This window comes from Artemia sp. Qi Xiang Cuo, chromosome 2 (assembly GCF_049724085.1).
Source record: "Artemia sp. Qi Xiang Cuo chromosome 2, ASM4972408v1, whole genome shotgun sequence".
Classification (NCBI taxonomy): Eukaryota; Metazoa; Arthropoda; class Branchiopoda; order Anostraca; family Artemiidae; genus Artemia; species Artemia sp. Qi Xiang Cuo.
In genome coordinates, this window is record NC_142795.1 from 85,403,542 (window position 1) to 85,657,641 (window position 254,100).

Genomic DNA, 254,100 nt, shown 5'->3' on the forward strand with positions numbered 1-254,100 from the left:
CTAATTTCCAAAACTTTCAACTACGATGAACAAAACGGCTATCTAAAAATTTTGATTGGATGTGTTTGGGGAAAAGGTGGGCGTGAGAGGAGGGTTAGTTGACCTCAAATCACTTTCAACTGTTAAAAAGGGAACTAGCCCTTTGTATCCCCAATCGAATGAGCCCTTTTTCAAGTTTCTATGACAAAGCTTTCAATAAAACCTTAAATACCCCTCAGGGTATAACTCATGGCCTGTGCCTGGAGAATTGTGGGGGGAGTGTTAATCGCAAAAACACACATTCTATGAAAGTTAGTAGCATTGAACAAAACAGCTTTCTAAATATTGAGTCCGGATGGGTTTGGGAAATCTGTGGGAGTGAAAGACGTGCTAGTTGTCCACCAATCATCTTCAACTGTTAAAAAGGGCACAATCCCTTCAAATTTCCAATCGAATGAGCCCTTTTTCAAGTTTTTACGACAAAGCTTTCAATAAAAACCCTTTCAATTTCCAAGCGAATGAGCCCTTTTTGAAGTTTCTACAACATCGCTTTCTATAAAAACTTATATGCCCCCAGGGCATAACTTACAAGCCTTGCCCTAACTTTCAACTACGTTGAACAAAATGGCTATCTGTAGTTTAATAAGGTTTTCCTAAAATCGTTAGGTACTTCCCCTTTTTCAAAAATCATATTCATAATCTTCAGTAGCTCATTTCTAATCTCAGAGCAGCCATATTTAAGAAATTCATTTACCACACTATCAGCAAATGGAGCCTTATTATTCTTTAATCCTTTTAGTACTGTTGCTAATTCTTCCTCAAAAAACAAGTCTTCCTTCAGATCCAAGGTATCACGAACTTTTTCATTTTCCTCTATATCTTTTCCTGCAACTCTATCTCGGTTTATCACATTCTCAATAATGTTCTACTCATCTCTCTTTAACTCTTTCCTTATTACTAATTGTGGCCCCGTTCCTATCTTTAATAATGTAATTAATTAAAAAACAAAATTTTTTTTTAATAGAATCACTTTTTACAAAAAAAACTGCATTTATGATGTCTTTTCATACTGAGTCTTTTCAAAAATATTTGATTTTTGAAGCAAGTCCGATTTCTAACACCGATTGTCTACTTAGCTTCACACTTTTGGCAGTGTTTTGGGCTTCACACTTTTGGGAATATTTATACACTGGTGTGGGTTCTCATATATACACTTGAATGGCTTCTCATCAGTGTGGATCCTCACATACTCAATGAGATGAATATTTTGCGAATCGCTATTATTACATGAACCGATTGCACTTGTATGGCCTTATCATCACCGAATCCGAAGATTTCAACAGGGCCTTGTAATTTTTCTCTTCAATCCTATTAGTCATTCCCGATATGGTAAATTTTTACCTACGGTGAATTCTTAAGGAAAATAATTAAAATTAATTTGTGTTATACTATCTTATCTAAAGACAAAGGTGTTACATCATCCTCTATATAATGATTCTCTTTAATACTTCAGTTTCTATCGGCTACAGTTTGTTTTTTAATTTAATTTCTTTTCCCCGTTGCATCAGGTCCTATGAGATGGTGGCCATCGTTTACCCCACCCCCGCCGGCGATTACCCCCCCCCCCCCGGCAAATACGCCCCTGCGGAAAATACTCCCCCGGAAAATACCCCCCCCCCCCGCGGAAAATACCCCCGGAAAACACCCCCCCCCCCGTGGAAAAAAAGGCTTCCTAAATTTGAGAATTTTGTTTGAGTTTTTTTACGGCCATGAAACAGTTAAATAACATAAATGAAAGGCAAAAATAACATACTTTGATCAGCGATCATCATAAAACACTGAAATCAAACACTACAATAACCTAATAATAGTAGGCCTACTTAATACTTGGAAAACGGCCATTGAAAAAAAAACACTTAACACTTGGAAAAAACACTCAAATGAAACATTACATTTACTTTATACTGGGATTTAGTGGCCATATACCTAGAAAGAATTGTTTTCTAACTTCAAGCTGTCCAAATATCATACCCTCCCCTCTCCCCTTATATGCAAATATATAGCCCAAATTATATATTTCCCATATATTCTATCACTTGTCTTTGTCTTGTCTCGCGCTAAACTAGAAAAAAAAACTACCGAAGAAACCGATTTGTTCTCGAGGTATACACAGCGTAAACTTGAGTGAGTGGCGCATAATACACAAGTACCAAAATTCCTTCCCCCTACGGAAAAAAAAACAATCGTCGTTTGCCTTAATAAAAGAACTCAAAATTTCCGTTTTCTGTATTGTTATTTTTGTCTTTTATTTTTTCTCTTTTAATTTAGAAAATAAAATAGTTGTTCTTTCGAGATTTTTCTTTTTTCTCAACATTGAATAAGGATACCGTTTCATAACAAGAGGCACTTTCCTTAGAAAGGAAAAAAGGTAGTTACTTTGAAACCAGTCCTATACAAACCAAAAATATTCTACTGGACAGATGTTGCAAGCTTTGAATACTCTTAAAATTCGAAATTGAATCATAGTCGGTGTTACGAATGCTAACGCTTAAATATTTTGCAATATTTTTGATTTTGTCTAATGTTTTCCAGTGTGATGTTTTAATTATACTTTGGTTGGTCCCTGGTATGTAAAAAATAAAAAAAGACAAAAATTAAAATCTCTTAAAGATCAGTATTTACAAAGGCCCGATGGAAATCATAAGACGAATGAAGTTTTTTTTTTTGGGAGGTTAGTAATTTATCGTAGTGAGCACTTGACGTATTTTTCAGCCCTTTGAGGCAGATTCGTCATACAAATATTGTCTAATTACAAGCACCTGGTGAAAAAAAAATCAGCAGAAATATGAACCCACTGAAGGCGGATCATCATTTCATTCCTCGAAAGGAAAGCAATGTCATTAAATATGGGTAGAGACCCTATATTTGAATCCGAACTATTGATTCCAAGCCATCTCCTTAAGAAAGCCGCACTTAGTAAGTTGAAAAAGTCCAGACAGAGATTGGGCCATTTATTGCATATGACAATTTTCAGCAAGGCGCACCTAAGAGGAAGTAAAGGTCTAGTCCCCCCTCCTCCGAATCAAATTCGTTAAACTTGGATGAGTATCATCTTGCTTTATTGCCATTTTTTAGATGTATTCGAATAAGCTTAGCCTTCAAGTAAGCTTGACTATAGAAGCTTGACTTTAAAAAAGTGTGTTGAAAATTAGGTTTCCAAAAATGTCTAAAGTCTTAATCAATTGTAATATTTTAAAAACTTGAGCGAGGAAAAATGTTGAGCAAGAATTTTATCGGTAATTCTAATGGATTTCTTGTTACTGAACAGATTGGTCTATAGGTTCTATGTAAGATCTAGTAAAATGAATAAATGTTTTCATCTCATACAAACCTCATCTAACTTTTGCTTTCCCACGAAGTAAGTGTTCGGGAAGTGTAGTTCGCTTAGGGTTAAAAAAAAATGAACGTACTGTGACTGAAGTAAATTTTCAAACTCAAATATCAAACACGTTAGGGTCGTGGCTTTCAAAGTAATCCATGTCGACTTTTTTCGGGGTACAAAATTAACTTTTAAAAGAAAACATTAAAATGAATGTCTACTTTTGCCGTTATCTGAAGGTAAACATCATATACGAATTTGAAAACATGTGAATCGCTTGTAATGAGCAACACAGGAGTGAGAGCTCAACCGGAATTAAAGAAAACTGCCACGGTTTGGCAAAAAAGCCAGTATTCTGACACTATTTGTAAACTACTGAAACTATATTAGTAACTCGATTTCATTACAAATATATAATAACAAAGAGACATTGATAGAGGAAATTCGGATGGAAAAGGAATTCTTGAAAACGTATTATCTTAAAAACAATTTTAGCGTTTTTTCTATACATCAAAACAATGCTGTGAAATTATCACGAAACGAGTACAGTTTCTCAAACTTTGTAGTTCGGAATGATCAGATTTACATTAATATTCGAACTTCAAGAGCAGCAAACAATGAATACGCAATCCAATGAAATAACAAGCCCCCCCCCCCCTCTAGATTTTGAAAAACATGTTCCTTCTTCTTTCTGTGAAATGATGTCAAATTCTAGGGGCCCCAAAATCCAATTAGCCTAGAGTAAGAAAAAAGAAAAAAAAAACTTCGAAAGGATATTCACCATGCGGGTCGAACTCAATTTTTTGAAAGGCCAATTTTTCCGTCGATATTTATCTGCGGTCTGCAATTTAATTGAATCCTTGTTCTTATGAAAAAAACGTCAATTAAATTTAAAGCATTCACCTGATCTTCTTGGCGTTAGCATATAATGATAAGCAAAGTGCAATATTTTTAAGTTTCCGATATTTAACATATTTGGGGCTCAAATTATGTCATCTATGTTCCCTTCAAATTGGTTTTAATGTTTTTGATGTTGGCCGAAGACGTTCATATGTAGGCCTAAAACATTTTTAATACGAAAATGGAAATAGGAATCAGGAATTTTATAGACTTTTGTAGGTACATTACTAGAAACAGGAGCTGCAAAATAATAAAATGCTTTTATGGCAAACTTTATACTCCAGTGTAATTATTGTCTACTTTTCAGGATGAATTTTGTGCAAGACTTAATTCGCCCTCATACCTCATTCCCTTCATTTAATGACAATGGCATGACACAACTATTAGATGGAATGGAAAGCCTTTATAGAGAAAATATAAGAGATTCAGTGGAGTTAACGGAGTACTAAACAACTGTTCTTATACGACATTGCCTTCTTAAAAAGAAGAAAAAGATATTTACTTGCTTATCTCGAGAATGGACTTGACGACATATCACTCATTAGGTGGCAGTTTGGCAGTATCTTACCTAGTAATATCAAACCTCAACTCTGTGAACCTGAGGTATGTACTAGAGATTAAGAATTTTTGGATAGAGGTATGTTGCCAATAGAAAGTTTGCTGAAAAAAAATATTTAACCTTATTTTCCTGCTACGATTTTTTTAAATCAAATAGATAATGCAAATAATGAAAAAAAAAATATATATGTTTTATTTTTTTAAGTTTGAGTCCACATGTCATTTTTCTTATAATCTAATATAAGATTATAAGAAGTGGGTTTTTTTTGCGAAAATAAAACTTTTTCCGATGTAGTTTAGTTTTTAATATTATGTTACAGTGTCAGGAAATTAGTTAAATTTTCGATTTTTAAGACAATAAACTGAAAGAAAACAAACTGATATAATTAGGATTAAATTCAAGATGTAAGAGCAGATGTTATCTGATGAGTCAGACTTTTCAAGTATTTGTTTGTTTCCTGTGGGCTGGTTTTCCTGAATTCTAGTTTGTTGGTCATCTACAATTTCCTTTTTCCTTTGTTCTATCTTTTGATTGTTCACTTTCAGTCAAAGCCTCTTTTTTTTCTTGATCTTCATTTTGGTGAGTTTGGTTTTCATTCGTTTTAGTTTGTTTCTATTCTCCAGTTTTCTTTTTCCTTTGTTCTTCCTTTTACTGTTTACTTTCAATCAAAGCCTTCTTTTTTTCTTAGTCTTCATTTTGCTGATTGGTTTTCCTGCGTTTTAGCTTGTTTATCATCTCCAGTTTCCTTTTTCCTTTGTTCAATCTTTTGCTGTTCACCTTCAGTCAAAGCCTCCTTTTGTTCTTGGTCTTTATTTTGCTGTGGTTGGTTTTCCTTCATTTTAGTTTGTTTGTCATCTCCAGTTTCCTTTTTCCTTTTTTCTTCCTTTTGCTTTTCACTATCAATAAAAGCATCCTTTTTTTCTTGGTCTTCATTTTGCTGAGCTTGGTTTTCACGAGTTTTAGTTTGTTTGTCATCTCCAATTTGCTTTTTCCTTTGTTCTTCATTTTGCTGTTCACTTTCAGTCAAAGCCTCCTTTTTTTCTTAGTCTTCATTTTGCTGTGTTTGGTTTTCATACGTTTTAGTTTGTTTGTCATCTCCGGTTTTCTTTTTACTTGGTTCTTCCTTTTGCTGTTCACTTTCAGTCAAAGGCTCCTTTTTTTCTTGGTCTTCATTTTGCTCTGGTTGGTTTTCCTGTATTTTAGTTAGTTTGTCATCTCCAATTTCTTTTATTCTTTGTTCTTCCTTTTACTGTTCACTTTCAGTCAGATCTTCCCCTTTTTCTTTTTTTTTTGCTCTTCACTGCTTATCAAAGCTTCTAGTTCATCAACCTTAACTTGGGTTCGTGTTCTTGAATCATCCTCCTCATAAAGAGTGAGATCTAGTACTAATTTACCAGATGCTTTATTGTTATATTTCAGCTCCTTTATCAACCCCGGGTTACGTAAACACAATATATCTTCCCATGTAATACTACATTCACCTCTTGCTACCTTAAAATCTCTCACTAATAGCTTAATCACAGTAGCTTTCCCTATAGCATCGATATTGAATTCATAATTCCACTCGGGAGAAAGACCACCACAACCGTGAGTCCTAAACTTAAAACTCCCTCCTGGGAGTTCAACCAATACCTTCTGTGGCTCATCCTCAATTGCTTCCTTTGAAATTACAGCCTTTAAGACTTTCAAGCACAAACAAACCATTGTAATAAAATAATTACTTCAAGACTCATAATAATATCGGAGCTTAAGATTTGCTGTACTAGCAGCAGTTGATAAATGAAGAATTAAAATTAACAGAGGCAGACCATTGTCCAGAAAAAAGGGATCGTCATTAAATGACGTTACATATCGTCATTAAGGCAGACCATTGTAATATTCTTCAGTTTGGCTATAGAACTTGAAATATATGAATCTTTGCATTTATTCCGATTCCTGAAAATTTTGATATATTATTTTTTGCACAGGATTACATACGTCCAGAAAAAAGGGATCGTCATTAAATGACGTTACATATCGTCATTAAGGCAGACCATTGTAATATTCTTCAGTTTGGCTATATAACTTGAAATATATTAATCTTTGCATTTATTCCGATTCCTGAAAATTTTGATATATTATTTTTTGCACAGGATTACATACGTCCAGAAAAAAGGGATCGTCATTAAATGACGTTACATATCGTCATTAAGGCAGACCATTGTAATATTCTTCAGTTTGGCTATATAACTTGAAATATATTAATCTTTGCATTTATTCCGATTCCTGAAAATTTTGATATATTATTTTTTGCACAGGATTACATACGTCCAGAAAAAAGGGATCGTCATTAAATGACGTTACATATCGTCATTAAACATAAGATGTGGGAGAACGCTATGGTTTCCCATCTGGGAATACACATGTCCTTGTGGACTTTCAAAGTAGATTTTCTTGCGAAATGATTATTAAAGCGATAAAGAACATTTCTAAATATTGCGTACTGTCCGTAATTTGATTCTTGACAACGAAACTACTTACGGAGGTCCATAGATCTTTAACTCTCTTTTCATGATTTTAGAAGCAGGTAAGGTTAAGAGCGCTGAAGATAAAGTTTTTTCCAGCTCACTTGAAGCTCATCAAATAGCTTTTGCTGAAAATTCTGGACTGTCGCCTAACACAATACAAAAAAAGTATGACAAAAAATGACACATGCACATCTAAAATACGGTGCAAAAGTTACAATAGCAGAAAACCTTTTTTAAAACACTGAAGCAGCCTTTTTATTTTCCTTTGGCAAATAGGAATCAGGAGAAAGACGCTTCTGTCATCGAAACCTTAGTCGAGATATGTAGAAAAAATAATAATTTTTACCAAGACTGTAATATATGGGTGTTTAAATCATTTCCAGAGGATATTGAAAACATGAATCATTTTCTGCTCCTCCAAGCTACAACAAGATGGCTATCTCACCACAAGTATTTAGTTTGCTTGCCTGAACTCAGAAAAAAAAAAATGTAAACCAAGAGTGGAACCAATGGTTTTATCTGTAAACAGAGAGTAGCTATTTAAGCTCATTATTGCATCTGAAAGCCATCCCTGCAACCTAGCGAAGAATGAACTACAGACCTATAGTAGCTAAAATTAACAAATGTGTTTTTTTTTTTAACTGGCTAGTGAGAAAAAATTACAATTTGTAGCTGATTGAAGAATGGTAACTTTTATTTCGACTAGCCCTGTGTTTTGAAAACCAATTTAATCAAGGAGGCACACTTGTGCCTCTATAAAGAGGCGACCCACCACAATTTTAAGCGATTTCCGGTCCTAGCGGTCGCAGAGCGACAGCGGTGATCGCATTTTGTAGCCCAGGCTCCAACTAAGAAATGTGGAAAATTTCACCCCCCTCCGATTTTATCTTCATGGGTAAAAGTGTGCACGAAGGTTCAACCCTCAGATCACAGCCCCCCCTTTAACGTTGTACGACTGTACAGAAATTTAAAAGTTACGGATTTCTAGGGTCCGGAAGCCTATTCTCGAGATTTCAGTTCAATCTAATCACTCCTTCTCTGTTTTCCAAAAAACAAATATAGGAACTTAAAGTTCATTTCTCTTCTTTTTTTTAATCACCCACGCCTACAGGCCACAGTTGGCAACGGATGCCGGTGAATGTGGACACATTCAAAGTGGAATTTGACCTGTTATGGCCTTTGGATATTTTCAGACCAAAAAAATTATCCCCCGAATTTTACGTTTACGAAAAGCCTCGTTTTCCAATAAGAGCCCATGTTAATTTTTCCCAACACAGCCCCCCTTTAACGTTGTCTGATCGGGCTGAAATCTAGACGATAAGCTTTCCTACGGTCTGGGAGCTCATCCTCAAAATTTCAGCTCAAGCTAATCACCTTTTCCCTGTTTTTCCAAAAACCAAATATCAAGTTTTGTGGGGATTTGCTTGCATCAAAAACACGTTGCCCAAAATAAAGATAATGTAATGTGTCTGTGGTACAGTGGTCGCTATTCCTGACAGTCAGGCGGAAGATTCGAGTTCGATTCTCCGTCAGAGAAATTTTTTATATATTGAATTTAAAGTTTAAAAAAGAAACTCAGTTTCTTTTTTAAATCCAATCTATTAAATCCTTCGGCTCAACAGGTGTCTCCAGAAGAATATCACAGTCGGCCTTCAGGTTACAGGTAAGTCTCCACTGCTTTGATAACATGGGGCCTGGGGCGGCTGATAAAAATCTTACTGTGCATTTGATTTGAGTATTCAGGAATTAAAAGCCTTAACACAAGAATCTTCAAAAGCAGGGGGTTTGGGAGGCGGCAGCCCCCCATCTTTAACTCCTCAAAAGATCAGCTAACAGTTAGTCAAGCAATAATAAGTTATAAATTGTACAAAAACTTGCAGAAATTATTTGAAAAAACTACGTTTTCTAAAGAGTTAAAGAGGCTGAGTCACAATTTCGAACCTGAAAACGTACGGGGATTAGGGAGGTGCAGTTGGGGGCCTGCCGCCCCCCAAACCCCCGCTTCCGTATATGAAAGAGGCTGTGCCCTCCTCAACGCCTCGCTCTTTACGCTAAAGTTTTTATTGTTTAAAAAAAAATTTGTGAGAAAGTCAAACTTTAGCTTAAAGAGGGAGGCGTTGAGGAGGGCACAGCCCCTTTCATATACGGAAGCGGGGGTTTGGGGGGCGGCAGCCCCCCAACAGCACCTCCTAATCCCTGTACGTTTTAAGGTTCGAGCTTGTGACTCAGCCTCTTTAACTCTTTAGAAAACGTAGTTTTTTTCAAATAATGGGAAAATAGCCTGAAACCCATCAAAAATTGCGTCAGATCAAAACGAAAAATACACCATTGGAATCACCATTGCTGAAAATCCCATACAAAAACTTGCAACCCCCCCCCCCCCTTGAACAACAAGGAATATCGCTTTTTGCATTGGTAGGACTGATGTACACCAAATTTGACTCGATTTTCGCACTCATCTTGTCTTTTTATATCGGAATAATAATTCAGATCAAGAAAAATCGAACAATTTCCGGAACGTAATTTTTTTTGTTAGGAAAGTGAGAAAAGTAACACGATATGCAAAAAAAAACTAGTTTTGTGTCGACCTAGAATGTGGAACTTTGGATATGTTGTTCAGCTTTTTTTCTCTCTAAAACATGGTGTAAAAATTATTTCTGTTGCAATTTGTTTTTACCAGCAATCGACAAATTGATGGACAATATATACTAAAAGAAACATGTCAAATGAAAATGAAAAAGTGCATATTGATGAATATGAAACAGGTTTTCTAGTAGACACTACATCAGGTTAATTCAATTTTTGGGCTCAGCTCATCATTTAATGTCAGAATAGTTGCCTTCTGATAGTACGGTGAAAAAGAGGTCATAACGATTAGAAGGGTAAAATTATATATTGATGATTAAGAAACTTTTTTCTGGTACATTGTACATCTAATTTGCTTTCATTTTAGGGCTCAAAAACAGAAAAAATATAAATACGACAAACAGGTCTATGGCCAGTAAATGAAAACGAAGAAAAAGATAAAAACGAATATTTCGCCCTTATCAAACAAGGCGTCTTCAGCGTAAACAAAAAAAAAAAACTAAAACTAAAAAATGTAAACAAAAAAAACATCTAAAAAACTTAAACATATACAATTAATTATACTAAATATGAAACAATGGAGCTTACTTCGTGAAAACCCCTCACAAAAGCATCTGAATTAAATATTTCAACATACCATATTACCAAGGAATAAGTAATTAGAACAAGATTTTTTGAAAAGCTTTGGTTGTTGGCGTTCGCCTAAGTTTATTACTTGAGCATATCCCTGGAATCTGTCGTTGAGCTTTATTTTTAAATATGGGTTTCTTTTTTAAAACACTATGATAAATAGGATCAATGTTTATTCTCCCAGTATCTCTATTAATTGATAAACCTGCAAAAATATGTTTTTTAATTTCTAATGCTTCAAGAGCCCATTGCGTGAAACCTTTATCATTGGAAATGGCTGTTGCTTCTTCGAACTGCACAAAGTGGTCCGAATTAAAAAATCTATGTTCTGCTAAGGCTGAAGTGAAACTGTCTGGAGGTTTTGTAAATTTTAGAGCATTATCTACTGAATTCCGGTGCTCAATAAATCTTTCTATAAATTGCTGGTTTCTTACACCGATGTAAATTTCCCGCAAGAGCAAGGGATGCTATAAACTCCAATTGACAAGATATTCCGTGTTATATCTTTTCCAGAATTTAGAAAGTTTCTCAGTGGTCTGATTGATTTAAAACAAGTTAAAATATTATGTTTGAGTAAAGTTCATTTGATTTTCTCCCCAAGAATTGATATGTAAGGTAATTAAATATATCTATTGGAAATTGTGGGGTCTAAAAGTTGAGAACCTTCGTTTTTATTACCTTTTTTCATGCTTAATCTGCCTTTTCTGTATTATTTCATGAACAAATTTTACACGATACCCATTACAAAGTTAAATATATTTCAAATACAATAGTTTGCTATCAATATACTCAAGAAACCAAATTTTAAAAAATCTTCTAGCCATTTATATGATAATTCCTTTTTTTTTTACTGAAATTGGGTGACATGAGAGATAATTTAATAACTTTCAATTATGTGTTGGTTTTCTATAATCGGAGAAAAGTAAACGACTATTGCTTTTTATTAATAAAATATCTAAAAAGGGTAGTCTTTCTTGTTTTTCTGACTCTAGTGTAAATTTAATATTTTTCTCAATCCTGTTTAAATGTTCAAGAAACAAATTTAAAGACTCCAATCCATGCTCCCAAAAGCATAAAACATCGTCCATAAACCTACCCCAGAAGCAAGGAGACAGACGAAAACACTGAATAGCGGACATGTCTATCGAATCCAAAAATAAATTAGCCAGGATTGGACTTAAAGGAGCGTCCATGGCTAAGTTAAAGACCTGCTGATAAGATTCTTCTCAAAAACTGTATTAAAAAGAGTACTTGTTAGTCTTGTTTACCAACGAGACCAATTTCATAATGACTTCGACGTCCAGAGTTGCCAACGTTACATCTTCTATCAATTCAAAATATTTTTGTATTATTTTTGTAATTTATTTTTTAGTATGATTTCACATTCTTTAACATCCTGGAAAGAAAATCAAACAAACTTTACTCAAACATAATATTTCAACTTGTTTTAAATCAATCAGACCACTGAGTAACTTTCTAAATTCTGGAAAAGATATAACACGGAATATTTTGTCAAGTGGAGTTAGCATCCCTTGCTCTTGCGGGAAATTTTACATCGGCCGAACACACCAGTAATTTGTAGAAAGATTTATTGAGCACCGGAATTCAATAGATAATGCTCTAAAATTTACAAAACCTCCAGACAGTTTCACTTCAGCCTTAGCAGAACATATATTTTTTTTTTAAATTCGGACCGTTTTGTGCAGTTCGAGGAGGCAACAGCCATTTCCAATGATAAAGGTTTCACACAATGGGCTCTTGAAGCATTAGAAATTAAAAAACATAATTTTGCAGGTTTATCAATTAATAGAGATACTGGGTAAATAACCATTGATCCTATTTATCACGGTGTTTTAAAAAAGGAACCTACATTTAAAAATAAATATTAAGCTCAGCGACAGGTCCCAGGGATATGCTCAAGTAACAAACTTAGGCGAACGCCTACAACCAAAGATTTTCAAAAAATCTTGTTGTAATTACTTATTCCTTGGTAATTTGGTATTTTAAAAGGTTTAATTAAAATACTTTTTTGAGAGGGTTTCAAGAATGTGGTTCAAAATTTTAAAGTTTAATAACTTGTATATTAAATTTTTAAGGTGATTATATTTTAGTGTTATGTACGTTTTTTAGTTTTAGTTTATTTTTTTTGTCGACGCTAAAGACGCCTTGTTTGATACGGGCGAAATATTCGTTTTTATCTTTTTCTTCGTTTTCATTTACTGGCCATTTACCTGTTTGTCGTATTTATATTTTTTCTGGCATGGCTGGCCAGTTCGGCTTTAGATCTTTTATTTTAGGGCTCAGCTCTTTATTTTACATCGGGACGATACTTCATATACAGAAAAACCAACATTTACCAACAGTTCATATTTTTTAGAAAAAACTGAGAAAATTGACACGAAAAGTAAACAAAAACTAGTTTTGCGTCGACCTAGAGTGTGCGACTTTGGATATGTTGTTCAGCTTTTTTCTACAACATGGTGTAAAAATAATTTCTGTTGCAATTTGTTTGGGGTCAACTCTAGTTTGCCTGTACTATAGCTGCATCTTCCAGATCCTCGGCAATTTTATCCATGGCCTCCACTCCACATCTTTTTAGTTCATATTTTATTGCTTTCTCCACTTTCTTTCAGTTCCTTTTGTTTTCATATGATCTATCACTCAGATAATTCTTGCACAAGCCTCTTTTCTCTATTAAACATAAAGCTATTTCACTAGTATTCGTAGCTGCGGTCCTAACTTTCTTCCCAAAGACATCAGCAACTTTACAAATTGTTTTCCTAAAATTACTCCAACCATCTTCCACATTGTCAAATTTTAAACTCTCCAGTTTCAGCACTCATATACACCCTAGTATCTTGTATTGATCCTGCCATTCTTCGGTATACAATAACATAATCAATAAGGTTTGCTGTCTTACCACTACGTGAATACAATGTTAACTTATGGGCCATTTTATGACCAAACACCGTAATGGTTATAACTTGATTGTTATACCTAAAACCCCTACAAAATGGTCCAGTCAAAACAGGACTGTAATTGGTGTCCCCATTGAGATATGGCTTGATTGTCTGAGCGGTGTCATTGGCCAGTCAAATCTGACAACCCTTAAGAACGATAAAAGTTCGCCGTGAAGATAGTACTGCAATCTTTTCTTTGTCATGTCTCCTACCACTGCCAGTAGTTTAGATTACCTGTAAAACTTTTCATAGAGCTTCCGGTGGAGGTAGCATTAGTTAATGTAGTGCAAAGATTTTGGAGGGGTTACTAATGCTAAAACTTGAAAATATTTCGCAAAAAAACATTTCGAATTCAAACTCGGAAGAACCTCACGAAATGTGTGCTCTTTGTTTTAATTGACAATAATAGCAATTTCTTGAAACAATTATTATGGACAATAGTTGAATTCTAGTTACATGAAAATTTAACTTCATGTAAATTCAGCTCGATGGAGTAAGTATTAGTAACTAAAACTGCATAGATTTATGATGAGTTACTCAAAGTAGAATTTAGGAGGGATTCACCATCATGATAGTAATGTTAAAACTTGTGAATTAAGAACAGGAAGAACCCCCCCCCCCCCCACACAACATCCTGAGCCTTATTAAATTGAACATTATTTGAATTAGCAGAAAATTCTGGTGACCAATAATTGAAAGATAGTTAATTGAAATTTCACATTTCATTCAGGTCTGGGCGTTGTACTCATTGGTATAGAAGTAGTTAGATCAAATTTTGGAAGATTTACTCAGATTAAAGTTGGAGAAGCACAAATAAAATTTGTTCAATAAGGCCCGCTACATGGAATGTTTATATTATTTCGCGACTTCTATTTATGCGATAGATCTTCCATGATGTCTCATTACACAATAGTGAAAATGTACTTTTTAAACTATAGACCTGTAATTCTTGAATATTAGTACTATTTCGTATTTGAAGAAGTGTACCCATAAATCCTGCCTGGGGACTATACTCTGGAGTTACTGATCACAAGACTCTTTGTCTGAAGGAAGCTAATTTGGTCATCTCCTTTCTACTACTTACCGCTAATGTGCTAATTAATCTTACAAAAAAGAGGTAATAATTGATTAAAAGGATATACGTATTTACTGTTTAAAAATTAACCTCGTTTTTATGTTCAATAACAAATTATACAACAGCATGTACGCGCTCTCTTACGCCCCCTGCCAATGCGAACACTAGTGTTTGTATCGAAGCTAAGTTTTATTTTCTTGGGGGAATCTGAGACCCTTCGACCTATTTACGAAAATCTTGATATGCTAGAAATAGATGAGCACGGAATCGATTGAGTCTTTTCAAGCGTTTTCTAGAGGGCGAAGGATTGAATGTGTTAAGGAAGCGTATATACTTTAATATGCAAATGAATTTGTATGTGTCCAATACCGCTTGAATTTGCAGATATTTAACTTATAAAGCTACCCAATTACACAGAATTTATCTTAACCGTATAAAATGGTTTAAATAGCTTTCCAACTTGTCTTCTTATGGACAGCATAGATAAAATTTGAGTCTTTTTGAAAAGAACTGCAGAGTCACGCAAACGAAGATGTGCAAAACATTACGTAGAATCTATAAATGAAGCCATAAAGGAGTTTGGCAACAGATGACAGGCTTCTCTGCTCTAACTATTCCAATAATAAAATTTGCAGGCTAACTTACTTATACCTCTTATGTCATATGCTTAAAGGATTAATCTTAGTTTTCTACAGGGTCATTCCCCAAACATAAAAAGCAATATACAACAATTACAAAACAAATTGTTTTGCCAAAAGAAATCTAATACTTCTATTGAATGTGATCTGTCGAAGTACATTTCCAAATAAGGCATATTCACAGTAGCCCACTCGGGGGAATATTACAGATTAATCACGTTTTCTGCGCTTCTGGAGGAACTATGGCTATTTCAAAATAAGACTGAAACGAGTATAAGCAAACTTATGACAATCTTTATCCAAATGATTACGGTCATTTTAGTCAAGATCAACCCTGGCCAACCCTTTTTGAATATTACTTTCTCTATTTGTTTTATGGCCCGAAGACGCCTTGTTTGATACGGGCGAAATATTCGCTTTTATCTTTTTCCTCGTTTTCATTTACTGACCATAGACGTGTTTGTCGTATTTATATTTTTTCTGGCATGGCTGGCCAGTTCGGCTTTAGATCTTTTATTTTAGGGCTCAGCTCTTGATTTTACATGGGGACGGTACTTCATATACAGAAAAACGAACATTCAGTTCATTTTTTAAGAAAAGAATGAAAAAATTGACACAAAAAGCAAAAAAAAAAAACTAGTTTTACGTCGGCTTAGAATGCACGACTTTGGATATGTTCTTCAGCTTTTTTCTCTAAAAAATGGTGTAAAGGTAATATATGTTAAAAATTGTTTGGGGTCAAAGTCTAGTTTGCCTGTACTATAGCTGCATCTTCCAGATCCTCGGCAATTTTATCCATGGCCTCCACTCCACATCTTTTTAGTTCATATTTTATTGCTTTCTCCACTTTCTTTCAGTTCCTTTTGTTTTCATATGATCTATCACTCAGATAATTCTTGTACAAGCCTCTTTTCTCTATTTATGCAATAGGTCTTCCATGATGTCTCATTACACAATAGTGAAAATGTACTTTTGAAACTATAGACCTGTAATTCTTGAATATTAGTACTATTTCGTATTTGAAGAAGTGTACACATAAATCCTGCCTGGGGACCAGACTCTGGAGTTACTGATCACAAGACTATTTGTCTGAAGGAAGCTAATTTGGTCATATCCTTTCTACTAGTTACCGCTAATATGCTAATTAATCCTACAAAAAAGAGGTAATAATTGATTAAAAGGATATATACGTATTTACTGTTTAAAAATTAACCTCGTTTTTATGTTCAATAACAAATTATACAACAGCATGTACGTGCTCTCTTACGCCCCCTGCCAATGCGAACACTAGTGTTTGTATGGAAGCTAAGTTTTATTTTCTTGGGGGAATCTGAGACCCTTCGACCTATTTACGAAAATCTTGATATGCTAGAAATAGATGAGCACGGAATCGATTGAGTCTTTTCAAGCGTTTCTAGAGGGCGAAGGGTTGAATGTGCTAAGGAAGCGTATATACTTTAATATGCAAATGGATTTGTATGTGTCCAATACCGCTTGAATTTGGAGATATTTCACTTATAAAGCTACCCAATTACACAGAATTTATCTTAACCGTATAAAATGGTTTAAATAGCTTTCCAACTTGTCTTCTTATGGACAGCATAGATAAAATTTGAGTCTTTTTGAAAAGAACTGCAGAGTCACGCAAACGAAGATGTGCAAGTTTTGTATAAGCATACAAAACATTACGTAGAATCTATAAATAAAGCCATAAAGGAGTTTGGCAACAGATGACAGGCTTCTCTGCTCTAACTATTCCAATAATAAAATTTGCAGGCTAACTTAATTATACCTCTTATGTCATATGCTTAAAGGATTAATCTTAGTCTTCTACAGGGTCATTCCCCAAACATAAAAAGCAATATACAGCAATTACAAAACAAAATTGTTTTGCCAAAAGAAATCGAATAGTTTTATTGAATGTGATCTGTCGAAGCACATTTCCAAATAAGGCATATTCACAGTAGCCCACTCGGGGGAATATTACAGATTAATCACGTTTTCTGCGCTTCTGGAGGAACTATGGCTATTTCAAGATAAGACTGAAACGAGCATAAGCAAACTTATGACAATCTTGATCCAAATGATTACGGTCATTTTAGTCAAGATCAACCCTGGCCAATCCTTTTTGAATATTACTTTCTCTATTTGTTTTATGGCCTTGAACTCAATGGCTTCCAACTGTTTTTCTCACAAATCTCTCTGGCTTTAAACATAAAGAAAAAGACAGAATTTACTAAGCACAATCTATGATGAATTATCCACGGCCCTCTTTTATTAGTTCTCTACACGAATCTGTTTTGTTACTATTTTCAGTTTTTCTACATATATAATCACCTTAAGGGCTTATTACAGTACCACCACTGTCCTTGCAACGTGCAAACAAGTCAAGACTTGTGTGCGACCAAACTCTATTTTCCCTGACACTGACGAAAGATTTGGAAATAATCTTTTAAGGCTATAATAGGAATTCCGCGAGCAGAACGTTAAAATTTTTCAACAGTCAAAGACCAGCCAATAAAAGCAATTATATAATAGCATGTACTCCCACGACCACATCGCTGTGTCCACGGGGGTTGTAGTCTCTTCACTATAGGACTTCCAAGTCACAAAATAGGTCTTAACACCAAAGAAAGACTTGATATTCTATTAATATTTTATTAATGGTAATCTTCTATTTTGGTTCTTGACGAGAGATTGTTTGAATTGCTGTTATACTTTAATATTTTTTCCGCTAAAAAAAATTAATAATAATTTATTTTAATAAATAACAAATCTATTAATTTTTTTAATCAATGTAATAGTAAACGGTAGCCCTTACCCCTACACCAACCCAATTTATGTGTAAGCCTACCAGTTTTTTCCTGTATGGTTCTACCGTGGCAGCCCTTGATCAAATGACAGACGATGCTTACGGCTGAACTTAAATAATTGATTGCAAATAGACCGTAGGAAATAGTCACAACACGCACAGTGCCAGTACTTTTGACAGACCCCTATATGCTGCAAGGCCACATACGCAGAAATTGCTTGGATGAAGGGCATGGATTCGAGGAAATTAAAAAAAAATCAGGAAAACACTCGTACACGGAAAACATAAGAAATAAGAGAAAAGTCCCAAATAAAATATACGTTTAGTTCTATATGTAATAATAAATAGAAACTCGTTTTCTGACAATTTCAAAACATAAAAACCGTACACAGCAAAGCAAAAAATAATGACTGTATATAAGCTAGGTGTACTACAAAAATAAACGGTCACTTTATACATACCCAAGTATATTTCGTTACATAATACATTGATTGTTATTCTGGTTAAACACAACCGAACAGAGAAAACAATTTTGACACAAGTCACACACTACGGATTTTGAAAATTTACAATTTTTACATACTAATAGTATCATCTAATTTTTAATTGCGCCAAAGTAGATGTCTCTATTGAACTACCTTCCCGACATTTAGCAAAACCAAGCTGGCAATACTTGGCGATAGTTTATCAATAACTTATAACGGTTCAAATTGTTTTTCCAACCTAATTTTTTCAATTTTGTTCTTACACTTGAAGTTCTTTAATAAATTTTACTAATAGACAAGTTACCTCATCATTTTAATTTTCTGCATCTTGAAGCACAAGCTTGACATTAAGATTGACGCTGCAATTTTCATCAAGACCATATCCCTTTTATGGCTTTTTTCTCTTTTAGGGGGGTCCTCTTTTTCTTAAATTACGCTAATTTTCTCCAATTTAAAATATTCAACAGGGTCGCTCCCCTTGAGGGAGCGCAACACTAGTACCGCTCGAGTAAATATTTGGAATTATGGTTGCAGCAGGAGCTCTAACTTAGTGAAGAGCGAACTAAAGAACATAGCAATGCAAAAATTAAAAACGAGTTTTGAAGAAAAACCAAACTACCGAGCGAGAAACAATTTTCATTTAAGGATGATTCAGAAATTGCAACTCTTATATAGTTTTACCTTCATAGTAAAATTTTATCAATAATTTAAAAAATTTTATGGATAATATTAATATATTTATGGATAAACTTAATAAAAAATTTTTATATCGAAGACAAATTTTCGATAATTTTGAAAAAGGACTCGACATCCCTCAAAAATACCGGTGAAGTTCACCACTGGAACCGCCGTGGCCGAAAACTCTTATCGGCGGCTTTTGAGTCCCCCATTTTACAAAACTGGTAAAACCACTTTTTGCGAGGACAGCCATGATAAATACCCTTTTTCATCCGCCATGGCTGGCAAGCTACCGCAAGGTGTAGCGTTCTATTGGATCATTTAAAAGCTACTGCTCATGGATGGCTGCTCCAGGATGGCTGGCCCCCAGCCCCCCATTGCACTTCCTGGCCGAAGGGCCACGAAACGGAGATCAGCACCGCCGGTTTGGACTTTAAGGGTCTTGTGCCATCATACTTAATTTATTTATAATTACTGCTCATATTCACTCGCTTTTCAATACTTTGTCTCCAAATTAAATCAAATTTCTGACAGAAACTGTCAGAAATTGACAGTGCCTGTGGCCCTTCAGTATTATTACCTATACGAAGTCATACATGACGTCATGACATCATGCTAAAATGATAGATACATAGTGTTCATGGTTGCAGCAAAGCTGTAAATTCAGGTACGATTATTGAGACAATAGCTTAATATATATATATATATATATATATATATATATATATATATATATATATATATATATTATATTTGCTCTTATTTGCTATTTATATATTGCGCATTTTCTATTATATTACTATTTGCTCTTTACTAGGTTCCAGCTAAGAAAAAGACTTTTTCCAGTGTTCTATCTCTTATAAGGATAATTTCAAGATTCTAGCACCAGAAACAGTTTTATTTTCATTTTTTAGTCACCTTTTTCCCAAAAAGTTCATCGAAGCCTCCTTTCCTCGAGAAAGTTAGATAGCTTAGTATGTTTCCCATAGGCCATTTGAGGCACATAGGTCATCCATACATGTTTCGTAGGAATTTGTAGAACCAGTGAGTCTTCTTCGCTGCCTTCACTGCAGCACCTGGGAATGAACCCCGGGCCCAGTGTTACCAAGCAAAGATGAATCAGTACCCCCCCCCCCAAAAAGGCAATATTAGTAATATTCTTTCTTTTTACATCACTCTGAACGATACTTTATGTATATTTGTTGTCTTAAGTGTATTAAGAAACAATTTGAGAGGGAATAATGCATATGGTGAGAAAACGGCTACAGATTATAATATTATACAGCGTATTTGCCAGAATTTTGTCTAACATTTAGATATGTTGTCTCCGATTTGATTACAAGTACGGTACTGGGTTATGAGCTTGGGTAGAAGCGCTTCAATGAGAAGATATGATAGACATTTTGAATTAACTTCAATTTTATTTAGGCCTGACATCCACCCCAGCTTGGACATATGTAACCATAAATCTCAAGAATACAGGCTTAAAGTATTATTTCACAAGATTGACGTCTTTAACGTCCACCGACTCTAAAAGCCAAATAACCTAAATTCGAGTCCCGTTTAACGGAACCTTTTTCTGAATTTTCAGTGGATTGTTTTAGTGTGTTTAGAGCGTGTAAAATGAATCAAAGTACTTTCCAGAAATCGCATGTCTCTCGGTTTCTTTAATGACGTCAAAAATAATTATAAAAAAATATCCCAAGTGATTAAAAACAAGTAGCACAAGGCAAATATTTGACATTGCCCCGTAATAATATTCACATAAAAAAATTTGAGGATTCTCAAATTCAATAAGAGCTTTACAAACCATTATGGATTGTAAAATTCTTTATATTTGGTTCTAAGATATGTGGTTGTATTTATATCTGGTTGTAAGATCCTCCTCCGTCGGGCATTCACAAACCATTGGTTAACCTGAGCTAATGTCATATTCGCAATTTTGGCAAATCTTCGCTTCTCCTCTTCCGTAGGGTATGGGTCCTGAAAAAGTTTAAAATTAATTATAGAATGAAGCACCAGGATGAAGTTTTACACACATAAATTTTAGGTCAGGTCCATGTTTAGAATTTAAGCTACGCAGCCTAGCGTTATCTGGTGTCTAGTATGACGAGAAGTGTAACAAAAACTAATTTTCGCTAATGATGATTCATTTGGTATTGTTTTCTTTCCAATACATAGAATAAAAATGAAATATCAGAATATATTAACTTCCTTTGCTAGTTATGACTGAGTTTGTATTAATCTATCATCTAGTATAAAGATGATGACAATTAATTACAAATTTTAATTGACTTATAAAGCTAATTTTAATTGACTTCACACTAATAATATTGCTATCGAAGGGACACTTGACGTCCGGATGTAAAAACACTAAGAGAAATGTTTCAATCGAAACCATGTGCATGCCATCCACAGAATTCTAGCCTGTGCCGGTTTTTTGTGATGTAATGTACCAGCATTTTCAAGTTAATATAAAATTGAATCAAATGCCTTATTTGTTCCTTTTTATGTTATATCAATTTATTTGTTTGCGTAAAAGAAAAATATCTTTACAAGCTCTATTACATACATCTTGCATAAAAGAAATTCGTTCAATTTGCTAAATAACTAAACAAACGAGTTAGAAAGACTTATAAACTACTTGATAACACACGATCTTTCAAGCAATCTCCCCCCCCCCTTTCCTTGATTGTTCTTAAGAGGATTACGATGAAAAGGGTAAAGGATACGGCACTAGAGCCTTAAAGTCTAAACCAGCGTTGCTGATCTCCGTTTCAAGGCTTTTCAGCCAGGAAGTGCAATGGGGGGTTGAGAGCCAGGCATCGTGTGCTTTCACACACCCTTCATGCTTACCTTTCAAAGATTTCTCCAGATACCCATTTAGAGCTAAAAGTAGTACATATAATGTATTTTATTTTCTACGGTTGAAGAATTGTTAACTCCGTAAAGACAATTTTAATGCTGCTTTAACTAAATGATTGCTAGTGGATAATAATCATATTCTGATGATTTTTTTTTTGGAGGCTCTTTAATAGAAAATTTTCTTAATTTCTTACATAATAATAACGACGCAGCGAAACACTGAAACACTGGATTTCCTCTGTGAGTCCACTTCAAGGTTAGTGTTTTTTTTTCTGTGCTGAGCACTGAGGACGGCTTGGCGGAGATCCTTACCGAAATATCTACAATCTAATCACTTGGCTTTTTTTCAACTAACTGAAATCACCCTCGATTCTTGGTGTGTAATTAATTTTTTGTTTTCTGTCAAGCGTCATGTGTATGTAGTGTGGTCTTAGAACGCATTTACTCAAAGACTTCCTCCCTTCTGAGGGTCCCACATGAATTAACAAAATTATCCTTCACTGTAAAATACGATCTGAACATTTATTTCTTTATTTAGTTTATTTTTATTTTTAATTGCCTTAGGAAATAGCACCATGTTAGTGGACATTAGAGAGCATAGTACCAAGGGCTTTGTAAATAATTTTCTAATTATCTATTAAAGCATTTATCCTATACTATGTTCACCTAAATAGGAAGGAGTTGTCAATTTCCGGAGGTTTTCTTTATTTATTTCATTTATTTATAGAAAGACGGACCAAACTTCATTTTTCATAGTTTTTTGTGCTTGCAACAAAGCTTAACCTCCGAAACAATTACCCACCTATATACAAAGTTCCCAACAATTCAATTCCTTATCAACATAATTCATCCCAGAGAATTACCCAGAAGAAATTTCGTAAAACGGAACTTATCACATTTCAAACCAGCACAATTTTCTATCTACACAACTTCAAACCAGTACCATTTTCTATCTACACAACTCCTCCCATCGAATTTTCCAATCAGAAAACTTCTCTCACAAATACCCCTGACAGAAACCATCTCTGCACTTCACAAATCTTAACACAACTCTATTGTTGGTTACGGTTTCACTCAAATGACTAGGCCTATATTCTAAAGAGTGAAAGACAAAGTTAGCATGCAAGCAAAGAACTTGGGAATACCGTCAAGTGGGTGGTCCGGCTTATCCCCCCCGGACAATTCTATAATACCCACAATACGAATCTCTATTAACCTCCCAAACTCCCCATTACATAGATCTTTCAAAAATTACAATTTTCTATGCGCATGATTTATGCCATATAATTTCCCCAAAGAATACTTCTTGCACAAACAAAACCCGTAAAAAAAACCAAGTGCACTTCATAAATTTTAACCAATATTCGATTATTAGCAGCTGGATGCATACTTCTGAGGTAAATAGGAGTTAATTATTTATTAGTCAATGAGGACCACAAGGAAATGTTTTTAAGGATTGGAGCAAGTGCATACCGAGCTGTCTACATAAGTACTCAATTGTTAATTACAGATTTACTCAAAGGACCGAATCAAAATTAAGACATTCAGCATTAGTGACTAGAAATTTAGGAAATTTAAAACGACTTGGGAAACGCAACAGTCAATGAGTCTGAGTAATTCTTGGGTGGGGTTTTAATTTTGGGTTTGTCAACTCCTCTTGACAGGAGGTGACGTCACTGTACGTCAAAAATAATTATTACTGCCTCAAGCTAAGTTTAATTTGCACTAATTTTAGAGGGATTGACAAGCAGCTTTACACATGGCAATGTCCGGAGGTGACGAGTCCTTAGTTAGAGTTCTTCATAGCCACCATGTCAACCCAAACCCTTCGGATAAAGAAGGTAAGCCAAAACCCTATTCATACAAACAAAACTCTTCTAGAACCTTATTTATCCTTAATTTAGAAACACAAGTTGAAAATCCAAGTATTCGTATTGTATCATTCACCAATGGCGGCAATTTGGGGCAGGAAAGGGGCGCTTGCCTCCTCTTCTAGGGAGGCAGATACCTTTTTTCGGTATTTTCATCGATATTGTCGGCAATGTAAAAGGTAATCTTCCAGTTTTCAACATAAATCAGCTACATCACTTGATGCCTTGTACAACGCCTCAAAAATTTGTTTATTTGAATTTTGTTAAGTTTTTACGAGTTGGACAATCATTTCGGGGACGAGGGTTCAAACCATTTGCCCCCCCCCCAAATACAGGCCTTGCTATGAATTAAAAGGATTGGAAATCTTCGCACTTTTGCTCAGACTTTTCCAGGAAAAAGTTGTCACCTATTAAGGATTAAAGCGAGCAGATTGCTATAAAGCACCACCTCAGGCCTAATAAACTTTAATAAAAAATACTTTAAAAAAAAATCAAGATACGTTAAAAAATCAAGGCATATTCTTTCAAGAAATTAATTTAAAAACTTTTCCCACAAGACAAGTCTTTTCTACAAGACCGTCCAGGGGGACCGAAACTTTCTGTATTTTGGAACTTTGAAAAATTCCTGATTATAAAAGATACATCCTGAAATTTACACATTTTTTTTTTGTTTTCTTGTGTATAGTATTTTTTTAGTGAAAAAAGCTGTCCGTATATCAGTTTGAATTATGAATCTGACCAAATTTTACTTACATCTTTGTGCTCCCATATCCACAGTTTCAAAAAAGCTGTTCTGTTACCAAAGAAATTTGGTACCGTAGCTTTGGGTTTCAATAGTTTTCCTTGTTTTTTACCCGAAAGGTGAGGTTTACTCCGAAAATCCTTAGTGTCTGTTCTTCCAATAGAATCGACAAAATGTGACAAGCTTGACAAATCTGAAATTCAAAATCAATGAGTAGGGAAGTTTATTTTACACTACGAGATTTTGAGATCTTTTTCGCAAGAATTTTCTAAATAATAAAAAAAATTAAATACAAGGGGAATTGCCCCTTCTTGAAACCTCACTGTTTACGCTAAAGTTTGCCTTTTTGTTTTAGTTATTTAGGAAAAACTATTCAAACACAAGGACTGTTAATTTTGATATGAGAAGCATTTTTAAAGAGCTTTAAGACTACAGCGTAAAGAGCGAGAATTGAGGAAGAGACGGACCCCCTAAAAACAGAATAATTTATGATTACTATGATAATTATTATTCTGTATATAAGAGTGACTGTCTCTTGCTTAATTCTCTCTCTTTACGATAGAGACTTTATGGCTTTAGAGTCAAATTATATTGAACGATAAGTATTTATAAATAGGTTTAAGACTTTAGCGTAAAGAGTGAGGGATGGGCCTGTTACTATTGGGCTTCAATTTACTACAGAGTTTCGGTTACTATTTGGCCGAATCGCTCCTTAATTACAGTTCATTACCACAAACTATTAAATACTTACCCCGAAAAAGTGGCTTCATTAATTTCCTTTCAATGCCCTTGTGTGTCCTTTTAAATGAAATTAACTATTCTGTGCAATTTCCACAAATATGGAAACAGGGCTTCATACCTCCCTTAGAACCCCTTAGATTAGAAACATGATTAGAATCTAGATTAGATACACTTGAACACGGGACAGGTATGTTATGCCTCCGTTAAAAAAAAAATAAAACAATACAACGACAAACCCTCTCACGCAGTAATTTTTTTCCAAAAAGACAGTCCCCATCCAGACTCTCTCCCTCCTCAGACCATTTTCAGCCTATCCCTACCTTGTCCCCCGTTTGCTGTAATACTTCCAGAGGAAACGCCGTCCCCTACATTAAAGAAAAAATAAACAAAACATCTGGCTATTTTCCCTCTCCTTATTATTTGGCACAGGCACTGCCCATGCCTTGAATTTGTTCACTCGTATTTTTTCCTTCCTTTTTTTATTTTCCTTTTAAAATTCTTATTCTAATATTATTTGTTTTATTGAGTTTTATTTGTTTTGTTTTTTAACATATTATGACTATTCCCAGTTTAAATGATTACTAAGGAATAGATTTTTATTCTGGCACTTTTAATTTTTGGCATCCTTTTGCAAGTATTATTTGAAAAAAACTACGTTTTCTAAAGAGTTAAAGAGGCTGAGTCACAAGTTCGAACCTTAAAACGTACAGGGATTAGGAGGTACAGTTGGGGGGCGGCCGCCCCCCAAACACCCGCTTTTGCAGCCTTTAATTAAAAAAAAAACAAGTTTTTTAAAAGGAAAGTAATGAGCGACATTAAACCTTAAAACGAACAGAAATTATTCCGTATATGAAAGGCTGTCCCCTCCTCAACGCCTCGCTCTTTACGCTAAAGTTTGACTTTCTCACAACTCTATTTTTGTTAAACAATGAAAAACTTTAGCGTAAAGAGCGAGGCGTTGAAGAGGGGACAGCCCCTTTCACAAACGGAATAATTTCTGTTCGTTTTAAGTTTTAATGTCGCTCCTTACTTTCAGTTTAAAAACCTTTTTTTATTTAAAGGCTGCAAAAGCGGTGAGTTTGGGGGCGGCAGCCCCCCAACTGTACCTCCTAATCCCTGTACGTTTTAAGGTTCGAACTTGTGACTCAGCCTCTTTAATCTTTAGAAAACGTAGTGTTTTTCAAATAATTTCTGCACGTTTTTGTACAGTTTATTACTGTACAATTTATAACTGTTAGCTGATCGTGTTAGTAGTTAAAGTTGGGGGGCTGCCGCCCCCCAAATCCCCCGCTTTTGAAGATTTTTCTGTTAAGGCTTTTAATTCCTGAATACTCAAATCAAATGCACAGTAAGATTTTCTTTTTTCAAGTTTTCTTCGAGCTTGCGGGTATACGGCATGATTTCAAAGCAGGGAAGACTTACCTGTAAGCTGAAGGCCGACTGTGATATTCTTCTGGAGACGCCTGTTGAGCCAATGGATTTAATAGATTGGATTTAAAAAAGAAACTGAGTTTCTTTTTTCAACTTTAAATTTAAGAGATACTACTTTAAATTTAATATATAAGAAATTTACTCTGACGGGGAATCGAACCCGGGTCTTCCGCACGTCAGACATTAATAGTGACCAATGTTCCATCAGAGACTCTTATTAAATTATTTTTAGTCTCTGCAATCTATTTTCGACGCAAGCAAGTAGAAAGTAAGATTTTCGTTTTTCGACAAAAAAACTTCTGGGAAAGAGCTGGTATTTTTGGAAGCTTGCAGTCGGTCTTGTCAGGTTAAGAGGACTATTTTGATCTAATTTAATAATTAAATACTATGCTTTTAGGAATTTCAAAAATTAACATGGGCTCTTATAGGAAAACGAAGTTTTTCGTAAATGTAAATTCGGGGGATAATTTTTTCGGTCTGAAAATATCAAAAGGCCCTAACAGGTCAAATTCCGCTTCGAATGAGTCCTCATTCACCCGGATCCGTAGCCAACTGTGGCCTGTAGGCGTGGCTAAAAAAAAGGCTTTTCGTAAATGTAAATTCGGGGGATAATTTTTTCGGTCTGAAAATATATAAAGGCCCTAACAGGTCGAATTCCGCTTCGAATGAGTCCTCATTCACCCGGATCCGTTGCCAACTGTGGCCTGTAGGCGTCGCTAAAAAAAATAACTTGATATTTGGTTTTTGGAAAACAGGGAAGGAAGGATCGGATTGAGCTGAAATTTCGAGGATAAGCTCCCAGACCCTAATTGGGCCTGCTTATCCTTTAAATTTCAAAGCTTATCCTTTAAATTTCAGCCCGATTGGACAACATTAAAGGGGGGCTGTGGTGGGAAAAATTAACATGGGCTCTTATAGAAAAACGAGGTTTTTCGTAAATGTAAATTCGGGAGATAATTTTTTCGGTCTGAAAATCTCCCACTCCCTAACAGGTCGAATTGCACTTCGAACGAATCCTCATTCACCCGGATCCGTTGCCAACTGTGGCCTGTAGGCGTGTCAGATAAAAAAAAGATACTTGACGAACATTAAGTGGCTCTATTTGGTTTGTGGAAAACAGAGAAGGAGTTATTGGATTGAGTTGAAATTCAGAAGATAAGCTTCCAGGCCTTCGGAAAGCTCATCCTCGAAGTTTCAACCCAATTGGACAACGTAAAAGGGGGCTTTGGTGGACGGGTTGAAACTTCCAACCCCTTTTCCCCCATGAATATAAAGTCGGAGGGTGGTGGTGGTGAAATTTTGCACGTTTCTTAGTTTGAGCTTAGGCTACAAAAAGCGATCACCGCCGTCTCTCTGCGACCACTAGGACCGGAAATCGCTTAACATTGTGGGGGGTCGCCTCTTTAAAGAGGCACAAGTGTGCCTCCTTGATTTCAGTTTTCACTGCTTTTTATACTTTTTGTTTGTCCTATTTTTATATCTTCGCTTCGAAATTTGATTAGGCCCTTCGGGGCTCGTGATAGCAATTTTCTAAAATAATTTTTTTTACTAGTATGGGACTGAACAAAGCTATTTCTCCGGTATTGGGTTCTTGGTATATCCTCGTCAATTTAGTGGGATTAATCGGTTTGTTTTCACATCAACTTTGCCTGCTGGAGAAAGGGGGGATACTAAGGGGAAGATCGTGACATATTTGTAGAAAAAAGGCTATCAATACTACATCAAGCCTTCCACCAAGTGGCTTGAGCCAAAGGTAATAGTATAGCCCATTTTGAATACTTTGTATCTTTATGTAAGCTAAAAACAGCTCTTTAGGAGAACCATTACATAGTGAGGATCCATATTTGGTAATGGACATGATGCAGAGTTCCTAAACAAAGAAGGTCTGCCTTCTTTGTCAGAAATTTTTTTCAGCAAACAGTGATCCTCAGCTTTCTTGTGCCGGAAGCCCTCACCCGATCAAGATGAGCTTCCCGAGATACGTCTGTGAAGTAAACTTCCACGTCTGTGAAGTAAACTAATCTGCATATCTTTATTATTGAAGGTAAAGTTGGGACGTGATGACGACAACTTTGATTGGGAGATTAGTAACTTCTTTGATTTGGAAGCGTTTAAGTTGATCATCCAAGCATCATATCTCGTTTATATTGAAAAAAGATTCAGTTGTAGTGACATATAGACTTGGGTGTCTCAAGTTTTGGGACGGCTAGGAAATAAAATATTTATTTCAAAAAAAATTCTATCACAAGCCCCAAAGGGCCGAATTCGCATTTCGGAGTCATAAAATCAAAAAAAAAAAAATTCATAAAAAACCAAAACGCTAAAAAAACAAATGTATGGTAATTTCTAAAAATAGCCCTTGACCTCTAGAAAAAGGCGTAAAATCAAATTCTAATAAGAAAGTGTAGCTATGGATGGAAGAATTAATTCAAAAGGGATTCCACGTAAGGTGACTGGCAAGCTAATTCCTTGAACGATAATAGATAATAGCTTCTACAAATTGATTTATTTCTTTTGCAAATATCTTGTAGTAACCTTGTCAAAATTTTCGGTCGACAGCAACAGGCCGTGTCGAAATATAGGTTACTCTGTAAAAACTTCACTAAACATGAAAAACAAATGAGAAATAATTGGTGTCAAAATTCCAGGGTCCACTGACAAAAATATAGCTGTCGAATTTATGGGTGCCCGCTATATAGATAATAGCTTCTATAAGTTGATTTGTTTCTTTTCCAAATATCTTGTAGAAACCTAGTCAAAATTGACAGGACCGTATCCAGGCGAGAAGGTTAGGGGGTTTGAACTACTCCCACCCCGAAATGTTTGTCCGAATCGTAAAAACGTAAAAAAATAAATATAAACCGATTTTTGATGCGTTTTTTAAAGTTTTTTTTGTAACCCCCCCCTCCCAAAAAAAAAATCTGCTGAGAATCAGTATTAAAAACATTTCTAGATGCATAACTTCATGGGCTTTATGTGCAGCTCTGAGGGGTTATAGCTCTGAGGGATGCAGCTCTGAGGGATGCAGCTCTGAGGGATAATATAAATGTTTTTACTTTTATAACTTAATAAATCAAATAATATTAACATTTTGATTACTAAATATCAGTGTATGTATATTAAACTGACAATGCACATTCATTTGTATTTTCGTTTTGGGTTTCATTAATTTATCGATGCTGATTTGTGGTAGTTTCACACTTGGTAGATTATCTAATTTTATTTTTGCTTATTTTTGGTTTAATTGAGTTCTTTACTTTTCTTTGAAAAACTTATTTTGTGGAAAAAGTTTTTTTAATTAATTTCTGTTCGTTTTATATTGACAAAGTCTTTTCAGGGAAAAAGAAAATAATACTTTAAATCTTTTCGTTTTATTAAGACTTTATAGTTTGGCCTGCTATTTGTATGCTGGAGAAAAATTTTCAGCAATTTTTAACAACATACAACCTTTTAAAAATCTGGACACAAATAGTAGTGTTTAATTAAGTTTCACACCTCCTCTAGTTGACATGAAATAGAAAACTTGATACCATTTGCAAAAAAAAAAAATCTGTTTACTTTCTTTGATAGCTTGGATACACTTACGCTATTTTGATTTGGTTAAATTAAGAGCAGAAGTAGCCCTGAAAGTTTGAACATAATACCCTCAGTCGTTCTTGGGATACTGCTGGGAAGACTTATTGGGAATTAGCATTGACACAGTGCATTTTGATTTAATCTTAAGGCAACATTTAGTTTTTAAACATATTGGGCATATGGGAGGGTGGGAATGGGAGGAAGACTAGTTGCCCTTCAATCACTTTCGACCATCAAATAGGGCATCAGCCCTTTCTATTTTCAATCGAATGAGCCCTTTTCTAAGTCTCTAAGACAACTCATTCGATACAAAGTGCCATGTTCTAAAAAAAAAAAATAATAATTATAATACATTGTACCCACATCGATCTTTACTATAGAAATGTCAAGCCTTCCAATCACTTTCGACTATTAAAAAGGGCACTAGCCCTTTCAATTTCCAATCGAATGAGCTCTTTCTGAGTTTCTACGACAACGCTTTCAAGACCTAATTTGCAGAACTTTCAACTACGTTGCAGAAAATTACTATCTCAAAATCTTGATTGGATGTGTTTGGGGAAATGGTGAGCACGGCAGAGCGGTTAGTTGCCCTCCAATTACTTTCAACCTTGAAAAATGTCATTAGCCCTTTCAATTTCAAATCGAATGAGCCCTTTTTGAAGTTTCTACGTCACAGTTTTCTATAAAAACCTTATATGCCCCAGGGCATAACTTACAACCCTAGCCCTGAGGGCTGTGAGGGGTTGTCATCCTCAAAGATATATTTTCCGAACCTTTCAGCTGTTCCTCCAATAACTTTCGACTATTAAAAAGGGCACAAAACCTTCTAATTTCCAATCGAATGAGCCCTTTTTGAAGTTCCTACAACACCAGTATCTATAAAAGACTTATATGCCCCCAGGGCATAACTTAAAACCCTTGCCCCGAGGGCTCTGAGGGGATTATCATCATCAAAGACCTAATTTCTAAAACTTTTAACAAAAAGGCCCCAGGGCATAAACTTCAACCCTTGCCCTAAGGGCTGTGAGAGGGTTGTCATCCTCAAAGACCTAATTTCCAGAACTTTCAACTACGTTAAAAAAACAGCTATCTAAAAATTTTGATTGGATGTGTTTGGGGAAAAGGTGGGCGTGAGAGGGAGGTTAGTTGCCCTTCAATCACTTTCGACTACTAAAAAAGGCAGTAGCCCTTTCAATTTCCAACCGAATAAGCCCTTTTTCAAGTTTCTACGACAACGCTTTCTATAAAAACCTTATAGGCCCCCAGGGCATAATGTACAACCCTTGCCCTGAGGGCTGTGGGGGGGGGGTCATCTAGCCCTTTGAATTTTCAATCGAATGCGTCCTTTTTCAAGTTTCTACGACAAAGCTTTCAATAAAAACCTTATATGCCCCCAGGGTATAACCTTTGCCCTGAGGGCTCTGAGGGGGTTATCATCATCAAAGACCTAATTTCCAGAACTTTCAACTACATTGAACAAAATGACTATCACCAAAATTTTGATTGGATGCGTTTGGATGAATGGTGGGCGTGGAAGGGGGCATAATAACGTAGACAAGAAAAGTATGCTCTTTTTGGGGGGTGTCGGGAAATGATTCCTTCGAGGACAACCCACAACTGAAAAATAACGATTAACAGACGTCATCTGGAAACAATTCTTTACAAATCAACAGGAAACAATCATTTTTCACTGCAATTTCTTCACTAAATCGCGATACCATAATTTGTCGGCAGCTTCAGCAACATCAAATGACGGTAGTCTAATGTGTTGTCCCTTTAAGAATAGTTCGACTTACTCCTGATATTGAGGTGCGAGGAAGTTTTCGGCTTCCTCGCATTCAAAGCATAGCATATATTAAATACGTAACCTAACCTAGGTACCTCCCCCCCACCCTAAACCCCAAAAAACAACGGTTTAAATATTGTAAACGCAATAAAAAATCACGCTTTGCGATCCATTTATCTAGCAAATAACTGTTTGTCTGGTTTCCTTGTACAGTTTATAGCGGTGGGTTATTTATAATGCATAAGTACCTGCCCCGGACTTAGTCGATTCGGCCTTGCTTATGAAGTAGACGGTACAATAACAACTGTATCGTATCTTTAAAAATAGAATAGGCCCACATTATACTGTTTCAAAAATTATACTTTATTAAATTCTCAGAGTTGCTTCTAGTTTAACGGCTTGTTAGAACATCTCCCCTAATGCCTGGAAGTGTCGAGGAACGTTGAGCATTTTCGGCAGAATTTATACTGGCTGCCTAAAAGGTTCGTCGGCTCCAAGTTTTGGCAAAGTCTGCGATTGCAAACGACCTAGAAGACTTTCCCGATACAAGATATCAATCTACTATGACTTTTAACCCATACACTTTGGATAGACATCTAGTTTCAGCACAAGGATGACTTGAAACTTATATTCCGTGTCTGAGGATAGGTTCTAGACCAAAAACACAACTTAAATAAAAAGAACAAAGGTTCAGCCGAGCAAGACTAGGACAACATTTAGTAGATCCTAGGGGTATAGTCATGATTCAGATACACGTTTTGTAATCTCCAGAAGAAAAACAACAACCATTTTAATTATAATTAGTGATTACAATAACAATAATGTAAACAGGATTCTAAAAAATAAAGAGTCATTTGGTGATGATTAAATATTCTTTATTCAACAACAAAATCGGGTTAGGAGCAAATCGAGAATCCGGACTACTCTCTAGCAATGGGTCTTGTCATATATTACTTATTTAGTAAAAGTCATTTACCCAGTTCTTTCTCTGCTATCACAAGGGATGAACTCTCTTCACAAATGTCATCCTCTGACCTGGAGCATGAATCTGACAAGCTATGATGACTTCCCCTAGAATCCTGTACATATGATTTACTTCTTTGGTTGATAGTGCTTGCATAGTCAATGAAATTTCCCTGAAAAATCAATAATGGGATTAATTAGAACTATTAATAGGGTAACTAACCAGAATCGGGAACCGGACAAATCAGGAATTTCCCTATCATCAGAATATTATTAATAGTTAATTGTATGAATGAAGTTTGGATTTTGAGACTACTTAAAACACACTTATAATGAGAACAGGACAAATATGGGAATTTCCCTTGATCGGTATCGGAGTCAAGAAGCAAAATGATTGTACCATCAAGTATTGTTGGTAAAATCTGAGAAAATCGTGTTTTAACTTTCAATTTATTACTAACATATACTAATCACCTGGATTTTCGATAATTCTCTGATCGAGAGCTTTCTAATATTCCTGTAATCGTAATAGTCTGTTACAGCTATTACCTGTAACTTAATTAGATTCGGCAACTAGATTTTTACCTCGCTATTAGTATTGCCATATATAGCACCTTTTGTAAGTTTTAAAAACAAACTATTAAAATAAAGTGCAATTTTGGAAAAAGGCTGAACCTTCGTATACAATACAATGTAACATTTTATCAAGAGCAAAACGAGTCACAATCTGAGATAAAATACAAAATAATTTTAATTATTAAAAAATACAAGAAATTTGACATTTCTTGTGCAAAAAAGTTGTGACAAGAAAAAAGTTTGTTAAAGACAGTTTAAGCAGTTAAGAGTTACACAACAATTTTCGATTTGAAGTTAGGGACAACGAAATTGAATTATTACCCTTGAAAGTGGTTTATAATCTGATTGGTCAGTAAGTAAGGCGTAGGAGATTGTTGACGTCAAGAATTTGATGTTATTTTGAGATTCAACAAAACCACTGACCTTGGCGACAAGCCTTTATTATTACTGTAAGTCGCTTTGATTTCAGTAGAATTCTCAGTTCAAAATCGACCCATAGCTTCCGATGAAGTATCTAAACCAAATGCTACCAGAATTAGAGAACAACTCTTGAAACTATACCAGACATCATCTACCACCAGGTCTAAGGACTGTGAGCAGACTACTGAGGATATAAGACAACTCTAACCTATCAGACTACTAAGATAACTCTATATAAGATATCTGTAACCACAACTCTATATAGATAATTCTATATAGGATAACTCTAACCATAACTCTATATAAGATAACTCTAACCAGACCACTAAGGATATAAGATAACTCTAACCTACCCGCAAATGAACATACACAACGCCAAATGCTGTGCTTTGTTTTTCGTTCACAAACTTTTACTTTTAAAGGCAGAAATAAAGCAAGAATTCGATGATGTGTAGAAAAATTAATTGATACTTATAGAGGGCTCGTTGGAAAAACCGTTGTGCACAGTGTGTGTGTTAAAACACTTCCACAGAAAAGAAAACATGGTCTGAACTCTATGCAATGCAGCATCTGACTGAAACTGAAGTAGAATTGAAAACCATCCATAATTTATTAAAACACACTGCCTTTCCAGTTACAACTGACACGATAATACATTAAAGATGGATAACAAATTCTAACACAGTGCACTGTCTGATTAACATATTTCAACCATTGGCAATATATTTTAGTTTCAATTGTTAATTAAAACTCGTGCTCTTGTCTTAATCGTGGAAAAAATACATGATTAAGAAAAAGAAAGGATTCGAAATAAGACAAATATATTTCATAAAAAGAAGTTGGCGAGGGTTTGGCGATGATAGAAGTCTCCTGTGAAATTGCTTTAGTACTGAAAAAAAATTAATAATAATTCATCCGGTGGAGAATAATCTTTTAATTATTTACTCCAAATATTTGCTAGACATCTTGATGACAAAAAGCATTACAATAAGTAAAACCAATGAAAAATAAAGCAAATGAAATTGCTTTGTCAAAGAAAGCTGTTACGAAACATACTAAGGAACTCTCTCATGAAGTATCCCAGCAATTGAAGGACCTTGTAAATTCTTGTGATTTCTTTTCACTGGCGTTGGAAAAATCAACTAATGTATATGGTTTGACCAAGTTGAGAAATTCTATATGAGAAATTGATGTTAATTTCAGAGTGTTTAAAGAGCTTCCTAGTCTCGAGGCGTTTCATGCAAAAACAAGAAAATCAGACATATTTGAAAATGTTAAGCCTGGACTGGAATATTTGCAAACTCGCCCGTGTGTGTACTCGAGGACTACCATCAATGATCGGTAGAGTCGGTGGGATTGTACCTTTGCTTGAGAAGTTTCAGCCACGAGTACAATGCCCCTTGAGGAATTCCGCAGTATAGCGTTAGCACTGCCAAACATTTTTTTTTTTTTTTAATTATTTGGCTTCAGTTTGAAAGTTAATACCCATAATATTCAGGCATATGCGCAAATATTCATTCAATTTTTTGTTTTGATGGGTTTCATATTGGCATACCTCAGCCACAAAATCTATGCTCCGTTTGTTTTCATCCTCAATGAAGGTGTGATTTCTGTTTGTATTCAGAGCGTTTTTAGTCCTCCTGGCGCCCTAGAATCAAATCTTCGCTTGTCTTACTAGATTGAGACAATTCCATTGTCCAACTGATACAGCTCCCTAATTCTCGGTTTTTAAAACCCTGAATCTTTGGCAGCCCTCGGTTTCTACTAGGATGGAAGCTTGACAAAAAAAATTTATTAGGAAAAGGGAGTCAAAGTATTGGTTTGGAGGTAAAGTCCAGTCACAATCATACCCATTCTATCTAAACCATATACAGAGTTTTTAGCGGATTTTATAAAATAATACTTTAAACATAGCCAAAAAACTTACGCTAGTAGAGCAGACATCTGCAAGGCTGTGAACATAATGATTTGGAGAACCAGTTTGACCATTATGATGTTCTGACAACAACTCGTTTTTGACAAGCTAAAATGAGGCAAACTATTATTAATTAGTTTGTTTCCTGTTTTTAATTTGGAATTTTTTAATCATCTTCAGAACAGCCAAACAGGATAGGCAAAAAAGCCAAACAGGAACAGCCAAACAGGATAGGCCAAACAGGACAGCCAAACATGCCATTAGTCGATTTCTTATTTTGAATTGAAAGTTCAGTATATGCTCAAATTAAAAAATAAAACCAAGGTTCAGAGAATACGGCCGCTAGAATATAAGTCTAACAAAACTACATAGAAAAAATCTTCTTTTTGGGAGAAATAAGGAGTGACATTCTAACCTGAAACATACAGAAATTAGTCAAATTACCAAGGTCAAGAGTAAATCTTACAAGAGAAAAATTTCTTGTAAATTGCAATTGACTTAGTACTTTACTGAACCAAAGAGACAAAGAGTGACCACTGATTACTGTCCTACGCTTAAATATTAAAAAGCGTCTGTAAGTCCTTTGGTTAATTTTTGTGAGCAATTTTCGTATTAGCCAGTCATATTATTTTGGTACAAATCATATTTAAAAACAAATTTTAAAAGTTGAATTTTGAGCCAGTAAAAAGAAAGCAGAGCTTGATTGACTTTTTTGGATAAGATTTTAGGCCACTAAAAGAATGAAAAGTATTTGAGTTGCAGCAGAATGTTTTCAAAGATAACTTTCTGTTTCTCATTCCCTGAACATTGAGAAGGAAATTTTAACTGGTACTTATACGATAACACTACCTAATACTCTTCTTATATTTTTCTCTGACGCTCAATCCTAATGGAAGATACCAAAGCAAGACAAAAATATAATAGTTTAGAAACAAATTTGGGCTATATATTTACACATTAAGGGTTGGGGGTAAAGTATAGCGGGTCTCCATGCCTAATGTATTAGGTATAATTATTCTGCATATTACGTAGTAAGAATTGCTTTCTAACTTCACACTGTACAAATACTTTACCCCCACTCCCACCCCACTAATGTGCAAATATATAGCCCGAATTGTATATTTTCCATCTATTCTGTCACTTTTCTTTGTCTTGTCTCACGCTAAGCTGAAAGAAACTAACGAAAAAACCCGGTTCTATTTAGCGTCAATGAATGAACAACTTGAGTGGTAGGGCGTTTATCATACAAGTACCTTTCAACTTATCTGAGATTTATAAAAATAGGGGAAACACAGTTAACATTTAAATGGGACTTTTCTAAATACAATTGCATTTTGTACTGGATGAGGTAAGTCATACAGTATCGCTGTTGTCCGTGACCACTTCTGAAGGAGACCCTATAAAATTCTGAAAACTGCTTTAATTTTCCTTTTTTAAATACTTATTTACATCATTGCTAACCTTGCTTTCTTTACGTACACCCCACCCCCTAATTGACAAGCAAAGAGCCGAAGTTAAAAATACATTTAATATTTTCAATAGTGCTAGTTTTTCCTTCTTATAAATTTAATGGCAAACACCAAACAAGTGACGGAAAGAAAAGAGTCTTGTTATTGAAATTACGATGAATATATATAATTTAGGGAATACATTTATCCAATAGAAACTAGGCTAATAGTCAATGGATTAGAATATTGAAAGCTACAGTGAAGACAGTGGTCAAGTATGATTCTGAAGCGCGGGTACTCCAAAAAAATTATTTGTTACATGTTTCCCTGAGAAATTGTGTACCCGTCTGACTGACCATATTTCAAACAGTGAGCTGTACGAAAAATGCGGTTTAATTCCGCTTTCCAGGGCTATAATGAGAGAAAGGTTGAGATGGCTAAGACAGATTCTGCTGATGAAGGTTGTCAGATTACTAAGGATTTGGACAGATTTGGCCCTGATCATCCTTGTCAGGGCCAAATGAAAAACAGCTAGTCCCAAAATAAGGTGGAAGGATGTCATAAGGAAAGATTTAAGGGAAATCGAAATTTCTTAAGAGGTTTTAAAGAGGGAAAGTTTGAATGGATTGGGATGGAGGAGGAGCGTGGGTAGCTATGTTGGCCTCAGGCAGTCTGGTGCTGCAGTGAGTTGTTAGTAGTAGTAATAGTAGGAAGGGGTTTGGAGGTAAAGCGAAGCAAAACAACTTATAGGAATGATATAGGCTAAGTATTTTAGAGTTTTTAAAGTAGTTTTGAGAATTTTATAGGGTTTTGTTCAGAAGTGGTCATGCGCAAGAACGATACTAATTATACTATTAACTTTTTTTCTTAACATTAGTAGTTGTAGTACTAGTATTTCTAGAATTCCCACTTCAATTTATATATATATATATATATATATATATATATATATATATATATATATATATATATATATATATATATATATATATATATATATCACATTTTTGGCAGACGCCAAACTTAAATCCTAAAGGAAAAGAACATAGTCTACTTTTAATTAGATTCAATTGAATTGAATGAATTTGAATTACATTTTCCTTTGTGTTGTTATGATCTCTGATTTCTTCTTTAATCAAACTGGGCTTATCAGCAACTTCTTTGGTAGTCGGTATAATACACTCGTCCTCAAAACTCTAAAAAAGTTAAAGATTATCTTTTATGGCCCTATTAGCATATGCTCTCAAAGCTAAAAGTAGGGTAATGTATGTACAGTAATAAACATTATATGTATTGTTAAAAATGTATAAAGACAAAAGGAAAGAAAACAGATGGTAACAAAAGAAGAAGGAAAAAAACGTATGTCCTAGAGACATTGTTCATAACTATTAAAATAGAGTAGAACTTGAAGAAAAGCCTGCTGACAATGGGCATAAAAAAAACGCACAACCTCCTTTTTCGTCCTTCAAATAGTACTACTACACTACCACCAACTCACCGCAGCACCAAGCCTTGTGAAGCAAATACAGCTGCGCACGCTCCTCCTCCATCCCGGTCGGCATTCAAAACTTTCCTCTTTACACCCTCATAAAAATTACCAATCCCCTTTAAATCCCATCTTACGACCTATTCCCATCCCCTGCATGGACGACATGCTTTTCAAATAATTAATTTAAAAAGCAACTTTTCCGAACAAGACAGAAATAAAGTCATATGATAAATTAAACTTAAAACAAAAAGAAATAACTGTCAAAGAATAATTGAAACACAAAACGAACAGAAATTCAGTTACTGATGCAGAAGAATAATTAAATCTTCAAACGAATAAAAACTAAAATTAATACTCAAGTCGAAATTAAATGAAGAAAAATTACTATAAAAAGGAGTAACATTCCCCTGAAAGTTTCATCTTATTACTTGTAGCAATTCCTGTGAGAAATATAGATAAGGCCAGATACACCCTTTTGACAACCCATCTCCACTTAGTGTCTTTTAATTTAGTGCGACACCCCACTCGACAAACTCAGAAAGTTTCATCTTGATACCCTTTACAGTTCCTGACCTATTACAGATATATCCTTTTCAGCACCTGGATGTAAATAGAGCCTTCTGATTTACTTCAACTTTTCTTTTTCAGACGAACAGAATCAACCGAGTCCGTTGATTTTTGAATTAGAATAAAGTTGCCATCAAGCCATGGTTAATCAAAAAAAGCAAAGACATATAGTCTGACTGAGAGGCAAAGCTAGCATAAGCCCTTTTCACATCTCCCACAATGCTCCCTCAACTTTTCGACTTAATAACCTTAGCCTTTTCTGAGATATTTGCAAATACGCTCTTCTGACAACTTGGATGTACTCAGTGGCGTCGTTTAGGGGGGGGGGGGGAGCAATTTTGCCCTCCCCAAAAATGTGGAAAAAATATAATTTGTTATGTAACTTTAAACTGTTGCTCGTTTTAAGTGTCTAAATTGCTCTTTACTTTGAACAGATGATTTTTTTTAAATTAATTCATGCTCGTTTTTAACACAAGGAAAACGAAAAGAATAGGAATCCATTACACTTCATAATATGTTCCACATTAATATTTTTCCAAGTATACTGTCTTTGAAACCATATCATCAATTACAATGTGGGCCTTGATAATGGAAAAAATTGCAAAATAGCCTATGCTTCCTTTTTTATCTAATTTTCTCAGGTCAATTTTTTCCCTGATATAAAGAGTGCTTACACTTTCAATATCTATCTCTTCAAGATTGGATTCTGTCGCTTTAAAACTTTCAAAAGTGGAAATAAATACACCCTCTAAATCTGCAAAAAGTAGAGGGATGGAATCATTGGAATATAAGAATGTAGATATACAGTGGATATAATTTCCTGAATGAAAAAGAAATCATTGAAAAAGAAAATAAGACCTAATGATTTTTTATAATGATATTCGTACTATAACTAGATAGGTCAAATCGGTTTTAGTTTGGTCATGGAATTTGGTAGAGGGGGATCCGCTTTAGGGATCATTTAATTGTTTTAATTTTTATTTCCAGCATTTAATCAAAAATATAGCGCCAAATTCTCTTATTTCTAATTGAAATGACTAAGAAGCGCTGATAGCGTCCTATTCCTTGCGCTTCGGATTCACATAGTAGCCCATAAATGTAGAACCGCCTGTATGTACATACCATGCTGTCTTCTTGCTATTTTTCCCTTTCTAAATATTATTTTTTTTTAACCAGCTCCAAAAAGACATAATTGCTAAGAATTATGACTGAAATTATTCGTATTTTACTCAACCCCAGCACTACTTCTGGGACATTTATATCAGTATCAGATTGCTGTGAGAAATGTCCGCCGAGAATAGAACATAGTGAATCAAAACAAAACTAGCTTATGCTTTTCACAATTTATAAATTTTGTGTGAACGTTAAAGTAGTACCAACCCATTCTCTTTTTCTATTGTTATCAGTTTTATCATGCAGTCTAGGAGACCGAGCTTTGCTTGTGAAGGAAACTATAGGCATAAAAACAATATTCAGTGTAGCCCACCTCCGGAAATATATGCCCCCATACCCTGATTTACACAAGAAAAACTTTTGCATAATTCTTATAGAATTCGTTTTTTTTTAAACAAAGATGCATAAGGAAAGGAAATTTTCAAATCCTAGGGGTAAATTCTCCCATCCAATTGGCATCCCTGATAATTTTTAGCTAATTTGAGGTTTCTGCCGCTACGATGCCAAGAATTGTTCACATTCTCTGGATATTCTTTGTCAAACAATACCCAATGGACAAGTTAATAATTCGCACTTTAATTTTCGAATACTTTCAAATTTAAAATACAGTCGCTATTTAAATGTTGAGAATATGTCACAATATTATGTTACACAATCTGTGGTAATACTCAGGCTTATCCTCTATCTTGACTTAGAGAGCACTATTGCGCTGCCTATAATTGTTGTTTCGGCTTCATGTGACCCACTGATAGCAATGCTATTTATTAATATAAATCGGTGAACCCACAACCAAGTCAATTTAATAAAAAATCATAAATGGCATCTCAACAAATCACGTAAATTGAAAGTTGAGCACAAGAAATTTGACCTTATTCAGTCGAAGTATATTCAAAATTACTATCAAATGAATAGCGCGATACCTGGGGCTATTAGAATAGAGCTTGGTTCAAATATGAGATTGAACATTTTGTGCTGGGTGTGGGGGTTCGGGAAAGTGGAGGGAGGATATGTACTGCAGCATTAGTGGTGAATCCAGCTGAAAAAAGCCAAGTGTATACAACATTCACCTTCGCCCACCCGAAATGCTACTGTCGTCTGCAGGAGCTCATTGCTGACGTTTTTAGTAAAAGCCAAGCACCAGCACTTAATCTGTGTGATTGTTTAATGTGTGTTTATCTTTTATAATATGTTACGTAGTTCTGTTAAATTCACCAAGTAGCGTCTTTGTTAAATAGTTACTTTTCTTCAATACCGGTTGAATAGTACCTACTTCAATATCATCCTCTCTCTCTCCCCCCACCCATTAAAAATACTGTAGCCACGCCCATGGATGTACTTAAAATTTTTTGATTTATTACAATAGTAGTAATAGCGGTAATTGCACTAGCAGTGGAAGTCACAGTCTCAGTCAAAATCGAAATAGAAGTAGTAGCCGCAAATAGTCGCAGTATTAAGTTTTCTCCATTCCAGACAAAAGTAGTTGCTGCGAAAGTCACAAGTAGGCACAGTAGCAGTCATATTCACAAGTTGTTGCAGTATCAGCCGCAGTTGCAAGTAGTTGGAGAATCAAGTAGTCTTAGAATAGTTGCAGTAGTAGTAGTAGCCCTGGGAACTTCAAAATAATACTCTTAGCCCTTCTGAAGATAATGCACATAAGCTCTTTTGATAACTTGACACAGGTGGTCTTTTGATTTAGTTCAACATTCTCTGAAGTTTCATCTAAATGCCCTTAGCCTTTTCAGACCCACACAGGATCAAACATTCCCCCATTTCCCAATAATAAATCCTATATGTAAACAATGGACAAATCTAAAAAATCACAACCCTTATTCTGACGACTGTGGAGGGTCATGTCATTCCTGAAGGCATAGTTATTGGACGTTTTGATTATTCTAAGCAAAATCTCAATGCAGATATGGCCTTTTGATAACCTGGATGCACAAAGAATTTCAACATCTCTGGAGTTTCACCTGGTTACAATTTCGAACTAAATAGATAACTAGGAATTTTCTTCTGCGTCGAAGGGGGAGCATCTTAAAAGGGCAAGGGAGATGGGGAATAGCCGCCCTCCAATCACTTTTCCAGATCCTCTTCAACGTGGACAGAAAGTTAAAAAAAAAACTTGGGTATTTTCATAACCAATGGCCTTTTGATAACCATGATGCATAAAGTATTTCAACATCCCTGGAGTTTCACTTGATTACAACTTTGAAAAAAATGGATAACTAGGAATTTTTTTGTGTGTTGTTGGGGAGCATCTTAAAAGGGCAAGGGAGACAAGGAATAGCTGCCCTCCAATCACTTTTCAAAATCCTCCTCAACATGGGCAGAAAGCTTCAAAAAAATACCCACAGCCATACTTGGGATATTGCCAATACGCCCTTTTGAGAATCTGGAAGCACATAGTGTATTTTGATTTATTTTAACACCCCCTGAGGTCAGGTGGGCTGTTTACCTTCTGGTCACTTTCCAGAATCCTCCTCAACATACCCTGAAGGTTTCAATTTAATGTCCTCAGTTTTTCCTGAGATACTGCTGATACACCCTTTTGGCAACCAGCATACACTTATCATGTTTTGGTTTTATTCAGCATCTCCCTCAACTCTTCCGAAAAGTTTCACTCTAATACCCTAAGTCTTTTTGAAGACCCAAGACCAAACATGCAACCTTTCATAGGCCCTGCAAGTGCTGTTTAAGCAAAAAGCAAAGTGGTTTCAATGCACTATTATTATTATTTTTTTTTTTTACCAAAGCACTTGATATGGAAGGATCTTTTGTAGAAACTTCAGAAGAGGTTCATTTGATTGGAAATTGAAAGTTCCAGTGCCCTTTTTAAGCCTCCCTCCCATGCATCTTTTATCCTCAAATACATCCAATCAAAATTTTTAGATAGCCATTTTGTTCAGCATGTAGTTGAAAGATCCAATAACTATGTCTCTAGGGATGTCACCCCCTTACAGTTCTTGAGGCAAAGGCTGTAAGTTATGCAATTCACCCATTGTTTACATATAGTATTTGTTATCAGGAAAGAGGGGCATATTCGACCCTTGGTATCCAAAAAGACCAAGGGCATTCTGGTGAAGCTTTCAGAGAATGTTGAGGGAAGTGTTGAAGTAAAATGGAAACAAACTATGGGCATATAGATTGTTGAAAGGATGTTTCTCAGGAATGGTTTAGAGTATTAAGTTGGAACATTTGAGGAAAAATCAACAGATCAAAAGGTAGTATGTGCACAAAACTATTACTACTACCACCACTACAACTTCTGCTTCTATTGCAATTAGTACTAAGGCTGAGGATGTTAAAGTGAAAAATTCAGGAAATTTTGACAGGAATTTTGAACTAAATCGATAAATACAATGTGCATACAATATTGTCAAAAGGGCATATCTGCAATATATTAGGAATGGCTTGCTACTAAATGGCTGCTACTAATACCACTACTACTATAGATACTACAGCTACTAATTATAACTATTACTACAACTACAAATGTGATACTAGTCCTAATAAAGCTAAGGATATGGAGGTGAAATTTTCAGAGAATATGAGAATGCAAGTTGAACTCAATCAAAACATACTATGTATATGCAGGTTGAAAAAGGGTGTATCTCAGGAATGGTTTAGGGTATTAAGTTGAAACTTTCATGGAATGATTAGGGGATGAGTATAGACCAAAAGGCAATATGTGCACATTACTACAACTACTTTAACTACTACTTCTACTACATTTACCATGATGGCTCAGAGAATTAAAGTGAAAATCTAAGGAAATAATAAGGGAAGTTGAACTAAATCAAAACACACTGTATTCATGCAGATTGTCAAAAAGGTGTATTAGCAGCATCTCAACAATAGCTTAAAGCATTAAGCTGAAACTTACTGGGCTTGTTGGGGGGGGATGTTGAACTGACCTAAAGGTAATATTTTCATACTACTAATACTATTGCCACTACTTTTACTGCTAAAGCTAAGGTTAAATAAGGTAAAAATTTCACAGAATGTTGGGAGGATATTGAACTAAATAAAAACACACTAAATGTATTGGTATGAAAAATGTTTGGACAGACAAAGGTCGCATTTTCGCAAAATTACCCAGCCAAAGCGCACTGCATCAGCTCTATAGCCTAGCAGATACTTATTGATTTTGTCATAGTTGATTTAGTTACAAGTATCTCCTTTTTTTTCTTTTTACCTCTTTTGTTGCATTTTTTTTTTTGAGTTGATGTTCTAAGGATGATGTGTGATATTTCTGACTTGCGATTTCTAGAGATTAATCCTTTTAAAGTAGAGATCTTCTTTATTTTGATTTAATTCAAATGCTGATTTTTCTCTGCAAAGAGATAGGCCTAGTTGTTATGTGGATGTAGACCTTTATAATAATGGATTTGAAGCCATCATAAACAAACCTTTGGGTTTTTGTAGATGGCTGCTTTAAATTTGTTTGTATTTTTTATGTTATATAAATTAATTTGAATGTAAATTGTCAAAAGGCTGTGTCAGCAATATCTCAGGAAGGGCCTAGCCCATTAAAATGAAATTTTCAGGGTATGCTGGGGGGAGGGGGTTTGAATTAGCCAAAAGGTACAAATGCATACTTACTGTGACTGTGACAGTGCATGCTACTGTGACCACGATTTCTCCTTATAGTAAGGCTAGTAGAATTAAGGCATAATTTTTAGGGAATATTCAGGGGGATTTTCAACAAACTAAAATACCACATGTGCTTGCAGGTTTTCAAAAGGGCATATAAGCAATATCTTAGGAACAGCTTAGAGTATTAAGTTGAAAATGACAGGGCAAATTGAAGGTGAAGTTAAATCAACAAATAGGCACTGTGCATATATTGAACAAACCAAAAGGCACTATGTGCATCTGCAAACTACTACTGCTACTACTACTACAACTGAATTGGCTACAGATTGTTTTGGGTGCCTGACTTACTGACTGTATTTCAAACAGCAAACAGTACAAAAAATGTCAGTCAATCTAGCTTTCTAGGCTATAATGAGAGAAAGACCAAGATGGCTAGGACATGTTCTGTAGATGAAAGATATCCTAAAATCGTCATTGTCTGAGCACCTGCAAAGGGCCAAACAAAAAGCAGTTCACCCCCAAATAGGGTGGGAGGGCGTTGTAAGGAAAGATTTAAGGGAAATGGGAACTTCTTGGGAGGGTGTAAAGAGGGAGGCTTTGAATAGATTGGGATGGAGGAGGAACATGCATAGCTATGTTGGTCTCAGGCAGCTTGGTGCGGCAGTGAGTTGTTAGTAGTAGTTTGTAGTTTGAGGGAAAGGGGAGGGCAGTGTTGAATTAAATCAAAATATACTATATGCATGCAAGTAGTCAAAAAAGCACATCAGCAATATCTAAGGAAATACTTAGAATGTTAAATTGAAGCTTTCAGGATATTTTAAAGGTATAAATATATAGGGAATAAAGTAAAAACTTTTAGGGAAAGTTTATGTTGCTTTAAAACTAAATTAAAAGGAACTAGGCCTATGTGCACACTGGCTGTAAACAAAGACGTAACCTCAATATCTCCAGAATGGCAGAGGGTATTAAGTCAAAATTTTGAGGGTTACATTTATTACTACTTCTGCTACTATTATTGAACTAAATCAAAAGGGTTAAAGTGCATGCCAAGTTTGTCAAAATAGCATAGATACAATGTCTTTGACCTGAATAGGGCATTAAGTTTTATTTTTCAGGGACATTTTTAGGAACTGTAAAACAAAAGCAAAAGATACTAAATGTCTCCAGATTGTCAAAAGGATGTATATGTAATATCCCAGTAACAGCTAGGGGTATTATGATAGAACCCCATAGATCATGCAGATTTTCAACCCAAATATTTCAATATTTGTCCCTATTTCCATCAATCCAAAGCATTAAGGAACAACAATGGTTAAAAATTATTTCCAAACTTCATCCAACACATAAATTGTAAGTTAAAATCTCCAAAAAACAAAGAAGATTTAAGATATTATTTTCTTAACCAATTGAAATGACCATGTCAATTAGCAATGAAGAGAAATTAATTGGAAAAACTTTCAACAAAAGAAGTTTTTCAAAGAAAAGTAAAGAGCTAAATTAAACTAAAGATGAGTGAAAATACAGTCAAACAATTTTCCAGATGTATAACTAGCATAAAGGACCATCAAAAAATAAATGAAACCCATATTGAGCAGAAATTACAATAAATAACAAAATCAACCTCAAAACAAAGAGAAGCTAAGAGGGGTAGGACTGACTTCCCTCATTCCTTCTAAAGACCAGAACATAATTTGCACAATACTGAAAACAAGTACACTTTAAATATTTTCTCTTTCTTAGTTGAATAAATCCAAAATCATTAAGACTCCTAGGAATGAATATGAATATATATATTAAACTGTCCATCAATATCCATTTGTTTTTTCAGTAATGTTGGTCATGATGGTGATTTTATTTTTCTTTTCTTATAATACAAGAAATCAAAAACACTTAGCTTGAAACAAGAATTGTTTTTAGTCCTTTAAGATTGTTATGCTTTTTACGAGTCCCTGTGGATTTCAGTTCAAGATATATAGCCTAAGGCACTGTAAAAAAAAAAAAAAAAAAAAAAAAAAAAAAACCTATTAGGCCTAAGCTAAGTTGTAGCATCATGAATAGTGTCAAGTCAATACAATTCAGAAATTTGGAACTGTCCTTACTATGGGAGTTTTAAACAGTTGTATTTACTATGCACAAAAACTGAATATTCTTCTGTTTTTCTTTAATTAATGGGCTTTCTCAATAAAAAAAAGGTAGTCAAGTAAATTGGTAATTTTTTCATATGAATGAGTTTGGAAAAATTGCAGTTACTTACAAGTGGGTCTTTTGCAATGAGATCTTTCTGATGGACTAGTAAGGGACTAGGGACTGACTTACAAGAATCCCTTGAGGGAGTGGCATTAAGGGCAGTAAAAACAAAAGATGTATCCTGTGATGAATCTTGTATTAATTCACTACTTTCAAAGAAGTCTGTGTCAAGCTTTTTTCTTTTCACATTTGGTTTTGAAGCATCTGTACTCTGAGATGGGTAACTAATATCCGTAACATAGGGAGATGGTCCCTTATCATCAGCAAGTCCTGTGATTTTCAGCATGTCAGCTAATCTTAGCACAGAATCAAAGTGTGCTTGTGTAACAGTCACCTCTCCTATGTACATGAACTTCACTAATGCTTGTAAGTCACAAAATTTTACATCTTTCAGTATAATAATGGGTTGAGAATATGAATTGCTAATAAGTAAATTCTCAAAATAGGAGCTGCAGGCAGACAAAACAAGTCTGTGACATTTTATGCTCTGATTATCACATGACAGAGTGACGTCTGTAAAATGTTCATGATTCAGAAGTGCAGCAAAGCTTCCTTTATATACAGCACTATAATTGTCCCATCTCAGATGCAGCTCTTTTTCCTTCATTGAAGATGGTCTATCCAACTAAGCCAAACAAAATCAAATTCATTTAATTCTTCTTCTTCCTCAAAAGCAACATTACCCAGATTCAGAGAAACATGAGACAAACTTAGTCACTTTCCCCTTGTTAATATTTATCATAGGCAGCGCAATAGCACTGCCTAAGTAAAGAACGATGGGGGCACAATGTATTATTTATTTTTGTTTTTTTTTTCTTGGCCTTAGACCAGGGCACTTCGTATCGAAGGAGTTGTCGTAAAAACTTCAAAAATGGCTCATTCGATTGGAAATTGGAGTGGCTAGTGTCCTTTTTAATAGCCGAAAGTGATTGGAAGGCAACTAACACCCCTTCCACGCCTACCATTCCCCCATACACATCCAATCAGAATTTTGAGATAACCATTTTGTTCAGCGTAGCTGATTTGCACATAGAAATTATGTTTTTGAGATGGACACTCCCCCATAGCCCTCAGAGCAAGGGTTGTAAGTTATGCCCTGGGGGCATATAAGGTTTTTATAGAAAGCTTTGTCGTAGAAACTTCAAAAAGGGCTCATTCTATTGGAAATTCCAAGGGCTAGTGCCCTTTTTAATACTCGAAAGTGATTGGAAGGCAACAAACGCCCCTTCCCCAGCCACCATTTATCCAGACACATCCAATCAAAATTTTGATATAGACATTTAGTTCAAAGTAGTTGAAAGATCCACAAATTATATCTTTGAGGATGACACTCCCCCCACAGCCCTCAGGGTAAGGGGTTTAAGTTATGCCTTGGGGGCATATAAAGTTTTTATGGAAAGCTCTGTCCTAGAAACTTGAAAAAGAACTCGTTCGATTGAAAATTCAAAGAGCTAGTGCCCTTTTTAATAGTCGAAAGTGATTGGAGTCCAACTAATCCCCCTCTCACGCTTACCTTTTCCCCAAACACATCCAATCAAAATTCTTAGATAGTCATTTTGTTCAACGCAGTTAAAAGTTGTGGTAAATTTTACGTGGGAACAACACGACAGATTTTAGGAAATAGGCTACAGCAACAAAAGAATGCCATAGATTGCTCTCTAAAACATAATAAAACACCAGAAACGCTTGAGTCAGCTGTTGCAGAACATGTTTATAATTTTCCTTATCACAGTATTTTATTTGATCAAACAAAAATAGTAGATCCGTCTGTAGGACTTTTACAAAGCTTCAAAGAAATTATAGAAATAAAAAGATAATCTATGGGGGTATTAGTATCAATAGAGATGAATGGGAATGTAGGATCAATTCAATTTATAATAGTTTCGTTAAAAAGCAGACAAAATATTCAACCAGTACTGATTTTAATAATTATTCTGAAACGAATGGTGAACTTGCGAACAAAGGGTCAGAATAGGTTAAATGCTGGGAAAAGTAAACGAACTGCAGCTAGGCTTGCAACCAAAATAATACGTTCAATTTATAATTCATAAATTGGTTGATGAACTTGTGAGATTTAATTAGGGGCTATGGACCGGGGGTTAGCTGACCTTTATTGTTTTGTGCAACTATAAATATATTCTTCATTTTCTTTTTATAGATTTCCATCTATAAATTTTGAGGAGACGAGTGTATCATTATAGACATTCGATTCTGTTTATACGCCAGTGCATGGAAGTGTTATATAATATGTGAGTTTTGATTCCTACTTATTTAGGTACTTTCCGATTATCCGGGCCTCTCTAAAAAGTCAAGTTTGGTTAATGCGAATGAAATAAAATAGGATGAATATATAATAGTTTAGAAACAAATTTGGGGTATATATTTGCACATTAGAGGGGTGTGGGGTTAAAACATTGCATATATTAAATACGTAACCTAACCTAACCTAGGTACCTTTTTCTCCCATCCAAAATCCAAAAAAACACAGTTTGATATCTTATACGCAATGCAGCCCACGCTATCATTGCCTGCTCTACAACAGTTATCATGTCAAAAACGGGTTTTATCATTGCCTTCTCTATAGTGATTAAGCCGAGAGGCCCCGATAATGCGAAAGTACCCTTATTTATTTATATTTCTTATCTTTTGTTTTTTCTTTCTCTTCGTGTGTTTAGTATGTTGTATTTCGATGTAAGTCAATTTCATATAAAGAACTTTTTTTGTTTCATTTTCTCCCTTTTTTCCGTTGAGAAAGGCTCCCGGACGTGGGGCCAAAATATTCGTAGTGTGTTTGTTTAATTAAGTGTTTATTTTGTTGTATTTATTCATTGCTTTATCAAAATTAAAACCCGTTTTTTCTTGCTTAATTTTTCGTAAATGGAAAAGCAGTGTGGTCTAAGAAATTATTGATACCCTGGGGGCATATAAGGTTTTTATAGATAGTGATGTTGCAGAAACTTCAAAAATGCTCATTCGATTGAAAATTAGAAGGGCTTGTGCCTTTTTAATAGTCAAAAGTGATTGAAGGATAACTAACACCTCTAACACCTACCATTTCCGCAAACACATCCAATCAAAATTTTGAGATAGCCATTTTGTTCGACGTAGTTAAAAAGTCTGGAAATTATGTTTTTGAGGATGACCCTCCTCCCACAGACCTCGGGGCAAGGGTTGTAAGTTATGGCCTTGGGGCATATAAGGTTTTTTTTTATAGAAAGCGTTGTCGTAAAAACTTCAAAAAGTAATCATTCGATTGGAAATTGAGAGGGCTGGTGCCCTGTTTAATAGTCAAAAGTGATTGGGGGGCAAGTAACCCCCCTCTCACGTGCACCATTTCCCCGAACATATCCAATCAAACTTTTGAAATATCAATTTTGTTCAACGTAGTTGAAAGGTCCAGAAATTATGTCTTTGAGAATGACAACCCCCAAACAGTACTCTGGGCAAGGGTTGTAAGTTATGTCCTGGGGACATATAAGGTATTTATAGAAAACATTGTCAGGGAATCTTCAAAAAGGGCTCATTTAATTGGAAATTGAAAGGGCTAGTACCTTTTTAACAGTCGGAAGTGATTGGAGGGCAACTAACCCCCCTCTCACGCCCACCATTTCCCCAAACACACGTAATCAAACTTTTGAAATAGCAATTTTGTTCAACGTAGTTGAAAGTTTTGGAAATAAGGTCATTGAGGATGAACCCTCAGGGCAAGGGTTGTAAATTATCCCCTGGGGTCATATGAGGTTTTCATTGAAAGCGTTGTTATTGAAACTTCAAAAGGGCTCATGCGATTCGAAACGGAAAAGATCACTGGCCTTTTTAACAGTTGAAAGTGATTGGCGATCAACTAACGCTCATCTCACGCCCACCATTTCCCCAAACACATCCAATAAAATTTTGAGATAACCATTTTGTTTAACATAGTTGAAAGTTCTGGAAATTAGGTCTTTGAGGACGGCAACCCCTCACATCCTCAGGGCAACGGTTGTAATTTATGCCCGGGGGGCATATAAGGTGTTTATAGAAAGCTTTGTCGTAGAAACTCAAAAAGGGCTCATTCGACTGAAAATTGAAAGGGCTTGTGCCCTTTTTAATAGTTGAAAGTGATTGGAAGGCTTGACATTTTTATAGTAAAGATCAATGGATCTTTACACATTTGGATCTTGGATTACCAATGAAAACTAGCTGGCCCTCAAAGGAAAAAATGACATTAATTTTAAAGTCTCCGAATTCCAAAATCTGATTAAAACAAAATACATAAATTCCTTCCCTGTCAAAAAGTAAAAACATGTTCTACTGACAAACCATACATTACTAGCCAATTAAAAAAAAATTAGAATTAAATTTAATCTACTAAAGAGTGGTAAAACATCCGAAGCGAACTCATTGCGTAAACCTATAAAAAAAAGAAATACGTAAATCTGCTTCTTCATATTACCAATGCAAAGTCCAGGATTTATTTTCTACAAAGCCAAAACAATGGTATAATAGAATAAAGAAAATTTGTGGGAAAACACAAAATAATATTGATTTCCATTTCCAAGAAGACCCTTCAGTTAGAGCCAATGATCTGAACAGGTTTCTTTCTTCCATAGTTCAGACCCTCCCTCCCCTTTCTTTTTACACTCCTTATGATTTGTGCTCTCTCAATTTCCCCCTTATTTCGCCCTCGGATCTGGAGGCAAAAATTAAGAACATTAAAAAGTGTAGTACGTGTCCAATAGATATTCCGATTGTACTAATTAAAGCCTTTGCCGACAACCTCTCAGAGCCTTTGTCCTTACTTTTTAATGAAATTACCTCTACTGGTAAATTTCCAAACTGTTGGAAATTAGGTTTTATTACTCCCGTAAAAAAGAAAGGTAATAATCAAGATTTTGATGGTGTCCGTCCCATTACTCTTACTCCGTTTTTTTCGAAGTTATATGAAAGCTTTTTAGCTGAGTGGTTGAAAGTAAAAATAATCCCAAATGTTGACCAAAAACAATTCGGAAACCTACGCTCTACATCTACTACCCACTATCTTGTTCACCTTATGGTCACAATATGTAACACACTCGAAAAACCCAATACCTGGCTTAATCTAATATCTATAAGAGTGCTAAAGTTTGTTCTTCAATGTGTTATTAAACAACTGGTTTCACTAATAAATGGTTGTTTTAAAAGTGGTGTGTTTCCAAAGTGTTTGAAACGAGCGAAGATTGTTCCAATATTTAAGGGGGGTGATAAAAATGATATAAGTAATTACCGTCCCATTTCGCTGCTACCAGTTATTGCTATAATTTTCGAGAAGCTAGTATATATAAGGCTAGAAAAGTATCTTGAAAAGAATTTGTTTTTTTATCAAAATCAATTTGGTTTCAGAAAAGGTTATTCTAGTGAGCATGCAATGTTGTTTTTGACTACATATGTTAATGATTCATTAGACAATAAACTTAAAGTTGCATCAATTTTTCTGGATATTGCGAAAGCGTTCGACACTGTATCTTATGATATTTTGTTAATGAAGTTAGAAAATTGTGGTATTAGGGGAAATGCTTTGAAGTTGTTAGATTCATTCTTAAATTCAAGGTCAATGTTTGTGGAGGTTAATGATGCACGTTCTGACAGTAGATTTATAAATTGTGGAGTTCCCCAGGGATCACCCCTAGGCCCACTTTTGTTTTCTATTTATATTAATGATTTGTCAAGTGCAGTTGATGGGTTGTATACTATTATTAAACCTCCTCTAGAGGCACTTAAACCTAGTAAAGCCCTAGTTATGTTTGCTGACGACACGAAATTAACCGTATGTGGTAGGACTGAGAATGAATTGATGTCGCAATTACGAGAAGGTTTTAAGAATATAGAAAGGTGGATGAGAAGTAATAGGTTAAAACTTAATTGTAATAAGTCTATTTTATTGATATATAGCAGATCTCCAAGTTATTACCCATGGGTGAATAATTTAAGTAATGGTACATCAATGATTCCACGAAAGAGGAGTGTTAGATATTTGGGGATTATTATTGATGAAACTTTAAGTTTTGTAGATCATATTGATTGTGTGTCTATGAAACTTGCACGTAATGTTGGAATTATGCGTAAACTGAAAAATTTTCTCCCAACTAGTATATTAAGATTATTGTATTTTTCAATTGTACATCCATATCTATTATATTGTTCTTCAGTATGGTCGTCTACTTTTGGAACGCATCTTCTGCCCCTGCGTGTACTACAAAATTCGGCAATAAGGCTTTTGATTGGTAAGGATAATAGAGGATCATCTGTTCGTAATGAGTTTATGACGCTGAAGATTCTACCGGTATCGGGTCTTTTTAAATTTTATAAAACACAGTTCATGTTTAAGTATCTTTATGGTAGTGTTCCTGTTTGTTTTAAGGGAATGTTTGTGAGTGGGGGTGATGTTCATGAGCATGGAACTAGAAATTTGGAAGAATTTCGAAGACCGATTCCGCAAGCGACAAGATCATTTTTTTCTATCCGTCATGCCGGTCCGAGTGCTTGGAATAGTATACCAGTGGAACTTAAGTGTGTGGATGACCTGCTGCTGTTCCGTAGTTTATTGAGATCGTATTGTTTAGTAATTTATTATTTTTAATGAATTGGCTAAAAAGGGGGGGGGGGTACGGGATTATGTTCAAGTGGCACCGTATAGTATGTTATTATTAGTTTTTGAGTTGGAGGGCAGAACTTGTACTTGTATTTGTATTCATATTAACTGAAAAGAGTTATTATTTTGGATCTTATTTTGTTATTATGATTTTTTATGCGTCTAGAAGGGATTACCCCCGCACAAGCTTGCTTCTGGGGGTATTTTGTTTGTTTGTTTTTTATGTATATAGTAAAATAAATCCCAGTTATAAATTGAATTGAATTGAATTGAATGTTATCGCTGTTGACTTGCAAAAAGCTTTTGATTTAATCAACCACAATATACTATTAGAAAAGCTATCTAATGACTTTCAAGTTGACCCTTATTTAATTAGAATAATTGCGTCTTTCCCCTCTAACAGAACGCAAGTCGTGAAATACCTGAATGTATATTCTGATCCCCTCCCAATTTATAATGGTATGCCCCAAGGAACCCTTTTAGGTCCAAATTCATTTCTTACAATGATAAACAACCTTGGTGTTTATTTCTCAGATAGCTGGAAATTCGTTGATGATCTAACTGTCTTAGAGACATGTTCCAAAAATTCCAAAAGCAACTCAATGTACATCTTGGAATCGATATCAGCCGAAGCTCTTACTGATGATATGAAAGTCAACCCTTTAAATTCAACTGTTCTTACTATTAATTTCCTTAAGACTCCTCCTTCTTTCTCCTGTCCAATCCTCCCTGAAATGTCCGTTACCGCTATGAAATTACTGGGCAATACCATATCAAGCGACTTAAAATGGAATTGTCATATTAATGATATTTTAAAACGTGCAAATGACTAAATATCCCTTCCTGAACCATTTAAAAAATTTAAATGCACTAAATTGCATTGTTCGAGGATTTTCTTCTCATTTGTACGCCCAACCCTTGAGTAAGCCTATCCTGTTTGGCATCCTGGCATTTCCATTGAATTGTCGGACAGAATAGAGGCAGTCCAAAAAAGGTGCCTAATAATTATCTTCAATGAGGGTAAAGTACCTTATATTTCCCTTCTTAGGAGAGCTAATCTTGTCACCCTTAAGGAAAGCAGAGCAAAAATTACCTTGCGTTTTGCTAACAATGCCCTTCATAACCCTGGAACAATTCCCCTTTTCCCTGGTCAATCTTCACACCTTCAACCTCACCTCCCGCGTTCTGTGTCAACAAAAATCCCCCTTCTTGCCCCAATAAGAGTTTGCACTGAAAGATATAGAAGAACTTTTATCCCTTACATAGTTGACATTTTCACCCACTGAATCTCCGCTGCCCCCCCCCCCCCCCTCACTCACTCTTTACCTCATTGTTATTAATTTTAATGCCCATTTTGCAAATTTGGAGGTTTTATATTTATGTTTGTTAGTCACCAACTAACTTATTTTTTTGTTTTATTTTTACTTTATCCCCTTGTTAATTTTACGATTTTTTTTTTGGGGGGGGGGGGGCATTTTTGCTGACTTGACATTGGCCTTCTAAATTTATGAGTTTACTTTGTTTTTGTTTTTAATTTTTTTACGTTTTTGACATTGACCCTTTTACAATTTTATGTTGTTGTTTGATTGTTTGTTTTTGTTGTTCTTTTTTCGCTGTATTTGACGCTAAAGTGCGGATTTGGCCCTTTTGGGCATGTGATAGCCTTTTTTTCAGCAATAAATCTTATCTTATCTTATCAATGTGGGTATAATGTATTTTTTTTTTTTTTAGACCAGGGAACTTCGTATCAAAGGAGTTGTCATAGGAACTTTGAAAAGGGATAATTCGGTTGAAAATAGAAAAGGATAGTGCCTTTAATATTTAAAAGTGATTGGAGGGTAACTAGTCCCCCTCCCCCGCCCACCCTCCCATCTGCCCATTATGTTTAAAAACTAAAAGTTGCCTTAAGATTAAATCAAAATGTACTGTGTTAACGCTAATTCCCAACAAGGCATCTCAGCAGTATCCCATGAACGACTGAGGGTATTATATTCAAACTTTAGTGGTACTTCTGCTCTTAAAATTTAACCAAATCAAAATAGCATAAGTTTATCCAAGCTATCAAAGAAAGTAAACAATTTTTTTGCGAATGGTATCAAGTTTTCTATTTCAGGTCAACTAGAGGAAGTATGAAACTAAATTAAACACTACTATTTGTGTCTAGATTTTTAAGTGGGTATATGTTGTTAAAGTTTGCTGAAAATTTTTCTCCAGTATACAAATAGCAGGCCAAACTGTAAAGTCTTAAAAAAAACGAAAAGATTTAAAGTATTACTTTCTTTTTCCCTGAAAAGATTATATCAATATAAAACGAACAGAAATTAATTAAAAAAACTTTTTCCACCAAATAAGTTTTTCAAAGAAAAGTAAAGAACTCCATTAAACAAAAAATGTGCAAAAATGAAATCAAATAATCTACCAAGCGTGAAACTTTTACAGAATTCCAAAACCGTTGGAAGGGCGGCGTGCCCCTAACCCCCTCCCTCGGGACGCCCCTGGCCACAGGGCAACCAAAATGAACGTGGTTGATGGTCTCGTCATGGGTTTGGCATAGACGGCAAAGAGTGCTCGTTACCTTTGGAGTGGTTGTGTTTTGGAAGTGATATGTTTGGCAGTTAAGACAAGTAGCATTTTATCCTATTCCGTTGTACATCTTTGAGTCTTTCCAGGATATAAATGGAGAAAGGTTTGATGGGCTTTGGTTTACTAGGTAGGTTTTTAGGCGCCAATGGTTTATATCTCTTACTGGGATAGGCCTTCCAGATATTATTTCAAGCTGAAGGGCAGATTTAGCTATTTCATCTGCCTTGTGGTTTCCTTTAATGCCTATATGACTTGGAATGTATTGGAATTTTTTGGATATACCTTGTTTAAGTAGTTGGTTCAATAGTATAAGAGTGGTGGAGATATCATTGTCTGGGTACTCTGAAAACTCTGGTTATATTAAGGCAAGGGCTAATTTTGAGTCTGAATAAATTATAAAAGGGGTGTTTTTTGAAGGGTTTTGCATCTTTATAATGGTTTCCAATGTGATGTCGATGACAGCTATTTCAGCTGTCATGATACTAACATCATTATTGAGCCTTTCTGCAGCTGCTATACATAAAGATGGGAAGTGGACTCCACAAGCCGTGCTGGATCCCGTTTTTGAATCACCCACACAAATTGGGAGGTGGTGGATATATCTCTGAGACTCAAATTCATGGAATAATGATTTTACATAGGCAAAGGAGAGATTTGCCATAATAGCTGGCGCAAACAAAAGGTTTACTTCTGGGTAGCGGTTAGCCCAGGATGGTATCCGTGGGTATAGTAGAAATAAAGAAGATGAAGGTATGGGGAAGGTCATTTGGGTGGTTGCAAATTCTCGTGCAAGGCCCCTAAAAGCACCAGGGTTTCTTAGCCAAACTGTTACGTTAAATTTTTTTAAGGTAGTGGGTAAGTAGGTTTTCACTACGCGTAGCAATAGAGGTGAGACCACTTTCGCTGAGGAGGAAGTTGGTTTTGGTGTGATTCCTGAGGCCAAGTATACCACGGATCATAGTATTTTGGACAGTCTCCAGACTGCATAATAGGGTTTTTGAGCATGAGCCGTAGACAATTAGTCCATAATCAATCTGAGATCTGACATAAGTCTTATAGAAATTTATTAGATGTTTTCATGGCAACCCCAAGGCGTATTAAGTAGCCTTTGTAAGATGCGTATTTTTTGAGGCATTTTATTCTCATATTTTCAATGGGGAGCCTGAAAGTTAGTTTTAGGTCTAGAGTGAGGCCTAGATATTTGTTGCTTTGTTGCTCAATGGATGTCAACACCATTTTGGATTAGTAGGGCGGGTTGGGGGTTTCTCTTATTATGAAACTGTACTATCTCTGATTTTGATGGGGCGATGGGTAGGCATGAATTGTTGGAGAAACATTCAAACGCTTAAAGTGACTTTTGTAACTTGGATTGGGCCAGTTCAAAATTATTTGAGGTAGACCATAGGACTATATCCCTTGTGTAAGGTTGCCCCTACTAACAGGGATAATATATTTGGTAGCGTGATACAAACTGAGGCGTTGGGTAAGAAATCAGTACTCAGAATTCAGTGACAACTGATTTTTATTACAAAAGAAGATAAAAAGAAAAATATTATAATTCTGATTATGTTGAATGTTTCTAAGCCTCTTCTAGGTCTAAGGTCAAATGATCTACTTGTTCAATCCACCAATGTTTACCGAAAAGAAAAAGATTAAGTTAATTCTAGGCTATCAAATGTTTCTATTTAAAAAGGTTACACTTGAACAGCTAGTCAAGGCTTGAGTTCTGGGTGATTGAAATCCTTTAGTTCAAACTATTGTTGAGCTAAAGTAAGAATAACCGAACTTGATTTCTAGTTCATTTTTCACTAACCTAAACCAAGCGATTCTCTGATTTTTTCTTGAAAAGAGCTTTATAATCCTTTAGGCTTAATTGAGGGCTAACTGTATCTGAGAAAACTTCATTCAAATCATCTGGATATAAAGCTATAGAAATTCTTAAGCTGAAAATATTGTTTCCTTTTCCCCTAACCTACCTGTATAAACATTAAGGTCACCTTTGTATAAACATGCAGTACAGATTTAACGAAATGAAAGAATGATTAAAAAAGGAACGGTGTTCTTCTTCGTATAAACGTCTGAAGATTGCACAAGGAGGGGGGGGGGCAAGTAATTTTATTGTCCGATAATTCCAATTTTCGGATATAAGGTGTTTATAAATTCAAGCTAAGCCTCAAGGGACTCTAGGATGACAATGGGAAGCACAAAAGGCTCTCCTAGCGTTCTCTCCTTAGTTAAGGTTCCTTCCCTCTTTGAACCCTCAGTTATTCAAAGCTTAAATTTCTAGGAAGAAATTTAATTTAGCTTATTTAACCTGAAAATTCTGTTTTGTCCAAATAGCTCAAGCATTGTCTAAGTAGAAATACTACTTAAACCCAAAATCACCAACTTTATAGTAGATGTAGATTTCAGCACTAGTTGTTATTATTTTCTCCCATATACGCATTAAAGTTATCTCCAAATGACAGAATTCTTTAGAGGTTTTCTTCTTATTTTAATTTTATTTTCAAACTTTTGTCTCCAAGGGGAATTCAGACAGACAGTGGTAGTTTATCGTAATTACAAAGTAAAACACTTACTCCTTATTTGATCCAAAAAGACTACCTTGTTTTGGTCCCCAAATCCCTATTTTAAATTCTGTCTTATTTTGTTCTTCTTTCCTCTCATTGGCCAGAAACCAGTTTGATGTAATCCTAGTAATAGTTCTTTGTTCAAAAGATTAGTTTCCGCTTTCTCTATTTAAAACCCTGTTTTTGTCATGTGATACAAATCGCTTAATACTTCTTGCCATTGACCCCTTGAGTTTGAAACAGAGGTCCGGTATTTGCATTTTATGGTCCTTGATGGATCAAGGGTATTCTTATTCAAATGTAACGTTGTTTACTTACACAAAGAAAATTAATACTTCGTTTCCTTTATAATTACTCAAAAAGTCATAGTTTGCTCTTTTTACAATTTAGTCAGGTTATGATGGTTTTCCCACATTCTCACAACCTCCCCCACTTAAAATTCTTAGTACATATAATCTTTCTTAATGAAACCATAACTTTGCTAAGAATCAATTTAGTTCAATTTCTTCCTGTTCTACATTTACGTGAAATCCTTGAGACTTTTGTTTCCTATTGTGTAACCATAGTTTTCTAAATGTTTTGAATATTATTCCTATAGAGACTAGTCCCAATAGAGATAGAAATAGATTGAAGGTATTGAGAAAAAATGTCCAATAGCTAGCCGTTTTCCTTCCTTTTTCGTACTTTAAGGAAATGTGCATTTTTCTTAGCTCAGCTATGCCAATCTGCGTCTTGGAGTTGTTCTGGAAATATATAGAGATTAAATCTTTAAATTCTTTGCTCCATTCGTTTTTTATACCAGCTATGGAGAGGTTTCCTTCTAGGCTAATTATCGATATGTTTAAAGGTGCCATTTACTCTGTAATCTGTCCCCTATACATACTGTTTATCTTTAACATCTCTGTAGTTAGAGAACATTCTTCTGGCAATTTCACTATTGAGCTGCCTTTTATATATATAAATTTACTGTTTTTTTGTTTTACATTAGAAAGGTATTCTTATTTCTTCTTTGAAAGGAGATGTGATTATATACTTTTTCCTTCCAATTCTTTGGATTAAGATTTTATTTTCCTTTATCGAGGTCACTTACTAACGATATAGATCTGTCCGACATGTGTAGTAACCTTTCATTTTTTTCTGTTAAATAATCTACCTGATGAAAAATGTTTTCTACATTTTCTTCCGTTGCTAGTCCTGTGACCCATCCTATTGTTTTTCCCAAAAGTGGTAATAGACTTCGTTTGTTTCAATTCGTATTATCCGTCATTAATGATTCTGGTATTTTGAGAATTCTATTTCCTTCACTTAATTCTAAATGTAATAGTTTGCACTTAAATATTACATATTCCTTTAGGTCATGTATTTCTCTGAGTTCTGTGAAATTCTTTTTTCCCTTTTCTAAGTCTTTATTGACTATTTGTTCCATTTCGATATTTGAAATATTCAAATTTAGGTCGTCCAAATCTGATCTGAGTCTTTCCATATTAAGATACAATATTACCTGATGTATTCCGTTAACTGGGAATATCTGATCAATATCATTAAAGTCTATTTGGCTATGTGTTTCTGTTTCCTTAAGCATTATACCTCTTGTAAACAAGGTCAGCCAAACAAACAGGGTTCCAACCATGTTTGCTGAAATGGTTTTATGTCCTTTAGTTACCTTTTAATATGACAGGCTACACGTGTATTTTATTTAAAACTTTGGAAGGTTCTATAATCTTACATACTCATGACACTATTTGCAGTGAGAAAGTTAAATGTCTTATTTTATGGTACTCCCATACTTGTGAACTTTGTCCTCCTTACTCTCGGTGTTTTGATATGGTTATTAAGCCCTTCCCAGATTATATCCATGTTGGTATGAGGCTTTCATTTTGTGATAGACGCTTCCATTTTCATAACGACTTTAATTCAAATGTACTTAAATATTCTGTTTTTAGTGTTGCAGATCTTGATAAAGGAAATCTTTGCTTATATCCAGGCTTCCTCCCTCTTATTTTACAGTAATTTGCTCATGTTATGTCAAGTTTAGAGTGTATTGTCTTTTTAATAAGTGGCGGGAAGATTATTTTACACACACATCATAATGTTTCCTTGGACCAAACCGATAATTTAAGGATTTGGAACATTTCATCCTGTGAACATCGTCCTATTAATCATCGGTGTATGGTTTTGGTCCTCGGTGGAATATCATTATATACCCTCAAACACTTTCATACCGATCTAGCGATAAAAGAAACTAAATTATACTCTGTTCAGGTTGCTGATTTTGAAGGGTTTTGTACTCTTCCAGAGGATACTGGTTGTGAGCAGCCTTTTGAAAGTTTAAATTTATAATAAGGTATGTTTGTTATTTATTAAGGTTTTGCTGTTTTTCCGCCGAGAAAATCCTTTAAACTAGGATCTTTATAATTTAGTGGTTTTGATTTAGCCTTTCTTTCATTGATAAATCTTCCTTTTTCGTAATTATCAATTGTTTGCACCGAAGTATTTCCTTCCGAATTGTCATTTATTTCCTAACTGGGTATTCCGTCCATGGGTTGTAATTGAGGTTCTGGTAATCTCGATTTTGTGTGTGTTTCTGCGTTACTAGAACCATTCCCCTCACTCGAAGTCGTAATGTAAGGCTGGTTTACCTTTTCAAAATTGTTTTCATTTATTTAGTTTAATAAACTTCCCTTTAAATTACATGGCCAAATATTATGGGGGATGTCTTCCTCTATCTGTGTTTTATTTATTTGCTCCCGTTCAATTTCGTCTGGTATAGGATATAAGGGCTTGTCATCTACCTTTGACCTTTGTTTTGCTATCTCGGGGTTCATGGCTAAAAACCTTTCGTGGTCATTTATTGTACCATGTACAACGTTTACTTTAAAATATGAAAAATTTATTTTATTCTAAATACGTTCCTGACGTAAATCAAACCCTCTTAGTTAAGCTTGAAAATCCTTTTTAAATTCTCATTTATGAATCAGCCATATATCTCTTCGAAAAGCACCAAATAAGAGATGATTAAATTCGAATACCAAGAATTCCAAAAGGTACTTTTGTTGTACTCTGTAGAGATTTGCATTCTTTGTTATACAAAAAAAAAGGCTCTTGAACATTTCAGACGATATGGACAAATTTCAAATGAAAAAAACTGAGGGCTTTTTACAAGAATAATTATAATGAGATTGATTTTACTTTCATAAAATTATTAGACAGACAAAGTAGGACATTTTTTAAAACTTAGTTGGAAGATCTTATAAAGAATACGGGAATATTTAGTGATTAGAATATTGTAAAAAAACTAATGGGTAGCTTAATAGCATAATAGTCTGATTCTGTCAGGATAAGATTGAAGTGGCGCGGTCGCCGAACGGAGATGGGCTAATTGGAAAATTGTAATTATTGCTTAGAAGCAGAATTCGCATTATAAAGTAGTGAAGAAGTACCTTTCGAGGATTTTTGTCACTCAATTACTCTCGTTAAAGAGAACAGTACCATTTTCGTATTTGCCATTGCTTACTGAAGTTCGATGCTGTACAATTAATCATGTAAGTCTAATAAACCTATTACTTTTCTATGTTCACTGTTTCATTTTATATGTTCGTATCTAGCTTACAAAAGTAGCCATCTAGTTCGAATGCTCTCCATTGGTAACGCTCCCAAGGTATCTGACAATTTCACGAAGGATGATAACATGCCTGGATTGATGACTCTTTGGCCAAATTGGTCACTTCACAAAGGAATTCGAGTTTATTAATTAACCTATTTTTATTTCTCCCAATAGGGAGTGGTGCGGTCAAATATATCACTCTCTCCCCCATTACAATTGGTGTAGTCCTTAACGCCACTGGAGACATGAAAATATAACGCCACACATGGTGCAGTCGTAAACTCGATTATAACATCTGGCGCGGTCGGAAACTCGGATGAAGCGTACGAACTAGTTAGGCTACAAATTTCTCAATTTAAAATTTAAAATATTTGCTAGATACAGACCTATAAAAAAAAAATTATTTATATCTAAGCCTATTAACGCCAAGCTACAATAGGGATACCCTTTAAAATATCTCATAGGAGATAGTAAAATTCCCCATATAGGCTAAGTAAAAGTGATTTATTAAAGGTATAATTCCACTAACCAAAACGTAAAAATGGCGGAAGAGCTAAGTGCATTATTAATAGCGCAAAAATTAGTTGCAAAAAATGTAGAAATAACTAAGTCTATTCCGCAATATGACGGGCAAACGGACGTTGATGAATTTAATATACAGCTAGCACAATTTGTAGAGTTAACTAAAACTGACCTGAAAACTTTAATAAGAATGCTTCTTCTAAGGCTAAGAGGGCAGGCATTAACTTTTGTAAAACAGATTGAAAAAACCGTCGGAGAACATAATAATTTGCCAATAAACACAATAGAAAAATTATAAACAGCATTTAAAGACAGATTTGTTGAGACAAGCTCAACAAAAAAGCTAAGGCATGGAACAATATGCTTCGATCATACACAGAATCTCATACAACATACAACAGACAACAATCTCATACAACAGAATAACATACGAATCTCAGTAGAAGCAAAGTATGGCAAAGGCTCAGGAGATTTATACGAAAAAATCATACTCAACGCATTTTTGCAAGGACTTCCTCCAAAATTATATAGGATGGTAATTTAAAAAAATATCCAAACACTAGACCTTGCAGTTCAGGAGGTAGGGCGAATGATCGAAATTGATATAATCGTAGCAAATCATAGCAAGACAAAGATAAATAGCATAGACGAATCAAAAACAAACCTAACCTCCAAGGGTGATCAGGCGTACCCAAATTTCTTTTCAAGGGAAAATTCCCCAATACTTCAAAGAATTAGAACACAAGAGACCGCTAGGCAGAAAACAGTACGTTTTCAGCCTGTCAAAACAAACAATTATGAAAATAACCCGGTAATAAGATGTTATATATGTAATCGTGTCGGACATATTGCGAAAGAGTGCCGCTTTAAAAATAGAGATATAGCAGCATCATTTGGTGGCGGCACCGCCAGAAATACAAGACATTATGGCAATTATTTGTTCGGGAGAACAAATTTTAGTAACAGGGGCGCAGAAGGGTACACTCAGGACGCAATATTCCCACAATACCCTCAAATCCGCCCACTAGCAGCCCATAATGTATACCGACAAAACTCGTATGACCCTCCCCCCAATAGACAAAATAATTCTCGGCCGACGGGACATGCAAATTTTTCAAACCGACGGCAAATAGTTAACTGGCCCACGAGAAATGAAAATTTCTCGAGCCGACGGCACTTGCAGCAAGCACCAACAGCCGGCACTAACGCTAGATATACAACTTATCGTAATAATACGTGGCAAAGGAGGACAAATGTGAATCAATTAGATGCGCCTATGGAGCCTCACGTACCTGAATCTCTGACGCAAGCACCTTTATATGAAATAAATTCCCAGGGACACGCATTAGGCCCCTCAGAAGAATAAACTGGACCCAGAAGGGGCCTCGAATATTTCACAGGTCCAAACCCGTAGTAGTACCGTCCTTCAGTGATAATAATAATAAGTTACCCATATTTAATGATTTTTGTTTGGAAAAAGTCTAATTTAAAGCTTTAGCTGAAAGTGGTGCAACAGTTAAAATTATATGCTCAGGCGTATTTAATATGTTGCCTCCACATATCAAGCGACAGAGAAATGTCAATAGTAAAAACTTAACTAGTGTAACAGGTCATAAATTGGACGCAAAAGTTTCAATTCGCCTTGACGTAAAAAGGGATAATAGAATTTTTCCGACAATTTTTATAATATGCAACAATTTTCCGTATGAAGCCATAATAGGCGCAAATTTTTCAAGGTCAAATAAAATATTGTTAGATGTAGCAAACGAAAGGCTTGTCTGCCCAGCTAAGCCAGGAAGAGGAACCTCTATCTCAAGAAATATTAACCGAAGTTACAAAGAAAATGTAACAGTAAATAAAATTTCCGACGGTATAGTGCCACAATCCTTTGAACCTTATGTCTCGCTACAAAAAGAACGTGACATAACTAGAAATCCATTTTCTTATTCCGTGCAATATCGGAAAAATGAAGTAAATATAGGTAATAAGTGGATTGAATCTGCAAAAATAAAGATAGGAGATATGCATCAATATAGATCAAAAGAAATCAAGGAAATAGTGGAATTGTGGAATCAAGTAGAGAACCTTATTGCAGTTCAAGTACAGCCAATGTTATTTTTGAATAGCGCTAATCTAAACTTAATAAACAATGAAAATAATAAAAAATATTATGGGTTCGCAATACGGAAAGCAAAAATTCCTAACTGGACAATGCAAAGGATCCAAATATTGCAGATGAATGAATCAGTAGATAGCAAATCTGAAATATGGTTTGTAATCCCGTCAAAAGATATTACCGAAAGTTTGTTATATGAAGAACAAATTATATCTTATTACAAAGGAAAAGGTTTCATTTGGGTGACTAATAACCATGAAAATGACATAATTACAATACAAAAAGGGACTTATCTGGTCCAAATGCAAGAATATTTCGAAAAATGACTCAAATGGGTGTGAAAATTCCAAAAGAAACCTGGTTAATAACATCAAAACCTCAATCAAAAAATACCGCCTGACCAAATTAAAATTTCTAAACAAGTTCAATATGGATCATATTACTGACTGGGAACTCAAAAAGAAATTATGTGAATTACTATGTAATTTTAGAAATGTATTTTCAGCATCTTAAGATGACATAGGACTGATACCGTTCTATGAACATTCAATTTTAATGACCGGCAACCCCGTCGCAAAACAGCCATATCGTGTACCGTATAAACACAAAGAATGGTTAAAAAATAAAATTCATGAATTAGAAAGAAATGAGATTATACGCCCCAGTATAAGTCCGTATTCCACACCAGTGATCTTAGTCACAAAAAAGAATGGTGATCTGAGGCTCGTAGTAGATTATAGAGCTCTTAATAAGCAAGTAGTGAGTAATAAATTTCCCTTGCCAAGAATAGACGAAATCCTTGACTCTATTCCAAGCAAAAACAAAATTTCTACTTCTTTGGATTTAACCCAAGGCTACCACCAAGTGAAAATAGCCGAAAAAGATGTCTATAAAACTGCGTTTTGTACGACCAAATGTGGTTCCTACGAATACTTAAGAGTGCCCTTTGGTCTTAAGACAAGTTCACGCGCGCTATGTAGACCTTTATTGCATTTATTAAGAGGATTAAAGAATATTATTTATTTTGTTGATGATGTTATATGCGTGGGAGAAAATGAGGAACAACATCTAGAAACATTAGCTAAAGTATTCGAAAAATTCAGAGAAGGCAATTTAAAATGCCGGCCAGAAAAAGTTAATTTATTACAAACAAAAATAAAATTTCTAGGAATGGTAGTGACACAAGGAGAGATATCCCCAGACCCAGATAAAATAAAATGCGTCGAGAACCTTAAACCCCCTAGGACTATGAAAGAACTAAGAGGAATTTTAGGCCTTACTGGTTACTTTAGAAAGTTTGTGCAAAATTTCGCCCAAATTACGACACCCCTCACGGAATTAACTAAAGGGAACTCCCAAAATGTTACCTGGTCCCCGGAAGCTCAAACTTCCCTAGACCGTCTCAAAAAGGCGCTCACTTCTGAACCAATTTTGTCACTTCCTGATTTTGAAAACGGAGAATTTGTAGTTACGACTTATGCCAGTTCAAAAGGCAGTGGCGCTATTCTTTCACAAATAATCCCAGTAGAAAACCGCAATCCTCTAAAGGAAATGTCTAAACAAAAAGTAATAGAAAAAGTTATATGTTATTCAAGCAGAGCCTTAACAAAGGGTGAAAGTAATTATTCTGCCACAAATTTGTAATTATTGTCTATAATCCATCACTTGGATAAATTTAGACACTATTTGATTGGTAGAAAATTTATACTACGTTCAGACCATAAAAGCTTGCAGTACCTGCGCACTTTTAACAATCCCATGGGAATTTTAGCTAGATGGATAATAGAAATCTAAGATCTAGATTATGATTTTGAAGATTTAAAGTGCAAGTAAAACTCATATTGTGATTTTTGAGCGTTTTTTGGAAAAATGGGTCATCAGAAATCAAAAAGAACAAAGTTAATGCTATAAAGACCAAGAACAAATGTAATAAAAACTAAGCCAAGGACCCAATAAAAGAAAATAAGATCAATTATTGTCCCCTGTCTTTGGAAAAAATAAAAACAATTCAAAAAAAAGGTGAGATGTGTTTAGCACTTATTAATTATTTTAAGAATGATAATATGTTACCAGATAAATTCAAAACTCTTAGAAAAGAAATAGATAAATTTTACTATCATTTTGATGAAGAAATGTTATGCAGAATAGTGACTACTGAGGCAAACAGAAACCAAACTTCAATAATACCTGTATTACCCCAAAACTTAGTAATACCTGCTTTTGAATATTTGCATTCGGATATAGGTGGACACTTAGGGATAATGAAAACTTTCCATAAACTAAAACAATATTTCTATGTGCCATGGGCACTAACAAAACTTAAAGAATTTGTCAGTACATGTGAAGCGTTCAACTTAAGGAAAAATCCCCAAGCTTACCCTAACCCCCCTATGGGACGAGTTCCGCTGGCAAGATTCCCGTTTGATATCGTCTCGTTTGACCTATATGGAACGAGTGGAGGTTTACCTGTTTCTAACAGAGGCCACACTTGTAGTCTATCAGTCATAGATCACTTGTCTGCATTTACCTGCGCAAATGCTTTAAAGAATCAAGGTGCGTACGCCACAAGTAAGGCGTTGGCAAAATTATCTTAAAAATTTGGCATTCCAAACAAGGTCATAAGTGACAACGGAAGTAACTTTGTTTCAAAAGTAACAAAAGACCTAATAAGTTCTTAATATAGAAAAATTGGTAACATCTCCCTACCACCCACAAGCTAATGGAAAAATAGAGAATAGGCATAAAATATTTTCAAATGTATTATGTATTTAAACAAAAGACAACAGGAATGATTGGGACCAATTCTTACCTTATTTAACGAATGTACTTAACACTGCCTACTCAGAAACAACTAAAGACAATCATTTTTACTTACTCTTTGGTCGTAATTTTAAAATCTAGTATGAAGAAATCATCGAGTAATGGAAATATTATAATAGCGCGCAAGATTACCGGCAGGGAAAATAAAATATGATAAGAAAAAAGTATAAAGCTATAAGACAAGAGTTGGAAAAATGTAAAATAAATCAGGAATTAAAAAACCTACCTAACGTTAAGGGAAACGTAGATTTTAAAATAGGAGATTGTGTTTATCTAAAAAATAAAGCAAAGACAGAAGGCAAGAAACTTTCTAATAAATATTCCGGACCGTACAGAATAATCGCAAAGTATGATAACGATTTTACATTTAAAATAGTAAACCCCGATGATGGAAGAATCTACAAAGGACATGTTAGCTGGATAAAAAAAGCCAAATTCCTGAATAAATGTGTATCACATCCCTCATCCACTGAGTCATCAGACGCAGAAGATGAACACCCTAAATCAAGATTGGCAGAGTTAAAACCCTTTAATTTCAAGCAAGATTATTTTGAAAATGAAAGTGATGAAGAGAATTTTGAAGAATTCTTAGCTATGAAAAATCCAGTTATTCCAAAAAGAAAATCCCTAATACCAGTAAGAGTAAAAATGCCAAAAAGCCCAAAAAGTTCATCATCGGAGAGTGCGGGAGAACTAGATTATACGATATTTCCTAAAACACAATTCTTCCCTGATAGAATTTCGACTCCTTGTTCCACCAAAAGATTTCCAGACGATATGGTTTCCCTCGCAACGCCAATAGAGATACCCCTGTCACTACAGGAGGAATTGAACAGAGCGGTGGAAACTCCGGGTATCATTGTAAAGAAAACTTCTCCTAAGGATTCAATTAAAACAAATCTGCGAGAAGCGATGGATTTCATAAATTTCCCCATAAAAACTAGGCAAAGTACATTGCCTTGGACTCAAACCCCCAAGGACGCCCGGGAAGGACAATTCCATGATATAACCGTATCTAAGTTCAAGCCCAAACAATGAACTTCATGGACGGAAACAATAGTACAGAAAATACCCCATCCCCCTGAAGCTATGGCGTTTAAACAATGGAGAAACCCCGCAAAAACTTTTGATTCCTCCCAGAGTTCTCAAGAATCTTTCAAATCTACCGAGTTGAAAACGCAAAGCGAGGACTTAGAGAATAAACCCTCTACTTCCAGAGGAGTTGAAATTTACGAAGGAAGGGCAGGTGATACCTCAATAACACGAAGCACCACCTCTAAAAGTTCTAATGTGGAATCATCGGAATCTAGTTCCGAAGAGTCCGATGGCGAATCAGACCTTATGGTAAATAAAGAAATAGGGAAATCAAAACCAACTTCAGCAGCCGCACACGCAAAAGAAACAAAATTTAATGGGAAAGATTTTTTTAAAAAAAAATAAAAAAAATTTTACATAATATCACTAGCTAAACCAAGAAAGAAAAAAACGTCACAAACAGAAGAAAAGGTAACAACACAGTCAGGCAGGACGGTCAAAAAACAGATGGAAATATCCCTAATTAACATGAAGTCAAATGTTCTTATCGTAGGGAGGTTGTGTCCGCAACCTTTGACTAGTTAGTTTCTTTTCATTAGTCGAAGGGGGCGGGTTTCAAATCCCTTATGAAAATCAATTGGTGATCCACTATAATAAATTTAACAGTATGCAAGTAAATTAACCAAGTCAATATTACTGAATAAAAAATAATACAAGTGATGTCAAAGTGTCGGTGATCAAAGGATAAGGCCCAAAGTGGGAAGCTCGTGGTTGGCCGTTGGCGACAAGTTGTGTTTTTAGTTCCTGTTTGGTACACTCTGCCTAGTGGTTAGCTGCCTTACCAGAATCGACTATACCCCCACAAAAGTAAACGAATTAGTAAACAACCCCAAAATATACCCAGTTGTTGAGATTAAGCCCCCAACAAACCAAAGGCGGTCTCGTCCCCAGATTTTCTATAAAAAAAAATCGACCCATGTCTTAATCGAGATCGATATTATCCAAAACAAGAAATTATCAGAATAAAAGTGTCTAATTATGGACTGAACATATTCAAATCATAGCAACGGAATCAAAGCCTATCCATAAAGTGAGTATAAATACTGAATGTATAAGAGTAATGAATGCGAAGCAGAATCTAATATATTCGGCAGCTATGGTAGTCGTGGACGAACAAGGAAATCAGATATATGCGAACCCCACACTTATAAGTATGGATTAGCACTCGCGAATACCCCTAAATATCGCCCAGCTAGAGGGGAAGTTAAAGCAAAATATAGGAAAAGAAGCGCAAAACAACTTGGTTGTTTGCAGTTATTAATAAGACGTTTACAAAAGACTCTTAATATTAAATATTTCTATTCTAAAGGACCCACTCAAACAGACCTCTTACTCCTTGATAAATGTAGAGCTCCAAAAATTTGTTATAACCTAGAGAAAAATCCTCAGTGTGTTAAGTATGAAGGCATACATCATCCCCTATCAGAAATTCAATACTACAAACAATTTTTATTTGATCCAGAATCGGAGGAATACAAATCCCTAGGTAGTAAACTATTTCTGAAACGTATGAAAACACCAAAGAAAAAGAGACGCATATAAAGATAATAACAAGAAAATTAAAAGAAGATTCTAAACTATAAAGTCAACAAGAAAACACAATAACTGTAATCATCATAGAAACTCCAATGTGACAGTTATCGTAGCTTCATCCGCAATATAGTATTCATTAAAACTAAAATAAAGCATTTCTACATATACGCTGATATCTGACGACCACTCATGTGTACAGTCTTCATCGGACCAGAACATATCGGAACTAACGAAAAACCGGTAAAAAATCAGAAGGGGATTACCTGCATGGAATATTACTAACCCCTTTAGGTAGATAATTAGTTTAATTAGAACATGAAGAGATTTCCCAGTTGCCCACAATTGAATGAACCACATTTAGCGTCAGAAACAATACATCATATTTGTCCACAGCGTTTCGCGTATAAAAAATGTCATAGTCTAAATAATGTAAATAAATTATTAAGCGAATATGTATTAATAAGAGTAGTAGAAGAATTAGACTTCGTCACGCTACATTTTCTCCTAAAACCACCTAGAAGTGCCCTAGAAGACAGAGTAATCTCAAGGATAATGGCGAGTTTAGTATATTGTAATTTCATTCCAAGGATAAGGCCCACAACCGTAGAAAGAACCAGACTGCTGGCTAATATGACATTTAGAACCTTCCTACATAAAATCCCAATGTAAAAATATCCCCTAATAGCTGAACTTATCGCAGAAAATCTATGGCAAACCCAAGATGAAAATGGTATTGCGACAATATGGCCACTTAAATTTCTCACATTACTAATCGACCGAGGGCATAACCTACTGAATGGAGGAAAGTTCCTCATAAATTTATATAAAAATTGATGGAAAATTTACGGCATAAACCCCAAAGTTAAATCCAAAACATTGGAGGTCACCACACAAGGTTATAACGACATATAGAAATCGCACTACATCTTCATGAAGCGGATGAAAATTTCGGATCTGATGTATGGCCTGATTTTGATATTATTGTACGTGAGCAAAAATGTTGCAAGGTATTACATACACAATTGATTTTCAGAGTTGTAAAAGTTTTAAGTAATCCCCTCTCCCTAGCCGAATAATGTCGAAAAGTAATTCGTAAGAATATGCAAAAGAAAAGTATATCGAATACGTTGATAAACCTAGAACTCCCGATTTATCTGTTGGTCTATCTAATGCATATGGACACAAATGAAAATAATGAAAACAACATAGTATTTGATTTGAAATTCCTTAGCACAAATGTATTATCATTGGAAGTTCATCGCCTCAATACCATGCTGGCACGATTAGAAAAACGCGAAGCACCACCGAAAGATACAGCAATCTTGAAATTGAATAAAAATGAACATGGAAGGAATCATATATACAAATAGAATTAAAGTGTCCTTACGATAAGACATATCGTGAAACCCCCTGTTTTTAAAGTTTCCTCCCTTGAAAGTATATATACTGTAAATATAATAATTCAAGTAACTCGATGAATTAGTATATATCCTATGATAAGTTAAACCATACAATTACCTCAACGCTCTCGTCTAAAAGAATAATTTTTGCATTAATGCAGAGCTTAATAATACTGTTTTTAATAATGCCAATAAAGTTATTAAAAGATTAATAACGAAAATAGGCTACCAGTGTATTTATGTTTACGTTAATTGCTTACTTATTTATATGCTACTTACTAAATATAATACAAAAGAATATACGTCACTTGACAATTATTAACTAAGTGTTTAAAATATATCTCAACCAGTCATAACGGTATATCATCACCAAAGTAAACATAAAGTTTCCATAATAATTCTAATTTTAAGATATTGTTCACAAACAAAAACTATATGCTATGCTTATAAATCAGTCTTGTTCAGCCAATGATGTAAAATAGTTAGAAAATTAAATCTACAAAGAATTATCATAATAAGACGGCCCAAGTTAAGAGTTAAAATGCCTTAACACTTAACACAAATAAAATGAATTTTCCAAAAAATAGGTAAAATTAATAACAGATTAATTTTAGAAACAAGCAAAAAGATGAGGCTTAAGAACATCATCATAATCCTCTTTGTTCACGCAGCAGCCCAATATCTTCATGAAAATCTTCAAGAAACTGGATCCCAAGCCCTTCAAAACCTTGTTTGGACATGTAACGAGACTAGAGAAAAATACGAATGAACTGAAAGAATTAATATTTCAATTCGTAAGGTCAGCAAAAGGATTACAGACCAGTAGGATAATGCCAAGTAAAGACAACAAAGAGTTCCACGTTCCAATTATCCCAAAACTAAAATCAAAATTCATAGTAGATGATTTTGACAAAAAATGGCGGAAATCGACATGGGACTATAAACCAGTACCAAGGAAAACTAAAAGAAAAGGTCAGTCAAAAGTGTGGAACACTTTCCAAGATATTTTACCGCAATAAAACTTATGGAAAACCCTTAATGATTGATTCCAAGGAAGGAGAAACATTACGAGGGGAACTACTCAATGTCAAACCACTGAGCCTATGGACTTTTCTCAAAGAATGGCAAAATTCTACTGAAAAAAATTTCACGATGCTAATGTTATCTAAAATCACAAAGAAGAAGGACTACAAACAAATTATGAACCTAAAGGAATTGAAATTTCCAAATACACAGCATGATAATAGGAACGAAAATCCTACAGAAAGGAAAGATAGAGACACAAAGACAACCACGCCTATTTATGAAACCCCAGTAAGAGAAATACAATCTTCAATGTCAGAAACTACGACGAACACAGTCCCAAAAATGGGCGCACTTAGTAAAGAATCACCTGAAAATTTGACCATGCTGACTTATTTAAAACCAACGATAATTACAAAATGGACTTGGTTGACTGGCCCCACATATACGCGCACACAGCCGATTGGCATATTTACTATAGGCCTAAGGGCAAGAATTCCGGTAAGACATACCGAGACACAAACGATAAGAGTACAAGCAGTTAAACCAGAAAAAATCCCAGTGGGAAATACCGAGACACGAACAATAAAAGTACAAGCGATTAAACCAGAAGGAAGGAAAAATAATTATAAGAAAGAGGAAGAAGATGATTACGTACATAAGAAATGTTGGACAATAGACGGTAAACGTACTTGTGCTAGATTAGCAATTGCCGACGAGCCGGCAAAAGAAGATATTGAACCCTTACCTGATCTAAGCGAGAAAAACGCACAAAAAGTGTCAACTCACCAAGCCTTTTTAATATTATACAGAAAAAGATTACAAACTTTGTTTGAACTATTTAATACGGAAATACAAAAATTAAAACAAAGCACCACGAGAATTTTTGAAGTATTTTTTCGAAGAAGTAAATATCGCAGATCTACAAGCCTAGTTCCCATCATCGGAGAACTCGCCTCCCGTCTTTTTGGTTTAACAACGGAGGAATACCTGAACATCCTAAGGGAAAACGTGAAAAAATTAAATAATGCCATGAACATAACATTACATGTCCAGAAAATACAAGCAAGCATAGCTAACTACCAAAGAGATAAAGTCGAAATGATATCCAAGAAAATCTCAAAAACTGTAAACGTAATGAGTTACTTAAGGAATGAAGTGAATCGTGTGGTGACAGATTCGAGCCTTACCATGGTATCTCTTGATATAATTATCATGTCATTACTAAATCTAGCAACAGATGTTATTAAGTTCGAGTTCGCATTATTTGCCCTCACGGGAGGAACTTTGTCATACGACCTGGTAGACCCTTCCAACTTAAAAAGCATTTTAGATGAAATAAAAACACACCTAACGTTTGGTTTACATTTACCCATAGAACCAGAAGTATCAAACTTATTCCTTTATTATACAAAGCTAAAAGTACACATCATGGAAATAAATGAACAATTATTCGCAGTAGTGACAATTCCATTGATAAACCAACAATTCATATATGACTTGTACAAAATCTCAACCTTCCCTGCTAATATAAAAAAAACAAATTCATTTATGACTATCACTCCTGAAGCAGACTATTTACTTGTTGATCAAGATAGACGAAAATATGCCCTAGCGAACCCACAAGACTTAAAAGAGTGTGTATCATTCAAAAACCTAGTTTGCCAACTTACGTTACCTATTTACAACGTCAAGTCAGGATCTTGCATGTTGGATATATTTTTAAAAGACACCCAAAAGGAAGAAATACCCAATTTTTGTAAAGCCTTGATAGGAAGTACTAAACGAGAAATATTCATACACCTTAGAAATGATCTTTGGTTATTTTCTGTTCCAAGAGAAACCGTTGGAACTTTACCTTGCTACAATAATAAAGAAAGTATCGACCACAGTTACAGGACCCAATTGATATTACACGACGTGTTGACAAAAACAATAAAAAAACTTTATAGAATGTTTACTACGGGAACAACAATTCAAGCATCATTTATTCGCAGATGCACAAATAGAACAAGTCCTAAAATAATAAATTTTAAAGCAATCAACATATAGTACACTACTCTAAATATAGAGAGCGAGGAAATGAAAACCTCAATATGGTCCAAAATAGAAAAGAATCAATGATCGTTACCACTTACAAAAATAGGAGAAGTATTATACTCTCAGATCCCCCTATTCACTAATGAAGACCAGAGATTAATGTACGGAGATGGGAGATGCGGATTATTCTCAATCAATTGTTGGTAGAACACGCTACTGACCGTATGCTTTGCATTCGCGATTTCCCTGACTATGCGAAACCTACTGAACTTTAATAATTGAATAATTTTAAGACTAAGAATAAAATAACGACAGTAAGTACGCGGGGAAACGGCTTAAATGCAAAAATTGAACCTGGAATTCCATGACATCGCCTAGGCCAAGACATAGGGACGATCTTAGAGAACGAGTGGGTATAGAGGTCTCCACTCGTCCTTGCTATGTCTATCTCCCTCCATGTAGTGTCGTTTACGTAAAACCGGTGTGTCTATGACGCTGCAACATGCGTTTCTTAAACAGCACGGACGTGCGTGAACAATGCAGGCATGAAATATGTTGTAAAATTAGACCTCAAATTTAATGATGTAACGTAAACTATGTTTAAACGATTATTATAAATCTATGTAAAAGTAGTTAGGTGTTAAAAGAGATTTAAATAAAGTGTATGTAATAGCGTATGCTAGGGAGCATAATGAGAAACCTCGCTTCATAAGAATTAATCTCTTATATCATTAATATATCTTGATAACCTAGGAGAGATTTCTATGCTTTAGAAGTCCTAAGGAAAACATCATAAATGTTTCCATCAATGTAATAAAAATATCATTTTGTTAAAAATCAATTTGTATGTAGAATAATACTAGTGCATTTAAATTAATATTATCTTGTACCGTATTCATGTACCCACTGGATACATGACCTATTTATGTCATGACTACGCATTTTAAAGAACATGTGATTCTGCCGAGTTATTTTATTTCAGACAATGGAACGGCATGTCAAATACTAATCAGGCCAATGTATAAGCCAGTGCAAGTATATCCCAGTAGCACCTATTTCCATCACGTCTCGACCAAAGAAGAGTACTCGCCATAAATCCCAAGAAACTCTCATCCAAGCTTCGCCCACCAAATTACGGATACCTTTTGATCAAGGAAACGATGATCGTTCAACGAAGAATAATTTTCTTAAATTACAAATCATATTATGTATCAGGTAACAAGTCTCAGTATCCAGTACTTTATAAGCATAACAAACCTGAGAATTCCATTATCTAACATAAGATGTAAATGAATACATCATCCTTAATAATAAGATGGATGAACCCAATTTAACACGTTGAGTGTGTTAGAGAATCCAATTCAGCAGAACTTAACATGTCGCAATTCACACTTCAAGTCTCCTTCAACCATTTCTCAACTACGAGATTACAGAGAAATTAGAAGATATTACCGTAAATATTACGAGATAAGTTTAAAAATATGTACTTGAAAACCAACCATCGAATCATAGGAATTAAAATATTCCCAGTGACAACCCCTGAGTGGCAATGTACTCCAACCACAAGTCAAAGACAGTATGTTAAAGGGGTTACTGAAGTTTGATGTTGACCCACCCAAAAGTAAAACATCATTCCTCCATGATTTGCCAAGAGATCCCCATATAGATTAATGAAGACAAGCAATACACGAACAATTTTATGAACTATTAAGTGCACGAAGGAACAGTTTTACACGACAAATACATCCTCTACGTAAATAATAACCCAAAGATGAAATGCTATATCTCGCTGTTTTTAGATAATCAGCATCTCTGTCATCAACGCAATCCCAGTACTCAAGACTTTAACAACAAAGCATCCTACAAGCTATTCAAAAGAAACAGGTGAGAACGAACTCTAATAGTAAAGTTACACACACCTGTAACCATAAGTTTGATAATTAGAGAAATCATTTTGTCTAAGATGAGTGTAACCATACTCGAATTAATCTGTGAGGAAACTACATATGAACGTTTTAAAATTTTGTTTCAACAAGACGATACTAACGAAGGACCATAATTTGCAGCAGAAAAAGCGAGTATGCTAAAGGACACGTATAGTGGTGAAATAGGTGTGAACTTGTATCAAGTTTTATTAACTTTGACAACTTAACGATATTGATATTATATTATTGATGTTTACATAACAAACAACGTAGAAAAAGAACAAAAAAAAACCTCGGTGTAAGTAGCTATCTTAGTCCGGTAGAAGAATATTAGGAGATTATATGTAATAAAATAAGAAAAGTGATACAAAAAGTTTTTAAACACTCCCCATCAAGCTTAAATAGACTTATAACATTACTATATCAATTGAAAATTGTTCAGGATAAATAGTAATCATACTTGAAACCCCCAAGGGCGAGCAAAGCCTAATGACGGGACGTCATTCAACTTTGGGATGGGTAATATGTACCATGTACAACGTTTACTTTAAAATATGAAAAATTATTTTATTCTAAATACATTCCTAACGTAAATCAAACTCCCTTAATTAAGTTTGAAATTCTGTTTTAAATTTTCATTTATCAATCAGCCAAATATCCCTTTGAAAAGCACCAAATAACAGATGATTAAATTCGAAGAATTCCAAAAGGTACTTTTGTTGTACTCTGTAGAGATTTGCATTCTTTGTCCTACAAAACAAAAAGGCTCTTGAACATTTTAGACGCTATTGACAGATTTCAAAGGCGAAAAAATACGGTTTTTTTGCAAGTACAATACTAATGAGATGAATCTGCATTTCATAAAAGTATTAGACAGACAGAGTATGACATTTTTTAAAACTTAGTTGGAAGATCTTATAAAGAAAACGGGCATTATAGTGATTAATATTGCAAAAAAACTACTGGGTACCTTGGTTACACAATAGTCTGATTTTGTCAGCATAAGATTAAAGTGGTGGGCTCTCTGAGAGGAGATAGGCCAATTGGAAAATTGTAATTATTGCTCAGAATCAGAACTCATATTATAAAGTAGTGAAGAAGTACCTTTCGAGGATTTTTGTCACTCAATTACTGTCGTTAAAGAGAACAGTACCATTTTTGTATTTGCCATTGCTTACTGAAGTTCGATGCTGTACAATTAATCATGTAAGTCTAATAAACCTATTGCTTTTCTATGTTCACTGTTTTATTTTATATGTTCGTATCTAGCTTAGCAAAAGTAGCCATCTAGTCCGAATGCTCTCCAATCGGTAACGCTCCCAAGGTATCTGACAATTTCACGAAGGATGATAACATGCCTGGATTGATGACTCTTTGGCCAAATTGGTCGCTTCACAAAGGAATTCGAGTTTATTAATTAACCTATTTTTATTTCTCCCAAAAGGGAGTGGCGCGGTCAAATATATTACTCTCTCCCCCATTACAATTGGTGTGGTTCTTAACGCCACTGGAGACATGAAAATATAACGCCACACATGGTGTGGCGTTTTAAGTTGTCTTATATTTACTAACCTGCGTTTACAGGTTTTTAACTCCTGTAGCAGAAAGACGTTTTTATATAATTCCGATAACACTAGATAAGGTCCCCTATCTAGTTATATGAATAATTTTTTGATGAACTTTCTTGGATGACATACACTAAATTATTAGGGAAGATTTCGATTTCCAATATTTTTTTGTTGTATTGTGCCGCTTGACCTTTTCGGGCCCTTTTTAATTCGTTCATACATATTTGTCGGCTGACAAATACCTCTTGAACGAGATTAGATATCCATTCATCTTCTGAACAGAACTCCTCCCTCGGATTAGAAACAATGTTGTCAAATATTGATTTCGCTTCGAAACCATGTAGTAGAAAAAAGGGTGTATATTTTCTGCTAGCATCTATACTAGTGTTTAATGCTAATTGTATGAATGGTAATAATTCACTCCAATTTCCTCTATGTATCTCATCGTGGTAGTGAGCTAGTATTCTTTTTGAACATTTTACTCTATTTTCTGCTAATCAATTAGATTGGGGGTTTCTTGGTGATGAATGTATAATTTTGAATCCTCATTCTTTGGCCATTTCATTAAAGGTTTTACTTGTAAAGTTTTTACTAAAAAAGTGTGTTTACTGTAAAGTGTGTAAAGGTTTTACTTGGCATTATCAGACAGTAGGAAATCCCTATTTCCAAAATGGGATATGATTTCTTTTATTATAAATTCCATCACTGATTTTGACCTGAGGTTTTTGGCTGGTGCTATGACTGTGTGCTTAGTGAAATGCTCTTCCGCAATAATTATATATTGGTCACCGTTAGGGCAAAGTTGTAATTTTCCCGTGGTATCCATTGACCATATATGAAATGGGTGGTCGGGGAAAATACTTTCTCTTAATTTAGGATATATATTGCTAACTTTAGTCCTACTTAAACATAGATCACTATTCTTTATTGCCTCTTCAACTTGGCAGTACATATGTTCAAACACACAACTTTGTTTTAACTTATTCAAAGTTCTTACCGTCCCCATGTGTGCTCTTAGGACAAGACTCGTATGCATAAGATTAATAATTCCTCTAATTAGTCTTTTTGGTAGGATGATTTTAAATTGATGCATCTGTTTTTTTTTCTGAGTCGTCTAGTGCGTACAATATTCGTTCGACTAGGATCAACTGAAGATCTCTTAACCATTTCACAACGAAAGGATTCCCTTCCCCTAAATTTGAAGTTTCTGGTCTGTTGTTAATTTGAGCTCTGCCCGAAACGTCAAATTTTTAAAATTATTCCTGCGGCTTACCCCTCTTGGTGCCTAGGTCTGCGGGTATCCCAAACCCAGCCCAATTATCCATGCTAGTGACCCTTTCTATAGTCCTAGTGTTCGCAAGCTCCACCGCACAAGCTTGTCGTATCCATAACTGCTCGTCCCTCTCCGAGTCTGAATCCCTGGAAGTTTGGGATTCGGCCCGATTATCCATAGTGCCAATAACTCCCACAGTAGTTCTGTTCTTTTCAAGTTCCGCCGTCAGAACTTGTCCTTTACAGGGTTCAATTTCACTCCCCTCTAAAATTGACCTGCTGTCAGTAACACACGCATGCGTACTGCCCTTTACTTTTAGCTCTTTCAGTATGCCATGGATAGACCCAGAGGTTAGGCATCTATCCCTGTACCCAGGCTTGTTCCTTCTTATAGAAGGAAACTCCTTTTCAGTATTACAACTGAATTCATCCCCTTTCGATGGTTTGATAGCTCCGGGAATGTTTGAGCTACCTGTATTTTACTCACATCCCTCACAGGGCCTGGTCAAACCAGTTTGGCCCAACTGTTCATTTCTACCCTCTTTAGGCTTTTCATTGTTTTTGTCTGAATCTGAGAAAATCTTAAGCCTAGAAGTGTATTTTCTACTTTTATTATTTTATTGATTGCCACCTTAGTTTTAGAGTCTTTTAGCTGAAATTCCCTCATCTCTTCTTTACTTATTCCAAAAAAAATCAATCGGTTCCTTGTCTCCTAATATGGCTAAATATTCTACTTCTAACTTATCCAGATTAATTGACCTATTTACCCTAACAAATTGTGAGCTAAGGCGACCCAAATAGTCTGCAGGGTTTCTGTTGGTGCTAATGTGATGATATGTATACAAATCATTGTCTAATAGAACCGCAATTCTATATAATTTTGAGTGAAGATCCTTTGATATTTTAAGACATGTTAGTGCTGTACTATCTACAAATATGTGAGCTCCTGTGGCCTATAAGTATCCCTTTTGAAAGTGCTTTAGAGTTTTTACTAAGGCAAAAAGTGCCCTGTTGTAGTTATAGGTCCTTGAGGCTTTGCCGCTAAGAACCTTTGAATAGGTTACTACAATTGGGAATCTATCAGTCGTATTACATTGTTACATTAAAATTGAAGCAATACTTTTTTTCAGAGCATCCACGGCAAGGTATAATTCCTTTTCCTTATCAGGAAATTCTAGAAGGGTTCTATTAGGATTTAATAATTCTGTTTTTATTTTTTCAAAGGCTACGCTTTGTTCTGGGCTGAAAATAAAAGGAACGTTTTTTCTAGTTAGTCGAATTAAAGGTTCGGCTAATTTTGCGTAATTATGATAGAATCCCCTGTAATAACCTGTCCAGACTTGAAATTACCTAATTCCTGTGAAGTCACTTGGTGGTTCCAATTTCATTATAGTTTTTAATTTTTTTGCTTGTAGTTTAACTCCTTATGTGGAGAATGGACATCTTAACAAGTCACATTCTTTCGAAAAAAATTGAGATTTGTCAATATTAAGGCTTGGATTAAATTTTATAGCCTGTATCAAAGTTTGTTCAATATGTTTCAAATGATCTTCAAAGTTCCCTGACGTATGTATTGTTAGGTTAACTACATAACTTGATAAAAATGAAGAAAATTCGGGTCCATAAACCTGATTTAAAAATTCAACAAAAGCGCGGGGCAAGAAAACTGACTCTTGGGGAACGCGCTTAAATACATAAGAAATCCCCTTATCTGAGAAACTAAAATATTTTTCGCTTTCTTCAGCTATGTTGCAGTGACTAAATCCATTTCTAATGTAAATAGTTGAAATAATTTAGTTTTATTGGATAAATCACAGACGACCTCTGAAAATCTTAGAATATCCCCCTATGAGTCCTTTATCACCTTGTGTATTGCTCTTAAATTGATAAGGAACCGGCTCTTACCTTCATCAAGCAAGTTTTTTAGTGGAATTTTCCCATCCTTTCCTGGTCTTTCTATGCAAAATATTCGAGCTGTATATTCAGAGGGTCTTATTTCAATTATTTCTACTCTTGCCATTTTGTTTATATGTTTTTGCAAACATTCTGTCATTAAAAATAGTAAAGGGAATTGTTTGACACTCTTGATAGGTATGTATGAGTTTATTTTTTACTTTTTTTCCTGGGAGGTAATTTTGCCCTACATCATAAAGTCCAGTTAGGAAGGTTTGTTTAAGTTTTCATAAGATATTCTATAGTATTTTATTTCTTTCAGAACTTAACGAACCCGTTTTAGTTATCTTTGAAAATTCGCTGTCTTCCCATACTATTTTATCCTCCAGCATAGAGAGGGATTCCTCTCTATTTTCTATTACTCCTGCTACTAAAAAAGTCGCATCCGTTAAACATTCATTGTTTATAGCCTTATATGAAACAACGGTTTTGCCTTATAGTAAGTTTAGAGGTTCATAGCACCTATTAAAATAAACTATTTTTATTGCATTGTTATAAGTTTCTCATAGCTACGGAGATATGTGTAATTGTTTTTGAATATTCACGATAAACATTATAGTTTTGCACTGAGGCGCAAATGGTGCTGTGTCATTTGACGTTTTTGCCTTAATGATTTCGAAACAATTATGCTGAATACAGACCTGTTTTCCTATATATGCCAATCCCCTTCCCGAAATTTGTGCCGTAAAAAATGCATGAGCATTCATTTCCTCCGTACTTGTATTCCCTAAAGAAATTGTATTATATTTTAAATTTAATGTACAATCAAGTTTGTTTAAAATATCACGTTCTATAATTACGTCGAATCTCAAATTTGGGATGACTAAAAATTTCAAAAATAATCTTTCACTCTGTTTTGCCCCATCTGTAAGTCAAAATGGTACATTTATCTCTCCTATTAGTTATAAGGTCCCTCCACTTGAAGATTTCACGTTTCGAGAGGACGGTTTGAGGTATCTACTAACCTTTACTGGGAATTTTTGAAATATTACCTCCTTTAACAAGCTTTTTTGGCAACTACTATCCACGAAACATTTTACAAAATTTTGGTCTGCTATTTTAGCAGTCCACATAAATGGGAAAGAACTTGGTTCAGTTTTATTTTCCTGTAACGCACTAAAACAAATATCTTCATCTTGGTTAGAAGGAGGGTTTGTGATTTTATTTTCAGGCTTGGGACTTACCTCCTCTAAATCCTGCCTGATTAGTTTTTTTTTTCAATAGGATTTGGTGCCATACAATTGTCTGTACTATGCCCGACTTCTTCGCACCTTATGCATACTAGACTTTTCCAACAATCTTTCCGGTAATGTCCCGGTTTTCCACAATTCGTACGCTTGGAGATTTTGCAATCCACTTTCATGTGTTCCAATCTCCCACAATTAAAACATTTTCATTTTTCATAGTTAAAATTGCCCTTGTTTTTATATTCTACTCTGTGGAATTCCTGTACTTTAGTGTACTTTAGCGGAATTCCTGTCTCTTGAGTCTACTACCGCTGCTCCTAGGGACATATCTGGGGAGTCCCTATATATTAAATCTATTGTTTCAACTCTTTTTGCAGGCTTTAATGATTCATCTTGGTCCTCCGAGGCCTTATATTATTCTAGTACTCTCCTGCTTATGGAATGAACATGCCACCCTTAAGAAATCTCATCGTAATGTCATTTGGTATTATACCAGGAAAATTCTTTGCATTATCTATTGTCTTTCCCCTGATCTGGGAATAATATCCGTGTACTAACTCAGATGGCCTTTGTTTATCAGAGAGCAGCTCTTGTAGTTTTTGTGCGGCTGGTTTTTCATGTAAAAAGGCTTCTTTTAGAAGTTTTTCTAAATGGTATAAATCTCTTATTTTGGGAATATCTAAACTTTTTGCGAATCTTTGTATCTCTCCTCTTGTATAACAGATAACTTGATTTATCATAGCAATATCATCTTTCCCTAAACTCCTTTGTATTTGTTTAAGTGTGATAATCCATGAATGGATTTCATTTGGATATATTAGTAACGAGATGGGAGGCGCTTGCTCCACAAATAGGTTTTGAAGCCTGCTTGTGACTGGGGAGTCTCCATATTGCTCTTGTAGGGCATTTATTCTAGCTTGTGCGATCTCTTTTACTCTTATTATCTCCTCTTGCGCGTGTCGTAGTACAATTGCTAATTCTTTAAATTTGTTTTCATTTTAACTCATGATGGATCTATTCCTTACAGTCCTTAGGGCGGGAAACTTTTTGATCCCTTATTGTGTTTTCAGTCGTCAAAATGGGTCTACTTATAAATTATATTAGAATTTTAACTCTACCTTGATTGAACTTTAATCTAAAGTTTATTATTATAATAACACACACTTGAGTAAGATTCACCTGTGGTCCTATGTAAGTATATTATATACGATTCGGATACGAGAACTTGTAACAAAGAGAATGTAAAGGAGAAGAAAGAAGGATTCTAAGGAAGATAAAAGATAAAAGTCTGTCTGAGCTTCCCTTTAAGGTTAAAAATTTCTTTAATGAAGACTTTTTCAAACTTTTCTGTCTTCGATAGGTTTGGAAAACTGAACACACAGCTTCTTGTGAGGAACAGAGAACTAAATTTCACCAAATTTTATAAATTTAATTAATCCTCCCTCACTTAAACGAAAGTTACACCGAACTTGAGTACCGCTGTGACCAGTTGTAAGGTTGCCCCTACTAACAGGGTTAATATATTTGGTAGCGTGATAAAAACTGAGGTGTTGGGTAAGAAATCGGTACTCAGAATTCAGTGACAACTGATTGTTATTACAAAAGAAGATAAAAATAAAAATATTCTAATTCTGATTATGTTGAATCTTTCTAAACTTCTTTTAGCTCTAAGGTCAAATGATCTACTTGTTCAATCCACCAATGCTTACCGAAAAAAAAAGATTAAGTTAATTCTAGGCTATCAAATGTTTCTATTCAAAAAGGTTACACTTGAACAGCTAGTCAAGGCTTGAGTTCTGGGTTATTAAAATCCTTTAGTTCAAACTATTGTTGAGCTAAGGTAAGAATAACCTTACTTGATTTTTAATTCAATTTTCATTAACCCAAACCCAGAGATTCTCTTATTGTTTCTTGAAAAGGGCTGTGTATTGCTTGGACCTTTATTAAGCTTTAACTTTAGCAGGGAAAATTTAATTGAAAATATCTGGACATAAAGGTTTGGAAATTCTTAAGCTGATAATATTGTTCCCTTTTTCCCTAACCTACCTGTATAAACATTATGGCCATTTTTGTATAAACATACAGTACGGGTTTAACGAAAGGAACGAATAATTAAAAAGTGAACAGTTTTTCTCTTCGTATAAGCGTCTGAAGAGTGCCCCGAGGGGGGGGGTAATTAATGTTATTTTCCGTTAATTGCAATTTTTGGATATAAGGTATTTATAAAGTCAAGCTAAGCCTCAAGGGACTCTAGGCTAAAAAGGGGAAGCACTAACGGCTCTCTTAGCGTTCTCTCCTTCGTTAAGGTTCCTTCCCTCTTTGAACCCTCAGTAATTCAAAGCTTAAATTTCTGGGAAGAAATTTAATTTAGCTTATTTTAACCTTAAAATGCTGTTTTGTCCAAATAGCTCAAGCCTTGTCTAATTGGAAATACTACTTAAACCCAAAATCACCAACTTTATAGTAATTGTAGATTTCAGCACTAGTTGTTATTATTTTATCCAATATACGTATTAAAGTTATCTCCAAATAACAGAAATCTTTAGAGGTTTTCTTCTTATTTTAATTTTATCTTCAAACTTTGTCTCCAAGGGGAATTCAGACAGACAGTGGTAGTTTATCGTAATTACAAAGTAAAACACTTACTCCTTGTTTGATCCAAAAAAAAGACTACCTTATTTTCGTCCCCGAATCCCTATTTTAAGTTCTGTCTTATTTTGTTCTCTTTCCTCTCATTGGCCAGAGACCAGTTTTGATGTAATCCTAATAATAGTTCTTTGTTCAAAAGGTTAGTTTCCGCTTTCTCCATTAAAACCCTGTTTTTGTCATCTGATACAAATCGCGTAATACTTCTTGCCGTTGACCCCTTGAGATTGAAACGGAGGTCTGGTATTTGCATTTTATGGCCCTTGATGGATCAAGGGTATTCTTATTCAAATGCAACATTGTTTTTTTCCCTTACACAAAGAAAATTAACACTTCGTTTCCTTTATAACTACTCAAAAAGACATACTTTTCTATTTTTACAATTTAGTCAGCTTATGATGGTTTTCCCACATTCTCACACTTGTAAACTGAATATTTGTTTGGGGTAAATTCCGATCCCATAAATATAGCGAAAACAGGAGACAGCTGAGGACAGCACCTTGAGGAAGGCCTTTGGAGACAGACTTTTTAGAAGAGATGTAGGAATCTACTTGGAGAACGAAAGAGCGTTCGGATAGGTAACTTTTAAAGAAATTCAGTACAGGTAGTGGAAAACCCATTTTTGATAATTTTTGCAGTAGGAGTGGATATTGGATATTATCATATGCATTTTGGAAGTCCAAGAAGGCTGCGACTAGGATTTGGCTAACTCTCAGACACTCAGATATGGCATTGGTTAAGCAAACAAATTCGTCAATGGAAGAATGATATTTCTTAAAGGCTGTTAGGGTATGTGGGATGAGGTGGTTAGACTCAGCAAACCAATACAATCGAGAGTGAATTATCTTCTCATTGAAGTTTTCCGGAACTGAGGTAATCATAATGGGGCTGAAAGAGTTGGGGTCATCTTTGGGTTTATTTTGCTTTAATATTGGGATGATGAGTGATGTTTTCCAAATGGATGAGAAGAAGGAATTGCTCCAAGCGTCGTTGAAGAGAGATGAGAGTGCTTTTTTAAACTCTATTCGAAGGTTGCGGAGCAAAGATGGATGGATCTGTTCGTGGCTTCAAGATGTTTTGGGTTTAATTAAATTGATTGCTTTATCTAGCTCAATCATTGTAAAATTTTGGAGTACACTGGGACCCAGGCAAGTCAAAATGGGGTGCTAGGCTGACTTAAGGTGAATTATGAGAGGTGTTTTTGAATTTCATCTCAAAAATCTGCTAAAAATTCAGCTTTTTCTTTGTTGGTTTCCAGCTGCTGACCATTTAGAGTTAGCTGGTAATGGAAGGGGCTCTGCGTGGAGAATTTGCCAAGCATCTTGTCTGGGAATTTATCGGTCTTTGACTCTTGCGTTTCGCGGGACACTGATAAGAGAAAGTTTTTGCATGCCTCCTCTTTTGCAAGTTTGATTGTTCTCTTAAGTTTTGCCTCTGCGTGTACTTTTGCTATATATTTTCCATTGGATGGATTTCTCTTAAAGGATCTGATGGCATTCCTTTTATTGTGCCAAGCTTCTTGGCAAGAGGCTGTCCACCATGACTTAGGGGGTTTATTATTCTTTAGTGTTTTTGAGCGTTGCGACTGGGGTATGGTGAGTTTTGCAGCATCAAGAAGTAGTGATGTGAGATTTTCAGAGAGCTGGTTTTGGTCAGTGGACAGTGAAGGGTAGTCATGGTCTGAGACAATTTGGGAGAAATTTGGCCAATATACTTTTTGCCACACATAGTGGGGAATGAAGTTATCAATGATGGCTGGGTCACCAATATTTGTGCATATGGAATAATGGTCGCTTAGGAGATTGTCAATTCTGTTGACAGTAATTTTATTTATTAAATTTGATGAGACTAATAGAAGATCAATAGTTGAATAGCTCAAACTTCTTTTATTGAAGTAGGTATTTAGATGTCTAGGAGTCGCTAGTACTATATTGGTAAAATTGGTGATGAATTCCTCTATGTATTTGCCAGCATTATTTCAAGGCGAATAACCCCAGATAGGACTATGGGCATTGAAGTCCCAAACAACCACTAAATTTGATTTTGAAAAATTATTAGATATAAAATTGAAAAAATCTTGTCCCATTGTTATTACCATTTGGGTTATATAAATTAATAACTGTAACCTCCATGTTTGCCAGCCACAACTTTACACCAATTGCATCAATGACTGAAATCAGCGAGGCTTATACCACAGAATTTGAGGTGCGATCTTACAAGAATGGCAACTCCACCACCAATTCTATTGGAAGATCTATCTTTTTTTAGGACATCATAACCAAGAACTTTGAGATTAACTGATGAGTTTAAATGGGTTTCTTGGAAACATAGTATGTCTATGTTGTGAGAAGTATACTGAAGAAGGTCGGTAAGTTTAAAATCATTTAAGGATCTCACATTCCATTGCAAAATTGTGGTGGATAGAGATAACAGAGGGTTAGCCATTGATAGATTTATTTTTTTGAGCACAGTGCTGAAATTTGTGTTGGCTGTGTCCTTGAGATTTTTTGGGAAGTAGGTATTAGCCATCTCTTCTAGAACTGAGGATTTTTTATCTTCTGTGAGGGATATTCTGGAAAGTGAGTTGAAGTTGAATATGTAGAGACATAAGTTTGTAAGTAGATTTGGATTTTCTTCTGATGTTTCCTCTGTTAATTTTGATGAGGTCAGTCTCTCGGGTTTACTTTTAGAAGATTCCGGGTCTTGGTCTCTGATTGGAAGGGGGGGGGGGAGTCTAAGGTCTTGATTCCAGGGAATGTCTTTTGTGGTTGGGTCCTTGTAATTTTACGCTGTTAAGTTTTTTGATTAGGTTGTGTTTTTGATTCAGGGAACTCAGGTATATCTGCAGTATGTAATATGAGTTTAGTTTTTGCAAACTGAAAAGGGATGTTTTCTTTTTCAGACAACCTTATTGCCAGTGATATTGACTTGTATTTTGGACATACAGATCTGTTGTGAGAAGAATGGGGACCTTTGCAATTAATGCATGTTAATTTCTTGTCTGCAGAGTTTGCTGTGTTTGGAGGTTGGATATTTTGGCATAGATTACACCTTTTCAGGTTTGTTTTGCAGTGTTGTTTTGTGTGACCCATTATCAGACATGTTTCACACTGTACTGGCTTCGCTTTATGCTCTTTGGCTTTGTCTGGCCGAATAAGGATATAGGTTCACTGAAATTCTCCAGGATGGAGTCCAGGATGAACAGGTAGGATTTAAATATATATATGCCATCATTCTTGGATTTTCCAAGTCTAGTGATTTTTTATACTGATATTTTTTTTACCTTTGCAGTTCATAAGGCCATTCTTTAGATCAGTTTTGGGAATATCATTAGGGATATTGTATATGACAATTTTTGTTTGGGCGGGGGGGAGGGCGAATCCATTTCTTTGAATGGACCTTGATGCCTCCAAGGGAGTTGAGTGACAACCGAGTTGTTTTTATATCTTCACAGACTAATTGAATAAATATTAAAATTGAACCTTCTCTATTGATGTTGAGGTTGAAATTAATTTTCAGAATTTTGAAGAGCTCAAGTCGAATTGTTTGGATGTTTTTTATTTGAAACGTGGTTTCAGAACAGGGTTGCCACCGTCAGTAGGATTTTACTAGATCTAGTAAAATAAAAAAAAATCTAGTAAATTAAGAGGATCTAGTAAATTTCCCAAAATCTAGTAAAAAGTCATGATTTCTAGTAAACAAAACTTTTGTTATTTTTCATGAATTCAGGGGAAAACACTAGGGTCCATTCATTATAAAATCTGATTTCGATTATGTAAGATATTATGGCTACTATTGTTCTCATTTTTGCGATTTCGCGTCAACCCTAGCGCTTAAAAATCGCTACTTTTCTCTAGGCTTCTTCTTGATACTCGCTTTGAAAGGTAAACTATTTAAAATCGGGACTGGTATGCCGGCTTAATTTGTTTTCAGAAAATTTTTTCAGACTCTCGTAACAGCTGCTACGTTTGTTAGTTAGCTTTGTCCCTTTTTAAAGACGCTGCTGGAACTAAACTTTTTCCATACTTGCCCAAGTTCTTTCTGACTCTCTGCAGCTTGTCCCATTCAAGTGCTGGAGCAGAGAGACAGTTCTCGATTTTGTCGGTCATCAAAACTAAAAACCGGAATAGGTTAAATCTCTCGAGTGTTTCGTCCCTGATGAAAACGAAGCAACTTGTTGTCAGGTCGTCAAGTGGAGTACATGACTGGGTGATCCCCAGCGATGATTTGACTCGGGCTATCAAGAAATGGAAACAAGCAGATCCCTTCTGTCAGAATTCGACACTAGTGGATACTTTAAATTCGGTTGAGGCCGAGGCGATTAAAGCCCTTTAAGTGTGACTTTTTAATTGTGACTACTTATTTTTCTTCTTAACTTTCAATTCTTATGATTTGCCTGACCTGAAGACTATTGACACAGTGTTATCTTTTTTAAACTAATTATTTTATGTTATATAAGTTTTCTTTTTCTTGGCAGCCCTAGTCCAATTTGAGGTGCACTTTTTAATTTACATAATTTTACAACTAAACCGGTAGTCGATTACATTATTTCCGTTTTGAAGTGAGATATATCGTATTGGTTTTTGATTCCCTTGAATACGAACGAGAGAGAATCCAGAAAAAATCAGTTAAAAAAAATCCTAAATTAATTGCTTTAAAATTTACCAGAATACTTTGTAAGCAGCTTAACCCTTATTTAAAGACCAGCCCAATTAGAGTTTTAAAAGCGGCAAATTTCCTTTTAAAAATACAAAATTGAAGGGTTTAGATTTCAAATCTTAACACAGAAACTAGGGGACAAATTTCGAAAGCCGTCACTTTCAAACACATCTCAGATTCTAAGCACTTCATCGCCTGAATTGCTTCGTGAATATGAGTTGTAGCTGTTTTTCTTCGTTGATTGCTTTTTAATTTTTCAATATATCTGAATTTTATGACCTGAAGACCATTGATAAATTTAAAGCCGGGCTTCATCAGCAGGATTTGCAGAATCCAAGATTCCAGACTATTGTTGAACGTCTTGGATACACCGCATCTGGAATACGAAGCCTATCCAGTTGTACATCCAAATAATAATAAAAAAATGATTTTTGAACTTATAGGTTTCCGGAATTTTCAATCATACTATGAAAACGAAAGAAAAAAGAAAAGAGAGAAAAAAACAAGAAAAAAGGAAAAAAGATTGTGTAAGTCCTATTGATTACCCCCCTATAGTAAAAACCGGTGTTTGATGGTGCGCTTACGTTGGTAGCCACGCGTGCAAAATTTTTTTTTGAGCATTTTAGTAAAAACAGATGCGATTTAGTTAATTTTTCCCTTCATATTTAGTAAATTCTTCCAGGGCAGGGTGGCAACACTGGAATTCTGGGCAACGTTGCCACCCCCTGTAAAGTTTTACAAGATCTTGTAAAAAGCACATCCACCTTGTAAATCTAGTAAAATGGGGTGAGATCTAGTAAAATCGAACAAATCTAGTAAATATTTTTGCCCTCTCATCTGAAAGCATTTTGTTCAGGGTAATGAACTCTAAGTAAAGAGCGATGCGGCTCAATAGGAACCAAAACTGTAAGGAACCAAAACAGAGTCTTGGTAAAATCTTAACGGATCTTAACGGATGAATCTTAAACGGATGAAAATCTTAACGGATGAAACTAGAAAAATTAAATTCTTTAAAATAACCAGAACTTTAGAACTTTCTCTTACTTCATCTTACTGAATTGTTTACTTTCATCTCGTTTTATGACATCTCTGGATGATTTTGATAAAAACAAGAAGAGAAAAGTACAAAAACATCCTTTAACCCTATTGGCTGAAGTCAAGTTTAGAAAAAAACAGATTTTCAACTTGTCATTATTTGAGAAAAACGAGAATGAGATAAAATCAAGTGCAATTGGATATTTTGGTGTTTTTCTAATAAGGAACATTCTAAAGAAACATGACTGCTAGGAATGTCGGAAAATCCTAATTTCAAATGAACTGGAGAACCATAATACTTTTGTTATGAAAAAGAAATACAGAGATGAGACTGCTCCAATTGCGCCAAGTTTGAGAGTTGTTAACTTTGTTCAAAAGGTTATTGAACTTGGTGATGACAATTTTGAAGAGTTTAAGCTCAGTGAATATTTTATTGATTCTCTTCGTAATCGGTGTAAAGAAGATGTATTTATTTTAAAAATTAACTTGTGTGATGACTGCCTTTTTTCATATTTTGTGGATGTGTATTTACATGCAAAACTAAATAGGATTAACCTAACACTGAAAGCCATGAATTCCTCAAAAAATGAGAAAATTGATAAGCAGAAGAAAAAACTAAGAATTCTTTCAAATTTCTAGTGTACAAAGACCTGATTGTATTCTCACCTACCATGTGTTTCACATTTTCAAAAAAAATTCTATATTCGAGTTCTTTATTTTTTATTAACAAAAACAAAATTGTGAGTGTAATTAAAGATGTTGCAACTGACTGGTTGTTTTTAATGACCCTTTTTTATTTCATCACTACTTACAAAGTTATCCACTAGCAAGACCGTGTTGATTGCTTTGAATAGGCTAGGCTTTTCCAGATAAGAATAGAAACTTAAGACGGTGGCCGACAGAAAATGAATTATTGATAACATTATTGGGCAAAGCACTACTTCCCCACAGGGACGTACCGAGGGGAGGGGGAGGGGGCAGGGAGACCCCCCCCCCCAATTTTTGGCATTCGGTAATTTGCATAGGCTTTTTTTCTGTGTTTAAAAACACAGAAAAAAGCAGTAAAAAAATACGGTAAACAAAAGATAAAGGGCGAAAAAGGCTTATCGTAAAATATGCAAAATATGCGTGAATTGAAGAAAGGTTTCCAGAGGGCGGGGTTGATATTAGATGCAATTAATATATATATATATATATATATATATATATATATATATATATATATATATATATATATATATAATATATATATATATATATATATATATATATATATATATATATATATATATATATATATATATATATATATATATATATATATATATATATATATATATATATATATATATATATATATATATATATATATATATATATATATATATATATATATATATATATATATATATATTCTTTTTAATAAAGGAGAACAGGGATGAAACCCGTAATCATCTGGATATTCATTCAACTCATAAGAAAAGTTAGATATTTCATTAAAATTTTTAAGAATTCTGTTGATTTTCCTATTATTTACCAAAACTGTGTTGCAAGTAGCGTCTGATCTCAGCTTCTGAAATATCATGATTACGAGTTTTTAAAAAATGCCAAATTTCGCCAGACGCTAAATGACGTTGGTAATTTTATTTTTTTTTACACTAGCGCCAATCTTCACTCTTAAAGTTCCTCATACTCTTTCGTACAATCCAAATTTTAACTTCGTTCACATCTCGTGAACTATATTATTGGCGAATTTGGTTTCGAATATCTGTGCGAAATCATCAATATGCAGAAATTCTCGATAATAAATGATGAAAGTACAGACTTGAGTAACAAAAAGAGCCTGTTTATAGTTGTTCGCCATCTTGATCTGAATGCTCTTGATCGAGAAAACAGTTTTCCTGTAAGAGACACCTTCTTGAGACTTATAGAAGTTCATCAATGTACAGCCAAAGATATTTACCGGGCCATAACGAAACTACTTTTTCAAGAAATTGGAGCTCCAAAGGCAAACCTAATGGGATTTATCGCAGACAATGCGGCGGTTGTGATGGGGGAGCAAGGTGGTGTGCAAGCGAAGCTGTCAGAAGAATGGACAAGTTTATTTGTATTTGGTTGCTCATGCCATTCCATTCACCTATGTGCTAGTGCTGCTGGTAAATAATTGCCAAAAGAAGTTGAAGATTTTTGTCAGGATGTATACAGCTATGTTTGTTGCAGCCCAAAACGGGCCAGTGAGATTTCAGGATTGCAAAAGTTTATGGAATCGAAAGAAGATCGAATTTTGAGACATATTGCAACTCGATGGTTGTCTAGACAAGCCGTTGTAGCTTGATATTTGGAGCAATGGGATTGCTTGACTTTATTCTTCCGTGTGGAAAGTCATAAAGAGGCTAACAAGCCGGGGAAGGCCACTGCAATACTAAAAAATCTGCTGTTACCAGTTTTCAAAGTTACTTTGCCGTCCTGGCGTATATTTTAAGTATATTGAAGACCTAAACAAGTAATTTCAGGCAAAAGACCAGACCCAGATTCATTTTGTCTGTAATCGTTTTTCTGATGTTTACAAGACAAATAGCATCCCACTTTGTGTTGCCCAGTTATACCAAAGAAAGTGATTCTTGCCTCATAATCCCACATGACACCAACTACTACGTCGATGTCAAGGACGTAGAATGTGGGGGCCGAGTGGAAGTGATTTTTACCTAAGAAACGGTATCTCTATCTACGGCAGTTGAGTTCAAAAAGAGTGTAGGAAATTTTTGATCGTGCTCTGTGATGAGTTGAGAAAGTGTTTTTTTCCACTCCAGGTATTAATCGATAGGAAACTTCGATAGGCTTCATCCACGCTATGCTAAGGGAGTAGAGTGTAATCAGCCAAACCTGGCACCAGTTCTGGCTCAGTTTCCAAATTTACTGAGTGACAATGACCTGGTAGATATCGTCCAAGAGTGGAAAAGATTACCGTTTTGCTTTGAGCTTGGTACTTCGATTGACTGAGATCAAGCCGTGTTTTGGACTCTTACAGGCAAAAAGATGTTAATGGGTCAAAGCGTTTTCCTCTGCTCGGGCGATTCACTTTAAGCCTACATGTTCTCCCACACGCTTCCGCGGCCACTGAACGAACTTTCTCAGCTGTCAATGTGAACAAAACCAGCATTAGAAATCGTATCAGTTTCACCACCTTGAACGGGCTTCTCAGTGCAAAACGGATAGTTTCAAAGAATTGGAAACCACCCTTGAAAATGGTTCTGCATCCAAAGTCAAAAAACTGTGAAAGGTGACGTGAAAAAGCTGGGTTACAAGAAGAAACAGCAGAAAAATGACCAACTAGCACAAACGTTTCTCTTTTTTTTTAGTTTTACACTTTTATTACCTTTGTACGGTTTAACCTGATTTCTTGTGCAATATAGTCGAAATACTTCTGTTAAATTAATTTAGCTCTGATTAGTAGAATCGACCAAGAACTTATGTAAGATGACCAGTGAATTATGTGGTCAACGCGTAACTCGCCGGTGGGTAGCCTAGTCCGTGGAACCATGAGAATCTGTTGTGTTAGCCACTTTTATGGCGTGATTGCTGATATGTTTTGTTTGTAGCTTCTGGCACTCGTTGCTAATCCTATAGGTAGATTATAAGTTCTTGACACTACGTTATTGGCCTTCTTACTTTATCCATTATTTACCTTAATGCCAAAAATTTCGAAAGAAAGGATTAACCCCAACAATCAGCTTCGAGAATGCTTTCAGAAAATTTTACTGAAATCTTCTTCTAAAAGGCTTTTAGCGGTTTGGGACTGCTATTTTGTTAAGCTGAGAAAGTCTATAGAAGCATTCTTCATATTTTAAGCTACGAGGTCGCTACTGCCTTGGGTTTATTTTTCCTGCTCTTGCCCTAGGACTTTTTCTCAGTTTTCAGCGAAATCAATAAAACATAACTGCCATTACTGGCAATTACTGCCACTTACATAACTGGCAAATTTTAACCTGCTGTTCATATGGTACAAATTAATCCCTTGTGGTACAACTTAGGTCGGAAAACTGGTACAGTTTATCTCAAAGCGTTGGCAACGCTGCTTTCTACTAGTCGCGAAAACCGACTGGAAACACTTTTTGCTTTTTCGGAAAGTGATTCCAGACAGATCGTGGAAAGTGAAGTTGGAAGCCATTTTTTTGGCGTAATTTTCAAACTGACCGAATTACTTAGAATTGAATATGGATCCACTTTAAAAAAAATATATATTGGTAAGACTTTTAGAGGGCCCGTTCCTGTTCCAAAATGCAGGTAAGCTAGGAAGCTTTGGATTTTTATCCATAGGATGTTAATGTGCATATGGACCTTGAGCATTAGTCAACTTTAGTTGGACTAAGCTACAATCAGCTTTATGTATTTCCTTCTATGTGGTCACTCTTTGAACTCCTACGCTAGCCTTCCTTAGTTGGCTTTTTGAAACTGCTATAAAAGGGTAGAGTTAGTGTGTGGTTATGCTTCGTATTACGTTAAGTGTCATTACAAAAAGAATTACTGTTGGATTTTTCTAAAAAAAAACCTTTCCCACCTTGAAAATGAATGACTAATTTTGGACAATATTAGGTGAGTTTGCTAGCATCAGAAAATATTTTGTTAGTGTCAATTAGGATTTTTCTAGTATCACACAAGATTTTGATAGTGTCTTAAGTGAATTTCCATTGCAGAAATTTTGTATGAATGTTGTTAAGAAAAAAACCTTTCCCCCTTGCACAGAAAAAAATGACTAATGTTTCGCCGTACACAATTTTTCTTCGCACAACAAAAAATTACATGAACGTTGTTAATATGTAAACAAACATTTATATTAAACAAAAAAAGAAAAAAACGACTATGGCTTCGTCTTACGCGAATTGGCATTACAAAAAACATTAGTTGAATGTTGTTAAGCAAAATAGGACCTTTTACATTGCCTTGAAAAAGAAAAAATACTAATGTTTAATAATATCGAGAGTTTTGGTAGTATCAAAAAATATTTTGTTAATGCCAACAAAAATTTTGCTGGAATCACACAAGATTTTGTTGATTGCTTGCATGATTTTAATAATATCAGAACTTGTAATATATTTTGATTTTTATCAGACTAGTTTTGATAGTACCAGAAAATATTTTGTTAACATCGAGTAAGATTTTGGTAATGTACCACACTGTTAACTGAACCTAAGGTATACGAGAACTGTCATAACACAAAATGTAATGTGAACCTTGCTAAGAAAAAACTTCCATTCCCTTTAAAAAGAAAAGAAATTACTGATCTTACTTCTTAAGTGGAATTTCCTTACAAAAAAACTTATTTGAACGTTGTTAAGAAAAAAAGCCTTTTCCATCGCTCTGAAAAAGAAAAAAATACTAATGTTTCATCTTGCGTGAATTTTCGACACAAAACAAATGACATGAATGTTGTTAAGGTGGAAATAAACCTCTTCGATTATTTTGAAAAAGAAAAATATGACTAATGTTGTGTCTTATGTGGATTGTCGTTAAAGAAAACGCGAATGTGTAATAGAAAAAATAACACGAATGTGTTAAGAAAAAATCTTTTTCTATTGCCTTGAAAAAGAAAAGAAATGACTAATGTTCGATAATATTAGATAAGTTTTTGGTAGTATCAGAAAATACTTTGTTAACGTCAACTAACACTTTTATAGTATCACACAAGATTTTGTTAATAGCTTGAAAGATTTTGATAATATCATATAAGAGTTTGATAATAGCAGACCAAGTTTTGGTAGTAACCGAAAATATTTTGTTAATGTCAAGTAAGATGTCGGTAATATCCCACAAGATTTTATCAACTAGTGCTTCGTCTTGCGTGAATTCTCATTGCAAGAAATATTGAGTGAATGTAGTTAAGATAAAAAAAAATCTATTCCCATTGAAAAGAAAAAATTGATTGATGTTTTGTCTAACCTGAATTTTCATTACATAAAAAGGTAAACATGAATGTTGTTAAGAAAAAGAAAAACCTTTTCCGTTGAGCCGAAAAAGAAAAACAATGACTATTGCTTTGTCTTGCGCGAAAGCTCATTACAAAAAAAAACAAAAAAAAAAACAAAAAATTACGTGAATGTTCTTAAAGTGGAAACAAACCTTTCTATTACATTCAAAACATAAAAAATGGCTAATATTTCGTCTTCGGGAATTGTCGTTATAAAAAAAAAAAAAACACTACTTGAGTGTTGTTAAGCAAAATAAGACCCTATTCCATAAACCACTGTGTAAATAAAATTGAACAAAACAGTGAGTTTATAAATTTTACTTTATTTCGAATAAAGATTGGTACGCGGGTGGCCAGACGGTAGCGCATACACCGAACTTGGCACATTGAATGATTACAATTAGACTCGTGGCATCCAATTTTTTTTTACTGATCAGTCTAGAATTCATGGAGCAAGTACCCTAAACCAATGGGACACAAGGATGATAATCATCAAAGCCGTATTTATCATGTCAGCCCTCCAATCAGCTTGTAACAGTTTGGACAAAGAAAGAGTGAAGAAGAATTTCAGAAGCAACATGCCTGAACCCCACCTACCTTCTACGCTCATTAGCATTGATATGAGAGTATAAACAACCAATAAGACCTTAATCAAGAAATTTCATATCGTTGAAGATTAACAACCAGAAGGCTGGTAGGCTTTAGATTTTCATTGTTTTGGGGGGGGGGTTATTCTGTCATAAAGAGACTTGTAAAAAAAATCATACAGCTTTCTCCTCTTCAGAGTCAAGGGGTTGAATACTAGCGATGATTAATCTACCTTTTTATTCCTTTCCAATACATTTAAGAATAGTAAAATTTACTTCCACATGAATGGTCTACAACGAATGTGAATAATAGTGCAATGCAATGGCGTAGTTTGTCAATTATAATTGGTCAACATGGTGCTGATTGGGGCTACTAGTAATTATTAGTTCAGTTTTTATGCGGCAATCAGTCGGTGATGGACAGATTCAAATGGTTTTCTTCATCAATGAAGTGTGAAGTAATTATTTTCTGTTTTGTTTCGAGGCAAAGTAACGTAGCCTTTGCTTGTAAATGGTGCAATTTTACACATAGGAATTGTGTTAAGTTTTGCTGGGAAGAGATAAAGCATAAAATTTAGAGAGGATGCATTTATCTATTGAACTAGCCTTGACAACGGATAAATACGTCTTTACTATCAAGCGAAAAGAGATGATTAAATGTTGATCATACACAAATAAAAAACAACACTTTTATATTTTAAAAAAACATTCAAGAAAACACTTTTATATCATTCGTAAAAATAACATTGAATACAAGAATCGGTGACAGGTTTTCTATTTTTCAGCTCAATACCAAATATTAACCGTATTCACTATAACTAAATAATTAAAACAAAAACAAAAAAACAGATCTTTGAAATAGTGCGTTTTGGTTTTAGCTCATTGGACATGGGCGTAGGGAGGGGGTGGCAGGGGGGGGGGCAGGTGCCCCCCACCCTAGACCTTCAAATTTATATTAGATATGGCTGAAAAAGCAGATGGTTGGAAAAGCAGTTGATAAAAGGCCCTCCATCACACTATCGACTGCCCTCCCCTAAACAATATGCTGCGTACGCCCATGTCATTGGACCGTTTATTATTAAAAAATATAGGGATGTAGTTTACCACACCTATTAGATGCTTTCTTTTGGGGTTAAAATCCTTCTGTTGTAAGTCTTCTAGATCACAACTAGACAAAAAATGGTTATTTTGCACAAGTCTTAGCAATCAAAAGTGTTGGAAATCACAATAGTTGCCCAACAGGCAAGTTTGATAAGGCAAAACTTACACCACATTATACTGGCCCGTTTCTTTTCTGCAGTTGATTTTTGTGAAAGGACCAAACTCACACACACCCTCCCATAAGAGGAAAAGTAATTGGAATACAAAATATTTCTAAAAAAGTGAAATAATCCTTTGAAATCAGTTTATAGTTACCTCCAAAATAATTCTGCTAGCAAGAAATTATTACTACTAAACTATTTTCAAATAGATTCGCGCAGAGTTTTTCTTTAAAAAGAGAATTTTTTATACAAAACCATTTGTTTTAATTTGTATTATAAATTAACACAATTTTTATACGTATTAAAAGGAGCAGTGTTGACAAATCATCTTTATTAGTATTACCAGATAATCCTAGTTAATTATCAAGAGGTGAAATATCCACCATTTGTAAAATACCCATTAAAATTTTTCAATTTCGGGTTTGTATGTTGCAATTTCAGACTTAGATTCAAGCCCAAGACACCATATATCCCTCAGAAATGTTGGTTAGCAGGAGAAGTTGATGACAGTTGCTTTCTAAGTTTTGCACGGCGATAACAGAACCATACCTATAAATAAAATAAATGGCAATAAAAAAATAAATACAATAATTTAAATAAAGTAATTAAAATTAAATAGAATTAGAATTCAATTATATAATTATAAGTATATTAGATAATTTAAAATAGAATAAAATAAAAGGTAAATATTTACCAAATCATATTATTGAGTAACAACTAAAGTGAATATACCATTCGATGCCTTTAGTAGTAAGGGTGTGCACAGTTTCAATTACACATAAAAGTATACATTGAAATTGCTGTTGTTTTCAATTACACATGAAAATATACATTGGAATTGCGCGACATGCCTTACCAGACGGATTTCTAAGGTAACACCCATTTTTTTGGGGTCAATCAGAGAGAGAGAGCGGTGGTTACTCCATATACAGTAACTTGATTAGTATAGAAGCTCTTCACCTTTTCGAAGAGAGTGAGAGCTATGCGTGTCAGAAAACCGGTGCGTCTTGTTTAGCAGCCAATTAGCCTTAGCTAGTTGAAACTGTGCATAAATTCTTGATTTTTTGTCGTGTTACTTAGCTAATAAAGGAAAATTTGGTCTTTTTTCCTAATTTTGATTTTTGTCTTAAGAAAATGCCCCATATTTAACGAATTTAGCCTTAGCTAGTTAAAACTGTGCATAAATTCTTCAATTTTAGTTGTGTTACTTAGGGAATAAAGGAACATTTGGTTTTCTTTCCTAATTTTGAGTTTATTCTTAATAAAATGCCCCAACTTTAACAAATTTAGCCTTAGCTAGTTAAAACTGCACATAAACTCTTGATTTTTTGTCGTGTTACTTAGATAATAAAGGAACATTTGGTTTTCTTTCCTAATTTAGTGTGTTTTCTTAAGAAAATGATCCATCGTTAACAAATTTAGCCTTAGCTAGTTAAAACTGTGCATAAATTCTTGATTTTTTGTCGTAATTCAAATGCTTAATACCCCAAGCATATGCGAGTCAAATTTCACTTTAAAGTGCTGGCATATCTGATGAAATAATTGCTATGTCCCCTTTCAGGGCTTTTCCAGGAGCTGATATTCCGTCCTATACTATAATAAGGGCTTTTCCGTGTGGGTTTTCTTCACTTAATTAGCTGTTTAAGGGTTTTCATACCCAGGTTTTTTAGATTTTCGTGGATTTTTGACTACTGGGGTTTTTTATTTGAGACGTTAACTTTAGTATTTTGTAGTTTTACGTGCCTAAATTCATGAATTAGAATAGTTAATTACCTGTTTAGGGTTTTCAGACCTAGGTTTTTTAGATTTCGTGATTTGACGTGCCTGAAATCATGAATTAGAATAGTTAATTAGCTGTTTGGGTTTTGAGACCTAGTTTTTTAGATTTTCGTGGATGTTAGGTTCCTGGGGTTTATTATTTGAGAAGTTACTTTTAGTATTTCATTGTTTAACTTGCCTGAAATCATGACTTAGAATATTTAATTGGCCGTTTGGGGATTTTCAGACATATGTTTTTTAGTTTTTCGTGTGTTTTTTAATAAGGGGTTTTATTATTTTAGAAGTTAACTATAGTATTTTGTGGTTTTAGGTGCATGAAATCATGAATTAGAATAGTTAATTAGCTGTTTGGGTTTTCAGACCTAGTTTTTTTAGATTTTCGTGGGCGTTAGGTTCCTGGGATTTATTATTTGAGAGGTTAATTTTAGTATTTCGTATTTGACGTGCCTGAAATCATGAATTAGAATATTTAATAGGCTGTTTGGGGATTTTCAGACCTAGGTTTTTTAGGTTTTCGTGTGTGTTTGACTCCTGGGGTTTATTATTTGAGAAGTTAACTTCAGTATTTTGTGGTTTTACGTGCCTGAAATCATGAATTAGAATATTTATTTTGGTGTTCTGGGTTTTCAGACCTAGGTTTTTTAGTTTTTCGTGGATGTTTTACTCCTGGGGTTTATTATTTGAGAAGTTAACTTTAGTATTTAGTGGTTTTAAGTGCCTGAAATAATGAATTATAATAGTTAATTACCTGTTTAAGGTTTTCAGACATAGGTTTTTAGATTTTCGTGGATGTTTGTTTCCTGGAGTTTATTATTTGAGAAGTTAACTTTAGTATTCCATGGTTTTACGTGCCTGAAATCATGAATTAGAATATTTAATTAGCTGTTTAGGGTTTTCAGACCTAGGTTTTTTAGATTTTCGTGGATGTTTGACTCCTGGGGTTTACTATTTGAGAAGTTAACTTTAGTATTTTGTGGTTTTACGTGCCTGAAATCATGAATTAGAATAGTTAATTAGCTGTTTGGGTTTTCAGACCTAGTTTTTTAGATTTTCGTGTGTGTTAGGTTCCTGGGGTTTATTATTTGAGAAGTTAACTTTAGTATTTCGTGATTTGACGTGCCTGAAATCATGAATTAGAATATTTAATTATCTGTTTGGGTTTTAAGACATAGTTTTTTAGATTTTCATGGGTGTTAGGTTCTTGGGATTTATTATTTGAGATTCTTATATTTTTTCCGTTCAATTATTTTCAGTGTAAGCCAATATAATGCTAGGGGGAGTAAAAACGGTAGTTATTTAGTACGCGGTAAACAGGTGACTTGATATGCTTCATTAGAAGTAGGTTATTGCTAATGATACCTCATCGAAAGATATTTTTATGGCTCTAACAATTGTACTCTATGCTTGCCCAGAGACACAATGTGGCTTTCTCGTTATTGCTCTATGACCAGTTATCGACACTACCTAGTTTATTGCATGTATTAAATCAGTATTTTTTACACAGTGGAACGATAAACACGTAACTAATATCTCTAAAAAAGTTAAGATGAAGCATTTTAAGAAAGTGTGTTCACATGATAGTGTTATTGTAGCATTGAATGCTGACAAGGAGAAGTATTTAAACTATGAAGCAAGTACAAGTGGTAGCACTATCGGAAACGTATACGTGCATTGTCATGACAGTAAGGAATTGAATTTCTTTGAAGTACCAAAAAAATTCAACTCTAATGATGTTGGATATCCTAGATCGAGATCTTCGGAGATGATTGCACTCCAAGAAAACGCTAAAATAAATATGGCAGATTATAAAGATGGTTATCTTCTTGCTAGTGCATTTGGTAACATGTTACCCAGTGTTAAACCATATCGTCAGCTTTCGGCTATTAGCATTCAAATGAAAACAAAGACGAAAAGAAAGGCCTACTCTTCTACTAATATCATAAACCATATCCTGTCTACATGCCGGAACTGTTACCTGTGTAAAAATAGTGTGATAATAGACAGTGAAATTGCTAGAAAAATAAAAAGGGCATTGGCGGAAAATATCACCAAGGAATATAAAGATGAATCGATGAAAAATAAAGTACCAGCAAACGTTACTGCCATTGATCAAACAGTCAATGAATCAAATAATACCAAAGACGAAAAGCATATTGACCCTGTCGATGACACACCTATAAAAATTGTGTATGAGTCAATATGGAATAATGATTATTCTACTGATTACGAACTAAAAGAAGACAATAGCTATAGTATCAAGAGAGAAAATGGTGAACCATTTTATGAAACAGATTAAAAATGTCCAAAGTTGTTCATTGATATTAATAATGTATAATAATATATATTTTTTGTATTAATATTCTACATGACATTATTTCATTAAAAATATATTATGCCTTACATTGTTATGTATTCATTATTTTTAGAGTAAGCTAGCATATCGAACGTTTAGAATGTCTATTACAACATCGGAGATGTAAGAAAAGGAATTTACATACATCATATATCGGAAAGATAGGTTAACATAGAGAAAATCTAAGTATAAGAATGAATAAATCCTCTATCGACATCTATTGACTGGTACTTGGGATAGCATTGACACAATCAAAGTATCGTAAGTAGCAAACTCTTTCTTGAAGTCAACTCATGAGGTTTCTTGAAATTAAATATCCAAACAAGAAAGAGTTTATTAATTACTTGCGATTTTATAATGATTTCTCGAATTAAATATGGGTATTTTGTCCAGGAAGCGAATTCAAGAAAGCGATTGTTACTTACAATTTCTTCACAATTTAATGAAAAGAATAGAACTATTCTAAAGAATAAAGACGGGTTAAGCTTAAAGATATTTATTGCTTAAACGTATTAATAGATTTTTTGAGAAAAAAAAACACAACAACAAATGTTTACATAAAAATAGTACTTAGAGTTCACTCTTAAACATCCACAAACGATGGTCCCATGATATAGAATAGTTTTTACCATGTCTTATGGATTTATCACGATCAGGTATGCTCTTAGGTATCCACTGTGCGAAGAACCTAACCTCGTCTTCAGGACGGTGATAGCCCCCTTCAAATTTAGGACACTTAAACTCTTCTAGATTGAAAATTGGAATCCTAGGATCAAACTTTTGAATTAAAACTTTATCTCTAGGTACATTGCCCTTTACGTAGAGTGGTTCAACCCCGAAAAAGCTGCAAATTTCACTGACTTCCTCCTGAACATTTCTCAGTTCCTGACCAGCATTATTAAGTGGTGTAATCACTCTATCGTAGAATACCAGTCTGTTTATGTGATGTAATGTAGTACTCCACAAGCTCTTATCATACTCAAACATGTTATAGTTCACTATCCAATGACAACAGTCAATTTCTTCGAGTTCCATAGACAATAATAAAAATGCACATTCAAATATAACACCACAAGGTGATTTTTTCAAACTGATAAATTATGTGTCATACAATCCTATCATCTTGGAAGTTATTAATGTAGTTGTTAAGTAGAAAAATACTTCATCAAACTTTTATACCTTCGCTCAAGGTTGAATGGAGTCTTGGCTTGGGAAATGAGCCCTAAAACCATCTGAATTCATTGTGGGGAGGAGTCATACAACCCTTGGAAGTCATTGCGGGGAGGAGTCATTGAACTCTCGGTATCTATTGCATGTAAATGAAGTTTGGAAATTTCAATAACAGAACAATTCTTTTTTTTTCTCTTTATCACAAACAATTTTCACTTAGCTACACGATGTAGAATTTTAATTCAAGAAATTATGAAAAAAATTCTCAGTAAGTAACAATTTCTTTCTTGAAGTCAACTCTTGGATACACAATACGGAAATTTCATTCAAGAAATTATGAAAATATTTGTAAGTAAGTAACAAGCTCTTTATTGATTTCACCTCTTGAATATACAGTACAGATACTTCATTCAAGAAACGTGATTAAACACGTTTTGAAACTACATGCTATTTGCTCGCCTTTCCTTGGCACCTTTCCAAACGAGTGGGGATTCCCCACTGGTTCCTATACATTGCAAAAAAGTGAGCAGTACGAAAACTCCACGTTTTCAACCAGACTGGTTTTCTAGACAACACCCATTTTTAGGGACCAATCAGAGACAGCGGAGGTTGCTCAAATTACAATAACTTGATTGGTGATTGGTTACACACCGCGACGGCGCATACATAGTGAGAGAGACATGCAAAGTCGACATAGCTTTATTTCATTTTTTTAAGGTTAATTTGGACGAGGTTACGTGCGCGCACATAACCGCGTCTAAATTAACCTTAAAAAATGAGATAAGTCTTAGCAATCAAAAGTGTTGGAAATCACAATAGTTGCCCAACAGGCAAGTTTGATAAGGCAAAACTTACACCACATTATACTGGCCCGTTTCTTTTCTGCAGTTGATTTTTGTGAAAGGACCAAACTCACACACACCCTCCCATAAGAGGAAGAGTAATTGGAATACAAAATATTTCTAAAAAAGTGAAATAATCCTTTGAAATCAGTTTATAGTTACCTCCAAAATAATTCTGCTAGCAAGAAATTATTACTACTAAACTATTTTCAAATAGATTCGCGCAGAGTTTTTCTTGAAAAAGAGAATTTTTTATACAAAACCATTTGTTTTAATTTGTATTATAAATTAACACAATTTTTATACGTATTAAAAGGAGCAGTGTTGACAAATCATCTTTATTAGTATTACCAGATAATCCTAGTTAATTATCAAGAGGTGAAATATCCACCATTTGTAAAATACCCATTAAAATTTTTCAATTTCGGGTTTGTATGTTGCAATTTCAGACTTAGATTCAAGCCCAAGACACCATATATCCCTCAGAAATGTTGGTTAGCAGGAGAAGTTGATGACAGTTGCTTTCTAAGTTTTGCACGGCGATAACAGAACCATACCTATAAATAAAATAAATGGCAATACAAAAATAAATACAATAATTTAAATAAAGTAATTAAAATTAAATAGAATTAGAATTCAATTATATAATTATAAGTATATTAGATAATTTAAAATAGAATAAAATAAAAGGTAAATATTTACCAAATCATATTATTGAGTAACAACTAAAGTGAATATACCATTCGATGCCTTTAGTAGTAAGGGTGTGCACAGTTTCAATTACACATAAAAGTATACATTGAAATTGCTGTTGTTTTCAATTACACATGAAAATATACATTGGAATTGCGCGACATGCCTTACCAGACGGATTTCTAAGGTAACACCCATTTTTTTGGGGTCAATCAGAGAGAGAGAGCGGTGGTTACGCCATATACAGTAACTTGAATAGTATAGAAGCTCTTCACCTTTTCAAAGAGAGTGAGAGCTATGCGTGTCAGAAAACCGGTGCGTCTTGTTTAGCAGCCAATTAGCCTTAGCTAGTTAAAACTGTGCATAAATTCTTGATTTTTTTGTCGTGTTACTTAGGTAATAAAGGAACATTTGGTATTCTTTCCTAATTTTGAGTTTTTCTTAAGAAAATGCCCCATCTTTAACAAATTTTGCCTTAACTAGTTAAAACTGTGCATAAATTCTTCAATTTTTGTCGTGTTTCTTATGTAATCAAGTAAAATTTTTTTATCGTTCCGTATTGGTTGTGTATTCAAAAGATTATGGACCGTCCGGAAAAGATTAAGCCTCCGCTCTTTAAATCTACACAAAAACTCAGTATTTTTTGTCGTGAAATGTAGGTAATATGGGAACATTTGTGATTACTTCCTAAGTTTGAGTTTATTCTTAAGAAAATGGTCCATCGTTAACAAATTTAGCCTTAGCTAGTTAAAACTGTGCATAAATTCTTGATTTTTTGTCGTAGTTCAAATGCTTAATACCCCAAGCATATGCGAGTCAAATTTCACTTTAAAGTGCTGGCGTATCTGATGAAATAATTTAGGTCGTATGATCAATTTAGTAAGGACACTCGATATCCTAAAAGTGTCTGATTCAAACTTTTACCTTTGAGAATCAATGTTGTTGTCCAGACAAGTTTCTGGGCCAACCAGACAAGTTTCCGGGCTAATAGGTGTATGGAAATACTGTGGGTACATATGGAATCCGGTTAATAGCCTGTAGCTTAAAGGTATCTGAGATCTCGCCCCAGTATTGCATGCACTATTAAAGATATCAAAATGATATCTCATTTGCATTAAGCTAACTCAATTTGCGAAAAGAAAATTCCATTTACACAACTCTGCTCTGATTGAATTGTCGCCAGCAATGGATCGAAAATTACACGTAATCACTGCTAAGCCTTTTGTTATTGCCAGAGGATTACCCAATTCGCTTCTTAGTGTTAACTGACAGAGTTCCAAATACGAACATTTTGAAAAGCAGACAGGTTTTTTTTGTTATTAAAAAATTGGACACTATAATACCTGAGTACTGGGATTCTCCAGGATTTTTATATTAGTGTTTTAATACTTTTTAAAGTTTTTAGGACAGCATAAATCTATTTTTAGGTTGCCTCATCTAATGATTGACAGACTATCTATCTGCTGATTTATAAATACAACTACACCTTCAAAGGGAAGCTACACCTTCTTGAGCTATTTGGAGTATTTTTAGCTTTTTTTTTTTACTAAATTTCCCCCTTTTTCAGCTTTACACCCACTTTTGCCAAAAATTGTCTAACTGCATAGGAAAATCTTTTTCTTTAAAATTGGATTCTCAATTTTCCCTATTTTTTGTAAGATGTATCTAGCTGCGTAAGTTTCTACTTAACCAAATAAAACAACCAGTCTTGACTTTTATTGTCCAAGAAATTGCTGAAAAGTGTTTTGAGGGAGATGGGTTGCATGGAGGGTTGAGTTGCACGAGGGTTCAGTTAAAGGGGGTACAGTTACACGGGGGTTTAGTTAAATTGGGTTGAGCCTGAAATCATGAATTAGAATATTTAATTGGCTGTTTGGGGATTTTCAGACCTAGGTTTTTTACGTTTCCGTGTGTGTTTGACTCCTGGGATGCGTGTATAGGAATTCCCATGTTATTTGCTTGCATGTATAGGAATTCCCATGTTATTTGCTTGCGTGTATAGGAATTCCCATGTTATTTTCTTGCATGTATAGGAATTCCATTGTTATGTGCTTGCTTGTATAGGAATTCCCTTGTTATTTGCTTGCGTGTATAGATCGTCCCTTGTTATTTGCTTTCTTGTATAGGAATTCCCATGTTATTTGCTTGCGTGTATAGGAATTCCCATGTTATTTGCTTGCTTGTATAGGAATTCCCATGTTATTTGCTTGCATGTATAGGAATTCCCATGTTATTTGCTTGCTTTTATAGGAATTCCCATGGTATTTGCTTGCATGTATAGGAATACCCATGGTATTTGCTTGCATGTATAGGAACTCCCATGTTATTTGCTTGCATGTATAGGAATTCCCACGTTATTTTGCTTGCGAGTATAGGAATTCCCACGTTATTTGCTTGCGTGTATGGGAATTCCCATGTTATTTGATTGCGTGTATAGGAATTCCCACGTTATTTGCTTGCGTGCATAGGAATTCCCATGTTATTTGCTTGCGTGTATAGGAATTCCCATGTTATTTTAAGGGCTTATGTCCCCTCCCATGCTATTTTAAGGGCTTTGGTCCCCTTCCTTTGCTATTCCAGGAGCTTATGTTCCTTCTATGCTATTATAAGGGCTTTTCCGTGTGGTTTTTCTTTACTTAATTAGCTGTTTAGGTGTTTTCAGACCTAGGTTTTTTAGATTTTCGTGGATGTTTGACTCCTGGGGTTTATTATTTGAGAAGTTAACTTTAGTATTTTGTAGTTTTACGTGCCTAAAATCATGAATTAGAATAGTTAATTACCTGTTTAGGGTTTTCAGACCTAGGTTTTTTAGATTTCGTGATTTGACGTGCCTGAAATCATGAATTAGAATAGTTAATTAGCTGTTTGGGTTTTGAGACCTAGTTTTTTAGATTTTCGTGGGTGTTAGGTTCCTGGTATTTATTATTTGATAAGTTAATTTTAGTATTTCATGGTTTGACTTGCCTGAAATCATGAATTAGAATATTTAATTGGCTATTTGGGGATTTTCAGACCTATGTGTTTTAGATTTTCGTGTGTGTTTGACTCCTGGGGTGTATTGTTTGAGAAGTTAAATTTAGTATTTTGTGGTTTTACGTGCCTGAAATCATGAATTAGAACAGTTAATTAGCTGTTTGGGTTTTCAGACCTAGTTTTTTTAGATTTTCGTGGGCGTTAGGTTCCTGGGATTTATTATTTGAGAGGTTAATTTTAGTATTTCGTATTTGACGTGCCTGAAATCATGAATTAGAATATTTAATAGGCTGTTTGGGGATTTTCAGACCTAGGTTTTTTAGGTTTTCGCGTGTGTTTGACTCCTGGGGTTTATTATTTGAGAAGTTCACTTCAGTATTTTGTAGATTTACGTGCCTGAAATCATGAATTAGAATATTTAATGAGTTGATCTGTATATTTAAACCAAGGTGTTTTAAATGTTCGTGAATTTTTTAATAATGGAGTTTACTATTTGAGAGGTAAATTTTAGTATTGTGTGGTTTTACGTGCCTGAAATCATCAATTAGAATAGTTAATTAACTGTTTAGGGGTTTCAGACCTAGGTTTTTAGATTTTCGTTGATGTTTGTTTCCTGGAGTTTATTCTTTGGGAAGTTAACTTTAGTATTTCTTGATTTTACGTGCCTGAAATCATGAATTAGAATATTTACTTAGCTGTTTTGGGTTTTCTGACCTAGGTTCTTCAGATTTTCGTGGTTGTTTTGACTCCTGGGGTTTACTATTTGAAAAATTAAATTTAGTATTTTGTGGTTTTACGTGCCTGAAATCATGAATTAGAATAGTTAATTAGCTGTTTGGGTTTTCAGACCTAGTTTTTAGATTTTCGTGTGTGTTAGGTTCCTGGGGTTTATTATTTGAGAAGTTAACTTTAGTATTTCGTGATTTGACGTGCCTGAAATCATGAATTAGAATAGTTAATTAGCTGTTTGGGTTTTCAGACATAGTTTTTTAGATTTTCATGGGTGTTAGGTTCATGGGATTTATTATTTGAGATTCTTATATTTTTTCCGTTCAATTATTTTCAGTGTAAGCCAAAATAATGCTAGGGGGAGTAAAAACGGTAGTTATTTAGTACCCGGTAAACAGGTGACTTGATATGCTTCATTAGAAGTAGGTTATTGCTAATTATACCTCCTCGACAGATATTTTTATGGCTCTAACAATTGTACTCTATGCATGCCCAGAGATACGATGTGGCTTTCTCGTTATTGCTCTATGACCAGTTATCGACACTACCTAGTTTATTGCATGTATTAAATCAGTATTTTTTACACAGTGGAACGATAAACACGTAACTAATATCTCTAAAAAAGTGAAGATGAAGCATTTTAATAAAGTGTGTTCACATGATAGTGTTATTGTAGCATATAATGCTGACAAGGAGAAGTATTTAAACTATGAAACAAGTACAAGTGGTAGCACTATCGGAAACATATGCATGCATTGTCATGACAGTAAGGAATTGAATTTCTTTGGAGTACCAAAAAAATTCAACTCTTATGATGGTGGATATGCGAGATTGAGATCTCTGGAGATGATTGCACTCAAAGAGACTGCCAACATAAAAATAATAGTTGATAAAGAGGGGTATCTTCTTGCTAGTGCTTGTGGTAACATGTTACCCAGTGTTAAACCATATCGTCAGCTTTCCGGTATTAGCATTCAAATGAAAGCAAAGACGAAAAGAAAGGCCTACTCTTCTACTAATATCATAAACCATATCAGGTCTACATGCCGAAACTGTTACCTGTGTAAAAATAGTGTGATAATAGACAGTGAAATTGCTAGAAAAATAAAAAGCGCATTGGCGGTAAAATATCACTAAGGAATATAAAGATGAATCGATGAAAAATAAAGTACCAGTAAACGTTACTGCCATTGATCAAACAGTCAATGAATCAAATAATACCAAAGACGAAAAGCATATTGACCCTGTCGATGACAAACCTATAAAAACTGTGTATGAGTCAAAATGGAATAATGATTATTCTACTGATTACAAACTAACAGAAGACAATAGCTATAGTATCAAGAGAGAACATGGTGAACCATTTTATGGAACAGATTCAAAATGTCCAAAGTTGTTCATTGATATTAATAATGTATAATAATATATATTTTTTGTATTAATATTCTACATGACATTATTTCATTAAAAATATATTATGCCTTACATTGTTATGTATTCATTATTTTTAGAGTAAGCTAGCATATCGAACGTTTAGAATGTCTATTACAACATCGGAGATGTAAGAAAAGGAATTTACATACATCATATATCGGATAGATAGGTTAACATAGAGAAAATCTAAGTATAAGAATGAATAAATTCTCTATCAACATCTATTGACAGATACTTGGGATAGCATTGACAAAATCAAAGTATCGTAAGTAGCAAACTCTTTCTTGAATTCAACTCTTGGGATTTCTCGAATTAAATATCAAAACAATAAAGAGTTTATTACTTACTTGCGATTTTATCATGATTTCTCGAATTAAATATGGGTATTTTGTCCAGGAAGCGAATTCAAGAAAGCGATTGTTACTTACAATTTCTTCACAATTTAATGAAAAGAATAGAACTATTCTAAAGAATAAAGACGGGTTAAGCTTAAAGATATTTATTGCTTAAACGTATTAACACATTTTTTTTTAGAAAAAAAAACACAACAACAAATGTTTGTATAAAAATAGTACTTAGAGTTCACTCTTAAACATCCACAAACGATGGTCCCATGATATTGAATAGTTTTTAACCATGTCTTATGGATTTATCACGATCAGGTATGTTCTTAGGTATCCACTTTGCGAAGAACCTAACCTTGTTTGCAGGATGATGATAGCCCCCCTCAAATTTAGGACACTTAAACTCTTCTAGATTGAAAATTGGAATCCTAGGGTCACACTTTTGAATTAAAACTTTATCTGTATGTACATTGCCCTTTACGTAGAGTGCTTCAACCCTGAAAAAGCTGCAAATTTCACTGACTTCCTCCTGAACATTTCTCAGTTCCTGACCAGCATTATTAAGTGGTGTAATCACTCTATCGTAGAATCCCAGTCCGTTTATACGACGTAATGTAGTACTCCACAAGCTCTTATCATACTCAAACATGTTATAGTTCACTATCCAATGATAACAGTCAATTTCTTCGAGTTCCATAGACAATAATAAAAATGCACATTCAAATATAACACCACAAGATGATTTTTTGAAACTGATAAATTCTGTGTCATACAATCCTATCATCTTGGAAGTTATTAATGTAGTTGTTAAGTAGAAAAATACTTCATCAAACTTTTATACCTTCGCTCAAGGTTGAATGGAGTTATGGCTAGGGGGATGAGTCCTAAAACCATCTGAATTCATTGTGGGGAGGAGTCATAAAACCATTGGAAGTTATTGCGGAGAGGAGTCATTGAGCTCTCGGTATCTATTGCATGTAAATGAAGTCTGGAAATTTCAATAACAGAACAATTCTTTTTTTTTCTCTTTATTACAAACAATTTTCACTTAGCTACACGATGTAGAATTTTAATTCAAGAAATTATGAAAAAATTCTCAGTAAGTAACAATTTCTTTCTTGAAGTCAACTCTTGGATACACAATACGGAAATTTCATTCAAAAAATTATGAAAATATTTGTAAGTAAGTAACAAGCTCTTTATTGATTTCACCTCTTGAATATACAGTACAGATACTTCATTCAAGAAACGTGATTAAACACGTTTTGAAACTACATGCTATTTGCTTGCCTTTCCTTGGCACCTTTCCAAACGAGCGGGGATTCCCCACTGGTTCCTATACATTGCAAAAAAGTGAGCAGTACGAAAACTCCACGTTTTCAACCAGACTGGTTTTCTAGACAACACCCATTTCTTAGGGACCAATCAGAGACAGCGGAGGTTGCTCAATATACAATAAATTGATTGGTGATTGGTTACACACCGCGACGGCGCATACATAGTGAGAGAGACATGCAAAGTCGACATAGCTTTATTTCATTATGTTTCATTAAAAAATGAAATAAAGCTATGTCGACTTTGCATGTCTCTCTCACTATGTATGTGCCGTCCCGGTGTGTAACCAATCACCAATCAAGTTATTGTATATTGGGCAACCTCCGCTGTCTCTGATTGGTCCCTAAGAAATGGGTGTTGTCTAAAAAACCAGTCTGGTTGAAAACGCGGAGTTTTCATACTGCTCACTTTTTTGCAATGTGTAGGAACCAGTGGTTAATCCCCGCTCGTTTGGAAAGGTGCCAAGGAAAGGCGAGCAAATAGCATGTAGTTTCAAAACGTGTTTAATCACGTTTCTTGAATGAAGTATCTGTACTGTATATTCAAGAGGTGAAATCAATAAAGACCTTGTTACTTACTTACAAATATTTTCATAATTTTTTGAATGAAATTTCCGTATTGTGTATCCAAGAGTTGACTTCAAGAAAGAAATTGTTACTTACTCAGAATTTTTTCATAATTTCTTGAATTAAAATTCTATAGCGTGTAGCTAAGTGAAAATTGTTTGTGATAAAGAAAAAAAAAGAATTGTTCTGTTATTGAAATTTCCAGACTTCATTTACATGCAATAGATATCGAGAGCTCAATGACTCCTCCCTGCGATGACTTCCAGGGGTTTTATGACTCCTCCCCACAATGAATTCAGATGGTTTTAGGACTCAACCCCCTAGCAATAACTTCATTCAACCTTGAGTGAAGATATAAAAGTTTGATGAAGTATTTTTCTACTTAACAACTACATTAATAACTTCCAAGATGATAGGATTGTATGACACAGAATTTATCAGTTTGAAAAAATCATCTTGTGGTGTTATATTTGAATGTGCATTTTTATTATTGTCTATGGAAGTCGAAGAAATTGACTGTTGTCATTGGATAGTGAACTATAACATTTTTGAGTATGATAAGAGCTTGTGGAGTATTACATTACGTCGCATACACGGACTGGGATTCTACGATAGAATGATTACACCACTTAATAATGCTGGTCAGGAACTGAGAAATGTTCAGGAGGAAGTCAGTGAAATTTGCAGCTTTTTCGGGGTTGAATCACTCTACGTAAAGGGCAATGTACCTACAGATAAAGTTTTAATTCAAAAGTGTCATCCTAGGATTCCACTTTTCAATCTAGAAGAGTTTAAGTTTCCTAAATTTGAAGGGCGTTATCACCGTTCTGGAGACAAGGTTAGGTTCTTCGCAAAATGGATACCTAAGAGCATAGCTGATCGTGATAAATCCATAAGATATGGTAAAGGCTATTCTATATCATGGGACCATCGTTTGTGGATGTTTAAGAGTGAACTCTAAGTACTATTTTTATGTAAACATTTGTTGTTGTGTTTTTTTTTTCTCAAAAAAAAATCTGTTAATACGTTTAAGCAATAAATATCTTTAAGCTTAACCTGTCTTTATTCTTTAGAATAGTTCTATTCTTTTCATTAAATTGTGAAGAAATTGTAAGTAACAATCGCTTTCTTGAATTCGCTTCCTGGACACACTACAGATATTTAATTCGAGAAATCATGATAAAATCGCAAGTAAGTAATAAACTCTTTATTGTTTTGATATTTAATTCGAGAAATCCCATGAGTTGAATTCAAGAAAGAGTTTGCTACTTACGATACTTTGATTTTGTCAATGCTATCCCAAGTATCTGTCAATAGATGTTGATAGAGAATCTATTCATTCTTATACTTAGATTTTCTCTATGGTAACTTATCTATCCGATATATGATGCAAGTAAATTCCTTTTCTTACATCTCTGATGTTGTAATAGACATTCTAAACGTTCGATATGCTAGCTTACTCTAAAAATAATGAATACATAACAATGTAAGGCATAATATATTTCTAATGAAATAATGTCATGTAGAATATTAATACAAAAAATATATATTATTATACATTATTAATATCAATGAACAACTTTGGACATTTTTAATCTGTTCCATAAAATGGTTCACCAAGTTCTCTCTTGATACTATAGCTATTGTCTTCTCTTAGCTCGTAATCAGTAGAATAATCATTATTCCATTTTGACTCATACACAATTTTTATAGGTTTGTCATCGACAGGGTCAATACGCTTTTCGTCTTTGGTATTATTTGATTCATTGACTGTTTGATCAATGGCAGTAACGTTTGCTGGTACTTTATTTTTCATCGATTCTTCTTTATATTCCTTAGTGATATTTTCCGCCAATGCCCTTTTTATTTTTCTAGCAGTTCCACTGTCTATTATCTCACTATGTTTACACAGGTAACAGTTTCGGCATGTAGACATGATATGGTTTATGATATTAGTAGAAGAGTAGGCCTTTCTTTTCGTCTTTGCTTTCATTTGAATGCTAATACCCGAAAGCTGACGATATGGTTTAACACTGGGTAACATGTTACCACAAGCACTAGCAAGAAGATACCCCTCTTTATCAACTACTATTTTTATGTTGGCATTCTCTTTGAGCGCAATCATCTCCGGAGATCTCAATCTCGCATATCCACCATCATAAGAGTTGAATTTTTTTGGTACTCCAAAAAAAATTCAATTACTTACTGTCATGACAATACACGTATACGTTTCCGATAGTACTACCACTTGTGCTTGTTTCATAGTTTAAATACGTCTCCTTGTCAGAATTTAATGCTAAAATAACACTACCATGTAAGCACAATTTCTTAAAATGCTTCATCTTCGCTTTTTTGGAGATATTAGTTATGTGTTTAACGTTCCACTGTGTAAAAAATACTGATTTAATACATGCAATAAACTAGGTAGTGTCGATAACTGGCCATAGAGCAATAACGAGAAAGCCACATTGTGTCTCTGGGCAAGCATAGAGTACAATTGTTAGAGCCATAAAAATATCTGTCGAGGAGGTATCATTAGCAATAACCTACTTCTAATGAAGCATATCAAGTCACCTGTTTACCGGGTACTAAATAACTACCGTTTTTACTCCCCCTAGCATTATATTGGCTTACACTGAAAATAATTGAACGGAAAAAATATAAGAATCTCAAATAATAAATCCCAGGAACCTAATACCCATGAAAATCTAAAAAACTATGTCTGAAAACCCAAACAGCTGATTAACTATTCTAATTCATGATTTCAGGCACGTCAAATCACGAAATACTTAATTTAACTTCTCAAATAATAACCCCCAGGAAACTAACACACACGAAAATCTAAAAAACTAGGTCTGAAAACCCAAACAGCTAATTAACTATTCTAATTCATGATTTCAGGCACGTCAAACCATGAAATACTAAAGTTCACTTCTCAAATAATAAACTCCAGGAAACAAACACCAACGAAAATCTAAAAACCTAGGTCTGAAGACCATAAACTGGTAATTAACTTCTAATTCATGATTTCAGGCACGTAAAACCACAAAATACTAAAGTTAACTTCTCAAATAATAAACCCCAGGAGTCAAACATCAACGAAAATCTAAAAAACCTAGGTCTGAAAACCCTAAACAGCTAATTAAATATTCTAATTCATGATTTCAGGCACGTAAAACCAAGAAATACTAAAGTTAACTTCTCAAATAATAAACTCCAGGAAACAAACACCAACGAAAATCTAAAAAACCTAGGTCTGAAAAAAATAAACATGTATTTAAATATTATAATTCATTATTTCAGGCACGTAAAACCAAACAATAATAAAGTTAACCTAACAAACAATAAACACCAGGAGTCAAACATCCATGAAAATCTGAAAAACCCACGTCTGAAAACCCTAAACAGCTAATTAAATATTCTAATTCATGATTTCAGGCACGTAAAACCACAAAATACTGAAGTTAACTTCTCAAATGATAAACCCCAGGAGTCAAACACACACGAAAATCTAAAAAACCTATGTATGAAAATCCCCAAACAGACAATTAAATATTCTAATTCATGATTTCAGGCAAGTCAAACTATGAAATACTAAAGTTAACTTCTCAAATAATAAATCCCAGGAACCTAACACCTACGAAAATCTAAAAAACTAGGGCTGAAAACCGAAACAGCTAATTAACTATTCTAATTCATGATTTCAGGCACGTCAAATCACGAAATCTAAAAAACCTAGGTCTGAAAAGCCTAAACAGGTAATTAACTATTCTAATTCATGATTTTAGGCACGTAAAACCACAAAATACTAAAGTTAACTTCTCAAATAATAAACCCCAGGAGTCAAACATCCACGAAAATCTAAAAAACCTAGGTCTGAAAACCCCTAAACAGCTAATTAAGTAAAGAAAAACCACACGGAAAAGCCCTTATAATAGCATAGGAAGGAATATAAGCTCCTGGAAAAGCACAGAAAGGGGACAAAAGCCCTTAAAATAGCTTGGGAGGGGACATAAGCCCTTAAAATAACATGGGAATTCCTATACACGCAAGCAAATAACATGGGAATTCCTATACATGTAATCATATAACGTGGGAATTCCTATACACGCAAGCAAATAACGTGGGAATTCCTATACATGCAAGCAAATAACATGGGAGTTCCTATACATGCAAGCATCTAACATGGGGATTCCTATACACTTAAGATAATAACATGTGAATTCCTATACAAGCAAGAAAATTACATGGGAATTCCTATAAACGCAAGCAAATAACATGGGAATTCCTATACATGCAAGCAAATAACAAGGGAATTCCTATACACGCAAGCAAATAACATGGGAATTCCTATATATGCAAGCAAATAACAAGAGAATTCCTATAAACGCAAGCAAAAAACATGGGAAATCCTATACACGCAAGCAAATAACATAGGAATTCCTATACATGCAAGCAAATAACATGGGAATTCCTATACACGCAAGCAAATAACAAGGGAAATCCTATACACGCAAGCAAATAACAAGGGAATTCCTATACATGCAAGAAAATAACATGGGAATTCCTATACACGCAAGCAAATAACATTGGAATTCCTATACATGCAAGCAAATAACATGGGAATTCCTATACACGCATCCCAGGAGTCAAACACACACGGAAACGTAAAAAACCTAGGTCTGAAAATCCCCAAACAGCCAATTAAATATTCTAATTCATGATTTCAGGCTCGACCCAATTTAAGTAAACCCCCGTGTAACTGTACCCCCTTTAACTGAACCCTCGTGCAACTCAACCCTCCATGCAACCCATCTCCCTCAAAACACTTTTCAGCCATTTCTTGGACAATAAAAGTCAAGACTGGTTGTGTTATTTGGTTAAGTAGAAACTTACGCAGCTAGATACATCTTAAAAAAAATAGGGAAAATTGAGAAACCAATTTTAAGAAAAAAGATTTTCCTATGCAGTTAGACAATTTTTGGCAAAAGTGGATGCAAAGCTTAAAAAGGGGGGAATTTAGTAAAAAAAAAGCTAAAAGTACCCCAAATAGCTCAAGAAGGTGTAGCTTCCCTTTGAAGGTGTAGTTGTATTTATAAATCAGCGGATAGATAGTCTGTCAATCATTAGATGAGGCAGCCTAAAAATAGATTTATGCTGTCCTAAAAACTTTAAAAAGTATTAAAACACTAATATAAAAATCCTGGAGAATCCCAGTACTCAGGTATTATAGTGTCCAATTTTTTAATAACAAAAAAAAACCTGTCTGCTTTTCAAAATGTTCGTATTTGGAACTCTGTCAGTTAACACTAAAAACCGAATTGGGTAATCCTCTGGCAATAACAAAAGGCTTAGCAGTGATTACGTGTAATTTTCGATCCATTGCTGGCGACAATTCAATCAGAGCAGAGTTGTGTAAATGGAATTTTCTTTTCGCAAATTGAGTTAGCTTGATGCAAATGAGATATCATTTTGATATCTCTAATAGTGTATGCAATACTGGGGCGAGATCTCAGATACCTTTAAGCTACAGGCTATTAACCGGATTCCATATGTACCCACAGTATTTCCATACACCTATTAGCCCGCAAACTTGTCTGGTTGGCCCAGAAACTTGTCTGGACAACAACATTGATTCTCAAAGGTAAAAGTTTGAATCAGACACTTTTAGGATATCGAGTGTCCTTACTAAATTGATCATACGACCTAAATTATTTCATCAGATATGACAGCACTTTAAAGTGAAATTTGACTCGCATATGCTTGGGGTATTAAGCATTTGAATTACGACAAAAAATCAAGAATTTATGCACAGTTTTAACTAGCTAAGGCTAAATTTGTTAACGATGGATCATTTTCTTAAGAAAACACACTAAATTAGGAAAGAAAACCAAATGTTCCTTTATTACCTAAGTAACACGACAAAAAATCAAGAGTTTATGTGCAGTTTTAACTAGCTAAGGCTAAATTTGTTAAAGATGGGCCATTTTCTTAAGAAAAAACTCAAAATTAGGAAAGAAAACCAAATGTTCCTTTATTACCTAAGTAACACAACTAAAATTGAAGAATTTATGCACAGTTTTAACTAGTTAAGGCAAAATTTGTTAAAGATGGGGCATTTTCTTAAGAAAAAACTCAAAATTAGGAAAGAATACCAAATGTTCCTTTATTACCTAAGTAACACGACAAAAAAATCAAGAATTTATGCACAGTTTTAACTAGCTAAGGCTAATTGGCTGCTAAACAAGACGCACCGGTTTTCTGACACGCATAGCTCTCACTCTCTTTGAAAAGGTGAAGAGCTTCTATACTATTCAAGTTACTGTATATGGAGTAACCACCGCTCTGTCTCTGATTGACCCCCAAAAAATGGGTGTTACCTTAGAAACCTGTCTGGTAAGGCATGTCGCGCAATTCCAATGTATATTTTCATGTGTAATTGAAAAAAACAGCAATTTCAATGTATATTTTTATGTGTAATTGAAACTGTGCACACCCTTACTACTACCTTTTTGTTATGCTTATTACTAATATAATAATATTTTATAACGGAAATGATTTTTACCCCCCCCCCTATATCTAACAATTCCGGGTATAATTTTATACATTAGGGGGGTTGTGGCAAATTTTGTTTATGATGTAAATGGGAGGTAAATTTAAAATTTACCCCCACCCCCACCCCCCACCCCTAATGTAGAAATATATACCCTAATAAAAAAAATAAAGAAAATTAAACAAGTGATAAATTTCCGTAGAAATGAACTGTAAGCGAAGGGCGACTCTCGTCTATACTAAATGATATTACAAAAAGAAGTGGAAAGATAATATAGGTATAAAATAATGTTATATTCATGTTATTTTAAATCTATAGCAATTACTAAGTTTACAATTTGGTTTTCAGATCCTAAAAATGAATTAAAAACGCCGTTAAGAAGGTGTTCGATCTTGATGATAATTAAACTATAAATTTTTGCATGTTCTGGAAAGTAAACTTTAAGTCCCATGTAAAATTAAGAAAAAGAAGCTTCATATTTTCCAGTGGAGGGGGAGAGGGGGCAAATAAAAATATATTTAAACATTGGCTCATTTAAAAGGAAATTTTTCCGTTTTATTGCTCTTTGAAATATCAAATGCTATCACGTCCCAACAGATTACTATTTTCTCCCATTTTGAATGAGAAATGACTATTTTTGGCCAAATGAGAAAAGATTATCAAGCAAAAACTGACTTTAAGCATTATTGGAGCAACTGTATTCATTTAAGACTTATTAACAACATTGTATAAGTAGTAAGAGTATATAAGATTGAAAAGGGACAAGGAAACCTACGCCTGAGGCATGAATATACAGTGTAGTCTAACCGGTACATTGGCTTACCACGGGTCAGTCACCTATTATTAAGAACGGTACTTGCCTTAGCAGACGGGTTTCTGCAAAGTGTTATGGGCTTCCTTGAAAAAATACCAGTTTAAAAAAAAAATAAACACGTATCCATGATCTTTCTTCTGGCAAAAAAAATACAAATTCCAATCAAAACTGGTCGAACGTGTTAATAACCTGTAAGTTATAGGTATCTGAAAACTCATTCAGTATCGCATGTATTATTAGCGGTATCAATGGTATTTCATTTGCGTAAAGCTATCTCGATTTGCCAAAACTTTTATCATTCGCATAAAACTAACCCAATTTGCAAAAAAGGTATTTCCATTTGCGTAAATCTGCTCTGAATGTTCTTAATGAGGATATAAATAATATAGAATGACAATGTGACTTGACCTAGCTTTACCTCTCCGATGTGAGCTGTATAAAACACAAGTAATGTTTGAAAAGTATTGTCAATTTAAAATAGGATCTAACGGTCCCAACATCTCCTAATTTCTGAGTGGCAGGGGAGGGTCGGAGAGGGGGAGGGGGAGTCAATTTTGGAGATTTCTGATAACAAGTACCATTCATTGCGATCGTAGCTCTATGTTGGCTCGTTTTAAATACTTCAGCTTGTCTATTCGTTTGTGTTAAATAAAAATCTTGAATCTGGAAAATGAAAAAATAAGTATTTAAGCAAAATGTACGATGCTGCTAATTAAAGAACAGTAGGCTACACTCAGAATTGTTTGCATGAGGGTTCAGTTAAAGAGGTCTCACTTGCGCGAGGGTTCAGATGCATGGGGGTTCACTTGCTTGGGGTTCAGTTACACGGGGATTCAGTTACAAGGGAACCCACACAAAAACAATGGGGTACACACAAAAGCCAAAAAATGAAAAAATAAGTATTTAAACAAAATGTACGCTGCTGCTAATTAAAGAAAAGTAGGCTACACTCAGAATTGTTTGCGTGGGGGTTCAGTTAAAGAGGTCTCACTTGCATGAGGGTTCAGATGCATGGGGGTTCACTTACTTGGGGTTCAGTTACACGGGGTTCAGTTACAATGGAACCCACACAAAAACAATGGGGCATACACAAAAGCCAAATTAGCCCAGTGGCCTATGAGAAATGAAGGGTTGCATGGAGGGTTGAGTTGCACGAGGGTTCAGTTAAAGGGGGTACAGTTACACGGGGGTTTAGTTAAATTGGGTTGAGTTGCACGAGGGTTCAGTAGCACGAGAGTTCAGTAGCACGGGGGTTCAGTTGTACAGGGTTTCGGTTATACAGGGGTTCAGTTACATGGAGGGTATAGTTACACAGGGGTTGAGTTAAATGGGGCGTGAGTTCCACGAGGGTTCAATAGCACGAGGGTTCAGTAGCATGGGGGTTCAATTGTACAGGGTTTCGGTTATACAGGGGTTCAGTTACATGGAGGGTTCAGTTGCACGAGGGGGGATTTGCGAATTGGAGGAGATGGGGTGATAGTGTACTGTATAATACACAAGTGATGTTTTGGAGAGTATTGTCAATTTAAAATAGGATCTAACGTTCCCTTCGTTCCCCCATTTCTGAGGGGGAGGGGAGGGTAGGAGAGGGGAGGGGGAGTCAATATTGGAGATTTCTGATAACAAGTACCATTCATTGCAATCGTAGCTCTATGTTGGCTCGTTTTAAATACTTCAGCTTGTCTATTCATTTGTGTTAAATAAAAATCTTGAATCTGGAAAATGAAAAAATAAGTATTTAAACAAAATGTACGATGCTGCTAATTAAAGAATAGTAGGCTACACTCAGAATTGTTTGCACGAGGGTTCAGTAGCACGAGAGTTCAGTAGCACGGGGGTTCAGTTGTACAGGGTTTCGGTTATACAGGGGTTCAGTTACATGGAGGGTTCAGTTGCAGTTCACGCTTAAAAAGTTCTATTAAGAGCTATTTTTATGGAAATGGTTCATGTCTTTAGCAAAGTTACCCATAGCTAGTTGAAACTCTGCATAAATATCTTCATTTTTAGTCTAATTGCGTAGGTACTAAAGGAACATTGAACATTTTTTCTGATTTTTTTGTGTTTTCGCAAGAAAATAACTTGTCTTTAGCAAACTTAGCCATAGCTAGTTGAAATTCTGCATAAATATCTTCATTTTTAGCCTAATTGCGTAGGTACTAAAGGAACATTGAAAATTTTTTCTGATTTTGTGTGTTTTCGCAAGAAAATAGCTGTTCTTTAGCAAACTTAGCCATAGCTAGTTGAAACTACGCATAAATATCTTCATTTTTAGCCTAATTGCGTAGGTACTGCAGGAACATTGAACATTTTTTTCTGAATTTGTGTGTTTTCGCAAGAAAATATCTGGTCTTTAGCAAACTTAGCCATAGCTAGTTGAAACTCTGCATAAATATCTTCATTTTTTAGCCTAATTGCGTAGGTACTAAAGGAACATTGAACATTTTTTCTGATTTTGTGTGTTTTCGCAAGAAAATAACTGGTATTTAGCAAACTTAGCCAGAGCTAGTTGAAACTCTACATAAATATCTTCATTTTTAGCCTAATTGTGTAGGTACTAAAGGAACATTGAACATTTTTTCTGATTTTGAACATTGAAGAAAATTCGCAAGAAAATAGCTGGTCTTTATAAAACTTAGCAATACCTAGATGAAACTCTGCATAAATATCTTAATTTTTAGTTTAATAGCGTAGGTACTAAAATAACTTTGAAAATTTTTTCTGATTGTTTTGTTTTTTTAAAAGAAAATAGATATTCCGTAGCAAACTTATCCATAGCTCGTTGAAACTCAGCATAAATATCTTAATTTTTAGCCTAATTGCGTAGCTACTATTTAATTAGCTGTTTGGGTTTTCAGACATAGTTTTTAGATGTTCATGGGTGTTAGGTTCCTGGAGGGTTTTATGACTCCTCCCTCCAATGAATTCAGCTGATTTTAGGACTCACCCCCCTAGCCATAACTCCATTCAACCTTGAGCGAAGATATAAAAGTTTGATGACGTATTTTTCTACTTAAAAACTACATTAATAACTTCCAAGATGATATGACTGTATGACACAGAATTTATCAGTTACCGAGAGTTCAATGACTCCTCCCCACAATAACTTCCAGGGGTTTTATGACTCCTCCCCACAATGAATTCAGATGGTTTTAGAACTCATCCCCCTAGCCATAAATCCATTCAACCTTGAGCGAAGATATAAAAGTTTGATGAAGTATTTTTCTACTTAACAACTACAGTAATAACTTCCAAGATGATAGGACAGTATAACACAGGATTTACCAGTTTCAAAAAATCATCTTCTGGTGTTATATTTGAATATGCATTTTTATTATTGTCTATGGAACTCGAAGAAATTGACTGTTATCATTGGATAGTGAACTATAACATGTTTGAGTATGATAAAAGCTTGTGGAGTACTACATTACGTCATATAAACAGACTGGGATTTTACGATAGTGATTACACCACTTAATAATGCTGGCCGGGAACTGAGAAATGTTCAGGAGGAAGTCAGTGAAATTTGCAGCTTTTTCGGGGTTGAAGCGCTCTACGTAAGGGGCAATGTACCTACAGATAAAGTTTTAATTCAAAAGTATGACCCTAGGATTCCACTTTTCAATCTAGAAGAGTTTAAGTGTCCTAAGTTTGAAGGGGGTTATCACCGTCCTGAAGACGAGGTTAGGTTCTTCGCACAGTGGATACCTAAGAACATACCTGATCGTGATAAATCCATAAGACATGGTAAAAACTATTCTATACCATGGGACCATCGTTTGTTGATGTTTAAGAGTGAACTCTAATTACTATTATTATGTAAACATTTGTTGTTGTGTTTTTTTTTTTCTAAAAAACAAAATATTTTAATAAGTTTAATCAATAAATATCTTTAAGCTTAACCTGTCATTATTATTTAGAATAGTTCTATTTTAAGCAAGTAACAAACTATTTCCTGAAGTCACCTCTTGGATACACAATGCAGAAACTTCATTTTAGAAACTATGAAAATATTGTAAGTAAGTAAGTAACAAATTCTTTCTTGAAGTCACCTCTTGGATACACAATACAGAAATTTCATTAAAGAAATTATGAAAAAATTGTAAGTAAGTAGCAAATTCTTTCTTGAATTCACCTGCTGGATAAACAAAGACATTTCGTTCAAGAAATTATGACAAAATTCTAAGTAAGTAACAAACTCTTTATTGTTTTCACGACTTAGATACACGATGTAGAAATGTAATTCAAGAAGTTATGAAAACATTCTCAGTAAGTAACAATTTCTTTCTTGAAGTCAACTCTTGGATACACAGTACGGAAATTTCATACAAGCAATTATGAAAATATTTGTAAGTAAGTAACAAGCTCTTTATTGATTTCACCTCTTGGATATACAATACAGATACTTTATTCGATAAATTATGAAAAAATCACAAGTAAGTAACTTTTTTCTCTTTATCACAAACAATTTTCACTTATCTACATTATTTAGAAATTTAATTAAAGAAGTTATTAAAAAATTCTCAGTAAGTAACAATTTCTTTCTTGAAGTCAACTCTTTGATACACAATACGGAAATTTCATTCAAGAAATAATGAAAAAATTGTAATTAAGTAGAAAATTCCTTCATGAATTCACCTGTTGGATAAACAAAAAGACATTTCGTTCAATAAATTATGACAAAATTCTAAGTAAGTAACAAACTCTTTATTGTTTTCACGAGTTAGATATACGATGTAGAAATTAAATTCAGGAAATTATGAAAAAATTCTCAGTAAGTAACAATTTCTTTCTTGAAGTCAACTCTTGGATACACAATACGGATATTTCATTCAAGAAATTATGAAAATATTTGTAAGTAAGTAACGAACTCGTTATTGATTTCACCTCTTGGATATACAGTAAAGATACTTCATTCAAGTAATTATGACAAAATCGCAAGTAAGTAACTTTTTTTTCTGTTTATCAGAAACAATTTTCACTTAGCTACACGATGTAGAAATTTAATTCAAGAAATTATGAAAAAATTCTCAGTAAGTAACAATTTCTTTCTTGAAGTCAACGCTTGGATACACAATATGGAAATTCCATTCAAGAAATTATGAAAAAATTGTAACTAAGTAGCAAATTCTTTCTTGAATTCACCTGTTGGATAAACAAAAAGACATTTCGTTCAAGAAATTATGACAAAATTCTAGGTAAGTAACCAACTCTTTATTGTTTTCACGATTTATATATATGATTTAGAAATTAAATTAAATATATTATTAAAAAATTATCAGTCTAAGTATCAAATTATTTCTTTAATTAACCTGTTTTATAAACAAAAAGACATTTCGTTCAAGAAATTATGACAGAATTCTAATTAAGCAACAAACTCTGTATAGTTTTCACGAGTTAGATAAACGATGTAGAAATTAAATTCAAGAAATTATGAAAAAATTCTCAGTAAGTAACCATTTCTTTCTTGAAGTCAACTCTTGGATACACAATACGGAAATTTCAATCAAGAAATTATGAAAATATAAGTAAGTAAGAAACAAACTCTATATTGATTTCACCTCTTGTATATACAGTACAGATACTTCATTCAAGAAATTATGAAAAAATCGCAAGTAAGTAACTTTTTTTTATCTTTATCACAAACAATTTTCAATTAGCTACACGATGTAGAAATTTAATTCAGGAAATTATGAAAATATTCTCAGTAAGTAACAATTTCTTTCTTGAAGTCAACTCTTGGATACACAATACGGAAATTTCATTCAAGAAATTATAAAAATATTTGTAAGTAAGTAACAAGCTCCTTATTGATTTCACCTCTTGAATATACAGTACAGATACTTAATTCAAGAAACGTGATTAAACAAGTTTTGAAACTACATGCTATTTGCATGCCTTTCCTTGGTACCTTTCCAAACGAGCGGGAATTCCCCACTGGTTCCTACACATTGCAAAAAGTTAGCAGTACGAAAACTCTACGTTTTCAGCCAGACTGGTTTTTTAGACAACACCCATTTTTAGGGACCAATCAGAGACAGCGGAGGTTGCTCAATATACACTAACTTGATTGGTGATTGGTTACACACCACGACGGCGCATACATAGTGAGAGAGACATGCAAAGTCGACATAGCTTTATTTCATTTTTTAAGGTTAATTTAGAAGAGGTTACGTGCGCGCTCACTTTTTGCAATGTGTAGGAACCAGTGGGGAATCCCCGCTCGTTTGGAAAGGAGCCAAGGAAAGGCATGCAAATAGCAAGTAGTTTCAACACTTGTTTAATCATCTTTCTTGAATTAAGTATCTGTACTGTATATTCAAGAGGTGAAATCAATAAGGAGCTTGTTACTTACTTACAAATATTTTTATAATTTCTTGAATGAAATTTCCGTATTGTGTATCCAAGAGTTGACTTCAAGAAAAAAAATTGTTACTCACTGAGATTTTTTTAATGATTTCTTTATTGAAATTTCAGCATCACTTATGTAGTGGAAGATTTTTTTTTACAAAGAGAAAAAAAAAGCTACTTCGTTGCGATTTTTTCACGGTTGTATGAAGGTAGTATTGGGTCCGTTCATCAAGTAGATAAAAACAATAGAGTTTTCCACTTAATTACAACTATTTTAATCACTTATCGAATGAAATTTAAGTATAGCGTATCTAAGAGTTGACTTCAAGAAAGAAATGGTTACTTACTGAGAATGTTTTCATAATTTCTTGAATTTAATTTCTACATCGTATATCTAACTCGTGAAAACAATAAAGAGTTTGTTACTTACTTAGAATTTTGCCATAATTTCTTGAACGAAATGTCTTTTTGTTTATCCAACAGGTGAATTCAAGAAAGAATTTGCTACTTAGACTGAGAATCTTTTAATAATTTCTTGAATTTAATTTCTACATCATATATCTAACTCGTGAAAACAATAAAGAGTTTGTTACTTACCTAGAATTTTGTCATAATTTCTTGAACGAAATGTCTTTTTGTTTATCCAACAGGTGAATTCAAGAAAGAATTTGCTACTTCGTTACAATTTTTTCATAATTTCTTGAATGAAATTTCCATTTTGTGTATCCAAGAATTGACTTCAAGAAAGAAATTGTTACTTACTGAGAATTTTTTCATAATTTCTTGAATTAAATTTCTACATCGTGTAGCTAAGTGAAAATTGTTTCTGATAAAGAGAAAAAAAGTTACTTACTTGTGATTTTGTCATAATTTCTTGAATGAAGTATCTGTACTGTATATCCAAGAGGTGAAATCAATAAAGAGTTTGTTACTTACTTACAAATATTTTCATAATTTCTTGAATGAAATTTCCGTATTGTGTATCCAAGAGTTGACTTCAAGAAAGAAATTGTTACTTACTGAGAATTTTTTAATAATTTCTTGAATTTAATTTCTACATCGTATATCTAACTCGTGAAAACAATAAAGAGTTTGTTACTTACTTAGAATTTTGTCTTTAATTTCTTGAACGAAATGTCTTTTTGTTTATCCAACAGGTGAATTCAAGAAAGAATTTGCTACTTAGTTACCATTTTTTCATAATTTCTTGAATGAAATTTCCGTATTGTGTATCCAAGAGTTGACTTCAAGAAAGAAATTGTTACTTACTGAGAATTTTTTAATAATTTCTTGAATGAAATTTCTACATCATGTAGCTAAGTGAAAATTGTTTGTGATAAAGAGAAAAAAAGTTACTTACTTGCGATTTTTTAATAATTTCTTGAATGAAGTATCTGTACTGTATATCAAAGAGGTGAAATCAATAATTAGTTTGTTAATTACTTACAAATATTTTCATAATTTCTTGAATGAAATTTCCGTATTGTGTATCCAAGAGTTGACTTCAAGAACGAAATTGTTACTCACTGAGAATTTCTTAATAATTTCTTTAATTAAATTTCTAAATTTTGCATCTAAATCGTGTAAACAAGAAAGAATTTGTTACTTACTTAGAATTTTGCCATATTTTCTTGAACGAAATGTCTTAGTATCCAGCAAGTGAATTCAAGAAAGCAATTGTTACTTAATTACAATTTTTTAATAGTTTCTTTAATGAAATTTCCGCATCGTGTATTCAAGAGGTGACTTAAAGAAAGAATTTGTTACTTACTTACTTACAATTTTTTCATGGTTTCTTAAATGAAGTTTCAGCATTGTGTATCCAAGAGGTGACTTTAGGAAAGAGTTTGTAACTTGCTTACAATAGAACTATTCTAAAGAATAAAGACGGGTTAAGCTTAAATATATTTATTGCTTAACCGTATTAACAGATTTTTTTTTTTTAGAAAAAAAAACACAACAACAAATGTTTACATAAAAATAATACTTAGAGTTTACTCTTAAACATCCAAAAATGGTGGTCTCATGATATAGAATAGTTTTAACCATGTATTATGGATTTATCACGATCAGGTATGTTCTTAGGTATCCACTGTGCGAAGAACCTAACCTCGTCTTCAGGACGGTGATAACCCCCTTCAAATTTAGGACACTTAACCTCTTCTAGATTGAAAAGTGGAATCCTAGGGTCACACTTTTGAATTAAAACTTTATCTGTAGATAAATTGCCCTTTACGTAGAGCGCTTCAACCCCAAAAAAGCTGAAAATTTCACTGACTTCGTCCTGAACATTTCTCAGTTCCCGACCAGCATTATTAAGTGGTGTAATTACTCTATCATAGAATCCCAGTCTGTTTATATGACGTAATGTGGTACTCCACAAGCTTTTATCATACTCAAACATGTTATAGTTCACTATCCAGTGATAACAGTCAATTTCTTCGAGTTCCAAAGACAATAATAAAAATGCACATTCAAATATAACACTACAAGATGATTTTTCAAACTGATAAATTCAGTGTCATACAGTCCTATCATCTTGGAATTTATTAATGTAGTTGTTAAGTAGAAAAATACTTCATCTAACTTTTATATCTTCACTCAATTTTGAATGGAGTTATGGCTAGAGGGATGAGTCCTAAAACCATCTGAATTCATTGTGGGGAGGAGTCATAAAACCCCTGGAAGTCATTGTGGGGAGGAGTCATTGAACTCTCGGTAACTGATAAATTCTGTGTCATACAGTCATATCATCTTGGAAGTTATTAATGTAGTTGTTAAGTAGAAAAATACGTCATCAAACTTTTATATCTTCGCTCAAGGTTGAATGGAGTTATGGCTAGGGGAGTGAGTCCTAAAACCATCTGAATTCATTGGAGGGAGGAGTCATAAAACCCTCCAGGAACCTAACACCCATGAACATCTAAAAAACTATGTCTGAAAACCCAAACAGCTAATTAAATAGTAGCTACGCAATTAGGCTAAAAATTAAGATATTTATGTAGAGTTTCAACTAGCTATGGCTAAGTTTGCTAAAGACAAGCTATTTTCTTGCAAAAAAACACACAAAATCAGAAAAAATGTTCAATGTTCCTTTAGTACCTTCACAATTAGACTAAAAATGAAGATATTTATGCAGAGTTTCAACTAGCTATGGCTAAGTTTGCTAAAGACAAGCTATTTTCTTGCGAAAACACACAAAATCAAAAAAAATGTTCAATGTTCCTTTAGTACCTACGCAATTAGGCTAAAAATGAAGATATTTATGTAGAATTTACACTAGCTATGGCTAAGTTTGCTAAAGACCAGCTATTTTCTTGCAAAAAACACAAAAAATCAGAAAAATTGTTCAATGTTCCTTTAGTACCTTCTCAATTAGGCTAAAAATGAAGATATTTATGCAGAGTTTCAACTAGCTATGGCTAAGTTTGCTAAAGACCAGCTATTTTCTTGCGAAAACACACAAAATGAGAAAAAATGTTCAATGTTCCTTTAGTACCTACGCAATTAGGCTAAAAAATGAAGATATTTATGTAGAGTTTCAACTAGCTATGGCTAAGTTTGCTAAAGACCATTTATTTTCTTGCGAAAACACACAAAATCAGAAAAAATGTTCAATGTTCCTTTAGTACCTACGCAATTAGGCTAAAAAATGAAGATGTTTATGCAGAGTTTCAACTAGCTATTGCTAAGTTTGCTAAAGACCAGCTATTTTCTTGCGAAAACACAAAAAATCAGAAAAAAATGTTCAATATTCGTTTAGTACATACGCAATTAGGATAAAAATTTAGATATTTATTCAGTGTTTCATCTAGCTATGGATAAGTTTGATATACTAAATTTATTTTCCAGCAAAAAAACACAACATTAGAAAAGAATTTAAATATTCCTTTAGTGCCTTCGCAATTAGGTTAAAAATGAAGATATCTATGATCATCTTAAACTAGATATGGCTAAGTTGGCTAATGACAAGCTATTTTCTTGAGAAAAAATACAAAATCACAAAAAATGTTCAATGTTCCTTTAGTACCTACGCAATTAGGCTAAAAATGAAGATATTTATGCAGAGTTTCAACTAGCTATGGGTAACTTTGCTAAAGACATGAACCATTTCCATAAAAATAGCTCTTAATAGAACTTTTTAAGCGTGAACTGCAACTGAACCCTCCATGTAACTGAACCCCTGTATAACCGAAACCCTGTACAACTGAACCCCCGTGCTACTGAACCCTCGTGCAAACAATTCTGAGTGTAGCCTACTATTCTTTAATTAGCAGCATCGTACATTTTGTTTAAATACTTATTTTTTCATTTTCCAGATTCAAGATTTTTATTTAACACAAATGAATAGACAAGCTGAAGTATTTAAAACGAGCCAACATAGAGCTACGATCGCAATGAATGGTACTTGTTATCAGAAATCTCCAAAATTAACTCCCCCTCCCCCTCTCCTACCCGCTCCTGCCCCGCAGAAATGGAGGACCGAAGGGGACGTTTGATCCGATTTTAAATTGACAATACTCTCCAAAACATCACTTGTGTATTATACAGTACACTATCACCCCATCTCCTCCAATTCGCAAATCCCCCCTCGTGCAACTGAACCCTCCATGTAACTGAACCCCTGTATAACCGAAACCCTGTACAATTGAACCCCCATGCTACTGAACCCTCATGCTACTGAACCCTCGTGGAACTCAAGCCCCATTTAACTCAACCCCTGTGTAACTATACCCTCCATGTAACTGAACCCCTGTATAACCGAAACCCTGTGCAACTGAACCCCCGTGCTACTGAACTCTCGTGCTACTGAACCCTCGTGCAACTCAACCCAATTTAACTAAACCCCCGTGTAACTGTACCCCCTTTAACTGAACCCTCGTGCAACTCAACCCTCCATGCAACCCATCATTTCTCATAGGTCACTGGGCTAGTTTGGCTTTTGTGTGTGCCCCATTGTTTTTGTGTGGGTTCCATTGTAACTAAATCCCCGTGTAACTGAACCCCAAGCAAGTGAACCCCCATGCATCTGAACCCTCGTACAAGTGAGACCTCTTTAACAGAACCCTCATGCAAACAATTCTGAGTGTAGCCTACTATTCTTTAATCAGCAGCATCGTACATTTTGTTTAAATACTTATCTTTTCATTTTTTGGCTTTTGTGTGTGCCCCATTGTTTTTGTGTGGGTTCCATTGTAACTGAATCCCCGTGTAACTGAACCCCAAGCAAGTGAACCCTCATGCATCTGAACGCTCGTGCAAGTGAGACCTCTTTAACTGAACCCTCATGCAAACAATTCTGAGTGCAGCCTACTATTCTTTAATTAGCATCATCTTACATTTTGTTTAAATACTTATTTTTTCATTTTCCATATTCAAGATTTTTATTTAACACAAATGAATAGACAAGCTGAAGTATTTAAAACGAGCCAACATAGAGCTACGATCGCAATGAATGGTACTTGTTATCAGAAATCTCAAAAATTGACTCCCCCTCCCCCTCGCCTACCCAACCCTGCCCCTCAGAAATGGGGGAACGAAGGGGACGTTAGATACTATTTTAAATTGACAATACTTTTCAAACGTTACTTGTGTATTATACAGACCACACCGGAGAGGTAAAGCTAGGTCAAGTCACATTGTCATTCTATATTATTTATATCCTCATTAAGAACATTCAGAGCAGAGTTACGCAAATGGAATACCTTTTTTGCAAATTGAGTTAGTTTTATGCGAATGATAAAAGTTTTGGCAAATCGAGATAGCTTTACGCAAATGAAATACCATTTATACCACTAATAATACATGCGATACTGAACGAGTGATCAGATACCTATAACTTACAGGTTATTAACATGTTTGACCAGTTTTGATTGGAATTTGTATTTTTTTTGCCAGAGGAAAGATCATTGATACATGTTTATTTTTTTTTTAAACTGGTATTTTTTCAAGGAAGCCCATAACACTTTGCAGAAACCCGTCTGCTAAGGCAAGTACCGTTCGTAGTAATAGGTGACTGACCCGTGGTAAGCCAATGCACCGGTTAGACTACACTGTATATTCATGCCTCAGGCGTAGGTTTCCTTGTCCCTTTTCAATCTTATATACTCTTACTACTTGTATAATGAACACCGATGCCATAGCCAGAAGGAGGGGGTTTGACCTCTCCCCCAACCCGAAGTATGTGCCTGACTCGGAAAACCATTAAAAAGTGCACATAAACAAATTTGTTTTGAAGTTTTTATTAACCACCTCCTCCATCTGAACAAAATCTTGGATACGGTCCTGATGGACAGCAATTTTAAAAGGTAACAACGGAAGGGAGACGAATTAGGTGTGAGGTGTGAGGAGGTTTGAGAAGAGAAAGCTCTCCTATATTTAGAAAAAAGAAAGAAGCATTCCGAACCTTGAAAAAACAAAAGAAAACATAACTAAGCATACCTTTCTTTTTATCTACGTTAAAAAAAAATTAAAAATAAAATCCTTGTCCTGCTCGCAATATTTTCGTGAATTGTTGCCACTGGATAATCCTTATGGGAAAAGGAACGCTGGAAACTTAAACTTTAGTTCAAAACTGTTCTAGCAGTTCCTTCATATCTAACAAGGAGAAAGATCGAATTGGACTGTAACATTCCTTAACTTGGGTAATAGTAGTAAGGCCTGAATTTATACTAGGAGTACAAAACCTACTAGACAGGTTTCTGGGGAAAACGAGACAGGTTTCTGAGCCTAGTACCATCGTTACTAGTATCGTCTAGTATCGTCATTACTAGTTTAGTATCGTCGTTTGCTTTTTATTATGTTTTATTTATAAATTTTTCTATTTTAATCTAAGTCAAACGCATCCACTAAAAGGAACTAATAAATGAATAATAAGCTACATACAAGTCCCATTGCTCATCCTTATCAGTAGTAATTTTTACTTCTTTAAATTTCGCAGGAAGAAGTCTAGAAATGTATTCTGGTTGTCGGTAACAATGTAAAACCTTAATTTTCTTACAATTTCGCAAGGAAAAATTGTCACTGCCAATTTCAAGAATTGGCTTGCATAACATATTTATCGTTTATGTACTTATGCATACTGGTACATTGAGTATCCAGGACTCTTCCATTTCATACTCTCAGTTTTCCGTAATAAGAGGGGCTAACCATCGTTCTAAATGCTGTATTTCAGTACATTACCAGTAGTAAGGCCATAGTTTATACTAGGAGTACAAAACCTACCAGACAGGTTCCTGGGGCAAACCAGACATGTTTCTGAACCTAGTACTTTGAGGTATACAAAACTTACCAGACAGGTTTCTGGGCATACATTATTACAGGTATCAAAATGTATCTCATTTGCATAGTTCTGGTCTGAATGGTGAAAATTAATGATTTAAATAATGGAATGAAACCTGAGGACGATAATATTCTTATTTTTAATTTGATTGAATGAAAGTGGTAAAGGGTTAAAATCGCTTATCAAATAAAGGTAAGTCTGAGGGGGTGATGAATCCAACACCATGTGACATAAATGTTAAAATAGATTCATCATTCACAAGTTGATTGATTCGATTGACCTAGCTTCACTTCTTGGCTGAGGTCACTATAATACACAAGTAGCAAGTGAGGAGTGTGGCTAATATAAAATATTGTTTGGTATTGGAGTATGCAAAAAGTTGAAATTAATAAAGCCGTAGGCACCAAAAAAAGAACTTTAATATAGAAATTCAGAACAATCCTTAGAAATCAAGTAGTGATCTGTATATGGATTTGAACCATCAAGGTCCACAGCCACCAAAGACCCTAACCACCTAGGACCTCAACCTCCAAGGGACCTCTCCTCCAACCACCAATAACCCCTCCCCCCTCCATTTTTTATACTTTTTTTTGGAAGTTTAATTTATTTTTTACTTTTTTTAACTTATTCTTTATTTATTTATTTTTTTTAACATAGAAATTTTTTTCAACTGTTTTTTTACATATCTTAGAATGACTAGAAATATACTTAAAACCAAAAAAATCATATTTAATATTTTCAAGATACAAAATGAGAATGATATAGATATGTAAGTCGTGACTTTAATTATTAGAAAAATAATGTTTGTAGTAACACTTTTCTTTCTTTTTTTTTGAAAGAAAATGTTTAGCATCAAAAGGTTTTTATAACAATTAAAAGAATCCAGAAACTATTCGAACGTTTCAGAATCTATGCTTTTGCAGCTAGCATATAAGTAAAATCTTCTATTATTAACTAATACAGGTATTTTTATTTAGCATCAAAAAGATTCTAAAACATTTCAAAAAACCAAGAAACTATTCAGATCTTTCAGAATCTATGCTTTATCAGTTTGCATGTAGCAAAAATCTGCCATTATCAATTAATACAGGTATTTTTTAGCATCGAAAGGATTTTACGACATTCCAAAGAATCAAGAAAGTATTCACATGTTTCAGAACCTATGCTTTTACAGTTTACAGGTAACTAAAATCTTTCATTATCAATTAATACAGGTATTTTTTAGCATAAAAAGGAATTAGAATCAAGAAACTATTCAAATGGTTCAGAATCTATGCTTTTGCAGTATACATGCAACTAAAACCTTCCATTATCGATTAACAAAGGCATTTCGTAAGCATCAAAAGGATTCAAAACATTACACAGAATTAAGAAACTATTCAAATGTTTCAGAATCTATGCTTCTGCAGTTTGCATGTAACTAAAATCTTCAATTATAAATTAATACGGGTATTTTTTTTTAGCATCAACAGGATTTCACAACACCTCACGAAATCAAGAAACTATTCAGAAGTTTCAAAATCTATACTTTTGCAGTTTGTATGTAACTAAAATCATCCGTTATCAATTAATACAGGTATTTTTAGCATCAAAAGGGTTTTACAACAATTCACAGAATCAAAAAACTATTCAAATGTTTCAGAATCTATGCTTTTGCAATTTGCATGTAACTAAAATCTTTAATCATCAACTGATTCATATAATTTTATATATCATAAAGATTTTAAAATATTTAATTAGACCAAAAAACCTTTCAAATCCTTCAAAATCTAAGGTTTCACATTTTATATGTAACTAAAATCACCCATTATCAAATAATACAGGTATTTTTTAGCATCAAAAGGACTTTACAACATTTCACAGAATCAAAAAACTATTCAAATGTTTCAGAATCTCTGATTCTGCAGTTTGCACGTAACTAAAATCATCAATTATCAATTAATACAGGTATTTTTTAGCATCAAAAGGATTTTACAATGCTTCACAGAATCAAGAAAGTATTCAAATGTTTCAGAATCCAAATGAAAAGGTTGACTAAGTAATACGCAAGAGAATTTTGTAAGGGGTGAAAAATGAGTCTAATAAGTTGTTTTGTGATCCAGGTATAGGCGGAAATTCAAACAATTTACCTGCTTGCTCAAAAGAAGTTTGCATAAATATAGACTTTTAAAAAATATTTTCATTTTTAAATAATTGGCTATTTTAAGACAAGTTAACAGCTATATTGAAACTTAACAAGAACAGAAATAAAGTCATGCAATAAACCACACTTTTAAATGAATAAATGAGACGTGTTTGGTGAAAAGCCACCATTTCAGTTGGTATGCAATATTATTGGCGTTTCTGTTTTTGACATTAATAGTAAAAAAGGGAAACATCGACCCTCTTCCATTTTCCTTTTGGCGCCTTTTCATGGTTGCAGCAGTAGCTGCAACCTAGTAAAGAGCTAACCACAGCCCATAGTAACCAAAAGTTAAAATTCACGTTTAAAAAACTGCTCAGTGAAAAAATTGCCATCAGACACTGATTCAGGAGGTTCTAGGCGCCCCCCCCCATGGAACATAAGGCTTTCCAAATATGAGAATTTTATTTGAGTTCATTTTTTATTTCCTTCAGGGGAAGGAATTTTGGTCCTTGTGTATTATGCGCCACTCACTTAAGTTTACGCTGTGTAAAATTCGAGAACACACCAGTTTTGTTAGTTTCTTCGTTACTTTGGAAATAAATTTGGGCTATAGATTTGGATATTAGGGGGTAAATTATTGCGGGTCTGCATACAAAATGTTTTTGGTACAATTATTCTGCATATTAGATATATAGATAGAGAAGCGTATTTTAAAGCCAAATATACGGCCATAAACATAGTAAAATAACATAAATGAAAGGTACAAATAACATAACCTTGATCAGCGATCATCATAAAACACTTAGAGGAAACACTACATTAACCTAATAATAGTACTTAATACTTGGAAAAACGGTCATTAAAAAAAAACATTAAACACTTGTAAAAAACGCTTAAATGAAACATTACATTTACTTTATACCAGGATTATTATTATTTTCTTTTTAGTTAACAAAATTTTCCTGATACCTCGCTATTCTTCTGTAATTTTTTAGTGGCCATACCTAGAAACAATTGTTTTCTGAATTCAAACTGTCCAAATACTTTACCACCACTCCCCTTAGGTGCAAATATATAGCCCAAATTATATATTTACCATATATTCTGTCACTTGTCTGTCTTGTTTCGCGCTAAGCTGAAAAAAATTAACAAAGAAACCGGTTTTTTCTCAAGTTTTAAACAGCGTAAACTTAAGTGAGTTGCCCATAATACATAAGTACCAAAACTCCTTTCCCCTACGGAAATTAAAAAAATAAAACTCAAATAAAATTCTCAAGTTTAGAAACCTTCTTTTCCACGGGGGGGGGGGGGTATTTTCTGGGGAAGTGAAATATTTGGACAGTTTGAAGTCGGAAAATAATTCTTTCTAGGTATATAGCCACTAAAAAATTAAAGAAGAATAGCGAGGTACCTGGAAATTTTGCTAATCAATAAAAGAGAAAAAAGTCCCAGTATAAAGTAAATGCAGTGTTTCATTTAAGTCTTTTCTGATGATCGCTGATCAAAGTTTATGTTATTTGTACCTTTCATTTATGTCAAGTGTTAAGTGTTTTTTTTTTCAATGGCCACTTTTACAAGTATTAACTACTATTATTAGGTTAATGTGGTGTTTCATTTAAGCGTTTTATGATGATCGCTAATCAAAGTTTGTTATTTGTGCCTTTCATTTATGTTATTTTACTATGTTCATGGCCGTATATTTGACTTTAAAATAAACTTCTCTATCTATCTATCTAATATGCAGAATACTTGTACCAAACACATTTTACATGCAGACTCGCTATACTTTACCCCCCCTCTAATATGAAAATCCATAACCCAAAATTATTAGTAGTTGGGGCATTTCAGGTTTTACGACACCCATACGGACTACTCTTTTCTTCCATAGGTTCAAGAAGAATGTTTAACAGCGATTTCCTCTTTTGGCGACCAGGTGTCACAATTTTAGGCGATATTCCCGCCCAGGTAAGATTTGGCGAGCAGATGTCGCAATGTAGGCGAAATTCGTGCCCTGATGAAATTTCCAGGCATAATTACTTGGAATGTGGTACGTATAATAGAAAAGTAGCAATAATATATGGAATTCCTACCCCCTTAAACCTGTTTCTAGGCGACATTCCCGCCCAGGCAAGATTTGACATGTCCTGGCAAGATTTCAAGGACACACCCTCGCCCCTGTCTCTAGGCGAAATCTTGTCTAGACACGTCTCCAGGTGGTAGAAATTGGAATATGCTCGGTCTAATACGGAATGGGGAGCCTCTCGCACCTGTTTCTATCTGGCAAGATTCCAATCCTTGGCAAGAGTCCAGGCATAATTACTTGGAATGTGGTCCGTATAATACACAAGCTTTAACAACAACTGAAGCTCCTAACCCCTAACCCCTGTTTCTAGCGCATTCCCTCCGACGTCACGGTGCACTCCCCCGTTTCAAGCACATATTACACCACGCGACATACCCATTGCCCTTAAAGGGTCAGATAAGTGGAGCTACCAGCCCATTGCACCTACGCAATGCGCTCACCGGTTCTATTTGCTTGAAGCAATTTTGCGTAACTGTACCACAGGAAACCATGGGGGATTCCCCGCTTGTAGCTCACACCTTACTTAACTATTGTGCACCACTATCATTTGGTACTTTTTTCGTCCAAAACCCACAAAACATTCTTTTTTCATTAACTTAATGGCTGCACACACTTTACGTAATGATTGCGCATCCATCACTGGCAGATAATACCATTTGACATTTTTCGCCCCAAAGCCTCAAGACATTTTCTCTTTCGGCCTTTCATTTTTGCCCGATACACCTTTCATTTTTTTTTCTAGAGTTCTTGACCCCGCCAGGACTCAAAAGGTCATTCCTTTCCAGTGGTACTGCGCCCCAAGCAAGTATTCCATAAAACCTTTGCCAATATTTTGTATCTTGAACCATATTCTAAAAATAAACTATTGCATGACACCTGAGATTCCCCATTTTTTGGGACTCGTTAGAAAAGCGTGTTTACTGTCAAATTTGGCACGCACTTGCTTGTTGGGACATTTGCTTTCAAGGTATTAATACAGGGAAAATGTGCGCTTAAATTATGTAAACACCTAGGTATGAGAGACGCGTCCCAAACAATAAATCTTAAAATCATAGAATTTGTAAATAAAAACAAATTGACAAGCAATAAAACATAAAAAAGTCAGCTAAAAAAACACGATAAAAAATAAAAGTTGAAAATGTCATATTATCATATACGCAAAAAAGAACCATCTGTTAAAGAAAACCAGGCTTTCTAGCCTGCAACCCCCAGAGGGTAGGGGAGGGGAGAGTGCTATTAGACGGAATTTAAGACATATTATGAGCTTTTAAGGAAATACCCCTTTTTCATAAAGATAAATTTATTGATATTTCAAAATATCCTAACAATATTTAATAGCTCTCACCTAGTGGCCTTTATTTTCAGAGGGTGCATTGATAATAGATGTAGTTTTTAGACTTTATTGTAGCTTTAAAAGGCTAAAGAATAATATGTCAAATTTAAGTAAAGACGACGGGAGAGGACTCCAAAGGAGGGGAACCGTTTTCTCCGTCACCACCTCAACACTGTTTTTTTTATCGTTACGCAAAGCGGTAATTTTCAAGTGTTTATCTATGGTTATCCTACCTCCCCCCATTAAGGTACTGACCTGCTCACTGGTCACCTCCGAGGAAGTGTCCAGTCCACCCCCCCCCCCCCCCCCGAGTGGTTTCTCTTAGCCCAGGGTACATTTTTCACCAAAATATGAAAACACGCAAAGGAAGGGATATTGTATTTCGAGAAATTCTTGTTACCATCCACCCCGTGAACTGATGGGGAGTTTGTTCTGTGTCTACTCATTCCTGGGACGGAATCCGGGCTTCGGCTAAGCGATAAGAGAGGCCAAAAAGGCCTTGCTCGAGATAACTTATGGCTAGTAAAAATAAGGAAATTATCGTTGAGTTTCTACAGCAACCCTCTAAAATCACATAATCCTAGTCTCTAGCGCTCAGCTGGCAAGATTACCGCCCTGATAAAATTCCAGGCATTGATACATTGTTTTTCCGGAAGACCCCTGGATTTACCTTGATCAGGTCTAATATGAATGACGCAAGTGTATCTCACAAACTAGACTAAAAGGACCCCATGGACCTCCAGCACGGCACACACACATGCGTGTTGCGTATTAACGACGATGTATATCTTAAGCAAAAATATCTAATGGGAGAGCTTGGAAGATCATCTTGCGAGAAGGGTAGATGTCAAAACTGATAAAAAGTATGGTTATAGTCCAGAGCGGAATGGCGCTACGACACTGTTTTCACACTTGCACCAGATTTCCACATGACACCCCCCCTTTTTTCTTTACTAATTTTTGATACTCTAAGCATTTCACCTCATGATGTTACACTATTACTGCCCCCTGTGACATACTCCAGACATCCCCCCCCCCCCCCAAAAAAAAACACTTTTCGGACATTTCTTATAAAAATTTTTATTTCAAGTCATTCATTTAGGTTTTCGCAAGCAATTCAGCCTACAGTACCATACTATAACTACTCTAAGACACCCCTCTGCCATCACCCCATCTCCCCACAAAACACTTTTCAGACGTTTCTTCTTAAAATTTTTCTTTTCAACTCATTCATTCGGGTTTTTGCAAGCAATTCAGCCTGCAGTACCACAATATAACTACTCTAAGACACCTCTCTTCCATCACCCCATCTCCCCACAAAACACTTTTCAGACATTTCTTGTTAAAATTTTTATTTCAAGTCATTCATTTGGGTTTTCGCAAGCAATTCAGCCTACAGTACCAAACTATAACTACTCCAAGACACCCCTCTGCCATCACCCCATCTCCCCACAAAACACTTTTCAGACATTTCACCACAAAACACTTTTCAGACATTTCTTGTTAAAAATTTTATTTCAAATAATTCATTTGGGTTTTCGCCAGCAATTCAGTCAAACAGTACCACACTATACCTACTCTAAGACACCCCTCTGCCATCACCCCATCTCCCCTCAAAACACTTTTCAGACATTTCTTGTTAAAAATTTCATTTCAAGTCATTCATTTAGGTTTTCAAAAGCAATTCAGCCTACAGTACCACACTATAACTACTCCAAGATTCCCCTCTACAATCACCCCATCTCCCCACAAAATACTTTTCAGAGATTTCACCACAAAACACTTTTCAGACATTTCTTGTTAAAAATTTTATTTCAAATCATCCATTTGGGTTTTCGCAAGCAATTCAGTCAAACAGTACCACACTATAACTACTCTCTGACACCCCTCTGCCATCACTTCATCTCCCCTCAAAACACTTTTCAGACATTTCTTCTTAAAAATTTCATTTCCAAGTCATTCATTTGGGTTTTCGCAAAGCAATTCAGCCTACAATACCACACTATAACTTCTCTAAGACACCCCAACAGCAGCGTCATCATCATTGTAGGCGTCTTCTAGCGTTTGAGAAACACACACACACAAACACACGAACACACACACACAAACACACACAAACACACACAAAAAACAACAAACTAACAAAAACACACATGAACACAAAACAGGCACAAACAAAAACACACCCACATACACACACACATAAACTCATACACACAAAAACCCACGAACACAAAACACACACCCACACACACACAAACAAAAATACACATGAACACAAAATACGTAAAAACAAAAACACACAAACACACACACAATAACACTAAAACACACACAAAACCTCACAAACACACAAACACAAAAAACACACACACAAACACACACGCACAAACAAAAAAAGACACGCACACACACACAGACAAAAACATATACACATTTTTTTTTCATTGAAATGCTAGACTTGGAATATTTTTGTCATGGTTTACATACAAAAAGTTAGGTTTCTCTACGTTTAAGTTAGGTTCTTTTAACTTAGGTTATCATGAGCGCTCATAATAACATAAGTTAAATGAACCTAACTTAAACGTAGAAAAACCTAAATTTCTGTATGTAGACCACAACAAAAAGATTTTTCTCCCCAAAAACTTCTCCCCACAAGTCTAGCATTTCAATGAAAAAAATATGTGTGTATGTTTAGTGTGGTAGTTATAGTGTGGTAGTGTGGGTCGAATTGCTTGCAAAAACCCAAATGAATGACTTGAAATAAATTTTTTAAGAAGAAACGTTCGAAAAGTGTTTTTGGGGGAGATGGGGCGATGACAGAGGGGGGTCTTACAGTAGTTACAGTGCTGTACTGTAGGCTGAATTGCTTGTGAAAACCCAAATGAATGACTTGAAATAAAATTCTTAACAAGAAATGTTTGAAAAAATGTTTTGTGGGGATATGGGGCGATGACAGAGGGGTGTCTTAGAGTAGTTATAGTGCTGTACTATGGCGCGAATTGCTTGCGAAAATCCAAATAATTAACTTGAAAATACATTTTTTGACGAGAAGTGTCTGAAAAGTATGTTGTGGGGAGATGGAGCGATGACAGAGGGGTGTCTTAGAGTAGTTATAGTGTGGTACTGTAGGCTGAATTGCTTGCGAAAGCCCAAATGAATGACTTGAAATAAAATTTTTAACGAGGAATGTCTGAAGTGTTTTGTGGGGAGATGGGGCGATGACAGAGGGGTGTCTTAGAGTAGTTGAAGTGCTGTACTATGGCACGAATTGCTTGCTAAATCCCAAATGAATGACTTGAAATAAAAATTTTAACAAGAAATGTCTGAAAGTGTTTTGTGGGGAGATGGGGCGATGACAGAGGGGTGTCTTAGAGTAGTTAGAGTGCTGTACTTTGGCGCAAATTGCTTGCGAAATCACAAATGAATGAGTTGAAAATAAATTTTTAACGAGAAATGTCGAAAGTGTTTTTTGGAAGATGGGGCAATGAAAGAGGGGTGTCTTAGAGTAGTTATAGTGTGGTACTGTGGGCTGAATTGCTTGCGAAAGCCCAAATGAATGAGTTGAAATAAAATTTTTAACAAGAAATGTCTGAAGTGTTTAGTGGGGAGATGGGGCGATGACAGAGGGGTGTCTTAGAGTAGTTATAGTGTGGTACTGTGGGATCGAATTGCTTGCGAAAACCCAAATGAGTGACTTGAAATAAAATTGTTAAGAAGAAATGTCTGAAGTGTTTTGTGGGGAGATGGGGAGCGATGACAGAGGAGTGTCTTAGAGTAGTTATACTGCTGTACTATGGCGCGAATTGCTTGCGTAAACCCGAATGAATGACTTGAAAATAAAACTTTTAACAAGAAATGTCTGAAGTGTTTTTTGGGGAGATGGGGCGATGACAGAGGGGTGTCTTATAGTAGTTATAGTGCTGTACTATGGCGCGAATTGCTTGCAAAACCACGAATGAATGAGTTGAAAATAAATTTTTAACGAGAAATGTCTGAAAAGTGTTGTTGGGGAGATGGGGCGATGACAAAGGGTGTCTTACAGTAGTTATAGTGTGGTACTGTAGGCTGAATTGCTTGCAAATAACCAAATGAATGACTTGAAATTAAATTTTTAAGAAGAATAGTCTCAAAAGTGTTTTGTTGGGAGGTGGGGCGATGACAGAGGGGTGTCTTAGAGTAGTTATAGTGTGGTACTGTGGGCTGAATTGCTTGCAAATACCCAAATGAATGACTTGAAATAAAATTATTAAGAAGAATTGTCTCACAAGTGTTTTGTGGGGAGGTGGGGCGATGGCAGAGGGGTGTCTTAGAATAGTTATAGTGTGGTGAATGACTTGTCATTCACCACAAAAAATGAAGTCATTCATTTTTTAACCCAAATGAATGACTTGAAGTAAAATTTTAACAAGAAATGTCTGAAAAATGTTTTGTGGGGAGATAGGGCGATGCCAGAGGGGTGTCTTAGAGTAGTTATAGTGTGGTAGTGTGGGCCGAATTGCTTGCAAAAACCTAGATGAGTGACTTGAAAATCAAATTTTTAACGAGAAATGTCTGAAAAGTGTTTTTGGGCGATGACAGAGGGGTGTCTTAGAGTAGTTATAGTGTAGTACTGTAGGCAGAATTGCTTGCGAAAACCCAAATGAATGACTAGAAATAAAATTTTTAACAAGAAATATGTGAAAGATGTTTTGTGGGGAGATGCTGCGATGACAGAAGGGTGTCTTAGAGTAGTTATAGTGTGGTGCTGTGGGACCGAATTGCTTGCAAAAACCCAAATGAGTGACTTGAAGTAAAATTTTTAAGACAAAATGTCTGAAAAGTGTTCTGTGGGGAGATGGGGCGATGACAGAGGGGTGTCTTAGAGTAGTTATAGTGATGTACTATGACGCGAATTGCTTGCTAATACCCAAATGAGTGACTTGAAGTAAAATTTTTAAGAAGAAATGTCTGAAAAATGTTTTGTGGGGAGATAGGGCGATGACAGAGGGGTGTCTTAGAGTAGTTATAGTGTGGGCCGAATTGCTTGCGAAATGCCAAATGAGTGACTTGAAAATAAAAATTTTAACGAGCAATGTCTGAAAAGTGTTTTGTGGAGAAATGTGGTAATGACAGAGGGGTGTCTTAGAGTAGTTATAGTGATGTACTATGGCATGAATTGCTTAAAAAAAAACCTGATGAACGACATGAAATACGGAAACCCAAATGAGCCACTTGAAGTAAAATTTTTAAGAAGAAATGTCTGAAAAGTGTTTTGTTGGGAGATGGGGCGATGACAGAGGGGTGTCTTAGAGTATTTATAGTGCTGTACTATCGCACGATTCGCTTGCGAAAACCCAAATGAGTGACTTGAAGTAAAATTTTTAAGAAGAAATGTCTGAAAATTGTTTTGCTGGAAGATGGGGTGATGGCAGAGGGGTGTCTTAGAGTAGTTATAGTGTAGTAGTGTTTGACTGAATTGCTTGCGAAAACCCAAATGAATGACTTTAAATAAAACTTTTAACAAGAAATGTCAGAAAAGTGTTTTGTGGGGAGATGGTGTGATGGCAGAGGGGTGTCTTAGAATAGTTATAGTGTGGTACTGTAGGATCGAATTGCTTGCGAAAACCCAAATGAGCAACAAGAAGTAAAATTTTTAACAAGAAATGTCTGAGAAGTGTTTTGTGGGGAAATTGGGTGATCACAGCGGGGTTTCTTAGATTAGTTATAGTGCTGTACTATGGCGCGAATTGCCTGCGAAACCACGAATGAATGAGTTGAAGATATATTTTAACGAGAAATGTCTGAAGTGTTTTTGGGGAGATGGTGCGATGGCAGAGGGGTGTCTTACAGTAGTTATAGTGTGGTACTGTAGGCTCAATTGCTTGCAAAAACCCAAATGAATGACTTGAAATAAAATTTTCAAGACGAATTGTCTGAAAAGTGCTTTGTTGGGAGGTGGGGTGATGACAGAGGGGTGTCTTAGAGTACTTATAGTGTAGTACTGTAGGCTGAATTGCTTGCAAAAACCCAAATGAATTACTTGAAGTAAAATTTTTAACAAGGTATGTCTGAAAAATGTTTTGTGGGGAGATAGGGCGATGACAGAGAGGTGTCTTAGAGGAGTTATAGTGTGGCAGTGTAGGCCGAATGGCTTGCGAAAACCCAAATGAGTGACTTGAAAATAAAATTTTTAACGAGCAATGTCTGAAAAGTGTTTTGTGGGGGGATGGGGTAATGGCAGAGGGGTGTCTTAGAGTAGTTATAGTGCTGTACTATGGCACGAATTGCTTGCGAAAACCCAAATGAACGACATGAAATAAATTTTTTTTAAAAAAACGTCTTATTTTTTTTTGCGGGGGGGGGGGGGTGATGTCAGGGGTATGTCACAGGAGACTGGGGTAGGTTCTGGGGTAGGTTCATGGATGATGGGGTGTGCGTTTGGAAACATAGATTGGACTCCTTAGACCTATTTGGTAAACATTTAAATAGTTTTGATAATAATATTAAATTTACAGTTGAGTTTGAAGATAATGATAAATTACCTTTTCTAGATATTTTATTACTTAAAAGGGATTCCCATTTACTTTTCTCGATCTATAGAAATCTACCGCACAATGATAGGTATTTGAATTTTCATTCGTGCCAACCAATGTCGGTGAAACGCTGAGTTCTGATTTCACTAGTCGATAGAGCCTTTAAAAATTGCTTCCAGGAATATCTAAATTCGGAAGAATTATACTTGAGGAATGTTTTGTTTTATAATAAATACCCAATTTAACTTATTTACAAATTAATTGAAAATAGACGTGTTAAACAAGATAGTAGGGTTATTGGGGTTTCTCAGTCTTTAGATCTAGATGTATCAAAAAGTTTCATTTCATTGCCATATGTACCTGGTCTGGGTGAAAAACTTTCACGGGTTTTGCGTAAATTTGGTATTGATACATGTTTCCAATCGTTGAGGCCAATGGGTAGTTTCTTTAGTTCTGGTAAGGATTTAACACGGGGAAATTTAGTTAGTGGGGTGTATAAAATTCCTTGTTCTTGTGGGAAGTTCTATATTGGTAGGACTCACCAACAATTTGTTGAAAGGTTTATTGAACACCGAAATTCAATAGAAAAAAAACCCTACAATTAAGCAAGCCTCCAGAAACTTTTGTTTCAGCTTTAGCAGAGCATATTTGGTTTCAACCAGATCATTTTGTAAAATTTGATGAGGCCTTAGCTATTTCAAATGTTAGGGGGTATACACAGTAGGCGAGAGAAGCCATTTAAATTAAAAAACATATGTTTGCTAACCTTTCAATAAATAGGGACACAGGTAGTTAAATTATTGACCCAATTTATGATAATCTTCTAAAGAGTGAATCAACAGTCAATAAGGGAATTAAGATTATAAATAATCACCAGGGGACTGTTTTAACTGCTAGACCAAAAGAAATTGCTTCAATAATAGCCAATAAAAGGATTATTTCGCAACAGAATAGTTAGAGTAATTTCCATTTTTTTACTTTACCGCAGTTGTTCTGGTGTTCTCACTGAAGTAACTCCATATTAGCATCTTTTTCCTACGTGGATCGGTTTGCGCTAATTGTATATTTTTTGTTTTGGTGGTGGTTTTATTGGTTTTTTTAGTTTTAACTTGTTTTTTTTTTATATCTTGTTCTTCTTCTGTCTTTCGTGCAGAAGACGCCTTACTTGTGATACATGCGAAATATCCGCGTTGTTTTGCATTTGTCTTTTCTTTTCTCTCCACTGGCCACAGTCTCGTCTGTTGTTTTTTCTTTCATTGAGATTTTTCTCTTTGTTGGTTTTTGTCACAGGGGACAGTAATAGTGAAAGATCATGAGGTTAAATGCTTAGAGTATCAAACATATTACATTCTATGACTTGAAAATTAAATTTTTAACGAGAAATGTCTGAAAAGTGTTTTGTGGGGCAATGGCAGAGGGGTGTCTTAGAGTAATTTTGTCTAGTACTGTAGGCTGATTTGCTTGCGAAAACCCAAATGAATGACTTGAAATAAAATTTTTAACAAGAAATGTCTGAAAAGTGTGTTGTGGGAAGATACTGCGATGACAGAGGGGTGTCTTGGAGCAGTTATGGTGTGGTGCTGTGGGACCGAATTGCTTGCGAAAACCCAAATGAGTGACTTGAAGTAAAATTTTTAAGACGGAATGTCTGAAAAGTGTTTTGTGGGGAGATGGAGCGATGGCAGAGGGGTGTCTTAGAGTAGTTGTAATGTAGTACTATAGGCTGAATTGCTTGCGAAAACCTGAATGAATGAGTTGAAAATAACATTTTTAAGGAGAAATATCTGAAAAGTGTTTGTGGGGAGATGGGGTGATGGCAGAGGGGTGTCTTAGAGTAGTTATAGTGTGGTACTGTAGGCATAATTGCTAGCAAAAACCCGAACGAATGAGTTGAAAATAAAATTTTTAAGAAGAAATATCTGAAAAGTGTTTTGTGGGGAGATGGGGTAATGGCAGAGGGGTGTCTTAGAGTAGTTATAGTGCTGTACTATGGCGCGAATTGCTTGCGAAAAACCCAAATGAATGACTTGAAATAAAAATTTTAACAAGAAATGGCTAAAAAAAAATTTTTTTTTTGGGGGGGGGGGGTGGGGTGATGTCAGGGGTATGTCACAGGGGGCAGTAATAGTGTAACATCATGAGGTGAAATACTTAAGAGTATCAACCATTAGTAAAGAAAAAAAGGGGAGTGTCATGTGGAGAGCTGGTGCTAGTGTGAAAACAGTGTCGTAGCGCCATTCCGCTTTGGACCATAAGCATACTTTTTATCAGTTTTGACATCTACCCTTCTCGCAAGATGATCTTCCAAGCTCTCCCATTAGGTATTTTGCTTAAGATATACATCGCCGTTAATACGCAACACGCATGTGTGTGTGCCGTGCTGGAGGTCCATGGGGTCCTTTTAGTCTAGTTTGTGAGATACACTTGCGTCATTCATATTAGACCTGATCAAGGTAAATCCAGGGGTCTTCCGGAAAAACAATGTATCAATGGCTGGAATTTTGTCAGGGTGGGAATCTTGCCAGCTGAGCACTAAAAACTGGGGTTATGTGATTTTAGAGGGTTGCCGTAGAAACTCAACGATAATTTCCTTATTATTACTAGCTTTAAATTATTTCAAGCAAGACCGTTTTTACCCTCTTTTATCGCCTAGCCGAAGCCCGGATTCCGTCCCAGGAATGAGTAGACACAGACCAAACTCCCCCACTGCGCGTAGGATGACCGGATTCCGTCCCCCAAAAAGAGTAGACACAGATCAAACTCCCCCCACAGCGCACGGGGTGGATTGTAACAAGAATTTCTCGAAATAGAATTTCCCCTCCTTTGTGTGTTTTGATATTTTAGTGAAAAATGTACCCTGGGTTAAGAGAAACCGCTCGAGGGGGGGGGGGTCACTGGACACTTCCTCAGAGGCGACCAGCGAGCAGGTCGATACCTTAGTGGAGGGAGGTAGGATAACCATAGATAAACACATCAATGCACCCTCTGAAAATGGAGGCTACTAGGTGAGAGCTAGTAAATATTGTTAGGATATTGTGAAATATCTATGAATTTATCTTAATGAAAAAGGGGTATTTCCCCAAAAGCTCTTAATATGTCTTAAATTCTATCTAATATCACTCCCCCTCCCCTACCCTGTGGTGGTTGCAGGCTAGAAGCCCTGGTTTTCTTTAATAGATGGTTCTTTTTGCGTATATTAACGATACGGCTTTTTTCAACTTTTATTTTTTTGTCGTGTTTTTTAGCTGTCTTTTTTATGTTTTATTGCTTGTCAATTTGTTTTTATTTACAATGTCAATGTTTTTAAGATTTATTGTTTGGGACGCGTCTCTCATATCTAGATGTTTACATAATTTAAACACGTATTTCCCCTTTATTAATACCTTGAAAGCAAATGTCCTCTGGAAATAGATGTTTTTCCAAATGTGTGCCAAATTTGGCAGTGAACACGCCGTTCTGATGAGTGCCAACAAATGGGGAATCTCAGGTGTCACACAATAGTTTATTTTTAGAATATGGTTCAAGATACAAAATATTGGCAAAGGTTTCATGGACGACTTGCTTGGGGCCCTGTACCATTGGAAGGGAATGACCTTTCGAGTTCTGGCGGGGTCAAGAACTCAAGAAAAAAATGAAAAATGTTTCGAGCGAAAAATGAAATGCCGAAAAAGAAAATATCTTGAGGCTTTTGGGCGAAAAATGTCAAATGGTATTATCTGCCAGTGATGGATGCGAAATCATTACGTAAAGTGTGTGCCGCCTCTAAGTTAATGAAATAAGAATGTTTTGAAGGTTTCGGGCGAAAAAAAGTACCACGTGACAGGGTTGCACAATAGTTACGTAAGGTTTGAGCTACACGCGGGATTCCCCCATGAGTTCCTGTGGTAAGGTTTCGGCAAAATTGTTTCAAGCATATTATACCTGTCCGTTTGAAACGGGATAAGTCGTATGACGTCATTGGAGTCCAAAAGGGTGTGCCGTGGAGTCTTGCCAAGTGTGTTCCCTTTAAAAGAACCGATGAGCGCATGAGCGGTGCCAGGGGCTGGTAGCTCCACTTATCTGACCCTTTAAACGCCGATTACCGATTCAGGAATGGTAACTAGTATTTCAGTTTGTCTCAAAATTAAAAAGTTTAGGGCAAAAGAAATTTATGATGATTTCGAAAAAAAGCCTGAAGCCCCTCAAAATGGTGTCAGATCATATAAAAGCTATTGCTCACATCTACATTCTTCCTATAAATTCAACCGTCTACAAGTTCCAAATGGCACTAAAAATAGCACTTTTGATGCCATGTTTCAAGAGGGAAAAGCTGGGGCTAATGGGCTATCAGAACTTTTTAGAGTGATGGTTAATGGCTCATTTGAAAGATATTACTCATAGCTACGTGCTTTTATAAATTCTACCATCCGTAATTTTGATATAACACTAAAAACAACAATTTTGGTGCCACTTCTTAAGTGGAAAAGTTTGAAAGTATAAAACAATATCATTGTAATAATTATGGTCCAATACCCTTCTCTGGAGGTTTACAAGAACACCTTTATGTTCCTTCTCCAAGCCCCCTTAGTAAGTTACGTAATTATGTTACTACAAACACCAATAGATTAAATTAGATTAACAGAGTCGTGGTTCAGTAAATAGAGCGTTAGATTTAAAATCAGAATGTCAAGCGTTCAATTCCTGCTTGGGTATTTATTTTTCAATCAGGGCTTGTTCCTTTTTATATGATTATTTTGTCAGATAATTCACCATTTTTGTAAAAGTGATGCACTTATTTATTAAGCTCGTCAAGTATGTTAAATCAAAACGGATTAGAGGTCATCCAGCTCTTGTTTGGCAACTACATTCTTAGTAGATCACTAAATCCATACCCCAACCAGTAGCATAATTTCATCAAAATTCTGGGGGGGGGGCAAAGTTGGAGCTAATTTTCCAAAATCACAGTGAAAACTAAAAATGAGCCATATAGCAACAAAAAGGGTAAAGATGTACTAAAGAAAATTGCCCTGTTTTGGTGGAGGCCTGAATTATGCAGGCTTAGTTTTGACAAGATTTTTGGAGAAATTAAATTTCAGATTGGGGGAAAGATTGGGGTCTGAGGGAGGGAAAAATTAAGGTTTGGGAGGGGTAGTAGCCCCCTCTGCCCTATGAAAAATTACGCCCCTGACCCCAACCCCTTTTCACTTAGGGATTGGAGAAGTGTAGGTATATGGTTCTGGAACCACAAGTTGTATATTAAAAGAAGGATTACTTATTGTATCAAATTATTTACTTATTTTTAATATTAATAGACAGGATAAAACTATTTTTAATGTATGGCCTATAGAGAGAATTTATAGCATTAACACTTTTTTGTATTTTTCTTTTTCTGTGATAATTTTTTAGTTGTCAGGTTACATTCCAACTTTTTTTTCTTCTTTATTGCTATTCCACATCTTCATGTCTAATTTTTTTTTGTGTTTAACAGGGGGAGGGGAGGGAATGTTAAGTAAAATAAGTAAGACATACGACAATTTTGCATATGTTTTGAAAACCTTGAAAATCTTCTTTAGAAAAATAGTAACTTCTAGAACGCCAAGGAAATCGATGCACGATACAGTTTTTTTTTTATAAATTATTTCTTAGTAAGCAGTTGATTTTAATATAGAAGAGCGCATGTTTTCTTTCCTGCTCTACATGGCATTAAACTTATTTGAAACGTTAAACAGAAACTAATGTCGATTCCAATGCTGGAATAATCAGCTAGTTTCATACTACATTCCTGTTCTCTATGCCTAAGCATGTTTTTTTTTGTTTTTTTTGTAAAGTATGGATAATAAACTTTATGTTGTAAACTTGATGTTTTGCAGAAATGCTCATCTAGTTCCATATTAATATGGTTCATATTTCTGATAGAACAAGGGCATTTAAAAAAATAAGCAGAACTTTGTAATTGTTCATTGATTTTTGTATTACAATGGATCTCTCAAGATACAATGGACGAACAAAATTCACTGCAAACAAGAGTTTGGGTTTTACTTCCTTGTCTCACTGTAAAAGTCTAAAACCTACTGCTTCATTGGCACTTTACTGAAAACAAAATATATTACAAATATTTTCTTTCGTACTTATTACGATATTGAAAATAAATATAAAAATTAGAGTAGAGTTAAATTTTGGAGAGGTGAGCTTTCAGCAAGTAATATCATTATTGATCAAGTATTCAGTTTAATCTTATTATTTATTTCCAAGACTGTTCAAGACATATATAGTTTCACAGCAAACAAGACTTTGGATACTGCCCCCTTCCATGACTGTAAAAGACTAAAGCCTACTGCGTCAATAGTGCTTCACTGAAAACGAATTATATTAGAAACATTTTCTTTTCCAGTTATTAGAGCATTGAAACTGAAAATTACAGCGAAACAAAATCTTCAACTGATTATCTTTCAACAACTGATATAATTATATATCAAATATTCAGTTTGATTTTATTTGTACTTTCCAAGACTGTTCAAGACACAAATAGTTTTCGGTAAAGCGCCAATAAGCTTAATTTGCAAATTCAGTTTAAGTTTCACTCGTTTTAAGATTTATTTACCTTTTTTGCGGGGGGGGGGGAGGGGGTGTGGAACACGAAGTTTTGTCATCCGATGGTTGGAATATTTCAAACAAAATGACTATCTCAAAATTTTGATCGGGTGCATTTGGGGAATAGAGGGTGGGGGAGGCATATGCCCACCGATCACTTTTGGTGACTCTTAAAAAGTTAAATAGAATTTACAATTTTAAAATAACTGAGTCATCTCTGATGTTTATACGACCACCCCTTACATACAGCCTTATCTGCCCCCGGGGCATAAATTAAAACACTTCCCCCGGGCTCTTGGGGGCTGTGTTAACCTCTGAGTTTTTGTTATTTGATGTTTAAAATATTTATGCTACCATCCCTTCCATAAAAACTTATATACCCCCGGGGCATAATTTACAACACTTGACTCTCCCCATTTTGTTCAAAATTTTGAACAAAATGGCTAAATAAAAATTCAATCGGACGCATTTGGGGAAAAGAAATTTTACAAGGGGTTGAGAGGGTTGGTAATTGCAATGGTATCACTTTTGAATCTTAAAAAGATAATTAGAACTTTCAATTTGTAATCATTTGAGTTCCCTCCGAGGTTTATACGACTACTTCTTCCATAAAAACTTTATATGTGCCCAAATCATAAGTTACAACCCTTCCCCTGGGCTCTAGGGGGGGTATGTTGACCCCGAAGGTTTTGTTGTTTGGTCGTTGGACTATTTTTCAAACAAACTGGCAAGATCAAAATTTTGATCAGATGCATTTGCAGAAAAGAGGGTGTGTGTGTGTGGGGGGGGGGGTAGATACCCTCCAAATCCATTTGACTCATAAAAATGTGACTAGAACTATCAATTTCCAATCAAATGAGCGACCTCTGAAGTTTATACGACCTTCCCTTACATAAAAACCTTATATACCCTCGGGGCAAAACTTACTAAAACTTCGGCTAAAAACCTAAGTAAGAGAGTTTATAGAGATATGAGAAATAATAACTTGAGAAAGCTGAAAGAGCAAGTTAGTACTATAGCATGGGACGAAGTTAGCTAAGAGGAAAATGCAACCACAGCGCTCGACAGGTTTATGAGTATTCTCTTACCGGTATATGAGGCCTCTTGTCCTCTGAAGAAAATGAGGAAAAAGAAGAATGAGCCAAGAAAGCTATGGGTGACCACAGAATTGCTTGAAATGATGGAAATGCGAAACCAGCTTTTTGAAGAACATTTACAGAGCCCGGAAAAATGTGAGCTTGTTTGAAGAATTTAAGCAAGTGAGAAACAAAATTAACCATACGCGTCGCAGTGAGAAAAAAGCATATTATGCTTCTGCTTTTAACTGTAAAAGTGGTGATGCAAGAGGGAACTGACGACTAATAAATGAGGTTTTAAAAGGGAAGACTAATGATAATGATAGAGTAAAGAGTCTGTTGGTGAATGAAAGTGAAATCACTGTAAACGGGAATGGCATGGAAAATATTTCACCGACATTGGCACTGTATTAAGGAAGTAGTAGCTAAAGTCTGGAAGAAACTGGAAAAGTCCTTTATTGAAAACTGAGGCGAAGGGCGTAGTTTTTCGTTCGAGAAGTGCACAGCAAAGGAGATCAAGAGCACAGTTAAAGGACTCAAGTTCAACTCGGCCGGAATGGATGGACTTAACCTTAGGACTGTACACGCTATCCTAGTTTATATATTACCTTGTTTACTTCATTTGATAAATCTATCACTCCAGACCGGTGAATTCCCTAGTGGTCTTAAACTGGCAAAGGTAATACCATTGTATAAAGGAGGCAACAAAAAAGAACTATCGAATTGGCGACCAATTTCGTTATTGCCTATTTTTTCTAAAATCTATGAAAAGATAATACACAGGAGACTTTATGAATATTTGGATAAACTAGGAATATTGTGTTACAGCCAATTCAGATTTCGCAGTAACGTTCTACTAGCCATGCTTATCACCATCTTCTGGATGTAGTCAATGGAGCTTTAGAAAAAGGTTTTATTCCTTTAAGGATCTTTGTCGACTTCAAAAAAGCCTTCGACACTGTGGATTACGAATTGTTGCTGCGTCGCCTGTCTAGTCTGGGATAAAAGATGTTTGCTTGGATTGGTTTAAATCATATTTGTATGGAAGGTAAACTAAAGTAATGTTAGGTGACATCGTTAGTGGAGTCTATCCTATAAAATGCGGAGTTCCACAGGGTTCAGTCCTGGGTCCGTTAATCTTTCTCGTATAAGTCGATACTCTGAGGTTCTACATGCCTGAAGCAACTGTTACAGTATTTGCAGATGATACTGCTTTGACGATATTTGCACGGTCACTGGAAGAACTAGTGGATAAAGCAAACCGAACGCTGGAAAACCTTTTGGTGTTCACCTCCTTCAGTTACCTCGCTGTTAATACTTCTAAGACAAAATATATGATTTTTAGTAGGATATGAAAAATTGCAAATACTGCTTCTATAGTATTGAAAATTTGTCGCTTTCACAGCTTTTTGAAAATAAATATTTGAGATTCTATATTGATAATAATTTGAGTTGGAAGAAACACATAAATATGATTTCTTCTAAACTTGCACGAGGTCTTGGAGTGATGCGGCGTTTGAAACATGTGTTACCTTTAACTGTTTTAACAAATGTATACCCTACTGTTTTTCATCCTTTTATGGTTTATGGTTACTGTAATTAATTAATGCATTTAATTTTTCTTCAATTATGAAAAGACTGCAGATTCTTCAGAATAAGGCGCTTCGAGTAGTAGGTGAGTTTATTCAGTATGAGCATACGCGTGAATGTTTTATGAGTTTTAGAATTTTAAATGTTCATCAGATCAGGGACCATCAGGCGGGAGTGTTTACTTACCAAGCGCTTAATAGATTATCTCCTGGATATTTTAGAGATTTTTAAAATTTTTAATTTAGATTATCTTCAACATAGGACTAGAGGTCGTGGAAGCTTAGTCTCAGAAGTAAAGAGTACGAGTCGACCTAGTTTTGTAATTAGAAATTATGCAGTTATATTGTGGAATGATTTCCCGGAGAGCATTAGAGAGTCAGAAAACCAGTTTCAGTTTAAAATGGGTTTGTTTTGTGGGTACTTTCTTTTTTATTCGGGAGGATTGAGTAGTATTGAAAGGTAAGAAAAGAGTAGGAAGAGTGAATGAGTTCGGTTTATGATGAAAGATTGTGTGATGCTGCTCAAGCCGCAACAGTGGCTTAATAAAGCGTAGAACATTCTTACCATTTTCTACGTTTGGTTGATAATGTTATTTAAAAAATGTGGTAAGTGCCAGTTAAGTATGATGTAATTATTAGTTGAAAATAAAACCCATCTCTCATGTGAACCAACAAATTCTAAATTGTTTTAGTTTTTACGGACGAAAGCGTTGGCAAATTCTGCGAGTTTGTTTTCTCTTTCAAGTGTAAAACTACCAAATTCACCATTAACAAATAAATGAAACCCAAAACTAACAGAAATTACAATAGATAGCCTAGTCAAAGTCAAAACGAGCAAAAATTAAAAGCAGTATGACTGACAACACCCATGTCTTTTTCAGACCAAAAAATAATTTGCACTTTACGTAGAAAAATATACACAACAAATAACCGTGTATTGTCAGTTTGATATACATATTTTGGTATCTATTCCTTATAGTCTTAATACTTCTTTATTTCCTTAGGTCAAAAAAGTGAAAACATTTAAAATGTATTTTGTTTTCAGTGAAGTACAAATTGTGTTCTGGTCTTGAGGAGGTGTGGGGTTTGTCAGCCATACTCACATTAATTGTTGCTAGTTTGAGTTTGAATCGGTTATTTATTGTAATTTCTGTTCGTTTTGGGTTTAATTCATTTAATTAAGGTGATTTATGGTAGTTTTACGCCTGGAAAATCATTTGAATTTATTTCTACTCATTTTTGGCTTAACGAGGCTTTAACTATTCTTGGGCAAACTTGTTTTGTGGAAAAAGTTTTTATTTTAAGTTCCGATCATTTTTTATTGACACAGTCTTTTTCATATAAAAAATATTTTATGTATTTCATTTTTTTCTATTAGACTCCATAGTTTTTATTTTGAAGATTATTTGACTCGAATTCTGCTCATTTTTGGTTTAATGAGGCTTTTTACTTTCAGAGGCAACGCTGTAGCGTTGCCTATAGTTAAGGCCATACGGCTCCAATGTTTTATTATTTATTTTTTTTTCCCAGAGGCACTTCATATGGAAGGAGTCGTCGCAGGAGCTTTAAAGGGGTCTTATTTTATTTCAAATAAAGAGTTCTAGTGCCCTTTTCAATAGTTGACAAATTATTGGAGGACAACTAGCCCCCCCACGCCCACCATTCCCCCAAACACCTCCAATCAAAATTTTGAGATAGCCATTTTGTTCTGCGTAGTTGATTCCAAGATAGAAAATATGTTTTTGGGGAGGACACTCCCCCAAAACCCTCAGGGCAAGGGTTTTAAGTTATGCCCTGGGGGCATATAAGGTTTTTAAAGAAGACGTTGTCGCAGAAACTTCAAAACAGGCTCAATCGATTGGAAATTCAAGGGCTAGTGCCCTTTTTAATAGTCAAACGTGATTAGAGTGTAACTAGCCCCCCACGCCAATCATTTCCCCAAACACATCCAATCAAAATTTTGAGATAGCCATTTGTTCAGCGTAGTTGATTTCCAGATAGAAAATATATTTTTGAGGAGGACACTCCCCCACAACCCTCAGGGCAAGGGTTTTAAGTTATACCCTGGGGGCATATAAGGTTTTTATAGAAGGCGTTGTCGTAGAAACTTCAAAAAAGGCTCATTCGATTGGAAATTCAAAAAGCTAGTGACCTTTTTAATAGTCGAAAATGATTGGAGGGCAACCCCCCCCCACGCACATTATTTCCCTAAACACATCCAATCAAAATTTTTAGAGAGCGATTTTGTTCAGCGTAGTTGATTTCCAGATAGAAAATATGTTTTTGAGGAGGACACTCCCCCACAACCCTCAGGGCAAGGGTTTTAAGTTATGCCCTCGGGGCATATAAGGTTTTTTATAGAAGGTGTTGTCGTAGAAACTTCAAAACATGTTCATTCGATTGGAGATAGTCGAAAGTGATTGGAGGGCAACTATCCCCACCCCCATTCCCATCAGTTCACCAAAAACATCAAATCAAAATTTCGAGATAGCCATTTTGTTCAGCGTAGTTGATTTCCGGATAGAAAATACATTTTTGAGGAGAATACTCTCCCATAACCCTCAGGACAAGGGTTTTAAGTTATGCCCTGGGGCATATAAGGTTTTTATAGAAGGCGTTGTCGTAGAAACTTCAAAAAAGGCTCATTAGATTGGAAATTCAAAGGGATAGTGCCCTTTTTAATAGTCGAAAGTTATTGGAGGGCAACTCGCCCCCCCCCACGCCAATCATTTCGCCAAACACATCCAATCAAAATTTTGAGATACCCATTTTGTTCAGCGGAATTGATTTTCACATAGAAAACATGTTTTTGAGGAGGACAATTACCCACAACCCTCGTGCAAGGGTTTTAAGTTATGCCCTGGGGGCATATAAGGTTTTTATAGAAGGCGTTGTCGTAGAAACTTCAAAACAGGCTCATTCGATTGGAAATTAAAGGGCTAGTGCCCTTTTAAATAGTCGAAAGTGATTGGAGGGCAACTAGCCCCCCCCCCACGCCCATCATTTCCCCAAACAAATCCAATCAAACTTTTGAGATAGACATTTTGTTCAGTGTAGTTGATTTCCAGATAGAAAATATGTTTTTGAGGAGGACACTCCCCCACAACCCTCAGGGCAAGAGTTTCAAGTTATTCCCTGGGGGCATATAAGGTTTTTATAGAAGGCGTTGTCGTAGAAACTTCAAAACAGGCTCATTCAATTGGAAATTCAAAGGGCTAGTGCCCTTTTTAATATTATAAAGTGATCTGAGGGTAACACGCCCCCCCCACGCCCATCAGTCCTCAAAACACATCCAATCAAAATGTTGAGATAGCCATTTTGTTGAGCGTAGTTGATTTCCAGATACAAAATATGTTTTTGAGGAGGACACTAACCCACAACCCTCAGGGCATGGGTTTTAAGTTATGCCCTGGGGGCATATAAGGTTTTTCTAGAAGGCGGTGTCGTAGAAACTTCAAAAAAGGCTCATTCGATTGGAAATTCCGAGGGCTAGTGCCCTTTGTAATAGTCGAAAGTGATTTGAAGGCAACTAACCCCGCTCTCACGCCCACCTCTTCCCCAAACCCATCCAATAAAAATTTTGAGATAGCCATTTTTGTTCAGCGTAGTTGATTTCCAGATTGAAAATATATTTTTGAGGAGGACACTTCCCCACAGCCCTCAAGCCAAGGGTTTTAAGTTATGCCCTGGGGGCATATAAGGTTTTCATAGAAGGCGTTGTCGTAGAAACTTCAAAACAGGCTCATTCGATTGGAAATTAAAGGGCTAGTGCCCTTTTTAATAGTTGAAAATGATTGGAGGGCAACTACCCCCCCCCCCCCACGCCTATTATTTCCCCAAACACATCCAATAAAAATTTTGAGAAGGCTTTTTACCGCAGCATAGTTGATATTTTGCTATAATGCACGTCTTTGAGGAGTTCTATCCTCCACAGCGCTTGGTAAAAGATATAAAAACTACGCCCAGTCGGTGTGTATGGTTCTTATAGGCGGTAGCGTCTTAAAAACTTAAAAAAAGGCTCATTCAATTGGAAATTCAAAGGCCTAGTAACCTTTGTAATAGTGTAAATTTATTGGAGGGCGGCTAGCCCCCCATGCCCATCATTGCCCAAAACAAATCCAGTCAAAATTTTGAGATAGCCATTTTGTTCGGTGTAGTTGATTTCAAGATAGAAAGTATGTTTTTTAGAAGGACAATCCCCCACAACCCTCAGGGCAAGAGTTTTAAGTTATGCCCTGGGGGCATATAAGGTTTTTATAGAAGGCGGTGTCGTAGAAACTTCAAAAAAGGCTCATTCGATTGGAAATACCGAGGGCTAGTGCCCTTTGTAATAGTCAAAAGTGATTTGAGGGTAACTACCCCCCCTCCCCGCTTACGCCCACCTTTTCCCCAAACACATCCAATAAAAATTTTAAGACAGCAATTTTATTAAACTTAGTTTTAAGTTCTGAAAATTAGGTCTCTGAGGATTACAACTCACGCAAAGCCTCAATACAAGGGCTATTACTTAAGGTGTATCCGAATCCTTCACATTATTTTTTTTGGAAGGATGCTCGACTAAACTTTAAAGAGGGCTCATTTGATTGAAAATTTGAAAGTTCTTGTTCACTTTTTAAGAGTAAAAAGAGATTGAAGGGCAACTAGCCCCTCTCCCTCCTCCACGCCCTAAATGTATCAGATAAAAATTTTTAGATAGACATTTTGCTAAAATAGTTCAAAGTTCTGATAACAAAAAACTTCGGTGTCGACACAGCCCACCAGGGCCCAAGGAGAGGCGTTGTAAGTTATGCCCTGGGGCATAACTTATTAAGGGGGGTTTATAACTTATGGGAAGGGGTTTTGTATGGGATGAACTACATAGGAAATCTATTATAATTATCCAATTATAAGAGTAGAGTCCTATGTTCCATTTCTATCGAGGCCCTAGGAATTACCATGCTATTTGCTTGAGGCCATAGGAAAAACATTTCCAGAGCATGTACTATTTGGGTGGATTACGTTCCTTGACACCTTTCCAAGAAAGATTACAAGACTGGTCGTTGGTAATGTTGTGACTTAGATATGGAATTTTGCAAAATTTGAAAAGTAAAACCCACGTCCCAGACATTACACTATCAATGGCATATTGCAAAAAAAAGTTGTCAAGGTAATATGCAGTCAACTATGTTTTATAAGTCGGACCAAAATTATAGAGATTGAGAAAATTGTTTTTTGAGTCAACATCTGTTTTTTTAGGAGAACATCAGAGAGAGAGAGCGGAGGTTACTCCATATACAATAACTTGATTGGTAGTTGGGATTTGAATAAAAGGAATGGTTTTCATTGCAATTCATATTAGTAAGAGAATTGAATTCAGAGAGAATAGTTTATTTCAGAGGATATTAGTAGAGAAAAATGAGTGGTGCATTTACATTATTGGAGATTAATGATGGATCCGGCAGCAGCAGTAATGATATACGAGTACCAAATGTGGCTATGGAAATAACCGCAGGTTGTAGACTATGCCTTGAATGGAACGATATGTATGCTAGATACGTGATATCATTAAACAAATTTAAACAGGATGAGCAACTATTTTTTGCTGGAAAAGTGAATATTCTACATATAAATAAACTTCGGGCAGCATTAGATGTCCTATCAAAATATATTGATGAGAACAAAATGCATCAGTGAATATTATTATTGTAATTATGCTCAATAAAATTGTTTCTAAATCAAAGGTATTTTTCTTTCTATAGTAGACCTAGCGTATATTTTCTTGAGTAGAACAATTTCTAGTCAGTCTGAAGTTGGTTGTGAGAGTGTTAGGACTAAAAAAATGGATGGATTCGAGAAAGAGCAAGTCATGGGGAATCTAGTGCTTATGGGAAAACGTTTGATTCTAGATGACGATTTTCTAGAGCTGACTATTCAAAGGAAGACATTATCTTGGGGAAAGCTTGTGAATATAATGAAAAGTGATTCTCCATCATTAGACTATTGTATGAAGCTTCTATATAGTGGTCCAATAGGATTTAGATAGTTTTCAGATATTTTAATCACGAGACAGCAAAATGACCTTGTAGATATGCTTTTAAACATCAGTTTAGTAATTTAGGACTTTTTTCATGAGAAAGATGGTGCTCAAGGATGATTTACTCCTCTCTCTCTATCCCAGACAATTTTTTATTGTTGCTAGCTCAGTTTCATTGTGGCAGTGAGAGTGTCAACACATGAAAAAATGTTCCATACATGTTTCCTATGTATGTACACACTGGGCAGCTGGTCATCATGTGAGAATTGCACAATGATTGATGAGTATGATGAAAAGTGTAGATTATGCAACCCGTGTAAATTGCATAGAGGATATGCTGTACAAAATAAAGGTTGTAATTCCTGTCTTGAAGAGGTGCGTGACTCTCATCCTAGAGGGTACCTATGCTCCAATTGCCATTATGATAAATTTAATCAGTGGGAGAATACATATCCCGGTATGATTGGAAAGAATCCTAAGCGTGATTTTAGTTTATTGCTACGAGATTGGTATCGTCGTGGTTTTAGATTGTTCTGGGAGGAGGAACTGGGTCAGCGATTCAACTGTTGGAACCACAAAAGAATATGGTTTCTACTTCAGCATTGTGAAGACAATGGGTGCTATGATTATAAGCCCACTGATTTTTATTTGGCTGTGACGGAATGTGATTTGACACTTGAGGATACTGTTTGTGAAATTTCTTCAAATAGGCAAATTGAAACATGTGTATTCTACAGAATGAATGAGAATAGTATCATTGACTATACAAAGATATATGACAAGAGTAAAGTCATAATCTGCTCCAGAAAATGTGACCCCGACATTGCAGTGCATCAGGATCAGTACGCTGTGAATTCAGGCAATCCACTTATACTAGTTGTTTTCGATAAATACCTATACCTAGTAGAATATTAAATCTAAAGGGTAGAAAAGTCGTTTTTTATCGTGTACATAAATTTTTTTTTCATTTATTAATAAACAATTTCACATACATTTTAGAACATGTTATTCGTAGGGCACTAAAATCATTATGAAATACATTTGTAAGTATATTTTCCACTAGAAAGTCGTTCAATCGAGGTAAGTCAACATAGATGTCTAGAAACTGCTTGTAGGTATAGCCATGACATCTGAACATGAAAAAGATTAGTGCATGAAAGCCAAATGTCTTAGTCGTTAAATCCTGCACTCTTCGTTGATTTTGAATAATGGTTTTCCCACTACTTTCAATAAAGCCGCTGATGTATGGAGTGTAGAATTTATACGATAGGCCAAGAGGATCAAACAATTCAATATTCTTCGCGGTTTGAAAGATGCATAGCCAATGGCCAGTCTTCAAAGTCGATGGACTACTTTTAACAATGATTAGGGTATTGTTAACACTTAGAATTTTTTCAATGTAGTCCAAAGGTAAACAGTAGGACTTGTCCTGGGACATGTATAATTCCATACTAAAAAAGTTGATTATTTGGTTTGTTTTTATGGTGCTAGGTCTATTAGAACACTGCCGTCAGATTTGATTTCCCAATAGATTTCAAATTGACTCAATGATATTAGCGTGATACTCTCAGTCAAAGCCTCAGTAAATTTACAATCTAATCATACATTTTGCGGTCGTATTATGCTCATATTCTGAGTCCTCAAGAATTACAGAACAATTGCACCACGATTTTTTGAGAACATTGAATCAGTTATTCCCTTTTTAAATAATTGATTCAGGATCTACGAATTGCATGGTATACTCGTACAGAGTTTTATAGGATTTTTTGTCAAATGATAGAGTGTACAGTGGAATACCATTCACTTTGCACACAAGGCTATATAGACCGAAAAAATTAAAATCATAGGGGGATTCAGTCCAGGATCCAACGGCACTGCCACTCTTCACAAAGGCCAAAGCCAATTTTTATGGGATTTCTCCATTGATAAATGATGAATCGCTATACGGACGAGAGCCGGTGGCAATGTGACATTGATTGGTGATCGTATGGGGGACAAGAAGTTTAATGTTGTTACCATTGGCTTTTAGCTTTTTCACTGCCAATGCAACAGAGCTCATAACCTGTTGTTTTCAGACATGGGGAATTGCTGATGTGATAATGAGAATTGTATCGTATGGGGGGGAAAGTGTTTTTCTCAAAAGGAAATTCAATGGGCCCAGTTGCAACTTTATGTAATTCGTGACATTGGGGGTTAACCATTAAGATACATTGAATATCTCATGATTTAATTTTCCAACCAGATGATACTCCTGGCTCACTGCAGTAGTCAACTCACCATCAGTATCAACACCTGATCGATATTCATAGCCCAATGATTGTCCTCTCAACTCCTTGTATGCCTTTGGTGTCATCATCATAAATTGTATGTAGCTTGCATAGTTTGATAAATTATTGCTAGTGCTCACCAACATACCCTTAATAAATACAGTTATTTGTTTGAATAGTTTTTGTAGCATATAATTTTCGTAGGAGAGATTGTTGGAAACAGTTGGAGTTTGTTTATCTGACTTTTTCTTCGCAGCAGGAATTCAATCTATAAATGTTCATGACAATTCAATTAACCAGTCTTCATTGGAAAATATTTAAAAGTGTATACATTCTGAGAGGGGTTCTTGGGGATGAAATTATTCATAGTAGCCATACTTGACACTGATATCAACATTTTTAGCATTGAATGGATTCGATGAGGAGCTGACTAATGTAATTGATTCCTGGTGGGTGATACAAGTCATCTTAAGGAAAGAACTCCTCATTTGATCTAACAATCTATTTCTTCTTCTTCCTCTGCTTTTTAGTTTGCGTTTTTTTATTCTTCAAAGTTCTTCGTGATGTCCTTCACCTTATTACTGGGTGGAGCCTGATGAGTGAATGACTTGCGCACATCCATGTAAATCCTTTCCCATTTTGCCGAGATTTTAGTAACTCACCAACGGCTCTTGCTGAAGATCTAATATTTTCCTTAACACTCTCCTTGAAATTCTTGCCCGACCCCCAGTCCTGTGGTGTAGAGGCAGCAAAATTTGATGCAGCAGGTACAAGATATTTTCTGGCAAGGGGCAGTGCAAAACGAAATAGCCTGGCAAACCAGCTACCAAGACCATAGCCAGACATCGTAGTACGTCCCTTGTAGTAGTCCAATCCATTGCCTATTTGACGTGGACTCAAAGCACCAACATAGCAATCGATATCGGGACAGACAAATGGAATTCTTCTATTGTTCATTTTAGGTGATTGTGCTGTCGCCGACAATGGGTCAAAAATGACATGTAATCACTGCTAAGCCTTTTGTTATTGCTAGAGGATTACCCAATACACTTCTTAGTGTTAACTGACAGAGTTCCGAATACGAAGTGTTTACAGAAACATACTTCGGATGCTTTATATCATAGTGATGAACAAGTTCATGAGATGTTTTTCGTTCAAGAACACGTAGTTGGGGTACATTTGAATTAACGACTCTCGACGTTTCCACAAAGGATTCATAGAGAAATATACAAGAGTCCGAGGCGAAACCAGGTGGATAATCAGCAAAAATAACTTGATCCATCCCGTAAACGGTGCCAGCATTTTTCCCATGGATCATATTCTGTTTAAAGCCAAGAACGTCTCGTAGATTATCATTTAGAACAATTATTTCAGTGTCAACAGGTGAGGTAATGTAAATCCTATCGTGTTCCAATGAATAAATAAAATGGAATTTACCATTCCTACGATATGAGATTTTCCTATTGAGTGTACGACACAAATCTGTCATATTATCTTATTCAATATATTTCAATTTGGCATTTGGATGTTCGCTAGATTTAATTGCTTCAACCCATTCATAGTCGACAAAGAGTGTCCAATCAAGTAGTATAACTTTTATATCGTATACACGATCCTTTCTAAGGATGTCATAGGTATTTTTGAGAATACAGTAGACAAGAGCCACTTCATACGCACCGTCAAATTTGATGGCCGGGGAGAGTTTAGTCCAAAAACCAATTTTGCTATTCATATCCTTGTGGAGATAATTAAAGACATAGGATATGAATGATGCACAGAAACCCTCAGGAAGTATCAATATTTTCAACACCGATCCAAGAATCGAAGTTAGAATTGTGTCCCAGCCATAAAACCGGTAAATATTTTCGATCTCTGCGAGCACGACTATTTGAAATCTTTTTAATTTGATAGATATCACTATTATTTTTAAATTTTTGTAGCTCATAGTCATAAAAGCCGACGAGAATCTCTTCATCTTTGGTATCGCGCAAACGATAAGTTGTGGGTTTAGCGTCTAGGATTTTTGCCACTTTAAAAAGTTCGGTGGACCACATGTAATTCCCCTTTTCAAAAACTTTATTTGTTCTATTGATTCGCCAACAGTATCCCCAACATTGAATTTATTTTTCTTCTTGACAATCGTTTCATTAGAATATTGCATAAGAAAGGTGTCAATTGTATCATGATCAGAATGATGAACTTCCGTTGGGGTTGAGTTGGACAATGATCGATGAGGTCGTTGATTATAAATCAACATGATTTTATCTAAATCATGAATAAAAGCCGGTGTTTTTTTTACTTTACAATATAGTGAAATTAATAGTAGAAGAGTTTTTATCAATCGTTAGGCCAATGCAGCCTTTATAGGACTATTAGCATGATACAGCAGAGTGTTATATTTTACTAGTACTTTTGCAACATGAGAGTTAACAAATTCACTACCGCGATCCGTTTGAATTTTTTTATATGAATCCTGTTCGAGAATACTTTCAATGGCCTGAGCATCTTCAATACCACTCTTTGATCGCAGTGGAATTGCATATGCATAGCAACTAAAAACACTGATTGCAAGTAGAATGTACTTGTACGGTGTAATGTGACGTCTTTGAATCTCATCTAGAGTTAGGAGATCTGTTTGCATTATATACAATGGGAAAAAGGCTTTAGTTTTTCGATATTGATCAGCACGAAGTCTATGATTTCTATGCAGAGTGTAACTTGATTCATTTTGTAGATAGTCTTGTACACTTTTAGTGTGAACAACAGTGACCTTGGAAAAACTGGGGGATGAATTTAAACTCCCCACTTCACCAATATTTTCGTAAAACACCTTTAAAAACTTCAACTATTTTGTATATAAACACATTTTATTATCTCTGTTATCCCTTTGAATAAAAGTTATAGATGGTGATGGTAACAAGATACGTAATTTTTTTTGCCTTGCCCCCACTGTTAAGTTTCCACTAGTTGTGCTGCTATATTCCACGATGGACTTAATATTTTCTTCTTCTTCTTCATGTTTTAATGGTGTTGTTGTTGTTGTTGATGCATGTTCATTTAATTTTTTTAGAATTTGTCTATTGCTAATAAGACTTTTGCTAATAAGACTTTTTGTTAAAAACTTTAGTGTGTATACTTTGAATTTGGAATACTGTAGGGACAAGAGGGACAGTGTTCTGCAGTGTGTTGGTGGTGTCGGTTGCTCTTATGATGTAGTAGGTTTCACAGAGACCTTGCTGTCTTAAGGTGATGGTATTTCTTATTATCACATATTACATTTTACTGCATACCACTCAACCAGATCTCTAACTAAGTGCTCTGGTGGTATATCCCTTTTTGTCAGAAGTAATCTTAATGTTGTGAGACGTACAGATCTTGAGAAGATTTTTGATCCAGTCATAAATAATAGAAGTGTGTATGCTTTGATTGTTGACCTGTCATGTGATACAGTAAGTTGTGAAAATATTTGTTTGTTTTATAAGCCTCCACCTTTCGCAATTGAGAAATTTTCTGAATTAATTGATGAAATGAATTCAGTTGATAAGCTCACTTCAAGAAATTTTTTTATGCCTGGAGATTTTAACTCCAATTAATTGAAAATTGGGTGCGATAATGATTCTGACCGTTTTTTTAAATCTATTGCTTCCTTTGGCATTCTTCCTTGCACTTTCTCTTCTACTCGTATTGGTTTAGATATATATTCTACAAAACTGATTGAAAAATGTTTGCTGTCTTCTAAAAACGATATTAAATTTTCCTCTTGTATTATTTTTTGTGATTTTTCGGACCATTTTCCAATTTATTGTTCTATTCCCAAAATGATAATGCTGAGCCAAGAGGATACCAGAGGTGAGTCTTATTCAATAATTTATAGTCAGAGCAATGTTTATAACCTTATGTCTGATCTTAGTGCTAGTGATTGGTGTTCAGTAATGAATTCTGATGATGTTAATAGGGCTCCAGCCTCATTAATAAGTCGACTGACAACATTAATTGAAAAAAATTTCTCCCTTGTAAAATCTTCAAGTAAATATAAACCCAAGATGCCTTGGATGTCTCCTAGTCTTGTGAGATCAACAATTCAGAAGTAAAAGCTTTTAAAGCTGGCTTGCAAAAGCCTTGATCCTGATGATTTATCAAATTATAAGCATTATAAAAATGTATTAACATCAACAATTAGACTAGCTAAGAAAAATTATTTTTAGTTGAAAATTCAGGAATGCAAAGGTAATTTACAGAAAGCTTGGAGTGTAGTTAATGCAGCTTTATCTCGTAGGAAACAATCAAAGAAAAAACCTAATGCCTTCAAAAATACAGATTGTTCAACTGTTTAAAAAGCAGCTGTACCTAGTGCCTTCAACTCTTACTTTACCACACTACCAACTGTTAAGACCCCCTCCTTTCCTAAACTAGGTAAATCTTCACCAGCTGAGAGAAGTATTTTTCTAACTCCTTGTACAAGCATAGGGTTCTGTGATTTTATTTCTTCTTTAAGTAGCAGTAACACAGCTGATGCGCTTGGACTAACAAACCATGTGCTTAAGTCTGTTTCTTCTTATGTTGTTGAACCTCTTACCCATATTTTTAATCTATCTATTTCAAGAGGTTTATACCCTGATTCGTTTAAAATTACCAAAGTAATCCCTCTTTTTAAGAAAGATGACCCCAGCTTAGTGTCAAATTATATACCTATATCAATTCTCCCAATTTCTCGAAATTACATGAAAAAGTTGTGCATAAGAGGCTTTTTTCATTCCTGTCTACGGGTACTTCAATTGGAATCGGTTTTGTTCTGTCTGATCATCAGTATGGCTTCCAACCTAAACTCTACTGCATGTGCTCTAGTTGACATTAAAGAATTCGTGCGTGTTAACATAGACAAGGGTCGTTGTGTTCTAGGACTATTTCTTGATTTTAAGAAATGTAACTAGAGCACATGCAGCTTTCAACATGGTAGATCATTTTGTCTTACTGGGAAAACTGTCTCTACTTGGAGTTCGGGGAATTGCCTTTGAATGGTTTAAATCTTACCTGTCTAATAGATCTCAGTTTGTGTGTTATGATGGGAAATGTTCTGATCAAGCTTCGGTTTCCAAAGGGGTACCTCAAGGCTCAGTTTTGGGACCACTCCTTTTTCTTATTTATATTAATGACCTTCCTCCATCTCCCAACCTTGATACCCACACTGTTATGTTTGCAGACGATAGTAATTTTTTCGTGGTTTCCAATGATCTGCCCTCTGCTGTTGCTAAGGCTCAGCTTCTGCTCAACCATGTGCGTGATTGGTGTGAGCAGAACGGGATGCTGTTGAATAGCTCTAAGAGTAGTATTATTCATTTTCGAACCCCATACCATATGTCTGAACCTTCCCCAACAATCTTTGTTTTTTATGGTACTGATATAATTCCCCAGTGCTCTTGTGTTAAACTTCTTGGTGTACATGTTGATTGTTTTCTTTCTTTCAAAACTTATATTTCCTATGCACATTCTATAATTTCTCGTCAAGTGTCTATGCTTCATTGTGCCAATCAATTTCTTCCTCCCGATGTAATGCTTTCTCTTTACTATGCATTTGTCCTTCCTTATCTTTCTTATTGCTGGACTGTATGGGGCAATACTAACTATTCTTCCCTTCGGCAACTCCGAACAGCACAGGATAGAGCGGTGAAGGCAATTTTTCGCCTATCCCGACTCTATCCTACAACTGATCTTTGCAGTGACACTGGTCTAGATGCCTTAGATGTGGTTATAAAGAAGCAGAACCCGAAACTAGCTCATCAAGGCTTCAATTTCTTGCTTCCTCCAAACATCTTATCCTACTTTGATCGAGCATCAACACGTAAGTGCCAGACTTTTCTTCGGAGCTCTGTTCACCAATTTCGGCTGCCTAAAAGGGTATCCTCAGCAGCTCAGAGGTCACCAATTTATAGAGCAATTGCTCTTTGGAACTCTATTCCCAGTGAACTTTCTCTTATTAAAAACTCTTCTAAGGCTTGAAGTAATTTCGTTTTCTTTTTCTTTATTTCTTTATTCGTTTTGGTTTATCTATTTATTCCGCTTTACTTTATTGTTTTTTTTCTTTTCTCCTCTCTCAATATGTTGAATGAGATTGAACCCGCTGTTTAATAGTATTATTGGTTTGGTTTTAATAAATTACAGGACATTTTCAGTTCAGATAAATTTAAGTCAAAGGCTATTGTGTAACAGCTGTGTGTTTTCTTTTTTTTTTTTTTTTTTTTTCTAGCATTGTGTTTATATTTTGAGATATGGTTGTATTTTTTTTCCTTCCCTGATTTGTTTTGTGTGGGTTTTGTGATTGTTACGAGGTCCTATACAAGCTGTGCTTCTTGGGACCTCTAGCGCTTAAGTGCATTTATGTATTTATTGTAGTATTTAATAAATTGAAATTGAAAGTTTAATGTATTTAGAAAGTTGTATAGATGAGCGTCAAATGATAATAGTCCTTTACGATTTGTAACCATATCATATATTAAATCAAGTAGATTATAGCTCTTGCCCTGAATTATAAACCCTATTCCCATTGTCTCAACTTGAATATGATCTTGACCATTTTCCATGAGATAGGTTAGGAATCGTTTACTTTGTTCACGATATGAGTGGGGCATTAGATTTCCAATTTTCAATAATATTGAAACCAATTCCTCCTTCTTTAATTGTGTTCCGGCAGCAGCAGCAGCAGCAGACTCTTGAGGAGATAATTCTTTTTTGTGATCAATAGCAGCAGTAACCTTCACACGATAGGCCTTATGTTTGTCCACTCGGCGAAGTGCATCTTGAAGTAAAAGCAGTTTTTATCATCCTCAATATTCTCATTGTCAAGGAATTTACTCAGATTGTTCTCAAAGTGTTCCACGGGTGAGAGAGCGAGTTCTATTGGAGTCAATTTATAGGGTTTTGCCATCTAGAGAAAACTGTTTACAAGTCCTGCAATTATTGGCAGTAAAAGTGTGGAAAAGCTACCACCCGCCTGAAGAAGTTTCTTTTTAAAATTCTTTCCTTTCTTTTTAGAGGCCAATGTACGTACAATGGAACGATGTTGCTTTGCCTGTTGCTTAACTACTTCTGGCAGTTGAACATTGCCCTCGGTCAAATTTAAACAAAGTTCAGATATTAGATTAATGAAATCATTGTCAATACCATATTTGAGTATGGCTTTCCTAAGCGAGGGTTTTGAAGCGCTTAGAACTGAAAACAGATGTCTATTTTCATGTAGTTTCTTCAGTGTCATGATAGCAACTAATAGGTCTTTTTACTGTTCACGGGAAGATATACTGTAATTTCATTGTCGAAAATATCTTTGACTACACGCAAATCCTCCGGTGTATTTTGATTAAGATCCAATAGGATATAGCCGTAGGGTATATTAGTAGCCTGATTGTATGCTGAGGGTAGAAATTTGGGGCCGCCTGGATGGATTTGTTTATTGAGAGTTATTAGTAAGTTAGAATCCCGATCAACTCTATAGATGATACAATAGGTGCATTTCAATGCAAGTGTTTGCATAAATTTGCTCTGATGAAAGAGATTGTGTGAAACCAGAGTAACAGAAATCTGTTCATGATGAGAGCGAACGGTGAACAATTGCAGAATTTCCTGGGACCATTGTTCAATAGATTCAGCCAGATCGTCAATAATCAGCCAAGATTTTGCCTCAATAATATTGAAAACACTAAGTCCCTGTATGATATGTATGTGCACCTGCCTGGTTGTGGTAATTACTTATATTCTATCGTTTGACTCCTGCCAAATACTGTAACAATAGTAGATTTTTTTCGGCTTTTCCACAAACATTTTATCACAATTTTTATTAATTTTAGTTAAGAGTGTTGTTTTGCCCGACATTGACGGCCCACACAGAAACGATCTGAATGGTGTTTTAAATTGATACATGTTCCCTTCAATAGTTCACCTGGACAACTAACTGTAGACTATAGTTGTCTAATGACTAAATAATTTCCCTACTAGTCCGTTCAAGAACAAAATCAATAAAGAATAGTATTTCTTGTATTATAAAAAACAGCACTTTACAGAAAAAAAAGAAAAATACACTTTTTAAATTTATTTATAAAAAAAATGCACTAGAAAAAGCACTTAAAATAATATCATTTTTTCTTTTCAATGCAACATGTGTATTTACAAAAGTAAAAAAAAAATCTGCTCTAAGTAAAAAAAAGATAACTTTGGTAGTGGCGGTGGGCCCCCTCCCCGGGCCGCGAGGCCCCCCCCCAGGTTTTGGGAAAAATTTATTGGACTTTACTCAAATCGAGACTTTCCCTATGGATAACACATTCGGCCCGGTCTGAAGTTAAATAGTGCCCAAGGGGGAGGGTAGTCACACCGTCTTGACAAACATAGACCTTGTCGGAAATGGTACTCATGGCAATTTTTTCTATATTTGCAGTGAAGTTCCTGTAGTTCAGTAAAAGAATTGCCAGCAATTTGGCTCGTAGAATTGTATTTTGAACAATACAATTCCTATAGATGTCCATGTCGAAATTCTTATCCACATAGCGCGTGGGTACTCCTTTGCAACGTTTCTTGATTTCCTTGTCGTGTGTCTGTATAAAGTACACCTTCGGACTTACAAAAATACCACGGGAGATCCTGTTGCTTCCCGTTTCTGATTTAAAAAATACAAGCTGATTTGGCACCCGACGTTTCACTAGCTCTGGGTAAAGCCCACTCCAATTGGTATAGTCCATCCGTGAGCTGATAATTTCACCGTGCGCCAAATCATCAAGTAGATTTGGGGTTTTTACTTTTAACAGTAGAGAATATGTGTCCCCGTAGCAGACCTCTACTTGCCCCTTCTCCGGCCACTGTACCCTAGCCACATTGTAGTAGAATTCCAACATGAGCTTTTTAGAGATCTCCAAGATCGCATTGCCTGCAGCAATATTTTTATTCAGGACAATACTTTTTTTTTCTATTCAATAGTACCATGTCCGGGCCAATGATTGTGAAGGAAGTGTAATTTGGATCGGCAATAATTCGAGCATATTGTTTGGGATCGGTCACGACGTCACAACGATTTCTATTGCGAACACTCTCACACATTTTACCAAAAGCCGAATTCAAAATGAGCTTATAAATTAATTTTTCGGGTTTCGTCTGTGCTTCACAACGTTTTTTGACTAAGGTTTCAAAAACCGTTTTCAGATAGGATTTTCGGATAGACTGGATGGCTCTATGTAATTCTTTGAAGTTGACACCATAGTTGCACATTTGTTTTGAAGCCACATGGTATACAAAAATATTTGTTTCGGCAGAAGGTCAGCGATAGGTTTTTGTTTTGAAGGTGACCAATGCAATCCGTCCATCTCGACTAAACGCCTATTGCGGGGGCTCAAAGATTTCCTAGTCACAGGTCTATTGATGCACGGGAAAACAAAATCCTTTACTGAATCGTGAAGCTCAACTGGTATCTCCCCATCAATTTTAAAAAACCACCTAACCGGCCCATTCTCCTCAACACTGTCAATGTTGGGGAAATGGGGAGCTTGATGGTCATTGACCCATTTGTAGTCATCGCAAGGTAGCACATATTGAGACATGACCGAGGGGTAGAGAGAATTCATATCAAGGAAAACTGCATCCGATTTTGTCCCCGTATTCTGTCGAGTTGGATCACTTTCCAGGATACAATCTCCATAAAAAACGTACCCACCCATCATTGACCTCCTAATTAAAAGATGCTGATTGATTTCAGTGATTAACCCAATTTTATCCCCACTAATTTTTAGGATGAGGTCCATCACCAATTGAGGAGATGAAAAATAATATACTAAATCAAGATTAAATTCCCCTTAGATTTTGTCCGTATTTTTACACATAATGTCTAACAAAGTTAACACATCACTCGACAAATACAGCTTGCAGTAGTCAAACCCATTTTTACACCCTCCCTCTACCCACACTTTTTTAGCAAAACTGTATTCATCGGGGGTGCACCTACGATCGTGTAGACTGTCGTAAAACGATTCAATCAGTTTCCTCAGCGAATCTCAATATGGAACAATAATAATCATAAGGATATATGCCCTTGACCGTCAACAAATCATATAAATCATTTGGAAATTGTTGCTTGAGAAAGGGGAAAGCGTTGCAGCCGTCATCATTTTTCTGCACTTGAATTAATTCGCTCAATGATTTAGGGAAAAAACTGTAGGAATCTAAAAATCGAATTTTATTCATATACACAATGTCGTCTTCAACAAATCTCCACATAAAGTCCGAAACAAGCAACTTTTCTGATGATTTAGGAATAATTTTGTAGGAAAAGCTGTGTATCAGCCATGCATCATCCACTGTTCCATTTGTTTGAAGATGTGCCATTGCTGGTAGGACATACTTCAGATCGTAGTTAGAATTATGTATATAAAAACCGGAAGAAAGAGTTGCTGTTTAATTTTTAAATTACATGAATTGTGAGCTTTGAGAAAAACACTGCCTGCAGCACCCGATGCAAATGTCATTATCACATCGGCAATTCTCCACATCCGAAAACAACAGGTTATGAGCTCTGTTGCAAAGGTAGTGAAAAAGCTGAGAGCCAATGGTATCAACATTAACTTGTTGTTCCCAATACTATCATCAATTAATGTCAAATTGCCACCGTTTCTTGTAGCTATAGAGATTCATCATTTATCAATGGAGAAATCCCATCAACATTGGCTTTGGCCTTTGTGAAGAGTGGCAGTGCCGTTGGATCCTGGACTGAATCCCCCCATGATTTACCTGAATATTTAACACGTACCATTTTTCCATACCACCCACAAAACTCAATTCCTCCTCCTAAAATTATTTAAATTAAATACTTACCCCCGCCCTAGAAAGTTCAGAAAAACACGATAGCCTTATCTATAGTGAAGCATTTTTCTACTCGTATGTTTACCTTAATATTTAACACGTACCATTTTTCCGTACCACCCACAAAACTCAATTCCACCTAGAATTATTTAAAGTAAATACTTACCCCCTCCCATAGAAAGTTCAGAAAAACACAATAGCCTTATTTATAGTGAAGCGTTTCTTAGTCGTATGTTTACCCGAATATTCAACACGTACCATTTTTCCACACCAGCCACAAAACTCAATTCCTCCTAGAATTATATAAACTAAATACTTACCCCCACCTCCTACAGAAAGTTCAGAAAAACACAATAGCCTTATTTAAAGTCGTATGTTTAACCGAATATTTAACACGCACCATTTCTCTGTACCACCCACAAAAATCAATTCCTCCTAGAATTATTTGAACTAAATACTTACCCCCTCCCACAGAAAGTTCAGAAAAACATAATAGCCTTATTTATATTGAAGCGTTTCTTAGTCGTATGTTTACCCGAATATTTAACACATACCATTTTTCCGTACCACCCACCAAACTCAATTCCTCCTCCTAGAATTATTTAAACTAAATACTTACCCCCGTCTCCCACAGAAAGTTTAGAAAAAAAAAACATAATAGCCATATCTATAGTGAAGGATATTTCTAGTTGTATGTTTACCCGAATATTTAACACGTACCAGTTTTACATACCATCCACAAAACTCAATTCCTCCTAGAATTATTTAAACTAAATACTTACCCCCGCCTCCCATAGAAAGTTCAGAAAAACACAATAGCGTTATCTATAGTGAAGAGTTTCTTAGTCGTATGTTTACCCGAATAGTCAACACGAACCCTTTTTCCAACACCAGGCACAAACTCAATTCCTGATTGAATTATTTAAACTAAATAGTTACCCCCATCTCCCACAGAAAGTTCAGAAACACAATAGCCTTATTTATAGTGGTATGTTTACCCGAATATTTAACACATACCATTTTTCCGTACCACCCACAAAACTCAATTCCTTCTAGAATTATTTGAACTAAATAGTTACCCCCTCCCACAGAAAATTCAGAAAAACATAATAGCCTTATCTATAGTGAAGCGTTTTTTAGTCGTATGTTTACCCGAATATTTAACACGTACTATTTTTCCTTACCACCCACAAAACTCAATTCCTCCTAGAATTATTTAAACTAAATACTTACCCCCGCCCTAGAAAGTTCAGAAAAACACGATAGCCTTATTTATAGTGAAGCGTTTCTTAGTCGTATTTTTACCCGAATATTTAACACGTACAATTTTTCCGTTCCACCCACAAAACCCAATTCCTCCTAGAATTTTTTAAATAAATAACGACGTATAAGTTAGAGCTAAAATACATACATTTACAAATTCAGAATGCACTTGCATGCCTGAAGCCCCTGGTAAAGCATGAAGGGTGATCCCCTCCCGATCTTGAGTAGACAAGACCGATGCATTATAAGAAAGCATCCATTCCCTCTTGAATTTTCTACCAGGTTGCATAGTGGTCTGTGCAGAGCTGACACTGGCATGAGAGGGTCCTGATTGGTCCAGAGAACTTGTAATGGATGGCCGTGCAGCTTGCATCGATGTGGTACCATTCCATCTTGGTCTCTTTTCTGGAGGGGGGGGGAGTAATTGTATGAATCCACCTCCTCCTTCAAAAAAGAAGAAAAATTTAGTAAGGAAATAATAACATCTCTTTCACAGATAAATTGCCCTCTAAAGTTTATTCTGATGTTTGTAGTGCTTTAGAAATATTTCGGTAAAATTTCCCTCTGAAAATTTCATCCCTGGAAACCCCCCCCCCCCCTTTTTTACAGAAGAGACAACTAGTCTGCACAAAGAATTCTCCCCCTCCCTCCTCCCTTACTTTCCATGCGATGAAATAGTTTGTTTTTTCACATCGTAAAACCCCCTTAATCATGGAATACAATTTCTCTCTTTGTCAAGGAACACCCTTGTTGCTATTCTATAAACATGTTTCATTGATTTATGATAACAGAAGAATGTGAAATTTGATCCCAGAACTGTCCCTTCCTTTGTAACACAGAAGCTTCCATTTAAACAGATAATGAAAACGCATTTTAATTAGAATGAATGAAGAAACTGTAATTTTTGTAGGAAATAACTAAAACTACAGAATTATGTTCGTAAACAGAACAGGGGGATTGGGTTTTTGTTTAAATTATAAAAAAAGTTTCGTACTTCGCTTTTTCTAAAGAGTATACTTATACTTTTGTATAGTTTTGTATTTTTGGGGGGAGGGGGGCTAAGTCCCCCTGAAATTTGAATTTACTGGTAAAATGATGAAGGTGTCATGGGCGCCCTTAGCTTCTTTAAATGTTTCAATGATATTTCTATTTATTATAGAGTGGTGCTGCCTCTGATATTGCTTATAGGCTTTTTTTGAAAACCTGCATGTATACAGTTTTTTCGTTTAATTGGAACGCCCCGTTGCATTTTCCCGAAACGCATCCGATTTTTTAAGATGACCATTTGTTGTCGTAGAAACTTCAAAAGGGCTCATCCCTTATCCCTTTTTGAAAATGAAAATCAAACAATTCTAGACATGTCACATTCTTAATCAAACTAATCTCGAGTTAAGGTAATTGTCCAAAAAAAATATATCACTTTTTGCAAGGAGAATTCCCGCTCGTCGCTACTGACTCTCTCTGAAAAGGTGTAGAGTATCAAAGAAATAGTATGGGAATTCCTAGAGCCTCATGCAAATAGCATGGTAATTCCTAGGGCCTCGATAGAAATGGTACCTACTACTCTACTTATAAGGTTAAAATACATACTCTGTGATAGATGCAAAATTGCTTTGGCACACAAATTGCTATTAAGGTCAATTCCAAACAGTCGTGATCCCTTTGTGTCAGCAAGTGAAATGGTCTAAACCCCCTTATTGGAGCTATGTTTTCAATCCATTCATTGTTGTCAATCGCTGTCCACAAGTTATGCAAGCTGTCTATTGTTCATATATAAGGTTTTTATCAAAGAGGTAATCGTATAGACTTCGAAAAAAGCCTCATTCGATTTAAATTGAAAGTTCTAGATCCATTTTTTAAAGTCAAGAATAATCGGACAGTAAGCACCCCCTCCCATGCCATAAAAACTTGAAACTTTTTGCAATCAAAAACGAACAAGTATTAATTTTAAACAAAAATCCGAAATAATAAAGAAAAGTAAAAGAGCCATTTTAAACTTAGGCTCAGGAGATACAAATACCTGTTAAAATTCAAATTCAAAACGACCAGAAATTACTATTAAAGAATAAATGAAGCCCAAAACGAACAGAAACTAATTAAACAATCCTAGCAAAAAACATACAACAAGTAATAATATAGGCTAAATGAATAAATGGATCTTAAAGCAAGTATGCTTAGATTGAATATGAAAATCAAGCTTAAAATGAAAATAAATATTTTGCTATTAAAGTATAAATGAAACTTAAAACGAACAGAAATTAAATAAACAATCAATGCGAACAAACATACAATATATATTAATGTAAATAAATAAATAAATCTTAAAACGAGTGAAACTTAAATTGAATGTGAAATTCAATTTTAATTCGAATAAAAATAGCTACAAACCAGAGTTTGGTCATCGCTTCAATGTAGAAGCATAAGACCTACTGCGTCATTGGTGCTTTACTGAAAACGAATTATATTGCGAATATTTTTTTTTGTACTTAATATTGAAAATAAATATTAAAATTACAGTAAAATTATGAACTGATGAGTCTTTAGAAATTAAGATCATTGTTCATCAAATATTCAGTTTAGTGTATTATTTATTTTCAAAAATGGTCAAGACAAACGTAGTTTCATTAGAAGCTCCGTTGGAATATTGCCCCATATATTCTCTTTAAAAACTCAAGGCGTTCTGCGCCAGTGGTGCTTCGCGAAGAACGAATTACTCGTATATTAAATTACTATTCTATTTCAGCTCTTATAGTATTGAAAACGAACATAAAAATCACTACGGAAAAAAAACTTGAACTGATGGATTTTTCAACAATTAATATCATTATATATCGAAAATTTAATTTGATTTTGTTTATACTTTCAAAGACTGTTCAAGACTCATATAGTTTTGCCATTTTTTTAACTCTGCCATTTTTTGTAACTAATCCTGTTAGTTTGTTATGAAAACATTCTATGGCTTCTAGGCATTTCTATTTGAGCGGAAAACTGCACCTAAAACTTTGTGGAACATGCATTTTCTTGCATGGAACACCAAAATATAATAAAATGTCAAGTTTCGGAGTGTTCCACCACTCGCAAGCATGTGCCATTGGTATTTTTGAATCCGCATGGTCAATTTAGGGGGGTGGAGGGTAGGCTAATTCTCGTAGCAGCCCCATTTCGTCGTGGTATGGCTCACATTTTCAACACCTGGCGTCCGGATTATCATATAATCAACCAAGAATACAACTACCCCAAATCAGTATCAATAAATAAATGAAACCCAAAACGAAAAAAAATTAAAATAAATATTAGAGTCAAACTCAAAACGAGCATAAATTAATGTGAGTAGGGTTCAAAACCCCTATGCTTTCTAAAAGTCAGAACATAATTTGTACTTTACTGAAAAAAAATTCAAATGAGTTTACTGAAAAAAATATGCATTGTCAATTTAATATACATATGCTGATATTTATTCCCAAAAATCTTAATTAATTTTTGATTTCTTAAAGTTACAAAAGTGAAAATATTTCAAAGAATTATTTTCAGTAAAGCGCCAATGACGCAGTAGGTTTTAGGCTTCTGCAGTGAGACGATACCCAAACTCTTGTTCTTAGTTATTTTTATTCGATTCAAACTTGACTTACATATTCAATTTAAGTTTTACTCGTCTTAAGATTTATTTATTCATTTACATTAATATCTATCGTATGTTTGTCCGCATTGATTTTTTATTTACTTTCTGTTCGTTTCAAGCGAGATTTTCATATTAAATATAATCATTACTCGCTTTAAAATTTTTTTATTAATTCATACTGTTACTTGTTGTGAGTTTTTGCTATAATTGTTCGTATAAATTCTGTACATTTTTGGTTTCATTTATTGTTTAATAGTAATCTCCGATCGTTTTGAGTTTGAATTTTAACAGTTGTATGTACCTCCTGAGCTTAAGTTTAAAGTGGACTTTACTTTTATTCGAAAAACTCATTTTTCGGAAAGTTTTTTTTTTAATTAATTCGTTTAAAAAACGTATATTTCCCATTAAGAAATACTATCTGTTAGTAATTCAATAAAAAAACAAATTTTTCAACTGAAAGCGAGGAGCAACATTAAACCTTAAAATGAACTGAAATTATTACATATATGAAAGGGGTTGGCTCCTCCTCAAGACCTCGCTCTTTACGTTAAAGTTTTTTTTAATAGAAATTTAAAACAAAGCTTATTGTTCTAATTAAACGGTCATTGTGTTTCAGGAATCGTTCTTAAAGAATTTGGACAAAAAGTCAAAATTTTAGCGTAAAGAGCAAGGTCCTGTGGAAGGGGCAATTCCTTTCATATATGTTATAATTTTTGTTCGTTTTAAGCTTTGATGTTGCTGCTTACTTTCAGTTGAAAAAACTTGTTTTTTAAAATTTAATTTCGGATCGTTTTTAAATAGTACCGAGAAATCAAGCTGTCTCTCTCCATGAATAATTCCAATACTTGTGTGTTATACGCCATTCACTCAAGTTTACGGTGGATAAAACTCGAGAACAAACTGGTTTCTTCGTTACTTTAAAAACAAATTCGGGTTATATATTTGCACATTAGGGGGGGGGGGATAAATAAGTGCAATTATTCTGCATATTATGAAGTAAAAATTGTTTTCTGACTTCAAACTGTCCAAATACTTTACCCCCCCCCCGATTATGTGCAAATATATAGCCCAAATTATATATTTCCTATCTATCATGTCACTGTCTTTGTCTTGTCTCGTGCTAACATGAAAGAAACTAGCGAAAAAACCGGTTTGTTCTCGAGTTTTACACAGCGTAAACTTGAGTGAGTGGCGTATAAAACACAAGTACTAAAACTCCGTCCCCCTAAGAAAGCCTTATTTTCCACGGAGGTATTTTCCACGGAGGGGATTTTCCGGGGGGTATTTTCCACAGGAGGATATTTTACAGAGGGTATTTTCCGGGGGGGGGGGAAACACCGGCCACCATTTTGTGCGTTTCTGTTTTTAGCATTGATACTAAAACAGGACAACATCGACGCTCTCACATTTTCTTTCTGACGCATTTTCAGCAGTATAAAATTTTTATAGAATCTTTCAAACTGTGTAGTAGGACGAGCTTAGTCCTGAATTTTTTTGGAGGAGAGAAGGGGGAGGAAGGGTATCACAATTTTCAAAACCGCAACAAAATTCGTTTATACGTATTTTTTTGTTACATTTTCACGAATCAGTCCAACACTGGGGGGGGGGGGGTCAAACCTAGTAAACACCTTGGATAAGGCTTTGCAGTAAAATACGCAATTGCTTGTCGGACAGTACTTCCTTCAATATTTACAACGTAGTCGAGTTCTCTAAAACTGCCGGTGTTTAATTGCTGGCTTTCACTAACCTAACTCGATGATGTTCTATAAAATATAAAAAAAACTTGTCAGAAAAACAACTGTTTATCCTAGGCAAGGGGTGAAAGCGCTAGCTTAAAGAATCCTTTCAAATAACGGATTCGGGCAATAATCCAATCCCACAAGTTTCGTTCGTATAGAACAATTTTATAAGTTATGAAAGGGGTACCAGTTTTCAATTTCTAGTCTAATTTCAAGATGGTTTTTATTCACTTATCTTTAGCTAAAAATCACCATAGGGGCCGAACATTTAGGGTTGTTCTGACCTTGATTCAGTTCTTAAGGCGAGGGGTAATATAGAATCCTAAATTAGTCAGCTTAGGATTCGAATCACACTTTCAACCGTTCGACAATTTCAATTACTGCCCTAATTCTGACATCAAACTTACTAGTACAGACATGGAAAACAAAACAATTTCTTTATTACAAACATCCCAAAGATGTTTTTTTTTTAGACATTTAAAATATATAAAAAGCAGAACAATATACATAAAAAAAGCTGTACTAAAGTATGTGCAAAGACAACATAGTACAGCAACTATTATGATTGTGATTTCGTTTATAACTTGAAATGTATTGCGTATTATGTCGACCACATCCAAGAAGTGATCTTAGGATAATCATAACGAAATACAGCACACGGGATTTTTGTATTAGTATTAAAAAAATTTGTATTTAGTGTTAAAGAGCTTAATATTAAAAAAAAAACTACAATGGAGAATTATGGAAACCGGGCCGCCCACAACGTATAGATGTCACTAAGAATAGCGTTGAAGGGAGCTCTACCTCCTGCCGTCACTGCCGCCCGCCACGTTTTGAGAACAAGGTTCTGTTTTGAACCTTGATTATTTTTCTTTTTTGATAACAAGGTTTCGTCTATTTCCATTATACGGCCGATTCCCTCAATTTTCTCACAGTTTTTCCGTTGCAGAGAAAACACACACACTTCACGGAGGTATTTATTCCAATCGGCAACTGTATGTGTACAAATACCTAACTCTCGTTTACACCACGCCATAGACGTCAATTCATAAACCCAGCAATAAATGAAACGAACTGCAGCAACAAATGGTATTCTACTATTAGCAAACCACGTATTGACACGCAAACCGACCATTTTCTTACACTGCAATTTACAACACCTCCAAAACGGATTACTTTTCTTCTCATACAAGTATAAAGTCATGGTGTGTCCATTTTCGCACTGTTTTGTTTCGGGCAACAACCCCTTATCCTGTAAAAATCTAATTGCCTCTTCTTCAGTCCTTGGCAAGTTCCAAATCTGGCAATCCCCTGCAAAATTAAAAAAAGTAGCCCAATATGTGATTTTTTAAATATGATTCAAATGAATATATGCTATTTTCTGTCTATTTCTGTCTTATATCAATGCTTCAACTTCTCGCAATTTCCCTAGTCTAATAGACTTCCACGGGTTAGTATCATTATTGTAGGCCCTCTTCTTTTGACAAGGTCCAAAGGGGTGTACAATTGAAGCTACTAGTCCCTCAAGACGTTATTACGCACATCTGGGTCTTAAACAATACTATATTGCGCCTGTGATTGTAAAGTTCACTAATATATTAGGTAATAGGTTGGTTTACTTATGCAAATGATTTCTTTGGATGTTACGTAATAGGGTCCGTTAGAGTCCGCTAGTCAAGCGGGAAAGTCCCGGTTGCAAATAATTGATCATGATCCAATATTTACATGTGAATGTGACCCAATCTGACGTGCCTTGTTTTGGTTCCGTTGGACCTTTATAAATCGCAAAAAACAGGTTTTGAAGGTCAACGACACGTGAGTTGATATATCTTTCGATTCACTCGCCTCAGTATTGGAAAACAGCTCAGTGCGTCAACGTCGAGGATAATGTTCTTGGCATATTCTTTAGTAATGGATGCTTTAACTCTATTAGATGTTCAAGGCACTAACAATGATGAAATGAAACCTAGAGTGCCTTAAGTAATAATAGAAATTACAAGGGGTTGACGGCTAATCCCAGAATGGAAAGATATGTTTGCACAATATGTAATATCATTGAACAAATTCAAGTCGGGAGAAGAGTTATGCATTGCAGCAAAAGTAAACACAATAAATATACAAAGATAAGACGGATTAAAGGTAAAAGTGAAATATATTGAAGATACTGAACTGAATCACTCTATAAAAAAGAACTAAGTTAGTTGGCCATTTTACTAGCGAGAAAGAATCTTCATTCATTCATTGTTAGTCTATAATCGGTAGTGAGAGTGTCAGGATTTAAAAAGCTTGGATTTGAGAAACTAAAATCAAATGGAATCTAGTGACTTGTGACGAATGCTTGATTCTAGATGATGATTTTCTAAAGTTATCTCTTCAAAGAAAATATTTTCTCGAAGAATGCTCAACAATATAATGAGAAATTTTTCTCCATCTTTGGACTATTGTATGAAACTTTTACGTCGTGGCCCAGATGTATTAACTCAATTTATTGACATATTGATTGAAACAAAACAAATTGATATTGTGGTTTTGCTTTTAACCACTACCTAGAAATCTGTTTAAGACGGCCATTTTGCAAAGCAACAATAAATAAGTCAAATAAGTTTTTTGACGTCACTCGATTACTCCTCCTCCTAGAAGACATTCATTTTGTTAATCACGAGTAGGTTCTTTTTGGTAGTGAGACAGTCAACATCCAAAAAATGTTTGCATAAATTGGGCAGCCGGTCAACCAAATACAGTACTTACTTTGGTATCATTGTAAAAAAAAACTAAACGTAATTTCAGTTAATTTTTAAGATTGGTATCGTCGTAGTATTAAATTGTTTTGGGAGGAAGAACCTGGTCTAAGCTTCAATTACTGGAATAATAAGAGTCTGGTTTTTACGACGTCGCTGTGAAGATACTACCTACTATGACTATAAACCTACCGATTTTTATTTGGCCGTTGAAGAAAGTGATTCTCATATGAGAATTTCGTATGTGACATTGCTTCAAATAAGCGAATTCAAACACCTGAATTTTATAAATGAATCAAAATAGTATTATTGATTTTACAAAGAGAAATAAGAAAAATGCAGTTAGATTATATCATAGAAAATGTGACCCTGACTTTGCATGCGGAGATGAATACAAGTTGAATCCTGACGAGCTCCCGCCACTTATCATTACCGATGGCTACCTATACGTGGAAGAAGAAATCTAAAGGACAGAGACATTTTATTGTACATAAAAGTTTTATTAATAAACAAATTCACAGACATTTTTAAAGAATTTCACCCGTAGGGCACTGAAATTTACATTATACAGGTAGGAAAGAATATTTTGAACTGGGAAGTCTTTCAATAGAGGATTGTCTACATAAATGCTAAGAAATTCACTCTAAGTATATCCACGACACGGCAAAATAAAATATAGTAAAGCATGAAAACCATAGCTTTTGGTCGATAAATCTCGTACCGCTTCAGATTTTGAATAATAGATTTTCTGTTTTGCTCAAGACAGTTTTTGATGTGAGATGTGTAGAGAGCATATTGTAGGCAAAGAGGATCGAAAAATTCGATATTCTTGGCTGTTTGAAGGATGCATAGCCATTATCCTGTCTTTACAGTTGATGGACTACTATAAACAATGTTAAGGGTATTGTTAATACTTTGAATATGATCGAGGAAATCCGAGGGTATGCAATAGGATGTGTATTTGGACAATAAAGGAACCAAATTTAATACATTGATTATTTGATTTGCGTTCATGATGCCAAGTCTAATGGAACACGGCCATCAGGTGTAATTTTCCGAGAGGTATCAAATTGATTTAGCGAGATGCATCCTATACTATGCTCCAAAGGTTCGGCAAAGGTGCACTCTAAACGTACTGTGCCCTTTAGGAAAATACTTATATCTTGAGTATCGGACAAATCCAATACAATGATACCATGAGTTTTTGCAAACATTTCATTGGTTTTGACAATTTTAAAATAGTTGTGAATATCAGTCTAGGGATAGCATTGTCAATTCATATAGGGCCCTATAAGATTTATCAAAGGATAAATTGTAGAGTGGAATTCTATTTACTTTACATACAAGAGACGAAAGTCCAAACATTTCAAATTTATGTGGAGAATTTGTCCATGATTCTATGGCACACTTACTTTTTACAAAGGCCAAAGCAAGTTTTGGAGGAATTTTGCCATTGATAAATGACGAATCGGTGTAGGTACGTGAACCCGTAGCAATATGTCGTTGTTTCGTAATTGTATGTGGAACCAGCAGTTTGAAATTATTTCCACTAGCTCTTAATTTCTCAATTGCCAAAGCAACAGAACTCATAACCTGTTGCTTTCGTACATGAACTATTGCCGAGGTGAGGTACTGTTACATCAAGTGCAGCGGCCACTATCAATATCAATCTTAACATTGGGAGGTAACCATTGAGGTATATTAAATATTTCACGATTGATTTTCCCAACCAAGCGTAAATCTTTAGTTGTAACATCTCTAAGTATATTACTAATGTCAGTGTCCGTGTGTCCGTTTTATATTCATATCCAACAGCTAAACCTCTCAATTTTTTGTCGGACATTGGATTCATCCACATGAATTGTATATAACTTGTATCGTTTGAAAGATTGTTGCTTGCGCTCACCAACGTTCCGATTATGTAGACACTAATTTGTCTAAACAAATTGTGTAATACACAATTTTCAAAGGAGAACCGCTCGGCTGCACTTGGTTGTTATTGTCAGATTTCTGACAATGAGATACAAAACTATAAATGTGGAAGTCAAATCTATGAAAGTCTTCACTAGAATAAATTTGAACAAAAAAACGCTTTCAGAGAGCGTTGTTGCGGATAAAATTATTCATAGTAACCAAGTTTTACACTCACGTCAATATTTTCTGCATTGAAAAGATTTAGAGATGAGGTGACTGAAGGATGAGATTCTTTATGGGGTAGATATGTCATTTCTAGGAACAGAAATCCTTTTTCGATCTAAGAATTTTTATTCTTGTTTTTTTTCTTCATTGACAAGAGCGATCGCTTCTGACCTGAGTGGAGACTGAAGAGGTGTTTCTTGCCCTTTTTAAATCTTTTTCGCTTTGTCGGGATTTCACTCGCTCGCCGAGGGATCGCGCACCGGACCTGAGATTTTGTGAAACACTTTTTTTAAAATCTTTCCTAGAGCCCCAATCGTGTAGTGTAGGGGATGCTAAATCGGCGGCAACCGGTGCAATATATGTAATAGCAAGGGGTAGTACAGAGCCGAACAACTTAGCAAACCAACTACTACTACCGTAACTAGGCACTAGCGAACGACCCCTGTAATTGTCCATTCCATGACCCAATTGTGGTAATCTAAGAGTGGCAACGTAACAATCAATATCAGGACAAAAAAAAGTATTTTTTCTATTAGACCACTCACTGAATGGGTTGAAAATGATACGTAATCACATCCAAAACTTTTTGTTATTGCTAAAGGATCGCCCAATTCACTTCTTAATATTAACTAACAGAGGTCTAAATACAAAGTGTTTACTGGAATATATTGAAAGTGTTTTAGATTGTAGTGGTGAATGTGTTCGAAGGTGGTTTTTCGTTCAAGAACACACAGAAGGGGGACATTGGTATTACCGACTCTCGATGTCACAACAAAGGATGCATAAAGAAATACACAATTGTCTGATGAGAAGCCTGGTACAGTCTGCAAAATGACAATTTCCATGCCACAGATGGTACCAGCACTTTTACCCTCGATAATATTCCGTTTAAAACCAAGAACGTCTCTCTGATTATCGTTGAAACGAGTCATTTCATTCTCGATGAAGGAGCTAATGTAAACCCAACCAAGTTCCAATGCATAGTTAAAGGAGAATACATAATATTTATGAGTAGAGATTTCTCTATTGATTAAACGACACAAATCAGTCATACCACTAAATTTCTTTTATTTTAGGGTAAGATGTGGATATATATCAGAGTTAAGTGATCTTGTCCATTCCTCTTCCTCACCATACACTGGCCAATCGTTTGGTCAAACGTTTACATCATATTTACGATCCTTTCTCAGGATATCATATGTATTTTTAACAGAGTACAATTAACAAGAGCAACTTCATAAAATAATTTATGGCAGGGGAGTTTTGTCCAAAAATCGCTTATTTTATTCAAATCATCATAAAGGGGGTCAGACACTGGACATGAATGTCACATAGAAATCATTAGGTATTGTGAACGTCTACAGTGACAATCCAAGAATCGACACCAGAGTTGTATCCTAGCCAACGAACCAGCACCTGTCCCTTACCCTTTCTAGCTCGACTCTTTACTATCTTTTCAATTTGACATACATTCCACTGGTTTTAACTTTTTGTAATTCATACTCGTAAAAACCATCAAGAATCTCTTCATCTTTCATATCACGTAGACCATACGTTAGAGGTTTAGTGTCTAAGACTTTTGACACTTTAAAAAGTTCAATGGACCAAAAGTAATTCCTCTTTTTAAAGATATAATTTTTCGATTAATTCAAACTGTATCACCGACATTCATTTTCTTTTTTTCAAATGCCTCCCTCGACAGAAATATTGTTTAAGTAAAATGTCATGAGTATTGTTACCGTGATGAACTTCAAGAGGACTACGATTGGATAAGGATCAATGAGGACGTTGATTATAAATCAACATAATTTTATCTAAATCTCGAATAAAAGCAGCAGTATTTTCCAATGTACAATATCTCGAGATTAAAAGTCAAATTGTTCTTGTCAATTGTTCAGCTAATGCTGCCTTAATCGGACTATGACTATGATAGAGTATGGTATTTTATTTCAATAAAACCCGTTTTACATGTGGATTAACAAATTCACTACCCCGATTCTGTTTGAATTATCCTATAAGAATCCTGTTCAAAGATAGATTCAAGGGCCCTGGCAAATCCTTCGCCTCTCTCTGAAAGCAATGGTATGGCATATGCAAAGCAACTAAAAACACTGATTTCAAGTAAAATATACTTGTATTTACTATTGTGACGTCTTTGAATCTCGTCTAGATGTCTTACATATTTAAAACACTTTAATATATTCACATGCGACATTTAAATACACCAAGACATTTTAAAAAATCTTGAGAAATGCTCTCCCCCTGAAGGACGGGGCAGCCACTGTGGCGGCCGAACGACATGCCAGAAGACGTGGCGCCCACTTAGGCAGGCGAGGGCGGGGCTGGGCGCGAAATACATGGTCTTAAACAAACATAAAAGAGTATAATATTAAGCAATTTTTAAAATACATCAATTCCCGCTAGCGCAAAAAAAAATTAAAAGAAATAAAAACATATTAAAAACACTTCTGAGCTGGAGACTGAGAAAAACGCAGGCCCTCCTCTAACCAACTATTGACCTTTCTTCAGACAAAGACGCTGTCTGTACTCTACACCTACTTCTCGATCTGAAGTAAGGTAATGAAGATAATTTCTTAAATCACAATTGCCTGATATAACATAAAGAAAGAAAAAACGAGCAAAAATGGGGTTTTTAAAGGCCAAATGAAAATACTGAAAAAACACAACAAAGCGAATATTTCGAGAGGACAAACGCCTCTCTTCTTAAGCACGAAACGAAATAGCATATCAAAGGAAAGTGCTAAAGAAAAAACAACAGAAAAGAAACGCGGAAAGTCAATGTAAAAAGAACCAAAAAAACCAAAGAAAAAACCAAAAACTTAAAAGATGAATAAAATTCAATAAAAGCCAAAAATTATAAGAATTAAAACCAAATACCTAACAACCATAAAAGCGAGTTATTCGCCAATATACGCCATTTCCACAAAATCCAAAAAATTATGAACTGCCATCAACGGATACTAGTGAACCACTGAGAAATAAAAGAAAAAAAAACAATTTATTCACTCAAAACAAAACGAACCAGCAGTTAAATAAGTTAGAGAACTATTTCATTTGATTTTAACTTTTAAAAAATATATTTCGTGTCAAAGCCCTTTGAAACCTAAGGAGCTGCTCACATGTTTGACTATATCATTAGAAAATTATTTCAAGGTTTATTTCAGGTATTACTGAAATATTTGATTCTCTATTCAAAAAACTGAAATATGACTCGTTTATTCTTAAATCACCGGAATCTCTGTTTAGAGCTAGACCTGAATGTCGGTATTTATAAATTTCAACAGCTTCTCTGTAGTGCTGGACAATACCTTTGTCACGTGAAATTAATATGACAATTAGCCATGTCTTGATGCAACTTATGCAACCTATTGTAAAATACTTGATAACTTCAATTCAAAAATGTGCTCTGCAAGCGCAGAGTCAAAATTTTCTGTTTTTTCTGCTTTTTAAGTGTATTATTAATTGAACTAGAGTGCTGATTTAATCTATCCGTGAGTCGCTGGTCAGTTCTTCCGATATACCAAAGACCACACGAACAAGGAATTCTGTAGACACCAGAAAAAAACAACAGAATACAAAATCGGAAAGTCTATGTGAAAGGAACCAAAAAACCAAAGAAAAAACCAAAAATTTAAAAGATGAATAAAATTCAATAAAAGCCAAAAATTATAAGAATTAAAACCAAATACCTAACAACCATAAAAGCGAGTTATTCGCCAATATACGCCATTTCCACAAAATCCAAAAAATTATGAACTGCCATCGACGGATACTAGTGAAACACTGAGAAATAAAAGAAAAAATAACAATTCATTCACTCAAAACCAAACGAACCAGCAATTAAATAAGTTGTTCAAGGGGAAAGTGATTCAAGGTTTATTTAGGGATTACTAAAGTATCGACTTCTCTTTTGACAAAACCGAAATATGACTCGTTTATTCTTAAATCACCAAACCTCTGTTTAAAGCTAGACCTAAATGTTGGTATTTATAAATGTATTATTTAAGTAGATTTTAAGTGTATTTTTAAGTGTATTATTAATTGAACTAGAGTGCTGAGTTAATCTATCCGTGAGTCGCTGATCAGTGAGTGGTGTCTAATCATTCCTCTAATCATTCTCCTGCTGTGAAAAGAGGAGTTGGCACTTATCTAGTTGATAGAGCATTGAAAGTTTGTTCAGCACGCTTCTTGGATTTAGAGCTCAACCACCTTAGACATATTTTATTTAGGAATGGTTATCCAACTAGTTTAATAAATTCTGTAATTGCAAAACGCATTAAAAGATTATCAGATAGTTACACAGAAAACACAAATCAAAGGAAAATTCAGTTTATCTTGGTCTCCCATACATTAAAGGGGTATCAGACCAGATTTCAAAAAATCTAAGGAAAAATAACATTTACACTTATTATAGACCAAGAAAAACTATCAGGTCCCAAATATATCAAGGTAAAGACCCCATCCCGATAGGTGAAAACTCCGGTGTCTACAGAATTCCTTGTTCGTGTAGTATTTGGTATATCGGAAGAACTGATCAGCGACTCACGGATAGATTTAATCAGCACTCTAGTTCAATTAATAATACACTTAAAAAGCGAAAAAAACAGAAAATTCTGACTCTGCGCTTGCAGAGCACATTTTTGAATTGAAGTTATCAAGTATTTTACAATAGGTTGCATAAGTTGCATCAAGACATGGCTAATTGTCATATTAATTTCACGTGACAAAGGTATTGTCCAGCACTACAGAGAAGCTGTTGAAATTTATAAATACCGACATTCAGGTCTAGCTCTAAACAGAGATTCCGGTGATTTAAGAATAAACGAGTCATATATCGGTTTTCTCAAAAGAGAAGCCGATACTTTAGTAGGCTAATCCCTGAAATAAACGTTGAACCACTTTCCCAGTCATATAATCAAACACGTAAAAAACCCCTTAGGTCTCAAAGGGTGTCTGCAAGAAATGCAATAATTAAAATCCGAAATCAGATGACATAGTTCTCCAACTTATTTAATTGCTGGTTCGTTTTGTTTTGAGTGAATGAATTGTTTTCTTTTTTTTATTTACCTCAGTTGTTCGCTAGTATTCGTCGATGGCAGTTCATAATTTTTTTGATTTTGTACAAATCGCAGATATTGGCGAATTACTCGCTTTTATGGTTGCTAGGTATTTGGTTTTAATTCTTATAATTTTGGGCTTTTATTGAATTTTATTCACCTTTTAAGTTTTTGGTTTTTTCTTTGTTTTTTGGTTCTTTTCACATTGAGTTTCCGCACTTGTTTTTTGTTGTTTTTTCTTCGGCATTTCCCTTGGATACATTATTTCGTTTCGCGCTGAAGAAGAGAGGCACTTGTCCTCTCGAAATATTCGCTTTGTTGTGTTTTTTCAGTTTTTTCATTTTGCCTTTAAAAAACCCCATTTTTGCTGGTTATTCTTTCTTTAAGCAAGGTAATGGCCGTGCAGTAGTACTCTCATACCGTCCACGCGCACACAGACTGTGTTTGATATGGCTGACATGGCATTTTTCTTAATTTTAACTGTGTAATTTTTATATTTTAAAGAGCGAATCACCATGACCTTCGCTTTTGGAATTGAATTATTTTCTAAACAGTTTCTTTACACAGTCATGTCGAAATTTGCCTTTTCAAAAGCGTTAAGGCATCTCCTTGCAGACTTTTTTTATATCCTTATAGTGCGTTTGCTCACAGTACACCTTCGGACCAACAAGCTCACCATTGGATATAAAGTCACTCCCGGTCTCACATAAGTTGCGTCCCGGCAACTTATTTGGGGTCTGGCACTTCATTAGCTCCGGGTAAATAGACTCGTCCTAGTTGGCATAGTCCATTCGAGACCTAATATGCTCACCATTTTTGAAATCAACCAACATATTATCTTTTTAAACTTTTAACAGGGCTGAATCAGTGTCTCCATTATACACTTGAACTTGCCCCTCGTCTGGCAACTGGAGATAACACATTTTGTAGTAAAATTCCAACGTGAGTTTTTTTTTTAATTTTTAAATTGCGCTACCTGCAGCAATATTTTTATTTAGACGTTGCTCAGCTGGATTTTTTATAATTACAACCATTGCTGCGCCCACACAATCATCCCCACCAAAAAGTAATGCTCAGCGAGTTGGGGGATTTTACACCGCGCCCCATCCCTCTTATTGAGGTTGAAGGGGAACAGAGTGGTGGTGTCATTGAAACCTCACCTCCACTAGCCACAATTACACTAACATATTTTTATTTATCAAACTCTACCTTGCACAATATCAATGTTTATACAGCTGTTTTTGGGGATCCGTTTAATTCTTTTATGTCAGGGGACATAGTAACAGATCCCCATGCTATTACACATTTCTATGTGACCAAGATTCGAGCCCTTCTTGAACAACAGATAAGGTAGTGGGGTAATAGGGACAGTTTAAAAGCGTTAATAGCACTAAAAAAATTTTATTTAAAAGAAAATGCGGGCGAGGTATATTCAATGTTTGTACATACTGAGATGTGACCAATTCGTCCGCATTTGGAAAATTATGATGATATATTCATGGAATGGATCAATAGCAAAGTAACTAAATTAGATCATTATAATCAGGGGGCAGTGGGGCAGATTTTATTTATAGAGAATTTAAATACAAATATATGTAAATTTAAAAAATATTTTATTTTAATAGGTGGAGGAGTGGGGGAGAGGGCTCTAGTCTTAAAATATAATTCTGATTTAGAGGGATGTCAAGGTGTGCAACGAATTTGTTTCGTTACTAAGCTACAGTGTTTCAAGTAACCTTTCATTATCGCGACCTTCCGACCCCGCAAAGGGTTACTTTTAGGACAAAGTTGGACAAATTGGCAGCTAACAGGGATGGGAAGGGGTCAAAGATTCCTAAAGTAGATTTCAACAGTTTAAAAGGACAATATCCCGTAATACTAAAGTGGATAGATATTTTCGAGCGGACTAATGAACATTTAAAGATTGGTGTTACGGTGTTACAGTATGAAACAGACTTTTAGGAGGGTGAGTGCAGTAATAAAAACGGGTTAATATTTCCAGTGAAGGCGCCGTCCATTGAATCCATGAAGCATTGGGTATGGCTTCTATACACGCCACCTACAGATTCAATTGGACATTTTAATCCAATTACAGACATTAGTAGGGTTCTGGGGAAGGGTAAAAACGTGGGGGTGTATGCAAATATTGCCCAGCATGTCTGTCCAGATTTGGAAATGATTTAAAACTAAAGCATCACATTAGACACTGTGAACGTCATGAGTACCAGTTTCTGGAAAAGGTTAGCGGTGACAGGGCGATCTTGCGTTTTAGAAATTTCCAGAATTAGCTCATGTAGTGTGATAAGTTCCGTTAAGAATGCAAGACCAACCCCACAGATATGTACAATTCATCAAATCCAAATCGTGACAAGGAGCATGAAGCCATTGGAGTCTCTTACGCTCACTCCCAAAGAGACTCTAGTAATACCATGCAAGTGTTATATGTAAGTCAGTCGCTGGGAGAGGAGGATTGTATGCGCACAGCCTTTACTAAACTCATTATAACAGCAAAGGAAAATATGTTGGGTTTGTAAGAGAGAATTTGACGAGGGTAAAGGGGGTAAGAGGAAGGTAATCGACCACGATCATTTGTGGCAGGAAATTTCATCGGGAGGGAGTAACTTTCGGAGTGGGGCACATCAGTCATGTAGTATAAACGTTAGTGTGCAATATTATATACCTGTTTTATACACAATTCCAATTATGATTTGAAGTTTATTTTACCGGCGTTGGTACGCATGCAGAAGTGTGGAGTTGTAGAATACGCATGAGTAGATGGTTCTTTTTCATATAATATCATACCCAGATCATCTGAGAAGTTGCTGCTCTTAGAATTCAAGTGGAAAACAGTAGATAATGGTCATACTTGCCTGAATAAAATCCGAATCTGAATACAAACAGTAGATAATGGTCATACTTGCCTGAATAAAATCCGTTTTTTAGATTCCCCAAGTCCCTAAGCCCTTTGATTCAGGTGCAGAAAAGTGACAATTTTGACAGTTTCCCCCTATTTAAACAGCGCTTCTCTGATAATGAAATTTATGATTTATTAACGTGAAAGAGCATATACGCATATGGTTGCTACAACTCCGCCTCGAGGCTAGATGAGGTGTCATTACCGCCTATCGAAGCATTTTATAATTCACTTACTGATAGTCAATGCACCACTGCCGACTATGAATTTGCGAAGAGGGCTTGGGCAAAGGGAGGATGTGTAAATGGGTGAGATTTTTGCAAAATGTACTTGGCTAGTGATGTATTGACTCTTTTGGATATTCTGTGTAAGAACACAGATAAAATCTATGGGGAATTAGGGTTGGATTTGGGGTGTTATTTTTCAACTCCTCGTCTGGTGATGGTCTTAATTCTAAAAATCATCAAAGAAGATATAGGTCTGATTACCGACGTGGATCAGCACCTATTTTTAGAAAGATAAATGAGGGGTAGATATGTTTTCCACGGAGACTGTATATTGAAAACTGATCCAACTGGATAAAATAGCACCGGTGAAAAGTCTGATTTTGTTTTTTGGATATGAATTCCCTTTATCCGTCGGCAATGTCTTACTACTGTTTACCGTGTGGTAATTACAAATGGCTTAACAATCCATGTGCTTCAAATTTCCCCAACATTGTTACCGTTGAGGAGAATTGACCGCAAGGACGGCTTTTTGAAATGGATGGTGACCGATGGAACTCCATGACTCGGTAAAGGATTTTGTTTCCCCGTGTATAAATAAACTGGTCATTAAGGACTCTTTGAGTCCATACAACTTATCTTTGGTAGAGGATGGGGGTATGCACTGGGCACTTTCAAAGCAAAAACTTATTGCCGACCTCAATCCTAAACAGCATTGTTCATCATGTCCTATTGCGGTGGATGGTAGCCAACGGTATCAAGGTCACAAATATACTTAGTCCTCCAATTTGACCAAAAGCCTTACATGAAACCGTTTGCTGACACTTTTGCCAGTAAACGTTCACAAGCAAAAACGAAGGTTGAAAAGAAATCTATAAGCTCATTTTAAACTCAGCCTTCGGTAAAGTGTGCGAAATAATAATAATAATAATTTATTTTTGTCCACTCATACAAAAAAAGGAAAGCGGAGTAAGGAACAGGAGAAAATAAAAACAAAAACACTTCAACACCAAGGAATAAACTCAAACAACAACTTCTTCATTCGCACTCGTAGATAAGGTGCAGGGGCAGGAATTCGCACAAAGTTTCCATTGCCTTTTTTCGGCGTTTCTTTCGGAGAAACGCCAAAAAGCGTACGAAACAGGAGTCGATGTGACGTTCTAACCAATCCCAAAAAGTTGCTCGAATCGTTGCCGACCCGAACTTCACATCATCCACTATCATAGATTCTAATATGATCCTCCTGCATAGAAAAAAAGTGTAATTTTAAATTAAAATATAGCTGGTGGTAGTTCAATGACGGAAATCTCGAAGAAACTCATGTTGTCATTCTATTACAATGTGTGTGAGGCGCAATGGCCGGGGGAGGGAGAAGTTCAAGTGTACCATAGAGACACTGATTCATTCCAGCTAAAAAAGTTAAAACTGGGAATTTACTGAATGGTTTGGAAAATGGTGAACACATTAGCTCTCGAATGGATTTTACCAACAGGGATGAGTCATTTTATCCGCAGTTAGTGAAGCGCCAGGCCCCAAATCAGTTGTTGATGTTAAAGTTGAAGACAGGGAGCGACTCGATATCCAACGGTATTTCCTGGTCCGAAGGTGTACTGTGTGGAAACGTACAATAAGGATATCAAACAAGTCTGCAAGGGGGTGCCTATACACTATCAAAAAAATCATTTTGAAATAAGAGTTTATAGAAACAGGGTAGAAATAGGTCTGATCACCGACGTGGATCGGCATCTATTTGTAGAAAGATCAATGAGGGGTGGTATGTTTTCCACGGAGACCGTATCTTGAAAACTGATCCAACTGGATAAAATAGCACCGGTGAAAAGTCTGATTGAACGTAGTTTAGTTCCGAGAGCGAAAGTTATGGCGATGTGTATGTACGTGTGTGCGTATGTGTGTGTTTGTGGGTGTGTGTATGTGTGTCTGTGTCTGTTTGTGTCTGTCTGTGTGTGTGTCTGTGTGTGTTGATATCAAATGGTGTGTTTCCTGGTCCAAAGGTGTACTGTGTGGAAACACAAAATAAGGATATCAAACAAGTCTGCAAGGGGGTGCCTATACACTATGTAAAATATAATTTTGACATGAGTTTTCATAGAAACAGTGTCATACGGTCTATAGTATTATAATATGGTTAAAGAGTGTCATAGTGTCAGTGTGATATAGTTTCCATAGAAACATGGCGATTCGCTGTGTGTTTGTGTGTGTGTGCTTGTGTGCTCTTGTGTGTGCTTGTGGTTGCTTGTGGTTACTTGTGTGTGTGTGCATGTGTGTGTGTGTGTGTGTGTGTGTGTGTGTGTGTGTGTGTGTGTGTGTGTGTGTGTGTGTGTGTGTGTGTGTGTGTGTGTGTGTGTGTGTGTGTGTGTGTGTGTGTGTGTGTGTGTGTGTGTGTGTGTGTGTGTGTGTGTGTGTGTGTGTGTGTGTGTGTGTGTGTGTGTGTGTGTGTGTGTGTGTGTGTGTGTGTGTGTGTGTGTGTGTGTGTGTGTGTGTGTGTGTGTGTGTGTGTGTGTGTGTGTGTGTGTGTGTGTGTGTGTGTGTGTGTGTGTGTGTGTGTGTGTGTGTGTGTGTGTGTGTGTGTGTGTGTGTGTGTGTGTGTGTGTGTGTGTGTGTGTGTGTGTGTGTGTGTGTGTGTGTGTGTGTGTGTGTGTGTGTGTGTGTGTGTGTGTGTGTGTGTGTGTGTGTGTGTGTGTGTGTGTGTGTGTGTGTGTGTGTGTGTGTGTGTGTGTGTGTGTGTGTGTGTGTGTGTGTGTGTGTGTGTGTGTGTGTGTGTGTGTGTGTGTGTGTGTGTGTGTGTGTGTGTGTGTGTGTGTGTGTGTGTGTGTGTGTGTGTGTGTGTGTGTGTGTGTGTGTGTGTTTGTGTGTGTGTGTCTGTGTGTGTGTGTCTGTCTGTGTTTATGTGTGTGTGTGTGTGAGTGTGTGTGTCTCTGAGTGTGTGTGTGTGTGTGTGTATCTCTGTATATGTGTGTCTCTGTGTGTGTGAGCGTTTGTGTTTGTGTATGTGTAACTGTGTATGTGTATCTGTGTATGTGTCTGTCTGTGTCCGTGTGTGTATCTGTGTATGTGTCTGTGTGTGTATCTGTGTGTTTATGTCTGTGTGTGTGTCTGTGTTTGTGTGTGTACATCGTTTCACTTTATCTAATCACTTTATTTGTGTGTGTGTGTATCTGTGTGTGTGAGCGTTTGTGTTTGTGTATGTGTAACTGTGTATGTGTATCTGTGTATGTGTCTGTCTGTGTCCGTGTGTGTATCTGTGTATGTGTCTGTCTGTGTCTGTGTGTGTATCTGTGTGTTTATGTCTGTGTGTGTGTCTGTGTTTGTGTGTGTACAACGTTTCACTTTATCTAGCCCCAAATCCCCTTCAGATCGCCTTATATAGTGGTCGATCAGTACTCCATACAACTGTTGGCTCCAGAAACCTGTCTGGTAGGTTCGTGTCGTTGTTCGCGTCAAATGTGCTCGTCAAATGTATACTCCAATGTAGGTTCCGCGGTACTAGATAGACCACCACTTAAAGTGACTTCGCGATATTAGATACCGGTTCCGGAACGACGGAAAAAGTGGATTCAAAAGGTGAATTTTAACGTGTTGTATTTACATTAAATTATTACATTAATATTCTTCCATTTTTAACAAATTATAATCTAAAGTTCTTCTAACCCAACTAGGTCACATGAAACTGTGTATGTGTATCTGTGTATGTGTCTGTCTGTGTCTGTGTGTGTATCTGTGTGTTTATGTCTGTGTGTGTCTGTGTTTGTGCGTGTACATAGTTTCACTTTATCTAGCCCCAAATCCCCTTCAGATCGCCTTATATAGTGGTCGATCAGTACTCCATACAACTGTTGGCTCCAGAAACCTGTCTGGTAGGTTCGTGTCGTTGTTCGCGTCAAATGTATACTCCAATGTAGGTTCCACGGTACTAGATAGACCACCACTTAAAGTGACTTCGCGATATTAGATGCCGGTTCCGGAGTGACGGAAAAAATGGATTCAAAAGGTGAATTTTAACGTGTTGTATTTACATTAAATTATTACATTAATATTCTTACATTTTTACCAAATTATAATCTAAAGTTCTTCTAACCCAACTAGGTCACATGGAACATAATACTCTTATTGTATGTGAGCTTGGGTTTTATCTGTTAACATAATTCCTTGGAGAAAAAGAAGACCGACGGATTTTATTAATTAACTTTTCAACAGAAATAACTTTTTTCTGTGACAGCTGTTTTCTGTTGAATCTAGGTAAGAAATTATCTCTACAATTCCAAAGATCAAAAATGAATTATATAAATTTAGTTTGCATCAATGATTTTGTTTAATAGTACATATTATGATCAAACCCCGCATCTCATTAGAAAGAAGCACCAAGGTAGCCATAAATAAAGATTATTTGCTAATCATATTATTGTTAGCAATAAATAAACAAAAAAAAGGAAAAAGAAAGAAAACATTGCTTTACCTTACTCTTGAAGTAAGAAAAGAAAGACTAACCTGAAGAATTTAAGTTTGTGTTTGGCATTCCTTCTGTCCTTTCCATTGACAAATTTCCAATGAGCTTCAGAAAAATCAAAATTAATTATGTGATTGTGGACACTTTCCTTATAGAATCAGGATGGACTTGAAGTTCAAAAATACATAAAAAAATTCTCTTAGTAATATCAATATTGCCATTATAAAATTTTAATTTCATTCAGTAAATAGATAAAAATTACCACTAATCCCATCACCTCCAAATCCCAGGGCATGATATAGAGGAGGGAGGGACAAATAATTTCACAAAAATACAAAGAAAATTTCCTTTTCCCCTCAATGCAACAAATTAAGAAAAAGGCCACTACAGTATCATCTGTAATGACGGGACAGAAGGAGGATGGGTATTGCATAGATTGGGTATAGACAAGCTTGTTTCCGTGTTTTTCCGTTTTTCCGTTTTTCCTAGATCTGCATTCTGTTTGCACAGAATGCGGATTCACCTCGAACTCAAGAAAAAACACAAATAAGAAATATGGACAAGCTGAAAAGCTTGACGCATTTGGAAAGAAACTTTTCTAAAGACTCTTAGCTGTTGAAATAAGGGATACTCAACGAGATTAAAATAGGTATAATGAATTATTTGACAAAATGAAACACATTTGTATGGACAGAAATGGCTAGATAGACATGATGAGAAAAGAAATTGAAATTTTTTTAGTAAACATTTCCATCATTTTTGCTCAGGAAGTTACAAAGTTGGGCAAAAATAGTGCACAGGCGATTTTCACTGATATATTTAAGACATATGGTGACATTAGTAACTAGATAACAAAACATCGCATGCGAAAGTCGGGATGAGGTCAAAGCTGGCAAGATTAAACGGAATGCAGCTAAACAGCAAATAAAAAATCCATTTAATTTGTAATGTAGGCCCTATAAGTTTCTCTGACCTTCTGTCATATTTAGTATAAATGGTATTAATCTGGCAAAATTTAACCAGAGGTGGTGACCTTGGGTTTTATGATCTTTTTTATTCAAAAAAATATAGTCTTCAATTTTAATAGATCCCATTTATCCAGCGATTGTAAAGAGACATTATAGAACCTATAAAAACTATAGTAACTCGAAGAAATTATAGACATAAGTTTTTGTCTGGTTCAGTGAGTAATAGCAGTTCTGTGTTTAGAATATTAGTTATAATTATTTGTTTTGTTTTTTCTCTATCTTTCTCCAGTGTGTTTAGTTGTCGCTTTTTCAGATGTTTTTTTTTAGCTGTTTTTTTTCCTTAAAGTTTCCCTTTTTCTTTTAGAGAGGCTCCCGGACATGAAGCCGAAACATTCGGATTATTTTTATTCATAAAACAAAAGCATGTGGGTAATTCTAAGTCAGTGAAACTTGTTAATACCTCAATCGAATATTTCGTCCCCTATATCCAAGGACTGTGCTCAGTAGAACACATATAAATCAAATAAGACTTGGGGAGAGTCGGGCAGTTAAAGGTCACATTTTACTGTAAGTCTTGTTTTATTTATATATATTTTGCTGAGGAAGGCCCTTGGATACGGGGCCGAAATATTCACTTGAAGTTTGAGCAAGTTTTACTATCTAAGAAATATTGTTTTACCTGCTGTTTGTTTTTAACGTTATTAACTTCTTAAAGAAAAAAAGACATGTGTCTCGACCTGTAAACTAACGGAGGAAAAACTTCCTTAAAATGAAAATCCCGCAACCACTCAAGTCCCCCTACCCCAATAGCAATCACATTCAAAAAGTATCCCAAAATATGGCATAAAGGGTCTTGTCTGCAGTCTCATGTTGCAATAAATAGCCTCCTATTATAGCTTCTATTTCTTTTTTAAAGAGAACCCCCCCCCCATCCGAACTTTTAGCTCTTTTTAAACATGGATGCCAATCTGGAGTTTTTCTTTTGATATTTTTATATATATATATATATATATATATATATATATATATATATATATATATATATATATATATATATATATATATATATATATATATATACATATATTTTCAAAAAGGTATTTGGTTCAGCTTTCACACAGACACACACAGAAACACATGCTCAATTTACTCCTACAGATTTAACAAAAGAATTTGATGATTCAGATTTTACGGTCCAGCAGGTTTATCAAACACTCCGAAATCTTGATCCTTGAAAGGCGCCAGATATGATGTTACACAAACTCGCATCAGTGCTTGCTGGACCACTCACATATCTCTTTAATCTTTGTCTCTCGTCTGGTCAATGTCCTTCAGCTTAGAAAAGAGCAATCATTAGGCCGTTGTATGAGAATGGTTCAATGTCCCATTTTTAAAAATTAAAGACCAATTTCAAACACATCAATCTTTTCCCGCATAATGGAGAAAGTTCTAGTGAGCAGAATCCAGGCACATTTTTAGGAAAATAATTTATGGCATTCAGCTCAGCCTGGTTTCCGTAAACGGCGATCTTGTAACACGCAACTTCTGAAGGTGATTCATGATTTTCAATTGATTGCAGATAATGGTATTTTGTTTGATTGTATTTATACTGACTTTTCGAAACCATTTCAAAAACTTCCCATCCCCCATCTGATGAAGAAATGTCACCTATATGGTATTGACCCACGAACAAAAGCATGGATAACGGATATCTTACAAATAGAACCCAAGAGGTTGCGGTAGGTGATGCTCTGTCATCACATATGTCTGTCTTAAGCGGAGTTCCACAAAGCAGATGTCTCGGGCCGGTACTCTTCTGCTTTTTTATCAATGATTTTCCACGTGTTGCTAGGAATTCGACCTTAAAAATGTTCGCAGATGATGTGAAAGTTTACAGGTCAGTCATGAATAAACATAAGATTTCTTTCCTTCAAGAAGATTTGGTTGCTCTGCGCCGGTGATGTACGGCAAACTCAATGTTCATTAACGAAACCAAGTGCAACGCTGTGCACTATTTGCACCGACTCCCTCAACATTACCATTACTTTTTTGATGGTAAATCAATTTCAAGCGTGGAGTGTGTTCAACACCTTGGGGTTTGCTTTGATTCAAGTCACAAATTTGATAAACATGTATTGGATATCACTCACAAGGCATATTACCAATTACTACGTCTAAAGCGTACATTTTCTAAGTTTAACCTTCGTTCATTGATTTAACTTTATGTATCCACTTTACATCCAATGCTTGAGTATTACTCATCAGTATGGTATCCCCTTAATAAGAGAGATAAAAAGAGGGTTTAGAGAGTGCAACTTAGGGCCACCAAACTCATATCTTACCTGAGACATCTACCTTACCAACAGAGAAGGCAGATACTACAGTTGCCTAATCTTCAGTTCCGACGTGATAGAGCCAACCTAATGAATACATTCTACATTGTTAGGAACCTTGATAATACCACTCCAGCTAACTTCTTCACTTTTACAGAATACAGTAGTACCGGTCAACACCAACACAAAATTTACCACCCATATTCACAGAAAAGATTAGGCCAAAACTCTTTATCTAGCCGAGTGTGGAAGACTTGCAATCCACTTCCGTCGGAAATAGTTACGGAAATAGTTGCGAGTGCCACGGTCCAGTCTTTCAAAAGTTATTTAGCCTCTACTGATTTCTATACTAGGTTCTACAACAATCTATTTTGAAAATATTTTAATTTTTTGTATTAGCTGTTTTGTGACCAGTCTGTTTTTCAATTATTTTGCAAGCTTCCTTTTTAGCATGTTTCACTATTTATCAGATGTATTTCACATAGTTTGGTATGCTACTGTATGTTGTAGTTATTATGTTTTCAGTGTGTTACTTTTCATAGAATTGTATGTGTGTATTATGTTGTCACAATTGTCATAGACTTTTTATAATTGTATAGTGCGATAAGCGTGATAAAGCTTACCGTATTTTGGTATTAATAAATAATAAATATTTTAGATGATAAGCCACCATTTATTGCGTCTGATCATATATTTTTCACCAAACAAGCATGTAAACTCAGCATTGACTATTCTTCTTGTAAATAACCAAAAGCGGAAAGACAAGTTTCAAAACAAAAATTACAAATTAATGATTTGGTAAAAAAAACAAAAAAAAAAAAGTAAAAACAATAAAATAAAAAATAAATACTTACATTTTCACTGCCATAATTAAAATCTCCTCCATCATATTCAAATGGACTTGAATTATTGCTTTCTCCTTCACGAATACCTATGGCAAATTCATCATTGAATTGCTAGAAAATAATGCCAATAGAAATGAATGTTACTATCATCAATGAATAGACAGGGATGTTTCATTCACACTAGATTTTTTTTTTGTATGGATTGACAGAGGAAATTTTTTCACAATCCTGGGAAAAAAATTGAGGAAAAGAATGAAAAGAAAAGGGAGTTCTCCCATTAATTTTGGCCTTTCTCGTGGAACAAACTTCTGGTAGATTTCCGACAGATTTGGTTAACTAAAGAACCCAGCATAATGCAAGTCTCCCACGGCGTCATCAAAGTTAATAAAGTGTTTCATGAAATTGCGCATCATATAGTTTGTCCCACTCACACAAGAATTTCACTTTTTTGACTTTTACGAAAAACAAAGAAATGAATATAAAGACCACAAAGAAATGAATATAAAGGCCAGTAAATGAAAACGAAGAGAAAAAAAAAATCAAACGAATATTTCAGCCGTATACAACAAGGCGTCTTCAGCGTAGAAAAACAAACAAACTAGAAACTAAAAAAATATAACAAAAAATATATTTGAAACTAAAATAGACTAACATAAAAAAATATAATACACGATTACTTAGATTTTGATGCTGCTAGTCGTTTAGGTTTGTTACTTTAACTAATCCCTTAGACATTTTGCAAGACTATTTTTGAATATGGGTTCATTTTTTAAAAATGAACCCATATAATAGGATCAATATGTGTTTTCGAACATTAGACTTTTGTCATTAGACAAAAGTCTAATGTTCGAAAAAGTGTTTGTTTTTTTCTTATGCTTCAACAGTCCATTGAGTAAAACCTTTATCTTTTGAAATGAATGTTGCTTCCTCGAATTCTACAAAATGGTTCGGATTATAAAAGATATGTTCTGCTAGAGCTGAGGTAAAACTTTCCGGGGGTTTTGTAAATTCTAGAGCATTATCTATTGAGTTCCGGTGCTAAATAAACGTTCCACAAATTGTTGGTGCGTTCGATCGACGTAAAAATTTTCCGCAAGAGCAAGGAATGCTGTACACTCCACTCGCCAAACTGTTTCGTGCTATCGTTTCCAGAATTTAGAAAGTTACTCAATGGCCTGATTGATTTAAAACAAGTTGCAATATTATGTTTCAATAGCCCGTTTAATTTTCTCCACAAGAGTTGGTATGTAAGGTAATGAACCATATCTTTCTTAAAACTTTCTTAAAAAGTTAAATAACGTTAAACTTTTTCTGGCAGCAATAAAGTCAAACAAAGTTATAGTTCACTGTCATTGTCCAATTGGAGGGAGGGCTTTAAATTTGATCCCTTTTGACAAAAATTACTGAGGTCTAACTGAGGTCTTGGAACTTTATAAATAAAGTAAAAAAATAAAAAATCATTAATTTTAGTTTTACCTATAAAATCTACAAGCCTGAGAAAATTGCCTGATTTTCTAAAAAGGAGGAAACCAACCCCAACAAATAAAGAAATCTTAATGAAAATCGCACCATCAGATACACCATGTCATAGAACTCTACTGTAGAAGTTTCATTCTCTTATCGGCAAAAATCTGGAATTTTGTATTTTTTTTTACCAGAGACAGACAACAGATATATTTCTTCCCCAGAAGTGATTGTATCAAATCCATGGTCTTAAGGGGAGGACTCATTCGAACGGAAATTAAAATTTCTAGTGCCATAGGCTAGTTGGGATCAAAAAGACAGGCTGGCGACTAGCCTCCCTCCCACGCCCCCTTCCCTACGAAACTTGTCATAAATTTTGAGATAGCCATTCATTTTGAAAAGTATACTGCAACTGCGCAGACATTTTTTTTTTTTGGGGGGGGGGAAGGATTTTTCCCAAAGAGAAGTTTCCAGGTGAGCTTCCCAGAGAAAATTGTACATGGGGCAAATTTTCCAGATTTCCTATAAGGAATTATTTTATTTGTCTTTATTTCTTTTTGGTAGCTCAATTTTACATGTGGAGATGTTCCAGGGGGAATTGTCCAGAAAAAAAATTTCAGCAGGGTAGGAATCGTCTGGAACATTTCCTGCAGAAGAAACTCCATGAGGGAATATTCCGCAGGACAGACTCCCCACTGGGGGGAGGGGTCTTGGCAAAATGTTCATGGAGGGGAAGGTTTGCAGCATGATGTGAAAAACGATCAAGCCTTTTTTTTTAAATTAAAGTATGCCAAGAAGCATTTTTCAGGCACAATTATCTGAATAAAAATTTCCTGGGGGAAGTTTACGCAAGGAGGAAGGAAGTATAGAAGGACACAGAAAGAAGTTTATATTTGTTGTCACTATTTGGGCTTTTGTTCTATTCAAAAGCAGTACTTCACTTCATATCTTTATTCTTTTGGCGTCTTTTGGAGACATTCAATCTTATTTAAGACAAATTTTGTTTCTTATTTTTCTTGATAAATGGTTCATTTTTAAATTTTGATGAACTAAAAGAAAAAATCTTAATCCTTACTGCTTTATCGATGTCTCTGATCCAAACTCAAAACAAAGCTTTGGCAATTTCCCCAAAGTTAATAAACCTTAAACATACCAGGGTTTCAAATGATAGTTTGGTTTCTTGGAAATCATATTTATCATACAAAATCTGTATTCTACATCAAGGGCACATTTTTTAGAAGAAAATCTGACGTAGAACACCCCCAGAAATTTCTCTTTCTACGAAAACCCACCCCAAGCACAAAATCCCCCCTCCAAAAAAAATGTCTTTATACTACGAAATAACAAATCCTATACATAAACGATAGGCAAATTTCAAAAATTACAGCCTCTCCCCATCGGATGTGGGAGGTGATTACCCCTAAAGATATAGTTATTGCATCTTTCAACTATACTGAACAAAATGACCATCTCAAAATTTTGATCGGACAGCTTTGGGCGTGGCTAGTTGCCCACCAATCTTTTTGGTCACACAAAATGGCACTAAAACTTTTAATTTCCGTTCGACTACACGCTCTCCCGATATTATAGAACCAATATTTTGGCCCGATCTCCCCTGGGTGAAAAAAAAGAATAAAACACGCATCCGTGATATTTTTTCAGGCAAAAATGAAAAAATTCTACACTTTTGTATATACGAGCTTGAAACTTCTACAGTAGGGTTTTCTGAATTACTAAATCATATTATATGATTTTCATAAAGATTCCTTCCATTTTGGGGGGTGTTTCCCCCTTTTTTCGACAACCACGCAGATCTTCTTAGGCTCATAACTTTTTATGAATAACATTAAACTTGATGAACCTTATATATCTGGAATCAGCATAATACGCTAATTCTTTTGCTGTATCTATTGATATTAAAATTCTGTTTTTAGAGTTTCGATAACTATTGAGCCGAGTTGCTCCTTATATACAGTTCGTTACTACGAACTGTTTGACTCGACATGACTCAGTGATATTTAAAAATAAAGCGCAATATATATTGACGATATTGTCTACTATTTCTTCATCATTTTTTTTTCAAAAACATTATGTGTAGTTGATAAACATGGTGCTTTGACTTCTACTGTTCCAGTTATTGAAGCAAGGGTAGAAGACTAAAAGGTACTTAAAAAATAAAGATACTAATCTCATTCCTGGCAAAACCATTTCAGTCAAAGGGATCATTAATGAAAAGTTTTTTTTTATTGCAGCTGCACCCCAGCGCCGCGCTGATGAGGGAAGACCGGCGGCGGCGGGGCAAAAAACAGCACGCCGCCGGTACGATGCCGGCGGCGCGCCACCGGTAAGAGGTCGGCGGCACGCCGCCGGCGCGATCAATGTTGACCGCAAATAAAAATTTTTTAATCATTCTTTCTTAAATCATAGCTTAATTTTACAACAGATTAGAGACTATTCATGAGTTAAAAACTTTACAAATCGCTTGATGGAAACTGGTCTTCTTAGTTATTCATCAAGAGCAGTAAAAATCTAGTAGAAACGAAATGGCTGTTGCGTTTCCGAACCGCTGCGTAATAGGATTAGTTGAAGTATCTATTAACTATATATTCTTAACATAAATAATTATCAAAATTAGTAGTTTTTTTCATCGAGCATTACTGCATATAAAACTTCAAATGCCGTATCACAAAATTCGTCAGTAGAAAGGGGTCAGAAGGTCCCGTACGAACCACGTGGTTTATGGTTTTCTCACTGAGAATGAAAAAACAGGATTTTTCTCACTTGAAAAAACAGGATTTTTCTCACTTTTATGGATGTTTTTTAGGACTGTTATGTGTGTTGGTCAATTTATTTGATGTTTTTAATGGATGTCAACATCAATTTATGTCTGTTTTATGGTTTTTGTCAGTGAGAATGAAAAAACAGGAATTTTCTCACATTAATGGATGTCAACAGCAATTTATGTCTGTTTTATGGTTTTTGCCAGTGAGAATGGAAAGAACAGGAACTGTCTCACTTTGATGGATGTTTTCTGGATTATTGAGTCTAATTGATTAATGTCTGACAGGTGATGTCAAGATTGATTGATTTGTCACGGAAAAGGAATGGGCGAAGTCTATTAATGTCTTTGTTGTATTTCCAAAGAGAATTGTTTCCGAGCGAATGTTTATTAATATCTTTGGAGTTCTTCCATGAAAATTGTTTCATGGCAAATGTTTTGATCTTAGCGATGAAGAGATTAGCAAAGGAAAGGGTTTCCCAGTAATTTCAAATGTGACAGCGCAGGGATGCCAAAAACAAAAGGAACACGCAGAAATTACGTTTAGGGATTATTTGGGTGAAACCGTTTTAGACATTTTAGGGAATTATTCCGGCGAAACAGTTAGAGACATTTTAAAAGATGATTTTAGAAGATGTTTTAGTAGAGGATTTGAGGGTGAAACTCTCTGGTCGTTATAATACACAAGTTTTATTTGAACAGTGTCGTGAGGTCCTCTACCCAACTCCAAAGGGCACCGATCCCCCTACCCAACCCCAAAAGGCTCCGATCCCCAAAGGTCCCCCGGGCTCCCAAAGGGCCCCCGGCCCCCAAGGGCCCACTAGACCCCCAAAGGCCCTCCCGGACCCCCAAAGAGTCCCCTCCCCATTTTTAATACTTTTTTAAGGCTTTATTATATCTTTTCAGAACAAGTTATTTTCTTAATGTCCATCCTAAACCGATTTTACAAGTTGAAGTACCAATCCTTTCACCACAAGTTTGCTATAAGGCTTTTCGAATACCCCAACACCAAGAAATAGTTTTCAAAAGACATTTCAGAGCAACTACTTTTCATAATGTTCCCTTCTAAACCCATTTTACAAGTTGAAGCCTCCTTTCTTTTCACCCAAAACTTTACTTTACAGCTTTTTGAATACCTCAACACCAAGAAATACCTTTCAAAAGGCATTTCAGAGAAAGTTCTTTTCTTAATGTCCATACTAAACCCATTTTACAAGTTGAAGTACCCATCTTTTTCACCCACAACTATACTTTACAGATTTTTGGATACCTCAACACCAAGAAATACCTTTCAAAAGGCATTTCAGAGCAAGTTCTTTTCTTAATGTCCCTTCTAAACCAATTTTACAAGTTGAAGCATCCTTCCTTTTCACCCACAACTTTACTTTACAGCTTTTTGGATACCTCAACACCAAGAAATACTTTTCAAAAGACATTTCAGAGCAAGTTACTTTCTTAATGTCCATCCTAAACCCATTTTACAAGTTGAAGTACCAATCCTTTCACCACAACTTTGCTATAAGGCTTTTCGAATACCCCAACATCAAGCAATAGTTTTCAAAAGATATTTCAGAGCAACTACTTTTCTTAATGTTCCCTTCTAAACCCATTTTACAAGTTGAAGCATCCTTCCTTTTCACCCACAATTTTACTTTACAGCTTTTTGAATACCTCAACACTAAAAAGTACTTTTAAACATACCTTCCAGATCAATTTTCTTTCGTAATGTCCCTACTAATCCCATTTTACAAGTTAAAGTAACCATCATGTTAACCCCAAACTTAACTGGACTGAAGTTTGAATCCCTCAACACCCTGCAATACCTTACAAAATGCATATCAGAGCAAGTTCTTTTCTTAACGTCCCTTCTAAACCCATTTTACAAGTTAAAGCATCCTTCCTTTTCACGCACAACTTTGCTTTACAGATTTTTGGATACCTCAACACCAAGAAATACCTTTCAAAAGACATTTCAGAGCAAGTTCCTTTCTTAATGTCCATTCTAAACTCATTTTTCCAACTTGAAGTACCCATCCTTTTCACCCAGAACTATACTTTACAGCTTTTTGCATACCACAACACAAAAAAATACCTTGAAAAATGCATTTCAAAGAATCTTCTTTAATGATTGTTCTTTCTAAGCCAATTTAAAATGCGGAAGCAACATTCGTTTCTCCCACAAGTTCTATGGTACTACAGTTCGGATATATAATCATCAAGATATACTTTCAAAAGAAATAGCAGTACACGTTCCTACCTTTATGTCCATTATAAGCACAAATTCAAAGATAAAACGTCCTTCCTTTTCAGCCACAACGTTACTTTACAGCTTTTAGATACCTCAAAACTAATAATTAATTTTCAATAGAAATTTCAGAGCAAGTTCGTTTCTTAATGTCCCTCCTAAACCCAATTTACAAGTTGAAGCGGCCTTCCCTTTCACCCACAACTTTACTTTACAGATTTTTGGATACATCAACACCAATAAATATCTTTCAAAAGAAATTTCAGAGCAAGTTCCTTTCTTAGTGTCCCTCCTTAACCAATTTTACAAGTTGAAACATAATTCCTTTTCACTCACAACTTTACTTTACAACTTTTTGGATACCTCAACACCAAGAAATACTTTTCGAAAGACATTTTAGAGCAAGTTCCTTTCTTAATGTCCCTTCTAAACCCATTTTACAAGTTGAAGCATCCTCCCTTTTCACCCATAACTTTACTTTACAGCTTTTTTGGATCCCTCAACACCAAGAAATACTTTTCAAAAGACATTACAGAGCAAGTTATTTTCACAATGTCCATCCTAAAACCCATTTTACAAGTTGAAGTACCAATCCTTTCACCACAACTTTACTTTACAGGTTTTTGGATACCTCAACAGCAAGAAATACCTTTCAAAAGACATTTTAGATCAAGTTCCTTTCTTAATATCCCTCCTAAACTCATTTTGCAAGTTGAAGCATCCTTCCTTTTCATCCACAACTACTTTACAGCTTTTTCGGATACCTCAACAACAATGAATACATTTCAAAAGACATTTTAGTGCAAGTTCCTTTCTTAATGTCCCTTCTAAACCTATTTTACAAGTTGAAACAACCTTCGTTTTCACCCAAAACTTCACTTTACAGCCTTTTGGATACCTCATCACCAAGAAATACTTTTGAAAAGACATTTCAGAGCAAGTTCCTTTCTTATTATCCCTCTTAAACCCATTTTACAAGTTGAAGCATCCTTCCTTTTCACCTAAAACTTTACTTTACAGCTTTTTGGATACCTCAACACCAAAATATACTTTTCAAAAGACATTTCAGAGCAAGTTCCTTTCATAATGTCCCTCCTAAACCCATTTTACAAGTTGAAGCACCTTCCTTTTCACCAACAACTTTACTTTACAGCTTTTTAGATACCTCGACACTAAGAAATACTTTTCAAAAGACATTTCAGAGCATGTTCCTTTCTTAATGTCCCTCCTAAACCCGTTTTACAAGTTGAAGCATCCTTTCTTTTCACCCACAACTTTACTTTAGAGCTTTTTGTATACCTCAACACCAATAAATAATTTTTAAAATACATTTCAGAGCAAGTTGCTTTCTTAATGTCCCTCCTAAACCCATTTTACAAGTTGAAGCATCCTTCCTTATCATCCCAAACTTTACTTTACAGCTTTTTGGATACCTCAACACCAAGAAATACCTTTCAAAAGGTATTTCAGAGCAAGCTCCTTTCTTAATGTCCCTCCTAAGCCCATTTTACAAGTTGAGGCATCCTTCCTTTTCACCCACAAATTGAATTTAGAGCTTTTGTGACACCTCATCAACAAGAAATACTTTTCGAAGGACATTTCAGTGAAATTTCCTTTCTTAAAGTCACTCATACGCCCATTTTAAAAGTTGAAGCATCAATCCTTTTCACGCACAACTTCACTTTACAGCCGTTTGGTTCTTTTGAACTCACCAATACCATGCAATACTTTTCAACGGCATTTCAGAACAAGTTCTTTTCATAATATCCATCCTAAACCCATTTTACAAGTTGAAGTACCCATCCTTTTCACCCTCAACTTTACTTTAAAGCTTTTTGAATGCTCCAACACCAAGCAATACCTTTCAAAAGACATTTCAGAGCAACTTCTTTTCTTAATGTCACTTCTAAACCCATTTTCCAACTTGAAGTACCTATCTTTTTCACCCACAACTATACTTTAAAGCTTTCTGGATACCTCAACAGCAATAAATACCTTTCAAAAGACATTTTAGAGCAAATTCATTTTTTAATGTCAATTCTAAACTCATTTTACAAGTTGAAGCATCCCTCCTGTTCACCCAAAAGTTTACTTTACAGCTTTTTGAATACCTTAACACCAAGAAATACCTTTCAAAAGTCATTTCAGAGCAAGTTCGTTTCTTAATGTCCCTTCTAAACCCATTTTCCAACTTGAAGTACCTATCCTTTTAACCCACTACTTTACTTTACATCTTTTTGGATACTTCAACAACAAGAAATACGTTTCAAATGGTATTTCAGATCATGTTCCTTTGTTAACGTCCTTCCTAAATTGAGTTTACAAGTTGAGTCATCCTTCCTTTTCACATACAACTTTACTTTAAAAATTTTTGGATACCTCAACACCAAGAAATACATTTCAAAAGGCATTTCAGAGCAAGTTCCATTCTTAATGTCCCTCCTAAACCTATTTTACAAGTTGAAACATCCTTCCTTTTCACCCACAACTTTACTTTACAACTTTTTGGATACCTCAACAATAAGAAATACTTTTCAAAAGACATTTCAGAGCAAGTTTCTTTCTTAATGTCCCTCCTAAACCCATTTTACAAGTTGAAGCATCCTTCCTTTTCACCCACAACTTTACTTTACAGCTTTTTGGTTCTTTTGAAAGCGCCAATACAATACAATACTTTTCAAAGGCATTTCAGAACAAGTTCTTTTCATAATATCCATCCTAAACCTCATTTTACAAGTTGAAGTGCCCATCCTTTTCACCCACATCTTTATTTTACAGCTTTTGAATACTCCAATACCAACAAATCTTTTCAAAGACATTTCAGAATGGAATTGTGTTCTTTGGTAATATTCAGAAGAGAAATTGAACTTTTCTATCTTCTAAGAAAAATTTGGAACAATATTTTAAATTTTTTCATCTCTTTGAGAAAAATCTGAATTAAAGTGGAAAATTTTATATTATTTTGGGAAAATAGAATTGATCAATAGCTTATTTCATTTTCATTGAGAAAATTCAGAAGTGAAGTTGAACTTTTCTTCTTCCGGGGAAAAATTTGGAACAGAACTTTAAATTTTTTCATCTCTTTGAGAAAGGTCGGAACTGAATTTAAGAAAATTTAGAATTTAAGTGAAACTTTTTATCTTCATAGAAAATAATCACAATCATAGTATAACTTATCTGTTTGAGAAAAATCTGAACTGAAGTGGAAAATTTTTATATTATTTTGGGAAAATAGAAATGATCAATAACTTATTTCATTTTCATTGAGAAAATTCAGAATCGAAGTTGAACTTTTCTTCTTCCAGGGAAAATATTTGAAACAGAACTTTAAATTTGACTCTTTGAGAAAGGTCGGAATTGAATTTAAGAAAATTTAGAATTAAAGTGAAACTTTTATCTTCATAGAAAATAATCACAATCATAGTACAATTTTTCCTATCTTCTACGGAAAAATTTAGATGTGAACTTTAAATTTTTGTATCTCGGTGAACTTAAAACTGAAGTGGAGGCTTTTTATTTTCTCTTGTGAAGTTAAAAATGAATTGTGTTCTTTTGTAAAATTCAGAAGAGATCTTGAACTTTTCTATCTTCTATGAAAAATTGAGCCTGCTAGTAGTATCTTTATCTCTAAAAATTTTTTTCTTACATCTCTGACCCTTTTAATATATATTCCGAACGTTTGACGTTCTAGCACACCCTAAAAATAATGGACACTTAACAAAATAATGCATAAGATATTTTTAATGAAATAACGACATGTAGAATATTTATATTAAAATACGTTAAATACATTATTATACATTATTAGTACACTTGCGCGTCACTTTCCGTCAATTCATCTTCATATTCATTGATGATATTGTCTGCTAATGTCCTTTTTATTCTGCCTGCGATTTCACTGTCTATTGTCACATTATTTTTACATAGACAGCAGTTTTGGCATATTGATAAGATATGATTAATGACTTTATTGCAGGAGTATGCTTGTCTACTTCTTGTTCTCTTTAAAATGCTAATACCAGAAAGATGATGATAGGATGCATCAACAGGTAATGTGTTATCAGCAATAGTAGCAAGAAGTTGTCCCCGATCATCGACAATTATTTTTAAGTTTGCATTCTCTTTGAGCACTAATTTCTCTGGTAATGTTACCCTCGCATATCCACCGTTTACACGATTGAAATTCTTGGGTACTTCAAAGAAATCTTATTTTTCACTGTCATGACAACGCAAGCATACATTTCCAATAGTGTTACCACTTGCACTCTTTTCATAGTTCAGGTATTTCTCCTTGTCAGCATTCAACACGACGATGATTTTTTCATGTGCACATACTTTCGTCGAATAATTCATCTTCACTTTTTTACAGATATGAATTGTGTGTTTATCCTACCACCGCATAAGAAATACTGATTTAATGCACGCAATAAACTAGGTAGTGTCGATAACCTGCCATTGAGTACCAGTGGGAAAGCCGCTCCGTGTCTATGAACAAGCAGAGAGTATGATCGGTAGAGCCATAAGGATATTCCATGTCATTTTAAGATACGTAAAAAAGTTTAAAAAATACCATGTTAAAAAAATTCAAAATTATTTTAAAAAATGGGGGGAAGGGGTCCCGGTGGTCTTTGGGGGCTCGTGGGGCATTAGGAGGACCAGGGGCCTTTGGGGTTGGGGTAGGAGACCTCACGACACTGTTCAAATGGAACTTGTGTGTGAATATTCTTCATGGAGACATGAAGCTCCACTTTAATTCTGAGTTTTCTCGAAGAAGTGTAAAAGGTACAACTTCTCTTTTGATTTTTCTTAGAGGAAAGAAACAAAAGTTACCTCAGTTCTAAAATTTACTGATGAAAATAACAAAGCTTCCATTTCAGTTACTAATTTATAAAAGAAATAAAAAATTTAAATTCAAATTATAAAATTATCAAAAGAAGATAGGAATGGCTATACTATGATTGTGATTATTTACCATGAGGATAAAAAGTTTCACTTTATTTCTAATTTTTCTTAAATTCAGTTCATTCATCTAACCACCAAAAACAATAGGTTAGGTTAGGTTAACTTATCATGAGCGCTCATGATAAGCTAAGCTAAGCTAACTTAAACATGGTAAAAAGATGAAATTAGGTTAGGTTAGGCTAGATTAAGTTAGGTTAGGTTAAGTTCGGTTAGGTTAGCCTACGTACGCGCGCGTACGTAGGCTAACCTAACCTAACTTAACCTAACTTAATCTAGCCTAGCCTAACCTAATTTAATCTTTTTACCATTTTTAAGTTAGGTTAGCTTAGCTTATCATGAGCGCTCATGATAAGTTAACCTAACCTAACCTAACTTAAACATGGAGAAATGTTTCTAATTATTTATTAATATTTTATTTATACCCAACCTAACATAACCTATTGTTTTTGGTGGTTAGATGAATGAACTGAATTTAAGAAAAATTAGAAATAAAGTGAAACTTTTTATCTTGATGGTAAATAATCACAATCATTGTATAGCCATTCTTATCTTCTATGGAAAAATTTAGAATTGAACTTTAAATTTTTTATTTCTTTGAGAAATTAGGAACTGAAATGAAAGCTTTTTCATTTTCATTGGTAAATTTCAGAATTGAGCTAACTTTTTTTCTCTTCTCTAAGAAAATTCAAAAGAGAACTTGTACATTTTGCACTTCTTCGAGAAAACTCAGAATTAAAGTGGAGTTCCATATCTTCATGAAGAATATTCACACACAAGGTCCATTTGATCAGTATGGTGAGATCCCCTACCCCCAACCCCAACGGCGCTAGGTCCCCTAATACCCCTCGAGCCCCCAAAAACCACCGGGACTCCTCCTCCTCATTTTTAAAAATAATTTTTAAGTTTTGTAAAATGATATTTTTTGAACCTGTTTACGTATCTTAAAATGACATGAAATATTCTTACGGCTCTACCAATCGTACTCTGTGCTTGTTCATAGACACGACGCGGCTTTCCCACTGGTACTCTATGGCAGGTTATCGACACTACCTAGTTTATTGCGTGCATTAAATCAGTATTTTCTATGCGGTGGTAGGATAAACACACAATTCATATCTGTAAAAAAGTGAAGATGAATTATTCGACGAAAGTATGTGCACATGAAAAAATCATCGTCGTGTTGAATGCTGACAAGGAGAAATACCTGAACTATGAAACGAGTGCAAGTGGTAACACTATTAGAAATGTATACATGCGTTGTCATGACAGCGAGAAGTTAGATTTCTTTGGAGTACCCAAGAGTTTCAATCGTGTAAACGGTGGATATGCGAGGGTAACATTACCAGAGAAATTAGTGCTCAAAGAGAATGCAAACTTAAAAATAATTGTCGATGATCGGGGACAACTCCTTGCTACTGTTGCTGGTAACACATTACCTGTTGATACATCGTATCATCATCTTTCCGGTATTAGCATTTTAAAGAGAACAAGAAGTAGACGAGCATACTCCTGCAATAAAGTCATTAATCATATCTTGTCAATATGCCGAAACTGCTGTCTATGTAAACATAATGTGACAATTGACAGTGAAATCGCAGGCAGAATAAAAAGGACATTAGCAGACAATATCATCAATGAATATAAAAATGAATTGACGGAAAGTGAAGCGCAAGTGTACTAATAATGTATAATAATGTATTTAACGTATTTTAACATAAATATTCTACATGTCGTTATTTCATTAAAATATCTTATGCATTACTTTGTGAAGTGTTCATTATTTTTAGGGTATGCTAGAACGTCAAACGTTCGGAATATCTATTAAAAAGGTCAGAGAGGTAAGAAAAGGAATTTTTAGAGATAAAGATACTACTAGCAGGCTCAATTTTTCATAGAAGATAGAAAAGTTCAAGATCTCTTCTGAATTTCACCAAAGACCACAATTCATTTCTAATTTCACCAGAGAAAATAAAAAGCTTCCACTTCAGTTTTAAGTTCACCAAGACATAAATATTTAAAGTTCACATCTAAATTTTTCCGTAGAAGATAGGAAAAGTTATACTATGATTGTGATTATTTTCTATGAAGATAAAAAGTTTCACTTTAATTCTAAATTTTCTTAAATTCAATTCCGACCTTTCTCAAAGAGTCAAATTTAAAGTTCTATTCCAAATATTTTCCCTCGAAGAAGAAAAGTTCAACTTCGATTCTGAATTTTCTCAATGAAAATGAAATAAGTTATTGATCATTTCTATTTTCCCAAAATAATATAAAAATTTTCCACTTCAGTTCAGATTTTTCTCAAACAGATAAGTTTTAGTATGATTGTGGTTATTTTTTATGAGGATAAAAAGTTTCACTTAAATTCTAAATTTTCTTTAATTCAGTTCCAACCGTTCTAAAAGAGATGAAAAAATTTAATGTTCTCTTCCAAATATTTCCCCGGAAGAAGAAAAGTTCAACTTCAATTCTGAATTTTCTCAATGAAAATGAAATAAGTAATTGATCAATTCTATTTTCCCAAAATAATATAAAATTTCCCACTTCAATTCAGATTTTTCTCAAAGAGATGAAAAAATTTAAAATATTATTCCAAATTTTTCTTAGAAGATAGAAAAGTTCAAGTTCTCTTCTGAATTTTACCAAAGAACACAATTCAATTCTGAAATGTCTTTGAAAAGCATTGCTTGATGTTGGAGCATTCAAAAAGCTGTAAAGTAAAGTTGTGTGTAAAAAGAAAGGATACTTCAACTTGTAAAATGGGGTTTAGGATGGAAAATATGGAACGAACTTGTTCTGAAATGCCTTTTAAAAGTATTTCTTGGTATTGGCGCATTCAAAAGAACCAAAAAGCTGTAAAGTAAAGTTATGGGTGAAAAGGAAGGATGCCTCAACTTGTAAACTGGGTTTAGGAGGGACATTAAGGAAGGAACATGCTCTGAAATGTCTTTTGAAAAGTATTTCTTGGTGTTGAGGTATCCAAAAATTTGTAAAGTAAAGTTGTGGGTGAAAAGGAAGGATGTTTCAACTTGTAAAATGGGTTTAGGAGGGACATTAAGAATGGAACTTGCTCTGAAATGCCTTTTGAATGATATTTCTTGGTGTTGAGGTATCCAAACAGTTGTAAAGTAAGGTTGTGGGTGAAAAGGAAGGATGCTTCAACTTGTAAAATGGGTTTAGGAAGGACATTAAGAAAGGAACTTGCTCTGAAATGACATTTGAAATGTATTTCATGTTGCTGAGGTATCCAAAAAGCTGTAAAGTAAAGTTTCGGATGAAAAGAAAGGATGTTTCAAGTTGTAAAATGTGTTTAGAATTGACATTAAGAAATGAACTTGATCTAAAATGTCTTTTGAAAGTTTTTTATTGGTGTTGAGGTATCCAAAAAGCTGTAAAGTAAAGTTGTGAGTGAAAAGGATGGGTACTTCAAGTTGGAAAATGGGTTTAGAAGTGAAATTAAGAAAAAAAGTTGCTCTGAAATGTCTTTTGAAAGGTATTGCTTAGTGTTGGAGCATTCAAAAAGCTGTAAAGTAAAGTTGTGGGTGAAAAAGATGGGTACTTCAACTTGTAAAATGGGTTTAGGATGGACATTATGAAAAGAACTTGTTCTGAAATGCCGTTGAAAAGTATTGCATGGTATTGGCGCATTCAAAAGAACCAAAAAGCTGTAAAGTAAAGTTGTGGGTGAAAAGGATGGATACTTCAACTTGTAAAATGGGTTTAGGAGGGACTTTAAGAAAGGAAATTGCTCTGAAATGTATTTTGAAAAGTATTTCTTGGTGTTGAGGATATCCAAAAAGCTGTAAAGTAAAGTTGTGGGTGAAAAGGAAGGATGCCTCAACTTGTAAAATGGGTTTAGCAGGGACATTAAGCAAGGAGCTTGCTCTGAAATGTCTTTTGAAAAATATTTCTTGGTGTTGAGGTATCCAAAAAGCTGTAAAGTAAAGTTGTGGATGAAAAGGAAGGATGCTTCAACTTGTAAAATGGGTTTAGGAGGGAGAATAAGAAACGAACTTGCTCTGAAATGTCTTTTGAAAATTATTTCTTGGTGTTTAGGTATCTAAAAAGCCGTAAAGAAAAGTTGTAGGTGAACAGGAAGGATGCTTCAACTTGTAAAATGGGTTTAGGAGGGACACTAAGAAAGGAAGTTGCTCTGAAATGTCTTTTGAAAAGTATTTATTGGTGTTGAGGTATCCAAAATGCTGTAAAGTAAAGTTGTAGGTGAAAAGGAAGGATGCTTCAACTTGTAAAATGGGTTTAGGAGGGATATTTAGAAAGGAACTTGCTCTGAAATGTCCTTTGAAAAGTAATTCATGGTGTTGAGGTATACAAAAAGCTGTAAAGTAAAGTTGTGGGTGAAAAGGAAGAATGATTCAACTTGTAAAATGGGTTTAGTAGTGACATTAAGAAAGGAACTTGCTCTGAAATGTCTTTTGAAATGTATTTATTGGTGTTGAGGTATCCAAAAAGCTGTAAAGTAAAGTTGTGGGTGAAAAGGAAGGATGCTTCAACTTGTAAAATGAGTTTAGGAGGGACATTAAGAAAGGAACTTGATCTGAAATGCCCTTTGAAAAGTATTTCTTGGTGTTGAGGTATCCAAAAACCTGTAAAGTATAGTGGTGGGGAAATGGTTGGTACTTCAACTTGTAAAATGGGTTTAGGAGGGACATTGTGAAAAGAACTTTTACTGTAATGTCTTTTGAAAAGTATTTCTTGATGTTGAGGGTTCCAAAAAAGCTGTAAAGTAAAGTTATGGTTGAAAAGGGAGGATGATTAAACTTGTAAAATGGGTTTAGGAGGGACATTAAGAAAGGAACTTGCTCTGAAATGTCTTTTGAAAAGTATTTCTTGGTGTTGAGGTATCCAAAAAGATGTCAATTAAAGTTGTGTGTGAAAATGATTCTTGATTCAAATTGTAAAATTGGTTTAGAATGAAAGTTGAGAAAGAAAATTGCTTTGACATGACTTTTAAAAGGTATATTACTGAGTTGAATTATACAAAAGGCTGCAAAGTAAAATTTCTGTGGAAATGGATAAGTTCTTTAAAATTAAATATGGGCTTAGAAGGGACATTAAGAACAGAACATGCTCTGAAATGTCTTTTGAAAGGTATTTCTTGGTGTTGAGGTATCCAAAAAGCTGTAAAGTAAAGTTATGTGTGAAAACGAAGGATGCTTAAACTTGTAAAATGGGTTTAGGAGGCACATTAAGAAAATAACATGCTCTGAAATGTCTTTTGAAAAGTATTTGTTGTTGTTGAGGTATCCAAAAAGCTGTGAAGTAAAGTTGGGGGTGATAAGGAAGGATGCTTTAACTTGTAAAATGGGTTTAGGATGGACATTAAGAAAGGACCTTGCTCTGAAATGTCGTTTGAAAAGTATTTCTTGGTGTTGAGGTATCCAAAAAGCTGTAAAGTAAAGTTGTGGGTGAAAAGGAAGGATTCTTCAACTTGTAAAATGGGTTTAGAAGGGACATTAAGAAAGGAACTTGCTCTGAAATGTCTTTTGAAAGGTATTTCTTGGTGTTGAGGTATCCAAAAAGCTGTAAAGTCAAGTTGTGGGTGAAAAGGAAGGATGCTTCAACTTGTAAAATGGGTTTAGGAGGGACATTAAGAAAGGAACTTGCTCTGAAATGTCTTTTGAAAAGTATTTCTTGGTGTTGAGGTATCCAAAAACCTGTAAAGTAAAGTTGTGGGTGAAAAGGATGTGTTCTTCAAGTTGGAAAATGGGCTTAGAAGGGTCATTAAGAAAGGAACTTGCTCTGAAATAACTTTTGAAAAGTATTTCTTGGTGTTGAGGTATCCAAAAAGCTGTAAAGTAAAGTTGTGGGTGAAAAGGATCAATGCTTCAAGTTGGAAAATGGGTTTAGAATGGACATTAAGAAAGGAACTTGCTCTGAAATGTCTTTTGAAAGGTATTTCTTGGTGTTGAGGTATCCAAAAAGCTGTAAAGTAAAGTTGTGGGTGAAAAGGAAGGATGCTTCAACTTGTAAAATGGGTTAGAAGGGACATTAAGAAAAGAAATCGCTCTGAAATGTCTTTTGAAAGGTATTTCTTGGTGTTGAGGTATCCAAAAGCCTGTAAAGTATAGTTGTGGGTGAAAAAGATGGGTACTTCAACTTGTAAAATCGGTTTAGGAGGGACATTAAGAAAGGAACTTGCTCTGAAATGTCTTTTTAAAGGTATTTCTTGGTGTTGAGGTATCCAAAAAGCTGTAAAGTAAAGTTGTGGGTGAAAAGAAAGGATGCTTCAACTTGTAAAATGGGCTTAGAAGGGAACATTAAGAAAAGAAGTTGCTCTGAAATATCTTTTGAAAACAATTGCTTGATGTTGGGGTATTCGAAAAGCCTTATAGTAAAGTTGTGGTGAAAGGATTGGTACTTCAACTTGTAAAATGGGTTTAGGATGGACATTAAGAAAATAACTTTTTCTGAAATGTCTTTTGGAAGGTATTTCTGTGTCTTGAGGTATCCAAAAAGCTGTAAAGTATAGTTGGGGGTGAAAAGGAAGGATGCTTCAACTTGTAAAATGGGTTTAGAAGGGACATTAAGAAAAGAACTTGCTCTGAAATGCCTTTTGAAAGGTATTTCTTGGTGTTGAGGTATCCAAAAAGCTGTAAAGTATAGTTGTGGGTGAAAAAGATGGGTACTTCAACTTGTAAAATGGGTTTAGGAGGGACAATAAGAAAGGAACTTGCTCTGAAATGCCCTTTGAAAGGTATTTCTTGGTGTTGAGGTATCCAAAAAACTGCAAAGTAAAGTTGTGGGTGAAAAGGAAGGATGCTTCAACTTGTAAAATGGGTTTAGAAGGGAACATTAAGAAAAGAAGTTGCACTGAAATGTGTTTGAAAAAGTATTTCTTGGTGTTGGGGTATTCGAAAAGCCTTATAGCAAAGTTGTGGTTAAAGGATTGGTACTTCAACTTGTAAAATCGGTTTAGGATGGAGATTAAGAAAATAACTTGTTCTGAAAATATATAATAAAGCCCTAAAAAAGTATTAAAAATGGGGAGGGGACTCTTTGGGAGCCCCGGGTGGGCCTTTGGGGCCCTTGGGGGCCCTTTGGGAGCCCAGGGGACCTTTGGGGATCGGAGCCCTTTGGGGTTGGGTAGGAGGATCGGTGCCCTTTGGGGTTGGGTAGAGGACCTCACGACACTGTTCAAATGGAACTTGTGTATTATAACGACCACAGAGTTTCACCCTCAAATCCTCTACTAAAACATCTTCTAAAATCATCTCTTAAAATGTCTCTAACTGTTTCGCCGGAATAATTCCCCAAAATGTCTAAAACGGTTTCACCCAAATAATCCCTAAACGTAATTTTTGCGTGTTCCTTTTGTTTTTGGCATCCCTGCGCTGTCACATTTGAAATTACTGGGAAACCCTTTCCTGCGCTAATCTCTTCATCGCTAAGATCAAAACATTCGCCATGAAACAATTTTCATGGAAGAACTCCAAAGATATTAATAAACATTCGCTCGGAAACAATTCTCTTTGGAAATACAACAAAGACATTAATAGACTTCGCCCATTCCTTTTCCGTGACAAATCAATCAATCTTGACATTACCTGTCAGACATTAATCAATTAGACTCAATAATCCAGTATTGCATGGTATTGGCGCATTCAAAAGAACCAAAAAGCTGTAAAGTAAAGTTGTGGGTGAAAAGGATGGATACTTCAACTTGTAAAATGGGTTTAGGAGGGAAATTAAGAAAGGAACTTGCTCTGATATGACTTTTGAAAAGTATTTCTTGGTGTTGGGGATATCCAAAAAGCTGTAAAGTAAAGTTGTGGGTGAAAAGGAAGGATGCCTCAACTTGTAAAATGGGTTTAGCAGGGACATTAAGCAAGGAGCTTGCTCTGAAATGTCTTTTGAAAAATATTTCTTGGTGTTGAGGTATCCAAAAAGCTGTAAAGTAAAGTTGTGGATGAAAAGGAAGGGTGCTTCAACTTGTAAAATGGGTTTAGGAGGGACATTAAGAAACGAACTTGCTCTGAAATGTCTTAAAATAGTGGGTGAAAAGAAAGGATGCTTCAACTTGTAAAACGGGTTTAGGAAGGACATTAAGAAAGGAACATTCTCTGAAATGTCTTTTGAAAAGTAGTTCTTGGTGCTGAGGTATCTAAAAGCTGTAAAGTAAAGTTGTAGGTGAAAAGGAAGGATGCTTCAACTTGTAAAATGGGTTTAGTAGGGACATTAAGAAAGGAACTTGCTCTGAAATGACTTTTGAAAGGTATTTCTTGGTGTTGAGGTATCCAAAAAGCTGTAAAGTATAGTTGTGGGTGAAAAAGATGGGTACTTCAACTTGTAAAATGGAATTAGGAGGGACATTAAGAAAGGAACTTATTCTGAAATGCCTTTTGAAAGGTATTTCTTGGTGTTGAGGTATCCAAAAAGCTGTAAAGTAAAGTTGTGGGTGAAGAGGAAGGATGCTTCAATTTGTAAAATGGGTTTAGAAGGGAACATTAAGAAAAGAAGTTGCTCTGAAATGTCTTTTGAAAAGTATTTCTTGGTGTTGGGGTATTCGAAAAGCCTTATAGCAAAGTTGTGGTGAAAGGATTGGTACTTCAACTTGTAAAATGGGTTTAGGATGGACATTAAGAAAATAACTTGTTCTGAAAAGATATAATAAAGCCTTAAAAAAGTATTAAAAATGGGGAGAGGACTCTTTGGGGGTCCGGGAGGGCCTTTGGGGGTCTGTGGGGCCCTTGGGGGTCGGGGGCCCTTGGGGTCGGGGGGCCCTTGGGGGTCGGGGGGCCCTTGGGGGTCGGGGGGCCCTTGGGGGTCGGGGGGCCCTTGGGGGTCGGGGGGCCCTTTGGGAGCCCGGGGTACCTTTGGGGATCGGAGCCCTTTGGGGTTGGGTAGGAGGATCGGAGCCCTTTGGGGTTGGGTAGAGGACCTCACGACACTGTTCAAATGGAACTTGTGTATTATAACGACCACAGAGTTTCACCGTCAAATCCTCTACTAAAACATCTTCTAAAATCATCTTTTAAAATGTCTCTAACTGTTTCGCCGAAATAATTCCCCAAAATGTCTAAAACGGTTTCGCACAAATAATCCCTAAACGTAATTTTTGCGTGTTCTTTTTGTTTTTGGCATCCTTGCGCGGTCATATTTGAAATTACTTGGAAACCCTTTCCTTCGCTAATCTCTTCAGCGCTAAGATCAAAACATTCGGCCTGAAACAATTTTCATAGAAGAACTCCAAAGATATTAATAAACATTCGCTCGGAAACAATTCTCTTTGGAAATACAACAAAGACATTAATAGACTTCGCCCATTCCTTTTCCGTGACAAATCAATCAATCTTGACATTACCTGTCAGAGATTAATCAATTAGACTCAATAATCCAGAAAACATCCATCAAAGTGAGAAAGTTCCTGTTTTTTTCCATTCTCACTGACAAAAACCATAAAACAGACATAAATTGCTGTTGACATCCATTAATGTGAGAAAGTTCCTTTTTTTCATTCTCACTGACAAAAAGCATAAAACAGACATAAATTGATGTTGACATCCATGAAAAACATCAAATAAATTGACCAACACACATAACCATCCAAAAAAACATCCATAAAAGTGAGAAAAATCCTGTTTTTTCAAGTGAGAAAAATCCTGTTTTTTCATTCTCAGTGAGAAAACCATAAACCACGTGGCTCGTACGGGACCTCCTGACCCCTTTCTACTTTCGTCAGTTATCTGGGTAAAAACTTTGAATATAACTTTGAACTTAAAAGCTTAATTTTTTCATAATGTCCCTTGCCTATATCTGTTTTGTCACATTTAAAACAGTTGAAATGGGTAACTTTGATATTGATTGTTTTTTTTTCGGTCTTTTGGATTCCTAAGAAGCTTTCTTGTATTAAAAACTGGTTTTTAATTACAATTTGAAAAAAATGCATTTTAAAGTTTATATGTCATGTAGGCTAGGGCTGAACTACTGCTTTTTTATCGGTTTTGGCTGCTCTTTTGGATATTATTCATTTTTTCTTTTGGGGATTCATTCCAAATTATAAACTGATAAATACCTAATATCAGTCAAATTATAAACTGTATCTAAAAGGAGTAAATTTATCAAATTGAAAAATACATTATAAACAGTTCACATGAGAACATTTTAGTTACGAACAAAAAACACTTAATAGTTTATTCGCTACGAAGAAAAATGAAGTGCCAGTTATTTTCTTAGGTAAAAAATTAAAAGCTCATTCGTTTTAAGTGTAATTAAATGAAATAATATGCAGACTGAAGTAACTCCAGGAAGATGTTGAAATGTTCATCCTAGTTCGTCACTTTTAATCCAAGGAAAATGTTAGGAGACTTAGTATCAGTTATTGAGTTTAAGCTTTGATTACCAAATGCTCACAGGAATTACCAAATTTAATAAAGTAGCAGCAACAAGTCACCTGTGGTCAAAATACTTAGACACCTCTTTGAGTCCCACCCAAACTCAAAGCTTCTGCTATGGTCATTTCCATGGAATCTCCAAAGAGTTTCTTTTTAAAATAGCTTTCAAGCGTAGTTAGGGGTATTTAGACTTTTTTGCTTTTCTTCAAAGCTTTGAAAAAAGTGTTATAATATTCCAAATGTTACTTTTGTGCATATTTTTGGTAATCATTTGTGGGGTGATCGTATTTTCTAAACCACGGTAAATACATAAGAACGTTACAACATCTAGTACCCTGAGGTCATAAGACTGTCAAAGACTCCTCCTTGAACCTCCAAAATTGAAAGCTTTTATTATGACCTGGCCTTTTAATGTAACTTGGGCACTAGACCAAAGGCGCCATTGTTACTCGAGCGCAACGTTAGATGGGGATGTCGATATCGCTTTCGTCACACCAATTCGTTTTAGTGTGAATCTGCCTGTTACATATGAATGAATGTTTTCAAAGTAAACCCTTTTCATCAATAGGAAAAAAAAACTGGATTGGACGCTTATGTCACTTTACCTTAGGACGATAAGAATATGCATGTGCTGCATAAATTATAACAAAATAAAATATGGTTAATTTTTTGAACTTTTGAAAATTTTTGCATACCTTATTTCAATAGAAAAAAAAATCAAGGTCCTATTACTAGAACTTAATAAATAACTTTGCCCCCTTCTGGATACTATTTTGATAAGATACCGTATCTGCTTTAAATAAAAAAAGAATAATTAACTTATTGGCACCCCTGCTTTAAAAAAAATCGAGTTATTATCATTTAAATATTATTGTTCAATACCCCCCTCCCCCCCTCTGGATACATCCTTTCTAGTATGGTGTCTCGTCTTTAAAAAATGAACTTTATGTGATACCTGCGTTCAATAAATCAAATTTCGAGCTCTTATCATTTAAATCTAATAGCCCCCTCCCCCCCCCCTCTGGATACCACCTTGATAGGATACCGTCTCAGCTTTCATTTGAAAAATAATTTACTGAATAATTAACAAGGTCACTATATGGTTCAAACAAACACGCAAAATAACGTTAAACAGCTTAGTGTTCCTTGAAAAAAAAATTGAGGGTATGAGTAAAGGAGTACAAAGACAACAACAAAAATGTCGAAATTATTCAGATATACCTCAAATTATTGGAAAACTGAGTGATAGATTCGCCATTACATTCCACAAGATCCAAAGAATCGAATTAAAAGGGAGCACACACAAAAGCCAAATAAGGCCAGTAGCCTATGAGAAATCGCAAAAGACTCAAGACCATGACCATGTCCTAATTGGGGCCCCGGGGTCTATCAAATTATTTCAATGGTTTCCCAAGGACTTTGATATCATTTTATTGTCTCCACTTTAAATGAAAAAAATAATTATCTTTTTGGCCTCTCTGCTTTCAATAAAAAAAAATGAGGTATTATCAATAAAAAATGATACCCACCTTTCCCCCTCCCTTATAAGTAAAAATTTAAAAGATGACTATTAATAATATTTTCTGGGTAACATATGTTACAATCTTGAATTAACCAACCTTGTAAAAATCTGAGTCTAAAACTAAATTGTTTCTCAACCGAAGGCTGTGTTGTTGTTGTTTTTGTGGGGGGGGGGGGGTAAAAATGTTCCAGAAAGAAGATTTTATTTTAAAACAGGTGTTCAATAATCGAGGATTAAAAATTAAGAAAATATTACATAGAAACACCAAAAAAAAAAAAATCTGCAAACTTACAATTCAGCTGTGGAAACAATCAGTCGGCTGTCAATTTCAAAATCCAACAAAAGGCTGAAGCTGTATAGTAGTGAATGCGCTCTATAATTATATTCAACTTGCAAATAAAATTCTTGACTACGAATGATGTAAGAAATAGCGATTGGGAAACTGCATTCGAAATGATTTATACTCATTTCGTAAAGACGATACTTTTTTTAGTCAACATATGAAAAACTGTGTATATTGCAATATTTGCAATAGCATATTGCATATGTCTGGTTTTTATGCAAAGTAACAAAAGAGCCGAAAATTAATGAACAAGAGAGCAGTGAAGAATTATGGTATACAAAGTAATGTGTGGCAGGGAAATTCACTGGTGATAAATCGCTAGGAGTGGCACCGTGATTGCGTGATTTTTGGGGATTGGGGGAACCAAAGTTTTTTTAGAGGTGACGCATAGATTTTAGGAAATATACCCGAAAGTTTGGAGATACTGCAAGCCCTGCTTGATTTCTAATCAAGAAAATTGAAATACTAAACCACACAAGAATGAAAACCTCATACTTTGCAGTTGACGCCATAAGGACTTGCCGTAAAAATAATGTGAAGTCACCAGAACGCCGCCGCCTCGGCCGGCAGGGGCGTGCCTGCGGCGCGCCGGCGGCGCGCCGGCGGCGTTACAAACCTTTTGCGGCGGTAGACCGGGCCTTTTGTCGGCAGCGGTCGGTCTATCTGCCGGCGTGGCGCCGGGGTCTAATTACAGCTATATACACAATTTCTCCTTTTGCACGTTTTATAAAGGCCCGAGAAAGATTGAACATTAAGAATGAAACAGTTAGCCCTATAACAGCATTTCATTGATGCTAATAATCCAGATGAGTTTTCTGTAGGGTGTAGATCTACTATTATTGTCAGCTATGACATGAAACGACAATTCCCTGACAATGTCAATGAACTATGACATTACCAACATGAAAACCTAAACAAGAGTTTAAATGCCTTTTTCACTTCAAGTTCTAATAGTATACTTGTAAATCCTAACCATAGTGATACACTAACTTTCTTTAAAACAGCAGTGAAGTTACAAAATTCTTTAAAATTTTTTGTACTTATAAAGTGGCCGATTCAAAACAAATAGAAAGGGGAGGAGTATTTTAATTTCCTGGAAGAGATGGGATGAAATGAAGACGGATACAAGAACTAGAGTTACAGTGGCTGTTTCATAACTAACATTTTTCTAATCTCACAACTCAAGCTGAAAAAAAGGCGCGCACGATTCTTCCTTGTCTTAACCAACAACATGTGCTATAAAATCCTAGTTGAAATAAGAGAAGAAGATTTTTGATGAGCCAAGGTATGCAAGAACGGATTGTTTGACAACCATACTTGCGTTTTTCGCCCCCCGTATTCTAAGGGCTTGGTTCATTTTTTTTCATTTTCTGAACCAAGCCCTTTCTCCTAAGGCCTGCAAAGATAGGGGAAGGGCGCCTCTGAGGTCAGTTCTCCAATCTCCTCTTGGAATTAGCATAAGGAGAAAATAAGATATGAAAATAAGAATATGAAATAGGTCGTTTTTTATCATAGTCTGAGGGATAAGGCGTCAGAGCTCCTGTTTTAAAAAAGGTGTCAAATTAGCAGTAAGGGAAGAGGACTTAGGAGGAAGGCATGTGGCCTTTTTCAATAAAAATGAGGATAATGTGGATTAACAGAGCCACGTAAAACCCCATTGGATAGCAAAATATTCCATTTTGTGTTTCAATCTCTGAAGAATATTTAAACGCTTTAGTTGAAAAATTTGTGAATTAAACCAACTTTTCAAAGGTATGATGAAGGTAGGAGCATGTCCAGTTTGTACAAGGGCGCTAAAGCTGAGATACAGAAGCAGTATCCACTTACCATTAACATGAACTGTACTTTGCATTACTTAAATCTTGCCCTGGTAAAGGCCTCTAGAATGGACTTAATTCAAATGCTATATAGATATTTGCAAAAACTTTTTTTATTCCTCCCTATTCCCCCAAATGAAGTGAGTCAGTAGCTTCTACTCTGCCACATACAAAAAATCAATAGCTCCTTTATTTTGTGAGTATGGCGGGAAAAACGCCTTATTGATATTGATGATGTTTTAAGCAACTTCAGGAAGAAATCAAAACGGATTAAAATATAAGAAGTAATTACAGTGTTTATTTTGTTTTGTATCTGATTCAAGGATTAACAAGATTGTAGCTCTCATTTTCGGTAAATGAATTTATTATTTTGCCTTTTTTAGTAGTATAGCAATAAATAAGCCCAAAAAGAGAGCTATAACTGTAACATACTTAGTTGCTGGTACATTTCTGGAATTCCAGCTGCTTTTAGCTAGTGCCCCCCCCCCCCGAACAGAAATCTTAAATAAGCCACTGCCCCCTAATCAATCAAAGAAAATTACTGAAACTTTGAAAATAAATACACAAAAACAAAAATTTTGGCAGTTTCATCTCCCTGACAGTTTGCAATTGCAAAATGTATATTTATAAGCAATCTTACTTTAGGCAGGGATGGGGAAGGTAGACCCTAGTGTCTATATATAACATAAAGATAATATAATCTTTTCAGATTTCAAAGAAAGCGAATTTTAATGAAACAAACTTACAAATGAGTGGCATGCTGCATCATCTGTTTCATTAACAGAGGTTCCAGTAGGACAGTTTACAGAGTTATTATTTGTGCCACTTTCTGCAGGAGGTACTACATTTTGTAAGGTATCATCAGGCTGGACGCAATTTTCTGAGGTTGTATCAACTCTCTTTCTCTTCACAGGGGGTGGAGTCATTTGAGTCCTTTCAGAAGGATAACTAGGTTTCTGTGGCTGTTTAGCTGTCCCATCAAGGTCAGCAAAACCTTTAACTTTAAGCATATCAGCTACTTTTATCAATGAGTTAACTTGAGCTTGTGCAACAGTTACTTCACCTGTGTACATAAAATTCACCAAAGCTTGCATATCATTAAATTTCACATCACTTAGGATAATAATAGGATGGGAGTTTGAGATCCCAAGAAGCAGTGTTTCAAAGTAAGAACTGCATGCTGAGAGAACAAGTCTATGACATTTTATGCTTTGACTATCACAGGAAAGTGTGACATCTGTGAAGTGTTCACTGTTCAGCAATGATACAAAAGTCCCATGAAATACATCCAGGTAGTTGTTCCACTTCAAACAGAATTCATCTTGATCCATTTGAGGAAATAGTGGCTTATTAAACACTAGAACAACACTAATGCGCTGAAATGGAATGAAAAACATTACTAAATATTTTAAAACACAGGCATTATATGCACTAAAATTGAAAACTGAGAAAGCAGACTGTAGTTACAAATTAAAGAATGCAGCTAGATACATTGTTTTTCTTGTTTCAAAGTTTAAGTTTATAGATATACTCAGTATGGAGAAGTTTTATGTCTCTAAATATTCAAAAACATACTTTTATAGTTGACTAAAAGTCAAGACTCAATTCAAACCACTTCAATTTTGTATGTAGCACTGAATACTCTAAGATTTAAACCTATATGCTCACATCAAGCCTTTTATCTTATGATAATTACCGTATACCAGACAAATTTTAACCCCTCTCCATTGTGGTTATAATAGCGACATGGCCACCATTATTGTGGACTGGGGCGTCACTAGTCTTTCATCATTGGGAGGAGGAGAGGGGGGCGTCCCAAATGTGCCGACAAATTCGGGTAGGTGCCGACGACAACCAACATTTTTTCCTTCTTTTTTATGCCTTAAAATAATGTTTATTAATATCAAAAAATTATTATTGTAGAGAATAACTCAGGTACAAATGTAAAATCAAGACAAAGAAAATAAGCAAAAATTTATGTCTGTATGGCTTTTCAACTTTCCACTTTTCTACAAGTAGGTTGAGGTGAATTTTTTCCAGCATGTATTTTTCTGACATCATGAGCAGGAGATGGTCAAGTCGATCGTTTTCCACAGTTGACATCAATCTGTTCTTGACGATTTTCATCTTGCTAGATATTCGTTCACTTTTGGCCAATGTCACTGGAATAGTTTTGGCAAAAGTGAATTCTTTGTAAACTAAAGGCAACCGTCGTATGTTCTTTTTCGCTAGAGAAAACAATTGGGCAAACTTAATGACGCTTCCAGCTTTTTTGCAAATCTTTGCAAAAAATTCTATTTCCGATCGGAATGCTTGAACATGTATTTCGTTATAGGAAATGTAGCACAGAAAGAGTGGCACTGTGAAGGATTACAGTTTGCCTGACAGTCGAATGCAGGAAAGACCAGCTCTTTGGTCTCTTTATATGCAAGCACTAACTCATTGCCAACTACTGCTAAAATTTTCTTGAACTCCATTATGTAAATGTTGAAAGGGTCATTGTGGCAACACTTCAATTGTCCTCTCTTCACCAATAATCTTCTAGGAGGACACCCCTGATGATGAAATCGCCTATGCCCAACCTCTAGCAGCGAGCAAAACTCTAGATCTGAAATGCTATTTTAATAAGATCCATCTTATCACAAAACTAATCGTTTGATCAAACTAATCGATACAGTAATTTGACCAGTGAATTCACTATCATTTCTACAGACTCTTTGATGACAGTTATCATGGCATTCATCATGCGACACGTTCCAACTATATCCAGCTCCACAGCTTGCAGTTTTGAACATCAGTTGAGCAATAAACTCAAAACGAGTAGGGGCACTGAGAAGCCCATCGAACTTCGATTTGCTGTCAGTATCAAGGGTATCTCAAATTTCTCTTTCCTTCAGCAGTGCTGCAATTGTTGGAAGAACGCTCCATAGAACTTAAAAAGACTCTGATCTGGAAGACCAGCTCGTTTCTGAACGTCCCTTAAGATATAGCTTGCCCTAAACATCTTTTACACTCTAGCGAAACAAACAAAAAAAAAGAACCCAAACATGTTACTTGCAAAATTGTAGCACTGAAACGCAAGTTTTTTTTTCATTGATAAAAGCCTTCCACTAAACTCGTGTAATTTCTTCTGCAATATCGGCTCCTATCCTCGACTCAAAATCTACAACACTGAGTAAACACTCTCTAGCGACTCCCTCTCTATCAATGTACCATACACCTACAGTTAAACGCTCTTCATGGCTGACAGTGGGTGTTTTGTCTACAAAGAAGTTAGCTTCATTAAATTCTGCTACGATTTTTTGACCTAGCTTTGTTCCAACGATCGCAATCAATTCTTTTTGGCCATGTTTTGGTTTTTTATCCAATGGCTCATTTTGATGTTATGTCTCAAAAGAAGATCGGCTAGCTAAATGTAATTTTCCCCATCATAATTCTTCCCAAGAAATGCCAGAACTTGTTTACCTAGAGTATCGGTAGCATCTAGCAACACTTAAATCCTACAACGCCCTTTTTCCTTGTCTTTTTCTGACTTTATATCTTTCATTAGTTTCTCCTTGTTACCTAAGCTTGGCAATTATTTATCTCTCTCTATAAAACAAATAAGGTCACCTGCAGAAACTTTGCGCCCATTTGATTGGAAGTGAGTGACAAGCATTCCAGCCATGGCATCCTAGCTTCGCATTTTGTGCCAGTTTATAGTTCCTGTTAAAATGAAGAATCTTTGTTTCTGTATTTGCGGCCAGGTCCAGTTAAAAACAAGACAGACAAAGCAGTAGGCTAAATCTTTCTTGACATGATACTTTAGATGTGGGTACTTGTTTTGCCAGTTTCTAACAAACCACAACTGGTGTTTGAAATTCTGGTGTTTGAAATTCTGGAAATGGGTTTCCTCCGTTATTGGAAAACTGATTTCTGGCTGAAATGGTCCAAGTTTGATAACCTTCAGCTTTTCTGAGTATTAGAGTTTTTCTTTCCTGAGCCCAGGATTGAGCTCAACTCTAATGATTCCACCTTGCTGTAAGCTTTTGGTTTCAGATTCTATTCCTTTCATTCTTGACACTTTCTGAGAAATGAATTTCTCTGACTGACTAATAAGCGTAGTTCAATATTCACTTATTGATTGCCCCATGTCTAGCACTTCCATTGCAGCGTCTAATTCGTTAGTTATCGAATCCAACTTAATTTCAAGGGTCAATATTTTGCAAGTCAATAATGCAAGAAAGAAGAGCAAAATATTTCTGATTCATACTGTTTCTTCGTGATCAATTTATGAACAGCAAACTTCTTCCAATGTTTTTTTCTTTTTCTAGATTCCATTGTCAGGCCTGAGAGGATAAGTAACTTTGATTTTTTCTGTTGCATCTTCTTCAATTGAGACTAAGATATTTGTCAAGGATTTGCCTAAAACATTAGGCAAAAATCTTGCCTAACGTTTTATTGTGTAATAGTTGAAATTATTGTTCATTAAGGTAAATATACAATAAAAGATTTAATCAAAAATAAATTTCTAGAAATATTGATAGTAATTTTTTGTGGATCGATTTCAAAATAAGGCCAAAAAGAGTTAATTAAATACTTTGTAAAAAAAAAACTTTCAAAACACCACATTCCACAATAGAAATGAACTAAAAAAAGGAGAATAAAGTTCTAAAAGTTTAAACATGGTTTGCATTTTACTTAAATAAAGAAATTGTAAATTTGTTATGTACAGCATTCATAAAATTATGCTTGTATGATAAATAGTTATATATCAATATGTAGTTGACTAAAAATGCACACCCAAGTTAAAATTTTATAGAACCAAAAAGTTTATTTTCCTTTTTTTAGTCCACTTGTAAAACGTGGTTTTTTTAAGTCTTTTAGTCTTTAAGTCTAACCTAACCTAACCTAACCTCCACAAATAATGATATTTTTAAAGATATTAGAATTATTTATATATTTAAAGAAATCCATGGCATCTGTAGTTTGGCCATTAGGGTTATAAAAGCTTATTATGTAGGTTTTTGTATTATTCAGCCAAACACTGATACCAATTGCATCAACATCATTTACAAAATCAGGAAAGTTGATGCCACATAATTGTATTTTAATATTAATTATTAGATCTACCCCACATCCTTTTCTCTCTGATTACCTATCATATTAAGATAGTAAATCACAGATACTTCAGGTGTTGTTGTTTGTTTAATTTATTTTACTGTAGGAAATAACTATCAATATCTTTATTATCTCTAAAAGATATTAGTTCATTTAGCTTATTTTGTGTGAGTGATCTTACGTTCCACTGGAGTATTGATATGTGTTGGGTTGTTGATTTATTTTTCATATGACTGTGTATCAATATTCAGCTTTGTTAAAAGTAAAGCAAGATCTTTCTTTTGCTAGAATGAGCATGTCATCAGGGATGTAGATTTTTGCCAATTCTGCAATGATTTTTGTTTTCTGTAGTTGATGTATGTTCATGGCCTGAACTGCATTACAGTTTAGAATGAATAAGCATATATTTGGGAATTGCATGTTTGGTTGTGCATCCCGTTTGTCCCTCCTCTCACCGGACAAGGAGGCTTGTTGACTTGGTGATTCCTTCCAATAGGGATGTGAGCTAGGGGGCTTAGTGTATGGTGTTTTACACAGGGTACTTGATGCATTGGGGGCGTTTGACTTGGGGGTTTTGATTGGTTTCATTACAGGCTTTATTTGGTATTGTTGGGCAGCATTTGCTTCCATTGCTGCAAAGGGGTATGGAATGGCCTCCTCTGTTGCTATTTGGAGTGTTAGTGCTCTTTTCTTATATGAAGGGCATAGTGATTTATTGGTAGATTCATGTGGGCCTTTGCAATTGATACATGTAGGCTGAGTGTTGTTGCAAGTTGTCAACTCTTTAGGATGGAATGCTTTACAATTACTACACTCTAGAAGAATTTCATTGCATTTGTTTGTTGTGTGTCCCAGTTTGAGACACTTCTGACACCGGATAGGCTTAGGTTTGTATTCCTTGTGTGGTTTCATTTGCCCAAATAGGAATAACTTTTCTGGGATGTTGATTTTTTCCTTCAGTGTAAATAAGAAGGATTTACTTGTTTTTAGGCCATTAGAGTTAGGTTTACCAAGTTGGGTAATATCTTCAACTGGGATTGTGTTTCCAGCCCTATCCGAGAGCCCTTCTTTTAACTCCTGAATAGGTCTTTCTGGGGGAACATTATAAACTACTATTTTTGTTGGGGATTGTTTCGGGTTCTATTTAGATGCATTAATTGGGGTATTCAGAAGGGATTTTACATCAATTATTGTGTCTGCTGATTTCTGATCTTGGACAGTTATTAGCAGAGATCCATCATGGTGAATATTAAGAGAGAACAATGATTTTATCAATTTGAAAATTGCAACTCTTATTGCAGTAATTGTTTTTATTTCAAAGGGGGTAATAGGAGAAATGTTAAGGTAAATTTCTAAGTTTTGGGAGGGAGGATCTTGGGCAGGTAGAGGGGAAATGCTTTTGATTGGGGAGATAGTTTTCCTTTTTTTAGAGCTTCTAGAAAGAATCCTTTGAAACCCATCGCCATCATTTAATAGTGACATTGGTCACTACACTGATCATTGTCCTATTCTCAGAACCGGAGCTATCATGTGAACTTTGTGATAGTGAGCTTGACCAGCCAGGATGGTTATCAATTTCACTGGTATTTGGGGTGGGGTCTAGGGGGACTTTTTTTTTGGAGGATTTTGCCTATTAGAATAAGCTTTAAACTAAAACAAGAAAGGATATTACAATGATAACAAACCGTCTGCACTCTACTGTGGGGAAAGTTTCAGGATCAAAAGAAACAGCACAGTATGGTCCTGAGGAGGATTTGAGCATGATTGGTTCACTACAAATACTGATTAAATGACATAATAATACACAAGAAATTTATTTTAAATTTCTTAAAATGTTGCTGCTGTTGTGTCTTCTTCTTTGAAGATTCTAATCTTGGTTTGCAGACTTACCTTCTTATTCCTCTGGTTTTTTCTCAACTGTGAAAAAACACAGCCTTGGCCATTCTATTTTTAACATTTTCACTACTCTCACCATCTTTACTAATAATACTACCAAGGTAAGTGAAGCTGTTCAACTGATCAATCTTTTCCTTACCCATAATCACTTATTCCTATCTTTAGCAACATAGTTCTTTTAACTTTAATATTCAGACCTATTCTAGCACCCTGAACTTGCAAAATTTCTAAAAGTTCATTCATTCTGCTCACTCTTTCAGCTAGGATGCTTAAATCATCACCAGAATCTAAGTCTAGGAAAATTTTTCTTTCCCATTTGATTCCATGTTCTCCCTTTGCCTTTTCTGAGCTCATTAAAAATGTCTATCAAAATGATCTATAGACACAGGGATAGAACACTACTCTACTTAACTCCTTATTTAATACAAAACCAGCTACTAATCTCATTTCATTCCTTAACTGCAGCAGTGTTATTCTTGTACATAGCACTAATCTATTTAATGTATTTGTCTGGTATACCATAGAAGGAGAAGACCTTCGCTAAGGTTCTCTCAGCAGCTGAATCAAACACTTGCTCATAATCAATAAAACTGTGGACTAAACATGTTTGATGACTCAAGCACATCTCAAGTATTAACCTAAGAGTGGAAAATTGGGTAACACATTGGTAAAATTCTAGTTTAGATACTTTTTGCTACCTTAAAAGGGGTTAGGTTAGGAAAATGAAACTTATAGGGATTGGTCTACAGACTAAAGTATGTCCTGGAAAGGTATCTTGAAGTACCCACATCTAATATATCCCACTAGGCTAGAGGGCAGTGACATTTGATGAACATTAAAAATGTTTGTGTTATAAAAGTTAAAACTTGCAAAATAGATCGTCTGCTTAAATGAAGTACAACAAAACTGTTTTCAGCTTGACATCTTTGCTCAATCCAAATGTTTTAATCCAAAGGTTTCAAAGATATGCAAATACATTCTGTAAATTTAGAAATAAAATGATTGATATGGCTTAAAATACTACTCAAAAATAACAAGAATTGCATTTTCAGATCTAAAATCAGAGAAAAAGAAAGTGATAACTGAAAATTGAGGTACACTTTTATTTTGTAAAAATTTCAATAGGTCAATCTGTCAAGTGGGCGAATATCAAAGACCTAGAAATCAGAAGAGGGTTAACATAGAACCTTGGTAATATCTTGCCAGAGTATGTTTTTGCCCAGCATTCATTACTGAAAGTTTCATCTTCCATACCTAACCCCTTTGCAAGATAGAAAAAAGCAGCTAAACTAGAATTTTACCCTTCCCTCATTCCACAATTTGTCCAGGGTATTAAAACAAGACTGTTTTTGGAGGAATCCAGTCTAAAGAAAGAATACTCACACCAAATTTCAAATCTTCTTCTTCTCTTCTTCTATTTAACAGCAGGCGGGCTTTTCAGTAAAACTATTTAGCCCTTTTCCTTTTGCTTCACTCTGTGGGCTACAGAGCTACTGGCTTGATTGCCTCATATTTATTAGATATATTCAGATATCTTTCAGCAGATCTTTCGACTCTAGGAGTTCAAATATAACATGATAGATGTCAATTTCTATGCTCTGTGTCCAGGTATAGTTGGCTAGGCTCTTGGCTGATAGTGGGATTTTGTGGTGTTTGAAGTATTTTAACAGTTTACAAAGCAAGGTATGTTGTGCAGACGTCAGCATATTACATTCAAATAGGCAATGGTCAATTGTTTCATTATTCATATTACAATGCCTGCAAAGAGGGGAAAGGGGAATTGAACCACTTGAATTAGAAAGCTTATATGAGAATGCAAGGAAATTTAATCCATTTGTTCCAGAACGAATTGTATGATAAATTTTAGAAAGATACTTATTGGGAAAGGGGAAAGGATAGGATTAATCTTATTAAAAGTAATATCTGATAGCCTCCATTGGTAAATATCTCTAATTGGGATTGGTCTCCCACTTGGCTGGTCAATATTTATAGCATATTTTGCTATTTCATCATTTGATGATTACCACTTATGCCAGAGTGGCAAGGAATGTACTGAAAGTAAGTTTTTATGCCACTTGAAGCAAGATTATCAATAATACTGTGACAATGATAAGTGTCAATGTCCAACTTATATTGAGGAGCTGAGGCCAGCAACTCAAGGCTTGATAAAGAGTCGGAATAGATGATAATATTATTAAAATTTTCAATCAAAGGTTGGTTTTGCTTAAGGTGTTCTAATGCCATGATTATGGCATTTAATTCAGCAGACATTATAGATAAATTATTAAATAATCTCTCGCCCATTGCAATTTTCCGGTGAGGAAGGAAAACACCACTTGCAACCTTCTCATTCATTTTTGACCCATCAACAAACATTTGGAAGTGATTTTATAGGTAATTGTATTAAGTTCTGCTAATTTTTTCTGGACAAAAGCAGTGGGGGTTAAATCTTTATTCCATTTTGAAAATTCAGTATTTATTATGGGAAATGACCAATTCCATGGAGGGGATTGGGGGAAAGTTGGTGCAATAGACTTTGCTGGTACAGGGAACTTCTTTTGAATATTCGCATACTCATCTGCAATACCTCTATACATGGCTGGATTTCTTAACCAATTATGTAATGTGTATGAGCTATTTGATTCAATTTTTGTAAGATGTTTTATCAAGAAAAAGCTATGTCTCTCCCTTATTGTTGTTAATCCACTCTCCATAAGCAGAAACTTGGTTCTTGTGGGTTTCCAAAGACCAAATATGAGATGCATTATGTCACTTTGTATTGTTTCAAGTTTATGCATCTGGTTCTCTGCACATGCACCATAGACAATGAGCCCATAGTCAATATGGGGTCTTATATGTGATTTATAAAACTGGAGTAAGGTTTTCTCCTTACAACCCCAGGGTGTAGAAAGAAGTCTTTTTAGTATATTTGCTTTTCTATAACATTTTTTTATTGTTTGAAATGTGGAGGTGGAAATTAAGTTTTTGGTCAAGCATGAGACCTAGGTAATTAATATTATTATCTTCTGGAATAGTTGTTTTATTTAGAGTTAGTTTTGCATTAACATGGTTTCGCTTCCGGTGAAATTGGATTATTTTTGACTTGGTGGGTGCAATAGGTAAATCTGAATGTTGAGAGAATTTTTCAAACTGGAAAAGTGACTTTTGCAGATTTGACTGTGCTGTCTGAAAGGTGTTGCCAGATGACCATAGCACCAGATCATCAGAATATTGTAGATTTGTGTGGGGTAGGTTCATGTCCCAGAGATAAAGGGCAAAAAGGAGGCAACTGAGGACTGCTCCCTGAGGTAGGCCTTTGGATATTGTCTTTTAGGGTGAAGAGGCTGAACCAACACAAACAATGAAACTTCGCACTTCTATGAAGGATTTAACAAAGAATACTAGCTTAGGAGGTACTCCAAGGTTTGCAAGTTTATTTAAAAGGATTTGGTGGTTCACATTGTCATAAGCTCCTTCAAAATCTAGGAAAGCTGCCACTAGGATATTATTTTTTGAGAAAGATTCATTTATTGCATTTGTTAGCAAAATGAAAGCATCTGTTGAGGAGTGGTATTTCCTGAATCCAGTTTGAGTGTGTGGGATCATGTTATTTTTCTCAACAAACCACAGGAGTCTGTGATAAATCATTTTCTCCATTATTTTCCCCATCACAGGTGTAATCATTATGGGCCTATAAGACTCAGGGTTATCTTTTGGTTTATTTTTCTTTAGGATTGGTAGGAGGGACGAACATTTTCATATATTGGGGAACCTAGAAGATGCCCGAGCGTGATTATAACAATTTAGCAGTTCTTGTTTGGGTAAAATTCTCCTTTAGCTACTTTTGGCTATCTTGGAAAGGGGTTAGGTCAAGAAAATAAAACTTTCATGGATGGGTCTACAGGCTAAAGTATGTCCTGGGAAGATATTTTGAAGTACCCATCTCTACTCCTCCCTCTAGAGGATCCTGACCTTTGATGACCTTTAAAATTCTATGTGTTATAAAAGTGAAACCATGCAAAATACATCTTCTGCTTAAATGAAGTACAACAAAATTGTTTTCAGCTTCACAACTTTGCTCAATCCCAATTTATAAGGTTTTAAAGATAGGCAATGCAAATACATTTCCTAAATTTTGGAAATAAACTATTTATATGTCTTAAAATTCTGCTCAAATAACTGAAATTGCGGTAAAATTCTACTTTAGCTACTTTTGACTATCTTGGAAAGGGGTTAGGTTAAGAAAATGAAACTTTCAGGGATGGGTCTACAGGCTAAAGTATGTCCTGGGAAAATATTTTGAAGTACCCACCTCCACTCCTTATCCCTCTAGAGGGTCCTGACCTTTGACTAAACTAGCTACTGCTAGTTTTGGACCTAATATGAAATCAGATATAGAAACCTAGAAATAAGAAGAGGGTTAACATAGAACCTTGGTAATATCTTGCCAGAGTATGTTTTTGCCCAGCATTCATTACTGAAAGTTTCATCTTCCATACCTAACCCCTTTGCAAGATAGAAAAAAGCAGCTAAACTAGAATTTTACCCTTCCCTCATTCCACAATTTGTCCAGGGTATTAAAACAAGACTGTTTTTGGAGGAATCCATTCTAATGAAAGAATACTCACACCAAATTTCAAATAACCTGAATAGACTGTTTTTCTTCTACTTCTTCAATTATAGGCTTCGGATTAATCCATTTAACCTTTTTCGTATTGCCTGATTATGTTAGGGGTGTCCTGGGAAATCAAATATAGAAATTAGAATATTATTATTTAATAATAGAATTTATACATCGTTGCTGAAACCACCTATATTTAGGTAGTTAAAGACAGCTTTGAACAATTCGGCATCATCAGTTGCAGAGTGTCTCCTTTGTGTTAGTTGGTCAATATTAGGAGTTAGCTTAAGGCGCTTGAATATAGGAGAAAAGTTAGCCATTCTTTTTTATGGCTGAGAGTTGCCACGGGGCAACCAAAAAGAACGTGGTTGATGGTCTCATCATAGGTTTGGCATAGGCGGCAAAGAGGGCTCATTACTGTTGGAGTGGTTGTGTTTTGATTGTGATAAGTTTGGCCGTTAAGGTCAGTAGCATTTGATCGTATTCTGTGGTACATCTTTGAGTCTTTCCGGGATGTAAATGGAGAAAGGTTTGGTGGGAATTGGTTTGCTAGATAAATTTTTAGGCGCAAATGGTTTACATCTCTTACTGGGATAGGTGTTCCAGATATTATTTCAAACTGAAGGGCAGATTTAGCTATTTCATCTGCCTTGTGGTTCCCTTTAATACCCATATCACTTGGGATGTACTGGAATTTTGTTGATATACCTTGTTTAAGTAGTTGGTTCAATAGTACATGAGTGGTGGAGGTATCATTGTCTGGGTAGTCTGAATGTTCTGGTGATATTGAGGCAAGGGCTGGTTTTGAGTCTGAATAAATTATAAGAGGGGTGTTTCTTGGAGGGTTTGGCATCTTTATAATGTTTTCCAATTTTTTTTTTTTTTTTTTTTTGTTGTTTTTTTTTTTTTTTTTTTTTTTTTTACATTTTACTTTTTTTTTTTTTTTTTTTTTCGTGTGTTATGAAATGTGTGTTAATAAATGTGATGATTTGAAATAGCTACGATACCCACTAGTATTAGGGAATGTAATGGGCGAAACTGCGAATGCAGAAACCCAATACGTGTTTTTGTTTTTGTTTCTTTGTTGTATGTGTTTTGGTGAAAATTACCAATGCCCGTTAACTGCGACCGGAATTTGGTTTGATAATATAGTTCTATTTTGGAAAAGAATATTGACATTATTTATGAATGACCAGATGGTTGGGAGTAAATTGGAATTTGTTTTTTTTTATGTGTTGTTTTTTGTAACCGAATGCCGTGGACATTTTATATGTTTTATTGGTTCCCTCTTTCGCACGCAAGGTTTCTTGTAAGAATTGGTTAGAATGAATGAATCACCTCCAGGTACACCTGATTTTAAGGAGTTGGAAAGTAAAAAAGTAAGTTTTGAAAGATATAATGAAATTTTGAGTGAGAACGTTGATCCTGGTGGATGCTGTCGGCTGGCATGTGAGGATTCAAGGTATGTGTTTTTGAGTGATGTCCCTTCGGAGAGCCTGGGGGATGAGAAGCAGATCAGTATTTTCCATATAAATTGCCAATGGTTGAATTCCAGCTTTGATTTTATTAATGATATATCTAGTCTCTCTGTATTTCAGGTAATAGGCCTTACGGAAACCTGGCTTAACAATCATAATTCTGAATTGCTGCGGATTCCTGGATACTCTTTATTCACCAAAAATCGGGAGCTTCGTCAACATGGGGGATTGGCAGCGTATGTTCGCTCGGATATTAAGGTAACGGTAAAAAGTGATATGTCGGTTTATAAAGAAATGGTATTTGAGTCGTTTTTTTTAAAGTTTAATATTTATAAAATACAAAGTTTTTTTATTTTTTCATAACCCCCACCATCGAGTGCGTTTGATTAATTTGTGGACCTCCTTGAGCAGCAGCTAGAGAAGATTCCAGTGGAGACCCCTTGTTTTTTGATGGGTGATTTAAACGTTGACCTAATTGATCCTGGTCAAAAGACTAATCTTCTATTAGATATGATGATTTCTTATGGCCTGATTCCGTCAATTAATGTAAGTACTCGAGTAACTGCGTCAACTGCGACGTGCCTTGATAACATTTTTACAAATGTACCGTTTTCTAATCCGTGTGTCCTGGTTAGTGATACCTCTGACCACTTTGGTGTTTTTGGCTCATATTCAACATCGACGCAGACTTCTCCTTCGGTAAATGGCAGGTTTAATAAGATTACACAAGTACTGGATCCTAGTGCCCTCCGTGATTGTAAAAACAAAATAATGGATGTTAATTGGGATGAAGAGCTAGCTCTACCTGATCATGCTGATGCGAAGTTTGTGAAATTCTATAATAAACTGCATAATCTGCTGATTAGTTGCACTAAAGAGGTACGGAAAAGAGCTCGCAGAGAAATGCCTAAGAAGCCGTGGGTGACAAAAGGATTGCTCAGATCAATAAATCGAAGGGATTCGCTGTTTAAAAAGAAAATGTTACAACCTAGTGATGTTAATGAAAGGATATACAAAAACTACAGAAATGCATTAAATAGACTTTTGCGAAAAGCAAAGGAAGCTCATTATAAGAAAAAGTTTGGTGATGCAGCTGGAAACCCCAATAAAACATGGCGGATAATTAAACAGCTCATAAATCCTCCCCACACAGTCGCCCCGGATCAGATTATTGGTCGAGTAGGTGCAGAATTATGTGACCCGTCTGATATAGCCCAAGAATTTGTTGACCACTTCGCTACAGTTGGACATAATGTGGCTGAGGGAGTAAGAATAGTGGATGGCGACCGCCCTTTCCAACATTACCTTGGAAATAGCGAAACAGAATTTTCAGTTTACCTGAAACCGGTGACCGAGAGTGAAGTAAAAGAAATAATTTTCGACATGAAAAATAGTGCAGCTGGTAGTGACATTTTGTCTCTAGGGATAATTAAATATCTGTGGCCAGCTATATCGCATGTATTAGTTAACCTAATAAATCTTTGTTTTAAACAGGGAGTATTTCCATCTTGTTTCAAGTTGGCACGAATTACACCGGTTCATAAGGGGGTGATCACAGTGAGGTAAGTAACTATCGCCCGATTTCCGTTTTACCGGTCATGTCAAGACTTGTGGAAAAGTGCTTTTCCCGGAGGTTGTACCATTATTTAGAGTGCCATTCAATACTAACATCCACCCAGTTTGGATTCAGAAATGGACGCACGACCGAACAAGCTGTGGCTTATCTCTGTGGTGTTGTGAACACTGCCCTGGACCTTGGTTTTAAAGTGTCTACCATCTTTTTGGACATTATAAAAGCTTTCGACACTGTAGACCATGGTATATTGCTTGAAAAATGTGAATTTTATGGGATTAGAGGGCCTGCTCTTGATTTCCTACGTAGTTTTTTGTCTAATAGGCAGCAGTATGTGCGAATAAATGGATCTACTTCTTCCGTTGTAGATATGAAATGTGGTGTGCCACAAGGGTCCGTTCTTGGCCCCTTGCTATTTTTGATATTTGTAAATGATCTTGTACTGTCCCTGAAGGATGCGAAAACTAAAATGAGCGACATGTTTCACAGTGACAGTGACGTTACAGTACCTCTATTTGCCGATGATACTTCATTGATTTGCATTGCAAAAACAGAGCGCCTTTTAGTTGAATTAATGACACAGTGTTTAGATCAAGTGTCTAGCTGGCTAAGAGTTAATAAAATAAAAGTAAACCCATCAAAGAGCAGTTTTGTAATATTTTCGCGTACATCTAATTACTACCCATGGATCCAAGAAGTGAGTTACCTGGAAGGTAAAGTTAAGCGTGATCAGTGTGTTAGATATTTGGGTATTATGCTAGATGAAACACTATCTTTTAGGAAACATGTTGAAAAGGTGTCAGGAATCCTGTGCCGTAATCTGGGAATACTGCGTAAATTGAAACATGTATTACCCCCTTCTGTTCTTCGCACTTTGTATTTTTCTATTATACATCCACATATATTGTATTGCTCATCTATTTGGCTGAGTACGTTTCCATCAATTACTAATCGAGTTCGAGTGATCCAAAATAATGGAATCCGTGTGTTGACTGGTAAATCAAATCTTGTATCCGTTAGAGCTACCTATATTGATGTAAAAGTATTACCTGCTGCAGGCCTTAGAGATTTTTATAGCCTTCAATTTATGTTCAAATATAATAATGAATTATTACCGTCTTGCTTTTCAGGAATGCTAAAAGCTAGATCTTCGATTCATGATCATGAAACTCGCCAAAGGGAAAATTTACATGCCCCGCTCGTGGTGTCTGCCAGGTCGACATTCTCGCCTATTTATAGGGGATTAAAGTTGTGGAATGGGGTTAATAAAGAGTTAAGAGAAATAGGGGATCTTAAGGAATTTAAAAATAAAATAAAAGGAATTTTATATGAGAAATATTTTTTTTAAATTTTTTTTTTTTTTTTTTTTTTTTTTTTTAATGTTTTTTTTTTTTTATGTACCTGGAGGACAAGTATGGTGATTTTGTGATTGGTGGTAGGAACTGCGTGCGAAGGGGAATGATTTTTCTTTTATTTTATTTTTTTTAGGCCTAGGTTGTATATTTCTGTTGTGAATATGAAATTTTGATATATGCCTACCCTTAGGACAACCTGACCCCAGGTTCTTGGGTCGGTAGTGAGTAAAATGTATTGTCCTTGTGTGTGTTAATAAATTACTATTACTATTAAATGCAATGTTGATGGCAGCTATTTCAGCTGTCATGATACTCACATCATTTTGGAGCCTTTCTGCAGCTGCTATACCTAATGATGGGAAGTTGACTCCACAAGCGGTCCTGGATTCTGTTTTTGAGCCATCCACAAAAATTGGGAGGTGGTGGTTATATCTCTGAGACTCAAATTCGTGGAATAATGATATTACATAGGCAAGGGAAAGATCTGCTTTAATAGCCGGTGCAAACAAAAGGTTGACTTCTGGGTAATGGTCAGCCCAGAAAGGTATCCGGGGGTATATTTGAAATAAAGAAGATGAAGGTATGGGGAAGGTCATTTAGGTGGTTACAAATTCCCGTGCAAGGCCCCTAAAAGCACCAGGGTTTCGTAGCTAATCATGTAATCTATGGAAACTGTTACCTTCAATTTTTGTAAAGTAGCGGGCAACTAGGATGTCTCTGCACATGGCAATAGAGGTGAGACCACTTTCGGTGAGGAGGAAGTTGGTTTTGGTGTAATTCCTGAGGCCAAGTATAGCACGGATCAAAGTATTCTGGACAGTCTCCAGAGTGCATAGTAGGGTTTTTGAGCATGAGCCATAGACAATTAGTCCATAATCAATCTGAGATCTCATATAAGTCTTATAGAAATTTATTAGAGTTTTTTTCATGGCAACCCCAAGGTGCATAGAGTAGTATTTGTAAGATGCACATTATTCTGAGGTATATTATTCTCACCTTTTCAATATGGAGCCTGAAATTTAGCTTTTGATCCAGGGTTAGGCCTAGATATTTAATGTATTGTTGCTCTTGGAGGACAACACCATTTAGGGTTAATAGGGCAGATTGGGAATCTATCTTATTATGAAACTGTACTATAGCTGATTTTGAAGGGGTAGTGGGTAGGCAGGAATTGTTGGAGAAACTTTCAAAGGCATAAAGCTACTTTTGTAAATTGGATTGGACCATTTCAAATTTTTTGAGGTAGACCATAGGACTATATCATCTGCAAACTGAATGTTTGCTTGGGGTAGGTTCAGATCCCATAAATATAGCAAAAACAGGAGACAGCTGAGAACAGCACCTTGGGGAAGGCCCTTGGAGACAGACTTTTTAGAAGAGATGTAGGAATTTATTTGGATAACAAAAGAGCGTTCAAATAGGTAACTTTTAAAGAAATTCACTACAGGTATTGGAAAACCCATTTTTGATAATTTTTGCACTAGGAGTGGATGTTGGATATTATCATATGCATTTTGGAAGTCCAAAAAGGCTGCAACTAGGATTTGGTTATATTTTAGACACTCAGATATGGCATTGGTTAAGCGAACAAATGCGTCAATGGAAGAATGATATTTCCTAAATGCTGTTTGGGTATGTGGGATGAGGTGGTTAGACTCAGCAAACCAATACAATCGGGAGTGAATTATCTTCTCATATAATTTTCCCAGAACTGGGGTAATCATAATGGGTCTGAAGGATTTGGGGTCATCCTTGGATTTATTTTGTTTTAATATAGGGATGATGAGTGATGTTTTCCAAGCGGATGGGAAGAAGGAATTTCTCCAGGCGTTGTTGAAGAGAGATAAAGAGTACTTTTTAAAACTCTATTGGAAGGTGTTGGAGCAAATGGATGGATCTGGTCATGACTACAAGATGTTTTGGGTTTGATTGAATTGATTGCTTTATTCAGCTCAATCATTGTAAAATTGTTTTTTTTCCTCAATTCCAGCTGCCTGTTCTATTTCTTCTTGTGTTTATTCTAGACATCAGACAACTAAATACGTTACTTAAGGACGGTTTTTGCGACTCGGAAAGTCGATCTGGAATAACTTTTTATGTGTTTTCGCGGATGAAGAAGGAAAGGAATAACTTTCTACTAGTCGCAAAAACCGAGGCTCCGGACTGATCAACAGCAACAGCAACCTTATAAGAAAATCGAAATATATTTTCTTGTGATTATTATCTCTTCTAATCAGCAGTTGTACTAAACCAATTCTGCTCAAGTCATCCTCAGGGCTATACTGTGGTGTTTATCCTCCCCATAGTATAGTGCAGACGGTTTGATATCATCTATTTTTCCCTTCTTGTTTTAGTTTTATTTTTGTGTTTAAAGCTATTTCCAATAGGCAATGATTAGAAGTCCTCCAAAAAAAAGTCCCCCCAGATCCCAAACCAAATTCCAGCGAAAGTGTCATAGTGAAAGATACCCATCCTGGCTGGTCAAGCATCCTATCTCAAAGTTCTAATGATAGCTCCAATTCGGAGAATAGGACAATGATAAGTGTAGGGGCTAATGTAACCATAAATGATGATAATGGGTTTCAAGAGGTCCTCTCTAGAAGTTCTAAAAAAGGAAAAAAATCTCCCCAATTAAAAGCATTTCCCCTCTCCCTGCCCAAGATCCTCCCTCCAAAAACTTAGGAATTTACCTTAAAATAACTCCCACTACCCCCTTTGAAATAAAAATGATCACTGCAAGAAGAGTTGCAATTTTTAAATTGCTAAAATCAATGTTCTCTCTTAACATTAACCGTGATGGATCTCTGCTAATAGCTGTAGAAGATCAGAAATCAGCAGATACAATAATTAACCTTAAATACCTTCTGAATACCCCAATTATTGCATCTAATTGGAACCCAAAACAATCACCAACAAAAATACTAGTTTATAATGTTCCCCCAGAGATATCTACTCAGGAGTTAAAAGAAGGCCTTTCAGATAGGGCTGGAAACACAATCCCAGTTGAGGATGTTACCCAACTTGGAAAAACTAACTCTAATGGCCTAAAAACTAGTAGATCCTTCTTATTCACACTGAAGGATAAAATTGATATCCCAGAAATATTATTCCTATTTGGGCAAATCAAACCACACAATGAATACAAACCTAAGCCTATTCAGTGTCAGAAGTGTTTCAAACTGGGACATACAACAAACAAATGCAATGAAATTCTCCAAGAGTGTAGTAATTGCAAATCTTTCCATCCTAAAGAGCTGACAACTTGCAACAACACTCAGCCTACATGCATCAATTGCAAAGGCCCACAGGAATCTACAAATGAATCATTATGCCCTGCATACAAGAGAAGAGCTCTAACGCTCCAAATATCAACAGAGAAGGCCATCCCATACCCTTTTGCAGCAATGTAAGCTAATGCTGCCCAACGATACCAAACAAAGCCTGTAATGAAACCAACCAAAACCCCCAAGTCTAATGCCCCAAATGCATCAAGCAACCCATATAAAACACCAGCTTCTAAGCCCCCTAGCTCCAATCCCTATCAAAAGAAATCACCAAGCCAACAAGCCTCCTTTTCCGTTGAGATGAGGCCAGCCTGGCCCTCCCTCCCAAGAAGAAACAAACCAGAAACACTACCAGGAATCAATCCCTAAACCAAAAAACAGGATGCACAACCAAAAATGCAATCCCCAAATATATGCTTATTCATTCTAAACTGTAATGCAGTTCAGGCCATGAACTTACATCAACTACATAAAACAAAAATTATTGCAGAATTGTCAGAAATCTACCTCCCATATGATAATGTCATTCAAGTAAAAAAGATCGCGCTGTAATTTTAACAAGGCTGAACATTCATACAGAGTCATATGAAAAATAAATCAACAACACAACATATATAAATATTCAAATGGACTGTAAGATCACACACAGAAAACAGGGTAAATAAACTAATATCTTTTATGAATAATAATTCCATCAATATTGCTTGCCTCCAGGAAACTCATTTAACCCAAAATCAACAAATTAAGTCTCTGGGATACACTATCCTGAGAAATGATAGATCTTCAGAGAGAAAAGGAGGTTGGGTAGCTTTATTAGTTAATAATAATATAGAATTTTGTGGCATCAATTTTCCAGATTTTGAAAATGATGTTGATGTAATTGGTATAAGTGTTTGGCTGAATAATCTAAATACCTACATAATAAGCTTTTATAACCCTAATGGCCAAACTACAGATCCCAAGGATTTCTTTAATTATATAAATAATTCTAATATGTTAAAAAATATCATTATTTGTGGTGATTTCAATGCCCACAGCCTTTTGTGGGGGAATAAGCCAGCAAATAAAGCTGGTAAATTTATTGAGCATATGACTTCAAATAATAATGAATTAGCTGTTGCTACCCCTCCAAACCTGAATACCTATGTTAACCCCAAAAGTGGCAAATTCTCCACAATTGACCTACAAATTGTGTCATTAAATTTTTTTGAACAAAATTTACATAAATAAAATTGATAGTCTATGTACAGACCACTTTGCTATAGTTTGCTCTATAAATGAACCTGCTGAAACTTCATCTCATACATCCAAATATATCAACACTAAAGCAAATTGGTCTATTTTCCAAAATAAGCTAAATGATGAAATTACAAGTTTCACCCAAAGTTCATGCATTTCTAACACAACAGTTGACACACGTGCTGAAGCGTTGACATCTTTACTAATAAATACAGCTAATCATGCTATCCCCAGGACAACACCTAAGAAAACATTCCCTAAACAAATTCCTAAAGCATGGTGGACAAATGAGTGCCTAAATAATTGGAGGATAAAAAGGCAGCTAGGACAGAATTCATAAAAAAACCAACACCTACTACATATTTAAAAAAATTACAAGCAGAATCTAATCTAAAAAAGACTATAATAGATGCTAAATATAAATACTGGAATAATGTTGTAAATAATCTCTCCAAAGAAACAACTGAGCCAACTATACATAAAGTCAAAAGCTACATATGGGGGAAAAAGACTTCTCCCATCCCACTCCTGTATGAACTTGTACATAATAATACACATTATCACATTAATAATGAAAAGGCTAACCTATTTGCAACTCTTTTTGTTAATAAGCTAACATCAAATAATCAAAGCAAACTGTCCACAATTCCTATGAACCCTAGTTACCAACCACGCCCAGGATCCGAGTACATAACTAATCGATTTTCAATCCAGGAATTGAATAATGCAATACATCATATTAGGTCCAAAACTAGCAGTAGCTATGACAATATACACCCTACATGGATAAAGAATCTCACACCTTCACACAGACAAGAACTGCTAAATTGTTATAATCAAGCTTGGGCATCTTCTAGGTTCCCCAATATATGGAAATGTTCGTCCCTCCTACCACTCCTAAAGAAAGATAAACCAAAAGATAACCCTGTGTCTTATAGGCCCATAATGATTACACCTGTGATGGGGAAAATAATGGAGGAAATGATTTATCACAGACTCCTCTGGTTTGTTGAGAAAAATAACATGATCCCACACACTCAAACTGGATTCAGGAAATACACATCCTCAACAGATGCTTTCATTTTGCTAACAAATGCAATAAATGAATCTTTCTCAAAAACTAATATCCTAGTGGCAGCTTTCCTAGATTTTGAAGGAGCTTATGACAATGTGAACCACCAAATCCTTTTAAATAAACTTGCAAACCTTGGAGTACCTCCTAAGCTAGTATCCTTTATCAAATACTTCCTAGAAGTGCGAAGTTTCATTGTTTGTGTTGGTTCAGCCTCTTCACCCCAAAAGACAATATCCAAAGGACTACCTCAGGGAGCAGTCCTCAGTTGCCTCATATTTGCCCTATATCTCTGGGACATGAACCTACCCCACACGAATCTACAATATGCTGATGATCTGGTGCTATGGTCATCTGGCAACACCTTTCAGATAGCACAGTCAAATCTGCACAAGTCACTTTTCCAGTTTGAAAAATTCTCTCAACCTTCAGATTTACCCATTGCACCCACCAAGTCAAAAATAATCCAATTTCACCGGAAGCGAAACCATGTTAATGCAAAACTAACTCTAAATAAAACAACTATTCCAGAAGATAATAATATTAATTACCTAGGTCTCATACTTGACCAAAAACTTACATTCCACCTCCACATTTGAAACACAATAAAAAAAATGTTATAGAAAAGCAAATATACTAAAAAGACTTCTTTCCACACCCTGGGGTTGTAAGGAGAAAACCTTACACCAGTTTTATAAATCACATATAAGACCCCATATTGACTATGGGCTCATTGTCTATGGTGCATGTGCAAAGACCCAGATGCAAAAAATTGAAACAACACAAAATGATATAATACGTCTCATATTTGGTCTTAGGAAACCCACAAGCACCAAGTTTCTGCTTATGGAGAGTGGATTAACAACAATAAGGGAGAGACGTAGCTTTCTCTTGATAAAACATCTTACAAAAATTGAATCAAATAGCTCACACGCATTACATAATTGGTTAAGAAATCCAGCCATCTATGGAGGTATTGCAGATGAGTATGCCAATATTCAAAAGAAGTTCCCTGTACCAGCAAAGTCTATTGCACCTACTTTCCCCCAATCCCCTCCATGGAATTGGTCATTTCCCATAATAAATACTGAATTTTCAAAATGGAATAAAGATTTAACCCCCATTGCTTTTGTCCAGAAAAAATTTGCAGAACTTAATACAATTACCTATAAAAATCACTTCCAAATATTTGTTGATGGGTCAAAAATGAATGAGAAGGTTACAAGTGGTTTTCCTTCCTCACCTGAAAATTGCAATGGGCGAGAGATTATTTAATAATTTATCTATAATGTCTGCTGAGTTAAATGCCATAATCATGGCATTAGAACACCTTAAGCAAAACCAACCTTTGATTGAAAATTCGAATAATATTATCATCTATTCCGACTCTTTATCAAGCCTTGAGTTGCTGGCCTCAGCTCCTCAATATAAGTTGGACATTGACACTTATCATTGTCACAGTATTATTGATAATCTTGCTTCAAGTGGCTTAAAAACTTACTTTCAGTACATTCCTAGTTACTCTGGCATAAGTGGTAATCATCAGGTTGATAAAATAGCAAAAAATGCTATAAATATTGACCAGCCAAGTGGGATACCAATCCCAATCAGAGATATTTACCGATGGAGGCTATCAGATATTAATTTTAATAAGATTAATCCTATCCTCTCCCCTTTTCCCAATAAGTATCTTTCTAAAATTTATCATAGAATTCGTTCTGGAACAAATGGACTAAATTTCCTTGCATTCTCATATAAGCTTTCTAATTCAAGTGGTTCAATTCCCCTGTCCCCTCTTTGCAGGCGTTGTAATATGAATAATGAAACAATTGACCATTGCCTATTTGAATGTAATATGCTGACGTCTGCACAACATACCTTGCTTTGTAAACTGTTAAAATACTTCAAACACCACAAAATCCCACTATCAGCCAAGAGCCTAGCCAACTATACCTGCACACAGAGCATAGAAATCGACATCTATCATCTTATATTTGAACTCCAAGAGTCGAAAGATCTGCTGAAAGATATATTAATATATCTAATAAATATGAGGCAATCAAGCCAGTAGCTCTGTAGCCCACAGAGTGAAGCAAAAGGAAAAGGGCTAAATAGTTCTACTGAAAAGCCCGCCTTCTGTTAAATAGAAGAAGAAGAAGAAGACCGACTTGAAACGCTTTTCGCTTTTTCGGAAAGTGATTCCAGACGGATCGTGGAAAGTGAAGTTGGAAGCCACTTTTCTGGGGTAATTTTCAAACTGACCAAATTGCTTAGAATTGAATATGGATCCAATTTTGCAAAATGCAAGTAAGCTAGGAAGCTTTGGATTTCTATCCATAGGATGTTAATGTGCATTTGGACCTTGAGCATTAGGTAATTTTAGTTGAACTAGACTACCAACAGCTTCATGTGTTTTCTCCTATGTGGTCACTCATTGAACTCCTACGCTAGCCTTCCTTAGTTGACTTTTGGTAACAGCTATAAAATGATAGAGTAAGTGTGTGGTCATGTTTTGTATTACGTTAAGTGTCATTACAAAAAGTATTACTTTTGGATTTTGCAAAGAAAAAAAAACCTTTCCCATTGCCTTGAAAAATAAAAATGCCTAATTTTTGATAATATCAGGTGAGTTTGCTAGCATCAGAAAATATTTTGTTAGTGTCAACTATGATTTTTCTAGTATCACATGAGATTTTGATAATGTCTTGGGTGAATCTTCATTAGAGAAATGTTGCTTGGATGTTATTAAGAAAAAACACCTTTCCTTCTTGCATTGAAAAAGAATGACTAATGTTTTGTCTTAAACAAACCTTTCTATTACACTGAAAAAGAATTTAGAATTTGATTCCCTTTAAAAATAAACAAAATTATTAATCTTACTTCTTAAGTGGATTTTCCTTACAAAGAAAACCTTACTTGAACGCTTTTAAGAAAAAAAGCCTTTTCCATCGCTCTGGAAAAAAAATTACCAGTGTTTCATCTTACGTGAATTTTTTATACAAAACACAATACATGAATATTGTTAAGGTGGAAATAAACTTCTTCCATTATCTTGAAAAAGATAAATATGACTAATGTTGTGTCTTACGTGAATTGTTATTAAAAAAAAAAAACACTACTTGAATGTGTTAAGAAAAAAATTCTTTTCCATTGCCTTGAAAAAGAAAAGAAATAACTAATGTTCGATAATATCAGACAAGTTTTGGTAGTATCAGAAAATATTTTGTTAAGGTCAACTAAGATTTTGCTAGTATTACACAAGATTTGTTAATAGTTTGCAAGATTTTGATAATATTAGACAAGTTTTGGCAGTACCAGAAAATATTTTGTTAATGTCAAGTAAGATTTCGGTAATATCCCACAGGATTGTGTTAACTAATGTTTGGTCCTACGTGAATTTTCATTACGAAATATATTAAGTGAATGTAGTTAAGGTAAAAAAAACTTTCCATTCCCATTGAAAAGAAAAAATTGATTGATGTTTCGTA

The 254,100-nt window shown here is 35.2% G+C and overlaps 2 protein-coding genes across 6 annotated transcripts; both read right to left on the reverse strand.

Moving 5' to 3' along the window:
* Nucleotides 1-20,825: 20,825 nt before the first annotated feature.
* On the reverse strand, nt 20,826-48,234 carry LOC148955731 (uncharacterized). 3 transcript variants are annotated; one of them, XM_089108323.1, is made up of 6 exons: nt 47,602-48,234; nt 38,617-38,718; nt 36,087-36,182; nt 33,177-33,336; nt 24,678-24,859; nt 20,826-21,171 (listed from the first exon to the last, which is right to left on the reverse strand). In XM_089108323.1, exons 1-6 carry the CDS (start codon nt 48,199-48,201, stop codon nt 21,001-21,003), a joined length of 1,311 nt encoding a protein of 436 aa, XP_088964449.1. In that variant the 5' UTR covers nt 48,202-48,234; the 3' UTR covers nt 20,826-21,000. The 3 variants fall into 3 exon arrangements, with proteins under 3 accessions (XP_088964449.1, XP_088964451.1, XP_088964450.1); XM_089108325.1 differs by lacking the exon at nt 38,617-38,718; XM_089108324.1 differs by lacking the exon at nt 36,087-36,182.
* A 57,731-nt stretch (nt 48,235-105,965) lies between these two features.
* Nucleotides 105,966-236,597, reverse strand: LOC148955732 (uncharacterized). 3 transcript variants are annotated; one of them, XM_089108326.1, is made up of 5 exons: nt 236,510-236,597; nt 229,741-230,370; nt 203,520-203,621; nt 199,406-199,469; nt 182,234-183,117 (listed from the first exon to the last, which is right to left on the reverse strand). In XM_089108326.1, the coding sequence occupies exons 1-5, from the start codon at nt 236,510-236,512 to the stop codon at nt 182,546-182,548; spliced, it is 1,371 nt and encodes a 456-aa protein (XP_088964452.1). In that variant the 5' UTR covers nt 236,513-236,597; the 3' UTR covers nt 182,234-182,545. The 3 variants fall into 3 exon arrangements, 1 of the variants encoding a protein (XP_088964452.1); XR_016143742.1 differs by lacking the exons at nt 182,234-183,117; nt 203,520-203,621; nt 229,741-230,370; nt 236,510-236,597 and adding an exon at nt 105,966-106,270 and having other exon boundaries at nt 199,406-199,472; XR_016143743.1 differs by lacking the exons at nt 199,406-199,469; nt 229,741-230,370; nt 236,510-236,597 and having other exon boundaries at nt 182,985-183,117; nt 203,520-203,593.
* Between the last annotated feature and the right edge of the window lie 17,503 nt (nt 236,598-254,100).

What these genes read in the sequence shown, in the direction of transcription:
- LOC148955731 (XM_089108323.1), bottom strand. Translation starts at nt 48,201, where the DNA reads ATGAAGGAAAAAGAGCTGCATCTGAGATGGGACAATTATAGTGCTGTA. An exon ending in ATAACAACACAAAGGAAAAT is followed by an intron (nt 36,183 to 38,616) that starts GTAATTCAAATT and finishes GCCTCATTTTAG; the next exon opens with CTTGTCAAAAACGAGTTGTT. An exon ending in GGATATGGGAGCACAAAGAT is followed by an intron (nt 21,172 to 24,677) that starts GTAAGTAAAATT and finishes AAACTTTTTCAG; the next exon opens with GACCCATACCCTACGGAAGA.
- LOC148955732 (XM_089108326.1), bottom strand. An exon ending in ATGCAGCATGCCACTCATTT is followed by an intron (nt 203,622 to 229,740) that starts GTAAGTTTGTTT and finishes ATTATTTTCTAG; the next exon opens with CAATTCAATGATGAATTTGC. An exon ending in CACAAACTTAAATTCTTCAG is followed by an intron (nt 183,118 to 199,405) that starts GTTAGTCTTTCT and finishes TTAATTTTGCAG; the next exon opens with GGGATTGCCAGATTTGGAAC.